We start from the raw sequence: 243,793 nt of genomic DNA on the forward strand, positions 1-243,793 counted from the left end.
GCATTTTTTTTTTCTACCAATTTTTCTAGAACCTGGTAGCGAAGAAGGTTGCTAATTAGCAGGTATCTTCTGAAACCCAGCATTCTAGGACTCAAAAATAATCTAACAGTTCAGATGCTCTTGACACAATCCAACAAGCTGAGAGCTCATCTTCTGGAGGCAGTCTGTGATAGTGGGGAGAGCCCAGGAGTCAAACCCTGGTCACCATCCCCGGTACCACCACTGACCTGCGGCCCGAACATGGCATTTGACCTCTAGAAGCTTCAATTTTACTACAGCTAAAATGGGAATGTTAATTCCTGCCAGCATTGCTGTGAGGACCGGGTAAGCAAATAGACTTACATTAATGAAAGCGCTGTGTCCAATGAAGAAGAGCATATATGTTCAAGGGAACCATTATTATTACTGAAATAGAACAATGCTACAGAGTTTCATAATCATTGTTGGCCTAAATGCAATGATTCAATTCTCTTTCCCTGAGCAGATGCTCATGAACTATTGTGCACATTTCTCTGGTGTATCTCAAGCTCCATAAACTGATTCATTAAGATCAGAGAGTTGTTTCCGGTTTTGTACAGAAAAGAAGTATTTTTCCTGAATTGTCAAGAGGAGCACTGTTTTCTCAGTCATGGAGTGGATCATTTTAATCCCATACTTATAACCGAAAGTGATTTGACTCTTCACATTTTCCCTCAATATGTGGACTTCTTCTGTAAATAGCTGTCCATTAATAAGTTAATCCGCATTTAATTTCAGGACGCACAAAGGTGACAAAGGAGACATCATGGGGATTCCAGTTCATTGCTGCACTGCTACCCACTTCACATTTCCAACTGGAAAAGAATTTCATTGGGGTCAGTATTCTATTATGTGGGATGGACCATGGGGTTTGAAGTCCTGGTTTCAATTCTTTTACTTGGTTTCCTCGCCTTAAAAGAGATATGAGGGAATCGGATGAGATAATGCATTTTAAGTGAAGAATAAGATGCATATTAGAAACTCAATAAGAATTCACTTAATCCCCCAGTCTTGGGCACTGGGTAAAAATCAACTTGTAGTAATACAATTTCTGAACTCTATGGCTTAAGCACACAGAGTAAGGAAAGGCAAAAGCAGCGTAAATCAATAGAATTCTGTTGGCAAGAATCTCTGGCTCATTTGCAAGAGTCATCTAGAGCTGCGTTAATTTGGCATCACTGAAAAGCCATTTTTTAAGAAGTTGTTCTAAAAAGTATCAAGTGATTATTAAGCTTAGGTGTATCATCAGTTTCAGGACATAATTAACTAGATAGACTTAGACTACTCTAGGAAGTCGTTTCAATAATTTTGGGAAGGAATTTTAACTCTTTTAGACAATAATGGGATAATTTAGAATTGTTTACTGCGATTCAATTATTTGCTCTTCTGTGCAATGCTGACCTCAATCGGTGTTTGCACGCTTCTCTCCACTCTCACATGTTCATGAGGACAGGAGTCACGTCATTTTTATGTTTGTATCCCCAGCATCTAACGGAGCTCAATAATGCTCGAGGAATTGAATCAAATGGAACGTGTTGTCTGAAAAATATGAGCCATGAGTTCATTAAGCAAGTACAGGGAAGGTTTCCATCGAGAAGCCTGTTTCATCAGAGAAATTTTTCTTGCTTCCACATGTGCCAGGACTATAAGCCACCGAATTATTTCCGTGGGAGCAGACAGAAGCACAGGACTTTAAATTCCACTCTGCGGATGTTGCCATGTCACTGAAATGAATCCGCATTGCGCAACATCTGTTAATAACTCCCCGTGTTCTCACCGCTGCAGACAAAGGGAAGGAGACAGGTGATGCTCTGCAGAATGTCACAAAGAAGCGAATGCATACCCTACCTCCTGGGTTGGCAAGAATGAGCATTGAGATACATTCTCCATGCAGATTAAATTCGCTGTCTTTTCAGGGAATGTTATGAACCCTTTGGGGCAGGAGAACTGAGCACTGGAGACCCAAGGCACTAATGAATTTTTCATGGAACAGTCTCCCTCACCGTGCAGGGAAGGGCTGTATATCCAATTCAGAGTTCTCATGAACTTCTACAAAAAAGGAGAAAAACCAGAGAGCCATTTTCCCTTTAGCTATGACTCTCTCGCTACTGGATATCAGCTGAATGTCAAGTTCTCTGCTCGGGGATGAACCCAGAAAGCTGTGGGGAAGTGCAGCTGGGTGGTGTGAGGCATTGTCAGTCTACGGGACGGCCTCACATGCATCAGCATTAAACTGGGCGCCACACACAGCAGACGGGGAGCCACCTGAAAAGCGATGGAGCCAAATTCATTTTACAGACGAGGACACTGAGGTCCAGAGGGAAGTGACATGGCACAATATTGTCCGATTCAAAATCTGCTTTTGTTTTCTGGCTTAGAATATTGCACGTGGCTTCTGTAGATGCTAATATTTTTCTCATCTTTTCGTTCTTTCCAAATGACAGAAATTCCAACTTCAACTTGAGCTTAAGCAACATGTAGCCAAAACCGGTTTGGCTCAGTGGATAGAGCGTCGGCCTGCGGACTGAAGGGTCCCAGGTTCGATTCCGGTCAAGGGCACGTAACTTGGTTGCGGGCACATCCCCAGTGGGAGGTGTGCAGGAGGCAGCTGATCGATGTTTCTCTCTCATCGATGTTTCTGACTCTCTATCCCTCTTCCTTCCTCTCTGTAAAATATCAATAAAATGTATTAAAAAAAAAAAAAAGCAACATGTGAAATGTATAAGCTGAGTGATGTCCTGACCAGTTCCCAGGTACGCCTTGAGCCAGGCACCGAACACTGGCACCTGTCTCTCGTGACCCTGTTCTTATCTGTGTGCTTTCATTTTCACACTCCCCATGGCGACAGGAAGGCTGCCTATAACCCCAGGCCGATAGCCTCCTACGTTAAGCCTCACAGAATTAGCACCCACCTTGCTCAGCAGACTTGGTAGAAGTCTTATTGCATCTCATGAACTTTGAATGGCTCCTGGATCTATCCCTGAAAAAATCACTGTGGTTGAGAAGGTGCAATGCTCTGTTCCCCAAAACAGGCAAACCTAAATCCTTATCCCATTGGGCTTTAACTTCAACTTCCTTCACTGGTGGGGCACTGGTTCATGGAAGAAGTGTGGAGTAGGAAGAAGGGGGTGAGCTCTGGAGTCCAAGAGATGTGGGCGTGAGTTCTAGGTGGCCCCCAGCAAGCTCTGTGACCTGAGACAGGTTCATTAACTTCTCTAAGCCCATTGCTGTGATAACAATAAAACAGCAATGGTAATAAGAGCTAATTCAATAAAGCGCTTAATGTGAGACACTTCATGTTAAGAGCTTTCCACTTCGTCTCCTGTAAACCATATATTCCCTTATGAAGTAGGAATTCCAAGTCTGCAAAGCTTTCTATGCAATTTGAGAATTCTACAAGCTCAGGAACTTTTTTTTTTTTTTTTTTTAACAAAATGAGCTTGGTGCTAATTCTTTCAGCATAAAAAGCTGGCCTGTGAGACCATGTATCATTTATCTTCAGCTCACCTACTGTGAACAGTCGTATGGCTTCGCTGCAGAAACATGAATGCTTTTGACTGCAGTGTGCTTATTACAGATGCATCTCCTGCTTGTTATGGTACACAAGCTATTCCATGTGCATCATATCAGCTTTGAAACTTACCCAAAACATTGAAATCTGAAACATTTCTGGTCTGAAGATGATCAGGTAAGGGATACGTAACCTATATCATCATCCCCATTTTATCAGCAAACTGAGCCAGACGATGGTGAAGACACCTGCCCAGGCACATTCGCACATCCTCTAGGAAGAAGCGGGAGGACTGACAGGCAGGCGCTCAGACCTCGGAGCTCTAGTCTCAGTCCCCGGGTACGAGGTATGCTTGGGCCACGTGGATGGCGTCCTTGGAGGACATCCTGAAGAAACGCTTAGCTCGGCCTGGAACTCTTCAGGGTCTGCGTTTGTGGAGTAAGAGGAGCATGTATGTGCAGAGGAAAAAGGCGGCCGCTGTCTCTCTGAGCAGGAGGCTGGCACCTTCCATGATGGGCCCTTTCACGTGTTTCCAGAGACCACTCATGGCAGCTGGGATGATGTCCCTTCGTCGTCTGCAGCCTGACAGTTCCCCCAAAGGGGTCGCCGAGTGACCTTGTCCCTACTCTTCAGTCTGAGTGTGTTTACTCGCTGCCACTTTTATGCCAACTCTGGCAGACTATCGCATTTCCAGTTCGCAGCTCCTATCCAATTAGTCATTCTTTATGGCAACTGGACATGCTGCGTCCCCCACCGCCCACAACCCTGACAGAAGCAATACAAAGCCTTATCACTTAATGTGGATTTAATTGCTTTCGAATGGGTCTGATTAGGAAAACACTTGGGCTCATTATGTCCCGTGGCCAGGATGAACGATATGTCACAGTGCCACCAACCACGCTGGAAGGGGCCAGCGCTCAGCTGACACCAAGGTCACATTGGCCACAGGGCTGCAGGTGTCGGGATTCAGTGCTGGCGACACAGGCAGGTGAAGGATGGAAGCCACTGGAGGCTGGGAGAAATGTTTGGAATATGTAAGGAATGATTCCTGCAGGATCGTTCATCTTTCTAATATTACAAATGTAAGCACTGAGCCTCAAAGGAGGACAGAGACACGCCCAAGGTCATCTATCCAGTTTCTAGAAGCATGGCTGAGGCAGCTACCTAAGCCATGAACTGTGAGGTCACCCAAGATTCACCTTTTCAAAGACATGTTGCAAACATTCACCAATTTTATTTTCGTAAAGATTCAATGGGGAGTTCACCATTCCATCAATGTTTATCTCAATGTCCTGTAACTGCAGGTACTTAAAATAAATCAGAGTCAATATGTACGTTCATCTGGAAGATACCTAACGAAGGTCTTTTTATTTAATATTGCTCCTTCTCTTTCATCTGGTCTGTGTCACCTTTTCTCTAGCTAGTTAGCTTTCAGGAGAAAAATCCATTACTGTGTCACTAAGAAGCCCGCTGTGATTATCTTTGTAATCATAACTGTATGTGTGACTGGTTTATATTCTAGTCAAGTTTTAAATGGCTTTAAATGAGCAGATGAAAATAATTTATTTGCTATGAGCCCAAGACATGTTTTGCCCTCAATACATGTATGTTGAATGTTTTTTTTAATTGAAATGTAGTTACTATACCCTGTTATATTAGGTTCAGGTGTACAGCGTAGTTATTCAACACTTGTATACTTAACCAAGTTACATAGTTATCTGACACCATACTAAGTCATTACAATATTATTGACTACATTCCCTATTCTTACCTTATGCCCTGTGACATTTACTTTATGACTAGAAATGTGTAACTCTTAGTCCCCTTCACCTTTTTCGCCTCCTCCCCCTTCCACTCTGGCAACCATTAATATGTTTTCCACGTGTGTGATGAGTCTGTTTGTTTCTGTTTTGTTTGTTCATCTGTTCTGCTGTTTACAGCTCTCTTTCCTTCCTTCCCGGTGGCTTGCCTGTGGAGATACTTAATTATTCATAGCGCTGCCTTTAGGAAGTGCCACTGGCTCTACTGCCTTAGATGCCACTTCCACTATTATTAGCCTCCGAGCTGCTTCTTATTTCCTGCAGCCTGATGAAGGTGGGGAAAGAAGTACGCCTGCTTCCCTTTCCAGAGCCCCAGAACTCAGCTCAGCACAGCCGGGCTCCCAAGCATTTAATGAAAGCGATGGAAGACCTCATTTCCCTGGTTGTTCTTTGTTCCCTTGACCTCGGATGATCAGATAAGGGGCAGTACAAGGGGATGGTGTGATGCTTCAATGATTTATCTACCTCATTTTTCTGTTCATGAACAATCCTAGCATGCCTATGTTTTTTGCTAGCCTTTTCTCAAGACGGACTATGCATTCCCATTGTCTTTCTTTGCTGCAAAAAATATCTGCCAATGCGAGACATTTACTTGCTAGATAGAGCTCAGAGCGTTCTTTTTGTGTGTGTGTGTGACTCTCTCTCTTTTCTTTTCCTTAGGAAAAGGATGGTCTTCTTTCAGGTTTTTTTCTTTTAATCAATATACTCACTTGAGTTATGGAATACTCTAAGGCGCCCAAATGGATTAATACGTGTTTATCATCTGGCCCACTGCCATGCACAGTGTTTGCGAATAAGCACATAGCCTCTACCACGGAGATGAATGCACTCCGCTTAAAAGGAAATGTTAACATGTCTGGTGTCCAGATGCAGCGATCATGACTTAGTAATAGATTTAATTTGCCCAATACATGCTGAGAGTCTGCTGTGGGCAAAATTCTACATCAGTACTGATAGCAAATGGCTGTCACTCGCTGGGTGTATGGGTTAATGGGAGAGGTTTACATATAAGTGCTATTATTTTTGCAAAACTCACAGACAACAGTGTAGATAGGCTTTTTTAAAAAGCCATAAATACTGGGGGTGAAAGGGTTTTATTACAGTTGTATCTTGAGTTGGAAGGTGAAGCAAGGGCAGAGCTTCAACAGGTAGATAGGAGTTTGTGAACATTCCAAGAATAGATGCGCTAGAGGGGGAAAATCCTAGCAGGATAGATAGGCATAAAGGGAAAGTTCCCCAAAAGGAAAAATACGTTAAGGATACATGAGCTTTATCTGAATCACTCATTTCAACTGAATGTGAATCAACAATTTTCTGAAAATAAAATGTTTAATTTAAAAAGTGAGAGGGGAATGACCAATACGTACATGAAAAGATCCTCAACATCATTACTCATTAGGAAAATGCAAATGAAAACTGCAAGGAGATACCACCTATACTCATAGGATGGTTATTATCAATTAAAAAAAATAGCAAATGTTGGCAAGGATGTAGAGAAAGTTGAGCCTTTGTGAATCGCTGGTAGGAATGTCAAATGGTGTAGGCTCAGAGTCAATACAATCACTTTCACCAAACGCTATTGGGCAAAGCAAGTCATAGAGACCTATGATGAAACAGACTTCACCTTTTTATAGGAGGAGATTCAAAGCTGCACTGCAGGACAACAGAGAAGAGTGAAAATCTCTGGTGGCTTTTTGAAAATCTATCAGTCTGTACATGCCCCATAATAAGGGATTAAATAAAGGGATGATCCAAATGTTGAAATAATAAATAGCAATTGCAATTTTAAAGAATATTTAATGAATGGGAGAAAATGCCATATGTAAAATGAAATAATATACAAAATATTAAGATCTACACACACATAAGTATATAGTGATATGTATATATATATGAATACATAAATTTATTCCACATGTTTTTAAATCCGTATTTTCTAAATTTTTATTTCCTATATTCTGTTGACAATTAGAAAAAAATGAACTTTTTCAAATAATAATTTTTTTAATGTGTTTGGATTTTTTAATTCAAACTTACTTGAACTTTGTGATCTAATTTACAAAGACCAAGAATTTTAATATGACCTTCATTTTATCTCTCATATGATTGACCATAAAAAATTATAATCCAGGATTAATTTAGATCCTACTATACCAGCACTGTTCGAAACACAATAACGGATATTTTTAGCATTCTACAATCCATCTTTATCTCAACCTTGATCTTTTAATCTACATATTCTCTGCTAGGAGCAAGAAGCTTAAATAACTAGGCCAACAAATCAGAACCAATGTACTTTCTTGAATTTAACTGACAGGGAGAGAAGAGAAACATTACATTCTACCTTGCCTATTTGTTAATGTTCCATCTTGGTTCAAGTTTGCTTCCCAGATCAAGCTTGACTTCATTTACTCTTAATGTTCACTGAACGGTTTGCACAGTCCCTGTCTTTGAAGAGTTGAGAATCCAGTGGGAAGACAAGCAAATGAACAACCACATGTCCACTGTAGTATCTGCTTATTTGCTGCGAGAGAACACAGTAGATAGTGCCATATGAAGACCTTGACTCAGATATAATTTTTATTTTTGTGGGTGAGGGAGGTGCTGGAGGAAGATTAAGAAAGTTGACCTTTAAGAATATGCATTTGCATTTCTTCTTTCACCAAATATTTATAGTCTGCCTATTCACTGCTAGTAGCATCTGCCCATGCTGTATTGGGTGCTCTGAGGAGATCAGTGAGGCAAAGCAAAGCTCCTTCCCTAAGTCTAGGCACATTCTGGGTGTGGAAACAGAGAGCAAACAAATAAACATATATGCATCAGGTAGCAATAGTGCGACAGAGAAAAATGAGAGAAGATCTGGAAAAGTGTTACAGGCACTACATGGGATGGCCCTGGGCCATCCTTCCGCCTCCTTCCTTCCCTGCTTTGGAGATGAGTCTTTCCTCCAGGTATCTTCCAACCCCATCAAGTATCTGGAGCTAGCCTGGTCATATTACTCTTCTCTTGGCATCAAAGTGGATTAAGCCAACACAGTCTTTCTCATGCATACTTGCCAACTCCCCATAAGCCCAGGATTTTCATTTAAATATCGACGTGGACCAGGTGGACAACACAATGAGTGAGGTGGGCGGCGTATAAGACATTAGAGGCGTGGAGGGGCGGGGGGGCTCAAGAGTACTGGATATTATGTTTTAAATAAATAAATTCAAGTGCAGTTATTCCTAAATGGCTCCTTTTTGGAGCAACATTTTTTTATCTCTTCTATAAGAAGTCTTTGACTCTAAGTGACTTAATTGAAGTGTGGGTTAAATTGCCAAGATTGAATGACATCTGTGTAGCCGCAGATACAAATCAATGCTGCCAGAGCCAGCGGAAGCGATCTTTTGTGAGGCAGATGAGAATGTGAGAGATGAACAGTTTGTGCATATGGAGAATTTCTCCCATTCTCCCATCAGATACCTCTGCAGTGAACATCAGTTGCTTCAGGTTCCTGAGTTTTGTTGTTGGGGGGGCGGGGAGGGGAAGCAATTATTCCTCATTGTGGCACTGGATGGGGTCAACATTCAAGTTGAACTTTGTTCCCCTAACCTTAATCTTTACCCTTGGAACCCTGCTCCCAGCCAAGAAGTGAGCATAGAATTCAAGGCGAGGCTAAAATATACATAACATAATATTTATCACTTTTATCATTTGTGGATATACCATTAAGTGATATTAAGTTCGTTCACAATGCTGTGTAACCATCAACAATACCTATACCCAAAACTTTTCATCATCTCAAACTGAAACTCTGAACTCATTAAACAATAACTCCACATTCCTCTCTCCTCCCAACCCTTGGTAACCTCTATCTATTTTCTATCTCTACGTATTTGTCTAGTCTGGGTACCTCATATAAGTAGAGTCATATAGTATGTGGCCTTCGTGTCTGGCTTGTTTCATTTAGCATAATGTTTTCAACGTTCACCCATGTTGTAGCCTATATCAAAATTCCATTTCTTTTTATGGATGAATAATATTCCATAGTATGCATATACCACAATTTGTTTATCTAGTCATTCGTTGATGGGCACTTGGGTTTTTCCACCTTTTGTGAATAATGGCACTACGAACATTGGCCAACAGGTGTCTATTTGAATCTCTGATCTTAATTCTTTTGGATGTATACGTATGTATCACTGAGGCTTATGGTAGTTTTCGTTTAACTTTTTAAAGAACCACCAAACTATTTTTCACAGTGACTGTACCATTTTACATTCCTGCCAGCAACACATCAAAATTCTAATTTTTCACATCCTTGTCAACACTTATTTTCTGGGTTTTGTTTAGTTTTATTTCTTTAGTATTAGCCACCCTAGTGAGTATCAAGTGAAGTGATAGCTCCTTGCTTTGATTTTCAGTTCCCTAATAGCTAATGATACTATCTTTCCATGTTCATACTGGCCATTTGCATATCTTTCCTGGAGCAATATCTACCCAAGTCCTTTGCCTATTTTTTAATTAGATTGTTTTGGGGTTTTGTTGTTGAGTTGTAGGAATTCTTTGTATATTCTGGATAGTAACTATTTTCAGATATGTGATTTACAAATTACAGGTATTTCCACCTGTTCTGTAGATTGCCTTTGCACTGTCTTGATAGTGTTCTTGGATGCATAAAGGCTAATTTTGATGAAGTTCAATTTATCTTTTTCTTTTGTTGCCTAAGCTTTTGGTGTCATAGCTATGAAGTCATCACCAAATCAGTGTCATGAAGATTTTCTTTGATGTTTTAGTCTAAGAGTTTTAGTTTTAACTCTTAAGTTTAGGTCTTTGATCCACCATACTGTTGCCATGTCTATGAGTTTGTTTGTTGTTTGCTTTTTGTTTTATATGCCACATATGAGTATAATCATATGGTTCTTGTCCTTTTCCATCTGACTTATTTCACTTAGCATAATACTTTCAAGATCCATCCAGGTTGTCACAAATGGCAATATTTCATTTTTTATGACTGAGTAGTATTCCATTGTACATATGTATCACATCTTTATCCAGCCATCAGTTAAAGGACACATGTTCTTAGATCACATCGTCTGTTAATAGGAATAGTTTTACCTCTCTCTTTGCTATTTGGATAGCTTTCACCTTAAAATTCTGGGAATCTGAAATTAATTAAAACGGAGTTATCCCAGAAGCAATGCTCTCAAGAGATCCTTCCTGATGCTTAGATTCACAAGAGTGACAGCAGGTCACGGCCTCCCAAAGGCTGCATTTTACACGGTTTTCTCGTTGGTTCTGTGATAATTTTTAATAGAATTCATCTCTTCAGCTTGTACCTCAGGAGGCCTACTTGATAAAAGACCTTACTCTTACTTCTTTCAAGCAAATAGAATTATTTTAAGAAAAAAAAAAACACAAAAAAGAGGGAAAATGTGGCCTAATATGGGACTTAATGATCATCATATCTAATTCTTGTCACTAAAAGCTGTCAGATGTTATACTAAATCAAAATTTCCCTGTTAAATTATTTAAAATGCGCATTCGTGATCTGCAGGTTTTAATTATTACTTTTTAACAGACGCCTCAGGCGATCCTCAAATAAATGAGGCATGAACCACACCTTGAGAACCACTGGATGCTTTGTGGGACTGACCTCTCAGATACATTTGCCAAATAATGATGTAGTTTACGGCTGAGCCCCTCTGGGGATGCTAAACTCTTCTACTTCACATGGTGAACCCAATTAATTTGAGAACAACTCTCGTGAACAATATTTCCCATTATTTTGACTACCAATATATCCCGTATGAAACGGGAACACTGTGGCATAGGATTTTATGGTTATAAAATGATAGAGGATTTTTTTATTCTACGTCACTTCAAATGAACAGTTTCAAAGAATCAAATGAGCCTAATGAGACATGTATCTTCACACAAATGTTTTCCTTTGAAAAACACAATTTCTTTTGTTCTAAACAATTTAATTTCACACGAGCATTTGCATGTGTGTTTCCAATGATCACACATCCATTTTAAAAAAGGTGACTTGGGGGTTGCTGGACAGAACCCCAAATTTCAAAGCAGCAATCCTCTTGTTCCCATCCGTGGCCTATTTCCTTTGGGTTGACAACTTTTCTGTCTTGAGGAGTGAAACCGTACATCCCCCACCTCGCCCCACGAAGTGCCAAGCTTCCAGCTAATGACCTGGATGCCAGCGACACCAGGAGAGGTGCTGAGAGCGAACCAAAAGTGCCATCACTGTGAGCGCTCGTCAAACTGATTTACATTTCTCAGTCTCCCATTATTCCTGATTCTCATTCCCCATCTGTTTCTCCATAGTGATTGGTATTTAAACTCTTAAAAGGAAAGAAACATATGCTGCTGGGGGGAGGGTGTCTCACTTAAATTAAAGGTTAAGTGTCTGATAATGTGCTTGTGAGATCCCCCAAGTTATTAGCATCAAGGCAGCCGGAGCCTTAAACTCACCTGATGATGTTATTACCCCGTGGTAGGATGTTGGTCATCAGTGTCTGAGATGGGATTCTTGGTGGGGGTGAGGGGGGTAAATCAGGAGTTTTCCGAGTGCAGTCTCAAGCCCCTCATATTCACTAGCTTGGCTGTGCTCAATAATAACCTTACAAGAGAGCAGGGTTTAGTGCAGGGGTGGGCAAACTTTTTGACTCGAGGGCCACAATGGGTTCTTAAACTGGACCGGAGGGCCGGAACAAAAGCATGGATGGAGTATTTGTGTGAACTAATATAAACTCAAAGTAAAGGAGCGGAGGGGAGAGCAAAAGAACCGGATAGAACAGCGGGATCCGGCCCGCGGGCCATAGTTTGCCCAAGGCTGGTTTAGTGAAATGAAAATAGACAGACATACCTCGATGTGAGGTTTGGGGGACAAGAAGAGATAAACCAAAGAACTTACATACTTATAGGCATAACCCATGGATACAGGCAAATAGAGTGGTGAAGAGGGGCTGGGAGGAGTAGGGAAGAGGGGAGAGGAAATGGGAGATATCTGTAATACTATCAACCATAAAAATATATTAAAAAAAAAGAAAGTAGACAGAATGAGGCACATTTAGCTTCAGATGCTAACGGCACCTTTCTCTGCTCTAGGTAAGGCGTCGGAGTCTATGGATTCTCACTTTGTTTGCAAATGGCAAACTCCTAGAATCACTGAAGAAGGTGATTTAATTCCGTTCCATTTGATTAGACAGAGAAGTATTGAGCACACGCACTGGCAGGCACTGGAGCAGTGGTGTTTGAGAGAGTCCCACCCTTTGTTCAGCTTACAGTTCAGAAGGAGAGACAAATAAAATAAAAAAAAGAGCAACAAAAACAACACTCCAGGACCAGTCACAGCAAAATGCATCACAACATCATACATTAGGGGAAGAATGTTGATAGCTGTGCCGCAGATGATGTAAGAAATCGTGTTGGTTTTCCTTCTTTCTTTTTACTCTGTTGAGCGTGGCCTGGCACAGCAGTTTAAGGAAATTCACCCCCGAGTTCCGACATATTTATTCGCAGAAGGCATTGGACCAAAGCTTTCAGGTATGTGTGCGAGTGTGCTTTCACACTGGTCCCCGTTCCCTTATCTGTTAGACGACGCAACTGAATGAACAGATCCTTCCTCCGGAATCGATTCTTATGGGAGAAAGAGGAAATTAACACCATGACTAGAAAGCCAAACCAAACCAAAAGACAGACTAGTATTTGTAGGCGGGGTGAACTGAAGGTCATCGATTTGACCCATCTGGACTTACTAAAATAATCTCTGCTCAAGAAGGGGGTGACTTGCTCAGGTCAATGAGTGGTGAGACGCTCGGCCCTGAGAACTCTGGCCTCTACGCCCTGGCTAATGCCAATAATGCCAGTCTAAGCCGTGTGGTCCGAAAGGCCATCTACCCCAAGAGCGAACCCCTTGAAAGAGAAGCATAACTTGATCTGCGAAGCTAGAGAGAAGGAGAGCTCCTCCGCAGCCTGATTTGCCGATGAGGTCGCCTGGCTTTTTCCGACAGGCGCTTGGTCTGGTGAGACCGTCCCTGCTCCAGGGAAAGCGCAGGTGGAGACGCGCCAGCAGAGGTGTGCGAGAGCTCTGGAAACGGGGCGTCACTAAACCGAAGAACCCCCAGCTCTCTCTATGGTGCTGACTTAGATAAAATGCTAACAGCTGATTGATCCTGGTGGACAGCGTTTTAGCACTTCCGGTCCACTTTTCTGAGACCTTTGCGAGCTCTATTTTCCAAACCAATGAACTTCCTAAATAGTTCCATGTCTATTTGTGGATCACACCAGGAAGGAGGAAGTCCCAGTGTCCCCAGCTGTCAGAGCAGCTAAGTCTTGCTAAAGGAGGGAACATGGAGGTAAGATCTCTAGGAATGAAGTAATCTTCTGCAATTGGCTCACACAAAGTCAACACCTTTCCTTCTGTTTTACAGTCACTGACCAAGGAAATCAATAAAGGCAGATCTGAGGAAGTCTAGATATTTTTGAGTCTTATTATATATAAGATGCATTTGGAGGCAAACAGGAACAATAACAAAAAGGCCAAAAAAATCAGAAAGCGTTTATTATATTAACAGGGGTGGGCAAACTTTTTGACTCGAGGGCCACAATGGGTTCTTAAACTGGACCGGAGGGGCCGGAACAAAAGCATGGATGGAGTGTTTGTGTGAACTAATATAAATTCAAAGTAAAGGAGTGGAGGGGAGAGCAAGAGAACCCTCCGCTCTTTTGGCTCCGCGGGCCGGATAGAACAGCCGAACGGGCCGGATCCGGCCCACGGGCTGTAGTTTGCCCATGGCTGGATAATAAACTGAAAATGCATCTGATTTGGAGCTCCAGGTCTGAAAATAAGAGTAAACAATGTTTCTACCGACTCTGTTGCCCACACACATGAAGCTCAATGTCGTTAGTAAGGACTACAGGGCTCCCTCCCGCCAACCCTGGCCCATCACTATTCATCCCAGTGTGCCTACTGTGTGCTTCATCTTGATGAACATTACTGGTCTTTGAGGTCTTTCTTGCCTTCTGGCCCAAGATAGCGCAGGCTTCCCTTGTACGTTCCCTGCTGGAGAGGGCCATTTCCCGAGGACCTCCGGCTCCTTATAGGAATGCGGCATTTAGAAATCAGACGTAGGCACGGCAGTGCTCCTTACTGTTGAACCCTCCCCCCCGGGTTTTTCACTTGTACCCACATGTGGATATGCACTCACATAAAATCATGAGTCCACAATAGGCACAAGGACTCTTCTGACTGCAAATGAAAGGCAACTAATGCTAAAGGCTTACGGCACCAAAGAAGTTAGAGGCACGTGTCCCTGAGCACTGCCAGGGGAAGCGTGGCTGCAGGCGTGCAGGACCTGGGACCTGAAAGGAGGCTTTAGGTCTCACTCAGTCTCTCAGCTTTACTTTTCTGTTAGATTCACTCCTAGGTACCACCACCCCCACCTTCAGCAAGTGATGGTAAGTTCGTAGAGCGGTAGTTTTAATCCACAAGAAACTGAAAATGACACCTCCCTACCCTGAAGTTCCATCAGCATCACTGGGATGGGGGTTCAGCGATGACCATGAGGGCTCCCCCCCAAGTCTCATCTGTTCTTCATAAGTGATAACCTTGTGGAAGAAGGGCTTCACTTCATTGTATTGAGATGCCCTGAGTCAGTTGTCATTTCACGGGAATTGCCCTATCGTACTTCTGGATCTCCTGGGCGCTGGCCTGTTTTCCTCACCTACGAACCTCTGAGCAGGTCTCCCGGAGGCTGCAGGCACGCCTGCTGCTTTCTGCTGCCGTCTCTTTTACAAGAACCTGAATCTGGTTTAATTACTGTGTCCCCGAGGATCTTCCATGCTCTTCCACTCATGGCCCACTCAGTGATGGCTCAGCTGATTTCTTAATTTCCGCACTTGTCCTGTCCTAAAGCTCTTTGCATCCAGAGCTGTAGAGTGTGACTCTTTCTCAGCAAATTCCAACTAAACTGAGAATCTAGTTTCATCTCTGAAAGGTATCGTGGGGCTCATTCAGTCCATCCCCAAGGCACACTGTTTTACCTTGAGGGAGGGAGGAGGAAGCAGGCCCAAGATCAAACAGTAGTTTTGAAGACAGAGTCTGGCTTATTAGCATGTGCTGTGATGTACAACCTCATGAACCTGCCCAGCTGGCTTCTCTCTGTTGCTGGAGTGTGGAACCACTTTGGATGAGAGACTCGTGCTAATTACCTCAGTGGGAATAAGCAGATAATGAACCAAACCTCACCTTTGGCCGCGTGTACTCCGATAGCAAGTTAACTCCATAACTCTCCTTCCAACCTCCCCACACCCTCTCTGAATTCTGTCTTCCTTTCCGTATCCTAAAATGCAACAGAGACATGCTTCATGTCTTGAATATGCACAGTAATAGGCATTTCTCTAGCAACACCCTCCCTCCTCCCTCCCACACAGGGTCTCGGTTGTGCATCCTCTCTGCTCCCACGATCTCCTCTGACATATACAGCAACGACTGCTGGTTTACCTCAAGGGACTCAAGCTAACTGACACGATTGATGTTTTCTTTCTTTCTCTGTACACAGTCCCTAGCACTGTGACTGCTCAGAGAAGTAACTTATTGGGGTTTCTTGATCTGAACTGGAGCTGATGAAAATATAGTAGTAATGCCAATAAAACAGGTATTTGTGGTCCTTGTACTTTTGAATGGTGTTTTCTTAAGAAGAAACACAAGTTTGGCAGCCAAAAGAATTGAAAAGCAATGGAAATATTTACAACAGTCTCTCTCAAAAAAATCAAGAAGAGCTTCCATTGCACAAACCATAGTAAAATGGCCTAAAATCCTCATTGTTCCACCCAACCTGGTGGGGCCAGGAACTACCCTGATGTGTGCCCAATATGGCAGAAAAGAATGAAGGGTATTGATCAGCTATATATGAAATAATGATGTTGGGCAAATGGTCACAACACTCAGCGGACTACAATAATTATTTCCTTGCTCTTTTTCTTTCTTGCTCTGGTACCTGTAAATCACCAGGGATTTGGTGAGTCTAAACTAGGCTTAGCTAGGTTCAGTGGCAAGTTCTAGGTGGGTTCTCGGTCTATTCCATATCTCTCTAATTCACCATGGATCTGAAAACCATAGAAAAGAGGCAAAATCCAAACACATACACACATTTAAATCCTTTGCTTATGTCTTACTCATTAATATCCCATTAACCAAAGAAAGTCACTTGGGCAGATCCAATATCAGTGGGGTAAGGGTGTCTACTCCTTCCAAGAAAGCAATGGGGAAGATGTGATTATGTCCTGAAAAATATATAATCAACAACTATTGCCTTCTTGTTTCTATAGAAAATGTCTGGTCATGGATTTGCATGTAAATCATTGATTGGGAGTGCTCCAGGAACAGTTCCTATGGGAGAGGTGGGATGCAAGATTGGACAGGAGAGAGAAACACTGAAGTTAGTTCTTCCTTCCTCTCTTGTCTAGCAATACTACCACCTTCTCCTGCTGCTGGGGGTCATTTACTTCTGCCAGGATGGTACCTCTTCACCGGATGCTCTCTTGGCACAGGAAGGTTTATCCATGAAGGGAAAATCATGGAAAAGGTCATGAAGAAGAAAATTTTTGTTCACCAATCGCACTCTTTGGTCCAAGAACTATCTTCCTGGACTATCCCCCTCAAACATCCTATGTATACACGCTATCCTATCACCAGACCACTGAATAATTCAATGTAATTCATGTGAACTTAACAAATCATTAGTGCTGTGTGTTTGCTTAGACCTCGCTGTTGTTATTTTCAGGTGAATAATTGCTCATTTAATTCTTGCTGGGAGAATAATATTCCGCTGAATAACTTGCCAATTATGTGTGCATTTATGTTGCCTCTAAATTTTCATTATTAGAAATGGATATTTTTGTGCATGAGTTTTTACACCTATTTTAGACTATTGCTTTAGGTCCCAAAAGTAACTCCTGAAACAAATTGCCAGATGGCTTTTCCAAACTACTGTACTGATTGAAAATGCCATCCACAATGTATGGATTGTTTCATTTCCCCCATCCCTGCCATTAGCATCCAGTCTAATTATTTGGGGCGATGGTAATTAGTAGGTGAATCAGCGCTGTGGGTTTTATTTCATGTATCTCATGACTGTTTACAACAGTATTTGTTTCTGTTCGTTTTGCAGCGGGGACACATCTATTTCCTTCCCTGTGTGTCTATCAGGAGCTTAGTATTTTGTTCTGTTTATTTAAATTGACAGTCAGAAGCCCTGGCCGGGTAGCTCAGTCGGTTAGAGTTTTGTCCCGATGCACCAAGGCTGCAAGTTCAATCCCCAGTCAGGGCGCATACAAGAATCAAGCAATGAATGCATGAGTAAATAGAACAACAAATGTTTCCCACTCTCTCTGCCTCTCTCAAATCAATAAATTTTTTAAAGTAAAAAGAGGAGCCCCAACTTTTTATGGAATATAGTTTCTTGAGCCTGTCATTTATCGTATTGTTTTAGTTAAGTGTTTTGCTGTGCGTGTGTGTGTGTGTGTGTGTGTGTGTTTGTGTGTGTGTGTGAGAGAGAGAGAGAGAGAGAGAGAAAGAGAGAGACAGAGACAGAGAGACAGAGAGATGTACGGAAGCTTTTAATTTTGATGTAATTAAATATGCTGATCTTATGAATGTTAGCTTTTCTTAATGTGCTTTTGCTCCTTCTCAGACTGTCTGTGATGAAATCCTAACCTCAGATTTTGAGACTGTCTCCCCCTTACATTCCTGGGCATATGTTGGAGGAAAGCAAGCTCATTTAGTAACATTGTTAATTTAGAAGCTGTATACTCATCAGCCAAGAACCAACTTGTGCTGCCAAATAATCATCTAATAAAACTCCGCCTAAAAGGCAAATACAGTCAAGTTCTCTTTAATCTACACTCAAAACAATGTCAGAGACCGCCCAGTTTCCTGGGGTCGGGGCATCCACAAAGGCAGGCTTGTGTAGCGAGGATAAACACACACCGGGGGCAGGAAAGGGGCACCCCGCTATCTCTCTGTGGCGGGTGGGGGGAGGAGGGGCCCTCAGTACAGTCTACCAGGCTGCTGCGGTAGATTCTGTGAGTAACACAAGCCACAGTTGACTGAGCACTTACCATATGTTAAACACTTTGCATACATTATCTAATTTAATGCTGTCAACAGCCCTGGGAGATAATTGCTGTTATCTTCATTTTTAAGTGGTAACACAGATAGGCCTCGAGGCCAGCTGTGCTTGACTTCCACACATTCCTTTAACCCTACGCTCTCTGCCTCAGTACTGCCCCTGCCTTGGGCTCCACGACTCCCCTCACTATTGCAGGTCATGATGGGGCTCAGTTCTGAGTTTGCTCCTCCAGATTTAAACACAACCACCTCGGACACCTCGGACTTCTGATTCTTTTTATTCTTGTCTCACTCTCTGGCTCTGCCATTCGATGGGGTACAAGAAACTATCAGAATGCTTAAGAGCTCAGGAATGTTTTGGTGAAGATGTTTAATACAATGAAAGATAGAGAAAACATTACTCTGAATGAAAAGTATTCTAATATGTTCAGTGTTGTTGTTAATGGCAAATATGTCTGTGGTAAGCACTCTTTGGAAATTACCCAACGACATAAGGAAACTGGTAGTCTTAAGATTTCATATTTTTAAAGTTTTTAATAACTCTAGGGATCAACTTCATCTCTATTTCCAGTTCTATATTAGAGGCGCGATACAATAAACATTCCCAAGGTCACTTACATGGTTGCAGACCTGGGATGAGAACCTGAATTTTCTTCCTGTATATAATTTTTTTATTGATTTCAGAGAGGAAGGACGAGGGAGAGATAGAAACATCAATGATGAGAGAGAGTCATTGATCGGCTGCCTTCTGCACGCCCCAATACTGGGGATCGAGCCCACAACCTGGGCATGTGCCCCTGACTGGGATCTAACCGTGACCTCCTGGTTCATAGGTTGACACTCAACCACTGAGCCACCGCAGCCGGTCTTCTTCCTGTTTCTTCCTGTTAATCTGCCTGCTGGTTTCTTCATTCAGAAAAAAAGGAAGAGAACCAAGATTTATGGGGCAATTGATGGATCTGACACCTCATTCAGTACTTTACATGAATCATCCCATGTAATTCTCTCAGTGCCATTAGTATTATCTGCACAGAGCAGATGAAGAAGAAGAGGCAGAGAATTGCATCACTGGCCCATGACCCATAAGCCACAGAACCAATATCTGAATCCATGTCTGTGTAATTCTATGCAGCATACATTGGGGTCCCATTGATAGCAACTGGGACACTCACCCAGGGACCTTTGGCCCCACAGCTCACTGAATGAGACTGTGACTCCTTCCCTACAACGTTCCTGAGTGGAACTGTCCTGGATGAGGCACGGAATGCCAATGGCCAGCGGCCAAAGTCGAGCCCCACATTCTGAAAAGGAGAAGCTGGAATAGTCACGGGGGTAGCAATCGCCATGATGGGGCTCAGAGGCAAGGCTGAACAATTGAGCTCCTTTAGTCTGAAGACAGGCAAAGGGACTGACAATGACAATTTTCCCACACGTCGGGCGTTATTACGCTGAAGATGGTGAGCCGCTACTCCTTACCACCTTTAAGAATAACAACAGAAGAATCTACATCAAATGGCAGAAGTGGAGGGAAGCTGGAGCCTCCTGTCTGTCTAGGGACAGACCATGGGGAGGGAGGGAAGACCTGTTTGGGGAAGCACATTCATCAACCTCTTGGAAAAACTCGCAATAGTTCTCTGTCTGATTGTATAGAATCAATGATATGAAAGAGTTCCTTCTAAGAAATTTCTAAATAGTAGAAAATGTGTCAGAAATGTAATGATGATCAATAAACATAATATGTATATAACAATTATAGTGGGAAAATGTTGTTTTCTACTCAGCAACCTGCCTTCTTATGAGGACATCTGTCCTCCTGCTGGTTCTCCTGAGGCTGTGTGTCCCTTCCCACTTTATTCACGTGTCTGCAGCTCCTGTACATGAGCTCATCCTACGAATACATTTGGTCGGTCCAAGAGTTGGGCCAATGAGTCCCTTCCTTAGAATTTTGCACTTGGAAAGGAGGGCGTCCTGCCAGAAACACCAACCTTGGGAAATACCTGAAAAGCTGGGAAGCTGCCATTTGCTATTTTCCAGCACGTGGAGGCCTGGCGAAATGGAGCGGGGAGGAGGGCGGGGTGGCTAGCTTTAGAAGAGAGATGGAAAAGCAGGCAAATAATCAGATTCAGAGAGAGAAACAAAGACTATTGACCAAGGCTCTTAGCAATACACAGGTCTCTGGCTCTGATTTCTCCGAAGATGGAGGCGCACTCTACCTCATGCAGTCCCGAGCCAGGTAATAAGTGGTTCCTTTGTTTATACCAGTTTGAGTGGCGTTTCTGTCATGTAAAACCTCAGGGCCTTTACTGACACTATAATAAAATGATGGGAGAATCACTACAAAGGTGGCTACCAGCAATTACACGGTCAATGTTTGCATTAGGGCAGTGGTCGGCAAACTCATGAGTCAACAGAGCCAAATATCAACAGTACGATTGAAATTTCTTTGGAGAGCTGAAAACCGACTTCTGCGCATGGGCCACGAAGATTCGATCGCACTGTACGTGCACGCCCGCATGTGGTATTTTGTGGAAGAGCCACACTCAAGGGGCCAGAGAGCCGCATGTGGCTCGCGAGCCGCAGTTTGCCGACCACTGCATTGGGATATCTGACTGCCTGCCTCTGCATGTTTATGATTATCCCTCCGTTCTTTGGATGCTGTAGTTGTCATGTTGAGGTAGAGGAGATTTAATTCAATTAAAGACCTGGCGGTGAGACATGGTGGCACAACTAAAATATAACCAAATGACTCTGATTCTACCTGAAGGGAGAGTCAATCCTCTTTGAGGAGCGGAACACAAAATAATCCTTGGCTTTAATTTTTCATGAAACCCAACAGTCCAGCTTCATGTCTTGCTCTTACCGCTCTGGCTCAGGATGCTAACTCCTCAAATGTTTTCAGGCCCACCTGACCCCAGGGCCTTTGCACTGACTGTCCTCTCTGTGTGGTACTCTCTTCCCCAAACACCGGCACAGCTCATTACCTCATTTTCATCTAGTCTTTGCTCAGACCTCAGTTTCTAACCCCCTGATGATACAACTGAAGGATCAGGCGAATATCTGCCACTCCTAAGCACTCAGTGGTCCCCAGGCTGCCGTGACCTTTTGGCATTGGTGGAGGAAGGGAGGTTCGCTCATCTCTGAACAACCCCCAACACTAACTTCACAAGCCACACCGAGGCCAGGATGACAAATTAGGCCCCGGGAGCAGCTGACATTCTCTTCTGATCTGCTGATTGCTTCACGCAGCTTCAGAGGCTGGCGGAGGGATCCAGCGTGGCTAATGTCTAAGGAAACGACAGAGCAAGTGACTTTGAAACAAATAAGCATTTATTTGCTCTTGAAATGACCTTAATTACACCTGTCAAGAGATCTCCACTTGAACAGATTTAACGAGGAAGCTAGAGGGTGAGTGGACATTTAGAGCGCCAAGTCCGAGAGGCTCAGCAATGCCATTCCTCAGGCTTCTTTTCTCTGGGATCCCACTGGGCTCGAGCGCACTGGGCAGCCCGGAGCAGCAGTGGGGGCTGAGACAGGCCTCGCGAGCAAGGTGGCTCCTTTGGCACAGATATCTCTTGTCCCTCCCACCTTCTGAAAGTGATGGAATCCCTGAGGCTCGACCCCCTAACTCAAAGTCCTGAAGACTAAAGGCAAACTAAAGATTATCTAATGCAATCCCAATCCAACACTGCCCCAGCTCTTCTACATCATCCTTAACAAGACAGCGACAGCGAACTCACTGTCAAGCCCTGTCTACATTAGGCAGCGATGGGCATGGAAAAGAGTGCCAAGACCCGAGTTTAAATGTGGGATTTCCAGCTGAGAAACTGAGTTACATGCACGACCTCCTATATGCACATGACCTCCTGCACGCACATGACCTCCTGCACACACATGACCTCCTATACGCACATGACCTCCTGCACGCACATGACCTCCTGCACGCACATGACCTCCTATACGCGCATGACCTCCTGCACGCGCATGACCTCCTGCACGCACATGACCTCCTGCACGCACATGACCTCCTGCACGCACATGACCTCCTGCACGCACATGTTAACAGTAGACATTTACCTAGTGCTGATTCTGTGCAAGGAGCTGTTGGAACACTTGACACGTATTGTCACAGGTCATCTTCAGAGCAACTCCTAGAGATAAATACTAACAACATCTTCCTCTTAGAGAAGAGAACTGAAGCACAGGCTACCCAGGTCACTAAGCCAGCCCCAAGGCCACAGGCCAGTCAGCATTTGAACTTGGCAGTCTGCGCTCTGAGCCCACACTCTGACATCATGACAGTGGGAGGTGGTAGAAAGGGCATCTGTGTTGGACGTTGGACGTTGGACGTTCATACCTGGCCCTGCCATTTTGAAGCCGGGCCAACTTGAACATGTTGATTAACCTCTCTGAGCTTCAGTGTCCTCTTCCACTGAGTAGACACAACCATAGTCACCTCCAGGAGCGGCGATGGAATTGTATGATGCTGCCCATGGCAGTGTTGGACAGAGTACGTTTTCCACAGATACTCCACACTCCCTTTACCTGCTGCCTCATTGGTGACGATGTGGGCACCGGCAGGGCCTTCCTTCTGCATGGGAAGAACTCCAGATCTTGCTCCAGCTGGAGGGGCAGGGGAAGGAGAGAGGAGAGCATCAAGCCTGCCTTACTATCCTCTGCCTGCTTGCTTGCTGCTGAATGAAGAGACTAGTTTACAGGGTTTTTATGAAGATCGAATGAGATCATTCTGGGGAGAGAGCTCTACGAATGGAACGTAAGGGCATGTCAGGTAGTGTAATTAATCCCGCTCTGTCTCATTCAACAGAGCAGAGGCGGGAAGAATCCCTATGCCTACGCATTGTTAGGTGACAGATTTGTGTTTTCAATTGTTCTTCTGGAAATTTTAAAAGCAGTTTCAGCCTAAGTGAGTATTGAAGCGATTTCAATTTTCCTTTAAATTCAGAGATGCCGAAAGCCTGTGATTTAGGCTCCCAGGAAATACCACTGCCGTCGTCTGCCTGCTCTTAATTTTAATCAAGTACTTAGTACCTAGCTGAGAGGAAGAAAATAATGTCCTCAATCATGCTTCAGCCTTTTAGCGAGACAGGCAAGCTCACCTATTAAGGACCCACTAGGGTTTGAAGGTCCAAATTAGTACATCATTCCATCCCATACCTCTGTGCTTCTATCTTCCATTTCCCTCTGTCTAGAATGCCTTTACCTCCAACAGCCTGCCACCAGCACACAGAGACTTCTGTGCTTGGCCTTGAATCTCATCACCCTTTAGCTACAACTCCAACACCCCTTATTCTATGAAGGCTTTCCTCTCTGTCTTACTCTCAATCAGAATTTATGTCTTCTTCACCTATGTTTCTCTTAGAGTCATTTATGCGTCCATCTATCCATCCCTCTTTCTATCTATCCATCATGCCTTTCCTCCCTCCCTCCTTCTTTCCCTCCTATTTTTATCCCTCCATTCATCCCACCCTCCTTCCATTTCTTCTTCTCTCCTGCCTGCTTTCCTCCCTCTCTTCATCTATCTATTTATCTATCATCCAACAGGAATGTCTCCTGTACAAAACCTTAAAGTCCTAGAAGAAGTGAGGGGAGGGGTCAAAACAAACAAAAAACCATGCTAAGTCTCAAACACCCCTTAATTTAATATTGAAAATTTTCTAAATATTGTGGTTGCCGTGAGTAAATGAGATAATGGTGACTGTTGAGGATGGAACAATATTTTTTTCGTGGGTAAATCAAAGAAGGCTTCAGAGCGGAGGTGATATTCACACTTATCCATTTTTGAAGGATGGGTAAGAAGCTGCCATATGAAGCCCATGAATTGCAGTCATTTTTATATCATCATATACTTCTCTACCCCTGTTTTCCTGGGAGTCATCTGAGGGCATAACTCATATGCTGTTATTCATGCTTAGTACCTTGAGGAGTGCCAGTGAAATGAATGAACAGATACATGGTGATGTTTCAGGAAGAGGAAGTATTTATATATATATATATATATATATATATATATATATATATATATATGCTCATGATGGCAAGACAAGAAGTATTCCGGTCATAGAGATGAGCGCCATGAAGGCTGACCTCATGCTACACGTGAAGCAGTACTACCCAATGCTTATTGAGCACTTAATATATGCCAGACACCTGCTGAATGTTTTTCCTGCATTATTATAATCAACCTACAAAACAATCTTGACTCATAGCGATTATCATCATCATCTTTAAGAAGGAAAAAAAAAACCGGCACGCAAAAAGGTAAAGCCGCTGGTCCTAGGTCGCACAATTGTGACTCAGCTGAGATTCCGCGGTTCAGCCTTAGGGGACACGTGGATGGCTCACACTTGAATCACTCTAGTTGGTCCATAAAATTTCTTCTCTGGGATTTTGATTCATAGCATTAATGAGTGACGCATTCTATATGGCACTTTGATTTAGCATCGTCTTGGACACCAGATAACCTCAGGTTCAAATACAAGCTCTGCCATGCCCAAAAGTTCTCAGACAAAAAAGACAAACAAAATCTATTCAATTTAGCTCAGTTCACATTTCATCAGCTATACTAACAGTACGATGACACCTAGTGAGGCAAAGTAAATGCGATAACATATGCCACATGCTTAGCATAGTGCCTATCATATGGTAAGTGCTTAATAAATATTGGTTAACACTCAATTTATGCAAATGTGCATATGCACATATATAATACCAAAACTATAAATTGAATATTATGCATCATATAGCACAATGTATACTATAATCTCTATCCCTTAGTATAAAAGCATTTTATCCTATGCATGGCATAGTCATTGAACAGTTTTTTTTTCACTTCCGCTCAATCTTTCAGAAGCTGCAGTGTGACGCACGTATTACGAGCCCAGGTTTTGAAGTGTGACTGCATTCCGTGGAGCCCTGTTCTTCCAGGTGTGAGCTGTGGGACCTTAGCCTAGCCAGGCGTCCTCAAACTACAGCCCGCGGGCCACATGCGGCCCGCCGAGGACATTTATCTGGCCCACTGGGTGCCGCTGCCTGTCCTGCTTAGCAGCCGACTAGTCCCGGGCCCGCAGTGCGCATAGGAATTTGTTCATAGTTTGTTTTTTTTTTAAACTATAGTCCGGCCCCCCAACAGTCTAAGGGACAGTGAACTGGCCCCCTGTTTAAAAAGTGTGAGGACCCCTGGGCTAGACAGTGGGCATTCAGGAGACTGGCAACATTAATCCCAGTCTCACTGGGCGTTCTGAGGACTAAATGAGACACAATTCCCAAGCAAACTGACAAATAAATAGTAAGCACTTAATAAATATTGTTGTTATAATTACCTGTAGCACTATAGCCCCTGTTTTCCTTGTCTTCCCAGAACGCCTGGGCATGGCTTGCGTGCACCTGCACACCCTGCCGGTGATGCAGACATGGCTGTGCGTGGGAAACAGCTGCCCCATGAAGGAGCATCCTGACTCCTTTTCGATCCCCTCCCGCTCTCACCTGCTCTGACCCTGCGTCTGCAGGGGAATCGGAGGCAATGTTTGAGAACTTGACGGCAGCAGTTCTCAAGGGCAGCAGTACCACTCTCCAAAGGGCACGCCGGAAAGACATAGGGTGCATTTTTTGTTTGTCCCAAGAATTGGCCATAGGGAGCAATATCAGGCACTGGGATGCTACATGTCCCACATTGTCAGGGACAGTCCATCACACAAAAAATTGTTCCAGATTTCACATGATCTAAAGGTCTCGCTGTATAGTCATTAATAAATCGCTTATAATTATTACACACACATGGAGATACACACAGAGTATGTTTTTCATGATTTCGAAATAAAGATAATTGCCCAGGATACAACTACCATGTAAAGTGACAAGAGATTTCAATGTGCTGTTTTCAGAAGATTACCAAGGGCTGTTACCCATTGAGAAAATCACCCACAGCAATAACTTTGAGATAGTTACTGACACTCAGATGAGTGTAATTTGTAGTTGTCATATTCTCGGGGAGCCGGGGATGCCGGCAACATCGGATCATTTGCCGGCTCACCTGGAGTATGTACGTGTCAGTAATTATATGTAATGCAATATGCATAAGCAACAATGAATAGTTATATCTCTAATGAAATATTTATGGTGGAGTAGTGTGTTTTATTTATTGAACTATAGATTTTATTTTATCATAAACTAATTTTATTTCTTATATCTATTGCATTCAGAATTCTGTTTTGTCAGGGTTCAATGGGAAAAGAAAGCTTCGGACAGAAAAACCAAATCAGAGGTGTCCGAGGTAAACTATATTTTAGGTCACCCATGCACTTAAATAGCAATGCAGACGGTCATCTCTAGATCAAACGGAAGGGGTGTGTGCTTCCATTTTCCTCTCTGCTCTCCAGAACATCTGCATTACACACTTCCCTGGAAGTCTAAGCACCCGTAAGTTACAAACGTGTGTGCGAGACTCTGAAGAGTCTCAAATCTTTAGTAATAGAGTCATTCTGACCCCACTGTCACTGGCCTGCACTGTCCGAGGCTGGGTACAGCGGAGGCAGGGCGGCCCAGCTTGCACCGGTGCTGATGAAGGGCCTAGAGCAGGGGTGGGCAAACTTTTTGACTCGAGGGCCACAATGGGTTCTTAAACTGGACCGGAGGGCCGGAACAAAAGCATGGATGGAGTGTTTGTGTGAACTAATATAAATTCAAAGTAAAGGAGCGGAGGGGAGAGCAAGAGAACCGGATAGAACAGCCGGATCCGGCCCGCGGGCCGTAGTTTGCCCACGGCTGGTAGAGTGCCAGGAGCTTCTGGGGTCATCTGCCCTGGCCTGCCTCTCCTCCGCCACTGGATCCCGCCTCCCGCTTAGCCTGCGAGGCAAGTCATAAAGAGCATAAATTCTTGGCTTAGACGTGGGTTTGAATCCTAATCAGTCACAAATTAGCTAGATAACATCATTCAAACTCTCTTCGCCTCAATTTCCTCCTCTCTGAGGTAGACAACTCATACACTTGCTATAATTGAGACAGTAAGTGAGACAAGAGATGATGAGTTCATGACACATAATCTTTTCTTCCCAAAACGGTGAGTTTCCTTCACTAAAGAGTTTTTCTTGACTTCTTCTTCCATCCCCCGGCTGAACCAACTGCCTCTTCCCCCGTTTCTCCAAAAGTGGTTTGCACTTGTCACGGGACACTCAACACAGTCCATTTAGAGTATTAGTCATTGCTGCCCACTCCCTTCAAATTTTCCATGGTGGAGAGGAAGCTGATGAACGGGATCGTGTCTTTTGTATAGTAGCCTTAGCTCCAGAAGTTTCTAGCATATAACTGAATACAAAGAAATGACAGGTTTTATGGATATGTATTTCAGATATGCAAGAATAGCAAACAACCTGTCAGCAAAATTAAATATTCCAGAGCAGCGGTCACCAACCCGTGGTCTGTGAGGTCCGAAAGGTTGGTGACCGCTGTTCCCCAGTATACACGCTGACGAGAAACTTTAGGCGTCACCTTTAATTTAATAGTGACTTGTCTATTCAAATACACTTCAACAACCTTCACCACTTTGGGAGAAGAATTAACATTCCCCTTTGGTAGAGATGAGCCTTGAATATCATGCTAATGAACTAGGTCTTGATCCTGTGGATTTAATATCAGCAATGGCCCTGGCTGGTGTTGCTCGGTGGTTAGAGTGTCAGACCACTCACAGAAGGGTCATGGGTTTGATTTACGGTCAAGGGCATGTACCTGGGTTGCGGGTTCACTCCCCACTAGCGCATGCGGGAGGCTCTCTCACATCGATGTTTCTCTCTCTCCCTCCCTCCCTTTCCACCTCCCTTCCCCTTTTTGAAAAGCAATGGAAAAAATATCCTCAGGTGAGGATCAACAACAACAAAAATCAGCAAATCAGCAATAAACGCTCCGCGAACAGAAGACTGACAATGGCATACAAATGAAACCAACGCATTGCTCAGCCTGATTCCAGTGCTAACTCTTTCGTAGCCATGCGCAGCTCGTCATCAGCTTTCTGAGTTGATAATAGACCCAGTTGCTTCTCTGTCCGACGGCTTCCCATTTCACATCCCGTACAGACCAGATTCCTGGAGGTAGCTTTCAAAGACCTACGTAATCTGGCCCCTGTTCTTCCTCTACTTGCCTTCTCGTCTCTTCCTCCGTCTCCTCTGCTCCTGGCACACCACCTGCCTGCTACTGAGCATGCCCAGCCGTCCCGCTCCTTTGCACTGGTCTTTCCTTTCGCCACGTGCTCACATGGCATGCCTCCCCTTCTCGTCAGGTCTCGGCCCAGACATTGTCGCTCAGGGAGGTCTGCCATGCCCACCCATTTAAAATCGCAGCTCTCCTCACTGTCCTCCATTCCCCACATCCCATTTCACGTTTGGCCAGGAAATGGATACCCTCTAGCTAGCATACTATAGAATTTACTGCCTCGCCCCTCTAGCTTATCAAGTCCGGGAAGGCAGGAGGCTCTGCCTCTTATAGCCTCTGCAGCATATGGCTCTTGGTAAGAGCTTAATATTTGCTGGATGGATGAAAGAATAAGTGGATCTCTCCAACTCTAAATCTTTCCCCAAGGTCACCATTCAAGACCAAAGGTCCACAGTTTCTTCAATGTTCCCGCATCAATTCCTATTTCCTAACCAATTCACTCGGAGGGCAACTGCTCACTGCACACAATTTCACTGTTACATTTCCACCTTTATGACCAAAGAGCTAACGAGAAATGAACATGATGAAAATAGACAAAAGTAATATACATACTTTTTAGATGCGCCATTTTCACTTGAATCATTTATCCCTTTTTAATCAGAAACCGGTGATGCAGGAAAGCAATCAACGGATTCGAAGGAACTCAGGGGGGTCGCAAAAAGCAATGTGCTGATAACCAACCATGCGTTTCCTTTATGTTAATGACTTTCCCTGCTTAGACCCTAAAATCATTCAGTAAATGCTCGATTTGCTAGGCTTTCTCCTTTTTTCTGGTTGCATAAGGGCCTTCTCCCAGGCACTCACTTTCCCTACAGTTGCAAAATTGTGTAATGTTTTTTCTCTTTCCAAATCATCCAATGTAGAAATACGTTAATGCTCTCTTTAGTAACGTCTCGTCTCTTAATTTTTGTTAGCAAAAACGGATGTATTTATTTTAATTGCCCCTCCCAATTTTTTAAAAAATTTACTGTTAAATGTTGTTTACTTCCGGAATGTCTGAATAAAGAACTTAGCAAATCCTTTCTCCAAAAATCAACAGTAAAACTGGACAAAATTGACCAAAACAACTATTGCAGGACTCTGGAAATTGACCAAAGGCATACACCAAATTGAGAAGTATTTCTTTAAGAAAAAGCTATTATTGCCTGGCCGGCATGGCTCAGTGGTTGAGTATCGACCCACAAGCCAGGAGGTCACCGGCTCAATTCCTGATCAGGGCACATGCCAGGTTGTGGGCTCCATCCCCAGTGTGGGGCGTGCAGGAGGCAGCTGATCAATGATTTTCTCTCGTCATTGGTGTATCTCTCTCTCTCTCTCTCTCTCTCTCTCTCTCTCTCTCTCTCTCTCTCTCTCTCTCTCTCTCTCCTCTCTCTGAAATCAATAAAAACATATTTAAAAAGAAAAGAAAAAGCTATCATTAAAAAATCCACCAAACTAGGTAAAAATGGGGATTTAGTTTTCTTGTTTTGCCTCGTGATTCCTTCATCTGACCTTCTGGCCACAGGGTCTCCTTCCCCTGACTCCACTTACAGAAAGGTCTGATTGTAACAGCCCCAGGACAGAGCAGGTGCAGTCAAGGGTAGAATCTGAGGTTGCTAGACGCTTGCTCCCCACACCCCAGAGGTGCACTGTACAAATGCCTTTCACAAAGACATTTCCTCCTCGCCTCCCTCCTGGGGTAATAAAAGGAAAATAAAGGAACCCTTTATGGATGTCACAATGCTGCTTTTTATCAAGGCCATCGCTTCACAATACACCGCCTTATTTATTGTTTCCTTTTATGTGGCCCAGGTACAGTCCCGCTGGCGCCTCCTCTAACGGGGTGAGCGTGTGTGAATGTTTCTTTACATATAATCAGACCGGCTGTTGCCATTGCTTTATTCCCACGGTGTCTCCTGTGGTCAGTTTTAAAAATGGGGAAATTTCTTTTTATGATTCTGTACACAGTTTGAAGCACGTCTTTCTGCTGAAGGCTTCGCTTTCCCAGATATTAGGGCCAGTGTTTGTGCAAAGTCTCAACTTTCATGAAAGGGAAGATAAATGGACTTAGCTTTGGAATTATGATGCAATAAAAGATGTGGGCACCTTGGTAGGGGTTGCTCAGTGTTTAGAGTCTTGGTCTATGGACCAAAGGGTTGCAGGTTTGATCCCCAGCCTGGTTGGGGAGCGTGTGGGAAGCACCTAATCGATGTGTCTCTCTCACATCGATGTCTCTCTCTCTCCCCGCCTCCCTCCTCCTCTTCCTCCCTCTCTACCCCTCCCTTTCACTCTTTCTAAAAAAGCAATGGAACAAAATATCTGCGGTTGAGGATTAACAAACAAACAAAGATGTGGGTGAAGGAGATCACGAGGTTGGCAATTTCTCAGATGGATCAAAGCAGAACGCTTCTTTTCCAAGGTAGCCATGGCGTCTGCAGGCTAAGTCGTGTGGGATGGAGAAACCTGAAAGCCCCCGACTCCTGCTGATGGTCATAGAGACGACACACGACCAAGTTCGGACTCTACTTTTCCCAGGTGCAGAAAACAAAGTTCAGCCCAAGGAAAGGACTTGGCCGAGTTCACCTACTTCTTACTCAGAACATCTCATCAAGGTCAATCGATGTCTTTCAGGAACATCTGACCATCACTTTTCCTAGCAAACTTGGGCAGGTAACTGAATCTCTCCAAACCCCAATTTCTCGTTGATAAAATGAGACAATAGCACCTGCCTTAAAGAACTGTTGCGTGTGGTCATGGGAGCTTCCATATGTTATGTATGTCATGCCATGCCTGCCATGGAGTGGATGTCCAGAAGCTTCTAAGTGAACCAATGCCTTACCTGTAGCATCTCTTGTTATTACAGAAGGCTTTGGTTGTTCTCCTTCACTTGTTCATGTTTTTATGAGGAAAGTATCTATTGGGCAGGTTCTGTGCTGCGTCGTTTAGGCAGGAAAGGGACTCAAAGTTCAGGAGGAGAAGTGACATCAACATCAGTACTCAAGTGACAAGATCAAAGGGGCAACTGATCCTGGGATGGAGCAGTATTATTGGAGGTGTCTGGTTTGCTTTTTGATTTTTAATGTAAGATAGATATAGCATTTTAAATAATAAAAATATGTAAATTTTCAACCCAAGCATTGGAGAGCTCACACATATGAAATCATCCCTTTGTTGCCTTCCTTCCTCTTGACTTGTGTGCTCTCAACCAGTCTCTCCTTCCTCCACGCGGGAGAGGTTTCAGCTGGGCCCGTGGCATCCCAGATTGCAACTCTTTCCTCGCCTGTCCTGCAGCCTTGTGAAGCTGTGACAAGCCGATGGAGTGAACATTTTCACAAGTAAATCAGAACTTGTTACTTCTCCCCTTAAAAACCGCCAGTGGCTCCCATCACACGCAGAATAAGATCCAAACTCCTCCTTGCATCGACGTGCAGAGCCTTGTGTGCTCCGGGTTGTGAGCCTCTCTATGACCTCAGCTTGTCCTGTCCTTTCCAGCCCCGACCCATTATCTAAGCCCCAGTGAGCCAAGAGCCTCACAGGCCTTGGAAATGGCTATTTCCTTTGCTTAGGATGCTCTCACTCTTGACCTCTATTATTCTCTATTATCTCTACTATTCTCTATTATTCTCTATTATCTCTACTATTCTCTATTATTTTCTATTATTCTCTTTTATCTCTACTATTCTCTATTATTCTCTATTATCTCTACTATTCTCTATTATTTTCTATTATTCTCTATTATCTCTACTATTCTCTATTATTTTCTATTATTCTCTATTATCTCTACTATTCTCTATTATTCTCTATTATCTCTACTATTCTCTATTATTCTCTATTATCTCTACTATTCTCTATTATTCTCTATTATCTCTACTATTCTATTATTTCCTATTATTCTCTATTATCTCTACTATTCTCTATTATCTCTATTATTCTCTATTATTTCCTATTATTCTCTATTATCTCTACTATTCTCTATTATTCTCTACTGTCTCTACTATTCTCTATTATTTCCCATGATTCTCTATTATTCTCCGTTTTCTCACCCTATTGTAATTATCTTACCTGATCTCTCCCTCTCTTTTCCTTCCTCCTTCCCTTTCTCTCTCCTTCCCTTCCTTCCTTCTTCTTTTCACCATCTTCTATCAGAATTCAAACCCCTTTAAACATGACCCTTACCTGTCTTGTTTGTGGTCATCGGCACAAAGCAAGCGCCCCGCAATTACCTGAAGAATAGTGAGTCCTGCTCTGATAGGTACAGAGTAGGAGAAGGAAAGCTCGAAGAGACTGTGGTAGCTTCAAGAGCCAAGACAAGTTACTTATCACCAGGGGTCATTGTGCCATGCCAGCACAGCCAAGGGTTCGGTGAGCCTGAGGGGGGCCAGCGAGGATGAAGAAAAGGCAGACAAAGAGAATAAGCTGGGTCTAGGTGGATCTTCTGTGCCTGGCTGAGACCACAGAACAGATCCAGACTGCAAGCTGAGCCTTTATTTTATAGTCAGAGGTAAACAAGGTAGTGGTCACCATAGTTACAATGTTCTTGTGAGTTTCACTTGTTTTGGCAGCACTTGCACTTCCCATAGCCCATTAGCTACCCAGGAAGGATCTAGGGAGCAGTCACAAGATCAAGCTTAATTATGCTAAGAGGGCTGTGCCCTCTAAGCTGGGACTTGTTTGTGACTTTGCCAACAGGTCAGTCCGAGGCTTAACCCTATAACTGCTCTCTACAGGTCATGCCCTTCCATGCCCAACAGTTTTCTCTTGCATCCGAATACGTCATATTCTCCCGCTATACACGCCCCGCGCGTCTGTGGGGGCCCAGTGTGTGCAGGTCTGGTACTTGTTCTTTCCGAGGGACTTCAGGAGGCTTGGGCCACTCCACCGAAGGCCAACGGCAGTGGAGGCTGCTGGACAATTTCAGGCTAGAAATGACAGGATGGTTTTGCCTTGAAATGTTAGGTTGAGAAGAGGTGGGAACAAAATCTGAAGGGATTTGGGGAGAGAGAGCGCCGTGTTATTCATCAAAACCCCAAAATCCTATTTCTGCCTCCTCTTAGAGCTCAAAAGAAGACACTTTTAGGGCAAATAAAATATTGCTACCCTTCACTGGCATGACACTTTATGTTGACAAAATGCTTTTTTATTTCTTTTCCCCCAAAAATATCCACACAACATCTGTATAATGATTTTTATTCTGCAAATTGAGGGTATTAAGGCTCTTGCCTGAATTCCTTAAGGAAAAGAGCCACGTCTGATTTATTCTTTTAGTGTCATTTGTAAAGTTATGAAAAAAATGATCAATAAACATCTATAAAATTGACTTGAATGAAACCCAGATAAACAGGAACAGGCTTCTTACGAATGCCTTGCCCATCTCTTTTATCATTCAAAGTGAAGAAAGATAATTCACTTTTATTGCCTCATCGTCCATAAGGCCCTCAAGCCTAAAAGATGAGCAGAATGAACACAGAAATGAAAAATTCAACCAAAACGATGTTAACAGCTCTCCCCTGGGCCTGGGGAGAAATTAGTCGCAGGAGAGGAGGGTGAGAGCACCCTGTTTCCATTTCTTGACAAAATGATGGAACAACATATGATCCTTTCCCTCAAATCAACCCTAGAAATCTAAGCAAGCAGAGGGGAGCAGCAAACCCCCAAACTGTCAGCTGGGGTTCCAGTCAAGATTGAGTGAGCTCGAGTTGCCCAGTCTTCCCCACTTGGTGCAACAAAAAGCCCTGGACGGAACGCAGAGAGCAGGTGTCTGAGGGCTGCTTTGCTAAGTGGCAGCAGGTAGACTGGAGAAGGAAACCAGAACTGGAAATAACACCGAACTGGTGTCTTTCCTCGTTTTCCTCCTCCAGTATTTCTCAGCCTGGATCAAAGGCAGCCTACCACTCCTAAGTGCACACCAAATAGAAAAAAAAGAGATGTGTTTTTGTTTGCTAGAGCTGCCATATCAATGAGCCACGTGCTGGGTGCCTCAGAAGACTGAAACGCATTCTCTCGCAGATCTGGAGGCTATTGGGTTAAAATCGAAGCGTCCGCAGGGTGGGTTTCCTCTGAGAATCGTGAGGGAAGGACCGCTCTCAGGCCTATCTCTGGCTTGGAGACGGCTGTCTTTTCCCTGTGTCTTTTCATGACATCTTCCCTGTATATGCACCTGCACCCAAACTCCCTTTTTAAAAATTCTATTGTTTATTTTTTTATGAAATGAAATTTATTAGGGTGACATTGGTGAACACATTATAGAAGTTTCAAGTGTATAATTCTATGACACAGCATCTGTGTACTGTAGACTTTGTGTGCTCGCCACCCAAAGTCTAACCTCCCTCCATCACCATGCAATTGGCCCTCTTTACCCTCACATCCTTCCCCCACCCCCTCCATCTGTAACCACCATACTGTTGTCGGTGTCTATGAGTCTGTTTGCTCATGCGTTGCCTTCTGTATTCCATCCCATATATGAGTGGACTTCCTTTTTAACAAGGACACCTGTCAGCGTTGTGTTAGGGACCAGCGTATTCCAGCAGGGACCCATCTTCACTGAACGAATTACATCTGCAATGATCCTATTTCCAAATAAGGGTTTCAACACGTGAATTTGGGGGGACACAGACATTCAGACCCCAGCAAAGTTAGCTTAAGGTCATTTTTAAACCTGATTTACTATCTAAAAATACTATAAATTTCTTAGTGGAAGAGGCTCTGGTGACACCATTAGATCCTATCCATGTATCTAGTGTGCTTCTGGCATATAGAGCTGCTTAATGTTCACAGTGTGTAGTTTGATGAAGGGGCATAAAACTTATAAGAAAAATAGTGGAATGGAAAGACAATCTGCCTCCAGCACTAACCAGTTTCCCAATCTTGGGGAGTCACTCAACCTCTGGAGTCTCGGCACCTTTTCTTAAACATTGAAGAGGCTCAGTGCCGGCTGGGGTACATCATGAAGGTGCATGAGCTAGTCCATGTGCAAATGCATTGGAGAGCATTACACATATGACATTTCATTGGACTGAATTCATTGCAAGGCAGACAGGAATAAGTCAAGCACGTGATAAAGCGCTTGGCAGCCCCGGAGAGGGAGAGACTGGCTCCCAGCTGGGAGCGCTGAGGAAGGTTTTCTGGATAGAAACAGCCACGACAAGCTGGGAAGGAGTTGCCTAATAGCAAAGAGGCCAAGGCCAGAGGTACAGAGAGCTGCGTCCTGGCGTGGGAAGCCCCACCCTGGAACTTACTTCCAACCTCCTCTTCTCCCTCGAGCTTGGCAGAGATAGGAGCTCAGGGAATATGCTCAAAATCACAGCAACCATTTGGAACATTTTGTAATTGGGAAAGAAAGAGAGAGAGAGAGAGAGAACACCACATAGATGAAAATCAAGAGACAAAAAAAGAGAGGCTTTAAGATGCAAGGTTTTTAATAAAGCACGTCTTTATCTTTTATTATTATTAATTTGGGGGTGGCCTTTTCTTTCCCAAACTGAGCCAAATCAGCTTCCAGTCCAGCTGTTGGGGCCAACAGTTGTGTCTTCTGTGTTTTTAGCACAGAGTGTGTGCCCGTGTTTTTCACGCTTTCAGTGTGGGGGAAAATCACCTTGATGAGATTATTTTCTTAAAAAACCTGAACCCACAATGCTTCCGATGCAGAGTCTACCTGGACTTGGACCACCGTTCTTTATTTTTTAAATACGTTTTTATTGATTTTAGAGAGAGACAGGAAGGGAGAGGGAAAGAAACACAGATTGGTTGCCTCTTGCACGCCCCCTACTGGGGATGGAGCCTGCAGTGCTGGCATGTGCCCTGACCAGGAATCAACCGGGCGTGTCTCGGTGCACAGGAAGATGCCCAACCAAGTGAGCCACACCGACCAGGGTCTCAGTTCTTTAATTTAACACATAACCAGGCACTGCAGCTGCAGGTGAGTCTCTTCTCACCATGGGCAAGACCGAAGAACAGCCCATGCCAAAGCTGAGAGCACAGTCACTAGCACTCTAAGCAGGTCCAAAGATGCGTCAAGTCCTTTCCTCCAATAAACAGCAGCTTGGGAACGTGGACAGAGAGGGAGACTTGAAATCCACATCGGCTTTTCCAGATTGCTCTATTTTATTCTCTGTACCGCACCCCATCCTCGGCGCCCCCCAAGTAAAAGAGGAAAAAGAAAAAAGTCTCATTCGTCCATTTTTGCCTTAAACTTACTTTGTTAATAAGACCTGGCCACCGCACTGCCCTGTCCGGGAAACCACGCAGCCACGGTCTGGATAAGACAACCAACCTGAGGACACAGCTGCGTTCTCAGCCCCAGCCGGCTGCGGTGGCACCACTCTCCTCCTCTTCCCATGAGAAGAGAGGAAGACACAGTCAAGAACCAGACAAATAACACGGAAATTACCTCCTGTTTATACTTCGGTGATGACAAATGTTGCAAAGCGCTCCAAGCACTCACAGAAATGGTAATTACCTTCTGCTCCCGGGGTGAGAACAGGGACGCCGGGGCAAGGGTCTCATCAGAGTTGGATAAACGGCAACGTAAGCAATGAAAGTTCCCTGAACGTCTGGGTTCTGTCCACCCTCTGAGAGGGTTGCGAGCATCAGGTGCAGCAGACAGTGGGCCATTTCGATTTCAGAGAGTGGTCACAGTGGTCCCATTGTGAAATTAGACAAGTCTGAATTTCCCGGAGTCACCAACGAAAGGCACCCTCAAAGCAGCCCGCGGCCGGAAGGCAAAGATGTGTCCAACTGAACCATGTCCTTCCAGGGAAAACTAATTCCTCAGCCCCACAACTTTCCTAATTTCCGCTCTCCCGATGGAGAGAACACCAATACTGAAGAGGCACCCCGGGCCAAGGAGCGTGTAGAAAACTCTACAAAGGTGACATCATGGAACCCACCCTACACACGGACAGGGCTGCAGTTATTAGCTCTATTTCACAGAAGACAAAACGGAGACTCCAAGGGGCTGCGGAACTTGGTTAATATCAAACAGGTAGCAAATGGTAAGATAAGAATCCAGGCTTGACTGATTCATACTCCAACTGCAAGTTTCAACTCAATCACCCCCTGCTGGAAGTCCTTCATAATCTCGCCCTGAATCTGAGTTCACCGTCCCTCTAAGTGTGTCGAAGGGACAGGAAGTGCATGCACCCAGGAGCAGAGGGAGGCTGGGTCATATGACTTTAGACCAGGGGTGGGCAAACTTTTTGACTCGAGGGCCACAATGGGTTCTTAAACTGGACCGGAGGGCCGGAACAAAAGCATAGATAGAGTGTTTGTGTGAACTAATATAAATTCAAAGTGAAGGAGCGGAGGGGAGAGCAAGAGAACCCTCTGCTCTTTCGGCTCTGTGGGCCGGATAGAACAGCCAAACGGGCCGGATCCGGCCCGTGGGCCGTAGTTTGCCCACTGCTGCTTTAGACTGTAAGTGTACATCCTTGTCATGGGTTACGCATGTTCATTACCAAGCATGCCGGGGGCACCTAGAAGTGAACTGAACTTGAACACTGTAAAAGGCTTCCCTCCATGAACTCTGGCCACATGTGATCGCTATGAAGAGAGGAGGGAAGGGAACAGTACACAGTGTCTTGGCTCAGAGAAGTTAAAGCAGAAAGAGGGCAAGTGACTTGGTCAGGTAAGATTGTGAAGCCTCAGACCTTGGGGTCCTCATGGGGCTGGGGCTGGGGCTGGTTTCAAGATTCCTATGGTCCTGGGAGCTGGCGGCGGGGGGGAGGCGGAGAGGAGAGGGGCATGGGGAGGGGAGGTCAAGATGTGAGCACTGTGGGTTTCACACCAAGCAGGGAAGCAGCGTAAGCAGAGGCGTCAGTTTTGCTCCTGAACCGGAACTAAGTGACCTGGCTCATTTCCAGGTCGGCCACTTTGTAGTTACGTGACCTTGGTAAGGTCACTTGCTCACCCTGGACCTTACCCTCCTTTTCTCTAATACGTGCAGTTATGTAAGACCATCTCCAAGTTCCCCTCAAGTTCTGAACTCCTCGAGCTCGTTACCTTTGCCAGAGGAGGAACAAGGCCGGGGGGAGACCAGAAACGAAGGAAGGCACCCCAAATGCTTTGCAGTGTCTCTGAAGTAGGTAAGTGGAATTCGAGCTTTGAAAACGAGTTAAAAGCTGTTTCCCATCCCCACCTCGCCCATAGCTTCAACCACTGCCTGAGGGATCTCAGAAAATTAAAAACAATGTATGTTCCCATTGGATTTATTTTTCATTTCTGAATGCAAATATTTGAAGGGAGAGGCTTAAGGCAAGTTCTGGTAAAGTCAAAAAAATACAGCAAAAAAAAAAAAAAAGTAAATCAAAACCACTCTCTCCCCACAGGATGTGGAAGAACAAGTAATGCTGATATTCTCTGATGGCTGGTGAGAGACGGGCAGATGGGTAGAGGGACATATGGGTACATTCCTATACATTGTGTGTGTGAAATTTGACTTATGTCTCTACCCCAAGTTTCATCGTATTTGCTGATTTCATTAAGATCCAGTTCAGCCTTTAAAGAGACGAGTTCTCCCTGTAGGTATTCTTATTCCTACACATTCTGGAGCCTATTCAATGGACACTTTCACTGCCATGCTGGTCCGACCCCACCTCTCTGTGCTCATCTCTTACAGCTGGGCTCACATGTCTCACAGGTAAGGTGAAGTGCAGCCCATGTGCCTGTCTGTTACAAGAATACACACATACATGCACCTCCACCTTTCTGCTGTTCTCATACTTTCCCATAAGAAAGTCAAGTTCATCTGGTGAGACATTCTGGCAGCACAGGCCTATGGGTAACTAAAGATAACACCCCCGCTTGCTAAAAGGGCTGCAGTGCAGAAGGCAGTGAGCTAGTACTTGGAGAACATACTGAGTGTTAGGTACTTGGTTCTATGTTGCTGCATGTAAACCTTAAGAAAGAATTATAGGAGCTTCTGTCCAGGAAACAGTGCAACCATGGTCTGTATAAGACAATTTGAGGACACAGTTTTGTGACCTTCCTGGACAGAGTGGTATTCCCATTAGTAAGCAGGTGTAAAATCCCCACATCGGCAGAGACTAAATGAAATAAAGTCATACAAGAAGAGTCTGGTACACAGTAGGAGCTCCATAAATACTACTTCTCTTGGAGAGCCATCTAACCTACATTTTGGTGAGGGATTACCATCATGGCTTTTCCCAAAATTCTCTCCAGGTGACTCTGATGTATTCCTAACAGTCCTCCAATAATGCAGACCACCGATGCTCTCGACCTGGAGGGCTGCTCTCCGGTTCCAGAGCCACTTGGCTATAGTCAGAAAGTCAGAAAGGGGAGGAGGGCAGAACCATGAACTGGTGCTAAAAGGAAAAGTGAAGTATGATACCAATTGACAAGAGGAGAGGAGCAGGGAATAATGGCTGAGAAGGAAGGCTAGGACCTCTGCAAGGGCGGAGGTAGGCTGGAGAATGAGGCAGGCGGGAATCAGTTCTGAGAGCCTCATGGAAGATGGTGGTGTGTGTGTGTGTGTGTGTGTGTGTGTGTGTGTGTGTGTGTGTGAAATTCTTCAGGTGACTCTTGAAGACATTGGTTCAGTCATTGATTGTCGTCAAGTCAACCTCCAAAAACTTTCAAAACTGTCCACTCTTCCCTGTGACGACTCTACTCCAGAGTGTATTAGCGTTGGTCTGGGTAACTAGCCCAGCCTTCTTGCTTGTCTCATTTCAACCTGGACTCCCAGAGTGAGTTTTCTAACCAGGACATCACCTAACTTCAGAGCCCTCAAAACCTCTCCATGGTCCTCCCAAGTACAACCTTAGCCTCCATCATTGCCTCCTTGCTGCCCCACTTCTGCCCTGCATACGGCCCTCCAACAACAGTCATTCCCTGCGTTCCATCTACTCCCCTTCTGTACGTGTTTCCCTTTGGGACCATCATTACTTGTCATTTGTTTTACTCGCTTTTATTCATCCTTCAGGTGTCAGCTTCGACACCATTTCTTCCAAAAAAGCATCACTTGCAGGCGACATGCTCTATGTTTCCCTTGTCAAAATAATTGTCAGTCTGTGTTCTAATTGCCTGTCTCGCCCTGGGTGCCTACTATGACACTGTGAGAACGTTAACATCCTTGACACCTTCTTCACCATCGAATGGCTGATCCCTAACACATGATCTGGTGCCATTAGAGGAACTCAGTAAACATTTGGCATATCTGTTCAAAGAAGGATGGAACAGGACTATCACTGTTGGGCCGAGAGGTGGCATTGAAAATAATACTAACATGGGAATTACACACATCTAGTTTTAGTTTCAGCTTCTTCATTCATAAATCTGAATGAATTTGATTAAATTTTGCACCTTAGTTTCTTTGTCTACCATAAGGACACGAAATTATGTACTCTATGGGGTCATTAGGAAGATTTAATGAGATAATATGTACCAGGCTTCTTGCAAATGATTGTTGTTCAATAAGTAATTAAACAAGGATTATTTAGGTTCCATGGCATATTTTTTCCCCATGTATTTTCCTCTTAAAGATTGTTCTTGCTTTTTATTATCCAAATTCCCTCTGAGTAACCATTTGGGAGGACCAGAACCCAGGATCCGGGAGTTGAAAGTGAGTTGTAGATGTAAGATTTGCTCCTGGCATAGTGTCCTGACTCCAAATAAGCTGGAGTTAATTTTCTCTTGCCTGCTGAAATAGCTGTCACCGAGACTTCTGTGGCCATCCCCAGTTTCAAGCTAATTTGTCCCTTCAAGTATTAGAAGCTGCTTCTGGATCGAGGGGAATGCCAGCGGCACCAGTGTCATAGTAGAAGGCTTACAACAGTGATATGTGACACATGACATTGGGAAGACTCTGCCAGATGGATGGGGGGCCTCTTCTTCATACTGAGGGCCTCGGTCAGGCAGGGCCTTGCAGCTGGTTTCAAGGGCACAGGAAAGGCTGCCTGGAGGCAACCAGACAAATGGCTTTGGGTGGAAAGAGCGGTCCTCTCTGGTGGAGAGGAAGCAGCCACCACATGTGGAATCAGAAGCCCTAGGTGGGTGGAGGGAGGGAAGGAAGTGAAAAGTTCCGAATTCCCTCCTGAGGATGAGGCATTTGTGAGCAGCCGGGGGCCATTTTTAATAGGAAAGATATAAACCCTAGGAACAGGAAACCTCAGGGGCCATGGGAAGTATGGATTGAGCAAGAGCGTCTAGAGGCAGATAGGCAACATGATCTTGGTAAGAGGTAGCAAATGGTTGAGTTTGGTAGAGGGCGTGGGAATGAGCAAGCAGGGTTGGTTGGATAGGAGAGAGATGACAATGAAAGAATCAATGGGGCCCAAAAGCTGATTAGAGGCTGGGTTCAAGAAATAAAGCCTCCCAGACTGGGAGAAAAGTGGAACCAACAAGAGAAGATCAAGGTCAGGAGATACTGCGAGGTGGACAGTGGAAGGACAGGAGGTGCTTACATACTTCCTGGATTGCTGCAGAGTCTCATGGGACTTGTGTCCACGCAATGTCACAACATCTAGTCAATCTGCTCTAAAATTCAGTCCAGCTGTTGGTTAACACCCCGAGAGAGGCAAGGGGGTGACAGGATGAATTCTGCGCTTCCTCATGGTGTCTCCTGGCCCAAACCCATCCTGTCTGGCTATTGGAAGACGACGAACTGACCTCCAACAATGATGGCGCAGGACACCAAACAGCACAGAGCGTGACTGTTTCCCAGGATCTTGACTTCGTTTGTGGACAGGGAAGGCTTGAAGAGTGGGAGAAAGGGAGTTAGAAGAAGAAAAGCGAAACACTGAGAAACAAAAAGGTGACATTCCTTGCACTCCCTGCAGCAATGGGTCTATTTTTACATTTGCACAGGGGCAGAGGGCTGGCGTTGTCATTTCAAACACGGCTGCATCTTGACCAAGAAACGATGACATGTGACAGCACTGAAATCACATCTCCCCGGGCAACCGAGCGGAGGACTTCTAATTGCTCTGGTATCCAGAGGTACCACAACCATCCCAGTGTGTCCCTGCTGCCTGGGAGAGGGAGGTCATTAATTCCCTAGAAAGAAAACACGGAGTTTTCAAAAATATGAAGAAAGCGCCCTGCAACACAATAACCTCACTGTGATATGGTTTGTTCATATCATAAAGGGGCTCCATTTTGCCATCTCTGAACTAAGAATAATCCATATTATTTTTTTAAAGTGTCAGTAGAAACCGGGTCCAAGACAGACAAAGAAAAATGGGTAAGACCACTTTCTTGGGGGCATAGAAAATGCATTCTAAAAAGAGCACTCGCTGCTTTGTGTACGTTTTATTTATTTCTGTATCCCTGGTGCCTGGAACCATGTCTAGGAGTTTAATAAGTTTTGGTAGGTTGAATGGGTTTAGCAAAGTAACTGTGCGATGTTATTCCCCTACCAGGAGTGCCCTTCTACTGTGTTCCTTTGACTGGAAAATTCCTACTGATATTTTATGTCATATCCCCACTCACATATGAAATATCACTTCCTGGGAGAAATCTTCTCTGTCAACAAGATTGAAAGGATGTCTCCATCATTACCTTAACACTGTGCTGGCTTACTGGGGGTGCCAGCAAGCAAGCTGTGTTTTATCTGGGAACCTGTTTGCCTCTGAGCAACCTGGAGATAGAAACCATTTCTTCTTCTTCTTCTTCTTCTCCCTCCTCCTCCTCCTCCTTCTCTTCCTTCTGCGCTCTCTCTCTCTCTCTCTCTCTCTCTCTCTCGCTTGGTATAACTTGGCACACAGTAGGTTCATAATAAATAAGGGCTGAGAAACTGCTCTGAGAAATATTAGAGAGAAAATACTGTCAGAGATAAATAACGGATGGAAAGCAGGGGCAAACGGGAGGGGAAGGGTGGTGATAAATAAGCCTGGGCAGTCATTTCTTCAGCCTCCTTGCACTTCTTTGCTTGTCATCAGTACTGGTGAGTGATCTATGCATGCGGCCCTTCCAGCCCCACACAGTCCCTCCGCCGCGATTTCCTGCAGTAAGGCTTTCTGCCACGAAGTTGCAAATAAAAGATAAAAAATGTGAGTGATGTTTTCTGGATGGCAGTTGCCTTTTTTTATTATTATTTTTCCCAATTGGGTTTAGAGCTCTAGTCTGCGTGTGGTCCCTCGGAGGGGAGCAGCTTTCCGGTCACAGTGAGCTGGAACCAGGGTCTGATACGTTCCCCAAAGGGAGCCATTGTGTGCAGCCAATTAGATCCTGTTCTATGCTTCTCTGTTTTCCTCCTAAATCACCGTGTATTTTTTCAAGTGTATGTGCTGTCTATGAGATGGATTGCTAGTCTCCTTTCATAAAGCAACTGAAAGAATCAAGGGGCAGATTTTCTTGGCACTTTCCCCTTTTGGAAAATCAGCCACACTCACAGGCTCGCCTTGTTTTTTTCTGAGGAATGACCCCTAACTCTAAATCGTCAGCTCAACCCTCTGGCTGGATCTTCAAGTCATTGTCTTCCATCCGGCGCATGAATTTCCACACATCTAAAGTCTAACTCAGAACCTCTAAAGTCTAACTCAGAACCTCCTTCCTTCACCTGCAAAAGCAGCTTCCCACATGGCATTGAGGCCACTTCTCTCTCACAGCCACCAGGATGGAGGCCACTGTCGCCGGGCATAAGAATGGGGGGCTTCTCCTGGATTTCCTTGTCACTAGTCCCCTGACAATCCTCCTGAGTTATAGGCATGAAGCTTCATTTCTTTTACTGTAACTCACACTCTGCAGTCTGGCTTTCAAAGCCCTAAACAGATGACTCCTAGGTACCATTCCAGGCTTTCTCCTGAGAAATCCTCCAAGAACATTCCCCTGAGTCCCTCTAGTGTCCATTCACTAAGCAGACCCTAACCCTTGGGCTCCATCCTCGGACCCACCATCCTGGACTAATTCCTTTTATCTCTCTGGTTCTTGTCCCAGTGCCAGGGCTACTTGGGGCCTTGGGTTTGATGCTTCTGTAAGCTTGTAGTGTGTTCTGTAAGTCTGTAAGTTCTGTAAGTATGATCCCACGTAGAGTCCGGATGCTGGTTATCAGTGGTACCTTGACTCTATGCTCAGAAGCTCACTGGACAACCCAACCCCATTCCCAGCCCTCACCCTGGTTCCTAGGACCCAGAGCAAGGTACATGGCCTAGGGTCACTGTTTGTCTGGAAAGGAAGTTCAGAAAGTAGCTAAGTAAAGGCATCCTGGCATCAAATCTAACGATGAAAGTGGGACCATAAAATGAAGAAAGAGGCGCCATGAGAAGCTGAGAAGATACGAAGAGACATTTCGGATGCTGTGCACCATCTGGGAGAATTTACTGGTACTCTTCTCGTTGCAATTGATGGAGACCTAACTCAAACCAACCTGAGCCCTACCAGGAAAGAATCAGCCCATGTCACTTAAAAAGCTGTAAATAATTTTGGCTTCCTGTGGGGTTGACTATAGGCCACAGATGATGTCCTTTGACACCTTTCTCTCTCCGTAGCTTGGTCTGCTTCCCACTGTGATTTCCTAGGCGGGCTCCTCCTTGCGTGAGCAAGCTCTCAGCTTCCATCCCACCAGCTTAGCATCCCCAGGGAAGAGAGCGAGCGCCTCTCTTTCACAATAGTGGTGCCAAGTTTCAGGAATGTTTCCTAATGAAGTGGTTTAGGCTCTACTTCCATTCCTGAATGAATCACTGTGGCCAGAGAGAAGAAATCTACCACCGGAAGACTCAGGGCACTGTCAGAAGGACAAGGGACTAGCTGTTAGGTCGGCAAAACACAACCAGTGTCCGCCAGGATGCGTAAGGGAAGCTAGTGGTTCAGGACAAAGGGCACGCTGGAGGCCTGAACCTTGTGGGTTGAGGGTGATTCTGGTCACTTTTATAGGTCCCACGCTTGATCTCTCTCTCATACCTTGGTACATGTGAGAGGGGTCATGGGCGATGATGAACCAGAGAAATACCTCTTCCCATCTCAACAATATGGAGCACACACCGATACAAAAATCACTTGTCAAAGGAAGTACCTTCTACTTAGATGAGCTATTCAGAGGGAAATCTTATTGAGCAGATATCTGGGGCCACCAATAAAAGACTCTCCTAGTCTAGGTGAAAGGATGGGTAAGCGAGACCTGGGAACAAAAGGAACAGCCTCAGATAACTTTAAAAGACAATAAATGACTCTTCAACCAGGTCATTGCCATTTGGCCACCAATTCACCCCATACAACCTAATGAGCTTTTAAGAGATAAGAGATCCTTTCGGGAATATTTCTCACCCCAGAACTGTATAAAACTCCTGGTGACCACATTCCATGGTCTTCCCTTGTTCCGTACCAGGGATTAGGATCCAAGGGTCCCTCTGACCCCCACCCTTGCCCCAGGTGAATCCTTGGTTAGACACATCCCAACACATTTCTTCACCTGGCCCAGGTCAAATTCCACTTTCTCCTACAAGACTGCCTCCCAATGCCCTTATTTTCAGTTTGGTTCCCCTCCCCCAAACTCCGTAGTATGTTGTTTATTCTCCTGCAATAGCTCTTATCACAGTCTGCTTTTGAATTAGGGTTATTTATGTACGCGTCTGTCCCCGTTGATAGACTGGGAGCTCTCAACAGGCCAGGAATCGCTCTTATTCATCTCTGTGTCCCCCCCAGTGTCAAGTGCAGCCTTTATACTGAGCAGAAACTCCACAAACGCCTGCCAGATCATTGGGTCCAATCATATTGTTTCCTGCACAGTGTTTTTCAAAGGTTCCACATTCACTAGAGCACTGCTTCTAACTTAAAAAAAAAATCATGCTCCTCATAACAAATAAAAATCTCATGCCTCCTGCTGGTATTGGAGGGATGTAATAAATAAACGCTTCTCTCCACTCATGTGCGGAACCAGCTAAAACATTACACAAGAAGGCAGATAGAGGATTCGAGCAGCTTTATTACTGATAAACGTTAAACTGAGGAAGCGGCTGAGGTGGATGGCAAGCCCTTCCTCGGGCTTCCTAATCTAAACACCAGCCACAGGTCTTTTCGGACCTGGGCGTGCCCTTTAGAGATGGGGGAGCAGAGCAGTGACTCCTGCGTGTTGTGAGCGGGTGGCTCCCAGGATGGTGGCTGAGCTGCGCATGCATGTCCTTCCTTAGCCCATGGTCAGCCAGCCTCTCTTCCTCCCGTGGAGGAGTGAGAGAAGGGGAAAGACGTGGCTTGAGTGTCACTGTAATTAAAAAACCACAGTCCTTCATATGGAAGGAAGCACAAGAAGTGCAGAATATGTCTTCAACCAACACCTTTCTCCATTCCTTTGTCCGCTAAAGTGTAAAATGAATAACTATGCACCATCTACTTTGTCCTGAGTACCATGTTGGCACTTGGATTACAGCCGTGAATGAGGAAGGTACCAACAGAATTAGGGGCAGAACCACTCATTTCCCAGCACAATCACAGCCTCCAGGGGGCTCACAGTTCAGAGTGGGGAACAGACAAGAGGCACGTGATGGCAGGTGCAGCATCCCAGGGACTGTGGAAGCAGACCAGACGGGGAGGTCCAGGAAAGGCTCTGAAGAAGGTATGTTGGCTGGGATCCGATGGGGCTTCATAGGCCACAATAACAGGAAGAAGGTTTGGTGGAGAGAGCAGTGGGGGAGAAAGGGAAAGTAGAGGAGATGGTTTCTAAGAAAGGGAAGAGAATATGCTAAGAGCCTGGCACATCTCCAGAGCAGGGAGGAAGCTGGGCCACTCTGGAGAGCTGGGAGTAAGAAGGACAGTGAGGTACAAAGAGCCCGTGGAGGTGGCTGGCCTGCTAAACCAGATTAAGAAATCTGAATTCATGCCTGGCCGGTGTGGCTCAGTGGTTGAGCATCGACCTATAAAGCAGGAGGTCACCATTCCATCCCTGGTCAGGGCACATGCCCGGATTGTGGGCTCAATCCCTAGCGGGGGCGTGTAGGAGGCAGCCGATCAATGATTCTCTCTCATCATTGATGTTTCATCTCTCTCTCCCTCTCCATTCCTCTCTGAAATCAATAAAAATATATTTTTTAAAAAAGAAATCTGAATTCGTTACTAAATGCACCTCCCAAGCTCACAAAATATTTCAAAGGTACATACAGAGGCCCAAGATGTATTCAGCACTGAATTTTCATCTGCTTTCCTCACCCTGCTTCATGCTAAAGCACAAAGCTGATTGCCAAGGTACCCAGGTGCTGTGGTGTTTGGAAATATGAATGGGATTAAAGTGAGAGGCAAATAATGACTCTAAGAGAGAGAGCGTCGCCGAAAGAGAAAACCAGAGAGAAAAACACAAAATCAAGAGGGTTGGAGGCAGGCGTGTCAGCTCTAAAATGATTCTTAAGGGAAAGAGACAATTTAAACTTGTCAACGTACTTTTTAAAGGCAGCCAAATGCAAACAAAACTCACTTGGAGGTTTTGGCAGTGCTTTCATTCTTGCTGGAAAAAAAACAAAGAGTCTGCATTATCAGAATCTTATTATCAGAAACATCTAGACCAAAAAAGGCTCTGTTCTATTTTTAATGTCACCCACTACAGCGAGGCTGACCCTCAGGGCAGTCATTAGTTAGCCCCATATATGGCACCTCTGTTTCAGAACCCAGTTCCCAAACCCAGCAATAACGCATGGATACCAACGATGACTGTGCCGTGCAAAGGCAACTGATCGAGATGCAAGTCAGCCTACAGATATGAACCGCCACCCCTCCGTGTTCCCCCCATAGCACCACGGTATATCAAAGCTGGAAGAAACCTTAGCGACCATCTTGTCCTACCCTGTCACTGTACATCTGAGACAACGCAGGCCCAGGGCATACAGTGATCTTCCCAGCATCACACAGCATGTCGGTGGCAGAGCTAGATTTAGGCCCCAGACGCTTACTTCACTAGCGCTTTTATACTCTCCGGGCTTCAGACAACACATTGAAAGCCAACTTAGAAGCAGGTGCGACCCAAAGACAGTCCATGCACTGTGATCCCAACTACATTTGAAGCTGAGTAGACCAATGGGCTTAGGAACATGCCTCTGAAAAAGAGCGTAGCTCCTAAAACAGCACACTTCCATTGCTGGGGTGGGATCTGCTCCATTAAGGTGACTACTTGGTAGAACAAGGTCAGAATGTGTCCCCTTAAAGGCAGGCAGATCCCCAAAGGAAAGCCAGAGTGAGATAAGCTATTCATGCCAACTGCCTTTTCCCAAACTCATCAATCAATTAGCCCATCTGTCTTCTGGTTCGGGTGGAGGGGAGTCACAAAAGGTCGGGGCCTTCCACAGAAAACAAGGAGAAAGGCGGTTCCTTTTCTAACAAAGCCAGGAGAAAGGAGGTCCCTTCTCTAACATTTCAAGATAATTTTTAAAATCTTAATTTATGGAGCTTTTAATCACCAACCCAGGGTATATTATACCCACTGTGAGAGAAGATCAGTAATCTACCGAGAAATTCTTGCTTCCTTTCTCATGAAGCCACTTTCACTAATAACCAATACACCTAAGGGTATCCTGTTGATTAGCTACATATATTTTGCTTCCAGTATGGGTCAGACAAATACTAACTGAATTAATTCCATGTCCATGCTGTACCTCACCTGGAAAGTGTATCTCCTATTCTATCAGATTATGTCCAGCCACATTATTATCTAAGCGAGCTCGTTAAAGGTTCTGGAACAAGATCAAATGGTGACCTAAATGATTCTCCAGCTCCACGGTGTTGCAAATATAGAGACTTCTCCCCTTGTCAAATCACAGGAAGAGACAAAGGTACAAAGATCGAGTGCTCTTGCATGTTAAAGCCCAAAGAAATGAATTTCTAAGACAAAATATTAGGCATTTTAAGGTAAAGTTTAAAGTAGATTTTCAAAAAGTAAAACCCAAATAAAAATAAATTAAACTACCCCTCCCCCCAGTTTTGTATTCTTCACAATGACACTGAGGATTCCTGGTGCCTCTGGAAGGTAGGGGTTCTCTTGGCATTGACACCCTGGGCTCTCTTACTATAATGAGTGTATTTCTGTTAGGGTCTCAAAATTTGTATAAGTCTAATCCAAAATCTCTCATAAAATCCCCTTTCTAAAGAATCCAAAAAATTAATAAGGATAAACATTATTTTGACACCAACAGCACACCCACAAAATTTAAAAGCATAAATGTCCAGTCCCTAAATCACTTAATTTAAGTAAAATTTTATTCCCATAATTGACACAGGAATAGCAAGAGTCTGAAAAGCATGAGCATCTGGTTTATGAGCATGCTGTTCAGTCTGAGTAAGCCCCCCAGGGCCTATGACCTTTAAGAGAAATCTTCCATTAAGTATTAATGGCATATTTTCTATATTTAGGGGAAGAAAAATCCCCACTAAGCAATATTATTATTTTTTGTTTAAAGGGCTGTATTTACAAAACTCCTGTCTTCTATTTAAAGCAAAGAAATACCCACTGTTACAAGCCCCTTTCATTAAAAACCTCTTAATTCCCTTCATCATATTGAACTCAGCCTACAAAATCCACATTATCTTTGTGAGCACACATTTGCATTTCTGAGACAGTGGTTGCTGTGTGTTGCTTAGGTCTTAAGAAATCTGCCTCCTAGATTTCTCCTCACCCAAATATTAGTTTTGGTGAAATAATCATCCCCAGCATATTCCAGCACCAAGACTGCTGTTGATGTTTCAGAAATGTTTGTTCTAGGGACCTAGGAAGGGCCGCTACCTCTGCTGTAAGCCCCTCAAGACACTCTTTGTTCACTTTAATTATCCTGGCCTTGAGTAGCACTTTTTTCTGTGACATCCTCCTTTGCAGGAGTGAGCTATGCCTTTGATGTGTCTTTTCTCTCTGTTGTTCTGCTAAATCGTACAGGAATGCTCAACTCAGTTTCTAACTATTTAATCTGCTTCGTAGCTTGGCCCCATTCCCTCTCTAACAAATGGAAAAGTTCTACTATTAGCTGGAATTGAATTCCTTCCTTTTCTCCTTTGATTTTTTTCCCTCTGCTTTCTGGCCAAAACATGTATTCATCTAATATCACCCTCTCAGTGTTATCTCTTATGGTTTCCCACAATGAGAGACATGAAATTAATAATTTTAGGGTCAGCCAAAAGCCTCTACATCCCAAAAAATCTTGTCCATTACCATTTCCCGAGTTAAATCACCACACCCAGGAGATAGTCTCTCATCAGACTATACCAAACCCAGGCTGGACTTAACATACCATTATTCTAGGTTCCCTTTAATATGTGTTGTGGTAAGTAGAACCCAAAAATAGTCTCCAGGTATGCCACCCTAATCCCTGGAACTCTGAATATGACATCACATAGATGATTATGTAGCATTACATGGCAAAAAGGATGCAGAAGATATAATTTATGTTTTCCATCAGTTGACGTTAATCAAAAGAAATATCAATATTATCATGTGATTTATCTAATCACTTAAGTTTAGATAGTTGTGCATGGATGGTGGCCTTAGAATCCTACATCTGTAAATAGTCCAAGCATGTTCTCTAATGGCTTAGGTCAGTGGTCGGCAAACCGCCGCTCGCGAGCCACATGCGGCTCTTTGGCCCCTTGAGTGTGGCTCTTCCACAAAATACCATGGCCTGGGCGAGTCTATTTTGAAGAAGTGGCGTTAGAAGAAGTTTAAGTTTAAAAAATTTGGCTCTCAAAAGAAATTTCGATCATTGTACTGTTGATATTTGGCTCTGTTAACTAATGAGTTTGCTGACCACTGGCTTAGATGGTAGCTGAAGTCCACCTCTAACATCTGTGTCACTATTGACCCAGAACTTCTTTTGTGTACATGCTATTGATCTCTCACTTGTCCAAATGAGAGTCACTACATGTCTCTCTCAGTTTCCAGGGCTATTTCTTGGTGTGGACCTTCATATGGTCACCTCTCAGTGGTTCCCAGAATCCGGCCACTTTCATTCCAGTCGGCTTTCTGAGACCTTGCTCTTTCCCTGTGTTACATTTCTTTGTATACCTGGCACATTTTTTGATCTAACAACAACTGAAATGCCTTCTTTGAGAACAATTGCACCCAGGTGCGGCTACTCTTACCTTTTATACTGCTTATCTCATTTTTCAATTTTATTAACCAATATTACTCCAATAAATTCAATAAAAAAAGAAAAAAAATTAAAATCTCATCTTTCAAATCTGCCTGACTGTTCCTATAAAATGTCAACATTTTTCCTAAGGAGATATTTTTCTGCTTCAACACAATCTTCCTGTGCTTGATTTCATTGTTCCATGACTCTCGTAGAGATAGTGATACCCATACAAGTCGGGATATCCTACTTCCTCCTTGATTTCCTGAATAAAATGATTCCTAGATGATAAATGTTCCAGGCACAGGCAGTTTTTGACTTGCCTTCATAGCCTCTGGATTTTTAATAATTCTCTCTGAGAAAAGAGCTGATTCTTCTTTACAATAAGAATATTTATTTATTTATTTATTTATTTAGGCCTGTTTACTAATAAAATCCACCACTATATCTGTGGGTGAAGCGACAGTTCTGGTCTTGGGAAACTAAAGCTGTGGCACAACCTCAGAATTAAGAAACCTCTGGCCAGTTTGAGATCTCACAGTACAGAGCTTTCAAGAACCCATAGACAAGCCTGAGTGTATGAGAGATCAGAGCTTGAGGTTCTGCCTTTGTTCCTTCGTGCTGTAGCAAAAAGAATTTCATGGAAATTCAGTCTGCCTACCTAGGCCTGACCACAACATTTTAAAATGAATGTTTTACACAGTAGGGCTCTGCAGTCCATGAAGAATGTCCCTGCCTTTGCTGTTCAAAGTGGTCATAAATGATGTGTCATCTATCAAGTCCAAAGGGTTCTAATATCTGCTTCAGCCTCTACTGAAATACGAGTACAAGTCCTACCTGTGTGGTTCAAGGTCAAGTTTCAGCAGACCAAAATGAAGATCGAAATGGCTGGCATATTTCCAAGTTTGTCCTTAATCCTATCTAATAAAAGAGTAATATGCAAATTGACCATACCTCCACTGCACCCACAAGCCACACCCAACAGCCAATCAGGAGCGAGTATGCAAATTAACCCACCCAAGATGGCTGTGGCCATGGAAAGAGCAGGAGGCTTGGGTTTCCCCGGCAATGGAGGAAGCCAAGCTTTCTGCCTGCCCTGGCCTGCCTTGGCCTCCAATTAAGGCTACAAAGTTTTAATTATAGAAGATAAATAAATCCCAACAAAAATGGCTGCAGCCATGGAGCGAGCAGGAGGCTTGGCTCCACTGAAGGCTACAAAGTTTCAATTATAGAAGATAAATAAATCCCAGATACCAGGGCCTCCACTTGGGTCGCCGGGGGGCATGGCCAGCCTGCAAACCACCACAGGCCCCTCACCCAGGCCGCCTCATGCCCCAAGGGAACCCCCACCCTGATCCGGGACACCCTTCAGGGCAAACCAGCTGGCCCCCACCCATGCACCAGGCCTCTATCCTATCTAATAAAAGAATAATATGCAAATTGACCGTCACTCCAACACACAAGATGGCTGCCCCCATGTGGTCAAAGATGACTGCCCCCATGTGGACACAAGATGGCCGCCACAAGATGGCCAGTAGGGGAGGGCAGTTGGGAGGGACAAGGTCTGCAAGGGAGGGCAATTGGGGGCGATCAAGCCTGCAGGGGAGGGCAGTTAGGGGTGACCTGGCCGGCAGAGGAGGGAAGTTGGGGGCGACCAGGCCTGCAGGGAAAGGCAGTTGGGGGGGACCCAGGTCTGCAGGGGAGAGCAGTTGGGGGAACCAGGCCTGCAGGGAAAGGCAGTTGGGGGGGACCCAGGTCTGCAGGGGAGAGCAGTTGAGGGAACCAGGCCTGCAGGGGAGGGCAGTTAGGGGTGACCAGGCCTGCACGGGAGGGCAGTTAGGGGAAAACAGGCTGGCAGGGGAACAGTTAGGCATCAATCAGGCTGGCAGGGGAGTGGTTAGGGGGTGATCAGGCTGGCAGGCAGAAGCGGTTGGGGGCAATCAAGAAGGCAGGCAGGTGAGCAGTTGGGAGCCAGCAGTCCTGGATTGTGAGAGGGATGTCCGACTGCCCGTTTAGGGATCGGGCCTAAACGGGCAGTCAGACATCCCTCAAGGGGTCCCAGATTGGAGAGGGTGCAGGCTGGGCTGAGAGACACACCCCCCTGTGCACAAATTTCATGCACCAGGCCTCTAGTTGTATAATAACAGCCACTCATTAGTAGAAAAAGCCAGCAGGTCAACTCTAAAACCAAAACCAACCCCATGGTGCATAAGTTCCATGCAAACGAGTCAAAATCCCACATGGGCACCACAATCCAGGGTCACGTCCCTGCCCAACAAATCGTCTCTCCCAACTCCTTTTATTTTGCCCCCAAACATCATTTCTTATCTGTGGTTTAAGATAGTCTATTTTCACTCAATGACAGGATTTTTGTAGTCAATAAGTAATACCTCACTCTTTTCTATTATGGAGCAAATGAGATACGGACTCAGGGTTGGCAAGACAGAGATCAAAATGTCAGCTTCATTACTAATAAAAGTTATAGTTATCGACATGGTTTCTGTGCACAGCCGATGGGCTTGCTAACATGCTCTGAAATAAACTTCTCCCAAATCACTGTTCCTCTCCTTTGACATACAAAGCCTGCCCTGCTCAAATCTGTGCATAACAGAGCGAGGGGGCCAGATGCTTTCTCTTCACAGGCAGAAATGTGCCCAAAAGAAGAGTGAGGCCGACTGAGCAATCCATCCATCAATTAAGTTGCCTTTTTGCCCTGAGGATGGAGATGGAGAGAGAGGCCATGATGCCCCTGTAATGGAGCGCTTTCTGCATAAAAACATGAAGCCAAGAAGGAAGATTTCACTCCCAAACAGAATTGGCTCAATTTAGACCATTTCTGAAGAAATTAAGTAATCATAAAGATAGGACTCTCCTAACAACTGACTGTCTGGTTTCCAAGTTCAGGGGTATAAGGAATAATTAACAAACCATCTATTCATTCATTCACTCATTCATTCAAGAGTTATTGAAAGCAAATCATGTAGAAGGCCTTGTGCAATCCCCTCTCTATCAAATGAAGAAGCCAATGAAATGAAGCAATGTGACCAGTGTCACCCACCACATCGGGGATGGAGCTAAGACTAAAACCCATCCTTCTGGTCACCACAAAATGGAAAGGCTAAGATATGTGCCTCTGGGCACGTCACATCTGAAATGCTGTGTTCAGTGCTAGCCACCTCTGAGAAGTTAGTGACACAACTGTGACCCAGAGAAAAGAAGTCAGAGTAGTAGGAGAAAGTGTGGAAAATGAGTTACGTGAGAAGTGGAAGGAAGAAAGCTGTGGTGGAAAGAGTTCTTCCGCTGGTGTCAGATCACCTGGGTTCAAGATGTGGATTCAATCATGTTGAGTTGCTATAACCTTGTACAGCTCCCCTGACTTCCTGAGCCTCCATTCCCTCCTTTATTGGGTGGAGATGACTATAAACACCACTGCCCTTCTCACAGAATTATATGTGGTAATGGACCAGAGTGATTTATGTAATAACGATAGGCATGTTATCATCATCATCATCATCATCATCATCATCATCATCATCATCATTAAAGGTAATGGAGTAAAGAATGTTTAGCAAAGAGGTAGAGTTGAGCCCTTGGTTATTTGAGATTTTGTCTCTTATGACAAAAAAAAAAAAAAAGACTAAAACTTGTTAGCCTTCTATCTGTTAGGCATTTTTCTAAGTTCTCATTGTAAATTCACCACTAAGTAATGCTGTGATTACTGTGGTCCCTACTATGCACATAAGGAAAATGAGACTTCAGAGAAGTTGAGAAATTTGCCCAAAGTGCATGGGAAGTGGGGGAGTCACGCCTGGAATGAAGTCAAAATCCATCCTGTTTCCGCAGCACACACCCTCAGCCTGTCTCCTATAGCAGGCATGCAGCACTGAGAACAGATAGAGGCGGTACAGAGGTCATACGCTGGTATCACACTTGAGTCTGCCTGCCTGGGTCAAAGCACAGCTACTGTCCACCATCAGGCAAAGAGCAAAGTGGTTTGGGGGGGTGGGCTCTGGAACCCAGCTCCTTGAGTTTGCATCTGGGCTCTGCCACTTAGTAGCTATTGGATATAGTCAAGGTATTGGATCTGTCTGTATCTCCTCTTTCTGCAACTGAGGATGCTAATCGGCCTACCTTCCAGGTCACTATGTGAGAACACGTGAGCTCGTGCATATAGGTGCTTGCAGCTGCGTGGCATAAATATAGTGATCATTGCTGAACTGCTTGTGAGGGGAGTAGAAGGCAGAGCCTTTGGAAGAGTGATGGACCAGGTGACATGCAGGTCCCCTGCACCCCTCAGAGCCTAAGAGCACTGTCCCTTCCCCCTTTTGCACAGATCATGGGGCAGGCACTCCTGGGAGCTTCCTGGAGCTCAGCCAGCCACTTTGCTCCACAAGAATTTTGACAATGGCAAAGGGAATTGGGAAGATAACATCAAAGTGCTGGGTACAGAAACTGATTTTTAAAAATAGGCACACTCGAGCCGGTTCTGAGAATTTGCTGGCATAGTTCATATATTTAGGGATTATTCTACCTCTTCTTTTAAACTGATCAAACATGTATTGCACAGTCCTAACAGGTCTGGATTCTCGAAAGCCCATTCTGAGGCAAAAAAAATAAAATAAAAGGTTTTAGCCAGATAGCATGCTGTCACATCTTGAGGGTAGAGATCAAACCTCACTTGGGGTGTGAGGAGGGGGTGAGTCGCAACAGGAAGTTTTGACAGTAGAATAAAAATAGTAGAGGTGGTATAATTTCCCAAGTTCCATTGAGATCAGGCGACGTGATGGGTGTGGAGAGCAGCTACAACATTTGGACAGGATCAAGCCTCAGACTGACTTGTGGCAAAGCCACATATAAGTCCCAGCTTGGAGGGCAAAGCCCTCCCAGCAAAATTATAGCCAAAAGGCTATGATTGTAAGCTTGACCTTATAGTCCGACCCTGCAGTCCTACGTAGCTAAGGGGTGTGGGCTGCGGTGGGGGGGGGGGGGGGGAGACGGTGCAGCAAGTGCTGCCAAAACAAGGCTTGACAGAGTTCAGAGAATGACAACAAAGGAAAGAAGCAGATTTGAAACTCGCAAGAACATTGTAAACATCTTGCCCTTATTTTGCTTTGTGTGATCTGACTTTAAATAAAGCTTCAGCTTACAAGCTGTGTCACTGTTTCCTCATCCAGGCACAGTGATCCACCAGGTCCCAACTGTATTCTCTTGCTGTCTTCTTTAATCCTTCACCGCCCTCCCTCAGGGTCACTCCTGGCCGTGTTGGACACGATTCAATGGGAAAAGTCAAAGTGTCTCCCCCAAGCCCCACACTACTCAATATCAACATGGCTTTAACTTAATTAGGAATACTTCCTCTTTGGGGCTTGTTTTATTGAATTTATTGGCATTACAATGGTTAAGAAAATTATATAGGTTTAAAATGTACAATTTTATAGGACATAATCTGTATATTGACTTGTATATTCACCACCCCAAGTCATGTCTCTTTCCATCACCATTTACCCCCCCTTTACCCTCACCTGCCTCCCCCAACTCCCATTTCCCTCTGGTGTCTATGAGGTTGTTTGGGTTTCTTTGTTTGTTTGTTTGTTTTTGGCCTTGTTTTTAAAGGCAACAATCACAGCAGTAGAGGAAGACAGGGTGGCCAATTGTACGGAATATTGATGAGAAAGTAAGGTACATCTTTTTGGAAGGTAGTATGACAGTAATGTATATGAATCCCCCCCCCAAAAAAATGTATTTTGACCCCAAAATCCCTTTTCTAAATAAACCATTGAGGATTGGTCAGATGGTCTGTTTTCTGCATTTAAAGTTCAAAAGCATAAGAAACCTGGTCCATCGACGCTTACAATCTACCAACAGGAGAAGAAATGTTCGAAAATGCAAGAGCAGTGAAATAACTCATAGCAGACTTGTGAGACAGAACATCAGGTTGCTATTAAACTGATGATTTGGGGAAAATAATGATACAGGAAATCATTATGAGCAACTGTTGGGTGAAAGGAGCAGGTTAATTAAGGAGTCTGAGCTGTGAACACCATAACTGTGTGCATTCATTTACACGGAAACAAGAGGACGCGTGGCAAGATGAATGTACACCAGATGAACACAGTGGTTACTAGGGCTAATGGGATGCAAATCATTTTTAGGTCCTTTTTCATGCTTTCATGTGCTATCTGAATTATTCCAAATAAGTTTCATAGTAAGTACCACTTCACCATAAGAAAAAAAAATCAATCAATAAATAACTTTAGTGAAGGAAGACCTCCTGCTACTTTTTATAGGCAAAGAGGAAACGGTAGATTTGTGGAAGATATATTTGGGTCATTTGGGTCGCCCAGTAGTCTGCAAGGAGTTAACGGAGTCACCCACATTCTTTAACTGCACCTCTGTCCCTCCTGTCGTAGAAGGAGATGGGGTTGTGAAGTTCGAGATAACAAGTCCCAAATCACTCTGCCGCTTATTGACCACATGGCCTTAATCTCGCAAGACGTTCATTTCCTTTTTTCTAAAATGAAGACCCATAGTTCAAAGTTTTGCTGTGAGGGCTCTATGAGAAACTAAATTTGAAAGCCATTGGACAGGGCCTGCTCATAGCTGGACTTTATTCGACATTAGGTGTTTTACTTCATTCACCCATTTAAAACGTGGGCTGGTGACATTCAGTGAGATAAGGTGTAAAACGCACGGGTGTGCTGGAGGACACACAGGACACGCTGAAGGCTGGTTCTCTTCCTCTCCTCTTTGGCTGTACCTGAACTTGACCTCCTGCTCAAGCCTTTGCTCCCTGCTGCCCTTTTATTTTTTTATTTTTTAACATATTTTTTATTAAAGTATTATATGTGTACATATCTTACCATTGCCCTCCCAACTCCCATACATGCCCTCACCCCCCAGTGTTTTGCATCCGTTGGTTACTCTTATATGCATGCACACAAGTCCTTCGGTTGATCTCTTATTTCCCCCACCTCTCCCTAACCTTCCTGTAATTTGACAGTCTGTTTGATGCTTTACTGCCTCTGTATCTATCTTTTTGTTCATCAGTTTATAATGTTTTTTATTATCCACAAATGAGTGAGATCATGTGGTATTTTTCTTTCATTGACTGGCTTATTTCACTTAGCATAATGTTCTCTAATTCCATCCAGGTTCCTACAAATGGCAATAATTCCTTCTTTTTTATTCTGCTGCCCTTTTAGGACATAAGGCAGAGTAACGGAACAGCCTGCAGGAGGCAAAAGGGACGGGTCGGGGGGCTGCCGCACCTTAGACTCCAGGAAGTCACACCTTGCCTGTGCTCCAGGGACGGAGAGGCTGACACCTCACCCGGCCACTCCATGCATGCCAGGTCTGCACTAGGAAAAACCAGAGGGCTTACATTTTGTGGAAACATGCTCTCGTTTTATTTATTTATTGATTGATTGATTTATTCATTCATTCTCACCCAAGGGTATTTTCCATTGATTTTTAGGGAGAGTGGAAGAGAGAGGGAAAGACAGAGAGAAACATCGTTGTGAAAGAAACATATCAATTGGTTCCTCCTGTATGCACCCCGACCAGGGCCCAGGCTGGGGAGGAGCCTGCAACCAAGGTACATGCCCTTGACCGGAATCGAACCCAGGATCCTTTGGTCCACAGGCCAACGCTCTATCCACTGAGCCACACCAGCTGGGGGGAAACATGCTCTAATATGATACACTTCTCATAGAGCTGCACTTAGAAGAGGACCGGCGTTCGCCTAGTGCCGTGGTCGGCAAACTGCGGCTCGCGAGCCACACGTGGCTCTTTGGCCCCTTGAGTGTGGCTCTTCCACAAAATACCACGGCCTGGGCGAGTCTATTTTGAAGAAGTGGCATTAGAAGAAGTTTAAGTTTAAAAAATTTGGCTCTCAAAAGAAATTTCAATCGTTGTACTGTTGATATTTGGCTCTGTGGACTAATGAGTTTGCCGACCACTGGCCTAGTGAGATACAGTGAGGCGTCTGGCATGAGGAGGAAGAGGAAACGTGGCCTTTGTCCCAAAGAGAGAGGAAACCACTCCCAGAACGACTGTCTCTCCAAGTGGAAAGTGACCCTTCGGGGCCGGGATCATCTCCCAGGCTGAACAGGGTCCTGTCACCGCACGGACAAGGGCAAAGACGGCCGGCGGTCATTTCCCTTTGTGTTCCTAACAAGCGTCCCGTAGCTTTTCCCTTTCCTCTCTGGGTTTATTGAGCAGCCACTGACTTGCATCGCTGCGTATGTATAAAGTGCACAGCATGGTGCTTTGACTTACACATATTGTGGAGTGATTATCACAGTGGGTTTAGTTAACATCCATCATCTCACAGAGACACAATATAAAGAGAGCTCCTAGGACCTCCTCTCTCCCACACAGCAGTGTCAGCCATAGTCATCATGCTTACATTACATCGCTGCAACTTACTTCTCTTATCACTGGATGTAGCTTTTCATTTGCAGGAGAGAGAACACGAATTACGACTGAGGACTTGCTTTAAGCGAATAATTGTCACTTGCCAATTATCCGCGGAGCTCCTGCTATGTTTCTGAGACTTGGGTTCAGGCATGGAACGTGCCAGGCAGACGAAGACGCCAGCACTCAGAGGAGCTTCCACCAGGCGTGGGAAATGGAGAGTTAACACCAAACACAAAAAATCAGTACGTTTTCTAGCTCGTTAGAAAGAGGCAGGGGTTCCCTAAAAAGAACTAATAACACAGGGTGGGGAGGAGGGAGAGCACCGGGGAGGGAACTGTAGACTTAAACTCGGGGGCCACACTAGGTTTCATTGAGAAGTGACGTTTGAGCAAAGACTGGACAAGGAAGACAATTAGCCAGGACATCACAAGGAAAAGAGGGTGCCAGACAGAGGAAGCAGGCCCCACGGGGGCAACCTGTCTGGGATACTCAGGGAGGAGTGAGGAGGCCAGCAGGGCCAGCTGAGAGGAAACAAGGACAAGGGGGGAGTAGAGAGATGAGATCAGAGAGGAAATGAGGGGCCGTTTCACGAAAGGCCTTGCAGGTCATTGTAAAGATTCTAGCTTTTTCTCTGAGTGAAATGGAGAGCCATCATAGGCTCCTGAGAAGTGACATGATCTAATTTGTGATTTTGAAGGAACACATTCTCTTCTCTGCTGAGAACAAACTGAATGGGGGCACACATCTATAATAATAAAAGCGTAATATGCTAATTAGACCGGAGGTCCTTCCAGATGTCCTTTCGGACAACCTTCCCGATGAAGCTGGGGCTGCGAGTGCTGAGGCAAGCCGCCGCCGTGGCTGCGAGAGCTGAGCCCTCTGCACTCATTTCGTGCATTTGGGCCTCTATTGTATACATAAGGAGACTTGTATGGAGGTTGCAGCAGTAACCAGGTCAGAGACTGCCGTGGGTTGGCCCATGATGGTAGCAGTGGAGTCAGTAAGAATGGGTGGAATCCAGCTGTAAGTCAGAGGTCAATACAACAGGTTTTCTCATGCGTCACATGTGACGTGTGAAAGCAAGGAGTCAAAGGTGACTCCAAGTTTTTGGCCTGAGCAACTTAAAGGATAGACTGGTCTTCAACTGCTTTAGGTAAGATGTGTGTGGAACATCTCAGGGAGGAGATCGAAGTTCAGTTTTAAACACGCTGTGAGATTAATCTTAGATGTTCAAGTAGAGATATCAAGTAGTCAGGTGTTACTGGGCCTGGAGTTGGAGGGAAAGTCCTGGGGTGGAAATGGAAATTTGCTTTGCTTTTTGGTTTGATTCATTCCTCCTCAGAACCCCTCAAAGTAGGCAGTGTTCCCTCTGGTTTGTTCCAAAGTGGTTGTAACTTACCCACGACACTTCACTAAGAAGGGACTAAATGGAATTTTGATTTGTGTCACCCCCTTCACCCCCCGCAAGCCCATACTTTTTGAAAGGTAATCACTCCTACAAGAGAAGTTAGTTCACTTACACTCTTTTAGTTTTATTCCTGCAACCCAGTTTGTGTTCAGCTCAATACAGAATCATAGAGGGATAAACCTACAAAGAACTCACAAATCTCGCCTCCCTTCCAACAACTTTATTGTTAATAGTTTATTGATTTCAGAGAGGAAGGGAAAGGGAGAGATAGAAACATCAATGATGAGAGAGAATCATTGATCGGCTGCCTCCTGCATGCCCTGTACTGGGGATCAAGCCCGCAACCCAGGCATGTGCCCTGACTGGAATCGAACTATGATCTCCTGGTTCATAGGTTGATGCTCAACCACTGAGCCATGCTGGCCGGGCCCAACAACTTGATTAGGATTGAAGACAATCAGGAGACACTTGGTGTTGAACCCAAAATGGGGACTTAGGAAAGATAGACTAGAGGCAATAAGAGAAGGGAATTCAAAGGAAATGTGGGAGATTTTGTTAGGGGTAGAAATAGAATACTGGGGACCAGCTATAATTGGAAGAAACATTAATCATGGTCTATTAGCCATGATTGTTTTGTTCTGATTAAAGAAGGCACGTTGTAACCTGGCTGGGAGTTGTATGTCAGAGATATACAACTGGAAATGTAGCCCATCCTCCGCATCCGGAAGCAGTCTGTTAGCATGGAGAGATTATCATCCTTGTTGCAGAAACCAGAGCCACCAGCCCTTTGAAAACTCACAGCCCTTTGCATATTCGCAGGCCTTTGCAAACCCCCAGCCTGCATTACCTATAAACTGCCCATTCTGCATACCCATTCTTACCCCTTTTGCCCACTTTCCCATGTAATCTTTGTCCTTCTACCCAATGTAAGCAGCTGGCTTATGGGGAGGGGGAGGGCAGAGATTTTTGTGGATGACCTGCTGCTCTCCCATGCTGCTGGCAGGATTGAAATAAACACTCATATATGATTCAACCCTGTCTCTGCTTAATTGGCTCAAGCAGTGACAGGCAGCGCGAACCCTGGACTGTCCACTTACAAGTTGACAAAGTAGGCCACTGACAATCTTAAAACATCAGGGGATACAAGATGTATCAATAGAGCATCTCCCAGCCCTTTCAGACCCACCCCTCCCATTGCATCACAAGTGAACTTAATGACATGCATCCCAATGGGGCGCCGTGAGGTCCATGTACATGCTTTGTCCCCTTTAGACTCAGCTCCTTGAGAACCATCCTTCTGTATCTTATTCACCTTTGCAACTCCAGCATCCTGTGTAATGCCTGGCTTGGAGTCCATGTAAAATGGACATATGGAGAATACATGACTTAAATGCCAGATATGCAAGAATTTGTACCTAGAGTTTCCTGAAGGAACATTCTGGAAAGAAGAAAAATAATTTGAGTGAAAATTAAGCATCTTGTTATTCTACTTCAACATGAAGGGTAGCAGATTTCTGTGGACATATTTGCATATCTCTTTCTTAAATAGACGGGCCAATTTACATACATTTTTATGTTCCATTCAAAGAAACTTGCTGTCAGTATGCAAATTACTCAACACATTGAGTTCTCCTTTTCCTCTTTGGATTTATACTTGAATATGTATATTTTATGCAAATTATCTCCATATTCCAATAGTGCCTTTCAATGACCTATATTATTTTTAATGAAATTATATAATTATATATGCATATGTATAACATATATGCTGAACTTTTATTAATCAAAGAAGCCACATCCTTACAATTAACAAGTTCTGACTTAGAAAAGTTTCTTAATCTAGTTGCATGTTATTTTTATTACTATTACTGCTACAACTGCTGCTTGTTTGTGCAAGAGGTCAGAGAGCACAGGGCCCAGCCAGCTGGGTTCAAATCCCAATTCTGCCACATGGTGACCTGGGTCGCTGATTCCATCTGCCTGAACACCATTTTAAAACGGGGACAATCACAGAACCTACCCCTCAGGGTTGCTGTGAGGATTAAACGAGTCCATCTACATTAAATCTTAAAATAATTCCTGGAACATTCATTATAAGCATCATTCAGAGTCCGAAAGATAAGTATTTATGACCTCAGGCAGGTCACATAACGTCCCCAAGCTCCACTATTATCTTTTATAAAATAGAGGTATTTGATATCTACTTTGCAAGTTGTAATAAGAATCAGTGTGAAAATATGCATCCATTAGGGTCGGGTACTCACTGAATTATATTTCCTCCTAGTTTTAAAATTGTATTGTTCATTTATGTATGGAAAATTTTGCCCACGTTGAGCCACAGAAACACTCTCTGACATTATTTCCATCCATTATTTTTAATGGAATATGCAAATAGTATTTCTAGCCTCTGGTTTTTGTTCTCTCGTTTTCTTTGCTTTCCTTTTGTAGCTTCCCGAGCTGAAAAATCAATCGGATTTTACTTAGTTCCAGCCATTCAAAGGGCACAGGACTCTGAGAGGATACTGGGATTGCCATCCTCATGCGATGTAAGGGACACTATCCGATGCAAATGAGGTTTGGGCTGTGTCCCGCCATTTTTCTTTCACAGAAGCATCCCCGGAATCTCCATCCACCAGGGCTGACATTTCAGGGCAGGAGATGGGAGCCCTGGCCCAGCTGTGCTTCTCACTCACTGGTGTGATGCGCTGCTTACACTCTGAGATGCAGTGTTCTAACCCCTAAAGTGGGGACGCTGGCGGCTGTGTCAGAGCATTTAATGAGGACTCAATGTGATAATGCACTCACTGTGCTTAGCATAGTACTTGGCACAATAATGTTCAGAATTCTTTTGATGATGATGATGATGATGATGGATTTTGCCTGGGGTCCATTATCATCAAAGGCTTCTTTTACCCTTAAGACATCTTCAGGAGCCCTTCCTACAATCCTGCCATTTTTAACCTAAACCTTCATGTTGGGGTGTAAAGTCTGGTTCTTACCAAAAGTGAGAAAATCCCTCATTATGAGCTTCACAAGCTGACATTAAAAATAGCCTTGCCAGTCAGTAATTGCATAGAAACCAGGCAGCATCCTGGACTCACTTGGGAAGCAGGGGTAATGGGGGGGCGGGGGGGTCTACAGCCACATGGGTGTTCTCCTCGTGGCTGAGCCTTGAGAAGGCAGGGACTCTGGCTTCTTTACCCATCACAGCCCCTGTGGCATTCATCTCTCACCTGGATTACTGAAATACCGAAGTCCTTTTTTCCTTTTTGATTACTTTTCTCAAATTTATCCTCCATAATCAACCAAATGGACTCATGTTCATGTCCTAAAGAAAGCCACCATGCTCCCCGGTAGCATGAGCAAGGAAAGACAAACTCTTTGGCATGTCATATAAGGTCCTCCATGATCTTGAACTTGTCTCCCAGCCTGATTTCCTGCCACTACCAAACCTCACATCCTACGGTCCATCCACCATAAGGTTCATCTTATATGATGTCCCTGAACATGGGATTATGGACTAATTCTCTAGACTGGCCTTGTCTTCTGCAGTTCAGTAAACCACCTTCAGCGTCTACCCCAGGGGACACAGGTACCATGCACTCTGACAAAGCCAAAGTGGCCTGCCAATTCCCAAGCACACAGAATGGCCTGGAGTGTTCTTCTGCCTCAACTTCTTCATTATAAAAAGTCTGACCTCATCTTCCAGACCCTGTTCAAATATCACTTTCTCGGGAGTGCATTTCCTGACTCTCCCTGGCAGAATCAATTGTGCACTGAGTGTTCCATCAATATTTGGAGCTCACTTTGACTATAACACTTGTCACATCATATTGCGGATGTCTGATGCATGTCTTCACCATCCCAATATCTATGCTTTGAGCCCCTAGAAGGCAGAAACTTCTGGTCCATCTTTACCAGTTCCTGTCACATAGAAAGCATTAAAATAAAGTTCAGAGGTAAAGAAGGTGAGTAGCTTTCATCAGAGAGCTCTCCCAACAACTGCACATATAAAACTAGAGGCCCAGCCGAAACCGGTTTGGCTCAGTGGATAGAGCATCAGCCTGCGGACTGAAAGGTCCCGGGTTTGATTCCAGTCAAGGGCATGTACCTTGGTTGTGGGCACATCCCCAGTGGGAGGTGTGCAGGAGGCAGCTGATTGATGTTTCTCTCTCATCGATGTTTCTAGCTCTCTATCCCTCTCCCTTCCTCTCTGTGAAATATCAATAAAATATATTTTTAAAAAACAAACAAAAAAAACTAGAGGCCCAGTGCGTGGGATTTGTGCAGGTGTGGGGTGGGGTTTGCGGGGATTGGCCCGCTGTGGGAACACCGCTCACCCTGGTCAGCAGAGCGGCTGTGGGCCTGCCCTCTGAATGGCTGCTTCTGCAGTGGGGGCGCTGCTCATCCCAGGCCACTGTGGGAGCGCACTGACCACCAGGGGACAGCTCCTGTGTTGAGCATCTGCCCCCTGGTGGTCAGTGCACATCATAATAACTGGTCAACCGGTTGTTCCAGTCATTCTGCCATTTGGTCGCTGGGCTTTTATTATATAGGAGTAGAGGCCCGATGCACGAAGATTCATGAAAGAATGGGCCTTCCTTCCCCTGGCTGCTGGCACCGTCTTCGTTCCAGCCAGAGCTGCCTTTCAGCCTTCCCACACTGCCCAGAGGCCCGGAGCGGCTGGGGCGGTGGCGATGACGCAAGCGTCCCACCCCACCCCCGGCTGCTCAGTGTCTGTGAATGCAAATTAACCTGCCATCTTTGTTGGGTTAATTTGCATACTCACTCCTGATTGGCTGGTGGGCGTTGCAAAGGTACAGTCATCTTTCTCTTTTTATTAGTGTAGATTGTTTGGCTTGAAAGTATTTGGTGCTACCATTAAAAATCACCAGAAGGGTACCCTGGCTGGTGTGGCTAAGTTGGTTGAGCACCATCCCAGGCCTGGGTTGTGGGCTCAATCCTCAGTATGGGGTGTTCAGGAGGCAGCTGATTGATGTTTCTCCCTCATATCAATGTCTCTCTCTATCTCCCTCTCCCTGGCTCTCTCTCTAAAAAGAATAAAAACATATTTTTTAACAAATTGCCAGGAGGGTAAATAACCATAGTGATAATAAATAAGGCTGGAATAAAATTTGGAATAATTTGGGAATGATAAAAAAAAAAAGTGTTGCCCTAACCGGTTTGGCTCAGTGGATAGATCGTCGGCCTGTGTACTGAAGGGTCCCAGGTTCGATTCCGGTCAAGGGCATGTACCTTGGTTGTGGGCACATCCCCAATAGGAGGTGTGCAGGAGGCAGCTGATCAATGTTTCTCTCTCATCAATGTTTCTAACTCTCTATCCCTCTCCCTTCCTCTCTGTAAAAAATCAATAAAATATATTTTTAAAAAAACAAACAGTGTTGACTATGCAATGGAACTTCTAATGAAGTGAGCAATCAATTTAAATTAGGAACTATTCATACAAAAAGCGGGAGCACTTTGGGAAACAGTTTAAGAGGAGCTCACTTGGGAAACAGATCCTGGCAGCTTCCATATTTAAGAAGGACAGCTCTTAGAACACAAATGAGGACCTAAAAGTCCATGACAAAGGAACACGGGGTCAGCATGGTGGACATTCAACCCAGGGTTGTTGACTGATACACAGTCATTCAAAAAGTGTGGCATATGGATTGCTTTTAGTTTGTGTTGTGCATGTTAACTGCTTTACCCCAGTCAAGAACAACTATTCCAAGAATCACTCTGAAAACATTCATTTCTTAAATACTCTATAAAACGGACGATCAGCCATTCTTTTTGTCTCCGTGATCATATTCATCAATATTGTTTAGACATAGGGAACTGAGCTAAAATCTGGCAACGAGGGTTGCAATCCTATCTCTGCTCCCAGCTCATTTTCCTCCAGGGTCTCACTTTACCCTCTTGAACCAGATGAGATAAAAGTTAAAGTATATTAAGTGCTTATTATGCTCCGGGCACTCATGCAAGCACTTTGTATATTAACTGATGCCGCCTTCATAACAATTCTGTGAGGTAGTTACTGCTGTGTCTGCATTTTCAGGTGAGGGAACTGGGACACTGAGGGGCTAATCAAGTTTCCAAAAATCTCACCGACTGGGACTGGAGGAAGCAGGGTTTCAGCAGTTCATTTAGCTGCAGAATCCACAGGCATCAGTTCGAGTGCCCCCACGCCGGGGCGGTGGGAGGTGGCCATAAGGAAGTGCATTGTCTTCAAGAATTTAAAGTAACAATAAACCTCGCTGGACAGCTGTCTGCTTTTATCATCAGCGTCCACTTGCGACTCTGAAGATCAGGGAGTAAATACACAGACCCCCAAGTATTTGTTGTTCCAAGTTCTCAACAATGGCTGTTTCTCCTGTTGAGTTCTACTAATGTTTACATAAGTGTCAAATGGGCACATTTATTGCCCATTAATGAAATGGAAGTTGATCCAAAGAACTCCCCTGACGCAGGCTGACCCAGCTGCACACATTGATTTTGAAAGCAGGTTTATAACGATCTGAAATCATTTGCGCTCACTGCAGGTGCTGGCGTCGCTCATCTCCACAACCCCGTGCGGGGGAAAGTCCTCTGTTTAACCAAAGGTGGAAAGTAAACAGTGAGAGCAGAGGTGAAGAACCGCGTTGGCTCGAGAGTGCCATTCTGTGGGGCTACGCAGCCTGCTTATTTCCGGGTAAAAGTTTAAACGGCGAGACAGGGTTTGAAATGCAAAGTGTGATATTTTTATTAGGAAACTGAAAAGTTTAGTTCATAAATAAAATATATCCATCCCATATCACGGTTCTCACTGAAAATAATTCTGGCTTAGGACGTAAGGAGGTGCCCAGAACAGCTCTGCTCCGGGTGTCAATCAACTCTGCGAGCTCTGCCACTTCAGCCTCTGAGTGGCTGAGGACAAATATACACTGCCAGCGTCCTACCTCATCCCCAATGCCACTGGTTACGACTCTACCAACGCTCACTCTTCCTATTTCTGGACGGTGGCAGCTCAAAGGGCCCGAGATCCTTCTAGAACAGGGGTGGGCAAACTTTTTGACTCGAGGGCCACCATGGGTTCTTAAACTGGACCGGAGGGCCGGAACAAAAGCATGGATGGAGTGTTTGTGTGAACTAATATAAATTCAAAGTAAAGGAGTGGAGGGGAGAGCAAGAGAACCCTCCGCTCTTTCGGCTCCGCGGGCCGGATAGAACAGCCGAATGGGCCGGATCCGGCCCGCGGGCCGTAGTTTGCCCACGGCTGTTCTAGAAAAAGGAGCAGGGAATAAATAATTCGTTTATACCAGGTCCCCCCACCATCACTTCATTGGATTGCGATGCTTCCTTCTCCACTGTGCTTCTCAGAAATGGGGTTGCCAGACCACAGTGCAAAGCTAATGTTCTTTTGTAGCTTTGACCCCAAAGTCCTTCCCAGCTTCATTTCATCCCAATAAACTCTTGCGGTTTTCCCGGATGTATCATCATTTTCCTCATCACATTTGTGTGCCTGATCCTCCCTCCATCTGCAGAGCCTTCTCCCTCTCTGACCCGCCTTGTTTGCTGGAAAAATTCCTCTCTTCCTGAAGTGAATGGGTATTTCCTCATTGAACGCTTACTACCATCTCCTAAGGCTTGTTTACACATCAGCTTCCCCTTCTCCCATCTTAAAAGTGACCCCTGAAGCTCAGGAAGAACTAACTGTCTTGGCATTTTTGGACCTACGAGGCCCACACGGAGCCTAGCCCCTGGTGTGACCGCAATAAATATCTAGCTCATAAATACAGGATGGAGGTCCCACATCTTCTGACTGCTTATCAGCCGTGGGCAAACTACGGCCCGCAGGCCGGATCCGGCCCGTTCGGCTGTTCTATCCGGCCCACGGAGCCGAAAGAGCGGAGGGTTCTCTTGCTCTCCCCTCCGCTCCTTTACTTTGAATTTATATTAGTTCACACAAACACTCCATCCATGCTTTTGTTCCGGCCCTCCGGTCCAGTTTAAGAACCATTGTGGCCCTCGAGTCAAAAAGTTTGCCCACCCCTGGCTTAGATTGGTGGCCCTAAAGAAGCATATGGTGCTTAAAATAATAGGGGGAATTATCTAAGCCTGGGCTTCCTCGAAAACAGTCGGAGGCCAATCTTAACTGCTAACTTTAAAAAAAAAAAATCTATTTTTATTGATTTCAGAGAGGAAGGGAGAGAGAGAGATAGAAACATCAATGATGAGAGAGAACCCTTGATCAGCTGCCTCCTGCACCCCCGCAACTGGGGATGGAGCCCGCAACCCGGGCATGTGGCCTGCCCAGAATGGAACCATGACCTCCTGCTCAACCACTGAGCCACACCGGAACTGCTGACTTTTAATGGAGGTGTAATGCCAGGCACAAGAGAGAGGAACAAAAGGGAAGAGAGCGAGAGGGGCGCAGGGAAAACCAATATAAAGTGGGCATTCCTCTTGGTCAAGATTCAGCCGCAAGTAAAGCGAGAGGGCTGATGGTCACAGGGAAGTCCCTGGAAAAGCCGAAGGGGCCGTCACGTCTCACTGCCTCAGAAAGAAGGGTGAGCACTTTATCTCCCAGCTCCTTTCTGTCTCCTGACTCTCCTGGTCCAAATTTGCCCCTGGCCATCAACTCCACCCAGCCTCTCCTGCCAGCCTCTTCGGGAAATCAGAACCTCTTGGTTCTAGGGGGGTCAGACCGAGGCTCTGTTGTGACCACAGACCTCACCACTGCAGACACCCTATAGGCCTGGCTCTGGCCCCGGGGAGGCAGCACTAGGACGCAGGGATGGAGACAGTCGCTGTTTACCACTGCAGAAGTGGTAGGAGCCACCATCAGAAAAGGGGCAAATGACTGAAAACACCAATTATACAGACGGGATCCACTAAAAAATTAATGTTAAACAGCAGCTAAAATGTTCTGAGCATTTATACTGGCTCAATTCTGGGCCCTGGAGCCACAAGGGTGAGCCAAAAAAAAAAAAAAGGGCATAGTCCTACTTCAAATGGTCTGGCAGGAAAAATGGACATTAAGCAAATAACTGCCAAATAAATGAAAAATGGCAAATGTGTAAAGCACAAGCAAGAAAAAGTTCTGCCATCTTCTCCGAGCCTGTGATAGGAGTCTTGACTAAATCAGGGGTTCAGGGAAAGATTCTCTGAGGATATAACAATGAAGTGGAGACGCTGAGAATGAACAGGGGTGATAGAGGTGAGGAGGGAGGAGAAGGGGAAACAGAGACAAAGGGGCTGTGGCTGGGCAGGGGCCCATGGGCAGCGAGGAGGTGCATAGGATGAAGGTGACAGTTGGGGCAGGCAAAGAAGGGGAGAAAGGACGAATCTGGGTAAAGGGAAGCCCTGGAGTACATGCTGGGGATGTCTGTCTTAACCCTAAGACCAATAGGAAGCTGCCAGAGGCGGGTAGCAGATTTGCTGTGTGTTAAATTGTTACCCGGATTAGTACTGCCAGAAGAACACGCTGACAGTGAAGAAGAGAATGAACAAAAGAAAGGACAGGGACACCAATTGAAAAGCAATTGTAACCTGGACTGAGGAAGTAACAGCGGGGTTGAAAGAAAAAGTAGAAAGACTTGATGGATGATTCGTGATGACGAGACACCTTACAATGACAGGCGGGACAGAGCCGGGTAGAAACACCTTGTCACACACGTCCCGGAGACTGCGGGTTGCCTGTAGCTTGGACTGTGTTTGTTCTGGGCACGTCGCTTCACACGTTCCCAGGTGGCAGACCTTTCCTTACCCTCTCTGACGCGTGGTGCGGCTCTTTCCCAGCAGTCAGGTGTTCCACTACTCAAGCAGAAGGATTCTTCTTTCATTTCTTCTCCTAACGTTTCGTAACCTATTAACACGAAGGCCTGACCAGACACGTTTCCCAAGAAGACATACAAATGGCCAACAGACATATGAAAAGATGCTCAACTTCACCAGCTACTAGAGAAATGCATTCAAAACTACGATGAGCTACCACCTCACTCCTGCTGGAATGGCTAATATCAACAAGACAAGAAATAACAAGGGTTGGAGAGGATGTGGAGAAATGGAACCCTCACTCCCTGCCGGTGGGGAGGAAAATTGGGACAGCTGCTATGGAAAACTATGGTTCCTCAAAAAATTAAGACTAGAGCTCCCTTATGATGCAATGCAACACACTGATGATGCATTACAGAATTGTACACTTGAAACATAAACAATGTTAATAACCGATGTCACTCCAATAAATTTAACTTAAAAATAAAACAAAATAAAAGGCTGGTTATCTTTTTTTAAAAAAGAAAAGATGAACTGCCGGGGTTTCTGGCATTACGCATTTAAAAAACATAAAAATAAAGATGGTACGCGTATTAACAATTACCAACACCATCATCAATAACAGCATCTTAATTCTGGATGGAGAGATGCATCTCTCTTCTTGAGGAACTCTGCCTGGGTGTGCAAAGCACGTGACAGGAGCAAATGAGAGGGACCATTCACAGTGTGCACCGAGGTAGGCAAACCTCCTCACCACACTACTCCCTTGTCCTCATCCTTACAAAGATGGAACACAATCAGCCTTACTCACCAGGTTGTTGCGAAAGCCAATGGGAGTTTTCTTTTCAAATAATCTGCAAATCACTTACAACAAGTGACCATTATTATTACAACAATAGGAAATTATAAAAGAACTACGGAGTGCATCCCAGTGCAGTGTGGGATTTTTTTTTCTTTTAATGTAACAGGAAATATGATACTTAAATGCTAGTTGTAGAGAAGAATTTAATAATGCTTATAGTAGAGTTCATTAAATTTTCTTATAAAATATAATTATGATCAAAGAAAATAGGGAGTATTGCGAAAGATATTAAATATTCAACCTGTGAGAAACATCCCAAAAAAATCCCATTAAAATTCTAATAGGCCACTTGAATTCGCTTCTTGATGATAACTTTTATAGTGGATTTTATGCTGGAATTGGCCCCACACAATTTCTGATGAATACTTTTTAATGAGGCTCTTTTCAAAGTTTTAATAGTCATCACAACTAAAAACCATCTTTGTACAAGGAGATAATAAAACGTAAAAGCACTTTTCAACCATTCAAAATTTGCGACAGCTGAAATTAAATTTACAGAAGCAAAAAGATCTTTCTCTTCTTTCATTGAGAAAAGTGTTAAAGAAATTCCTTGTGATGAATGAATGGATTTCATATGCAATCAAACATTTTCAAATAGAGTGTTTCAAAACAAAGCAGGAATTCTCGTTTGAGAACATACCTGAACTCTTAAGGTACTGTCCTCTCCAACTAGTTTGGACTAAAAGACTACAAGATAACTGTTCTTAAAAGAGCATGTCAAGCCCAGTCGGCATGGCTCAGGGGTTGAGCCTCGACCTACGAACCGTAGACCTACCTCGGGTCACATTTGAATTCCAGGTCAGGGCACATGCCCAGGTTGCGGGCTTGATCCCCAGTAGGAGGCATGCAGGAGGCAGCCGGTCAATGATTCTCTCTCATCATTGATGTTTCTCTCTCTCTCTCTCCCTCTCCCTTCTTCTCTGAAATCAATAAAAAACTATATTTTTTAAAAAGCTAAGAATATATAAATAAAAATAAATTAAAAAACACATCAACAGCAAATAGAACAGAAGTGGCCAACATCTGTGAAAACAGAGGCTCGTGCTGGCCCTGGAACTGTGGCTCCCAGACCTTGCAGAAGCTGTCTCCTATCCCCCTCCCCCCACCACCCCTTGGCCTGCAGGCTGTGCTCCTAGAGCGCCCAGAGCATGAACTTGTCCCTCAAATCCATAGTCATCTGGCCGCAGAGGGCTGAAAAGCGCCCCGAGTGCAGGGCTCCGGGCCGCATTTCACATTAAACAGAAGAACCAGGGTTGCTAATTCCGGTCACCACCTGCAGTGGCCCCACTTGACCTCAGTCATCAGCCCCCACTCTTTGTCCCAAAGCTCCCATGAGTCTGTGCAGCCAATGGTCACAGGATCCTGGCACCTACAGAGGTCAATATGACAAAGGGCCCCAGTAATCCATCCCATTCAAACCGTATTCTGGAAAATTCTAGTTAAAGAACCTTTCCACCCTCAGTAAGAGGAAGACAAGAGTGTGTGTATATGAGAAACTCACAAACCCAGTGTTAGCACACCAGGCGTGCTGGCATTCCCAAACGGGTGGCGATGGGTCCAATAAGCAAGCCGTGTTGTGTCCACAAGTCTCTGCTCTGTCACGCAGTGGAATACGGCTCTACCTTCTGAACTCGCCTACACAATATGGTCATTTTAACTGGGGAGGACAAAACTGAGCTTTTGAATGAAAGGTGAACATGAGTCAACGGAGCATGCTGTATGTCAGTTGAAAATAATGGCCAAAGATGCAATTGCGTCCAAGTAACACCACAGAGACAGATCAGTCCAAGTGAAGTTCATTCCTGCTCCACAGCTCTCAGCAGGTTGGAGGGTTCAGCATCACTGAGCTGTGACTTTCGTGTGGTGAGCAGTCATCAAGTGGACATCGGGGTCTGTTACAAACCCATTGGTAATGTCCCTTAAAAGCGGTTAAGTGTTTCTTCCAAGGAAAGAAACCTCCTCTATTTCTTTTGTTAAGTTTTTCTGCCCAGGAATAACTTAAAAATATGAATCAGGAGAACTAAATTTCTCAATTATCTTTCATGGGGCCTTAGGCACATCACTGAAAATCTGCGGGTTATTCTTCTATAAACCAAAACCGGGCACTAACAGTATGCATGTGGCCACACAACTCGAAAATTCTAGAATTTCATCTTCCTTTCTTTATGTTGCTCAACGGATTAGCACTATGCTGCTCGGGAACTGTGTGTCTTCCCAGATGTAACACCACTCAGATTATCACTGGAAGTCCAGAAAAGAGCCCAGCCCGTGTGGCTCAGTTGGTTGAGTGTCACTCCATTCATCAGGAGGTTGCTGGTTTGATTACCGGTCAGGGCACCTGCCAGGGTTGTGTGCTCGATCCCCAGTAGGGACGTGCAAGAGACAGCTGATTGATGTTTCTCTCTCATCGATATTTACATCTCTCTCTCCTCTCCCTTCCTCTCTCTAAAATCAATAAAACCCTTTTTTAAAAAAAAAAAGAAAGAAGAAAATAATGACATAAAAAGATGCAAGCTTTAGGTGATGTGGGCAGGGGGCATGCACACACACATATACACACTGGGGGGCATGCACACACACATATACACTCTGGGGGGCATGCACACAACACTAACCACTATTTAGAAATGTCAAGAGATGTAAAGTCCTGTAGTCGCTGGCGCTAACCATCTGAGTTTGGGGTGGAGGAGACAGCTGTCTGTGCATTTACATTGCCTTCAAGTTAGGGGTCAGGGCCATTTATACAGAGGAACTTTGTCACCTCCCCTGAAAATAAAACCCTACTAGTTCCACTAGGAGCTAGTTAGTAATCATGAGCAAGTCACGAAGTTTTCCTGAAACTCAGTTTTGCGACTAGTAATCAAGAGTGCTGGGGCCACGATAACATACCAGCCACAGCCCCTGGAACCCACAGGCCCTGCGTGCTCACCTTTGCAGCAATGTTCCTTCCCTTCATCAGGTCTTGGCCTTCAACCCCTTTTCCCCAGAGGAACTCTATTCCCCACCCAGGACAGGTTTAACTTGATGTTATCACACAGATCCACCAGGCGCTCTCCAACTCCCCTCGCCAGAACAGGTAAGAGTTTGCTCTTAATTCACAACAACAACAGAAAACCTTTTATTTTGAGAGAGAGAGAGAGAGAGAGAGAGAGAGAGAGAGAGAGAGAAGGGGGAGGGGCTTATTTTCCTCAAAAGATGAAGTCTAACACTACAAAATCCTATATAATAAAGAGGTAATATGCAAATTGTCATGGTAACGACCCGTGATGATAACGACCAATAGATCAGCAGGAGGGCGGGGCAGCGAGCTACAAGCTGCAGAGAGCTATAGGAGGGCGGGGCAGTGAGCTACAAGCTGCAGAGAGCTACAGGAGGGGGGCGGGCAGTGAGCCACAGTATGGCAGAGAGCTACTTGTGCACGGATTCGTGCGCAGGGCCACCAATAAATAATAAATGCTTACCTATGACAGAGACATCACATAGATATCTTTTGGAATAGGTATTACTGTATTGTTATTCTTCCCAGTTTTCAAATGAGGATACTAAAATGGAGGGAATTTGAGTTACATGGCCAAGGCACAGAATTGCCCAGGGAAGTCAGGATTTGAAACCAGATCCTGCATCAGGACTTTGTGAGTGAAGGACAGACCTGCGTGCTGGTCCTGGCAGGCAACCCCTTTAACCTCTCTGTGCCTCACACCGTAAAATATCAGGGTGTGAGTCTCTAAGACCCCTTCCTACTGTAAGTCACTGGTTAATTATCACCACAGCATACTGTATTTCTTAGAATATCAGACACCATCAATTATAAGACACTCCATTATTTAATGCATCACTAAGAAAGGCAAAAATGCTACTGATTACACTATAAAGAATGCTTTTTATCACTTAGAATCTTGATTTTATACCTACTGAAAGAGCATTTCTAAACATAGCAAAATACAGACTTTAACATATATCACACTTAGAAATACATAAAAAGAAAATATAGGTGACATAAATTGGGAAATAAATTCCTGAAACTTTCGAAGTGGTTCTCTCCTGAATAACTTTCCCACTCAGAGTCACCAGTGCCCAGATTTCCCAGAAAATACCGTCTTCTGTGCCATCAAGAGCATCATCTCATCTCTCTAAAGTGTTCTCCAAGCTGCTCACCCTCATTCCTCAGGCTTGAATTCTGGCACTTTCCAGATCTCACTGATGATGTTAACAGAAGGGTTTGTAGATAACCTCAGGGAGATACAATGTCAAAGGCTAGATCTGTGGTCCTTTGTTAATTTGAGGGCCAGAGACAAAGGGGCCTCCTATGTTGGGACCCCACTCAGGGCCCCTGCACCCACTCCAGGCCACCCAGAGGAAGTCGGTGGGGTCCTAGGCTCGGGGCACATGGGGAAGTCATAACCAGATCCTGCCGTGGAGCCGCCGGCCTCCCCAGGAATTGAGGCCAAAGAACAGAGCTTTATCTGTGACGACCTCCTTCCGGGTTCTACAGCCACAATGTCTAGACACTGTTTGTTGGCAATCCCCCTGGGGCTTGTAAGGAGTACACTCACGTCTAATTAATCCATCTGCCTATTAGTGTGCGCGGTCGTCAGGGGGTATCCACCGTGGTAATGAAGACAAAGGGCGCCAGATGGTTCCTCTGATCCTAACTCGGGCTACTCTGTGTCCCGTCCCTGATTGTCCCCCGTCTTGCCTGACTCCTCCCAGTCCCCACTCATTCTCTATGGCACCTCTGGGCATCTTTCCTCCTGTGATTCGGTGGCAAGCACATGGACTTTACTGCCTCTGCTGATGCCATGTCCCATTTCTGAATCATGCAGAGGAATTGCTGCGTGGGCTTGATAAGGCCTCGGTTTCCCCATCTGTCCTATGGAGGTATACTAGTAGACGCCTACCTGACAGGGTGCTTGTGTGGATTCAGTACAATAAAGTATGCGGATGTGCCAGGTTCACGCTGAGTAAGTGCAGGTTACCCTTCCTCCTTCTCTCCCTCCGGTCTTTCTCAACCCTCCTATTCTTCCTTCCTTTTCTCCTTCCATATCACGTTCTTTCTAAATCCTTTGCCACCCTTCCTCCCGCCCCTTCCATCTCTCCTTCCTCTCTCTTATCACTTATTTTTTCTTTCCGTGTTTCTCTATTTCCTCCCTTATTTCTACCCTACCTTCTTTCCTACCCTCCTTTTTATGCATGATTTAAAAAAAAAAAAGAGCGACACGATCCTATTTTTAAATTTAGAATGCTCCCAGCAGCTGGAGAAAGGAGGCAGACTACAAGGAGAGAGACATGTTCCATCCACTGAAACATCTGGGTGAGAGGATGCAGCCAGAAATAGGAAAGCTGCAGTGCGGGGGCGGGGGCGGGAGGGGAAGAAAGTTGTGATCTCCTTGGTCAGTAGTTCATAGGCCTTGTTTTGGGAGTGGCTGGGACATTTTTCTGTGATGCACCAAACCATCCCGGGTGCTTCAGATGTTACCTTTAGGCTTCACAAAACCTGGCCAAGTGGTTATTTCCCCCATATTATGACAGCTGAACATGTTTAAGTAACTTGGTCAAGGTCACAGAGCTAGCACCTTGCAAAGTCAGAGCTAAGAATAAGTCCTGCTGACTACAGAATCCCCTCTTTTCACTAAACCACAGCCTCAGGTGATGATTCCAGTTAGAATCTCAGACTAGACCAGGCAATTCCAAACATTTTTTTTTACTGCCATCTACATTAAGAAATCCACTGTAAATTGGGGCCAGTACCGTGTGTGTGTGTGTGTGTGAGAGAGAGAGAGAGAGAGAGAGAGAGAGGGAGTGTGTGTGTGTGTGTCTCATGTTATCCAGATCTAGTAGATTCTGATTGGGTAATGAGAGTTCAAATATCAAGTTGGATATAAGAAATTCCATGTTAAATTGCACTTTCTGATTTGTGAATTTCAGATAATGTCATATCAAGAGTTTGATAAGGTCTTTTCCTGAAATTTTATCAAACTTTTTTCTGTTCTTCAGAGAGAAGAATCTGGCTGTTGAAGAATGCCTTTGTATAGAGTGGCAAGACATAATCATCCTTATGAGTCTTCCTTCCTCTCCTTAATTAATTTACTCTTTAAATGCTAATGGAGACCCCAAGTTGATTTCACAACCTACGATTTGGTTGGAGCCAACAGAGCAAACCCCACTGACCAGAACGTGTGCATCTCGTGCATTTAGTGTCTGTGGGCATGTTCTGAGACGTTAACTTTGCGATTTGCTTTTGTGGGATCCCCCTTTTCCCTCCCTTCCTTCCAGCTCTCTCTAAATCACCTCCAGGAAGGAGGAACAGGAAGAAAGGTCATCTTTCCATCTTCTGTTTTCACAAAATCACAATCCCCAAGGAGATCATCACGGTCTTAGAATTACAGGGAGTAAGAAAACGCAGAGAGAACTGGAGTACACGGGACACAATCAGCCGGGCTTAGAAGAAACGTAAAGCAAGGGATGTCACCAGACTGAGCAGATGCCCCCAAACTGGGGCGGAGGCAGCACAGGGAGAGGCAGAGAGAAGGGAACACAGAGAGAGAAACACACGGAGCCCTGTGTCCTAAGCCACGGCTTCCCCGCAGCGCCCTGGACGGGGCCAGCAAGTCGGGCACCTGGGCCCGAAGGCAGACCTGCGGAGACTCTCCTGTCTGTGTTGAGAGGAAGCAAGGCAGAGGGCAACGGGGACCAAGTGAGCAGGACCGAAGGCTGACTGCCCCGTGCTGAGCTGGAGTGGGACCTGGAGTGGGACCATTTGCCAGTGGACAGCCCAAGACCAGAGGTCATGCTGGGGCATGGGTGGATGCCCCCCACCCGGGCACCGCATCACTATGGCATCTACCTGGGAGCGGGAGGGTACAGATGAAAGCCTCAGGAAGGGTTTGAGTTAAGTGTCTCTCCAACTGGGTGAAAACAGAAATACTCTGATTTTTGGAAGGTGAAGACTTACGTTTCTTTCACACTCAATTAATGAACTGAAACCCACATATGTGTCAATGTAAATTCATATAAGTACATTTCTATTATAATGTTACCTATATATTTTAGCCAAAATATCCTAAATAGATCCCCACAAAAAACAAAAAACAAAAAAACAAACAAATAAAAAACTCTGGGCTGGGGGAAGGGAGACAGTAATAGGGTGACATATTTTAAAAAAATAAGAACTTTTTCGGTATTGAAATAGCAATAGGTAGTTTTTGTTTTGTTTTGAAAGAGAATAGAGAAAAATGACCTGTTTTGCTTCCCACTGAGGGTGATCATTTCTCTCCAAGGCTTCATACGCATGTCAAATCTTTAAACACAGACCTTAAACCATGGTCAAAAGAAGATTGGGTGAGATGGTGAACTAGCTGGAAACCCTTTATTTTCCATCGCTAGCTTCTGAATGGCTCCTCTAATGCAGCGGTCGCCAACCGGTGGTCCGTGGACCACTGGAGGTCCGGGAAGTCCAAAAGGTTGGCGACCGCTGCCCTAATGGGCTGGGCACACACGCACACACGCATGTGTGTGTGTTCCCATGATTTCAGTAAGAGAAGGCTCCCTGGGTGACGTCACCCTCTACTAGTAGTTAAACCAGAGACAAGGGCATCATCTTCTCAGCAGAACAGAATGTGTCTCTGTCTCCCTTGGAGATTTCTCCCCGACTTGCCTGACGGATGAATTCTGTGTATAAATATACTGTCTCGGAATTGTTTTCTCACTGAGGAGACTCACTTCTCCTTCCAGGCACCAGAAGCTAATTTAAACTAGTTCCTGTGAAGATCCAGAAGGTATACAAAGGTTTTTTTCCTCTTGCATTTTACAAGGCAAAGGAAATACAAGATAGACGTAAGATACATTTTATTGCCTCTGTTGTACCCGGGACTGCATTCCAGAGGAAATGGGAGTCCAAAGTTTGGAATTCACACACTCGTGTCATGGGTGAGCCCTACTTACTTTAGCCACTCACTGACTTTTCCTGGAGTTGTGTCAAAGCAGTGAATGCTTTGGTATTTCCTAAAAGCAGGGCTCCAGGCCAGCCAGGCATTTCCTCCCCCACCCCCCGGCTTCACCGAGACATAATCAAAACTAAAATTGTATGTATTTAGAGTGTTTGTTCTAGATCTGTGAAATATGCGGTTGGTATTTTATTTTATTTATTTTTTAAAAATATATTTTATTGATATTTTACAGAGAGGAAGGGAGAGGGATAGAGAGCTAGAAACATCGATGAGAGAGAAACATCGATCAGCTGCCTCCTGCACACCTCCCACTGGGGATGTGCCCGCAACCAAGGTACATGCCCTTGACCGGAATCGAACCCGGGACCCTTGAGTCCGCAGGCCGACGCTCTATCCACTGAGCCAAACCAGTTTCGGCTGCGGTTGGTATTTTAATAGGGATTGCACTGAATCTATAGATTGCTTTGGGTAGTATGGACATTTTAATTATGTTAATTATACTAATCCATGAACACGGTATGTTCTTCTACTTGTTTATATCTTCCTCTATCTCTTTTCTTCAACATCCTGTAGTTTTCCCAGTACAGGTTTTTTACCTCCTCGGTTAAGTTTATTCCTAAGTATCTTGATTTTTTTGTTGTTGCATTGGTAAATGGGATTGATTTTTTAGTTTCTCTTTCTGAGAGCTCATTATTGGTATATAAAAACGCCATTGATTTCTGTGTGTGCATTTTGTACCCTGCTCTGTTGCTGACTTCGTCCATTTAAAGTGCACTGGTTAGGGGCAACTTGATGTTTTGGTAAACGTACACAGTGTGAGTCAATTGCCACAATCAAGCTGCTGAACAAACCCGCCACCTCATGTAGTTCCTGTCTCCTCTGTTTTTCTATGTGTGCCTACAGGGTGAGAATATTTCAGACCTCCCCTCTCTGCAAATGTCACCTGCTTTTCCTTTAAGGACTTCCAGCCCTGGAAGCTGCCTTGTCACCAACACCCTCCTTCCCTTTGGAAACAGGATCCCTCTGGTTTCAGGTCCCCTTCCTGAACTGAGTCCATCTTTTCTTTGACATGTGAATATTTCATGTCTTCAGTGAGCATCAGGGTTCCTACGGGTGCTTTGCTGAAGGCACAGCTCTTACAAAATTTCAATCCCCATTTTAATATTGTTGACCGGGGAAGTCAAAGATGCACCTGAGGGGAAAACAAATTTCCTTTTCTTGAGCATATCTGCCGTAAATGTGGCCGGTGGTATTCAGTAACATCACAAAACAAACACATTCGTTTCCAATGAGGCAGAAGGGTGTTTCCCCACTAACCACCCCCCACAGGAAGAAAAGCAGACCCAATCGATTATTTTGGTTAAACCCAATATGTGAAAACCTGCTTTCTCACAAACTGTAGAAATAGTGCCTACAGCTTGAACTGAGCAAACAGACACCCTCTCCTCTAAGAATGAGTTCTGCTCCCTTTCTCTGCCATTCTGTCATCCTACCAGGCTTCCCAGAGCCGAAATACCTCAGAAGTCTCTTATTTCATTGGCATGTGGACTCTCAAAATATATTGGACATTTTCATTTCCATCAGTTCTATTTAAATTAGGTCAACATTGGTTGACTGCTTGTGGCAGCATTTTTATTAAACTCATAGATGCTAGATTTATAGGATCCAAATGTAGTTGATGGAATTATGTTGTCTATTAATCAGAAGATCCTGGACAAGTTACTTAGCCACCCGGAGCCTCAGTATCGTAGTCAGTAAAATGGGAAGAAGAAGAAGTAGAGAAGGATCTAACTCAGAGAATTGCTGGGACGGATAAAGGGGATAGTTATAAAGATCTTAAAGGAGGGTGTCCACCCTTCAGGAGAGATTCATGGGGAGGGGTGAGACACAAATGGCTAAGCAGATCCTTGTATGGAGGGCCATTCTACAAGTACGCAGAACAGACTATTGGACAACAGAGAAGGAAGTCTGTGTCACGGGGGGGTATCAGGAAAAGCTTCCTGCAGACGACATGGCTACGGCTTTGAAGGATGAGGTGGGTGGTGTTTGGAGGGAGGACAATGGAGAAAGGGGGATGAAGGGAAATTCCAAGAGGAAGGGTCTGCATACAAGAGGCACCAAGATGGCAAAATCCTGTCCCTGGAACAGAGTAGAGCCCTGGCCATAATAATGCAGGAAAAAAGGAAAGAGTGATGAGATGTCCATGTGGCCTCAAAGCAGTGTGTTGACACCTCTCCCTTTAAGTGATAATCACTTGGAGGTTTGTATATGCCCCAAAGCCTCTGAATATTTGTGCTGCGCCCATGTTGTCATTTAAAAAACGGAATGAGTTGGGGGCTGAATGGCACTGTGTCATCCCAAGAAGGAGAATACCATTTGAATCTAATTGTGTCATCCATGCTCTTATTGTAAAACAACTTGTTCTAAGAACACCAACAGCAAAGGAGAGCTCCGAGGTCAGCTGACCAGATGCAGCGCTTCCTCCCTGACACATTCGTTTCAACCTCTGATTCATGAAACCCTTTGAGTTTCTTTCTGTGGCATGCTCTGCGTATCCACCAGCCTGACTCATTTTATCTGATTGGGTCCTCTCTCCCCCTCCTTGGCACGCCTCCTTCTGCTGCTGAATAAATAAATCATCCTGGGATACATCCAGGAGGAAGATTTTCATAGGAAAGTTCCATCTGCATTCAGCCCCTCGTTTATTCAGGCTGGGTTCTCAGGCGCCCAAGGAGAGAAAGAATGGGGAAAATAAAGAGGTGTTTTCCTCTGCCAAGTTTACTAATATGGTCATTAGCACAGGCCACTTGGGGCTATGCCCCCGGAGAGCGAGAACACAGCTCCACATACATCTCCTCTGGGGTCTGCAGGAACCTGCCTCTCTCCCCACCCGGCCCTAGGCCCATTCTGCTCTCACTCCCCAAGTCAAGAAACTTCCTGCCCATCTGAGTTTCAAGACAGCTGGCGAGGCTGATGGTTCCATGGAATTTAGGGAGAAAGAAGCAAGCAGTATTCCCTTCTCAGGGATATAATTCCTGGGATCGCTTCATTAAGATCTAGATAACTACAAAACGGAGCTGTTGTTTGGGGGGGGGAGGTGCTTTGGCCCTATCTTCCAGCCCCTTTGGATAGGCCAGCTACTCTGGGAGATCTTTACAGTTAAATTAATTAATTTACCAACTATGTTAAAAACAGAATCACCCTTCCTTCTATTTAAAATTGAGTGTTTAATGTGGTTGCCTTTCTTGGGTGGGAGAATACACTTCTAAGGCACTGGCGTCCAAGGGGTCATTTCCAGAAATCTGCTGTGCAGGGATGTGGAAAAACGTTACAGGCTTCTTCCTGCTTCTGGGATTCTCTGTGTTAAGGCCAGTGCTGCGTGTAAACCAAAATCCTGTGCGTGGGAAAGGAAGAATTAACAAGGAAAGCATTTCTGGGACACGGTGGCACAAATATACGTGGCTGGCCATCCAGAGCTGGTCTTGCCCTAGGCAGTCGGAGGGAGGGAGTCTCTCTGTGCCGGGGCAGGGGGAATCGCTCGCTCCGGAGGGCAGAGGGGCTTCGGCGAGGCGGTCATTTAGGCTTCACGGGAGCGCGAAAGCGCCCAGAGCCTGACGTCATCGGCCATCAGCTGACTGTGCTCAGGGCCCGGGCTCCGCCGCCTGCAGCCACAGACGCAGAAGTGGCGGCCACCGCGGCTGGGCCACATTCAGCCGGGGGCTCAGGACTGCGGCGGCCGCGCTAGCCCTGCGGACTCGGCACCTGGGGCGCCGCTCTGCAGGCGTGGACGCAGACGCCGGGCGCCCACCGGCAGCGCCTCGGTCCGCTCAGAGCATCTCAGAGGTTTTGTCCGCATCCCAGCGCCTGAGCCCAGCGGGCGGGAAAGCAGACGGTGGAAACGCCTTCCCAGCGAATTCCTCCTCGACCCCTCCGGGCACAGGGAGAACCTTGGCGGGCTGGGCGCTCGGGGGCGCGCCTTCCAGCGCCCGGGACCGGTGGAGTGAAAACTCCGCAGGAAGCTGCCCGCCGCTACAATTTCGGCTTCTTGGGGTATTTTGCTTTTGAGCCCGAAAGTTGGCTTCACCAAAAGCCCGGTGGGGAGGGCGTAAAGGAGACCCTCAATTCCGCGCGCCGGGCTCTCGGAGTCCGTAGGCAAAGCGGCCTGCGCATCCTGGCTGTGCACCTGCGGAGGACCGGAGCCTTAAAAAGAAGAGCGGAGGAGTCCGCCCGCACCGCCAGCTGGAGCGCGGGATCCGCGGAGGGGGCCCGGCTGGGGCGCCACCGCCCGCCCCGGCCCGCAGCTGTCCTCTCCCACGCCGCTCTGCGTGTGCTGCCGCCTTCCAGACCTGGGGTGTCCAGGAAGATCTGGGTCCCAGGTCCCTGCCGCCCCCCTACCCAACCCCCACGTTCCGGGGGCGTGGCTTGGCGCGAGGGCGGGTGGCAGTCTCCTCCGGTGTCTGACCAATCTGACAGGTCTCCAAATTCCTGCCTGCCGCCCGGCTCCCACAGCGCGCTCCTCGGCGCTTCCCTGGATCTGGAGGCATCTCTGACTTCCCCGCGGCCTCGGGCTTCCCTTCTCGCCCAAACCTTACACCGCAGCACCCACTCAGCCTCGGTTCTTGCCTTGGATCCGCACGGATGACTTCTCTCCGTTCTCTGAGCGGCTGGCTTTGGAGCCCTTCCCACTTTTTCCGGCCCCCGCCTCCAGCTTCTCCCAGCTCCGGGCCGAATGGACTCCAGAGAGCGCGGTGAAGGGCATGGGAACCGTGAGCTGCGCCTCCTCGCAAGCACAGCTGGAAGGGTTGACCTCCTCTTATTGCAGCGACTGGGACCCTGAGCCCGCCCCCTGCCTGGAGGGATGCGTGGGGCCAGCGCCAGTCCTGCTCCTTCAGTCCTCGCTCGGGAAGTAGAGACAGCCAGAAACGATGAGCCCCGAAGGGAGACTCAGCACACCCCCTCCTCCAAATTAACTGTTTGGTGACTCGTTAGCTCGGAGGCTCCCACCTCTCCAACCCGCCAGCCGGGCACCCCATTCCTCCCCCTTCGTTGCCCCCGCCCCCAGCTCCGCCCCGGCTCCCCATCCCCGCGAAATGGAGTTCTCCGAAGGTCTCTGTTCCAGCCACAGCTGCTAACTTCGCACCCGTCGCCGCTGCCGGTCACCCTGGGCCAGCCCCCCTCAACCACCGAGTCGTGGGCGTCCCGAGCCCAGTGCCGCAGCCAGGACCCGCCTGGCGCGCAGCAGAAGCGCGGCGCCCGGGAGCCTCTTGGAGAGCAAAGGCTGCGCCAAGACAGGGGGCCGAGAACCGGCCTAGAAGCCGGAGCCCGGGAAGGGGGCTGCGTGGCCCAGAGCGCTGCGGCTTCTGCGGACAAATAGCCGCTGCTGCCGCTCACCCAAGCTGCGCGGGTTGGCGGGAGGGCGGTGCGCAAGGACGCGGGGGTCTGTGGCGATCTTCCAGGCGCCCTTTGCCCCGGGCACACTATGACCTGACCTGCAGGGGGCCTCCTGCTCCCGACTCCTGCCACGGGGCGGCCGGGGACGAAGGGCTCCACGCCAAGCTCCTACGAAGCCGCCTTTGGGTCTTCAGGAGCCCCCTCCCCCAGGCTCTGCGCCTCCTCCCTGCGGCCCGGCGTCATGGAGCTCTCCGATGTGCGCTGCCTCAGCGGCAGCGAGGAACTCTACACCATCCACCCGACGCCCCCGGCCGGCGACGGCGGGAGCGGCTCCCGGCCGCAGCGGCTGCTGTGGCAGACGGCGGTGCGGCACATCACCGAGCAGCGCTTCATTCACGAGCACCGAGGCGGCGGCGGGAGCAGGGGCTCCGGCAAAGGCTCGGACCCTGCGGGCGGAGGCCCCAACCACCACGCCTCGCAGCTGTCCGGCGACTTGGCGCTACCCCTCTATTCGCTGGGCACCTCGGAGAGAGCGCACGGCACCAGCGGCACCAAAGTCTTCCCTGAACGCAGCGGGAGCGGCAGCGCCAGCGGCAGCGGGGGAGGGGGCGACCTGGGGTTCCTGCACCTGGACTGCGCCCCGAGCAACTCGGATTTCTTCCTCAATGGGGGCTACAGCTACCGAGGGGTGATTTTCCCCACCCTGCGCAACTCCTTCAAGTCACGGGATCTGGAGCGCCTCTACCAGCGCTATTTCCTGGGCCAGAGGCGCAAATCCGAGGTGGTGATGAATGTGCTGGACGTGCTGACCAAGCTCACCCTCCTGGTTCTCCACCTGAGCCTGGCCTCGGCCCCCATGGACCCGCTAAAGGGCATCCTGCTGGGCTTCTTCACCGGCATCGAGGTGGTCATCTGCGCCCTGGTGGTGGTCAGGAAGGACACCACCTCGCACACGTACCTGCAGTACAGCGGCCTGGTCACCTGGGTGGCCATGACCACCCAGATCTTGGCCGCGGGCCTTGGCTATGGGCTCCTGGGCGACGGCATAGGCTACGTGCTCTTCACGCTGTTCGCCACCTACAGCATGCTGCCGCTGCCGCTCACCTGGGCCATCCTGGCCGGCCTGGGCACTTCGCTGCTGCAGGTGGTCCTCCAAGTGGTGATCCCCCGACTGGCGGTCATTGCCATCAACCAGGTAATTCTTGCCTGCCTTGCTCTTCCCCTGGGTTGTGTGACAATAAATAGCGTTTTGAGAGGCAGGTGGCCTGCTCACTTGAGTCCCCTCCCTGGGTGGGCCCTGGCCAGGGCCTTGTACCTGGGTGTTGGAAGCCGCCCATTGTCCTCACTAGCAGAGAGGTGTGGACAAGGAACCCGGAAGGCTGGTCAACCTTGAAGATCTGAAAGGTCAGAGCCCAGCACCCACTGTCTAGTTGAGACAATGGTAGCTAAAGCAACTTCCACCTTTTAGTCTTATGTAAATCCTTGCTGATTGGCTATTATTGGAATTGCCTGCCTAAAGGCTATGGGTGTATCTCATAGTCTTAATAAAAGGGATAGCGAGGCCAGAGCGGGGTGGAGTCCTTCCCCTTGAGTTGGGCTCCCGCCTGGCCCCCAATGTTTCCAAATTAATATTTTCTAGTCTCTTTCATTTGCGTGCGGCCTCCTCCAGAGCCCAAACCCTGAACCTGAACCCTGATCCACGCGGGACGTGGGGGGGACACTCGCAACTGGCAGCCCAACGTGGGGCACTCGCACCTGGGAGGTCCTGGTCCTGGGTGGTGCTGGATGGCATTTCTCTCTTCCAAGAGGAATTGGAACTAAAACCTCTAAAGTTTCTGTCAACGCCCCCCTCCCCCCAATATTCTGATTCTGTATTTCATCCCTGACATCAGCTAAGAAGCCAGCATCTTCCTACCCAGCACACTTCCCGGGGCGTCAGTAGTCTCTGGAGTAGGAGGCAGGGGGAGGAGAAGCTCCCAGTTGAGAAGGTGACCCATTTCCTACCAGCTTTACTCTGAGAGCCCTGGCAGGGAGTGCTAAGGGACTCTGAGATACAGAGCTGGGTTGCTGTGTATCTTCGGGCCGCACATCCTCAATTCCCGGAGGAATCAACGTTTGCTAAGCACATACTAACTGCTGGTGCTGGAATCCTACTTATGGCATCTCACCCCATACTTCAGACAATCCTGTGACACACATTTATCTGGGAACTCTTGATTGCTTTGGGGACCTAATGATGATATCTTCTTTGCAGAAGCCACCCCCAGTTCTCTGAATCAGTCAACCTTGGGAATTGAGGCCGAGATGGGTGTCATTGACCAAGAAGCAAGTTTTGCTTAATTGAAAAGGGGCATTTTGATGCAGATGGTTTGAAATATTTAGATGGAACCTGACCCTTCAGGTCTCTTTCTCCCGCTTTATTCCTGTCTTTCCCTATTAAATATGGATGTGTTTAGGTGAACAAAGTTCCCATTGTCTGTGAATGAGAAGGTAGACAGTGCCTTTATTGTTTCAGCTCATTAGAATCAATAGATAATTTATGGTCTGGCACTTCCTTTGCCAAATGTCTGGTGGTAGCAGGAGACTGGATTCGGGGGCTTCTGGATAAAGGTGAGGGGAACACATCAGTGGAAGTGTTTTCCCATAGAAGGCTGGTGACAGGTGCTGGCTGCTCGGTGAGTCCCTGCTCTAGCCCCGGGCTCTGTGCCACTTCTGCTGTACCTGAAACCTAAAAACTCCTCCTCCTGGTGCCCAGCTTTGAACAGATGGTTCATAAGATAAGCTGGTACAACACCTCTGAAAGTTGCTCATGATTTGCAGAGCGCTGGCACCATGCGAGTGGTTGACCCATGGCTGACCTGGGCTTCTGGTGATTTAGGATCCTCTCCCTTCTCTGATGGCTCTGTCCTCATTGCTCAGGCTAGTCGTCTGGTTGGCAGTGTTTATAATAGTGCTTTCTGAAGGCTCCCTGTGTAGAGCAGCGAGTATGTAAAGTACGTGGCTATGGTCCTCAGGCAGGAGATGGAGCCTCGGTTAGTAGGGGATGAGCAGCTGAACTTTTTTAATTAAAGACAATAATGAATGTTGTATCAAAATGACCAGGAGCCTTAACACCCCTATGAGATAAAAATTCAATTTTGGATTGTATAACATTATATTTTAATTGTGCTTCTCAATCCTGTTTGGACATGGATCTGAACTGAATCTCTCATTTTCTTCCAAGTTTTCTCATTATTTTTTGCATTTTCGTTACCATACCTAAACATCAGCTCTCTCTTCTCCCTCCTCCCTTTTCCCCTTTCTCATCCTCTTCTTTTGTCCTCTCGTCTTTCTTTTCCCATCTTTTTTTCTCTATAGGTTGTTTTCACAATACAGCATAGTTATATGGTCACATGCAGAAAACTCCATTTATTATAAGCTACTGCTTTTTCATACACTAGCCCTCCTTAGGACGCGTTACCAAAAGTTTTCATCCAGTCGGCTTGGAATAGTATTTGGAAAAACACATCCTATGTGGCAAAAGATGAATATTTTCTAAGTTCTAAGTATAGAGACACTTTGCATGCCAAATGAATCCAGAAAGTAAATTTTGGCTCCATATTTGTTTTATATTCTACTCAAATACTACCAGATGGCAGGAGATTAAAAATAACCCCAACATGTCTTCCCACACCCACCTCATCATAAACAGTCCTACACTGTGAAAGCCAAGGTCCTGGTACATGCAAACCAAGTTCATCGAACTTTCTGTTTGGGAGGAGTTCTAGATGAACTACAATTTCTGAGTCACCTTTCACCTAACAATCCGAGCGCTATCCTTCCCTTTGGGTGCTGAAAGAACCTTTGTGGCTTTGGCCACAAAACATTTTCCTTTGGCGCCCTCTAGAGGTCCAAGCTTCTTTCTTAGATCCTGCAGAGGGATGAAGTGTAATTGCTTTAAAAATTAAAAATAAAAATCTGGGATTTTAAAAACTGTTTCGTTTTCCCTGCTTGGTAATATACAGGGTGGGGGCAAAAGTAGGTTTACCGTTGTGAGTATGCAAAACACAGAGTTTATTCTTGTATCGTTATTTATTAATTATTGTATTATTTTCCATAAGAACAACTATAAGCCTACTTTTGCCCCACCCTCTACAAGGTACACTTAAAACCTGCCAACAGCCTCGCGCAGCAAGTAGAATAAATCCTAACTCGCTACCATGACCTCCTTGAGCCTCTGTGAGCTGGTTGCTGCTTCTCTTTCTCTTCTCCTCTTCAGGTTCCAAGTACATTGTCCACTTCTGTTTCTCAAATATCCCAAGCTCTTTCCCTCTTCCTAGCCTGCTGCCTAAAACCATTTTCCCAGGTCCTCACATGACTGACACATTCTCATTATTTCACTCACTCCCTGGTGCGTGGCTTGTCTTCCTTTCTCCAGAGCACATCCGCTATCTGAAATCATCTTACTCGTTTATATTTATGGTGTTTCTTCCCCTGCCTCCACAACCTCAGAAGGTAAACACCACGTAAGGGCAAAGGCCCTTGTCTGCCCTGTTTACTGCTTTATCCTCAGCACCTAGAAAATCCCTGGCACACAGTAGGTAACAAACAGTCACTACGTAAACAAGACTAGTCATTGCATAGACAATATTATAAAACTAGAGGCCTGGTGCACGAATTTGTACATGGGTGGGGTCCCTCGAGGTGGCCTACAGGTACCGGGCCCCAGCTCGCACCCCCAGCCTTGCAGCCCCACAGCCCCACCTGGAACTCTGCTGTGGCCTGGCACTGCTGCCTCACCTGCCCGACCATCCCGCCTGCAGGGTGATCGATCGGGGCTGGGGCCCCCCGCCGCCGCTGCTGGTCACCGTCTGCAGGGCGATCGGGTCCGCGCTCACACCCTCCTTGGCCTGGCACCTCACAGCAGCTCCTGCATTGAGCGTCTGCCCCGTGGTCAGTGCACAGCATAACAACCGTTCAGATGGACACTTAGTATATTAACCTTTTATATATATAGAAGATATCCAAGTCTCCTGATGTGTTGGCGAAAGCTTTCTACACATGTAAGTTGTATCTATGTAAGGCAGCCTTTTACACATAAATACCTTTGGAGAAATCAAAGCACAAAACCAATTCTTTACTTTTATACAATATTTCATATGTATCCAAGTGCCTTTACATATATGATCACATCTAATGATGATAAACAGGAGAGATCATCCTTCATTTTCATTTCAGAGAAGAAATGCCTGATTCTTAGAAACTTTAAAGGGATGTCCCAAAGGTGAGGACCCGACAGGTGCTGAGTGCAGGACTGAAATCCTAGCGCTGGTGCCAGTCCTTCTTCAGAAACCTTTAGAGGTTGTTCTTCTAAACACCTAAGTACCCTAGATGGATCAAGAGTGAGGGGCACCTGTTACCCACTCAAGAGAGTCACACCCATACAACACCTGAATCAGCATTTAGTGGGAAGGGCAAAGCGAAATCATGAGAAAAATGAATTGCTAGGAGTGGGCCCTTCGTAGCAAGCTCATCATCGTAGTTCTCAACTGGACCAATTTTGACCACTGAAGGCCATAAATACTGCAGTGTGTCAATGTCTGCCAACTCAAATCAAATTTCGTTATTGAAAAACTGAGAGGCAGCAACCAGCTCTACACTAATCTCAGTTCCCATTAACAGAACGGTCACATTTTCGAGAAGCACCAAGTGAGAACAAGTACACAGTCAGAACACCTGAACAGCCATTTCACTTTCCTGATGATGCCATTTCTAAAAGTAACCAATGAGCCAGCCATCGGCCTCCTTAATCCAAGCTATGAGGGCCCCCTTCTCCCCTTTCCATCCTGACGGCAATCAGATCTGTGGCTTGGTAGGGTAATGACCAAGCTGTAAATCTCTGCAGATTCCCTGTGTGAAGGGGGCAGAGTCCTGTGTTCACTGAGATCAGCCTGTGCTTTCCACTGAGGATACAAGAGGGGACCTAAAAGGGGCCACCCAGGAGGTGCCTTGCCATCAGCGAAGAGATGGTTTGTGTTTTCTCCACTCAGTGAACACAGAAGTTCACTCGAGTCATGGACTTCCCATCCAAACAAGGGATTGTTGTCCAGGGCAGATGTGATGACCCATATATTTCCTAGGTCCCAAGTGGCACTGGAAATACTGAGGAAACCAGAAGGTTCAACACCAAGTTTAAAGGGCTTCTATTTTGCACACCCTGACAAAGCTCAGCTATAGGTTACACCAGGGCTGTAGTGATGTCTCACCCATTTCAAGTTAAGGTATGTGATGGAAACTAATGATACTAGTGCTGCTGTCCAGAGTCTCTAAGACAGATTTTCCCACATTTTAAATAAATTGTTTATCCTGTTTGCTCAGTATACCGATCTGAAAATTCATTACAAAATGACATTAAATGTAGAAATAAAATATTAATGATGAGGTTATATTTGCTAAGTTCTTTCACGGGGTAGATAAATTCTAAGCACTGTTGCTATAATTAGCGTTTTTCTCTATTTTAATTGCTGGTGACAACATTATGAGCCACCTAACATTTGAAACTCATTTCGTTCTCATTCTTCAGCTCATTAGTGATAAGTTAGTGAAAATCATTTCGTTATTGGAAAACTGAGAAGCAGCAACAGGAACCAGAAAGATTGCTGCTTTATGCTTCCCTCTGGGGGATTCTAAAATGCTAAAGCCTGTGGCTAATTAATCTTCTGTAACCTCTTGGTGAGGTAGATAAGCAGACGTGTCAGAGTGGAGGTGAGTTCTCCAAGATAACTCGGAGCAAAGGCAGCCAGGTATGCAAGTCCAGGTTAGTCAGGACTCAAGGTCACTGTCAGATCTGAATTTCCCATGCAGCATTGTCTTTCCTGCCTGACATCCATCGAACAGTAGAGACTAGAATCAGAAAAGGGCTAAGTAAATCATGGTCATTAAACTTGACCAGTAGTAAAAGATACTTAGCCTTTTAAAAATCCTTTGGCAGGGAAAATGTATTTTTTTGTGCTAGGTAAGGTGGTGGTTGATGGTATGAGTAGGTGGGGGTTAGGAGACAATCAGGCTTTACATATGCTTTCAAGTGCATTTCTGGTCATTTGAATGAAGGATTGACTTCCCAGTTAAGATTAAGTAAGTATAACAGAATTACCAACATCTCTCCCCCATTGGTAAAATTTAAACAACAGCATGTATTGAATGTTCTTTGTGAATGTCTGCCAACTCAAATCAAATAAGGGATTTGGCCCTGCTGGCGTGGCTCAGTGGTTGAACGTTGACCTATGACCCAGGAGGTCACGGTTTGATTCCAGGTCCGGGCATATGCCCGGATTGCAGGCTCGATCCCCAGTAGGGGGTGTGCAGGAGGCAGCTGATCAATGATTCTCTCTCATCATTGATGCTTCTATCTCTCTCCCTCTCCCTTCCTCTCTGAAATCAATATATATGGAATTGTATACTCCTTAGCATACTGCAAATGACATGTAATTGAAATCATCCCAATTTGGTAGCTGCTATCAAGGTAAAAACTCACTTCACAACACACAAATATCCATGAAATGTGTGCACCTCGCTAGCTATGGTGTGTGCATCTTTTAAAGCCCAAATATCTCCATCCCTATACATTTTCCTGTAGCCAATTCGTATAGGCTTAAAAAAAAAGAATTGCCTCATCCCAGCCTGTCTGAGGAAATGACTTTCAAAAACGAATTTGAGTGTCAGCATCCCCAAGAGATTCCTCTGAATGCCCAGAAATGGAAATATTCTCTCTTATGTGTGAAAAATACCAGAGACAATCCTTTCTGGTTCTGTCTTTCCTTCCCCTCGCCCCACACCTTTGAGGTGGGGGGGCGGGCAGAGAGTAGGCTTTGCAAAGGATATTTTTAATGACTTCTCAAACAACCAATTAGATCCACTCGTCCTGGTCTTTAGATACCTGTGCCCTGAATTTGCAAACAGATTTGACGTCTGATTTAGAGAGAGCTGTGAAATGATTGTGAGGTGCGTGCTTTGCTGGACTGGGTTATGAGTGTGTTGGTGGGCCAGACATCATCAGATTGAAACTGGGAGGACTGGGAGGACTCCACGCCGGGACTGCAGTGTCACGCTAAGTGGGACAAATGCAAGAGTCATATCTACACCTAGATGATTGATGGCACTTTCAGAGCTCAACAACAAAAGAAAGTGAAAGCAAGCCTTAAAAAAGGGAAGATGTTTTTAAAGTTTATCCCAGAGTCAGTGCTGCTGGCACTGTGTCATCAAAGGACACTACTACCATCATGCTGCTGTGACATTTCACTGTTGTCTAAATATTTCTTTGGATGCTAGATCATTCATTTCACAAGGGTGTCTATTTCAATGGGTCCCACATGTGTTTATTTTCAGGGCATAAAAGACACGTACAACATGCATCTCAAACCCTTCCTCTCACCCACAAATGGGCACAGTATAGATTCCCTGGGAGGCCAGCGAGTCCAGACCAGTCAGTCGGACGCTAGCGGTCCACTTGGCATATTGATTGGGAAGCGTGTTCTTTGCTTTCTCTGGGCGGGAATTCAAGGCAGAAGAAACCGAAGGCTGGTGGATTTTTGTGACCTATCCGTTTGAAGCTCGGTTTGCAAGAGAACGGGTTCTGTAGATAATTCCTTCCCCCACCCCCATTTTCTTAGGGCTTGAGTCTAGGACCATTGCTTTACCCCGCGGTCCCCACAGAGCAGTGGAAGCCAGAATCACCTTTCCTGTGTCTCCCCGGGAAACACACTGGATTTACACCCTCAGATGCTACCCTGTGGGTTTTGTTTATGAAGGACTATTTTAAGAAGCCAGCTTTTCTCACTGCGAGATTTTTCACAGTCTGCCCTGCAGGGGAGAGGAGGAATGCAGAGGAGATTAATTAACCACTGAGGTGCCAGCCATTCCCAGGGAGGCCTGGCCACTTCCTGGTAGGAATACTAGTAAAGGCCATTCCACCGGCAAATGCAACTATGGGACCGCCATCTCAGCCCATGAGCTGGGACTGGAACTCAGTGTGATGTCCCAGAGCCTGCAGTGCATTGTTCCGTTGATATCTCTGCATCGGACCGGGACTGGGCATGTCTGGTTTGGTATTTGAATTTCGTTGACCTAGATCACGTATTGAGTAAGTGCCATACCTTGCACATTCATAGTCACTGGGGTTTTCTAGCCCTTCCACCCCACTTCCTGACTTTTTTGCCTCAACTCTTTGTTCAAAGCCTCAGATGCTCCTAAATCGGGAAAATGATAAAATTATTCATGATGAGACATGGAGCTCAAGGTGAAATTAAATCGTATTAACATTTTGGGTTTTTAAAAAATGAGTTATTAAAACGCCATCTCTGTGTAAATTGCTACTGACATACAATTTTCACATGAATCAAGAGCTATTTTTTTGAACCATTTTTTAAACAACACATCCTTGTCCTGTGTCAGCCGATTTTCCAGTTGGCCGGAGTTAACCATTTCGGAACATTTTCTTCTACTTTCGTGTGTGATTGCATGCTGAGCCCACAGGATTGCTTGGAAAAGAGGCATGGCCAAGGATTAGGGAATGCATTAGCAAAGTGCATGTGTTTAACTCAGACCTGGGGAGAATAAATGCAGCATGAGAAATGTAACAGAATAGGACCCCCCAAAAAGAGAGGACATGAGAGGCCTGGGGATAGAAGGGATGTAAAGAGATATGATGGGTGTCCTCAAATACCTGGGGGTGCTACCCTGATGAAGATAGACCAGTTATGTCACTTGTGTCCTGTAGAACAGAATAAAAACCAAGGGTGGTCACAACAGCCCCGGTGACTTTGGTCCATCTAAAGCTGAGGTTTTGTAACAAACAGACCTGCCCACAGGGGCTGCTTTTTGAAGGGATGAGCTCCCTGATCAGGGATTACTCACGGGGGAGCCGCACAGCAGTCCACAAGGGATGGCTTAAAGGAGATTCCCATGCAAGGAGGTCTTTTCCTCAAGGTCAGTTGAAAGCCACTGGCTGCCTCTCCAAGCCATCATGGCGGCTTTGCAGGCAGGAAAATGGAGAGAGTGAAGAAGGAGAGGCCAAGGTGGCCACAAGGTCTTTGCCAACCAAGTCATCTGCCCCTTTATTTTATTTTTTAAATATATTTTTATTGATAACAGAGAGGAAGGGAGAGGGAGAGAGAAACAGAAACATCAATGATGAGAGAGAATCATTGATTGGCTGCTTCCTGCATGCCCCCCACTGGGGATCGAGCCTGCAACTGGAATTGAACCGAGACCTCCTGGCTCATAGATCAATGCTCAACCACTGAGCCATGTTGGCTGGGCTAAGCTGCCCTTTTAGGTGCCCCTCTGGAATCCCTGTTCAAAAATGTCTGCTTATATTTTGGGAACCAGAATTCTGACCCTAGGACACTCCATCCGCAAGAGAGAATGGCAAAGAACGGATCACATTTCACTGCCCCCAAAAAACTTGGACTTGCGTTAGGAAGAAGGGGAGAAGGAGACTGAGAAGGTAGATTATTCCACAGATATCTGTTGACTGCCTGTTGGGCTCTAGGTTCTGCGTACCCCACAGTCAGAGGCGGTTGCTGCACGAGGCTGGTACTTGAATGGATCGGGGAGGGAGCCTGTGACTGGCGCAGAGGTGGCAGGTCTGTGCCTGTCTCTTGGAATCCATCTGGGACACAGCATTCCGTCAATATTTTCTGTCAGGGCAGGTCTTGGGCTGCTTTTAGCATAGATCTCTAAAGCATGAAAAATCAAAGCTGCGGCAGGTTTTTTCAAGGAAATATCAGACTCTAAAAGATACTGTAGATGGGTGTGGAATGTGAGGGGTAGAAAGGGACCCTAGGGAAGGGGTATGATGCCAGTTATTTACCCATCACCTTAAGACTGCATGCACGCCAGCCCTGAGGACCAGAAGACACGGCGTGAGAGCGTGCCTGCCTCGCGGTCGGAGAAGAGCGGACTGGCCTGCGGCTCCGGCGTGCCCATCGCTCTGTGTTCACAGTGACCCCAGCGAAAAGCTGACTAGCTTGCCTTGGAGCTCCAGGCAACCCATCCCCATGCAAGGTGGGCAGACCGGCACTTAGGCAAGGCTCAAATCCCTCTCCTTGGCACTACATTCTGCCTTTCCCCCTGCCAGAGAAGTGCCATAATAGTGCCCTGTGCCCACCCGGCTATGAGTCCCTGGAGGTCAAGCATTTTGCCTTGTTCATCTCTAGGTCTCTAGCACCTGGCATAGCACCTGGCACATGGGGAGCTCTGAATGCCACACTTTTAAAAAATTATATATTCATTATTGATTTCAGAGAGGAAGTGAGAGAGAGAAAAATATCAGTAGTGACAGAGAATCACTGATAGGCTGCCTCCTGCATATCCTACACGGGATCCAGCCCACAACCAGGGCATGTGACTTGCCTGGGTATTGAACCGTGTGTGACCTCCTGGTTCATAGATTGATGCTCAAACACTGAGCCACACTGGCCGGGCTGAATACTGTACTTTTAAATGAATGGAATGAATGAGTATTACATGATCGTCTCCTTCCCCCATGACCACCCCCAATGCACACAGTCACACAGTCATCAACAGGGAATGAAAAACCAGTGAAAGAACAGAAATCAGTTTCTCTGGTCAATACAGGCAGAAGTGCACCAAAAGTTATTCCATGAAGTGTCTTGGGCTGAAAGCCACAAGCTGAGATTTTGCTGCATGAGTTAAAGAAAGTCAAGCAGATAACATGAAGACAGATGCAAATGATTATCCAGATTATTTAAGCCAAAAAAAAGTAGAAGAAAAAAAGAAAGGAAAAAATGTGGACCTTCGTTATTCATAGATGTTTGTCCATTGCTGCAAATTTTAAATAGTCCCAGCCCATCCATCCAAAATACGGTCCAAGTACTAACACAGGTCTTACCCTCTCATTGGCTTCTCCCGTGGTTCTTTAGCTCTCTGGCTCTGAATCCCAACACCGACTCCTCACTCAGGCCCCTGCTTTGTGGGATACCAAAAAAATGCTTCTTTGACCTGACCTCCCAGTGGTGCCCCCTTCTGGTCGCCAGTGGAGGTTCACCCTCTGACTTCACACAGGTCCAGCTGTGGGTCAGGGATGCCCCCACCTTCCAACTTGACACTACACACCAGCATGGCTGGTCTGCCTCCCTTCTGAGAGGAAGACATTGAATGAAACGCATTGACTTTGCTGGGCATAATAACTGGATGATAAATTAGTCCACTGTTTCCCACGGCTTAAAACATATCCCATAAAGACCAGGTCGTGCCCTAACCAGTTTGTCCGAAGACTGCCATAAGCAGAATGAAGCCTCATTTTGGATATGGGAATGCAATGCAATTAACTAACGCAGACTTCATGAAGTCCAAAACAAGGTTATGGTGTAAGTCTTCCGTTTTCAGTTTTATGAATCATTATTCTGCTTAGTCCATTTTTCTATGGTCAGTTCAAGAAATAGAATCAAAATCAGTAAGAACAAATTCTTTTTCTTTTAAATTCAAAGTCAAACTTCTCCCCAAACTTGGGCGAGTCTCCCTAGCCTACTGGTGGTGGGCAGTTCATTTAAGAACAGGTCCTGGCCAGACAGTCAATGTCAAATGAATAGAGTCCTCCCTTCTTTACTCAGGAGAAAGATACAAATGGAATTAAGTGCTTTTAAGCCAATTGACCTGGAACCCTGACCTGCTACGATCTTGAGACAAAGTGCTTCCCGAAACTGTGCGCCCTAGGCACCCAGCTGGCCTCACCCTGGTCCCGGCCCTGGTTTATGTTTAAGAGGAAGAACCTGATTGGGACTGAGAGGAGGGGATGTTTCTTGGTTAAGACCTGAAGGAGGAAGAGGGGCCGCGGTAAGAAGGGAATTATGGGTTCCTCATTTGTTTCTATCACTAACCCACGTGCTCTCTGAGGACAGGCACCGTCCTTTTGTGTATTCCTGGAATACACACGGGCACATCACAAGGGACGCTCATAGGAGAGGCTGTTGAGTACATGCCTGAACAGCCATCCCAGCATCAATATTGCTGCTTCCCTTTTTAGAGCAAGGACACTGACCTCCGAGTAGTTACATCACTTCCCCTGGACCGTTCGGCTAATAAAGGATTCCAAACCACATCTGTCTCATTTCAAAGCCGCCCCTCGATATGATGGTCTTTTAAGGCCACTTTATCTCAATTAACTCTGCTAGTTTCAGAGGCAATGAGTTAGAAGTCATGAAGAATGAGAAAAGTGAAATTAATATTCCCAATAGTAGCAAGGCTTACAATAATGCTATTGTACTATGGAGACAGGGCAGCAACCTCTACTGAATATAGCACCCCGTCATCACTGGAGGACTAACCTTGGACTTTACCTCCAATGCGATGCAACTCTGTACAGACCCATCCACCTGTTGTGGCCACGAACTGAATTCCCCGCAGCTCTACAGTGCTATTCCTGGGAAATCACTTCTGAGGTGCCTCAAGCTGTCAGCTTTTTATTCCCATGAGTTATAATGAATGTGAACATGGGGATTTGTGTACTTGGCTGGTTTATTTGTCTCCTAACATCAGCTAATGACAAATCTCACAGCAAACATAGCCTACTGAGGTCTGTGACCTCTAAAAAAGATGGGAAATGGGAGTAATGATGTAGCAAATGCTGGGAGAATGACTTATTAGATGGTATTTAATATTTAATTTTTCCTAGTGGTTTAATTGCATTGGACACCACGAGTTGTAAAACTGTGTGCCGTTTTTAGTCCGTTGATTTGTTTGGAAGGGAAGGATGACTGAGAGGTTTAATTGACAGACAACTGTTTCTTTTGAATATTTAATTACGACTTCGTGGTGCTCGTCAGAATTGCCGGTCTGGCTTTTTCCTAATGTGCCTGTCAGCTGTAATCAACAAGCCATTTTCTGTCAGTGACACCCGGGGTGATGGAGCTGGGCACTCACACAGCCTGATACCCCGACCCGGAAGGCTGGCTTTGTGGTTTCCTCGTTGCTGTCTGCAGACCCCAGGAAACAGACACGGTGGCCTCACTGTACTTCAGTCTATGACGAGATGTTGTCAGAACTTCACCATTTATTTTTTTAATATGTTTTTGATGTTTTAGAGAGAGAGAAAGGGGAGAAGGATAGAGAGATAGGAACATCGATGAGAGAGAAACATCAACATCATCGCCTGGCTGCCTCCTGCACGCCCCCCGACAGGAGATGGATCCCGCAACCCGGGCATGTGCCCTGACTGGGAATCGAACCGGCAGCCTCTTGATCCTTAGGTTGATGCTCAACCGCTGAGCCACACCGGCTACGCAGAACTTCTCCGTTTATAAACACGAAGGGGGTTGAGGAAGATGAAAGAGTTGTGAACGGATAGCAGGAACCAAGCCCTGGGCAGGAGCAGTCGTATTTCTGGAACACGGAGGGGTCTGATGTGGCCACACGGGAGCAGGCCGCCTTGTCCTGCCTGGGATGGAAGTCTGCCAAGCACAGGCCAGCGGTCCACAGGCTGACTGCCCAATGGTAGGTGCGATGGGAGGGCCCCACCAGTTCCAGAAATAAGTCATTGCACACGCTAGATGCCCAAACTGCTCCTCGGGACGAAAGGATGCCCACCCCCTTTCAAGCTACACAGTCCTCTAATGTCCATCCTTAGGAAGCACACCTTCCATCATGGATCTAGAACATTTCTCCAAGGAAGAGAAACCATTCTGCACTTACTGCTGAGCCCCCCCGCCCCCCCCCCAACCCTGCTACCGATGGCTACCGTTGTGGGGGTTTTCCAGGCTGATTCATGTGGGAGTTCTGCTCTTTTTCACCCACCCACCCACTCACCCCCTTTGGCTGTCTTTCTGCCTGGTGAGCAGGTGTAATGACACCCTGCCAGCCATCGTAGGCCATGAGCAGACCTTGAGGGTGGAAGCCACACAGTAGGAGGGTGGGCCCCAAGGAATAAGAACCCTAGGACACTGATAACACTATGAAGCCACCACACTAGCCCTAGACTGGCCATCCCTAGATAATTTCTATGTGACATTATAAAATAGACTCCAAGTTCGTTCAGTCCACTGTTATTTTACTTCTCCATTACCAACATCCAAATGTAATTTCTGATCAATACCGGCTGCAAAATGTACTCCTGGTGTATCACCCAATAAATTAACATCGGCTGCTCCTTTAGACACCATTGCAGCTCTTATACTTAATGATCTAGTCATCGAAGATAGGCAGGGCCATTTTCATTTTGTGGTTTTGTTGGGGCCGGGGTGGGGGGGTTGCTCCATACTTGATATTTGGGACCAGAAAGACCCGGATCATAATTTACAGCACTGGAATAAATGCCAGGTAGTCGTTATGGCTGGAGAAGATCCGTGGAACTATTTCCCAAAGGAAGTAATAGATACCTTCCTATTTATAACCCTTTGGACTTGCACCAGGCCTTATAGGATTAAAAAGCCATTCCTGGAGGTGCTCAGTGGAAGCCAGATGTCATTGCCAGGGATTGGGGGAAGAAGGGAAGGGGTTGAACTTAATGATGTTTAAAATACCTTCTAAAAACAAATAAATAAAATCCCTTCTAGTTTGAAGCTTGCGACTCTGTGACTCTTGACATTATAAGTAATTGGTTAGATGTAGAATAATTGAACTCTAAAAAGGAGAGAAGTTCAATCAATCTCCTAAATCTCAGGAAGGCATGCTGGACATTGACATCAAGCAGTTCCCATAAACTTGGCCTCATCCTGGATCTTGATCTCAATGAATCCAGGGATCTCTATTCCATCCTGTAGTTTCCCAAGCCAGAAAGCCCACATGCATCCCTGTCACTTCTTCCTCTCTCAGTCCCCATGGCCAAGCAATTGCAAGTTCCTGACAAATTTGTCTATACATATCCTCACGTCTCTCCTCCTTTGTCTCTGCTCCTTCCACTTTGGTGCAGGGGACACCACTCCTCATCTGAGTCACAGTAGCCTCCCTGCATCCACTTGCAACACTTTCCAGTCTCCTTCCTGTCCACCGGGTCATCAGGATAGTGCCTTTCTTACAATGTGGGCTTACAACCCACCAGTGAACATCGTATCTAACACTGCTCTTGAGAAAAAGGTGCAACTCCCTCCTGGACCTGCCTTTTAGATCTCCTCTCTGTCTCCCTCCGATGATGCCATTCTTTAGATTCTCTCTCTCTCTCTCTCTCTCTCTCTCTCCTCTCTCTCTCTCTCTCTCTCTCTCTCTCTCTCTCTCTCTCTCTCTCTCTTTCTCCCCCCTGTCCCTCTCCCTCTCCCTCTCTCTCTCTCTCCCTCCCTCTCTCTCCTAAAGCCACAGTGACCTTCATTCAGTTCCTTGAAGAGCCCATGCCTTTTTCTGCCTCTGAGCTGTCTGACTTTCCCTTCCTTCTTTGCTTGAGATGCTCTTCCCTCATTCTTACCTCAAGGAAACTTTCTTGGGAAGGTTTCCTTTGCCTCTTAGGTATCACATTTTAAAAATCCCCCTACTTTTCTAAGAAAACATATACCATCATGTGTGTGTCTCTGTGTGTGTGTGTCTGTGTGTGTGTGTGTGTTAGTTCATTTCCTACCTGACAATAAATGCTTTGAAAATAGGGAATTGGTCTGATTTGCTTGCTCACTGGGATATTCTCAGCAGCCCATGTTCGATAAATACTTATGATGGAGAGAGGGAAAGAAAGCAGGAGGGGATATAGGGGAGAGGGATAAGCAGAATGAGGGAATTACCCAAGGCTGGTATTCAGAGCCAGATGGTGGTCCTGGCTTCTTTAAATGATGAATGACAATAGAATTTTAATGTCCAAGAAGGTAAGATAGACTTGGGTTGGACTAGGGTTTGGATTGCTGCTTCTACCAGACTTCTGGCCTATTTCTCTCTGGCTCAGATCCTGGGTGAGGCTAAAAATTGCAGTACCAGCAGCTGAACAGGAATCGTACCAAGAGAAGATGACTTAATAGATCTGCCAATTTGTAACTCCAGTGATCCCACATAGAATTGTCATGCCAATGCGATGCTTTCTTTTATTCTGGTAAAAATACTCATGGCTTCCATGGTCTTTAAATAGATGCTGTCATTAAAGAGGCAAATACCAACTTTATTAAATACACTCATTGCTTATCTATAATAATAAAAGCGTGATATGCTAATTAGACTAGACACCCTTCCAGACAACCTTCGGACGAAGCCAGGGCTACAAGGGAAGCCCGGGTCCCGGGTGCCAGAGGGAAGCCGGTGCTGGCATTCGGAGGAAGGAAGGCCTACTCTTGCATGAATTTCATGCATTGGGCCTCTAGTTTCTTATGAGGAATATGGATAAGGCTGAGTTATCAAAAAAACATAAGGCTCTGTTGATCTCATAGAGGAAGTTGACACAAATATTGACTTGGATAGATAGATGATAGATCAATAGGTAGAAAACAGAAGATAAATAGAATATAAATAGAAAGAAGATAGGTAATAGATAGGTAGATAGATAGACATATATATACTAGAAGTGAGTAGGATTTTTGAGTCCTACTGTCATTCCTTTGTGCATTTAATTTTGGGAATGGTCTGGGAGGAGTAATGAACAACATAAGAAAGAAGGATACAAATAAAAATATATGCTTAATCTATATATTTTCTATCAATTTTTTATCCTAATTTTGTTTGAATACCCCAATGGTGAGGCACTCACTCCATTCCAAATAGCTCTTTGCCTTTGATGTGACAAGTCTGCCTGTAGGAAATGTTTGTTTGGGGCATGATAGAGGCAGCTGTCAGGGTTGTATGCCTAGGATACCCAGGTCATCATTTCCAGGGATAGCACCATTACCATCACTTTCATCCCCATCATCACCTTTCTCCGCAAGAGTTCCTGGTGTTTCTGTAGCTCTGTGAGCTGGAAGGAAGATGTTGTTAGTTCTGACCAGAGACACTGAGGAAGTCACAGTGGAGGTGCAAGTGAACTGGGAATCCAAGGGCGTGATTGTAAGGTTGACCTCCACTGCTAGGAGTTGAGATGTCCACATGGTGCCCTTCACTGTACTTTAACCTTTAGGAATGTCCACGCATACATTTCCTCTCTAAGAGAAGACGGTACTTCGGGAAAATGAGTGAGAACAGGTGCTCTGGAGCCAGAAGGCTTGGGTTTAGACCCTGAGGCCACCACTCATTAGCTTATGACCTGAGCCTCAGTTCCATCATCTATAAAGGGGGACTGTTCTAAGGGTGGTGTGAACATGGACAGAGATGATTCAGGAGAAGTCTCGGAACAGTGCCTAGCTAATAAGTGTTATGTTATCATGCAGCTTGTAGTGAAAGCTTTGCGAAGATGGAGACCTCCATTCTCTCATATCCTGCCAGATCTCCAGCCTGAGAAGGTGCCTGGCGCATAAATGCTGCTCCCTAAGTGATTAGTGAATGCAAGCGCAGAGCCGCTGGGGGGAGAGTGGCCAGAATGAAGAGGCAGGCAGTAGGCTCCAGCCAAAGCAGTAGCACAGTCTGATGAATGAAAGTGTCTGCCTTTGATATTTGAACTGTTCTTTCCAAATCATTTGAAAGAATACGCTTACTGCAAACATCATTTCTCCATGACGGTGTATTTTAACAAAAGAAAAGAACAACTTCTTCTTTTGTTGAATGTTCTCTTGTCCTTTAAAAAATAGCTAACGGAGACAATATTGCAACTCCATTGAGTGACTATTTTGATTAAATGTTGAAAGAGAACATGTATTTCAAAGCCCACTTCTTTCTCTTGGGCCAACACGTACTCCAAACGATCCACTCGGAGCACTCATGCCAGAAGAACACTTGGCATTTATTTGTAATGCAATTAGGGTTTTAGTTTGCTGGTTTTCAGTGTACACAGTGGTGTAATAACTGGGTTACAGAGTGCAAATCACTAGCCCTGCTGCTTATCCGACCAGGAGACACGGACCTCAAAGGGTCCTCACCGTCCAAACACTGGGCAGCCACAATCCTGGGCTGTTCGTTCCCTAGTGGGGTTCTTCCCCCTCTTAAATGGCCAACTCCTCTGTCATCATTTCTAAAACTCTGATGAGCAAAGGAGATGGATTATTATCAGGCTGACTGCTAACTGGCTCCTGCCCATGCCCCTGATGGAAAATGGGGTCAGACTCCCAGCTGGCGGTCACCAGTGAGAATAGCACCCCCTGGCAGCTGCCCCCACAGTTCCCAGGAGAGGAGGCAGCTCTTCTAGCACCCTGGCACCTGCTCCCTGGCTTCCCAGCATTCCTCTTCCCAGACCGTAAAGGGCAGTTATGCAAACAGTATTTTCTATATGTAAATTCAAAAGCCAAGGCAACTGTACACAGAAGGACCCAGGGTAGGGGCAAGGAATCCCCACCTGACCACCTCTGATCCTCTAGCTCCACTTTCTAGAGTCAAGGGCATTCCAAGTTTGAAGGGATGCTCAAAGCCAACAAAGGTTGCTTCGAATCAAAGCAAGGGTCCTGCCTCCAGGGTCCAGGGTGGGGCAGGAGAGTGACTTAGGGCTGAAGAACTTTCGGAGGAGTCACGAAACAGTCTGAGTGCCCTGCCAGTTCTGGCAGACGGGCCAATGGCTTCAGGGGGGATCACTTCTGAGCTGAATGTCTATCAGCCAGCCAGCCCCTTCTCTGCTCCAAGCTGAGCATGCTGCCCCTTTGCAGCAAGTTAGTGTCCCTCCCCTGGTAACTAAGCCCCACCTCTGGTCCCCGCCTCCCTCTGCCCTAACTCCCATGGCTCTCCCCGCTGCTCACTCTGCTCCAGCTCTCTCTCTCCTAGAAATCCTCTGAGCATCTCCTCCTGTCCTGACCACTGGCCCTTCCCTCCACCTGGAATGTCCTTTACCCAGAGACCCACATGATCCACTCCTCCTCCAAGTTCTGGCTGGAAAGCCAGCTTCTCAGAGAGCGCATTACCTTGAAATCCTAATTTAAATGTGTAACCTCTCTCCCACGTGGCATCACTGCCTGCCCCGCATTCCTCTGCCCTTTACATTGCACTATTTTTTTAAAAATCACTTTCACCTCCTACCAATCCAGATAATGTGCTTAGCTATACTGCCGGCAAGGCAGGCGCACAGATAGGAAATTGAAAATTGTGTCCATTTTTCACGACTGTATCCCCGGAGTGGCCGACAGTGCCTGGCGTGGCGTGGGCACTCGGGAAATATTTGTTGGATGATGGATGAAGGAACTGGGTTCCATCAGCAACTGGGTCGTGATGTTTGTTGTCCTTCTCAGACAAACACAGGCTTCTTATCTAGGCGATAGAGAAGAGGCAGACTTGGATCTGTATTTCAGGCCCAGCCCCCACAACCTGGCCATGTGCGTAGACAAGTTTCTCACCTGAGAAGTGGGTGTCATTACCCCCATAGTGAACTGTTATTATATGGAATACAGTATTTTTATAAAGCACCAGGCACCTAGGAGGAAATTAATTAACTATTATTTTTGTAATGGTAACCGCTGGATAAAGCTAGCTGTATGTTATGAATTGTTTAAAGACAAATAGCCAAAGTTATGGAGAAGACAATAGATATATCTAAAGTGAGTTTTGAAAGTCCCTGTGATGTTGATTAGCTCATATCTTACCCATTGTCCATTCATTTTTACCTTTTCCTTCATCAGGGCAATGCTGTGAATGTTGATAATGGGATAGATATTTTCTATTATTTCTTTGGATACCTGCTGCATGGTTTGCTCACCTTTTTTGGGCTTCTGCCCAAATACAACCTGATTAGAGATACCTTCCCTGACCCATAGGAAGGAAGAAGAGCTCCTCACTTCTCCCATTCCCGTCTTCTCTTAATCAGCTTTATTTTTCTCCATGACGCTTTTCACCCGTGCACAGGAAATGCTATAATTTTTTACCGTTTTGTTTATCTGTGTCCCCATAGGGTGATGGAGTCTATTTGGTCCACTGACATATCCCCAGAGATTACAGCTGTGCACTTACTGATTTGAAGTGACTGCTCTTGATTAGGCAATTGCCCAGGAATAGAGTTTGAAGACTTACACAAATGGCCTGTGCCTCGCCCAGTAGAATGTGCCATGGGTAGGATGCCCATACATCATGGTGTGTCCAGGACACTCCAGATGTATGCGTGTCTCCTTTCATTCTCACAAATGCCCCAGTTTTCAAAATAAGGGCATTGCCACAATAGCCATGGAGTCCAAAAGAATTAAGTATGACACATAACCCTCACTAAAGGAACATATCGTCTAGATGAGAGGGAGAAATAAATAGCTATTGACAGTAACAGCTGACATGTAGTGAATGCTCGTCATGTGCCAAGGGCTCCATGTTATTACCTCTCCCAGGCACAACAATCTACGAAGCACACGATGATCACCCCCATTTAACACAGGAGGAGTGTGAGGCTTAGAGAGGTTAAGTGGCCTTATCTACCCACAACTAGTTAAAGGCAGAGCTTTCCAGTTTTTAAAAATTATTTTAACCCTGATCATCTTCCTGAGAATAACAGTCCCTTGAGCATGCTGTGGAATAGAATTAATTGAGATGAGTTGGGGAGAAGATCCCAGAAGCAGACCTTTGCACTGCTAGGTTAGAGTACGAGGCGCCATGGAGGGGCTTTTCCGTGTGACCATCTTTTACCCTATGGCCATCCTGAAGGTTAACTGTCCCACTTTTAAAAATTGATGAAGTAGAATTCAAATCTGGAATAAGCATATTTGGGGGGTGGAGGGGAATATAAACAGGATAGTATTAGGCATGAGTCAACGTGGGCTGGAGACTTTCTATGTTCCTGGCTTCCGGTATATTCTTACTACAGAATGTGGCACAAAGTGTATGTAAGTCAGCGTTGTAGACCAAAACACACTGCACTCACTCATAATCACCATCAACTTACATTTTGGAAGAACACCTTATTTCATTTAAACATTAAATGAATACGCCTGGAAAAGCAAGGGTAGACAAAACCCTGGTTAACAGATTATCTTATGTTTATTCCCTACTACAGATGTTGACCAAGGTTTGTCTGTAGATAGAATGTCCTTTTAAACCACTCTGTTCTCTGTCCTCATCACAGAAAGGGTTGCTAGGAGACAACTTTGTCCCCCCACCTTGAAAATAGTACAGCTGAGAAACTTTATAAAGTTATTCCATGTAAAGCCACCTTCTGTCTGAATTGGGCTACTCAATTTGGACCTAAGCAACTCTTTTTTTCCCCCCTCTGTAACAATAAACATCTCTCTCTCTCTCTTTTTTTTTGTAAAGTAAAACAGAAGATAACATGGGCTTCCTTGGAAGAGATAGGATTAAGACGTCAGTGACTTGGGGAAATGCTCCAATTTTTGGTGCCTATTGGACTTAGTCAACCCGGAACAGATGCATTTGAAGAGAAAACAAGCTCTTGAGAAGATGCTATTTTCAGCTCAGTTACTAATGATGAATCCAAATGTTTCTTCAAACCCGATGACCCAATAAAAATTGCCATAGTAACTATGGCATTGTGGGACACCTCCTTCATGCTCACACCACAAACTTCCTTAGGAACTGCTGCCACCACCTCAGTGACACCACCATCTGCTGGGTAGTGAGGAGGAGGAGATGGTGGGGAGCTGGCGAGGACAAGGTGATTCTGATTTGTGCGAATCCCTGGGAGAACGGAGTCTCGGGGCAGAGATATAGGGTAGAAATCATTCTCTGTGGTTTTCACCATGATGGAGAAGTGGTTCAAGCAAAGAGCACCAGGGTGAAACAAGATTAGAGCTTAGACAAGGGGGCCTCTCCTGTGGCACATACTGTAGGGTCACCATCCTTGGAAGAACTGTTTCCTGCCTATTTTCTTGGCCAACTCCCCATATTCTTTAGGTTTCATTTAAGTATTTCATCCTCAGAGAGATTTTTCTTGAACCACTTGATCTACATTAAGGTCCCCACTGGATGCCCCATAGGAAGGAGAACTTAGTTGTCCTATTTGTCACTGGAATCTAAATCAGTGCCTACGTCCTATTTGGGGGTCAGTAATTATTTCCAAAATGAATGAAGAAAGGAGGAAATTAACTATGAGACAGTCACCATCATCATCCTTCTAAGGGACTGGATGGTACAAGCTAGTTAAATCCATTAATTAAATTGATCATTCAATAAATTTATTCATTCAACAAATACTGGAGTCTGGCTGCATTAGTAAGGGTAATAAATGCTTTCTGGTTGTTACAGGTTCGATCCTCTGAGGAATAGGCTCTGAGAGGGAGACTGCAGTGTAGGAGGCTTATTAGGGGATGCTGCTGGGATCAGCACCCACGGACGGAAAAAAAGAAGTGGAAATAGACAAAAGGACATGTTAAGCCGTGATGAAATTTCAACAGTCCATGGGGAGTTGTGCATCTGGGAAGAACCTTATGAGATATCCGAGTTGGAGTTACGAGCATTTATATAGTACATCCATATACATAATGACCTTCCATGACCTTCGGTGAGAAGGCTCTCTCCAGCTCCTCAAAGGGGGCTGAGAGCTGAGGGCTGTCAGCCAGCAGCAATCCTAGGAGAATGTTCTCTGTACTTCTTTCCTGAAGGCAGATGCAGTGGCTCAGCTCAGGATCCACCACAGTCCACCCCTTGTGCCACTAGGGTCTACCTCACACAGGTTCTACGATCCCCAGGGCCTCTCTTCCTTGGGGACACTTGGGAGGGATAAATTAAGGTCCCCACTGCTGCAGCTGGTCCTGGGTCCCCAAGTGGTATACACTCTCTTCCTCCTCTTTCTCCCAGATTCCCCTCGCCCTCAGCCAGCCCCTCTGCGGGACTTGGTGGTTCACCTGATGGCATGGTACCGAGTCTAACCTGTCAGGGGTCTCAGCCTCTGGTAACCATGCCTTCTCAGGCCAGGGTATAACCCTCCCTGGAGGGGAACTCTTGTCTACTGCTCCCTTGGCATGAGGAGCCCAACATGCCAGATTTTGTAGTTAACGGGACGCCTGCTGGGTCACCCGGCGGAAGCACTCAGCCTGTGAAAGCTGGAACTCTAAAGCTCCAGGGCCCAGAGTTCAGGCCCAAGTGTGCCATCAGGAATAGCCAGTCCTGCTTCCTTGTCTCCCAGAGGCCTTTGATTTAAAGTGGGCACTGAATTCTAGAGGGGGCACCCCATTCTTGGAGAGCATTGCCTGCAGGACAGCACCAGGGTGCTCCCTCATTCTGGGAGTGGGGTCCCGTGATGCCACCGCTGGACCCTGCAGTCTCAGGCCCGTTCCCACACCCCCACTGCCACAAAGGATGCCCCTGGGGCTGATACAACCCAGCTGGGGGTGCCTACAGGATTGTCCCTAAGCCACACTCTCCTGTACACACCTTTCCCCAACAGTAGGACCAATCTACCCCAGGTTCCATGTTTAGATTTTTCAAGTTAGGCCTAGAAGCAGAAGCACTGGAAGGCAGCTGGCCCAGGACCCCAGCTCTTCCCTGCCCTCCATGCCAGGCACGAGGATGTGGTAAAGGTGGCAGTTTCATCAGTGACCTGGCCAGGAGGGTTCCTCCCGCAGGGCAGCAATTCACCGGAGCCTCAGAGGCCCCAGCAGACCCTTGGCCTCCTCCTCGCCACATCCATAACGCACTTAACTCGCAGTGCCTTACAGGCCCGAGATAAAGAGGGAGGAGAATTGAATCAGTGTCCACTTTGGTCTTCAAAACATATCTGATTTGCCTGCCTGTGGATACGATGAGTTCATTTCCTATGCAGTGTTGCAAAAAGCCTTCTCAGAAAGACACCCTCCTCCTCCCCCTCCCCTCCTCCTCACCTTCCTCCTCCCCCTCATCTTCCTCCTCCTCCTCCTCACCTTCCTCCTCCTCCTCACCTTCCTCCTGCCTCTCATCTTTCTTCTCCTCCAAATCTTCCTCCTCCTCCACATTTCCTTCTCCTCCACCTCTTCCTTCTCCTCCTCCTCCTCCTCCTCCTCCTCCTCCTCCTCTTCCTCCTCCTCCTTCTCTCCCATTCCCTCTTCCCCACCCCAACTTGTCATGAACTAAAATGCATATTAACTAAATATAAGTGTGAGAAAACTCTACTTGATTTTCCTGGCACCGTCCACATTTAAAAATAAAGTTCTGTGTCCCAGGCCAACCAGGGCAGTGGGCCGCCTTAATACCACATACTAGCTTGGTGGCCTTAGGTAATTATTTAATCTCCGGGAGGCTCACTTTTCTATTCTGTGAAATGGAGCTAATAAGACCAAACACAGTCGCTACTGGATTGTGCAAAGGCCAAAACGCGTGTCTGGTAGCAGTTGGGTGTGTAAATGGAAGTTGCCAAGTCCCGTTCAAGGAGGATGGCAGAGTCTAAGGCAGCCGTGGGCAAACTACGGCCCGCGGGCCGGATCCGGCCCGTTCGGCTGTTCTATCTGGCCCGCGGAGCCAAAAGAGGGGAGGGTTCTCTTGCTCTCCCCTCCGCTCCTTTACTTTGAATTCATATTAGTTCACACAAACACTCCATCCATGCTTTTGTTCCGGCCCTCCGGTCCAGTTTAAGAACCCATTGTGGCCCTCGAGTCAAAAAGTTTGCCCACCCCTGGAAGCAGTAGTTGCCTCAGGCGGCAAAGCGCTCTTGGAACGACTTTGGCAACTGTGTTGTCTCTCTGAAGGCAGTGGAATGAAAATAAATGTTTACTCTCTGGAGCTGCTTTGCATGAACATAGTTTACCTTTATAGTTTGTGCTACCACCTGTTACAGTTCTCATATTTAAAAAAATTAACTTCGTCATTTTCTTCTTGCCTATTTTTAAAGGGCTTAATCGCTTTTTTTCTCACCTCCAATCCTGCCTATTTTTAGACTTTAACATTTGTGCTTCCTCCTTAATGTCAGAGTTTTTCTGGTCCATTTTTAAAAAAACCTTATAACCCTGTTTTCTTGTTCTTTTAATTCTAGTTTTCAAAATGCTCTCTTCTTGTTCCCTTCTGAAAAGCCTGCCTTTTCCTCTCATTATTTTGTCATTTCTCAGGATACCATTGATTGCACTCGGGTTGTGATGTTGGTTTTCCATCATTTACTTTTTCTTGTCATGGGATACCAGCTGAGCTCAACATGCCCTCATCCTTCTTTACCTTTTTCTTAGATTTTCGCTTACGTGTCCTATCTTTATTGCTCTGCTATTTTGTAAACTTCCTTGTGTGCTATTTCTAATTCCCTTTTCTTATTCAGCATGGACTATTTATAAAGGGCAGGCAGGAAGCATGGCCACAGGGCTGACAGCTGTGGGGAGAGCCCACGCCCTAGCAGGGATGCTGGTGGTACACTCTATTCCTCCATCTGGCTTGCCTACTCCTACGGACCCTCCCACCACTCTCATCCCATTCTTCACCTAGTCCTTAAAGAGCCAGCTTCACCTGGGCCTTACCTCTGCCTCCTGCCACATCACAGCAGGTCTCCTTAAAGCTTAAGCCTCACTGTGTCGTTTACCTGCTCAGGTGCATAGTGAGCAGTGCTTTCATCGATTATCCAACAACATTTTGGGAAAATAGTTCGGGTTTGAGGGCCAGAAAAATGAACTGGGCCAAATTCACATGACAAGTAAATGGCATGAATGGGAAGGTCTTTAATCACTGGGCTAGACTGCGAAGCCCTTCATAGATCAGCAAACCAAACTATGTGGTATCTGCCCTCTTAGTGAGGGTATGACTTGCTTGGTCACCCGGGGGCGGGGGGGTGGGAGGGAGGAGGGGAACGTTAGAGATGGGATTTGAGGCCCCTCTGTCTGAGCTGGCTCCCTAATCCCCCTCCACTGTTCCCTGCGTAGCAAATAATGCACATAAGCATTCTTTGTAAAACAGCATAAATACTAAAGATCTTAATACTTTATGGTCCTCTAGAATAGTTTGTAACATGAAGGTTGGGAATCTGTAATGCATAATTTATGAAAGAAATAAAAGATACATATTACACCATAGACTAGCATTTGGGGGAAAAATGGCCTTATATTAAAGTATAGGGTGTCCCAAAAAATGTATACACACTTAACAGCTGATAGTTCAATTGATGTTTTTTTCTTTTCAGATTTAACCCATAGGAATTAATAATTATTCAAAGTGTATATACATTTTGGGGGGACACCCTATATGTATCCAGCAATCATTGGATATCTGTTATGTGCTAGATACATTCGTATATATTCACATGTATACTAACTATATAAATATATACACTGAGTGGCCAGATTATTATGATCTCTGAATGCATAATAATCTGGCCACTCAGTGTATATCCTATATGATAAAAGGCTAATATGCAAATTGTACCCTCGACCAGGAGTTCGACCAGGAGGCAGGCCAGCCAACCGCCCATGTCCCCTCATCCTGGCCAGGCTGGCCGGACCCCACCCATGCACGAATTCATGCACCGGGCCTCTAAAATATATATATATATATATATATATATATATATATATATATATATGTATTATACACACACTGAGTGGCCAGATTATTATGCATTCAGAGATCATAATAATCTGGCCACTCAGTGTAGATATACATACATGTACATTACTTCTATGAGGCAAAGGTTGATTCCCATTGTTCAGATGAGAAAGTTGAGGCTCAAGAACGCATCAAGTGACTTGCCTAAGGTCAGAGGCCTCGTAAATGTTGGAGCTGAGGGATGCAAACTGGGTCTCTGGTTACAGAAGCTCCAGGCGGGTGCAAAGTCCTTCAGTGGGTGGCTGACCCATTCACTTTGCCAGGACCCCACAGTACTTGAGCACCCCCTCAGGGTTGCAGAGAGGATCACAATCTCCCTATATTTCCCGCATTCTCCAATGCCTAGGCTCCCCTCCTCTGCAGCCCCTTCCTCTGCCCAGTGTGCAGCCACTAATGCTAAAGTGTGAAACCAATGAAGACACACCCAAGTCCAAAAGCAGAGAGGCCTAAACACGGGCACATTTCTCCGGCTGGGAGAATGACTTGTGAAAACACGCCAAGAGTGCAAGCTTTGGGTTAAGACTCCAGCCGGGAGAGTTTGGTGCTGGGAGTTGGGTGATGGCACGAGATGAAAAGCAGGAGACGCCGTGATATCTTTTTCTCGAGTTAGGTCCTCAGGACTTGGATGCTACCCCAGAGGGCCTGAAAGCACAAGGTCAAAGCACAACATTGCTATTCAACTAATACTTCCCCTGTGTCTTACTAGTCTCTTCCCCTTCTTCTCACCTGACTCCCAGCCCCTTAAAAGGCCAAAACCTTCAGCACGTGGAGGGGAGAGGGGAGCATGAGTGTGGAAGAGGGAAGGAGCCCCTTGTCTTGCTTCATGCCTCCCTCCGATCCAGGTTCATCTCTGAACTTGGGGTTGGGGAAGCTCTAAGTTAGATGGAACGGCCACGGGAGGCCCCTCTGAGGGAGTGACATCTGCCTCAAGACCTGAATGAAGAACTTGGCTCTGCTCACCTGCTACTAAGCTTTTGGCTTATTTCCTTAAGATCTGCCGTGGAAATGTTTATTGATTTTCTCTCTTTGCCTCTACACAGCTCTTCTTCGGGCCGCCTGACCAGGCTCTGTCTGCGATTCTGTTGCAGGTGGTGGCCCAGGTGGTGTTATTCATGTGCATGAACACGGCTGGGATCTTCATCAGTTACCTGTCAGACCGCGCCCAGCGCCAGGCCTTCCTGGAGACTCGGAGGTGTGTGGAGGCCAGGCTGCGCCTGGAGACGGAAAACCAAAGACAGGTACCGATGGGAAAGGCTGCGCGTCCTGTTGAGCTTAATTTCTGCCCCCAAACATCTGGACTTGCCAGTGTCCTCTCCAAGTGCGTGTCACGGGGTTACCAAATCTAACGTAGCTGTGGAAGATCCTCCACACTCAAATAATTGTTCCCTCAAGAAATCCAATGATTCTAGTCCCAACGTGATCTCCTGATGCTTTTGACCGACATCTATACTTCAAGGCTATGGTTCCTAAAGACCATTAAAATTCTCATCTTTGACCCTCCTGTTTTTGAAACTGTAAATTGTTATTTCAGATACAATTTTTTTTTTTTTTGCTAGCAATTCAAATTGTAGTAAGCACACAGAAGAATCTTGTACACGTGTGGTTCCTAATACCTGAACCTCACTTTCACAAAAGATGACCGAACATAATAGAATTTATGGGACATGACAGGGCTCTCAGGACGAGGGGACGCAGAGGGGACAGCAGGTCAGGTCACGGTAGGAGCCATGAGTTCAAGTTTGAAGACATTAAAATAAAGGAGTTTCTTGGGCGGATGTTACAAGAATTTTAAAAATAGCTTCAAATTATATGTTTCACCAAAATAAAATTAGCTTCCATAGAATAAATTTTTCCCCTATCAAAATTATTCATCCATTAAAAATGTGTGCCTATTTTAGCCTCTGAGAGCAATTTTCAGAGGAATAACAGGAAGGTGTTGAAAATTGGTTATAGAATCAACATATTTTACGTTCAACATGTTTATGTACCCTTTGGAATTCTATGTTCAACGGATATGGTCTACAATACTAGGCTCTTTTTGTTTAGTCTATGGACACACCCTTGTTATTTTAAGCCTTATGCAACACTGGTATGAGGAATTATAAGGGAAGTAGCTGCAAAAGACACAGCATTTTCCTCATCTTCATTTGATCAAATCATCAGTAAGACGTGGATCTTTGAATTGGGGAAGGCAGGTCCGTGTGGTAATGGATGAGGCAGACAGGCCGGGTGCCTGCCAAGACTCAGCTCCCACCGCCATGTGTTACTGCCAGGGGCCCAGAGGAAATGGCTGAATGGCCAGCTCCTCCGTGGACTTCTCAGGATCCAGAATCAGGAAATCTCTAAGTTCATGTCTAAAACCATTATGGAACCTCATCACGATTCACTGTAGTTGCCCCGAATAACCCTATAGAATAATTTAGAGAAATAACTTTGAGAAAGAATTCGCCTTGCGCACCCCACATGAGGCTCTCCGGGGACTATACATTGTGTTCCTCTGCAAAGCAGAGCAGCTGCCAGGCAGACACGTCACTCCTCCCCTGGGTCCTCTGCCAGTTCAGAGAACACGGCCGTATTGATAATGTACCCCGCTCTTCTCCATGCTCGGTGGCAACCAGAACTGCAATTGTGGGTGAGTTGTCTGGGCAACTCAGTCTTTTATTCAATGTTCGTGAAATATTGGAGACACTGACATGATTGCCTTGCTATGCCCATAAGACTTCTTTCCCACTCTTCAAGGGGAGTGTCTTGGAGTCACTGTGATGTAAAAATCTAACACTGCTAAAAGGACTTTCCTCTGTCCTCTAATCTTTGTATCTTTTTAAGTTGGTGAAAGGAGGAAGAAAATAATATACAGGAGCGAGGACAGATGCCAACTAGAGTGCAGTGGCAAGCTCACTGCAGTTCATGCCACAGCTATCCTACCCCCGAGTTGGGCCACCTAAGCCACTGAACTTTCGGCCCTAGATCCCTCCCCCACAAATGGGGCGATGTCTCTCTTTCCAACACTGTGTTTGCCTCAAATGCAGAATCATGTCAGCCTCGTTGTAAGAAAAGATGATCTTTTGGGAAGACCCCTTGTTCTGAGGATTCAGTAAAATGTGCAGTAGGCGTGCGACGGTCCTGTGTCCACAGTGATGGGAAAGTATTTCTGGGACCCTCTTCCCTCAGCAGTCGCATCTGAGATAGCTGGCTCTGCATCATTCAATGCTGAAGTCACTTTCCATTGACACTTGATCTCTGCTTCAGGTTCCCATTATCCCTGAGAACCACCTCAGTGGCGATGGGCAGAGAAGTTTTTTAAAGGAGACCGCCCAGCCAAAACCGGTTTGGCTCAGTGGATAGAGCGTCGGCCTGCGGACTGAAGGGTCCCGGGTTCGATTCCGGTCAAGGGCACGTGCCTTGGTTGCGGGCATATCCCCAGTGGGGGGTGTGCAGGAGGCAGCTGGTCGATGTTTCTCTCTCATCGATGTTTCTAGCTCTCTATCCCTCTCCCTTCCTCTCTGTAAAATATCAATAAAAATATATTTAAAGGAGATCGCCCAGGATTTGAAATCTTTGCCTAGTGACTGACCATCTCAGTGAGTTTGGGCAAGATCTGAGCCTTAGTTGTTCCATCCGTAGCATGGAGATGATAATACTCCCCCCGCTCAATCCTTATGGTCAGAAATAGCGTGTAGGGTCCTTGCAGCTCAGTGAAGAGCGTCTAGTAGCCTGATTGTGCATAATGTTTTTTATGAGGCAGCCAACATGGCACAGTCCTGGGAGGACTCATTTGAGAACACGTGAATGGGCTGGTCTCAGTTGAAACCCCAAATGACAGTTATTCATAGAGGGGAGGGGAATCAGGTCGGTGGTTCTCCTCGGGACACAGTGATCAGAACTCAGCATTAGGCTCCATGTCTTTTAAAGTATCATATGTCATTAACAAATTCATCCCCACTTAACTCTTAGCAAAGCTAATTATAGTACCATCCCTGTTAGAAATTCTATACTTTGTGAAGGAGACACTGTCCCGCAGGCTTAAATGACATCAGATCCTTTTTCCTTGGAAAATGATTCCAAAAGAGACCAAATGTCATTTTTAAACACTTCTAAATGCAGAATCAAAAGGCCTTATTCCTCAGAAATGTCCAAGTTTTTTGTGATTTTTCGAGCACTGGCTTTACCTCATGATAAGATACAAAGGAAATATTTAAATGGCTTACTATGTTCAACCATGAATTAATTTATATATTGAGGGTCGCAGCCATGGGCAAACTACGGCCCGCGGGCCGGATCCGGCTGTTCTATCCGGTTCTCTTGCTCTCCCCTCCGCTCCTTTACTTTGAATTTATATTAGTTCACACAAACACTCCATCCATGCTTTTGTTCCGGCCCTCCGGTCCAGTTTAAGAACCCATTGTGGCCCTCGAGTCAAAAAGTTTGCCCACCCCTGGAGTGTGTGCTATGAGCTTTGTTGGATATTGGAAATATAATGGTCACTAGCAATTGGTTCCTGGTTTTGCAGAATTTACCAGATACAGAAAGAGATGGGTGACTATGCAGACACCTATGGGAATGGCGTATGGGTCAAACCCAAACTGGAGGTGGACAGAAGCCTACCCAAAAGAAATGATGCCCGAATTGATATGTGAATAGGATTTAGCTCACTGAGAAGTGATGAAGAGTTCTGCATAAATGTCAAAAGACACATACAAACATCTGAGAGAAAGGAGAACATAGTTTGTTGGGGCAATTATGAGTGCTTCCATGATAACTCACTCCTGTGATTCACTTATCCATCCATCCATCCATCCATCCATCCATCCATCCATCCATCCACCCATCCACCCATCCACCCATCCACCCTTCCATCCATCCATCCATCCACCCATCCACCCATCCATCTATCCATCCACCCATCCATCTATCCATCCCCACCCATCCACCCATCCACCTACCCATCCACCCACCCATCCATCCACCCATCCACCCATCCACCCATCCACCCATCCACCCATCCATCCATCCATCCACCCATCCACCCACCCATCCATCCATCCACCCATCCATTTATGTTGGAGTAGCCACAGAGACAACTAAGGCTCAGGCTCTATGCTGGATTGGGATGGGAAGATGAGTAGAACTTTTCTGGGAGAGAAGGAAGAAAGAATTAGCAAAGATACTGATGTTAAGATGTTCACTGTACCGTATATACTAAAAGGGAGAAAGTCTGCTATAGATCTCTATTACGGCATGCCCCATTGGATCTCAATCTCTGCATGCCTTCTCGTTCGGGTAAACTGTGAGCCCCCTAAGAGTGACCCATAACTCGTTCTTCTATATAGCCACCTAGCAGTGCCTGAAAACCAGCATGGAATATATGGTTATGAAAAGACTGAGGTTTTCAATACTCAATAGTGGTTACTAATCATTCTTCCCAAGAAAAATCACCAAGCCGTAGCTAAAGGACACGTGGCCAGTTAGCCATGCTGCCTCTTGTTTTGTGGGTCCCACAGAATGATGAGATGCTTGGGGTCCTGAGTAACAGGCTTTTTCCTTGGATAACCTGAGGTTGCATGCGTGGTTTATAAGGCCAAGAGCAAGCAGGCAGGAGAGACCAGCAACTGTTAACACCCTTTGCTCCATGTCTCTTCTAGAGTAGGTTTTCAGCAAAGTTCCTTAAAGATGGCTCTCTACTTACAACATTTGCTTCCCCTCCCATAGTAACTGGCTGGCACAATGCCAGGCAGAAACTACAAAATGGTCCGAAAGGTTGACATTTTTAATTCAGGTGATTGGCTTCAAGAACTTGAACACATATTGACCCTTCAGAGAGGCAAGGACTTTGTGCTTAAAAAAAAAACAAAAAAAAACAACAATAATTTTATCACCAATTATAACTAGCACAGAGCATATTAAATACCTCTTGTCTGGTCTCTTGGGCCCCAGCTTCTCTTCCTCCAATGTGTTCTCCATCCCAAAGGCCTGGTCTGGTTCAGAAGCAGTACCTTGTAGGGGTTCAAAGCATAATCTTCAGTGTCTAGAAGATCTGGATTCCAATCCTACTTCCTGTGCTTCTTGACCGTGGGAACTTAGGCAAACTATTGCCTCTAGAGACCTTGCTTTTGTAGGTGTGATGAGCACATAATGATGATTCCTTTCTCCATGTGGTGAGAATGGAGGGTTAAGGATGAACAGTGCTTAGCCCAAGGCAGAAGAAGCTGTGAGGACCCAACGTCAATGTCACTCGTCTCTCAGGAAAACCCTTCAGTGGCCGCATTCCCTCCAAGATAAAGTCCAAACCCCATGCATGACCCCACAGGCCCTCTAGGACCTAGGCTCTGCATCCTTTCTCCCAGATTCTTCTTCGCCGCCTTGCCTTGCACTCACCAAATGACCCCCAGGTCCTGGACTGCCGTTTCACTACCCTGCGCTACGTGGTTCTTCGCCTGAGAAGCCACCTCCTTCCTTATGTCTCTATTCTGAAAATTCTGCTCCCGCATCTCTTCCTCCATGAGGCTTGCTTCTCCCCGGGTTGAATGAAATGCTTTCCTTGTGTTTCCAGAATGATTTAACGTTAACTCTATTATAGAACCATTTAGAACATTTACTAGTCTATTTCTCTCCTTGGCCAATAAGGACTACTTAAAGGCAGCTCCTCCTGTGTGATTTATCTGCTTCCTTGGTATATATTCAGCACAATGGCTGGAATATGAGATCTTCTGGTTGATGTTTATTAAACTGAGTTTTACTGAATTGAAATGTGGGTGCCCGGCTTCACTTCTACCTACAGGAGGGTCATGTTGAAATAATTCAGAGATGAGAAAACTCTTGTCCAAAGTGGTACAACACTTAATTGTAAAAGTCAAGAGATTTGTGCCCACTGTGACCCCGGCAGAGACTTGGTGGAGGAGGACGCTTATCCAATGCTGCAGAGACTGGGGCAGGGTGAGCACATGTCTTGCACAGACCTGCTCGGGGGATTTTCCATCTGGAAGCCACATCTTGGAACATCTCTCTTTGGGGAGTTAGATTCTAATTATTGTAGTTTTTGTAATTCCACTGCTCCTCCCAAACGATCCAAATGGCCCATATTTATTTTAAATATTTAAATGAATTAATTGTTTTCCTTTTAGCTTTGAGAATTGCCCAAGCCTACTTATGGTAATCATGGCATTTTGGAGTCTCAGAAGCTCTGGGGGCACTGGAATAACGTTTCTGATGATGCCATATGTTGCAGCAGCAGGACAATTTATTATTAAATGCGGCAGATGTTTCAGCTGTGTTAAAGCAATTCTGTTTAACTTTAACATCTTTGTTAGACAATACTGATGTACGTTAGTGGTTCGGACAATATGATTGGATGGGAAAGTTGGGTTTCCTACTGTGTTCCGAGTTGATTGGTTTGATTCATATTAGTGCCCTGTAACATCTAGGAAATGGTTTTTAAAGCTACAGATAACTGTTAACTGCTACTGAGACAGAGTCTTGTCATCCATTCATTCATTCATTTATTCAGGAAGAGTCAATTCAAGGTTGACCTGAAAGTGTCCAGAATCTTAGAAAATTTGTGCATTTTTTTTGTTCCAGGTCAATGGGTATCTTCATAATCCGAACACTTCTTGAACCTCATACCATTTATCTGCTTTTCTCCATCTCTTACATTCAAGACCACCCTTGTACCATCCGTCAGTCATGTTCATCTTTTTCTGTTATAAATACATTTTATGTAACTACTAGAGGCCCAGTGCACAAAATTCGTGCACAGGGTGGGGGGGTGTCCCTCAGCCCAGCCTGCACCCTCTCTATGTGGGACCCCTCAAGGGATGTCCGACTGCCCTTGGTATCGGGCCTAAACGGGCAGTCGGACATCCCTCTCACAATCCAGGACTCCTGGCTCCCAACTGCTCGCCTGCCTGCCTTCCTGATTGCCCCTAACTGCTTCTGCCTGCCAGCCTGATCACCCCCTAACCACTCCCCTGCCAGCCTGATTGATGCCTAACTGCTCCCCTGCCAGCCTGTTTGCCCCTAACTGCCTTCCCCTGCAGGCCTGGTCACCCCTAACTGCCCTCCCCTGCAGGCCTGGGTCCCCCCAACTGCCCTTCCCTGCATACCTGGTCACCCCCAACTTCCCTCCTCTGCCAGCCAGGTCACCCCTAACTTCCCTCCCCAGCAGGCTTGATTGCCCCCAACTGCCCTCCCTTGCAGGCCTGGTCCCTCCAAACTGCCCTCCCCTGCTGGCCTGATTGCCCACAACTGCCCTCCCTTGCAGGCCTGGTTCCTCCCAACTGCCCTCCCCTGCTGGCCAGCTTATGGTGGCCATCTTGTGTCCAAACAGGGGCAGGATCTTTGACCACATAAGGGCAGCCATCTTGTGTGTTGGAGTGATGGTCAATCTGCATATTACTCCTTTATTAGATAGGATAGAGGCCTGGTGCATGGGTGGGGGCCAGCTGGTTTGCCCTGAAGGGTGTCCCGGATCAAGGTGGGGGTTCCCTTGGGGCATGGGGCAGCCTGGGCGAGGGGCCTGTTGTGGTTTGCAGGCCAGCCACGCCCCCCCGGCGACCCAAGCAGAGGCCCTGGTATCTGGGATTTATTTATCTTCTACAATTGAAACTTTGTAGCCTGGAGTGGAGCCAAGCCTTCTGCTCGCTCCGTGGCAGCAGCCATTTCTGTTGGGATTTATTTATCTTCTATAATTGAAACTTTGTAGCCTTAAGCGGAGGCCAAAGCAGGCCAGGGCTGCAGAAGCTTGGCTTCCTCCATCGCCGCGGGCAACCCTAGCCTCCTGCTCTCTCCAGCTCCGTGGCTACCACCAATTCTGTTGGGCTTTATTTATCTTCTATAATTGAAACTTTGTAGCACTGAGTGGAGGCCTGGGCCGGCAAGAGCAGGCAGAAAGCTTGGCTTCCTCCATTGCCAGGGAAACACAAGCCTCCCTCCTGCTCTCTGTGGCTGAAGCCATCGTGGTTGGGTTTATTTGCATATTCCCTCCTGATTGGCTGGTGGGCATGGCTTGTGGGTGTAGCAGAGGTACAATCAATTTTGCATATTACTCTTTTATTAGGTAGGATTCTCCAGTTTGTCCTGGAATTTCTGTTTCCTAAACATCCTTATCACATATTACATTCATGCCATTTTCATGCCATTGCTTATGTTTTTCCTCCCTATCTGCTATAAAGCTCCTTTAATCCCCTGAACCTTATTCACTCTTCAAGGCTCAGCTCAAATGTCACCTCTTCTGCAAAGACCCTCTCTGTTCCCCCTGCTGTGACCTTCATGAGGGTTTCATTCGTACATTTCTTTATGAAGTTATGTCTTTCTGCATTCTGCTGCATTCTTTCTTTATTTTTCCTCCTACATGATAAACTCTTTGAAGACTGGCTATGTTTCATTCATGTTCTTCACTATAGCTGTGGATCCAGAAGTGGAGAAACCCATGCTGGGAAGAAAAGCAGAGACAATGACTATACAATGAGGGCTATAATTTCAAATATTCTTTCTGTCAATACATATTTGTGAATGAGTAGACTTGGGAAACACTCTCCTCTTTGGATCTGATTTCTGGAGTCCTTGTCCTCCAAAACCAGGAGTCCAATGTCTTCTTGTCAGTTAACAACTTTGTTGAACTTTCTCCACCTACCAGTCAGGCTTCACCTTTTATTATTCCTTTACACACACGACTTCAGTCTAGGTAGAATCCTGCCTAAGCAAATTTTAAAAAATAAATTTCACCCAGAGGCATCATCTTCATCATCATATTCCTACAAGCTTCTCTATCTTCGTGCTTTATTTCTTTCATAGCTTCCTGTCATTACTTTCCATAGTTTTGTTTTCATTTTTTTCAGGTATTTTGGGGAATACGAGTAAAATGTGATGGAAATATTCTTCCTCTGTGTCATCCAAAAGCCACTAACCACATGTGACTATTGAGCAGCCCATGAAATGTGATTAGTGTGATTGAGGAATTGATTTTTCTTTTCAATTGATTTAAAAAAGCCATTAAATAACCATTTTTGTCTCTTGTCTCTCTCTGGGTGATTTATCATGACTCAACCTTTGCTTCTGAATTGTTCCCATGTCAGCATCTCTAACACCATGTTCTCTTCTGAGCTCTAGATACCCATCATCATGGACAGTTTCATCCGGGTATCCCACTGGTATCACTGGTTGGCCTGGTCACGAGCCTCTCACCCCCCTAAAACCTACTTCCTTTCAATATGACACATCCTTGTACCTGATTCACCCAGGGGCACTCCGCTGTGGTGCCACTACCTGTTGATGCTGTCTCCACAATTTATGTACTAACTGTCCCTATCTTTCTTTTTCTAATACTTAATCCCACCCACAAAATAGCTTTCTGACTGCTGCTAACCAGTCGTTAACTAGGATAAACTGCTCTAACCACCTGAAGTCAACCCTAAAATCCTTCTTGAAAAAGAAGCTGTAGTTTGCCTTTTCCCATTTTCTTTATGAAATAGACTTTATGGACATACCGAGCCTCATGGGAATGTAGGGAGCATGAGCCACTGCTTTCTCTCCATCCCTCTTGTCTCTCTATCTCACAGAGAGCAGGATTCCTGTGTACTGTGTTCATTGCCCCTGAGCCTTCTTATGGGGTAGGAATGTGGACTCTCTCCTCCAGCAGAGAGCCTACTGGCGCAGTGAGCCCCACAGTGGCCCAGCTGCTCTCTCTCTCTGGCTGGAGACCTGTAACCAGGACAAAAAGGAGGCCTAGGAAGCCCATGTTCACTCACTTTGCAGCCACAGTCCCCTTCCCTTTGCCAGCAATGAAGTAGCTGGCCTTGATTCTTGTATGTCTCTAGTGTCTATTTCTCAATGGGTTCACTTGAGAGGTGAGGCATGTAGCTAATTCAAATCTCAAAACTCAACGAGTATAATGCCTGTCAGGACCGTGTCTTTAGTGCCCAGTTTTTACTATATAAGACCTCACCCTAAAGCCTTCCTTTCATGATAGCTACTCATTCAGAATACAAGCCATGACCTGGCTCCAGCCCGACCTTTCAGTCACGTCACTGGCTACCTCCATCCTTGTGCTCTGACACTGCACCAGACAGCAAACAGGCCCCCACACTTCTGTGCCTTTGATTTTTTTTTTTTTTTTTTTTTTTTGCTGATTTTTCCCTGTTTGCCCTCTAGTCTCTATTCTTCTCTGCGTTCTCTGTGCCGCAGGAGGCTAATGTTTATGGATGCATCAATAGGTCGTTACCCTCTAGTTTTTTATTGGGTTTGCCAAGGAGGCACTGAATGGAAGGGCAAAGAGGTCAATGGATTTATCTCCCCATCTCCTACTCTGCCAGGCTGTGCAATGCCAGTGGCTGTATGTTCGGACCAAAGGCCATAGAACCTATCAGGCAGCCCTCACCCATAGCTACAGGATTGCCAGGTTCCAGAGGTGTTTGTAGATCCACTCTTCCTAGCCTTTGGGTGCTTTCCCATCCATTGTTCGGTTTCTTAACTCTTCACTAAGCTCTCTTCCATGACTTCTTTGGAGGTACCAATTGTGCCTGCTAGGACCCTCAGTGACATGCTCCTTTTGTTTTATTTGTGTGAGAGGCGCTACTCCCATCTCCCATTGTATTTCTGAAGGAGTTTAGTAGACCAGGAAGACTAGGAGTCAGAAAAACTCTCTTCTGTCCTCCATCCCAAGTGTGGGCACTGAGCACCTAGTCTAAATGTGCCTAGTCTAAATTCAGATGTGCTGTGAGAATGAAATACACACCAAGTTTTGAAGACAATACCAAAGGGAAAAAAAAAAGGAATGCAAAATACCTCTTTTTTACATATTGGTTTACATGTTGATTACACATGGAAATGGCAATATTTGGGGTGCAGACCTAGGTGCTTGTCCCATTTCAATTTGCTGGGGTGACTCTCAGCAAGTCGTTGAACCACTCTGGACAAGAGTTTTCTCATTTCTCAATTAGAAATGATTATTCTTGTCCTCACCCGTGGGGGAGTTCTGAGAGACAAATACCAGAATGCCTGAAAAAAGTGTTATCTCAGCTGTAAAGAACCCTACAAATGTGAGGGCTATTTCTGCGAAAATCTCACCAACCTGATGCTCAGATGCCCCTCCTCCAGGAAGCCTCCTCTGCTGTTTCCAGTCAGAGCTATTTCTTTTTCCTTGGCACTCAGGAATTTGTAGTTAACGCGGGGTTTTCACACTCTGCCTGGTATTGTGGTTGGCACTGTGATTCCCTCTAATTGCTGGTAAGATTTAGAGCAGTGAGGAGAGGCCAAGTGCTAATCGTATGTGACCCTCCTGTAGCAGCTGACTTCACCCGAAGGTTTGTGTTTACCACCCCATGTGGGTGGACCGCCAACTCCTGCTTTCCATCTGGCGGCCTGGTTCTCTGCAATTTCTCCTGCCCACTACTTGCATTTTTGGGCATAGTGGAAGGAGTGAGAGCTCTGAAGTAGAACAAACCTGGGTTGGATTGCTACCACGATAGCTGGGTGACCTTGGGTGTGTCACAAAACTCTCTGAACTTTGGCTCTTTCCTAAAAATGATAACCTCCTGTAATCTCAAAGTTGCTCTGGGGAAATCAAGCAATAAAGATGAGCATTGGGGCCCAGGTTGGGTGGCTCAGTGTGTTGGGTCATTGTCCCCTCTCCCAATAAGTTGTGGGTTTGATTTCTGGTCAGGGCACAGACCTAGGGGGTTTGATCCCCGTTTGGGGTGCATACAGGAGGCAACAGATTGGTGTTTCTTTCTCTCTCTCTCTAAAAATCAATAAAACCTATCCTTGGATGAGTTGGGGATCATACTTGGCCCTTGAACTTTTGAACCACCGGGGCTATATCTTGAGTTTTATAGCAGAACACATTCTATTTCTAGTAACTACAGGTTTTCTTCTTGCTATTTGTGTTCTTACTCAAATTTGGCATCCTGGGAAGTACTAATTGCACCCTGATTCAGGGAGAGGCCGGCATCCTGTGCTCACTTGCATGCAATTAACATTTCCAGGGGCAGTTTAGACAGAGGAAATCCATCACCATCACTGCCCTACCACCTTCGCTCGGAGAAGCTGGGGAGCAACCAAGGATCCACGGGGGGCGGGGGGGGGGGCCTTCTACTTCAGAAATCGGTCCAAAGAAAACTGGACCTGGAAACCTAACAAGGCCCAACTATACAGTGCTGAGGCAAGGCATGCCCTCTTGCCTGATGTGGTTGAGGGCACATTTCAAAAGTGGCAGTAGTAGGGCAGGCGGAAAATAAATGACATATTTTTTTAAGTGACCCATGCCTAAAATAGCTTATTTCAGCTGGATTTGAGTCTGGGTCCATTGACAGGAATTCTGTATCATCTATTTTGCATAAACCACACTCAAAATAAAAAAAGTTACATAATAAAAAATACTCCTAGAACAACCTGAATACAGAACCATTCTAGAATCATCTGCTGTTTCTAATATTTTGCAAATGTCTTGCTCACGTGTAATTGGAAAGCAATTACTTCAGAAGGAAATGGAGTATATAAAAAGAGCTTAACTTATTTTTCATAGAAACAAATGCTTGCTGGCTTTTTACACTCATATTGTGTTGTTTACGCCATACTCAGTTAAATGTGGTCAGAGCAATAGCGACCACAACTGGTATCAGCAGATTTGGAAACAAACACTGCTGCCTCCTGACGGAACTGTGGGGCACACATCGGGGGGACACCAGACAGGGGCCGGCTAGCGATGAGTTTTTCGCATGTTGGAGTCTCCATCGGGAGGACAGTCTGTTGAATCAGTTAAATGGAAGTCTACTGTGACACAGTGCCATTAAAAAATTATTTATGAAAAGTCAAAGGACTCCACATTGATCTTTTAAAAACACTGCAAGTAGTCTTCATTAGCAGTCAGAGTCTACAGAGTTGAGACATGCTGAGAACTCTGCTCTCAAGGCAAGAAGAAACACAGAGACTCACAAGGAAAATGCCGTGTGGGGAAAGAGGCCAAGACTGGAGTAGAGGGATCTGCACTTGCAGCTGGAGCCGAGATTGGAGAGATCTACAAGCCAAGGCGCACCAAGCACTGCTGGTGGCCACCAGAAGCTAGGAGAGCTGGGCCACGGTAGTGCACGGTTGCCAGGAAGGTCCTGTTGTTTGCTAACAGGGGGTTTATGTTCTCCTGGCTCCTCCCAACTCCACCACTAGTAAAGACTCCAGCTTTGTGCCTACCTGCCCACCAAGTGCAAGCAACCGGTAACAACTCCAAAAGATACTTTTCCAAGGTGTCGACCCCTCCTCCCAAACCAGGTTTAGACTTGCTGAGTTCCATTCTTACCAGGCTTCAGGCACAGTTTGGTCCAGGGGCTTATCCAGAACACTTGGTTGATGTCTCTTCATTATTTAGGCCTGAGCTGAGTCATCAAAATCCAGTAAAAACTCCACATTAACTGACTTTTTCTTGGAGCTTTAATAGTAACAAATGTATTATCACAATCAGTCAGGTGACTACATTATGGAATGTAGACCAAGCTCTAAGTTAGGTGCCAGAAATAAAAATGAGATTTTTCTCATAGTAAACTGGAGTTTGACCAGGTTGGCCCTTTGCAACTTGGAGTTATATGTGTCATGTCTGATACCTCTCCATTCCAGGACTGTAAGCTTCTTGATCAATAGAGGACTCAATATCTTCCCCCATAATATCTAACCTGGTATGAGACATTCAATAACATTCTATCAAATGAATAAAATAACGATTGAATTAAGGAGCCTTTCCCTCAAGTCCCTTCCCCTAATATGGGAGAACTAGAGGCCTGTTGCATGGATGTCTGATACCTCTCCACTCCAGGATTGTAAGCTTCTTGATCAATAGAGGACTCAATATCTTCCCCCATAATATCTAACATGGTATGAGACATTCAATAACATTCTATCAAATGAATAAAATAACGATTGAATTAAGGAGCCTTTCCCACAAGTCCCTTCCCCTCATATGGGAGAACTAGAGGCCTGTTGCATGGATTCATGCACAGTGGGGTCCCTCGGCCTGGCCTGAGGGGATCGGGCCAAAACCAGCTCTCCGACATCCCCCGAGGGGTCCCGGATTGCGAGAGGGCAGTTCTCAGATGATGCACCCCAGAATCGGGCTCCCGAGGACTGCAGCTGCCAAGTCACCGCAGCTCAGCAGCTCCTCCATTGAGCATCTGCCCCCTGGTGGTCAGTGCACGTCATAGCTACTGGTCGGACGGTTGAATAGTCGGATGGTCACATAGGCTTTTATATATATATATAGATTACTGACAAACATTGGAGAATAATTTCCCTCCCCTCCTTTGTCAATGGAATGCTGGATTTTTCATTTACAACAGAGAGTGTTCCTGTTGAACTCTCTACTCCACCAACTCCTCTTCCTTCGTTCCCATTGTTCAAAACACTGTGCAGGTAGCTCTATGGGAGCCTCTTCATTTACATACAAGTCGCCAAGATGTAAATATTTCATCCTGACACCTCCTCACTCACCAATAGTTCAAAGTATTTTATGTCTCACACCCATTGTCTTGGTATCTCTTTGGAATATGCAAGACACAAGTGGTGCCCTGAGCTGACTTCTGTATGAAGGCCGTTAATATTTCATTACAGCCATTTTTCCATGTCTTGGCCAACTAGACCGCTTGCATGATGAAGGCAGAAGTGAAATGTGTCCCCGATTCTGCCCCGTGCGAGCACAGTGTCTACCGCTGGCTTATTCCTTAGGACGCGTGTGTTTGTGAAATAAGTTTACCAGATGTATGAATGGGTAGTAGATGGTAATCCATCACAGGTTACATGAAGATGTGGGAAAGACTGTGACATGGGAGTCAGCCCCACATGACCCATTGCGCCCAAGAAAAGAATGTGCCCTAAATCGGCCTCCATAGCACAGAGGCTGGACCATAGCACTCACTCACTGATGGATCCAGAGGCCTGGGCTCACATCCAGGCCCTCCCACTTGCTCTGTGTCTTTGAGACAACTCCCTAACCTCTGAGCCTTAGTTTCCACTTCTGTGAATTATCAATAATAAGCATAGCACCGCACCCCAGCTGGTGTGGCTCAATGGTAGAGCGTCCGTCTGCGGACCAAAAGGTCCCGAGTTTGATTCCAGTCAACGGCATGTACCTTGGTTGCAGGCTCCATCCTCCCCACCCCTGAAGCCTGTGACCTGGTCAGGGCTCATGCAGGAGGCAACCAATCAATGTGTTTCTCTCACATCGATGTTTCTCACTGCCTTTCCCTCTCTCTTCCACTCTCCCTAAAAATGAATGGAAAAATATCCTCGGGTGAGGATTAACAAAAAAACAAAACAACAACAAATAATAACAAACATATCTACCTTGTGAATTGTTGTGAGAATTAAATGAGATGTTCATGTGGAGAGCTGGACACACAGTAAGTGCCCAGTAAGACCTGTTGTTGGTAGCAGGGCTGTCAAATCACTGCTACTCCTTCTTAGACACTGGCTGTCATCATGATCTACTACATTCCACATACACACACACACACAAAAATTCTCAGCCTACCAGACACTGAGCTGACTTTAAATCCATACAGGGAGAAACCAATTGAGGTGTTTGGAGTATGGAAAGATGGGACAATCAAAAGCAACTGAATTACACCTTATGTGGTAAGAGGTAGCTTGTGTTTGCGTGTTGAAATAATAGAGAGAACTAATAAATGAGTATGACATGTATTTTCCGGGTAAGCCATACTGATTATGTGATTTTCTGCTTTTCAAATGTAAATGAGAAGTGTTTGATAATTGCTCTTCTCACAGGCAGAAAGCTGCCATAATTAAACACTGGCTTGAACAGTGATGATTCAACTCATCAGCCACTGTTTTGATGGGCTGGGAGGTGGGGGCTGCAGAGACCACATGCCCACACCGGACCTGCGTGACTTCTGCAGGCAGTTTGTGCGAGTGTGACAGCAGCCATCCCGCCTCCACCGCGTCCTCCAGCCTCTGACCTAGTTTCCTTTGGCGAGCTCGGCCTGATAAGCCAAGCCTTTTTAAAAATACGTTTTGTTATTGATCTCAGAGAGGAAGGGAGAGGGAGAGGGAGAGAGAAACATCAGTGATGAAAAAATCACTGATGGGCTGCCTCCTGCATGCCCCACACTGGGTATTGAGCCCACAACCCAGGCATGGGCCCTGACTGGGAATCAAACCGCAACCTCCTGGTTCATGGGTCCACGCTCGACCACTGAGCCACATCTGGGCAAGTCATGCCTTTTGAGACGCAGCAGAAGCAGGGTATGTGGCGTGGTGTCCTGCATTAAGGCATAAGTTGGCCTTGAGCAAATTGCTTCTCCAAGTCTCAGATTCTCCGCCTGTAAGAGCATCGTATTGATTCCCTCCTCCCAGGATTCTCTGGACCATTAGATGGGCTAGAATACACGAAGGTAACTTTTAAAGGTATTTTTTTATATCCTAATTGAGGAGGATGTACAATCTCCCGATAATGCTGCAAGCAAGGGAATTATTTGAATTTTAATCCGTCTTTCCATCTCCAAATCACAGCTGCTCTGCCCGCTATTCACTATGATGATCTTGAGTAATTGTGAAAAGCTCGACTCAGTGTCAAGACAAAATATAATTTCAATGTTTTAACATTGTCAATGGATGAGTGTAGAAAGCATTTATAATAGCATTCTAAAACATGTATTGTGGTGTAATTATAACCAGGTATCTACGGAAACAGCCATATTAATAGTGAATACAGGCAATAATTTGTCTCATCTGTCCCCGGGCAGCCACAGATTAGGCAGTGCTAGGTGTGGGCACCATCGGCATTCACAATAATGAAGACAGTCTGTCTGCTCAGGAGCAGATGACAGGGAAGCTGGTGGAGTGTAAGCAGCGGGGCTCTCCTTAAAGGCCTTCGAGGGCCCCAGCAAGTGTGCAGTTAGGATTTCCATGTTTTTCCTAAAGAGGATCCCTCCAGCTTGTTTACGTCTCAGAACCACAAACCCTGTACCCGGCCCCAGCCTCTGCCCCTGCCCCTGCCTCCTCGGAACAGATAGAACGTTCTCTTCCCCCGCCCCCCCACCTTCAGGACCAAAACCTCCACCTTGTAAATACCCAAGTGGTTACCTGTGTTCAGACATGGAAGACAGTCTGAAAATGTATGTGTTATTTTTATACCTGTCCAAATATAATCGGGGGGAAATGTACAATCTAGAGGTATTTTCTACACTGGGATTTGTAATTGTCCAGAATATGTGCTGCTGTTGTTTTTAGCATATGGAAGCAATCCTTGGTAGCTCTTTCAGCCTTGCTCCTGTCCCTCAGCCCCGATGACAGTTATTACGATAGCAGGTTTGGAAGTTGCCACGGTGTGAAAAAATTCATCAGAGCTGAAGGGAATGCAGCTCAGAATTTTCCAATGACAAGCCTGTCTGTGAGTTCTGATTTTTTTCATCTTAGAATTTCACTGACTAGAAAGTTTATTTCTGAGAAAATCCCTACTGGGTTTACAGGCAAGTTATTTGTGATGGTGGCAGTGGAGTCGGGCAGACCTGGTTTTGAATCTCAGCTGTGTGCATCGTGAGCCGTAGAAACATGGGCTAAGGGTGTAGCTGGATGTGCCTCGGTTTTCTCATCTGTGAAACTGGAACAATCCTCCCTTCCTCAGTGAATCCTTGTGAAGCCGGCTTGAACTCAATGCTGTGCTGTGACTGAGGGACAGCCCGCCCCCGCCCCCCCAGGCCTACTTCCCCACCTGCCCCTGTCTCACTCCCAGTGTCCTCAAAATGCCAGGGTCTTGCTTCTATGACAGTGCTTACTGAATGAAGCCTCGAGGACGCTGTCGGGTCTGCATACCCGGCAGGCTGGCTGTTCTTCGGGGCTGGAGTCTTAATCAGCACCAGGATCACCCTCAGAGCTTGGCGCGCAGCAGACACACTTAATGTTTATTGAAGGAAATTGAATTGAATAGTCAAATAGAACCAAAGACGCGTGCTCTTTCAGTGTGGGGTGGAATAGGAGAGGGATGTGTGCCTTGACATTTGCAAATATGTACTTAGAAGGACGTCTAGGGCACACAGATTTCTGTGGGCCAGGCAAATGTGAGGATTTCTGAGTGTTGATGAAATTATAAAATGCCTTCGTGACCCCCTTACCCCTGCCATCAGGAGACAATAGGACTTGTCAGTCCACTGGCCTTGGAGGTGGGTCAGATCCTCTCTTGGGACATCAGTGTGCCTCTTGTGGACTCTACAGACCAGCTTCTCATTGGCTGTGAGAGGCAGAGACCAGGAAACGCCCGCAGCCATGGCTGTTTGTGCCAGAGCTGTGCCGCCTTCTAGGTCCACCGGCAAAATATAGACCCTGGGCATCTTCTGAACGGCCACAAATCGTGTGCCTGGACACTGGAAGGCTGCTCAGTCTCTAGACTTCAAATTGGATATATCTGGGCACTTATTAAATGATGACACCTGAGAAAAATCTTAACTCCTCGAAAAAGATAAAGAGAAGGAAAAAGTCCCTGAAACCTGAATTTTGTGTGTCATCCTTTAAATTACACCCCATGTCATGTCAATTTAGAGGATACAGACTCTAGAATCATGCAGGCCGTGGCCTGTGAGTTAGCCCCTGGGTGAACTAAGACACGTCTGATAACCTCTGCTATTTAATAAGCACCTACTGTGTACCAGGATCTATAAAAGGGGTTTTGTCCTTCAGTGTGAAAAACAGTCCTAGGAGGAAGGTTATTATTGTTCCCATTTTGTAGATGAAGAAACTGAGACTCAAAGGTCGTGGGCACAGAACAAATCAGCTGTTGAGCTCTCAGGTAGGATCCCACTCCAGCTTGCCTGACTCCAAAGCCCTTCAGTCTTGGCGTTTCTGAGCAGAACCGAAGTTCCTGGGACCCTAAGCCACCACCAGGGGGACATGGACGTTCACCCAGATTTCCAACCTTCCTGCTGAATCAGCCTGGAGAGAACATGCCTTCAGGAGCCGATTAAACCACAACTTCCGCTCGGCTGAGCTCACACTTTGCTTTCAGAAACAGTAACAGTTCTGGGTGAAAATTCCATAAAAGCCTTTAAGATATAAACTCAAAAGCCAGGGTCAGGATTTTGATTACACATCTTTAAATGTTTTATTATTAAACGTGTGACTGGAGGTTTTTCACTGTGTAGCCCAATTGCCTTTTACATATTCTGCCTGTTCATTCTCCCTATAGATCCTGAGTAATGTCCCTACTCTAAGTGATTTTCGCCTCAGCACCAATATACAATTAGAGCTCTAAAACCAGGCTTAAAATAGAGCACACTTGCCAGTGAATTCATCAAACATTCGTGCTGTGGTTTCAGTTAACACAAATATTAACTCCTGTTACTCTACACCAGTGGTTCTCAACCTTCCTAATGCGCGACCCTTTAATACAGTTCCTCATGTTGTGGTGACCCCCAACCATAAAATTATTTTTGTTGCTGCTTCATAATTGTAATTTTGCTACTGTTAATGAAGTGTAATGTAAATATCTGTGTTTTCCAATGGTCTTAGGCTCTACAGCAGCGGTTCTCAACCTGTGGGTTGCCTTACCAGGGGTGGGCAAACTTTTTGACTCGAGGGCCACAATGGGTTCTTAAACTGGACCGGAGGGCCGGAACAAAAGCATGGATGGAGTGTTTGTGTGAACTAATATAAATTCAAAGTAAAGGAGCGGAGGGGAGAGCAAGAGAACCCTCTGCTCTTTCGGCTCCGCGGGCTGGATAGAACAGCTGAACGGGCCGGATCTGGCCCGCGGGCCGTAGTTTGCCCATGGCTGCCTTAGACCATCGGAAAACACAGATATTTACATTATGATTCATTAACAGTAGCAAAATTCCAGTTATGAAGTAGCAACGAAAATAATTTTATGGCTGGGGGTCACCACAACATGAGGAACTGTATTAAAGGGTCGTGGCATTAGGAAGGTTGAGAACCACTGTTCTATACCATCCTTATGAAGTAGATGCTACTAGTTTTTGTTGTTTTGGGGGGGTTTTTTATTGATTTCAGAGAGGAAGGAAGAGGGAGAGAGAGATAGAAACATCAATGATGAGAGAGAATTATGGATCGGCTGCCTCCTGCACGCCCCACACTGGGGATGGAGCCCGCAACCTAGGCATGTGACCTGACTGGGAATCGAACCGTGACCTGCTGGTTCATAGGTCGACGCTCAACCACTGAGCCATGCCAGCCAGGCAATGCTATTATCATGTCCCATTTACTGATGGGGAAATTGTGGTACAGAGGGGTTCAGTCACAGTCAGGAAGTATACTTAGGATAAACCTGATTTTTCTTCAGCTCTGTTGAGTTGGATATCCATCTCATTGTCATCAAAGGAATCCGCATAATACAGCTACCCGTTCCTTACTAAACCTGTGTTGGGTTCTTTTTTTTAAAAAAAAACATATTTTTATTGTTTCCAGAGAGGAAGGGAGAGGGAGAGGGAGAGAAAAAAATGAATGATGAGAGAGAATCATTGACTGGCTGCCTCCTGTACACCCCACACTGGGGATCAAGTCTGTAACCCAAGCATGTGCCCTGACAGGGAACTGAACCATGGCCTCCTTGTTCATGAGTCCACAATCAACCACTGAGCCACACCAGCTGGGCACGCAAGGTTTTGATTAGATACTGGATGCAGAGCACCTGGCGTCTACAGAGTGAGAGGTCAGTTAAAACAAACTATTGTCTGTGACCGACCGGAGTGAGTCTCTCACCCCGTGCCTGGGCCTTCACAGCAGAGAGAGGGTCATCAGAGGCCTCTCAGTCTGCAAGAGCCTGGAGTGGCCAGTTCTTCCTGACACCATTTCGAGGTCCTGCTTCGTGCAAGCCCGGACTCCGTCTGCACGGGGACTTCCCCTGTGCCCATGCTGGGCCTCTCAGTGTTCCCACCTTGCCTCCCCCAGCAGGACTCTAGCAACGGATACCATGAAGCCATTCTGGTGGCATGAATGGAGCACGTCACATGAGATGAGGTGTAAATCCAGACAGGAGCCGCCATGCACTTTGAATCAACCCAGGCCCCTTTTCATGCAAATGAGGGGGGAGGGGGGAAACCACACAAAACAGGAAGTAAAAGATGTGCAGAATGGAGCTCAAAGGCCACCCTGGGCCCCAGTCTGCCTCCAGGAGAGCTTCTGATTCTTCTGGTCGCTGAAGCTGGCGAAGCATTTATTATGGCTCAGCAGGAGTGGGGATTGTACGGAGGGCCACTTTCCCATTTCCTTTAAATGCTGTTCAGGGGATGTGAGTGATGTGTCTCCAGCAGTCAACAAATCGGAGGGAAACAAAAGGGTCACAAACGGGCTTTTCTAAGCAGACTCCAGGCCAAGTCTGTCTTCCAGAACATGCTCTGCACGGGGAGGGAGTGGGGCTGTTGCCGGGTAGTAGCAGGGCTGCCTGGAGGCGGGCAAGCCTGGAGCTGGAGAGTTTTGCTGTAAAAGGCTCCCTTCAAAGCATCTGTGTCCTGCTTGAGGACTGAATGGGCATCGCCACTTAAAGAATGTATTTCACAAATAGTCACCCTGTCCCAGGGACACTGCTGGCCCCCGGAGGGGATGCACCCCTGAGCTGGACACGCCTTCCATGTGTCCAGGTGTTGGTTTGGGAAGCATTTAGTTGGCACCTTCTGTTTCCGGGCACTGAGTGCCCCTCAGAGCTGTGACAGTACCTGCAGTGACCGGGCGAACAGGGCCACCGGCAACTGGCCAGTTGACCAATAGCACGAAATGGACAAGAAGCGTGGCTCTCGGTCCCGCGATGAGACAGCTTTCGGGAGAGGTAAAAGCCTCGTCCCGGGAAGCACAGTGGGCACTTCACGAATGAAGCCCTTTGCGTGGGAGCCGGGTCTGAGAGCGCAGAGAGGAGGAAGGGAATTAGCACCAGGCCCTTACGTACAGGGTGGGCAAAGGTAGGTTTACAGTTGTGAGTATGCGGAATTATTACTTATTCATCACTGTACCATTTATTTGTATGACAACTATAGACCTACGTTTGCCCACCCCTGTATTTTATTTCAGTGAATTCGCACAGCAGCCCTGTGAAGTGGATGATGCCATGGCCAGTTGCCGAATTAGGGACCTACGGCACAGAGGGGGCGTGGCCACATTACTGTTCAGTGTCTGAGGCAGAATCCAAACTCCCATCAGACTCAAAACCCAGGCTTTTCCCATCCCATCCAGAACCCCGGGCAAGGAATCGCGGGGAAAGAATTGCGCCCTGGCACTGCCGCTGGGTAACTGGTCAACCTCTCCCAGACTCAGTCTGTCCATCACATGAAGATTGCTCGTGCCTGCTTATTTCCAGGGTTTTGGGAGGAACGGATGAAAGAATGGATGCGGAAAATGCTTAAAACCCATAAGTCACTGTGAAGATGGGAGAAACTATGGCAATTAGAACACACCTGTCCTAAACCCAGTTCCACACGAGAGCGAACGATGCAGCAAATAAGCTAGAGTCTTGCCTGGTTTCATAACACAACGCCTTTTTAGGATTTAGCCCGTGTTCTTAGTTAAGCAGCTGTTTTGCTTTGATGTTTATCTACCATGTTGACCACAGTGAAGCATATTATTACTACAGAAGAGCATGAGGCCCCCACTTTCAGGCTGTGTGAGTCTCATTTCCTCTCCTCTTGATAAAGACTTGGGGCCTCCTAAGCCCGCCTTCTCTCATAGGTCCCCTGTTTCAATAAATGTAGCACACTCCTCCAACCAAACTCAACACCCAGCAACCCTCCAATCAAATTCAACACCCAGCAACCCTCCAACCAAACTCAACACCCAGCAACCACCATGGTATGCTCTCTCCCTCTCCTGCCGTCTCAGCTGGGTACCAAACCTATAGACATTATCCCACATCAGCTCTCACCTGGGCCACTGCAGGCGCTTCCCCAAAGGGCCTCTCTGCCTCTACCCTTGGATCCCTCCCCACCTTTCATTCTCCAAACCACAGCCAGGAGGGTCTTTTAAAATGCAAACCTGTTTGTCTCTCCTCTGCTCAGTACCACTTAGTGGCTTCCAGTGGTAGTTGGAATTAAATGCTATAGACCCTACACATGCCTGCAAGATCTGTCTCCACATCCAACCCCTTGCTTGTCACCACACCCTCCATCACAACCCTTTAGCCACACCGTTGCTCTCTCTTGCCTCAGGACATTTGCACTTGCTGTTTCCTTTTTCTGAGCTCTCTTCTCCTTGCACTGCACCCGGCGGGCTCATTCCCAACTCAGGTATCAGCTGTCATCAACACTCATACTCTGTGATGCATGGCACATGCCATAAATGTGTAATATGTAATGTCGATATCCCTTTTGGGATGTAAGCTCCACAGGGGTAGGACATCTGTCCATGTGGCTCATCACTGCCCACCCAACACCCAGCACAGTGCCTGGCAAGCAGCAAGTAGTCCATAGATATTTGTCATGTTCGTAAACGGGATGAAATGAGCAATTCCTCAGGAAATTCAGCCCATGGCTTCCCTACTGTCCACCCGCCCCTCTGAGCCTCGGTGGCCAGCCTAACAAGACTGTCCCTCTTCATTGCTTTGTCCCAGGAGCGGCTCGTGTTGTCCGTGCTGCCCCGCTTTGTCGTCCTGGAGATGATCAACGACATGACCAACGTGGAAGATGAGCACCTGCAGCACCAGTTCCATCGGATCTACATCCATCGCTACGAGAACGTCAGGTGAGAAGGGCAACGCCCCACCCGCGCTCCATGCGCTCCCTGCGCTGCGGTGCTCTCATCTTGCTGCCGAGACTTCCGTCTGCCTGGATGTCAGTGCTGTTTTCCATTGGTTGATTAATTCATTAACTGGTCATTACTGACCAGAGAGTTCTACATTTCCAAACAGAGGCTCGAGAAGAATGTCAGGGACATGCAGTCATATTTGCGTGCTGACGTACTGCGTGGCTCCCCTGCAGGGGGCCTGCCTACCTTCACAGTCTGAATGGGAAAGTCAAAGCCCTTTCACTGGGGTTGGCAGACTAACCCCAGAGAGATCTGGGAACCTCAGGGGTGATCAGTAGGTCTCCTCCTTATATTCCTCATACCAGTAAGTGTCTTTAAAACAATACGAAAACAGACTACAGCTTTTTTTTTTCTTCTTGAAAATGTATTTTTGGCCAACCACGCATCCACCCATCCATCCATCCACTCACTTATCCACCCATCCATCCATCTGTCCACCCATCCATCAATCCACACATCCATCCATGCACTTATTCATCCACCCACCCATCAATCCACCCACCCATCCATGTACTCACCCACCCATCCATGCACTCATCCATCCACCCACCCATCAATCCACCCACCCATCCATGTACTCACCCACCCATCCATGCACTCATCCATCCACCCACCCATCAATCCACCCACCCATCCATGTACTCACCCACCCATCCATGCACTCATCCATCCACCCACCCATCAATCCACCCACCAATCCATGTACTCACCCACCCACCCATCCATGTACTCACCCACCCATCCATGCACTCATCCATCCACCCACCCATCAATCCACCCACCAATCCATGTACTTACCCACCCACCCATCCATGTACTCACCCACCCATCCATGCACTCACCCACCCATCCATGTACTCACCCACCCACCCATCCATGTACTCACCCACCCATCCATGCACTCACCCACCCATCCATGTACTCACCCACCCACCCATCCATGCACTCACCCACCCATCAATCCACCCACCCATCCATGTAATCACCCACCCATCCATGTACTCACCCACCCATCCATGCACTCACCCACCCATCCATGTACTCACCCACCCACACATCCATGCACTCACCCACCCATCAATCCACCCACCCATCCATGTACTCACCCACCCATCCATGCACTCATCCATCCACCCACCCATCAATCCACCCACCCATCCATGTACTCACCCACCCATCCATGCACTCATCCATCCACCCACCCATCAATCCACCCACCAATCCATGTACTCACCCACCCACCCATCCATGTACTCACCCACCCATCCATGCACTCATCCATCCACCCACCCATCAATCCACCCACCAATCCATGTACTTACCCACCCACCCATCCATGTACTCACCCACCCATCCATGCACTCACCCACCCATCCATGTACTTACCCACCCACCCATCCATGTACTCACCCACCCATCCATGCACTCACCCACCCATCCATGTACTCACCCACCCACCCATCCATGCACTCACCCACCCATCAATCCACCCACCCATCCATGTAATCACCCACCCATCCATGTACTCACCCACCCATCCATGCACTCACCCACCCATCCATGTACTCACCCACCCACACATCCATGCACTCACCCACCCATCAATCCACCCACCCATCCATGTACTCACACACCCATCCATGTACTCACCCACCCACCCATCCATGTGCTCTCCCACCCATCCATGCACTCACCCACCCATCCATGTACTCATCCACCCACCCATCAGTGCCCTCTCTGAGCCCAGTACTGCCCTGAACAACGCGCTGTGCACTGAAAACCAGAGGGTGGACTCCTTACTGAGGCAGAGCAGCTTTAGAATCCCAATTCCACCTCCCTTGTGCGTGAGCTTGGGGAGTTACAGAAGTGAATCTCAGGACCTTTTTCCATAAAATGGGCAGTTTCTATATATCTTACAGGGAGTCAAGGTCGGTAGAAAGCATAGGACAGGGATGAGTATAGAACAGTAGAGCACTGTGCATATTGTACATTGTTTCAGACGTGGTTTCTAGTGGCAAACAAAAAAGAACCCAACCTTGACTGATTTAAAAGAAGTTCCTCAATGGCTACATGGCGGCTCCAGAGAAATTGGGGAGGGACAGAGGGGTGGTCTCAGGAACAATCTGGAATAAAGCCAGAAGCACAGCAGAGCTCAAGGCCAGTGAGGCCCCGCTTCCACTGTTTCCGAAGAGTTCATTCCCTGTCCTCGCACAGCTGTCACCTCTGCAGTACCTCAGCGCCCCCGGATCTGGATATAGCTGCCTTTGCCCTGCCCCCACTCCTTACCTCCCCCTCCCTGCACCCTCTCCCAACCCGCCTCTTTGCAGCTCAAGTTAAAGCCTGGGGCTGGTGTGGCCCACAGGCAGAGCCCAGTCACTGGCAAGAAGAGACCCGGAAGCAAACGGCTGGCATGTTCAGCTTGGACAGCAGACCTGCATTGCCTTCCCACCAAACACCACAGGGCGGAAATTCCCCAGACCAAGGAGAAAGTTCACAGATGGCTCTGAAAACACCAGTCTTCCTTCTTAGTTCCTTGCGTCCCACCTTTGTAGGGGAGGAGGGAAGAACCCGGTCCACGCACCAGCACGTCTGGCGGCCCTACACTCATTTCGGAGCAAGGCCAGCAGAGAGCGCGGGTCTGACACCTCTCTGTAGCGCGAGAGCCTGTAGAGGTGGTCCTCTGGGTCGCGTTCAGGAGTGGAGTGACCCTGCCTCAGACGCTTGAGCCTGCAAAGGGCCCCTCGTCATACAGCAGCTTTGGTGAGAGGTACACACACCCCGGATCTGGGAATCGGTCCCAGGGATCACGGGACTCATCGTTACCAATTCTAGAGCAACAGGTTCCGGCAGTACCTATAATTATGACACAGTGCGGGCTCTGTTATTACAGTGAGCAAAGGTGCCAAGGGAGCCTCAGACGAGGAAGCCCTGGGGGGGGGGGGCGGTGAGAGGTGGAGGGTGCAGGTGGGTAGAGAACCCTTTGAAAAGAGATGGTTCTTATTTGCCTCAGTTAAAACTGAGTCAGCCAAGAGGACAGGAAACCAGGCAGTGAAGGCAGCACAAAACAGGGGCCTACAGAGATGCCTAAACCTGGATATAAAAGATGCGCATTATCTCTTAATGAAAAAGAGAAAAGATATCAATACAGGACACACCATGAGAGTGCCTGTCACCATGGAGGAAAAGATGGGGGAACCTAACCTTAACCAAGAAAAACAATGGAGAAAATACACAAGCCAGCTCACCCACACCCACAGACTGGGGACCCTCAAGTTCAAGAAACAGCACCTTTGGCTTTCTCTCTGCACTCATCGATTCCAGTGTTTCCTTCTGTCCAGAATAACGGAAGTTATTTCCGCCCTCTCCATCCACCCATTTATTTCAAACCACTGGACTGAGGTCTGATGCTCCGAGACCCTTTCCTGGGAGCTCACAACACACGCAATCAAAACTGAGTTGACTGCCCACATTTCTCAGTGGCCTGGGCTCGCGGCAAAGGAGCCCTTTGTAAAGGGAGGAGAGTCTAGAGACCCCACTGCCGCCCAGGGCTTCTCCCAGCCCTTTCCTGAGGCAGCTCCCACAGGTCCTGGGCAGATGAACTCACCCGGGGGCGGTGGGCCTCTGCAGCCCACGGCAAGGCTGCGGGTGCTAAATTAAGACCAGAGATGGAAAAGGCAGAGGAGGGCTGTCCTTGGCCTGTGTCTAAGAACAAAGTCAGACCGGCTGCTACACCTCCCCCCGCCCCAGCCCCCGGAACACACTTGTTGCGGTGTAGGGAGCATCTCTGAAATCATTTCCAAATCTGTCCCTCTCTTCATGGCCACCACCCGGTTCATCGCCTCCCGTCAGTAGGGTGTACAGGAGGCACCAGGCCACACCTGGGGACATCCGTGGGCCCAGGGGACGGGGAGCCTGCGGACCAGGCTCTCATCCAGAACATTGTATGTGAGCCACTACATCCGGAACATTGTCTGTGAGCCACTACATCCGGAACATTGTCTGTGAGCCACTACAAGACACTGGCTTCATCCTTTCGTCTCTCTGAGTTTACTTCCTAATCCAAAGCATGAGCTATCTGAAAGGGTCCAAGCATTTAGAGCAGTAGTTCTCAACCTTTCTAATGCCGCGACCCTTTAATACAGTTCCTCATGTGGTGGTGACCCCCAAGCATAAAATTATTTTCCTTGCTACTTCATAACTGTAATTTTGCTACTGTTATGAATCGTAATGTAAATATCTGTGTTTTTCGATGGTCTTAGGCGACCTGCAGGTTGAGAACCGCTGCTGTAGCGCCTAAGACCATCGGAAAACACAGATATTTACATTACGATTCATTAACAGTAGCAAAATTACAGTTATGAAGTAGCAAGGAAAATAATTTTATGGTTGGGGGTCACCACCACATGAGGAACTGTATTAAAGGGTTGTGGCATTAGGAAGGTTGAGGACCACTGATTTAGACTCAGGCTGATTTCATCTATACACAGCTGAGATGTCTGCAATGAGACCCCGGGCACGGGGCTTTGTACTGGAAGCCTTTTCGGCTTCCAGGCTCATCTGCCCAATTCTATTCCTCTTTCCTGTCTCTCCCCACCCCACCCCACCCCACCCCACCCCCGCCCGTACACATAAGATACTTCTCGTATTAGGCCCTGCTGTCTGCTCTAACACAGAACCTCCCAGTTTTGATCATTGAAACGCCATACACTCTAGTCACTCAACTGTCCACTGCTAATATTCCTGGTGGGTGGGTGATTCAGGCACAGAGGCCCCCGCATTTTATAGCTGTGCCATCCCCTGGCATTCAGCTCTTGGAGGAGAAAGAGCAGAAAAGGACCACCTTGGCCGAGAAATGACAAGGATCACTTCTGCTCGATGCCACTGATGAGCCCTGATGGCATGGCTCCACCCAGCTACAAGAGTGGCACCGAGTCCCTGGCTTGGCGGTCTTTGCTAGGGCAGGGAGGCGTGGATTTGGGGGACAGTAGCTTTTCTGCCAGGCCTCTCTCCCCGCTTTCCTCCAGCCCAGCCCATGCCACGTGGTTTGCACATTCTCAGTCCACCCACTTTGGGCTGTTTATTTCCCGCCAGGCCTGCCAGCGTGCGCACGCACCACGTTCACCCTGCAGACTAGAGTTTCATGGACAGTGAAATGGAATTGAATGAGCCCAGAAAACTGGTTGCCTCTCGAGGCCTGTCTGTGTGGCAATCTATTAAACCCTCACTGGTCCCCAAAACTTCCCACAGCTGCAATGTATCCTCTACTTATTGAGGACTGTGGCGTGATTTATAGGTTGTCTTCTGACAGTAGCCCTGCCGAGTAGCTTTAATCTTTGCATTATTGTCTAGAAAGTGGAAGCTCCGAGGGATTAGATGCATTTCCCTGGAACACACAGCTAGGAAGACGAATCTACACAGTGTTCCTAATGATTCTAGTGGCTTCTGCTAAAGCCTCCTTGAAGACTCTATTTGCAGAGCGACTGTTAGGTAACATCGCTTATTTTTAGCCAAATAAACAACTTATATAACCAAATTAGAGCTGGAAATTAATACGGTCCCGTCAGTATATTCCAAGATGAATATCTTGGAAGGTTACAAATTTATACTTAGAAACAAAAGGCCCCGCCTTGAGCTCAGCACGTGGGGGCAGCAGAATGAGCAAGGCAGTGAGAGCCGGGGCCCGGCTTCAGCCTCTGGTCTCCCCTTCAACTCACTCTTAGTGCACGCACGTGACGCAAGCCAGCGCTTCTCGGACTTGACCATGCACAAGAATCACCTGAAGCTCGGACTTGACCATGCGCAAGAATCACCTGAGGCTCTTGTTATGTCAGAGTGTGGCCCAGCGGGTCTGGGTGGGGCCTGAGAGTCTGCATGTCTAACCCCGTGGTCGGCAAACTGTGGCTCGCGAGCCACATGCGACTCTTTGGCCCCTTGAGTGTGGCTCTTCCACAAAATACCACGGCCTGGGCGAGTCTATATTGAAGAAGTGGCGTTAGAAGAAGTTTAAGTTTAAAAAATTTGGCTCTCCAAAGAAATTTCAATCGTTGTGCTGTTGCTATTTGGCTCGGTTGACTAATGAGTTTGCTGACCACTGGTCAACCAGAGCCCAGGAGAGGCCGGTGGGGGCCGTGACCACACTCTGAGGAAGGAGTTCCTGACTCTGCTCATGTCTGTTGATTCAACTCAGAAAACAGGTCATGAGTCTTAACATATGATGGACTCCTGAAGGACAAGGCGGATTTTAATAAGTAGCAACAGGAAAGAAAGCTATGCCACTGCACAGACGCAGGTGGATAGAGCATGGTATCGTCAGAAGACCAAGAGGGATTTGATGCTATTGGAACACTGAGCATCTGTGAACCCTTTTATGACTTTGTTCTCAGGGGATTCCATTTCTTCTTTCAATAGGCTGCACGGCCCGGCCGGCCTGGCTCAGTGGTTGAACGTCGACCTATGAACCAGGAGCTCATGGTTCAATTCCCAGTCAGGGCACATGCCCGGGTTGCAGGCTCGATCCCCAGTGTGGGGCATGCAGGAGGCAGCTAGATCCATGATTCTCTCTCATCACTCATGCTTCTCTCTCTCTCTCCCCCTCTCCCTTCCTCTCTGACATCAATAAAAATACTAAAAAAATAAAAAAATAAAAAATAGGTTGCATGCTCCACAAGGGCTGTGACGGTACTTCCTGCTCACCACTGTATCTCCAGTGCCTGGCACACAGTAGTCATTCAGTTAACCAGCTGCTAAATGAATGAATAAGTGAATGAACCACTTTTGCCATAGATCAGAGGTGGGGAACCTTTTTTCTGCCAACGGCCATTTGGATATTGATAACATCATTCACAGGCCATACAAAATTATCAACTTAAAAATTAGCCTGCTGTATTTGGTCAAACATTTAATTAACTAACTCCCAATGCCTCGGCAGGGCCAGACCACATGGTTTCTCAGGCCTTATCTGGCCCTCGGACTGGACGTTCCCCACCCCTGCCATAGACAGATGGATAGTAACAGTTTTGGATGGGTGGCTCTATAAAGTGAGTGGGTTGGACTACATGATCTACAGGCCCTTGCACTTTCCACCTTCAAAGCTACTGTAGTGATAAAAAGTACAGATTCCAGAGCCAGGCCTCCTGGTTCACTCCCAGCTCTCCATGTCTGTGGGCAAGTACTCAGGCCTCAGTTTTCTTATCGATAAAATGGAGATGATCATAATAGGCCCTGCTGCGTAGACTGTTATGAGGAATGAATGAGTTAATACAGTAGCAATCTTAGATCAGATTCAAGTTCACAGTTACTGCCAGTGTTTCTGCTACTACTGTTTCAGGCTTGTGTCCACAGTTAGGAATGCTTTTAGCAGCAAATAACAAATAATCCAGGTAATGGTCATAGTCTTTACTGCCTCTGATACCTGTCTCTTCTCTCCTCTCCTCTACTCCTCCTTTTTTCTCCTCCTCCTCCTTCTCCTCCTCCTCCTCCTCCTCCTCCTCCTCCTCCTCCTCCTTCTTCCCCCTCCACCTTCTTCTTCTTCTTTCTTCTCTCCTCTCTCTCTCTCTCTCTCTCTCTCTCTCTCTCCCTCTCTCCCTCCCTCCTCAATTCCATTAAGCGGACAATCCCAGCTCTGCAACATGCTCCAGTAGAATGTTGGACAAGCCTCCTTGCCCCTCTGAGCCTGTTCATCTTCACAAAGGAGACAATAATGCTTGCGCCCCCCGGTAACTGGGTCAATGAACAAAGACTGTGTGTTGCATTTAGAAGGCTTTCGAGGACTGCCCCTTCCCTTATTTCCCTTTTCCCTTGTGCCAAACCATATGCATAGGCTAAAATCTCACCTCAATGAAATCCTTAGTCCTGGGAAGTTTTAGGTATTAATTATTCAGCCTGAGGCTTCCCAGGTTTGCACCTAGTCCCATAATTTTTTCAAAAATGCCTACCTCTATTTGTCCGCAATTTGGGGTTTATTTAGTACATGTCATTGGGCTGGAGATAATGAGGTTCTGTGTTCTTTTTCTCCCTGTGTCGACTTTGCTCTGTGTCCATTTGCTCTGCATTGCTGTTCATTGTGAAAATATAGAAATAATTCATAAAGCTTCATTTGGCTTCGCCTAACACATTGACCTGTTCCTGGTGACAAATTTCCTTCTGGAAAGTGTTTGCCTTGTCCACACTGCACAGCTTTGCAGGAGAAAAAGGGCTTTCTGTTGCCCCCTCATCCTTCCTGAACTCCCGGGTGCACTGTCTCAGCTGGGATGTCTGCTGAATACGGAGACCTTCTCCCGACTCCCATGGCAGGGAGAGTGAACATCCCAGACCACGGCGGATTTCTCTGCTGATGTTGACGTGTGTCCTGGATGATTTAAAATATTAATGCGCTTTCTCCCCACCCCACCCCTTCCCTGTTGTCTAGTATTCTTTTTGCAGATGTCAAAGGGTTTACCAACCTCTCCACGACCTTGTCCGCTCAGGAGCTGGTCAGGATGCTCAACGAGCTCTTTGCCCGATTCGATCGCCTGGCCCACGTGAGTTGAATTTAATTCCCTACTCGTGTTTGGCGGGAGTGAGGACTGCATGTGAATTAGGGGAGGACTCAGCCTTCACCACCAATGTCATTACTGTTCTGCATCCTGCCCCCAGGCGTGGCCCCCTGATCCTCACACATTCTGGGGATCAGTGTTAGTTATTGACGGGTCTTGGATGGGGGGTTGGACAGATGAATCTTCCCAGTGGAGAGACAGCTGGTTGAGTGACAATTAAACCAAGTCCTTTTGATCCGCTTCCACTCCAGCATCATGTCCCCGGAGTGGCCAGGTGCCATCCCGCTGCAGCCCTGGTTTGTGCAGAGGTGGCTGCCTGCAGTTTCCCAGCCGACCCGGCCATCGGGACTGAATTCACCTGTTCTCAAGAAACAGTAGTCCACTGGGCCCCACTGTGCTTGACCTTGCTTAAGAGCTTTGCTGTGTTAGCCAACGAGACACCACCTTTATTTTCAGTTAGCTGATCAGAACTCAAATAGAAAACAGGTTAAAAGAGATGACCATTTGCCATCAAAACACAGATTCCCGGTCCTAAAGCCACTTGAGGTACGGAGGGTGAGTTACTTCATCCTTCTTTGTAAAGGGTGTGCATCACAACCAACTTCATAGGCTAGTGGGAGTTCCATGAAACCACATCAAGGGGGAGTGCATTCTCAGGGCGCTGAAAATGTCCTGTTTTGGCTGCCTCACCCCAACAGAGAGCCATTCATACTGGAATCTGAGCACCTCTAGGGGTTGTGCGTGGGGCTCTGTGCTGGGAGTGTGGGAATGACTACAGCACACGCCTTCCCTTCCCAGAGTTAAGTCCAGCTGGGGCTACATAAAGAGGCAAGCAATGCACAATGTGGTGTGTGCAAAGGTACCTCTGGGTGACCTGGGACTGCAGAGGCAACACAGAACCCATGGGTCAGGGATTTCCAGGAGAAAGTGGCACTTAGGCTAAGTCTTAAAAGTAAGAGCAACAGCCGAAACCGGTTTGGCTCAGTGGATAGAGCGTCGGCCTGCGGACTGAAGGGTCCCGGGTTCGATTCCGGTCAAGGGCATGTACCTTGGTTGCGGACACATCCCCAGTGGGAGGTGTGCAGGAGGCAGCTGATCGATGTTTCTCTCTCATCGATGTTTCTAGCTCTCTCTCCCTCTCCCTTCCTCTCTGTAACAAATCAATAAAATATATTTAAAAAAAAAAGAGAGAGAGAGCAACGTAGGAGAATACCATCCAGCAATGAAAAGGGACATGCCTCTGCTACATGCCAGAACATCACTGAGTCTCGAATGCAATACGACAGGCGAACGAAGCCAACCCAATCACAGATGACGCACCCCTGAAATCTACATAATTTTATTGCTATCTCCCCAATAAATTCAATAAAAACTAAAATAAAGCAAAAAAAGAAGCAGCAGCCAGACACAAAAGGCTAAACATTTCATGATTCCTCCCATAAGCCACTCTAGAAAAGTCAAAATTACGGGGACAGAGAAGAGCCGAGTGGTTGAGAAGTGGAGGGTATGGACTGACTGCAGGGAAGCATGGGGGTGATTTGAGGGTGATGTGGGTGCTCTATATGTGAGTAGGGCTCTTCACATATAGCGAAAGGGTGAATGTCACTGTATTTAAATTATGTATCTATTAGCGAGGTGAAGAAGATGGGGAATGTCAGCCGGGAGAATAAAAATAAAGATGCTGGCTACTCAGAAACCAGGAGAGACTCAGCAGTGCCGGAGGGAAAGGGGTGAGGTGCTACACAGACAGGCAGGGACCGGGACCGGCCAAAAACTCGCAGAGGAGCCTGCAGCTCCCGGCAGTGTTGAGGAGGGCACCAACTGGGCGGGGAGGAGGTGGGGACCGAGGTCTCCCCTAATACAAGAGCTGGGTTTACCTGAAGGGCTGGGAACTGCGAGGTGGGGGAGAATATATACCATCTTTTGATTGTTGCATCAATGGGGGCTGGTGTGTTACACATAAATCATTCTACTTCATATTATGGTCATGAATATCTCTGCTCAGAGATGCTAAGATGGATAGAAATGACCCTCCCGCAAGGACCCACAAGTGTGACCAAGCTTAATTTTTAGTGTCAGAACAGACCCTGCTGACTCAGGGAAAGGGCTGCACAGTAACAGTTAATGCAAGTTGTTCAACCAACATTTATTGACAACATACCACGTGCCAGGGAACGTGCAGGACTCCGGGAAGGCAACACCAGTCTCTGCCCTCAGGGAGCTCTGAGTCTGGTAAGGGAGGCGGACCAGCCTGTAATGACTGCAGGCCAGTGCGGTGCGAGCAATGACAGGCACAGGGTGGTGGATGAAGGGCAGCCCAGCCAGATGCTGGGCGGGCTGGGCGTGATGGTGGTGGCGACCCAGCAGCACTCAGAGAAGAGGGCCTGTGCACACGGGGCTTGAGAAAGAGGAAGAGCTTTGCTGGCATCAGATGAGAGGAGGCGCCTTCTAGGCTGAGCCATGGGGCAAAGGCAGGGGAGTGTGAAAACGCAACACTGCTATCTGCCTGGGAGCTATAAGGAGCTCAAGATTGTTAGAGCGTGAAGGGCAAGGGCGATGCAGTGAGAGATAAGCCTGAGGGCATGGTGTGACATCTGAGGGAGCGTGGAGTTTGTCTTGGTGGGGGGGGGGGAAGGGGAGCAAATGAAGGTACATGGCCCAGTGACCCCCACTGGGCACAAGATTCCGTAGTCTACCTTTTTGGGTATTACTCTTACTGAAAGGTTTTAAAGAAAAAAAATACATATCAAATTAAGTGCAGATAGATGATGGAGTAAAGTTATTATTAATTTTAATAAGATTATTAAATATTCATAAAATGCCTTTTTTAATGCATTGTGATGAGTGTTTTTCCTGGCTTACCTAACTCAGTTCTCACAACAAACCTACAAGGCAGTGTCTTTATTATTCCCATTTAACAGAACCAGTGACTGAGCCTCAAAGAAGTAAAATAATGTGCCCAGAAGCACCGGTAGGTGGTGCATCTGGGATCCAGACCAAGGCCAGGTGCTTCCATAGTAATACACATATTCTTCATTACTAATTTGGATGGGGAGGGGCAGATAGGAACTACTTGATTTTGCAAAAGGATCAGGCATTTTAGGGGGTGGAACAGGAGACCTCAGAGATGGGTTGCTGCCTCTGCAGGATGGCTTGAAGGGTTCGAGTGAGGCCGGACTTGAACATTCCTTGTGCAAATCCCCTCTCTGCATCTCATTTCCTATCAAAGGTGTGCTGAAGGACAAATGAAACAACTCTGTGAGATGCTCCTTCACACACGGGCTGCTCCAAATGAGGACTCGGTGCCCGTTAGCGCTCGTCAATGCCTAGTCTACCCGCCCCGGGTGCATCAGGACCTGCTGCCCTAGGAGACCTCGGTAGAAAAGTTCAATAGTCTCGGCCAGGGAAAACGAGTCTACTCAGGAAGGAGAAGCCCCACTGCAAATGCATTTGCCCCACGACTTGCCTCTTGAGCATCTTTTAGCACCAAAATCCTGTGCCTTTGTAATGACCTTTCTCTCCTGGCCACGAGTCTTTGCTCTAGATTTCCCTTACGTTGCACATCAGAGAAAACCCACCTCCCATGCAAATGGCACACACTGTACCTGTTTACTCACTGCATTACTAAGATGCAGGGGAGACCTCACAGCCTCCTGTTAGATCCTCTTAGTGTGATCGAGTTCCTCGGTTTCCCTGTGGTTAGGGCTGCTCAGAGCAGAGCACAGTGACCCCTGACCCTTTGGCAAACTCCCATTTGAGGGGGTTTGGTCTCTGCCACTTTTGGTCTTTGATCTTTTTGTAAAATAAAGTAGTTCCTACCTGCCCCTCCCCATCCAAATTAGGACCGAAGAGTATGTATATCATGAGGAAGTCTTTAAATTGTAAAGCAAAAAACATATGTATTTGTTAACATGATTGACCTCAACACAGCTTAAACCTTTCTTAAAATGACTGACAAAACTGGAAGAACCTAAACTGCTATTATAAAGAACAAATCGAACCCAATGGAAAGCTAATCAACAGATTAAAATCAAGGAGAGAGCTGTTTCTATACTGACATCGAAAGAATTTCAAGATATTTGTTGCATGAAAAAAAGCATGTCTCAGACCTATAGACATGGATTGATAAATCTATGGCTAAGAGCACGAAAATTAGTCATACATGATCATGGGAATGTATCTGTGAAAACAGAAGCCTCAGAGGAGGGGAAGGAAACCAGGTTCCCGGGGTGGTGGGCCTGAGAGCTAGGGCTGCGCAAGGGACTTACCACAGTCTCATTGTTACTAGGACAATATAGTCATCTGTTATTTCTGTAATCACAACGAGATAACGTCATGTTCTCTAACAACTATTTTAAGTGCATTAACTGCACCAGTGTTTTTGTTCCGAGAATCTTCTCTCTTTTTATTTTTTATTGATTTTTTTCTCTGATTACAAAAGCAATGTTGTTCCTTATATAAAATTTAAATACCAAAGATATAGACAACACAGGAAGTACACATCCCCGTCGTCCTACCCCTGCCCAACCACAGAACCATCTTTGATAATTGGGTGTATAGATCTCCTAAGTTTTATCTTCACAAATGGTTTCATACATCCTCTGGGTTTTCCAAGATTTTTATCATATCAAAGCCATCAAGATGGGAGGAAAGGATTATATTAAGACTAACTCAATAAAATCTGCAAGAAGACCCTCACCCTACTTTATTTTTCCTCTTCAATATCAAAGCAACCTGGAACTTAACCGGAACTTTACAAAGCAATTTCGGATAAAAGGAAGTTGCTTGGCTATTACTGTCAAGTCACCTGACAGCTCATAGGAATTGATCAGGAAAATGTGTCTGCAAATTGACAGATAAGAAGACAGGCCTTCCACGCATTACACGCATGAAAGAGTGAGTGCAGATGTGGAAGGCTGACAAGCATTTTGGTCTCTCCGGGGGGTCCCGGAACCAATGCCCTGCAGTTACCAAGGAATGGCTGTAGGTAGTTAGGTTTGGGGGAGTCGAAAGTTTATGTGGATTTTTGACTGTGTGGGTGGTCAGTGCCCCTAAGTCCCACATTGTTCAGGAATCAGACACACACACACACACACACACACACACACACACACACACACACACAGCAATATAGTGAGTTTTTATAATGTTAATTTAATTTAGGCAAAGAATTTTCATTTATTCTAGGAATATCTTTTTTTTTTTTAATAAAGCGATGGCGTAGTCGGTGGTGGTGGGTTATTTTGGTTTGTTGATGGGTTTTTCAGACTTCCTTGGCAAATACAAAATTGAGCCCTCTAGCCGTCCGCCTGGCCCTCTGGTTTTTTAGTAACTGTCCCATGGACCCCATTAATCTGGAGACTGCCAGGCCTAATGGGCGAAGGGCTCCATCCTGGCCCGGAAGCTGTGGGGGTCTCAGAGGAAGCAGAGGGAAGGGCCTCGGCGCCCCTGACTGGCCAGACCTCTTCAGTGGCTCTTTTGCAAAATTAGCAGCATTGAAGCAGCCAACAGCCAGGAACCACAGGCTCCTAAGAATAACCCTGGGAAGGCTGTGCATGCCCTCAGAGTTCTGAAGGTGGCATCTGTGCCTATTTGGGAGGGTTGGCAAGACCCTGGAGATCGGATCCAGACTGGAAGCACCAGAGCCGGTTCCGGGTCTCTTTTCCTTATCTGATGCTTGCTTTTCACTGGGAGAGGGGCTAAGTACACCCTACACATCCTTTTATCCATGCTTTTAAGTGCATTCATTTGTTACCAAAACATAATGGCCTAACTCCTGATGAGATTAGGAGGCCAGCACAGTGCTTTACACCCCAGCTATACAAGGGCCTCCACGGTGCTGCTGGCACCTCAGCTCCCCTTTCTCTGCAACTCCCCTCCCCCTGCCCTTGGGCCCCACCCCATAAGGAGGGCCTCTTACCCACAATGCATAGACCCATGCTCCTGGGGCTTCAGGTCTAGAAGGCATCTCAGGGTCATTCAGTCTCACCCATCTATCCAAGGAAGCGAAAAAGGGAGAGTCATCTGCCCTGGGTCACAGGTAAGAGAGGTGAAGGACTGGCACAGGGGTCCAAGTCCTCATCAGAGACAGGCCGCACTAATTCAGTGCCCCCTCCGCTGGGCCCTGCACTCAGTCTTTCCATGTTAATCCTCACAGGCACGATGCGACAGGTCCTATTCTTGTCCCCACTTTACAGACGAGGCAACTGGGGCTCAGAGGTTAAGCAATTTAACTAAAGACACGGGAAAGACGTAAGCTGTCTGCGCTCTGACCCCGAGCAGTGTGACTCCTCGGCCAATGCTCTCAGCCCCTATGCTACAACGTTCAGACAGTTCCCGCTCAGTACTGAAGTTTGCACCTTTTCTTTGGGGCTTGTTATGCTTTGAAGCTTTCTAAGAATCATGTGTTCAAGATTGTGAAGCCACCAAACAACTGTGTCCTACTTCTAAGACACAGCCCCAGTTCTTAAGGTGCCAGAACCTACATGGAAAGGGACTTAACATAGAGTTGAAAGAGTAGAAATCTCTAAATGATTGATGATTTAAGTGCTGGTGGTTGAGCTAAAGACTGCTAAAGCCCGTTAATTCAGAGGCTCGGCCAGAGAAGAAAGACAGCACTTGGGGTAGGATTCCTAGGGGAACACAGAACATGCAGGTTGAATGCTCGCTCTTCGCCAGGCCTGTCCACATGATGAGTGTTCAGATCAGAAAGCTAGTGCCCGGCAGCACTGAGATACGGTGCTGAATCTGTCAAGGTCAATACCCTTTGACCAGGGTCTTTCCATGTCTCCACTCTACCTCTGAGCCCTTCCAACCTCTGCTTAGGGTAACACCTCATCCCCTAGGAAGATAGCAGAGGTACAATGCAAAGGTGGGTCCCTGAGCCAGGGTGCAGACCACCTGACCTTGCCTCCCTCCTTCCAAGCTGCTCTGGAGCACTGACCCACCTGCTGACTCCGTCCTTTCCTCTCCATCTGTTCCTTCCAGGAGCACCACTGTCTTCGCATCAAGATCCTGGGGGACTGCTACTACTGCGTCTCCGGGCTTCCTGAGCCCCGCCAGGACCACGCCCACTGCTGCGTGGAAATGGGCCTCAGCATGATCAAAACCATCAGGTAATTCGGGATCTCCCTCATAACGCCAGGCCTTCAAGGCGCATGACGGGAGAGCATACTGCATCTATCCTTTGCGGTAGATCGCATGCATGTTGAAAGGTGACGCCCTGATTTGTTTCGTGAACACTGCGTACCCATTGCTTCTCCCAGATGAACCTAGTAGTTTCAGGATGTTCGATTTATACCTCACTTTCAATTGTTTGTGCAACAAATTTGCATTACCAATGTCCTCGTGGGGATACAACAAGGAACAAGAGGAGCGGAACGCTCGTCTTCAGGGAGGTTACAGAGCGGTGGGAGGGACGAGCACATAGGCAATTTCAAGATGGAACAATAAGCTCTGTGATGGAGCAAATCCAGGGTGCTTATGGGGAATAAAGAAGGAACAGCTCATCCAATCCTGGGCGCTGGAGAAGGCTCTGCAGAGCAGAATGTCTGAGCTGTTTCCTGAAAAGTGAGTAGACATTAGCCAGATCCTGAAGGTGCATGAGAGCCTGGAAGACAGAACTGACAGGTGCAGAGATCGGGACCTGGAACCTGGGGAGAAACGGGTGGCGGCAGGCGCACTGCAGGCGGGAGCAGCAAGGGGCTGCAAGGCCTTCTGGGCCATTGAGGGGCTGGACCTTATCCTATGGCCAATAGGAAATCATTAAAGGGCCATCCCAGGGTGGGCCTCATGGGTGTGCAACAGCAGAACTCGCCAGAGTTTGTTTTTGAGTTTTTCCATTTTAGTTTTTCTTTTGTATTCATGTATAACTGACAAATAAAATTGCACATATTCGAAGGGCACAATGTGATGGATTTGATATACGCATAACACTGTGAAATGACTATCACAATCAAGCTAATTAATAGCCATTACTTCCCATGGTTATCTTTTCCTCTTCCTTTTTTTAAGAGATCTACTCATCTACTCTCTTAGCAAATTACCAGTATACACTGAAGTATGATTAAGTATAATCACCCTGCCATACATCCAATCCCCATAACTTATTTTTATCTTATAACTAAAAGTTTGTACCTTTGATCAATGTCTCCTCCCTTCCCCACCATCGTGCCCAGAAACAACCTTCCCACTCTATTTCTATGAGTGCAACCTTTTTTTAAAAAAAAAAATTCACATATCCAGTATTTGTTTTTCTCTATCTGGCTTATTTCACTTAGTACAATGCCTTCCAGGTTCATCCGTGTTGACACAGTAACAGGATTCCCTTCTTTTTTAAGGCTGAGTAATATTTCATCATGTATTTATTTTATGACCTTCATTATCTAATCATCCACATCTTCTTTATCTCTTCATGCACAGACTTTCCATAGAACTTCATATGTTGAGCTTAAGCAATAGGTATGCTGCAGAGATGGCATTGCGGGAGAAAGGAACAATGATGATCAGAATTCTTTAAGAAAGGAACAATGATGATCAGAATTCTTTAAGATAATTAGAGCATTGTCATTTATCTTTCTGAAGAGGATCTTGTCCCTCCTGGCCATTTTCTCTGATCCGCGGTCTCCTTTCTGAAGTTCTGGAGTGGGACAGTGAGAAATGAGATTTCGATAGGTTGAAATGACTCAGGGCTTTCTCTCACTGATACATAATAAAAATTATTATTTTTTACTCCTTTAGAATAAGACAATTCAGTGGGATACTTTTCAAGCTGCATGAGTCAGAGTCTATTAATACTCGAACATCTCCTTGATTATACTGTAGGGGACTTGAGGTCCAGCATTAATTCTCCCAGTTAATAACACGGCGCAGTGCAGGGGAAAAAGCAAGAGCTCTGGGTTTGGGTGAGCCTTAGTTGCAACTGGCTCAGCCTTCTAGAGTTTCCACTCTCCAGTCAGGCCTTGTACTCTCGGGAATGCCTGGCAGACAATATTTGCACACGAGTGTGCAAGAGAATCCCAGTGATGTCGCCCTATCAAATAATTAACCATCTTAACCAACTATTACTTACAAGGGATGCAATTTTTTATTCAGCCCAAAAGGCACTTATTTCTGCCAGAAAACTCCACAGAAGCCGTAGAGTCTGGAACCATGTGTAGCATTATACTGCACGGGTTGTAATGTAATGTCATTGTCAATAACCCATTTGTTGACTGGTTTCCCAGACCAGATGGCTACCTGTGTAATTGTCATCACAGATGGATCCCTGTGGAGGTACTGTCCCCACCCTGTCAGGGTCTGTCCTTGTCCCTCTTTCTGGCCTTTCCTCAGCGTTAGCATCCCAACAGCAGTCCCAGATGCAGAACAGCTGTAAGAGGCTGGTGCTTTGAACATGAGACGCATCAACATCTTGGCTCTCTGGATCCCAGCAGCTCCGGTAGTTTTTTTCGCTGAAGATGACATGACAATTCTTGCCCAAAAGCAAACCAACTCAAAGGGACCCAGGTCCCTTATTCACATATCGGTCCAAATACGGGAGAGAGATTCTCCGTCAATCACAGACAAGTGGGGACAGGGTGCTAACATCAGAATGGCTGGATTTAGCTGCTGTTGATGGTAATTCAAGCACCACAAGTTTCAGAAGTGAGTGAGAGTCAAGACAAGCAGAAGCACAAAGGCGAGGGAGGCCACTTCCCTGTCTGTGTCTTTTACTGAGGCGCTGCCACTGTAGTCCTTTGGATGGAGAACCAGTAATTGCTTCTGGTGCCTGAAATCTGACATTTAGACCCAAAGGATCAGTTAGACCCAAAGGATCAGCTTAGGATACCGCACACACATCCCTAATAAATTAGCAGAACCAATACTGAAAGTGGAGAAAAGTCCGCAAATGTCAGAATAGCAAGAAAATGAACCTTAGTCAAGCCTCAGATTGAATTTATTCCATTAAAAAACATTTGATTTTAGAGACATATTAGCTAGAGCAGTGGTCAGCAAACTCATTAGTCAACAGAGCCAAATATCAACAGTACAACGATTGAAATTTCTTTGGAGAGCCAAATTTTTTAAACTTAAACTTCTAACGCCACTTCTTCAAAATAGACTCGCCCAGGCCGTGGTATTTTGTGGAAGAGCCATACTCAAGGGGCCAAAGAGCCGCATGTGGCTCGCGAGCTGCGGTTTGCCGACCACTGAGCTAGATGAATGACAAAAAAAGCAATGGCATGTAACTTTATTTCTAATGAAGCACTTAATGCCGTCTTATGCATGCCTATTCATAAAATTAATTAAAATAGGCTTACATAATAGCTCCATTAAGCAGGTTGGCTCCTCTTCCCATGCCTGGTCTATTCTGGGGAGGCTCGATGGCTGAGAAGACACCACATTTATGGTGGGCTCCGTTATAAGCAGTATCTTTGTGAATGATCTACAGAAGTCTTCCTTGGTGAACTTAATGAAAATTGCAGAGCCTGGTCTTTTCAATGCAGCCAGTAAAGAGTCATAGGATGACATCAGAATGCCAAGCAGGAACTGGCTTGTCCCAGCTGGTAAACTGGAGCAAAGGTCTTAATCCCTGTGGCATGGTGGCCTCCAAGCAACATCACAGGACAGGGGCTGAAAAACAGGAGTTATTTTGCTTTCCTCACTTACAAGAATGCCCGGGCTCTCTGCATGCCTCCTGGCATCCTTCCTTTTTCTTGCCCTCTTTCTTATTGCTCACCCTTCCTTTTCACTTTTTCTTCTCTCCATCGGCTCTCTTCCATCCCTTTCTTCCTCCTCCTCCACTTCCTCTTCTTCCTCTTTCTCCTCCTTCTCCTCCTCCTCTTCCTCTTCTTCTTCCTCTCTCCCTCTCCTCCTAAAGCCCCCTTTCTCACCATTTCTGAAATGCTATTAACTGCAGCATCCATAAGACCACATTCCTCTTAAAAATTCAGCGATTACAGCAGTCTTTAGTCTATGGATAATTTAATGTTTTTGCAAAAGTATTTACAATGGTGAAGATTGAATATATCTAGTAATATTAATTGAATGTTCACCTTGTCCCAGGCAGACACTGTACTAAATGATCTTCCTAACTCCTCACCTAATTCACAACAACCCTGTGAGGAAACTACTCGTACTTCCCCCAGTTTTCAGAGGAGGAACGAGGCTCTGACAGGATAAATAACTTCCGATGCACAGCTTGTAAGTAACGCCATAAATGCCCAAAGGCAGGGAAATGGTGAGATGAATTTTGCATACTTCAAGATAGGAAAAGGGGTCACCATTAAGCATCATGGTTTACATTAATATTTAACAGCATAAGAAAATGCTTGTGCGTTTAAAGAAGAATGCATTGTAGAGCGCGCGCGCGCGCGCGCGCACACACACACACACACACACACACACACACGTCATTTAGGGCAACCTCCGTTTTTTTTAAATATCTATTTTTACAGAAAGAGAGAAAGTCCTAAAACCCTGTGATGGGAACTAGGTGGCTGGATCTTTCCTCTTGCTTTCCCTCACTAGGCCCGCACTGTTTTTGGACAGGAGTCTACAGCAGTCTTCCCATGTTGTGTCAGAAGCACTTGGCCTGGGGCCCTTCCTCACTGACCTTGAGCGGGTGATTTAACCTCTCTCTGTCCAGCTTCCTTAGTTCACCTCCATCACTAACTCCCTCCAGAAGGGTCAAGGGCACTGTTCCTCCCAGGTGGCTGAGGACCAATCACTCAGTTCTTCCTACATCATAAACTAGTTCAACCTTTTGAAGCAACTTATGCCTAGGAGCTGCCCCGTTGATATGTCAAATGGGTTGGTAGAAGCTATTTCGATGTAACTAGAGCAAATGCAAGCACAGTTTTAGCAAGAAGTGTAGAGTGACCAAATTCATCGTTTTTGGTCTGCTTCAACCTGTGTAATTGTTGTGTAATTATAAGTTGGTATTGCTAACAAAAGTTAGTAGTAGCCAAATTGTACCAGGTGAAGTGCTTTATACACGTGATTTTATAAACCATGCTAACAACTCTGCAAAGGACTGCTCGCTCCCATCACCCCTGAGAAAACTGGGACTTGAACACTAATAATGCAGCTAGCCCAGTGCCTACAGCTAGTAAGTGGAGAATCCCACCCGCACACCAGGCTGCTTTGATGCAGATCCCACGCCCCTTGGTGATGGTGAGTGCTTTGCTGAGAAAGCCTATGTCAGACCTCCATGTGAGAGAGACACTTCAATTGGTTGTCTCCCACATGAGCCCTGACCAAGGCCAGGGATTGAGCCTGCAACCAAGGTCCGTGCCCTTGTCCGGGAATCAAACCCGTGAGCCTTCGGTTGGGCGGGCTGACACTCTTACCACTGAGCGAAACCGGCCAGGGCATAAGATCCTTCATCTCTGACCATATACCAAGCATTCCTCTTTAACAGTTCAATGAAAAGGAATATGATCTTCAATCTTTTGCTGGTTAAGTTTTGCATGATTGGTTCCCAGCTTGATATAGAGCTTCAAAAAAAAATTATTATTACTAAGTGGGTTCCTTATTTAAAATAAATCTTTGAAATGCAACACGAAAACCGGGAGGGCAAAGGCAGTGGGGTCAGCTGTGGAGGGTCACCCCCTCACCCCAAATGGCAGGTCCAGAGACATCTCTGTGGTTCCCTTAGAACCGTGGTCGGCAAACTGCGGCTCGCGAGCCACATTCAGCTCTTTGGCCCCTTGAGTTTGGCTCTTCCACAAAATACCACAGCCTGGGAGAGTCTATTTTGAAGAAGTGGCGTTAGAAGAAGTTTAAGTTTAAAAAATGTGGCTCTCCAAAGAAATTTCAATCGTTGTCCTGTTGATATTTGGCTCTGTTGACTCATGAGTTTGCCGACCACTGCCTTAGAAGCATCTTGGGTCAACAGAGGACTGTGAAGCAAGAAAGCCTTTGAGCTGTGCCATCAATTCAGTGGCTACCTAGAGCACTGGCGAGGCCCCTGTGCTAAGCGCTGTGCTACGTGCTGGGCGTGTGGGAGAAAGGTAGTTCCCTGCCCTCCAAGAAGCTCCGGGGCCCCAGAGAAGAGAGAGAAGGTGCCGGTGTTTATAGTGCCAGCAATCTCTAGTCGTTTCCTCTTTATTTGTGGCCGAGGAGGCACAGCTAACAGCCCTGGAAGAACTGAACACAATTTGTAACTCAGCAGAATTCGCTCCCCTCTCACTTGGAAGATGCTCCCAGGTCCTCCCCTGGAGAACCTGAAACACGTGGTGCGTGTCGGTGGCTCTGTGTGACCACCAGGTAGGCCTCCCAGAGAGGATCAGTGTCTGTGAATTATTCATTACTTTTACATAGTTTCATTCCTATCTTTTATGAAATAAGCCAAATCCCAGACATAACAAAAAGAAAACAGACAAAGCCATAAAGGGGCTTTGTCTCTTATGATTTTTTTCTTTTGCACAAGAAAAATAAATCTAAGTGTCTTTTCATTGAGATGTTCCAGTGCATTCCCTGTGTAATGTTAATTACCTAATGGCACTGGCATGGTGTGCTGTGTACTCGTCCCTCACAATTAGTCAGCAAAGCACTCTAACATCCATTATCTCCTGTGGGACTCACAAGGGCTCTGTATGTGAAGCAATCAACTAGAGCTTTATTTACAACCACTGACACTCAAGGTCACATTAAACTATATGCTAAGGATCACACACCACGTTGCAAAGAGCGTGAGGTTTACAAACACAGCAGCCCCAGGTTAGTCCTAGAATCCTATGTGACCACAATAAAATCCTGTACCTTCCTGGGCTGCATTTCCTTCATATATGAAAAGCAGCTAAGTAGTACTTGGAATGTGCCAGACATTATTTGCAACTCTCCATATATGTTTATTCGCCTAATATGACAATGCTATTATTATTCCCATTTTATAGATACAAGTTAAGTAAGTTACTTGAGGTCCTACAGCTAATAAATGGAAGAGCAAGATATAAACTCATGTCAACTGGCCCTAGAATCCGTGTTAACCTCTACACTCCAGTGACTCACATGTAATTAGAAGAACATGGAGTGAGACTGGTGATTGTAACAGTCAGGATAATCCTGGTTATGCTGAAGTAACAAATATATCCCAAATCTCCATGCTTTAAAATAGCAAAGATTTATTTTTCGCTCTCATTTCCTGTCCACTATGGAGGGTTGGGGGAGTAGCAAGGCACCACAATACACTGCCTCATTCAAAAGGAGTGTGGTTAACCAGACTTCTAAAGTTTCTACTCAGAAGTGACTCATATCACTACTGCTCACATTTTATTGGCCAAAGTAACATGGAATATACAGGAAAGTGCAATCCCACCATGTGCTTGGATATTGCAGCACCAGATACAGTTGATGGACAGCACAGGTGACCTCTCCCAATGACCTGCCTCACAGACACTGAAATGCTCCCCTCCGATGCTGGATGCTATTTCTCCTCTTGCTTTGTTAAATTTTTCCCAATGGCCCTTACTCTTTTCATCATCAGTGGATAAAGGGAGCTGTATAGTTTTTAACTTGTAAGTCAAAACCATGGCCCAGAAACCAGAATCTTCACCAGGGACAAGAATCATCTCATCCTTTAGCTATAAGCGTTCTTTCTAATCTCTTTGGCTGCCTTCCTAATATCTAATTTACTTCAATATTTTTAATGTTCTCAACCGACATCAACTCTTTTGTTTTAATAACTTTGTATGATCTCACAGCCTGATGGGAACAGAGAATACAGAGGCCCGGATTTGCACATAGAATCATTCACTCATTTACTCTTTCCCTGAAAGGGGAGTCATGCTTCTAAGCCCAGCTCTAAGAGAGGCCCGATCCTTCAGGCTGTGAGAGATACAAGGATTACTCAGAATACTGCCTTCAAGGAGCTTATACTCTTCATCAGAGAACTTAGATATGTGGGAACATGACACCCATTCATTCATCCATCCACCCTTCCATTCAATAAATGTTTATTGAGTGTTAGCCCAGTTCCAGACAGTACGTTGGGAAGAGGGGTATATGACGCTGAGTCATGCCAAGTCCATATCGTCAATTCAATTAATTTAGAATCCATTAGGGGAGACAGATGGTTACAATGCAGCACCTCGGGTATTGCTCACGCGGGGTGCAATAAGAACACTGGGAAAGGCGCGTAATCGAGGCTTCAGTTAAAGGAGGAAATGGACATTCCAGACTGAAGGAGCCTCCCTGGGGCAGAAGAAACACAGGACTCAGGCAACAACAAATTGCTGTGAAAGGCTGGAGTCCAGTGGGTGCATGAGAGGTGAGACTAATCATTGAGGCCCAGGGACAGATCGGGAAAGACTTTGTGTTCCTACTGGGAATTTTCCATTGTATCCTAGGGGCCAGTTTGATCTCCCCTCTTTATCCAAAATGATTATAATAATAACTAGAGGCCCAGTGCACGAAATTCATGCACTCGGGGTCCCTCAGCCCAGCCTGTGCCCTCTCGCAGTCTGGGAGCCCTCAGGGGATGTCTAACTGCCATGGAGGAGGGAGAGGCTCCCGCCACCGCTGCTGAGCCCGGCTCAGGGTTCCTGGCTGAGCGGTGCTCCCCCTGCGGGAGCACACTGACCACCAGGGGGCAGCTCCTGCATTAAGCATCTGCCCCCTGGTGGTCAATGTGCATCATAGCGACCATTCGTTCAGCTGTTCAGTCAATTTGCATATTAGCCTTTTGTTACATAGGATTATTGTTATTATGTATAAACTACTTATTATCTATTCTATTATATTCACACATTTAAAAACATGCTATAAAACACACGTTTTAAAGGATAATGATGAAATAAATAATAATTTTAAATACCTTAATTCAATTGCTGTACTAAAATCCTTCTGTTCTCTTGTTTAGTGAGAGCAATGGGTTTGCACATAATTCATTCTATTTTAAGAATCTTAATAGTTTGGGATACATTCATATAAAGGTCAAGTTCCAAATTCAGTTTATTTCTATAGTACCTGTCTCTATTGACTATCAGATCTAAATGTGTATTTCATGAAGACAGGGAGATCTAGGGGGCGCCCTTGGACCACTGACTGTGTTTTTGTCAGTTATGCCCGAGTTCCATATAAGGCTTGTCATAAATTTGCTTCTCTGGAAGCTCTGAATTTTCCTTGCAAACTCATTAGAAGGCAGTAGCTTTTTGATATTTTTAACAAATGATTACAACCCCCACCAACACATTTCATTTGGAAGATCTGAAAACGTATTAGTGAATGTGCAGCTCGGAGTATTCTGATAGATGACATAACTCATGTTTGACAGCCTAGTTCCCGGGGAAATGGCAACATTTCCAAACTTCCTTTTTCAAAATCCTCTCTTCAGAGCACAGATTTCTTGTGAAAAGCAATTATTTTCACCTTCTAAAACTGCCATCTTTAAACAAAATAAGCAAGTTGGGTTTTTCCCCAAATGTTTGCTAGAGAGAATATTAATAGCAACCTATTATCACAGAAAAGCAACAAATATGGGACACTTGTGGTTTTTCTTTTTCAACGAAAAATGGATAAATCATCTTTAATTTTAACAACTCTGTTAAGCATTTTGAAGTAAAATAACAACTGAATTTCTATGTGGCGCTGAAAATTTTTCTAGTTATTATATTTCAAAGTATTGTGTCCTAACAGTTGATTTTTTCCTACATAAATGGGGTCATTTAACTCATAAACTGAAATTTTTTGAAATACTCTGAAAGTGAAGGAGGACTGTGTATGCCCAGAGGAAACCCTCTGATGACAGAACTCTTTCTCTTCTCTCAAGATGCCTCTGCCATGCTCAGGGTCAGAGGACAGGCCAGCATGGGCCCTGTCAGGTTGCTAAGGTCAACCCACGTATCAAATTTCAGTGCAGCTTTTCCAGATAAAAAACAAAAGCTCACATGGGAGTTTCGAAGTTGTCTTCCTGCGCCCCAGCAGGTGGCCCAGCTCAGCCCAGGAACATAAGTCCTCTGCTCTGGCGACCACTGCTCTGAGGAGGCGGCCAGGAGGGAGTTTTTAACAAGGGAGGGATGGTGCGAAAAGGTCCCACTACGCTTGGGATAACCGTGTAGAACGTGGGCCCACTCTGGCCTTACATGTGTATCTCTCCATTCACCTATGTCAACAGGTATGTGCGGTCAAGGACGAAGCATGACGTTGACATGCGAATCGGAATCCACTCGGGCTCAGTGCTGTGTGGTGTGTTGGGCCTGCGGAAGTGGCAGTTTGACGTCTGGTCTTGGGACGTGGATATTGCGAACAAACTTGAATCTGGAGGGATCCCTGGGTAAGCCAGAGCAAAGCCCTCGCCCCCCTACTCTGGTCATTTGCCCACTTTGTGGAAGTGGGTTCCCCCTGTGCAGAATTCAGGGGTATAGATCTAAGAAGCAATTATTTGGAAAAAGATAGAACCCTTCATGGTCTGAGATTTGGGGGATTATATTTTTCTTTTAAACCCAAATGGCTCTTTAAATGTCTGGTTATTTCCCCTCCCTATCAATCAATATATATAGGAATAAACTCAGCTTCCTTTTCCTTTCAGTAAGAGAGTTTGCCCCTGATTCTGAACATGTATTAAGTACCTACTATGAACTAGCCAGTCTGCTAAATATCATTACTACATCACATCCTTTGATTTTACAACGCCCCGCATAGTAAATATTATGAAGGGCCTCACCACACTTTACTGCCTCCCATTGTTAATTCATCAGTCCAGTTTGCTCAAGGCTGACCTCTTATTATTAATCTCCAGGCCTTCAATGTGTCCCCAAGAGCCTGGCACGATGCTTGGCACGTAGGAAGGAAATAAAGGGAGGCACACAACCCCACTGTGTAATGGTTGAGAGCCTGGACCCTGGAGTCATGGAGAATTGAATTAAAATCCTTTCCCTGCCACAGACACCAGCCATGTAGCTCCATACAAATTCTTCAATCTCTCTGAGCCTTGGGTTCCCAGACTAGTGATTCCCAGCTTCCACTGGAATCTGAATCACCTGGAGGGTGTGGTAAATCTTGGGTGGCTGGGCCCCACCCTCAGACTTTCTGATCAATATGTCTGGGGCGGGACAAAGACTATGTCTTCCCAACAAGTGCCCAAGTGATGCTGATGGTGCTGGTGTTGGTACCACACTTTGAGGACCACTGTCTTGGAGCTTTAGTTAAATGAGAAAATGCATATCAAGTCCTTGGTCCTGTGCCCAGCAAACATTCATTGTGGTTGTGTTTATGGCAGTTACCATGTGACACAGATGTAGGGTCTTACAAGGACCCTGAAGTCCTTGTCTCCCTCCAGCACTGCTTGTGACCTCCCAGTGATGTGACTCTGGGCCAGGTACTTACTCCTGGTTTCTGGGCCAGTTTTATCATCAGCAAAATGAGGGGGGCGGGGGGTCGCCTATCAGGAAGAGGGAAATTCTATGAGATGATCCATGGAGCCAGTCATGTCATAATAGCTTTGACTACAAGATACCATTTATGCAAAATGAAATGTTACCAAATGGTCAGATCTTATTTACTGTCATAACTATAATTATTATATCCTGGCATTTAAAATTATCAGAAAATATCAGGTTTACCTGACAGTCAATATATGAGAATATTGCCTGACTCATTTCCATAGATAAACGTAATCACCAGAATCTCGTTCGCCCGGTCCTTACTCCAAAACCCCAGCTAGCAGCCATGATCAAAGGAACCTCTAAAGCCCAGTTTCTATCAAAACGTGTAAATGTAAATTGATTAGAACTTGAGCAGAAGACTCAGTAATGAGTGAAGGTGAGGACGTCTTTCTCTATGGAAAACGTAATACTGATTCAGTATGTGCAAATATTATCTCCCCTGCGCACTGATGCAGGGTAATAAAACGCGGAATCCAGAGAAAATACCAAATGGGGGTTGGCATTTAACTTAATTATTTTAAGAGAACATCAGCCATCAGACTTTATAAAGATGATGCGTGGAGCCAGTCATATCATAATAGCTTTGACTACCCTTCTGGGGGTATCATTGTGCTTGAGAAAAAAGGACAGCCTTCTAGCCCTAGTAGCTCTTAGGTTGACCAGAGAGACAGGTCTGGGACACCCATTTCATAGGAGGTCAAGTGACCTTTCTCTTCCCCGCGGTCAACATTACTGAGTATGTACTGACAGAATCCGCTGTGGGAACATTCCGTGCTTACTCAGCATGTTTCTGGAGAGAGCTCCAATATCTTTACATGTTTCAGTTGTTGTGTTCTGACCTATGCAAGGATGCGACTTTGGAAAAGGTAGAGAATGTGCCTTGAAGGATCAGAAATGCATCCTTGGTAGTTTCTGGGTGTTTTGCGTGTCCTTTGCCGTGACTTATTCTCTCTATAAGCGGGAATCGAGCAGAATGGGTAAGAAGGCAGTAGAAATAGTACTAAAAGTACAATGTGCCTGGCCGGTGTGGCTCAGTGGTTGACTGTGGACTCATTCACCAAGAGTGGGTACTATTGTTTTTCCCATTTTCATGGATGAGAAATGGACACAGAAAGATTAAGTAACTTGCCCAAGATCTATCAGCTAGCAAGTAAGTGGCAGAGCCAGGGTTTTGATCCCGCAATCCTGCCAGAGTTCCTGTACGTAACCACCGTGCTAGGCTACCCACAGCACACTACGGCTCTGTAAGGCGTCTGGGTGAGTTAGACAGGAGCACACAGAAACACCCTCCCAGAATGAGTCACCATGTGCAATTTCCACGTTCCAGTGTGAGCCTTAAGGCCCTTGATGTCATCTGTTCTTTTGCTAAAAAAAGAAACTTGAATCATGAGCTGCAGTGGCTGATGACTGTGCAGGAATGAGTCACTCACCTTGTGAGTGAGGCCGGCCAGTGGCCAGCCGGCACGTGGCCACGGCTCTGTTCTCTGCTCCTTGCCGTGCACACGGTTCAGAGAAAGTTGCTCTGTGGTCTTGTGAGGCCGGCCTTTGGTATTATGAAGATTTTAGACGAATTGAAGAAACGAGGCAAGATGACAAGAGAACTGTCATTGCTGCTTGGTGATTTTGGACAAAAATTGCCGTTGGGTTCAGAAACATTTATGGAACTTGTTTTCCCAATATAATCAACAGCACTGAAAAATGAAATCACTGACTGCTGCTTTTTTCTGTGTCCATGAGTTTTTTGTTTTGCTCTTTTGCTCAATCCCTTTACCCAGCACCTACCCACCCCCCGCAGCTGTCAGCCTGCTCTATATCTATGAGTCTGTCTCTATTTTGCTTGTTAGTTCATTTTGTTCATTAGATTCCACATATGAGTGAAATCATATGGTACTTGTCTTTCGCTGCCTGGCTTATTTCACTTAGCATAATGCTCTCCAGGCCCATCCATTCTGTCACAAAGGGCAAGATTTCCTTCTTTTTTATGGCCCAGCAGTATTCCACGGTGTAAATGTACCACAGCGTTCTTATCCACTCATCTACTGATGGGCACTTGAGCTTCCAAATCTTGGTTATTGTAAATAAGCCTGCATCTATTCTTTCAAATCAGTGTTTTGGATTTCTTTGGATAAATTCCCAGAAGTGGAACCGCTGGGTCATAAGGCAGTTCCATTTTTAATTTTTTAAGTAACTCCATGTTGCTTTCCACAGGGGCTACACCAGCCTGCATTCCCAGCAACAGTGCACACGGGTTCCCTTTCTCCACATCCTTGCCAACACCTGTTATTTGTTGCTCTATTGATGGTAGCCATTCTGACAGGTGTGAGGTGATATCTCACTGGTTTTAATTTGCAATTCTCTGATGATTAGCGACATTGAGCATCTTTTCGTATGTCTATTGGCCATCCGTATGTCCTTTTTGGCAAAGTGTCTATTCAGGTCCTCTGCCCATTTTTTTAAATGGATTGTTTGGTTTTTTGGTAAAAATCACTGATTCTTAAGGGTTGCTGAGACCAGGCTGACAGTCACAAGAAAAGCCGAAATAAGTGCGTATGTGGGGCAGCTCAGCAGGGCTGTGCTCATCAGAGGCTGCGGTGTCCCTTGGGGTGAAGTCAGCGAAGCCCTGCTCATTGATTTTTGCTTGGATTTCTGTTTTCTTTTATTCGTTCTGATTTTTTCAGGGGACCACATATTGTCCCTGAGGACATGACCTCACAGGGCCCTGATGTTGGCTTTGCACAGGCCACGTCAGGGATGGATAATGACCTACGCTTTGTGTCCCCAGGAGGATTCACATTTCCAAAGCCACCCTCGACTGCCTCAACGGTGACTATGATGTGGAAGAGGGCCACGGGAAAGAGAGGAATGAGTTCTTGAGGAAGCATAACATAGAGACCTATTTAATTCAGCAGCCGGAGGAGAGTCTGCTGTCGCTGCCCGAAGACATTGTCAAGGAGGCAGTGAGCTCCTCGGACCGGAGGAACAGCGGGGCGACGTTCACGGAGGGGTCCTGGAGCCCCGAGCTGCCCTTCGACAACATCGTGGGCAAACAGAACGTAAGTCCTGGCTTCCTTCTTCTGGTTAGCCAAAGGCATGCTCAGGTGCCTCTGCACCAGAGAGGCCCCAGAGATAACCCATTCATCTTTAACCTTTTCTCTGCTGAGCAACAGAATTGCAAATAATCAAACCTATCTCCTCTGGACAGCATTAACTTTTGTATGCAATGTCAGGAAATGCATGAAATACCAGAGTGTACCCAACACCCTCTCCTTTTTTATTGTTTGACCTCACTCAAAATAAATGTCATGTGAAGCTGAATTGTAATTAAAAAAAAAAAAGACCCACATTGGAAAAGAGAAACCTAATATTATTATACTAGCAGCAGAAGTAGATGCTCAGGTCCATGGGAATGCCATCCCTTAGACAGCTGGCAGGCTGAGTTCTGAACTGCCCTCTGGAATTGAAAGTCAGGGGGTCACCACTGATTTGGGACAGGCAGCACCAGGTGACGCCCAAGGGGAGGGTGAGCGCGTTCAGGAGTAGCATGAAATTGCAAAGCCGCCCTTGTAATTCTATTCCTATTTATTGTGAATTTGCTTCTTATCTGAGGGATGGAGCCAACAGAGTCAGTACATGAGGAGTAAATCACCAATCATCAAAATATTTCTTAAATCATTTCTTCAACTACCAGGACTCTACTAAACCGAATGAGATGCTCAGACTCCGAGAGGCGCTAGAGGACTGAGGCTGGTCAAGGCAGAGGACCTAAGATGTCTGAGACGCCCCCGTCCCCAGAATGCTTGCTCAGGGCCTGGGCTCTAATACGGGTTTTCCCTTTCATCACCCAGGCCGGCCACCTCTAGTTGAATTCATGGGAGTTCCATGGTAGAACCCCACCATCCTTTTCTAAAGAAACAAACCAAAAAAAGCCAGTATGTATGAGACTGGGAGGCGGTTTCTGACATGCCCCTGTGCCAAGCAAAAAGCTCAGAGCGCTGAGAACAAAATCAACCCAACCGAGAGTGTCAGGAGCTCTCTGAGAACCTGACTGGGTTCACTGTCTCAATCCATGAACCTGGACTTTTCTCCTTAGCTGGTAGATAAGAAAAAATCTGTCTGCTTAAAGCCATTTAAAAAGGAAAAGGTTAAAGAGCTGAAAGTCTTCTGCATCAGACAGGTGGGTGGGGCACTCTGAGGCCAGGTTAACCTCTGTCTCCATTCAGTTCTGTGTGACGGGGCAAAGGAGTAATTCATGGGCCAGATTCCACCGGAAGACCCAGGTCAAACCCTGTCCACATGCCTTGCAAAGGTCAACCCTTAGGTCCTTAGTCTTCTTCTGTGTTTCATTTTTCCCCAGAATTATTATGCCCAACCGAGTCACCACTGATTCAGTGCCCACTTCCTCCCATCCCTGAACTGGTGTGCATGGTGCCACTTGTTATTACGTAAAACAATGGACTTATATGTCCTTCCTGGAGTGGGTGCATGCCCAGCTGACAGCACCCTCTGCTTCCTCTGCCTATTGTTAGCTTGAGCCTGGAAGCTGGTTATTTAGAGAGGAATGCATGCTTCACCGTAAATACCTCAGTAACTCTGCATCACATTCTCTAAATGCCTTTTTTGTTTTTGTTTTTTTTTGTCTTGCCATTTGAAAAAGTTTTTCTATTTAAGCTGTTTATGGAACCAGGGATAATTCCTAATTGTTCTAATCTTAGTTGTTCCTAACCTTGCTGCTAATAATTGAGAACCAAGAGAGAGAGGTGGAGATACTTGGTCTTATTCTGTGATTGATGGATCTGGTAAAATTATACAGGAATATCTGAAATATTTCATTATTATACGGTATATCATTGTTAGTCAATAATCACCCCGTATATTTCATATGATGCCCGGGTTTTGCCTGGATGCACTCCATCTGTGCCATCTTCAGCGTGAATCATCTCAGTTCGTTTTGATGTCTTGACACTTCAGAGGCAGGGGATGTGTACTGATATTCACAAATAACTAAATGGCAATCATAAGACTGAGGAAATGAGTCGATTAAAATGGTCACAAGCTCTCAAGAGTTTACACTTACACTTAACTCTAGAAATTGAGGGCCATCTGTGCCACTCAGAGGCATGTGTGTGCCTGGAAGAGACGGAGACTGGTCTGGCTGGGCCTGTCTCTGCCAAAACACCCCATCAGCTCCACGGAAAGCCCAGACCATCTGAGTGTTTGCACATCACATGGAAAACAGACTAATGCTCCACTGGGGCATTGCCAGCTGAATTGGGCAAATGTTTTGGCTTCTATTGATTCATAATGTGAGCTTTGAAATATTTTTAATGACATCGGTATGTTGTGGCATAATCTGTGCGATATACATAGCAGATGTTCAGATAGTTTCCTTCTCATTTATTCATTCACCCAATAAGGATCAATTGAGCATACTTTACGTGCCAACTGCTAGTAGCAATAACAGGAAGGACAGAGAGAAGAAACACTGAAGAGGTAAAGTCAGCCAGTCGTTTATGTTTCATGAAGAGAGAAATTATGTTTCACTTACCACTATTTAGCCCAACATCTGGGAGGTAACGGGGCTTGATGAAAGTTTGTTGAATGAATGAATGAATGAATGAATGAAATGACAGATGTGGGTGGTAACAGAGAGGAGCCAGTTAAGTTCAACTTCTAGGTATTTTGCTTAGGTGTCGGGGTGGACGGTGGAAATGCCCACTGAAATAAGCACTATTGGGATGGAAGGAGATTGGATGGAACACCCTAGGAGTTCCGTTTGGGGCATGTTGAGCTTGAGATGGCCGGAGAGGGCTCCGTGGAGGTATATCCAGAGGCTACTGAACACTCACTCTGGAGCTCAGGCATAAAAGAACTGTGCAAGGGATGTGAACATGGCAGTCATCAGAACCTGAGGGCTAGTCAAAGCCGTGGAGTGAAGGGGATCACAGCAGGGAACATGTGACATAAAACCATAGGAAGTCACAGGATAGCCCTCAAGGGGCACCTGGTGGGAGGTGACAGAGAGTAGTGAGCCCACGACAGAGACAAATAGGAAGGAAAGTGATAAGAAGAGAATTAGGGGATGTGGTGTCCTGGAAGCCCAGAGAGCAGAAGAGCGCGGTTTGAGATGGAGGGCGTAATCAACAATGGCCAGTGGAGCCAAGAGGCCAAGACGGAAACTGCCCATTGGAAGTGTATGGAAGAACATCATTGGCAAGAGGCAGCTTTGATGAGCTGGTGAAGTCAGATTGTCACAGGTGAGAGATAAGAGAGGGCTCTGCATTTCCCAGGAGAACCCTGACTCCACCGCCCCTCTACGGAGTCTGTCAATGGTTTGGAGCAGCAGTGATTGCACTAAGAATTATTTTTGGTCCCGTAGGTGAGTCTCCCAGTCCTGCTCTATGCTTGAAGATCCTTCCTTGGTTTTGATGTCATGCATCTTCCCTGCCCCTTATCTGTGTCCATTTGGGTTAAATTGCTGGTTCAACACAGCCTGAGGTCTGGGGTCCAGGTTGCTCTTGGAAGCCTGCAGCACTAGTGGTTTGCATCCCCGAATCCTGATGTGGCAAGTGTTTGCCCACTGATTTGACATCTTGGCTCCCTGAACCCTGGCTCAGTTACCAGTGGGGCTGCCTACGCTCGGAGCCTCAGAGTGGAATGAAAGAAAGGAAACTAGAAGTCAAGAAGTGTATGATCACAGGTGGACTATTGACGTTCAAGGTATGAATGTAGAAGTGGGTAGTTGAAGTAAACAGGAAGTGGAAAATTGGACATGTGGGGGAAGATGTCCAGAAATTTCCAGGCTGGATTGTTGGATGAGTCATCAACATGGTCATTGAACCTCTCAGAATAAAGGTAAATTTGGGGATGAAAACGAAGACTTAAGTAACGGGTCCTTGTAATAAAGATCATGCTTCCCTCTGAGTGCATGCTATAACTAAAATCCATTGTGGGCTTGAGCTCTCCATTCAATCATTTAACAGGAACTCAGCAGTCTAACTGCTGGGGATCAGTAATGAGAAGACAGACCTGGTCCCTGTCCCCTAGGAGCTTACATTTTAAGGGAGTGGGAAATGTATACAACAAACCAAAACACGAAAGTGCTTTGAAGGAAGTAATTATAGGAATAGGGGGCAGATCAAATTATTGCCAATAAGATCATTGGAGGCTTCTGAAGATTTGATTCGAGCGCTGAAAGGAAACCAGGAGAAGGACATCTAGAGGAAACAGTTAGTGCAAAGGCCCTGCAGGGGAAAAAAGTTTCATATGTTAGAAGAGCAAAATCACCCAAGGGGCTAGAGCAGCGACTTTCAACCTGTGTGCTGCAAGGATTTTTAAGACATGGAATACCTGACTATTTAGTCAGGAGCACTGGCCTCTTTTCCCTTAGATGATCAAATTAAAAAAAATGACAGCCAACACAATAGCTGTCTGATGTGAATGAATAAAAATTACACTTTTTTTTTTTAAAGAACACTTCTATTTTTTTAATATATTTTTATTGAGTTCAGGAAAGAAGGGAGAGGGAGAGAGAGAAATATCAATGATGAGAGGGATTCACTGATTGGCTGCCTCCTGCACACCCCCTACTGGGGATCGAGCCCGCAACCCAGGCATATGCCCTTGACAGGGAATCAAACCTGGGACCCTTCCATCCGCAGGCTGACACTCTATCCACTGAGCCAAACCGGCTAGGGCAAAATGATACCTGTTTTTGTCAGATCAGCAAAAACTATATTTTTTGGTGTGCCTTAGAATTTTAGTAATGAGTTTATGTGCCATGAGGTGAGAAAGGTTGAAAATTGCTGGGCTAGAGCATAGTGAGCAAGAAAGAAAGGGGTCAGAGGTGAAGCTAAAGGGTGTGGAGCTTGCTCCTGCCAGCTCGCCATGGGAGTTCCTTTGAAGGGAAGTGATATAAAGGTTTCCAGCGGGCACAGACATGACCTGATTTAGATTTTTTAAGGAATTGCTTTGGCTGTCTTGTGGAGAATGGACAAATGGCATCTTAGACTGATGATTCCCAAGAGGATACAAAGGGTAAAGCTTTCTGCTACTATGAGATGCATTGTGTGAGGATGTTAATCCTTCTTACATGATATGTAACAAGTGCTATGCCAAGAACACGGAGCCACCCTTCAGAAGTGAAGCCCCTGTCGGACCTAGGGTCTGTCCCTCATATCCGATGAGGTCCCCGCCATCGTCCCATGCACTCCTTGCACACTTACCACAATCAGACATTTCTCTATTACCCCTCTCCAGGCCTTTTAAAAGAATCACTTGGGGCAAGCACACATTTGATACTTCTGTTGTATAGATTAGACGTTAGAATGCCTTGGTTGTTACCATTATCATGAAGTTAATATGCACACCATCAATATTTTTTTATTTTTAAATTTTTAAATATTTTTATTGATTTCAGAGAAAAAGGGAGAGGGAGAGAGAGATAGAAACATCAATGATGAGAGAGAATCATCGATCAGCTGCCTCCTGCACTGCATGCCCCACACTAGGGATCGAGCCGGCAATCCAGGCACGTGCCCTGACTGGGAATTGAACCGTGACCTCCTCGTTGAAAGGTCGACGCTAAACCACTGAGCCACGCTGGCTGGGCTGCACCATCAACATTGAAAACATAGTTGGAATTTCTATATTCCACACAACAAACCAGAAAGCACATGTGCTTCTTTGCCAGGAGGATAGACAGGTGTCCAAAGTGTCACTAACATTAATAGAAGAAGTAGAGAGTTTGGGGCCAGCTACCATGGCGGGTGCATTGCTCACATCCTTTCCATTTCATTTTCATACCAACCTGACAATGTGATGTGCCTGCTTTCCAAGTGAGGGAACCATGATCGTAATCTTTCATTGAGTCATATTGATCCCTGGGGTTCAGTTTCTCTCCTTCTGTATCTGCCCCTAAAGGGTGGGATGCAAATTGAGTGGCTGTCCCCTTTCCTGTGCATAGAGATGCCCATGAGAAAAAGAACTCCTAAATTGCAACTTGTTTGACTTCCATCGTTCAACTTGGGCAAGTCTCTCCCCCATGATGTTCATTCGTTCCCTCATTCACTCGGTCATTCACTCATCAACCACTATTGAGTAACTGCAATTTGTGGACACAGTGCCCGGTGTCAGGGATGGAGAGATGAAGGAAGGGCAAGCTGTTGAGGAGCTCACGGTGCGGAGGTATCGCTAATAGGTCCACAGGGCAGTGGGAACTTGCTGTCACAATAGCATAAGAGTGTAAGGAGGTGGAAAACTGAACCAAGGTGATCGGGGAAGACCTTCCCAAGGAAGCGATTGTTAAGCTGAGATCTACAGACAAGCAGGGAGTTTGGGCCAAAGACAAGGGCACAAGACCCCCGGTGGAGTGGGGAAAGCAAGGCACCATCTTCACCTGGTTTCTACTGCTCAAGACCAAAACACAGGCTTCTCTTTCCCCACAGAGAGCTCCTCCTCCTCCTAAAACGCCCTAAATAGTGGACATTGGTCTTAAAGGAAAAGTTGTGTTTTCAGAGGTTAGTGCTTCTGTGATGAGCCGCCCAATATCTAATTGTCCGTGTTCAGTCTTGGTACACAGGCAGTCACAGGCAGATTTTTCTCTGTAGGCAGTCTATTTCGAGCCATTTGAACATCAGATTCAGCTTTGATGTTCACTGGATGGGACATTTTGCGGGCTGTGGGGTAGAGAGCATGAAGAGCTTGGACATTTCCCGCCGTGAATCCGCACTCTTCCAGGAACGTGGCTTTTTCTGACAACAAAGCCCCCAGGCTGTCCTGCACCGGCTCAGAAGATAATGGCTGAGTTCCGCCAGGAAGAGTGATTAGAGGGGCCTGGTTTTCCACTCTCTTCAGAAAGGCAAGTGGATCTGAAGCCTTCCTGGGAGCGTTGAGTGGATTACACAGGCAATTTGATCTGTTAACTTTGAGTGATCATCCTTTCTTTCTCTGACATTACAGGGGTAGACAAAGGTGAAGGAAACGAAGATAGAGATGAGTTTGTGGCTCGTGTAGAATTGCTCTGTGGGGGTGGGCGATGAGCTGGCAAGCATATGACATGCAGCCTGTGGTCACCTGATGGCCAATAACTGCCACAAGCTTCTACACCAACCAGGATTGACTGGTTGTTTGGGGAGTCAGAAAACAGTGGCCTGAGGAAGCAGAACCCATGATGAGTGCAAATTATTTTGAACATGTGACGGTGAACGTATGACATTTTGAACATGTGAAGGTGAACTTATGGTATTTTAAACATGTGAAGACAGGTAGGAAGAGAAAGAACAAAAAAAAAAAAACCTGCATTTTTTTTCTGACTTCTTTATTTCCCAGATTTAAAGAAAAAAAGAACTGGATTTGTTTTATTGATCTTGGTGCCAGTTTTGCCAAGGATGGGGTTAAAGATTCTTTGTTATAAAATTTATTTAGCTGCATCAGGATTTTCTCACCTTTTCTCCACCAAGAATGCCTTTTGTTGTTTTGACCTGGTGCAGTACACACGTGTAAAGGTCTTTCTTTACAAACACTAGTGCATGTTGTATGGCTGAATCTGTATCCCCATTTATTAAAGTGGTTTGGCACATGAGTCATGGCTGACCATGGCTCCAGCTCTGCACTGGCAATGAGTGGTATCACCCCATGGGGACTGAATTCCAGCCCAGAGCAAAGGCACTTGGCATTTCTGCTGGCTGACCAGCCTCCGCGTTGGCTGTGTTGGTGTGTACTTCTTTCTGCCTCACCTAGGGTCAAATGGGGAGCACAGTGGTAATTCCTTGGGCTTGAATGGAACTTTCTGAAAGGTCCTCCCCTAGCTCTGGTGTCTCCAAATGACTTCTGTGAATTGTAGGTTATGAACCTCTAGATTCGATCGCGTCTGTCCCACTCTATGGCTCTTAGGTCACTGTTAGTGGCCTGAAGAACCTCTTCGCACCGTGAGATGATAAGGGCTTTGTGTACATCACAGCACCAGGGGGGTAGCACCCACCAGGAGTGCATATCCTGGGAGTAGGCAAACACAGGGCTGCTCTGAGGTGGTAAACTCAGATGCAAACACTGGGGGTCATCAAAACCTGGAAAAGCTAAATTAATGAGGCGATTCCAACAGACAGACAAGTGTGGGCAGAAAATCAGGATAAGAAAGTAGAAGCCCCAAAGACGTAACAGTTTGGCCCTAATCTGAGTAATTCTTCTCTTCCCCCTGTTTTGTCCTGTCATAACTAGAGGCGAGTGAGAGAGGCTGGATTCTTGAAGGTCGGTAATGTGTAGCTCATTGGAACAAAATTAAGGGAAGCGTCAATAACTAAATTTAAGTAGCAAATTTGTATAATAGGAGTCTGAAAAAAACTCAGACCTACAGCCTTAAAATAAGAAACCCGAGCAATTTATCAGCAACTTACAATATACTATGGCAGGTCTTCAGATCATGTCATTTTGCTATCACATTGATGAGATGCCGTAGGAACTTAACTCTTATTCCTATCAATTAGCCTTTGGTAAAAGTGGTTTTTGTTATATGTCGTTTTGCTGCAGTTCCAAGAACCTATTGGCGGCATTAAGTGAGGATATACTATACTTATCTCATAACCCTAAATGTAAAGAGCTACGTCAGAATCTTTAAAGAGATGAAAGTTTAGGTAATTATTATAGTTCCATTTTATCCAAATTTCTGCTATGAAAACACACACATGCACAGACACACGCAAACTCACAATTTCATTTTCCCCACGGCATTGACATTTCTGAAAAATCTACGTCTTTGATGGTCACAAGAACACCGAGTAGCTTAAGGTCCTGATATATGAGCTGACTTACTCACACTGTCACACCAGGTCATTAGGTCCGTGGGATAGTAGTCTCCTCTCCAGCCGATGAGATTGCGGCCCAGCCCTTGCAGTGCTATGAGGATCTTGATTCCCACCTCTCGGGTGGCCCCGTAAACAAACCATTCACGTGTCAGCCCCTCTGTGCCCAGCTCCTGAGCCATGTCTGGGCAGGAATCCTGCCTCCATCCTTAGGATCGCCCCATGCCTCTCTCATGACACCCTAACTCTGAGATGAGGTCGGTGCTGGAGTTAGCATATCTGTTGCACACATGACTAGGGATGTGATACTGTGAAAGCTAAAAATTCAACTGGCAGCTTGCCTCAAGTCACGTGGCTTGAAAGTGGCCACATCTCAATGGAAGTGCGAGTTCTGTTTGGGCCAATTCTGCAGAAGTTTAATAGCTCCTTTTGATTAAAAATGGCCCAGGTGTATAATGAGTCAGGCGCAATTACATTCTAAACTGAGATTAGCATCTTTCTGAGGAACTCGAAGGACATTATCAGAGTAAGGAATCCTGAAATTGCTAACAGGAAATGTCAAACGAGCTTTCCCAGGAATATGTGACCTACGATTGCTAAAGTGTTTTTGACTCACAAGACTGTGTTTCTAGAAAGGGCACCTTCAGCCTGAAATCTTACTGGGAAGAAATGATTTGCTTACACAAACTGATTAAGGAATGTCAAAGGTTTGGCCATCTATAAAGTGATAGGACCTGTAGGAAAAGTAGGTTTTCATTGTATACTTAGGTAGAAGACAATTCCCAAAGAAAAGTCTTCTGGTCATAAACCAAATGATGAGCTTTAAGACGGTTCATGACTCCCCCCATCCCATTCCAATGAAGTGTATAAAAGGATATGCTACCTAGAACCTCTGATGATAATTTTTATGAGAACCCCAGACTCTCAGGCAAGACCCTATCTATGTTCAGAACTTGGGTTTGGAAGGGACTCTGGTCCTGTCTTGAGCACCTGTGAGTGAAGAAAAATTTCCTGAAATGCCTGAGGAGGGCATGGATCTCCGTGAGGACCAGTCTCAGGCTGCAATGTCTTTCTCTGAAGAGACTCATAGGAGAGGCCTGCTCAGTTACAAACTGTGATATATCCCAGTGTTGACCAATCGGACCTCCCAACTATCTGAAAGCACCAGCTAAAGTAAAGAAGTAAATGTACATGTTTGTTATTGTATATAAATGTAATATATACTTCAATTACACACTGAAACATGTATTTCCCATTTCCTTCCATTTCATCCATTTGTTTTTCTGATTATCTGGCCAATTGCTTTAAGTTGCTTATGTGAATGAACACTCTCAACCTTTTTGAGGTCCATTTATGATTGGAATCATATTTGAAAGCTTATGCCAATTTTTAACTTGATCCCAACTTGCTCACACTGGCATTGTAAATCTTAAAAAGAGAAAGCCATAATCTATCAAGAATAGCTCATTGCAGTATATAACTCAAGATAGACAAATAAGACATGCTACACGTTTTCTCAGTACTGCTTACAAATGAGTCACCGTGAAGATATCAGCCTGTGAATTTCAATGGCAGCAGCATTATTCCACCTAAGGGAAACACATGGTCAAATATTAGCGGCCATTACTAATGGAGGGGAGGGAGATCACAGGCAATCTCAAACCAAGGTCACCTCCAAAGCCATTCATGCTTTGCAGCAGTGCATTGGAGGGTAAATGAAAGCTTAAGGTTACCCTTCCTGATTCTAATTTGCTTGACTTCTCGCATTGAGATTGGTCTTCCCTTGAGCATATACATATGTCCTGAAGGTACGAGATACCAGAGAGACTGCTGGTCAAATAGCAGGCATGATTGTCCCCTGTAACTGAGAAAGCAAATGACCAGAAAAGGGACCACTGAGCACTTGGTGCATATAATACTAGTGACATAACTGCAAGGAATAAAAATAACTGCTTGCATGAGAATTATCCACCTCAGCGTCACTGACATGTTGATGCAAGGGCTCCGTCCTGGCTCTAAACTATCACCTGGTGGCATTGATGAAAGAAAAAGGTTTTTCTCTCCTTTGAAAGAGCCACACAGACAGACAACAGAATTCAGTGAGGGTAGGAGGACTCTGAAAGGAGGAGAATTTATTGGTCTCTGCTTTCAGAAAAGAGGTCAATGGCATAGGCACCCAGGAAGCAACTTTTATTCCTAGTTTCCCAAAGGCCCCCCTAGAAACCAATGTCCATCCCTGATGACATTTTGCCAGTGCCCATCAAGAGGAGAAAAATGAGGACAAAGCTCATTCAATGAATTATTCGTTCAATTAAATGCATTCAATGCCAAGGACACATCTTTTGTTCTGAGATTACAATATTCTTGTGGGGAAAAATGTACCTTTCTTTTCTGAAATGGGAGTCATGCAAGAGCACTGTAGCTGTGACCATTTATATAAATAAATCCCAAAAATGATGTCTGAAACTCCCCTTCCCTGTGAAACTCCAAGGTCCAAGAGCCACTGAAGGCATGAGGGACTGCTAGAGTGGATAATTAGCTCAGTTTAGTTCAAAGAAGTGCAACTGTAGGAGGATAAAAATTACACAGAGAGATGGAAATGCCTAACTATGAACCTTCCCAGATCTTGAGCTGACTGATGTCTGGCTGTTAGACCCACGGTCCAACCACTTGTTAGGAGGGCATCTTGGCATCTCGTAGCCAGAATGTATGCCCAAAGGCAGCATCTCTCCCACCTCCTCTCAACACAGAGAACTAAAAGTTGTCATTTTCTGCACCTTTTATAAAGGCTTTCCCCCAAGAAGCCAATGGGAGATGCACCGCGTGGTGGAGAGTTCATCTCCTTTGCCTTCTGAGAGGCTGTTCTAATGCAGCTAATCCCAGGGGCCGAGCCCGCTGGCCCTGTGTGGATCCTGCTGTTCAATTTTCTGGAACACTGGTCCCTGTTTCCTTCTCTCCATTTAACTATTTTTTCCCCTGTGGTAGCCTCCCTGGTACTCAGAGCTGAAACTCACTGCTCCAGTGCCTGAGGGGCATATACTTCCCTTTCTCATGTTGGTACATGAAGAGTCTGACAGTCCACAGGAAGGGTCCTATGGGCGGGGCTAGAAGTGAGCCCCGACTCTGGCTCACTTCAGAGGATGCGACCCTTGTCTCTCGGATATAGGAAGGGTCTGGGCCTCCAAGGTGCTGTCAGCTCTCACAGGCTGCCAGTCAGTGAGCCCATCACTGTATCTCAGGCTAGCCTGCGGTCTTGCGCACGGCCACGCCGAGAGGCTGGCCGAGAAAAGCAGGAGTGGTGAGTATAGCCCGAGGCGGGGAGTTTTCACTGCCCCACTCGGCAGTGGCACCACATCTGCCAGAGACGAGCACCCCTGTTCCTCTAGCCCTTCAGCTCCAGTTCCCCCTTTTTGTCAAAGAAGCTGTCTTATGTTGGAGCTGTAAGCGAGCATTGCATTTGGCTACATCCAGCCAGTTGGTCTTGTCACCTGCACTGAATTACCTACCGACAGGGGCCTCCCTGCCAGACCTGGTGTGTCTTCATGAGCTAACGCTATTTCTGCATCCACGTAGCCATACCCAGGGGCCAACGGGGTGGTCGTGCCTTTCACGCCTCCTGCTGTTCAACCCTGTGAACTGGAGAGGCTGCGAATGCTTGCATTTTATTTTTTTTTATTTTTTATTTTTTGCCTAAAGGAAATTAAACGAATATATCTATATAGAAATATAGATATATAACGGTCTATGGGGAAAAACATTTGTGCAGCATAAAAATCTAACAATCAAGTTCAAGGTGCAGATCTTGACACATCTGGCTGGCTGTCCATGAGGAATGCTTAAAAAAAAAAAATGCAAGCCATGGGTCCCCACGTCTCTCCACCCCCATTAAGGGAAAGACCACACGGAAATGTGGAATCTACTTGGTTGGAGATGATCATTTCTGTGGGCTTTTCAGACTTATTTTACTTTCTGTTACTGGTACTGGTTCTCTTTCTCTCATACCAGAGATGTGCCTGGTTAGAGAAATGGTCTTGATTAACACTTCCAAGCCGACAGCTCTCCCAAGTACCTGAACCGAAGGAATTCAGTGCGCCTACTCGGAGGAGAGGGGCGCGTCCCTCTTGATGTACTAACTGGCCAGGTTGTGTTTCTCTAAACCGAATGCTAACTTACCAACTTCTGTAGGTTTCACTGAATACAGCTGCATGGAATGCTATTACTGTTTGCAATGCAACCTGATTTAAAAACATTGCATTTCTCTTTAATCCGAAGGGGACTAGCAGGTTTATTGTGTTTGCATGTGCTTTCCCCCTAGACTCTGGCTGCCCTAACAAGAAATTCAATAAATCTACTTCCAAACCATCTTGCACAAGCTTTGCATGTCCAGTCGGGGCCTGAGGAAATTAACAAGCGAATAGAACATACCATCGACTTGCGGAGTGGCGATAAATTGAGAAGAGAGCATATCAAGCCATTCTCACTGATGTTTAAAGACTCCAGCCTGGAGCACAAGGTAGAGCTGGGTCTGCACAGCGGCTCTTTTTCTGAAGTCGATTGTCGTAAATGTTCGTGGGGCCAGAGAGAGGGCCAGGGGCTGCGGTCTTGGCCGGTGTGTCTGCGGTTTGTCTGTCTGGTGTGGTTTGGTGCTGTCTTTTCTTTTTCTGTTTGCAAATCATGAGTAGACTGAAGACCATAAAAGGAGATGCCATTTAGATAAGGAAGGGAAAGATAAGGGGAGGAACAAGGAGCCCTTACCACCAAGAGCCTCACAGGCCTGCCTTTCACTTTGACGTCCTTAGCCCAAGTGACATGGCACTCACTTGCCTCTGCTTTTAGGTTAATTCTCATGGGTAGCAACCACTGTAACATAATACATGAAGGCACCGAATAACTTCATGCAAGCATTACTGTCTTCCTTAGATTACAGGGGACACGCATTCTCCCAGCGTCTGCTGGTCCCCTGATGTAGACATAATAGAAAGAAGATGAGCTGGGGATTCAGAGTTGGGTTTGAATTCCACCTCTGCTACTTCTTTGCTGTGTGGCCTTTGAAAAGTGGGGTAGCCTCTCTGAGCATGAGCTGTACAGTGGGATAATGAACGTGCCTCCCTCACAGGCTGGTATGGAAGGTTCAAAGCAATGCCTTGAGTAGGTTAAGTGTCCAAAAATGGCAGCCATCACCACATTGGTGGTGACTGTCTCTGATGCCCTGTTCTCTCCCAGCTCTAAACTGTAAGGAGCTGTGCGGAGGTGGGCGCGGTCCCTGCTTAACTGGGCTGCCCCTTGCACTGGCGGAAGCTGGCAGGCCTTCCTTGACTGAGCACAGGAGGTCTGGTGTCTGCAGGAGCCTCTGGCAACAACAGCAGGGAAATCTGCAAGCAAATTTCAGGATTTTGATCTGACCCCCTGCAAAGCTCCAGGGAGCGATCTTTTACGAGTTTGCCCAGCTTCCTGGGTGACTCTGCATTCCTCAGTGTGAGGAATGCACACTTCCGTGCCCATGCACCATTCCCAGTGAGTGTCTGATAACCACCTAACGCTGCAAACGCCAAAATTAATATCTTCACCTGCAGTTCGCAATTTGAAATGTATTGTGTCTGTGTACCGACAAAACAAAAGGAGAGGGAACATTTTGCTTTACCCTACCTTCCCTCTGCCAAATGCCAGGCAGACTTCTCTCATTTGTAATATAATTGGGGGGCTTAAGGTCCAAATTAAATGCATTTTCTTCCCTGGTTGCTGCATTGAAGGAGCTAGGAAGAGCAGGGTGGTCTTGCAGAGAATCTTCTCAATTAGCCCATGTAAATGCCGGTGTCCAGAGCTGCACAAACCCTTGTATTCATTCTTGTTAAAGATGTACTTGATTCACTAATGACCTCACCTCTGCAAACAGAATTTCTAATATTTTTTTTATTGAATAGCATCCACATCTCATCTGCAGGGACCTAGTGCTGCAGCAGGAATGGACGTGGGAGGCACGGGGTGTCTGCGGGTGACTTCTGTGACAGGGGAGGTTCTTCCAGGAGCAACCAAGGGCAGGAATGCCCCACCACAGTCCAGCCTTGTGCCATGTAGCGTGTGGTCTGCATTGCATGGGGTCCCTGGGGGGAGGGCAATGGGGCACATCACAAAATGTTCATCCCCCCAATCTCACAGAGACACCCCTCACTGACGCTTGCTCGGGGACCCTCCCTTAGGGGCTGCATTACGGCTGAGAGGGGATATATATTAAGTAACAATCATTGGGTGTTTCCCAAATGCCATATACTCGTCTAAGCTGTTTGCACAAATAGACCAACAATGAAGAGCATGGAGTAGATTTACTATGAGCCTCATTTTCTACTTGATGAAATAGAGAGACAGGGAAATGACCAAGAAATGCCCAAACTCGAACTGTCAGAACCTAAGGCCACAGTGACCCCCAAAACCAGTGTCTTGTCTCTCCCTGGAGCCCCAGGGACTTGCCCTCCCAGGCCCTTGTATAAGAAGACAGTCCTGTGTTATCTTCATCCTCTCCTCTTTGAACCTCGGATGGGGTGCGAGGCCTGGAGCAGGGGTTGGAAGGCGAGATTAAATAGGAAAGGGTCCTAGGGCCTTAAGAAAACAGAGCAGGCCTTTCAAATCCACAGGATTTTGCGCTTTCTGTTTATATATGTCAGTTTACTGCATCCTCAGAAAAACATTACTATCCCACTTACAAAAGAGAAAACGAGCCTCTTAGAGGTCAAGTAGAGGTCACAGACCTCAGAACCCCACTGCCATACTTAATGGACTCTGAGCTACCACCACCTCGGAGCTGTTCCACCTACTACACGGCACCAAGAAAGATAAATCGCCCAGCATGGGGAGTTGGGTGATTTATCACCCCCACCCCCACCCGTACCCACAGTAAACTGGGCTTACACCTCCAGGGTAAGGATGGACAGTAAAAAACCTACCCAGCAGACAAAGAAAGAGGGGAAACCCATATTCCTATAGCCTAGAATTGGTTAGATGGCGGGGGGGGGGGGGGGGGGGGGGGAAGGAGCTCTCCAAGAAGTTCAAGTCCAAAAGGCAATCCGCATAGGTTTGCTGCCTGAGTTCACACTCTGAATGTGGTCTTAAAAATCACCTCAGGCAGAGAATGTATATTTAAAGCAGTCCCTGGTTGACACTGCCCCCTGCTGACCAGCGGGAGCAATCACAGACCTCCCTGGAAGAACGCAGAGATTTTAAGACTCCACTGATGACAGTAAGACGCAATCTGATTTCAAACACGCTAAAATGTGAGGGCGGGTTAAGTATCTTAGAGTTGGTGAGATGTATACAGTATTTGTGACACCAAAACCTTTAACCACTGCCCTATCCTGCTTTGGGGGAGCAAGTTTGCGCCATAAAAGCATGTTTTCTGAAAGGAAAAGTGGAAATGGCAATGACCTCACCCTGGGGAGGTTTGTGGGGAACAAAAGGCTTTACTGTTTCAACAATAAAAGGGAATGTAACTAAAGGTTATATAACTTTATTGTCTCAACAGTAAAAGGATATATAACTAATAAAACTCTCCAGCTTTATTAGTGAGAGGTCATTCAGACCTTTCCTGACCACATGTGCTTACAGCAACTGGCACACCTACCAGCAGCGTGTGCAACAGGCCTTTCGTGTACCACCGCCCCCCCACCGCCACCACCACCACCACCGTGCTGCTTAAACACTTGTTGGATGAATGGAGACTCCCATCAGGGAGACTATTCGAGGAGACTGCCTCTCCCTGTAGCTGGTCTCAGGATATTATTTTAGAGAACTCTAAGCCAAAGGCACAGGTCAGTTTTAATCTGATTCTAAGAAGCAATGCCTCAGGAGAGAAGAGTATAAAGTTCCACATATTCCCTGCCGTGTCATTTCAAAGTCACACTCTCACACATACATACATGCACGCTACACATATACATACAGACACATACGCACATGTACACACATACATAAACCTATATGAATATACATTCCTACACCTATACACACATACACATATACACATATTCATATATATATACACACATATATGCACACATACACTTATGCACACACATACATGTATACACACTCATACACGTGCATGCACACACACATATGTATATCTATACATGCACATGTACACACATACATACACACACACATACACACAGAGGCATCTTTTGAGTTAAGCTTCAGAAAAGTGTATTAGACCAACTCAGGCAGTTTAGTCACGTCTGGGTAGCACATCTCCCCACCTCTGTCCCCGGGTCCCGCATCTGTGAGCTGGGAGGGTTGAACTCCCCATCCTTCAGCAGTCAGTGCTGTGAGCCTGTGAATTCCCTATGACCACAGTGACCATGTGTTGTGGTTTGCCTGAGACGGACCTGGTTTACACCTATTTTCTCAATATAACTTATAGCAGCACTGCTTTTCAGGCTCACAAATCACCCAGTGTGGGTGACAACTCATGTGACCCAGGTCTCGGGCCTCAGCCAGATCAGAATTAGTGGTTCTCACCATCTTCACATCCCAGCAACCACATGAGGACTTTCTGGGTGGATGAGGGAGGGGACCTAATCCAGTCCTCCCAGATTTTCCAGAAGGATCCACTGCCCTCCTTCAGCATCGGGCTGAATACTTCCTAAGGGACCTTACAGATCTCAGGGGCAAACAAAAATTAGAACTATGGTAAAGAGATGTAGGAAACAAGACATGTTTTTCAAATACTGTCTATCATATTGGACTTTTTCTTTTATTATATACTAAAAACACAGTGCACGAAATTCGTGCACGGCGGGGGGGGGGGGGGAGCTGTCCCTCAGCCCAGCCTGCACCCTCTCCAATCTGGGACACCCCAGTAGGATCAGGCCTAAACAGGCAGTCTGACATCCCTCTCACAATCCAGGACTGCTGGCTCCCAACTGCTCGCCTGCCTGCCTTCCTGATTTCCCCTAACCGCTTCTGCCTGCCAGCCTGATCACCCCCTAACCACTCCCCTGCCAGCCTGATTGATGCCTAACTGCTCCCCTGCCAGCCTGTTTGCCCCTAACTGCCCTCCCCTGCAGGCCTGGTCCCCCCTAACTGCCCTCCCCTGCAGGCCTGGTCACCCCTAACTGCCCTCCCCTGCAGGCCTTGGTCCCCCCCAACTGCCCTTCCCTGCAGGCCCGGTCGCCCCCAACTTCTCTGCTCTGTCGGCCTGGTCACCCCTAATTGCCCTCCCCTGCAGGCTTGATCGCCCCCAACTGCCCTCCCTTGCAGGCCTGGTCCCTCCCAACTGCCCTCCCCTGCTTCCATCTTGTGGCAGCCGTCTTGTGTCCACATGGGGGCAGCCATCTTTGACCACATGGGGGCAGCCATCTTGTGTGTTGGACTGATGGTCAATTTGCATATTACTCTTTTATTAGATAGGATGACTTATTTCTTAGTAAAAAAAAATGCATTTTTATTACTGAAAGCTTATACCAAACATATAAGGCAAAATGATGAAAATAACATCTTGTGATCCTACAACCCAGGATAACTACCCACTGTTAGCATTCTGGCACTTGACATGCTGGTCTTTCACAAGTGTGGTTCTGTGTACATATCTTTGCTATTGGTTTTACTAAGTGGGACCATTTTATACATATGCTTTGTACTATAGTGTTAAACATTCTTTGCTTGAGCTTTTCCCCACATTATTAGGTTACAAAGAAATTACTTTGTAACTGCACACTATTCCATTCAATGTTTTAAACATTTTAGGCTTTTTTTCCCCCTCAATTTTTCACTATTATAATTTATAAACTACATGGTGATGGCCATTGTCATATTGAAATCATACATCCATGCATAATTATTTTTCTTAGGATAAATTCCTAAAAATGAGAGCAAGAGAATGCACATTTTTAAATACTCTATGTGCATTCTGAAATTGTCCCCCAAAATGTGACTGTTCTTTTTAAAAATCACCAACTTGGTCAGAGACAAGCAGCATCTTCCTGTCATGTTTTAAAATTATTATTGAGGTTGATGCCTTTCTATATATGTTTTTTTTAATATGTTTTTTAAATATGTTTTTATTGATTTCAGAGAGGGAAAGGGAGATAGAAGCATCAATGGTGAGAAAGAATCACCAATTGACTGCCTCTGCACACCCCCTACTGGGGATCGAGCCCACATCCTAGACATGTGCCTAATCAGGAATCAAACCATGACCTCCTGGTTCATGGGTCGACCGACACTCAACCACTAAGACACACCGGCTGGACTGTATTTTTTTATGTCTTGATCTTTATATTTCTTCTTTTGCGATTTGCACATCTGTCTTAACTGCCGTCTTTCACTGTGCTCACCTCTGTCTTACTGATTTGCAAGTATTCTTTATACAGTGAAGAACTTAACCTCAGAACACTTAGAAGAAGGTGATGTTTCTCAGTCTCTGGTCCTTATTTCTCTTCTAGGACAAGGCTCTGAATGAAGCTTAGGATGAGGAAGACGATTCATTATTATTACTTAAAACCAACCCCAAACCTTTAGTGCCTTAAGAGAGCTTAATATCATAGAAACATGTATTTGGAGTGACTTCATTCAACTTAGTGTTGAATTCTGTTGTCCTAAATCCCTGGCCACGTTTCTCTGTCCTGGGCTGCACGTTAGGACTTGGACTGGTCACTTCCTCCTGCCTTCTGAAGAACACGGGACTAGTTGTCACTCCCATGGCCTCACCAGGCTTGGGGATTGGACCAGTCAAAGAAGGAAGAGTTCCTCCTGCCAAGGATGGGAGGTTTGGGGGAGGAGGAGCTGGAAGAGTGGTGGGTTGGGAGCTTTATAAAGTCCTGCTTGGGATTCTCCTAGTCAGTCAACCACCCTTCCACTCCCCCCGCCAACCTCCCACACACACACACACTACCACCCTACCCCCAAGGCAGAGCACAGCATGAGAAAATATATTGCCATTAAGGGTCTTTTTTTATTCCTGGGGTGAGATCCTTCCAGCCTCACACTTCTGGGGCTCTCCATCTTACACATATTAGCGCGTTTCTTTGTGAGTCTACCAAACATGAGGAAATCCACGTTTGTGCAAAAGCGATGTTACTCAGAAAGAAGTATGCCGTGAGAGATTTCCTCAGGCACACCTGTCACTCATAGAACTGCTCTGCTAATGACTCTGGCTAGACACTAGACACTAAGCTAGGGAAGACAGTCTATTTCAAAATGCGAAATTAGTCCCTCGCACTTTTATTGCAATTATGCCTTTTACCCAAATGGTCTAATTTAAGGAGGCTCTAGTCATTGCCGTGCTACGGTAATGCGTGAATTCACAATAGAACGAGGTTAACTTTCCTCATTCACTCATGAAAAATGAGCGGATTGTCCCTGTTGAGATTCTTCTTTAATTTAACAAACATATTAATTTATGCTAATGAAAGATATGCTAGGAAATTATCTCTCGCAAACTAGATTTATCCAAAGATGAAATGGGTTCTCAAGTGAGTGGTTGATTTCCCCTATCATTGGAAATATGCAGGCAGGAGCTAACGGCTCATTTCTGAGAGATTTTACTGAGAGAAATAGGCATTAAGAAGGGTTAGACCAAGGCAACAAATACAATTCACTCCCATAAAATTCTGTAAGCGCACATGCACACTTGGACGAAAGTATGGCTGCAGCTGGCACCGTTAACGAGAGAACTGCTTTGGCTGGAAGCATCCTACATCTTGTAGAGTTGTAAGGCCTCTTTATCTCCTAGTCGAAGGGGAGAACCTAGGCGTGGAGGGTGATTTTCCTCCCACACACCTAGGAAGACTTCCTGGGTTGTCTTAGACACAGAAGGACGGAAGACTAGAAACTCTGTCCATCACCTCTGTAGGTTGGCTTCTCTGGCCATCCCTCTGTGGGTAAAGAATCCAGATGGGCTTTTCCTTGTGTGATCAAAACTGTGTTCCTGGCTTCCTTGTGACAGATCCATGCACCCATAGATGCTCAAGGCTCTGATGTCATCTCTGAAGATGCCTCCCAAGAGCATCCATGGCCAACATCCCCAATATCCCCTGTCTTACTTCCTTGGAAGGGAACCCTGTTGTCAATCTGATCAAATCAAGTCAGAAACTTTCATAAACCACATCACTGAAATGTATCAAGATACACTACTGTGTGCCCAGTGAAGAAAATGGCCTGTCCTTGAAATTAGCAAGATAGCAGCAGGTGGAGCAGCCAATGAGACCTCAAGGTGGGGATCAAACTCTCAGGATTCCCTACTTATAATCTGTAAAGTCCTGGTTGAGTTACTGAATTATCCTAACCCTCAATTTCATTATCTGAAAAATGGGGATATGATAAATAGGATTTCCCTCAAAGTGCTGTCATAATTAAATGAGATCATCCATGTAAAGCATGTAGCATAGTGCCACCTTGCAGTGGGTGCATAATGCATGAATAAACAATAGAACAGAGGTTAAATTCCCTAATTATCTATCATTATCACTCAAACTTTTTATATTACACTAGAGGCCCGGTGCATGAAATTCATGCACAGGTAGGGTCCCTAGGCCTGGCCAGCGATCAGGGCCGATCGGGGCCTTCCAGCTGCTGGCTGGGGCCTCCCTTCGTTCTGCATCACCCCCTGGTGGTCAGCGCGTGTCATAGCGAGTGATAGAACTCCTGGTCAAACTCCTGCAGGGACACTTTGCATGTTAGCCTTTTATATATATATATAGATTTTGGCCAGTTCCTGAAAACCCTACAGATTCAAAAATAATAATCAAATTCTAATCTATGCTCTCAAAGGAAGCCCTTGGAATTGATGCCAAGTGCCATGCCCTTTTAATTGGTCTAAGCCCCATTTACAGCTGGCTCAGGTACCGCCTCCAGGGGGTGGCTCACAGGGAGACACTGACGGGGGAAGATCTGGAGGCAAAGTAAGTCTTCCCACTTTGTCTTCCCCAGCTTGCCATGGGAATAAAATAAAAAAAGTAAGCTCTTATGCAACTGTAGATTGGACGCATGATGATCATGTAACATTTTGAAAGTCATCAGTAAGAAAAATTTAAAGGAGTCAGAGACTCAGGCATGATATCTATAGGAAAGGACCTCTCACGGGGAGAATGGGCCAATAATGGAAAGAACGCTTTGCAAAGGAGTGAGTTCTCAGGCACTGGGAGTGTTCACGTTCAGGGTGTTCCAAGCCCTAGGACATCCTGCCCCAGCTCAGAGAAGAGAAACCCACTTCCTCCACCAAAGCAGAGCAGGTCACCGGAGGTAATCAGTAGGCATTTGAGTCCATATCAGGGGTGTTATGGAAAGGATTCCTGAAGGCGGAAGCCCATTACAACTCCAAGATGCTGTAACAATGATAGTAATGATGAGTTAATGACAATGCCAATGGTGATGATGATAATGGTGAAGAAAAGGAGGAAGAGAGGGATTAAGTACACTAAAAAGTATTGTTTTAAAATTTTCAGGATCAAATCTATATAGCCAAACCAGTTTGAAATTCATCAGTCAGCCAACAAAGAATAATTCCATCTTGTGCTATTCGTTCTTAAGAGGAATTCAGACATGTGTCTTCCTTTGAATTAACTGCTCTGTGGCTAACTCTTTTATTTTCAAGCTGGTGTGTGTGGGTCTCTATGGTTGTGCCCCTTTCATTGAAAGCACCTTTGTCATTATTAGTAGCATGGATTTTCTATGGCATTGCCTGGAGTCACGATGGCTTACAGTGATTCTTCGGAGCATGTTCTGGTTCCCTCCGGATACCAAGCAGGCTGTCCGAATGTGAACAGAGGCCTGAGGTCTGGGGAGTGAAAAAGCATTGCCCGGACCCCTCTGAGCAGCACTGTGCTTCTCCGCGGAGCTCACCAGCTGCAGGCCACTGCCCTCCCTGAATCTTAGCCGTGACAATGAGCAGCAAGTTCCATCTGAAACCCAGACCACACCAAGAAGCAGGCAAGAGAACAAAAGTCATGTAACTGTTGGCTATGACTACCGTACCAACAAGAGGTGTGGTTTCATTGGCCTGACCACCAAGAGAAGGTGATGGTTACCTCTCTACTGGGGACAGAGACTGAGCTCACAACAGTGAGAGCTCCATGTCCTGGCTTCCTTCATAAAGCAATTCCGTGAAATTCAAATCAGGTTACAAGGTGATAAAGCCAGGCTTAGCTTCCTGCCCCTCCCCTCTGCTGCCCCTCGATAAACATGATCTGTATGCTGTGTGATCCATGGCGAGTTACTAGACCTCTCTGGCATGAAGGTAAAGGGGGAAGCTCAGTTTGGGCTAATTCCAAGGTCTTTTTCTGATTTAAAAACTCCCTTCCTCTCTCTGAGTGGACTGGATTATTCTTCCATTTAATGACTCCAAGGTGAATTTGGAAACCAGGCAGGACGTGGACAAGTACACATTGAGCGCCGACCTCCCGGAAGCTTTTAAGGCTGGGTAATGAGATTACCGAGTTCTCTGGATAATCAAAATCAAGTCAGCGCCGTTCCCTGGGGCTGCCTGGAGCAGACACAGGGCATCCAGCTCCGGGTCCATCAGTCTGAGTTTCTCTCTTGTGAAATGAAAGGGCTGCCCTTTTTCCATTTAAATGTAAGGTAATTTTTAAAAAACAGATCCTCAATGCGATTTTTTTTAACAAGAGGAAAAAAAAGACAAGAATGTTTTAAGCCAAAATGTTAATAAGTGCTATTTCTGGGGTACTGAAAGTATAAGTATTTTTGTGCATATGTTTTTCTATATTTTCCAATACTGGTTAATTACATAATTATTCTGCAATCAAGAAAAAAGTGTTATTTTTAGAAACAAACCAATAAACTATCAAAGCTAGTATTGAAAAAAAAATTTTTTTAAATAAGTTGCAGAGGATTGAAAAAAATAAAGGGCTGTCTTTGCTGGGGGTCTCTGAGGCTACTTTCTGTTCTAAGAGCCTACGGATTTATTTCCCAATAGTTTTCTGAAAAAAGGAGGCAGAAAGACTCTCTCTGGTAAAACATTCCCCCTGTGTCCCCAAACGAAACAAGAAATCGAGCAAGATCCTTAAGGGACTTAAGTTTACTCATGAAGAAAGTCAGTTTGAATTTGATTTGCTAAATATATGGGTGTGTGTGCTTCTGTTTTGTTAAAATGATGCTAGTTCAATGGGAGAAGAAAAGATAAGCTCATGCCAATCCCTCTCCCAGGCCCTGTGCCTGGGAAGGTAATTTATTTCCTCCTGGGCTCTCAGTGAGGGATGGAGACAATCCTCGGTGAAGGGTTTCTTAAGATATGGATTCCCCTTAATTTAAAAAAAAAAAAATCTTTATTTGCTTTGTCTCTTCTTGCTGTTTCCCCCGCCCCAACTCCAAACACTGGTAAAACTCAACTCTTGCAAACACCCAACTGTGCTAGAAAGTAATTTCTTCTTCTTTTTTAATCACAGTATTCTCAAATGAGGGACGAAGTGTTCAAGTCAAACTTGGTGTGTGCGTTCATCGTTCTTCTGTTTATCACGGCAATACAGAGCTTGCTTCCTTCCTCAAGGTAAATGCGAAAGGACACCGCGGGCAGGGGAAAGCACTTCGCCAGCCGATGGTGCCTCGCCTGGGCCAGCCAGCCGATCCTTTGGAGGGCTCAGAATTTAAAATAACGGGATCCAGGAAGCGTGTGTGGCGATATCAGTGTCTATTCTGTGGTCTTACTTGGCTTATAAGCTCATCCTTCTGCCAAGGCCAGAGGCTTTCCCACAATCTTAACAAACACAAGGGCCAAAATCAAAGTAGGCCTTCTTATGTGACATCACCCACCAAGGCGGCAAGTGAGTGTAACAGCTCGATCAGTTTTCTCGTCTATAGAACGGGAGTAACAGTGCCAACGTCCCAGGGCTGATGTCCGAACTTAATGAGTCATTTGGTCAGTTCTGGCTCCGTTCCCCTTTCTGGGCCCCAGCTTTCACCTGTGGAAGTGGCTAAGAACGCCTTCCTCCAGGGTTGCTAATAGGATCAAGGGCACCTTGGCCTCCTAGGCTCTTTGCAGGTTCTAAGGCAGCCGTGGGCAAACTACGGCCCGCGGGCCGGATCCGGCTGTTCTATCCGGTTCTCTTGCTCTCCCCTCCGCTCCTTTACTTTGAATTTATATTAGTTCACACAAACACTCCATCCATGCTTTTGTTCCGGCCCTCCGGTCCAGTTTAAGAACCCATTGTGGCCCTCGAGTCAAAAAGTTTGCCCACCCCTGTAAATGTAAAGGGTGTACGAATGTCACGGATCAGTACCATCTGGGTCTCTGTTTCCCACTGCACCACAACAGCTATAGGACGTTCACTGATCCCCACCGATGCCTGCCTCCCCAGCAAACATCCTATCGTGATACTGACCCAGGCCTGTTTACAGACAGACTGCAGAGAGCAATTAGAACACGGTGTGGAGGAATGATTTGGACAGAGCTGTTTGTCATTCCTTTTCACACTCAATTTCAGAAATGAAAGGTTTCCTTGCCTCTTCCGTACACCAACCGTTCAAAAGCCAACTCGGGACCCCTGGGCGCCTGAGGAGCTCTGTAATTAGGTAAAAATGACACCCTGCGTTACCATGTTTTTGTGCAGAAATGAATGGATGCTGAGGAGCTGTGGCAGGGACCTCCAGAGGCATTTAACATGCAATGCCAACGCCTCGCTTAGGAAGCCTGTCTTGTCACTAATCCTCTTCCCATAGATCCTGAAACCGCCTTTGGTTTCCTGAATTTCACCACGAACAGAGAAAGAAAATAACCTTTCTTTGAGTTCTTACGTGCAAAACATTTCACTGCGTGATTACTTTAGCGCCTGAACCTCCTTTAAGAGGTGAGCTTAAAAAACCCCAGTTTGGCACGTTGAAAACTTGTACTCAGAAGAGTGAGTTACCTTGCCCAAGGCTTAGCTCTTGACAGAGGACCATATGCCTATCTCTCACCTCCTGTCTTAGTCAGTTCAGGCTGTTATTTTTTTAAAAATGCCACAGACTGGGCAGCTTATAAACACTAGAAATTTATCTCTCACAATTCTGGAGGCTAGAAGTCCAAGGTCAAGTGCTGTGCTGGCTGATCCAGTGTCTGATGAGGTCTCTCTTCCTGGTTCACACAGAGCTATCTGTAGCTTCCACACGCACGTGGCAGAAGGGACAAAGGAGCTCTCCTTTTAAGGGCACTAACCCCATTGCTGAGGGCTCCACCCTCATGACCTAATCACCTCTCAAAGGCCTCAACTTAAACACCATCACACTGGGTTATAGGATTCAACATACCAACTTTGGGGGGACACACATTCAGTCCATAGCACCTCTCTTTCCTTTCTTCAGCAAGCCCAGCAGGAAGTGCTGATCACTTAAAACTCTGTTAGGGACTCACTCAGGTGGTTCTGTAGGCAAATACCCCCCACAGCCCTCCAGTACACCCTGACACCCCACCAAAAGTGTACACAAAAGCACAATAGCTACGTGGGCAACAAAGCATCCGTTTCATAAAGCTCCAAGACAATGCTGGCTCTGCTTAAGCAGAGCGATGGTAAAAGCTGGAGCACAGACTGTGGGTACAATCAGGAGAGGAGAGCATGTGGTGTCCGCTCCAAACCTCTCAGCCCAATCTCTGCCTCTCCATTCTCCCCTCCACTCCAGTGTGGGGTCTCCCTGCTGTGCTGATGGGAAAGGTCCATGCAAGGCACCACCGCCCACCCACCCCAATGCCAGTGAATGAAGGGCACAGGACTTCCTGGGGCCACCTGAGCTCCCTGCCTGGGGAGAGATGGCAAAGAGAGGGATGACCAGACTTCTTCCCACAGGGGAGGTCAAGGCTGTGGCCTCCTCCCAGTGGGTCTAGGAGGAGGAGGGGACATGCGTCTGAATTCACATGCACACTGACATTTCACAGCGACCTTGTCTTTCAGGAGGAATGAGGAGGCAGCAGGGGAGGTAGACAGAGGGGCTGGGAGGGTGGGTGGGAACGCTTCCCCTGAAGGCTGGCGAGGGGAGGGACAGCCTCGCTCCCCATTGGAAGCTACATCAGTGGGTGTTTATTGAGCACCGTCCATATTCTCAGCCCTATGCCAGGGCTCAGGGAAGAATCCAGAGAAAAGCTGAAGCTTGGAGGCCGCGCAGGAGAGGGAGCCCCAGCGCGCTGGGGGAAAGCAGGCAGGCTGCGCTCAGCACGGAGGACTGGGCTTGACTGTTGCCCATGGATGGGAAGGGGAGGGGCAGAGAGATGAGAGAGACAGAGAGGAAGGGCAGCCCACAGAGCCGAGGGCAGCCACTCTAGGTCCTGCACGCCGTGCAGACTTCATACGGTGGCAGCTGGGGGCCACAGAACGGGGCAGCTCCCTAACCACCTTTGCCTGGTTGGCTTAACACAAGATGTTCATATTCTCCGTGGCTGCCTCGCACGATGAGGCACAAGAGCCTTGGAACTGGCCCCTCTCCCCTGGGACAGCCTGACACAGCCATCCACCGGCTTCCTCCTTCATCTGCCTCCCCCTGGGGCCCAGGACTAATGGCATGTTACCAGCGGGTTTGGGGGGAAATTTCGCATCTGCCTGGAGCCCTCTGGGAACCCACTGCTGCACGGACCTTCCATTCTTATCTAAAACTCCTGCAGATTCCCTGCCAAGGTAGTCCAAATAGCAAAACTGTGCCGTATTAAAAAAGGATGAAACGAAAAAAACCTCCCACAGGGAGAGCTGGGCTGGAGCAATCACTTCCCAGCCTCTCTGATGCTCACTGGACAAAGGAAGCTGAGGTCTGGCTACTCGCTCCTTGTAAAGGCCTTACCCCTGGTTGTCATGACGCCCTGTACTCCCACTACCCTGCCGTTTTGACCACATTCCCTAAGCTGCCTTTGCTACGGAGAGGAAGCAGTCAGAGACACCTGCAGAGATGGGGTTCTAGATAAACTGAGTCGCTAGGCGCCGCCCAACACCCAGCAGAGGTACCCACTAGACAGGAGCTACCATGGCAAGAGCTTTGGTGAAAGCTTGAAGCTCAGGATGTAGAGTTGGGAGTGATGTTGAAGCCTTAGGCAAGGATGTATTCTCCTTACGACTCAACTGTATCCTCACCCATGTCCTACATGGCACATAGCACATGCCATGCAAACCTTGGTGATCACTCACCAAGCTGAGCAACTTGGACCAGGTGCCAGATTCGGTTCTTGGCATCGGAGCAGATGGAGAGGGAACGCGTTTTATAAAACCCGCCTTGAAGGGGAAAGGGCGTGTGGGTCCCTCCCACAGCAAGTTTTGAGGTATGATCCCAGTGTCATGTTGCCTTGGCAGCAGTTGGCCTAGTGAGAAAGATGAATAACAAAGGAAGTGCAAAAATTGAGCAGCAGTGCGACATCAAGCCAAATAGTTGTTCATCGCAAAGTTCCTCAATCAAAAGAATATGCTAAGAACAGATACAATAAGCCCAATTGGCATGACTTAGTGGCTCAGCGCTGACCTATGAACCAGGAGGTCACGGTTGGATTTCTGGTCAGGGCACATGCCCAGGTTTTGGGCTCAATCCCCAGTGTGGTGTGTGCAGGAGGCAGCTGATCAATGATTCTCTCATCATTGATGTTTCTATCTCTCCCTATCCCTCTGAAATCAATAAAAATATATTTTTTAAAAAAGAATGGATACAAAATGCTTCCTGCCATAGCCTGTTTCTAAAAACAAGTAGAGATTTAGAGGAATTATTGGAACCAAGGGGTGGGGAAGGGCGGTCATGGATGTGATTGACAGCAACACCCAGCCAATGGGAAATAAGAGGATGGAAGCCACGTGACCCAGCTGTGTTTCCCTGCAGGGCTATGCCGATGGCCATCCAGTTCTCCATCCTGATCATGCTGCACGCGGCCCTGGTCCTCATCACCACGGCGGAGGATTACAAGTGTTTACCACTCGTCCTGCGGAAGACTTGCTGCTGGATCAACGAGACCTATTTGGCCCGGAATGTCATCATCTTCGCATCCATCCTGATCAATTTCCTGGGCGCCATCCTCAATATCGTAAGCATCCCAGGCCCGCCCACCCGCCAGTGTCCGGGATGCTCGGGGGCGAAGGGAGGGGGGGGTGCGGGGGGGGGGGCAGGGTTTGTGGAGCTGCAGCGTCTTGCATTGCCTCGCGTGCCTGGTCCAGCCCCAAGCTTAGGGACAGAGCACAAAGGTGTGGCTACTGCCAGAACCCGGCATTTCACTGGGCAGTTCCAGTGGGAGACGTTTTGCTCTGCAAAGGCGTTCAACCTCCCTGCAGTTCCTGCCCTGTCACTGCCTACTGGATGGCAGTGGTCAGTCAGTCACCGTGTATTAAGTGCCACCTGCTATGTGCCATGCACTGAAGGAGGAGCCGTGCACAGTGCGGTTTTCGTATTTAATCCTCACTAAACCCCGTGAGGTAAGTCTCATTATCCCCACTTTATGGCTGAGGAAACTGAGGCTCAGAGACATGAAATAACTTGTTATTACGGTCTGTCTGACTCCATGACTCATGCTCATTCTCATCTGCTGAACTGTATCTCTGGGAATGGGAGCGGGGCCATAGGAATAAGTAGCTGTCGCTTATTGAGCATCCGCTGTGGGCTACAGGTAGGTATTACCGTTCCCACCTAATGAATGAGGAAACTGCACCTCAGGAAGGTTAAGCACCTTGCCTGTGGTTTTCTAAACGCTCCTATTGGATGTGACACATCGGACTCCGATGAATCTCCAACTGCCATGTTTATCATTGTTTTCAGTTTGGTGATCCATGTGTTAATGATGTCATTTTCTCTCTAGAATGGTAACGTGATAGCTGTAAGCACTGTCTGTGTAAATTCAAGCAGTCTGCGTTGTCTATGACTTAGGGACCGAGCGGAGGATAGGAGTGGTTTGTCTGATCCCAGGGCTTGAACTTGGCATGTTGAGAGAGGCTAGTGGAGGCGTCATCTGGTGGCTGAAACCATCCCCGTGCCCCTTGGGTCTGAGGAGGGCATATGCTTTGGGACACACCTGCTTTAGGATTTGAAGATGAGCCGGTGGAAGTGAATAGTGGAGGAGGAGACAGAGGAAAGAGGAAAATGAGTAGAGAATTATATGACCTGGAATGTATTGTGCAAGTTGGCCTAGTATTTACTTAGCGTCTACGCTGCTCAAGCTCTACAGCTGGCCTTGAAGTAAAGGACTCGATGGGATAAAAAGGGGAATCGTAGTCTAATTAAATTCAACGTCACATGAGTATTTGATGTGAGATTGTGGCACTTGAACGTGGACGTGCATAGGACCATTGATCACAGTATTCGGAGTTGTAGCTGGAACCTTAATCTTGACAAATCAGATACCTCTGGGGTGCAGAATTAGGCAATAAACCCAGGGACTCAAAGTCAGGCTTACCCTTGGGGCCAGCCATGCCACAGTGGTGTGGGTGGAGGTTCTGAGGCGTTGGAGTCAGATAGACCTGCGTTCAAATCTAAGCTCCACCGCTTACCAGCTCGGTGACCCTGGACAAGTTACTTTACTTCTCAGAGTTTCCTATTCTTCAGTTGTAAATGGGGATAAAAGAGCAGCAACATCACACGGGGATTGTGAGGGAGTTTTTGTACAACGTGTCTGGCACAGAGGAGGTATTCAGCCAGTGGTAGCTGTTCTTTTCTGAGTGCCATGAACATCACCTGAAAAATGTCTGGGCTCAGAATTTCCCACCACCCCAGTTCTAAGAGTCTGTCTGGAACATGTGCCCCTCGGGTCCCTTAACATCTCCCAGCTGCTGAGGTGGAGACAGGCTGTGAGCACGCCCAGGCCTCTCCTGCCATCCACCTGCTCTCTTCTGAGCCTGCGGGCACACTCCGGTGACCCTCCGTGATGGGGCCACAGAGCAGTCTTCACCGCTGTCCTCACTGAGTTATCAATGGCCTTCTGAGCCAGTGCTTCCTTTAAAGTGAAAGAGGAGACCCCTGTTGGCCCTGCCAGGCACCGGGAAGCCCTCGGCGCCTGGTCCGCCCCACGCTTTGGCTGAAGCCCAGCGCTGATAGCACAGGACGCCTTTTCCAGCACTCACACTGACTTTGTTGTTCCTGTGTTTTTTTGTTTTTTTGTTGTTCTTTTTTTTTTTTAATCCGCAGCTGTGGTGTGATTTTGACAAGTCGATACCCTTGAAGAACCTGACTTTCAATTCCTCAGCTGTGTTTACAGATATCTGCTCCTACCCAGAGGTATTTATTCACAAGCCCCCTTGGCAAGACTTGGGCCTAGACATCTCCACCAGCTCCAGCCAAGCAGGAGTGGGGAAGGGCCTCCGAGGGCACCCAGAGGCCTGTCTCCTTCTTCTGCCTCTTCATCCTTCTTTGTCCTTCTTCCCCTTCTCTGCCTTTCCTTCTCTCCTTGTCTCCTCTGCTTTCCCCTTTCTCTTCCTGCTCCCTCCTCCGCCTCTCTTTCCCATTGCTGCCCTTTCTCCATGTCTCTCTTCCTTCTTCCTTCTCCTCCATGTCTTCCCTCTTCACCTTTCCCTCTACTCATTTCCCTCTTTCCCTCTGTCTCCTCCTCCCCTATTCATTTCCACCGACTCATCTTAAGATCCTAAGGCAGAAGTGCCCCGTCATCAATAGAAGACAGAGAACGGAGTTATTACTCAAAGGGTGTTTGCTGTATTGGGAAAGGAAAACTGGAAAGATGGATGGATGGATGGATGGATGGATGGATGGATGGATGGATGGGAGATGGAAGGAAAGGAGCAGAGAAGGTAGGGGGAGAAGGAAGGAAGGAAGGAAGGAAGGAAGGAAGGAAGGAAGGAAGGAAGGGAAGATGGATGGAAGGGAAGGAGGGAGGAAGAAAAAAGAAAGGAAGAAAGGGAAGGGGAAGGAAGGAAGGAAAAGAGGGAGGAAGAAGGAGCTAGCGACTCACAAAATCAGAACACAACTAACCTTAAATAAAAGTGGTGTAGGCAGTGCGTGGAGCACTACAGGGTCAGGAGGTGTCCTGACATCACACCCACCATCGTAATTTAAGTCTGACCCTCTCTTGGTGACAGAGCCACTGGTCTGGTCCTGGGCATCAGGGTCAACCTACAGGGCCGGGCAAAGGACAAGCTTAGGCTCCACTAGTCATAGCCCGGACCTTTACACATTAGGACAGAAGTCCTGGGCCAAGAGGGAGGATAGCTAGGATGTCCCAGCAGACCCCAGCCAACGCCATACTCTGAGGACGCTGAGTGGACTCTTGTTCTCTAAGACTCTCTCCACCAGGAGGAAAGGCTCTCTGTGTCTCACTTAGGCCCCAGAATGGGTTTGAGAAATGTCTGAAAAGGAGAGAAAGCCTTGCCCCCCTCCCCAGGTGCAGAGCATCTATCCACTTGATATGCAGAACATCATTGAGTCCTCAAGATGTCTGGGGTAGAGGCTGTGACCATCTCCACTTTATAGATAACTAGTGGCCCAGTGCACGAAATTTGTGCATTGGGGAGGGAGGCTAGCATGGCCTGTGCCCTGTCACAGTGCGGGAGCCCCGCAATCCATTGCCTCAAAGAGGTAGGCCCCACCCACCCATCTGGGGCTCCTCAATGGATTGCCCCAGAAAGGTAGGCTGGAGCCAGGGGAGGCTTGCAGACTCCTGGGCTGGCGCAGGGGGGCAGGGAAGTGAGTCTCACATCCCCAGGCCCGTTGCCAGGGTCAGGGACACAAGCCTCAAGTCCCCAGGCCGGCGCAGGGGGTGGGGACACAAGCCTCACATTCCGGGCCCATTGCCGGGGGCAGGGACGTGAGCCTCATGTCTCTGGTCTGGCACGGGGGGCAGGGATGCAGCCTGCTGATTGGTTGCTATGTGACAGCATCCCGACTAATTTGCATATTATCCTATTATTAGATAGATGAAACGATAGCTTAGAAAGCACCTTGCTCAGTGCCAATCCTGCCTGACTCCCATTCTTCCTCACTCCTTTCCGTCCCTCCTTCTTTCCATCCTTCTCTTCCTATCTCAGTTATCAAGACTCGCTACTGCAATGCAAACCATGTCTGGCTTATCCTGAGCCCATACATCTGAACCAGGCTCAGTCCCTAGGGAAGAACTAGGCTCATGTTAAGGAAGTTCAGGGCTGCACAGGACAGAGCACGTGCTCTGGGACTCCCTCTGCCAAGCAATGAGTGAGCTCTGAGGTCATGGACTCCTTGGGACACCAACTCCCCAAGAACCTGGTTTGGAGGACTTGAGGAGGGACCCACGAGGCAGTGAGTTGGCCAAGAGTCGGATATTTAGAGCTAGGCAGAAGCTGGATTTCACTCCCAACGGAGCCTCTTCACTTGCTAGCAGCAGAGTCTTGAATTGATTCTTACTCTCTCTGAACCTCAGCTTCCTTGTCTGTACAGTGGGAGAAATAATAGCTTCTTCACGTGGCTATTGTGGAGTTAAGGAACAGCACGTTCTCATGGTGACTACCTAGAGGAGCTAGCAAATGTTGCGTTTCTAACATGATGTCTGACATGAGTAGATGTTCATGAACTATTTAATCAGGGCTTCTGTGTCATTCTAGACTGGGGGTGGGGGAGGTGGGGAGGAGACCTTTTTTCTGTCAAGGGCCATTTGGATATTGTAACATCATTTGCAAGCCATACAAAATTATGAACTTAAAAATCAGCTTGCTATATTTGGTCAAACATTTAATGAACTCAATCCTAATGCCTTGGCAGGGCCAGACCAAATGATTTTGTGCGCCTTAGACGGTCCTTGGGCCGCACGTTCCTCACCCCTGTTCTAAACCAACACTATATACTCTGGGCCCCAAACCTGAACTCCCAAACTCAGGACCACAGCAGTCATGGTGGGCAGGCTTTGGGATCACATGGCTTCATCTCTATGCCTCAGTTTCTTTATCTGTAAAGGGAGGGTAAAAGCAGTACCTTCCTCATGGGTGGCTGTGAGGATTAAGTACATTCATGCATTTACCATGTTTAGAGCAACACCTGACCCAAAGGGTCTGCTCATTAAAGGTCAGCTGTGATCGATTTATCATCTCTAGTACAAGCTTCTGAGCCTGCACTGCCCACACGTTTACTACAAGTGACACACCTGTATCAGTGCCGACATATCATGTGCACTATGAAACATACTCAAAAACAAGAATGTTAAAAAGTGAGATAAAATAAACAAGTCAGAGTTTCTTACTGTCCTCCCTCAACCAAAGAATCACCTTGTTCAGGGTCAGCAAACTATGCCCACAGGCCAGACTCTGCCAGCCACCTGTTTTGCAAATAAAATTTTACTGGGCACAGCCGCACCCATTTCTTACCAATTGCCTATGGCTGCTTCTATAGGATGATGGCAGAGTTGAGTAGGCACAACAGAGATGGTGTGGTCCACTAGGCCAACAATATTTATGGCCTGGCTCTTTAGAGACCATATACTGATGCCAGCTACTGTTATCTCCCGGGGGCAGGAATCCCACTGGTCAAAAAGGTGGGCAGCTGGGCTGTGTCCATCCCCCGCTACTATGATGACCCAATTTGCCCCACCATTTGCCATCCTGATGTTTGTGGCTGTGGTTCCCTACCTGAGGATTTGTCTTGCAAACTGGAAGGAATCAGACATTCAAACCTTCTAAAAGGCTTCATCTACACACCCCTTCGCACCCCTCACAAGTGTGTCCCCAAGCAAATCGCTTCATCTCTCTGAGCTCTGTTTCCTCATCTTTGTCTCTGACCCCTGGTCCCATGAGAAATGATACTCAGTCCAAAGGCGTGTTATTAAACTGGATGATGTGATATAAACAAGAGAGGTTGTTGCAATTATAGTGCAAAGTAGAATTTCATTCTGAACTGGAGCTTCCCAATTACTAAAGAAGGAGTGAAGATGCAGGAAATGACAGCGAAGAAAGCCATGTGCCAACTCTGAGTGGAGAAGTAGCCGAGGGGGGAACAGAGAGACACAGGTCTGCAAAGTGAATGCAAATCACATGCACAAACCCACCATGTCATTATCTCAGGCACCTGAAGGCAGTTCTCAGGCGGTTTGACGGGAAGACCATCTCAGAATGCAGGCCCTTGATTATAGGCTCCAGCAGATCTGGATAAACAGCTAACTATATTGCAGGAGCATTCGGAGCTGTCTGTCGTTTTAAAGGGCCCCCGGGCCCGTTTCTGTGGAGTGTAATTACCTGTGTCTTCGCATCCTGGTGCTTTTCTCCCATTTCCTTCCCATGCTTTCGGGTCCCACCCAGCCTTCGAGCCCGGCTTTGCCAAAAGGCATTCTCTGGAGGACCCAGTCCCTTCAGACCTTTTCCTGCCATTTCACAGACCCTCTGGCATCATCTTCAAACTCACACTCAGTCCTTTCTGCAATGTATTTATCTGCCTAGATCAGTGGTCGGCAAACTCATTAGTCAACAGAGCCAAATATCAACAGTACGACGATTGAAATTTCTTTTGAGAGCCGAAAACCGACTTCTGCGCATGAGCCACGAAGTTTCAGTCGCACTGTACTTGCGCACCTGCACGTGGTATTTTGTGGAAGAGCCACACTCAAGGGGCCAAAGAGCCGCATGTGGCTCATGAGCCGCAGTTTGCCGACCACGGGCCTAGAACATTCTTCCCAGCCCGTTACATTTATAAACTGTTTTGAGGACAAATAACAATATTTATAGTTATTCAAGATTACTCAAGGGACAGAGCCCACAGTGTGTGCTTAGTAATTTTTCTTAAAAAAACACACACACAAAAGCCAGTCAGAGAAAGACAAGTATCACATGGTTTCACTCATGTGGAATCGAATGAACAAAATAAACTGATGAACAAAATAGATCCGGAGACATAGAAGCATGGAAAAACTGTCGAATCTCAGGGGGAAGAAGAGGGTGGGTGGGTGGGAAGAGATCAACCAAAGAACTTGTATGCATATATGCAGACCTATGGACACAGACAATAGTGTAGTGAAGGCCTGGGGCATGGGTTCAGGGGGGGGGGGGGCGGGGACTAGAAGGGGACAATGTGGGGGGAAAGGGTACATCTGTATTACTTTCAACAATAAAGATAAATTAAAAAAAAATAAAATGCATAAAGCAGAAGGGGGGAAGGTATATTTCCAATGAAGTAGCGGAGAGATTTTTTACCTTCCCACCTGAAACTACTAAAAGCAAACAAACTGGGCATCAGACAGTGACCCCAGAAAAGCCGAAGCCCCTGGAGTGGGCCCTGTGGTTCCTGATCTGTGGGTGCTGTAGGCCAGCTTTCAGGCTGTGGCTCAGGCTGGGAAACCCAGGTGGACCCTGATTTGGGAAGACAGAGCTGAGAGTCTGGGGAAGCCAAGGGGCTAGAGTTTGCAGGACAGAGGAAAGAGGAACTCAGATCCACAAAGGGTTCCATCAGCGCAGGTGAGGGAACCACCTGGCGCTTGGGGAAGAGCCGTCTGGAAGGATCCGTGCCTGGGGCTCACAGTGCTGGAAGGGCTTTTTGTCTGTTTTCTTTTTCCCTGCCAGCCAGACTGAAAAACCTTGTAATTCGGGGGCATTAGGTAGAGTCATCAGAAGGGCCGTGCTGGGCAGTGTGCAAGAATTACCCTGAGCATCTGTCATTGGGCCAATTTAGAAATTAAATAAGATGAAGTGTATAAGGTCATTCATGGAGAACCTGGCACAGAATGCATACCCAATAAATATTTAGTTTTAATTTATTTCCATTATAATTTAATTTCTTACTTCTCCTGTCTCTATGTCCCCATCACATGAGCTCACATCGCTGCCAGAACATCTTCCACAGTGAAGTACCGTTGGCATTTCCATGCCTGCTTCACATATTAGGCCTGGCTACCTCTTAGCTTTGAATTCCCACAACCTACCACCATGCCTTGACTAGAGCAGGCACTCCATAAATACTCACTGCATTTAAAAATTTTAATAACTTTTTGCTTAAGGGCACAATCAATTCGATGGCTTTTGACCTAATAAGTGATGCAGAACTGGCATTGGCAACGCCATGGGCAACCCTTCACATGATGCAGGTAACAATGAACCAGGGACCTTCGGATCTCCTCCTCTTTCCTCCATTTGGGAAAATGGAAGATCTTGGAAGTTTCTTTGGATGGAGAAAACACACGTGAGAATGAACTTCTCACCTGCTCACTTCACTCGCAGCTTCCTGCACAAACCTATCAAAATGAGTTCCCTGTAAGCCTGGCCAGGGAAGGCCTTAGAGAAGTGAGGAAAGCTTATTCACCCCATTTGAGATGAGAATGTAACTGGGTTGACTGGGAAAGGAGGAGATGAGAATAAAGGGCGCCCCAGACGCTGGGCTTCTTGAGCGCAGGGACAGTCATTCATTTCTAAGCTCATCCCGTGCACCCTAAAGGCACAGGCCTTTGCCCTCATTGGGTACTCAGTCAGGGCGCTGTCCACGTTTTTTTATATCAATATTCATTGGGTACTCAGTCAGGGTGCTGTCCACATTTTTTTATATCAACATTCCTGACAAGTATACATGCATGAGTCAGTCTGCTTTAAGAAGTCAATAAACGTGTGTTTAGTAGTTTCTCAGGGAATTTCTGGAATTCTTACCTATCTCCTTAGCTCATACAGAAATGGCCTCTCCATGTGGTAGGAGGGAAAAGACAAGTTGTTATAAAGAGCCGACTATAGCAAGACAGGAATGGACTTCAGAAATGGCCAAGCCCCGTGTACTTGCCAGAGTCACCTTTACAAGGACAGGTCGTAGCCAGGTGTTCATGGTGTCACTTTCTAGCTGAGAGAAGTTAAACCATTTACTTAAGCTCTGTGAGCCTCAGTTTCTTCACCTGCAAAGTGGAAATTATGATTCTCATCTTGACTGATGTTATTTTGAAAACTGTAAGAGAAGGTGGGTACAAAGAGCAAAGTGCTGCCACCAAGCGGGTCTTTGATAACACAGGTCTGATTCTTTTTCCCCACTAAATAGTCAGAATCTAACCAACCATCCAGAATGCGATATTGGGATACTTCCGTCAGAGAGATAGACTGAGGAGCTTCCTGGAGAAGGCTGAAATCCGGCTGGGCAGACTAATAGATGGGAGTCCCTGGAATAATCCAGCCATTGAGTGGCTCTAAACTGGCCACTTGAACAGCCATTTCTAATACAGGTGACAGATGTTACACTGGACTAGAAAGGGCGCTGTGCAGGAGGAAGGAGGCCGTATCCAGAAGCACCTGGAGATGTGCAGGAACGCTTCTCAGAGAGGACGCTGAGTTTGTTGGAGGAGTTAGGCTCAGTCGCCCGGATGAGGCTTTAGCGCCAGCACACAAGGGTTGGGGGGTGGGGGGGGATGCAAAGCACTGAGGCCTGGGAGAGCAGGTGAACGGCTGGTCGGCAGTGAGGCTGGGACATACATCGGGGTTTGGAAAGTGCAAGGGCATCCGCTATATGATGGCCTGGAGAGCTTTGCTGTTCAGAAAGGAGAAGAAACTTTGAAGGAATGGGGAGCAATAAAAGGGCTTCAAGTTAAGGAGTGACATGATCCGGTTTGTGCTTTAGAAACACTGGGTAGAATGACAGTTTGCATTCGGGGGGACTGGGACAGGAAGCAGGCAAAGCTGCCAGAACACTGTTCAAAAACTGTGGTGAGAACTAAACAGAAGCAGGTGGAAGGAGAAAGCTGGCCGGATATGAGATCCAGGGAGGAAGTGTACTCTAACTTAGGATGACCTGGCCGTGGAATGTGGGGAAAAGGAAGGCACAAAGATGAGATCAAGGTTTCTGGCTTAAGGAATGGTGTGAAAGCACCCCTTCCCCCCCCCCCCAAAAAAAAAAAACAACAAAACAGGGAACAGAGTCTTGGGGAGGTGGTAATGAAACGATGAGTTCAATGTAGAGCTGCTGAATTGAGGATGGCTGAGACCTCCAAATGGAGATGCTCAGCAACATCTGTACAAGGAGACCTACTGGCATCCGGGAGTGGGAGAGTGAACCCCCACCTTGCCACTGACCCTGACCACCTACATTATCTGTTTCCAGTACTTCGTCTTCACGGGCGTGTTGGCCATGGTGACCTGTGCGGTTTTCCTCCGACTCAACTCTGTCCTGAAGCTGGCCGTGCTGCTCATTATGATCGCCATCTACGCCCTGCTGACTGAGACCATCTACTCAGGCCTCTTCCTGCGCTATGACGACCTGAACCATAGTGGAGAGTAAGTGCCCGCCATCGCGTGTTCAGAAAGTGCCCAGCTTCCTGTGGGAAGTAGGACCACTGGGAAAATGATGGAGGTGGAGTTAGGGAAACCTGGGGACCGTTTGAAGAGTAATGTATTTCTCAGTTGAGGCACTCTCTAGCTTGCAAGTCTAGGCAAAATCTCTAGTTTTCAGTTTTATCATTTATATTAATTACAGATTAATTACCGAGTTAAAGTTTGGATTGAATCACAGCTCAGGTCTCCTCTTAACCTAATAATTTATGACTCCTTCACTTTTAACTGATCCCAGACTTATAGGATCTGACTGTAATTTGACTGTAACAATGTTAATAATAGTGGACAATGTTCACGTAATGGACCCCAAAATATTAACTATTGTTTTCTTTGGATGGTAGGCTTAAGGACAGTTTTATTGTTTTATTTGTGAATTTTTATCAGCTTCCAAATTCACTACAATTGGCATAAATATTTCTATAATGAGTAACACTTAAGTACTAATTTTTATGAGACATCTGATGTCTCTAAAGATTGTTACTGCCCTGAAAATGACATTATCCCACGTGTGTTTTCACTTAATTATGTTCTTTTCTATTAACACAGGGAGATGGTAGTATTAATTCAATTATTTTATTAATACAAATAAATTAGTTCAAAATGTCCTTAGTTTTAGTCTCTGCCATCTAATATCAAGCGAAGTATTATAATTTTATATGATTTCAGCCTATAATCATAGAGGCTACAAAATTTTTTTTCTTCTGAATTCAAATCACAATTCTTTCTGGATGTTCCTTGACCTGGCTGACTTACTATGCATCTTCTGTAGTCTCTACTCATGCCATATTTTTTCCATCTGAAGTACATTAGAAAGACTCAAAGACCATTCCTAATTTCCTTTTACTTTCCTTCTGAATTTGACCTAGTCATCACTGCTTTCAGAATGATTCAAGGGGTATTTATGTTTCCTCTTGAAAGTATGTTTTAAGTGATAAATTCTCAGGCTTAAAAAAAGCATCTGCATCACAAAGAAAAGGATATTAGAAGTGCCAGCGGAGCAGGCATTTGGGCTGCATTCAGGGGGAGCTGAACAAATGACATTTCCCATTCAAACTAAGCCGGGTGAACCAGTGGTTTTTTAAAGCACCACTACCAGGAGCAAGATCATGAGCTGGGAGCTGTATGGGGTGGAGAGAGGGAGGGAGACATGGGCCATGCACCATGCTCAGCACATCACCAAGATTTGCTCATCTACTTCTCCAATGATGGAGGTAAATGCTAACAGAGTCTTTCACAATGGGCAGTGAACTGAAGCTCAGAGGTATAGAGTGGCTTGTCCAAGGTCAAACAACTGGTCATTAACAGAGCTGAGACTGGAACCTGGGTCTGCATGAGTACAAAGCACATGTCGTTAATTATTTTTTCAGGAGTCCTCAAACTTCAGGGGCCAAAGAATTAAGTGACATGGAGAAAAGAGAGGCACTAAAATATCCCTATCGCTCCCCCCAAAATAAGCACTGTAGTGACTGTGAGTAAAGAAATGAATGAATGAATCCTAGTCCTAAAATGCTGGATGACAATATGGGGCTCACAGTCCAACCCTCTTCACTTCAGCACTGGTGGTAGTGAACAGCTCCAGTAGATCTGAGCACTTTCTCCTGCTCACTGCCTATGGCCTCAAACTTGACATGTGACATTTACTTACCATCCTTACTCTAGAGGCTTATCACCTGCTAGCTAAGCAAGATATATGTCCCATACCTATAAAGCCCATCTCACCCTGACCTCCCAAGACTTGCCATCCTTTAAGACTGAGCTTTTGAGTCCTCCTAAGCTACGTTCTATTCATTCCCATGGCAACTAGGATGTATTCCTACTATGGAGTCTATCATGTTACAAAATTATTTGTCTGTTTGATTCTCTCTCTCTCTTTTTTTTTTAGTGGACTCTTTTGAGCACAAAGACAATGTGCCTTCTTCATTTCTGTATCCCAGCATGTCCCTGGCATGCAAATGCTCAATAATTATGTGATTTGCTGGGGCTATAGAAAAGAAACACAATAATGAGTATCATCTATTATTAGCATCTGATCTCTTAAAAAGGCAGATGGAACTAGAAATTCATAAATCTGAATATCCCCATGAGAAAGCATATTTCCAGCCCTATATACCCGTTCCACCTAGAGTGCTGAGCTGGGCCTGACTCTGTATAAGCCAGAGGGTCTTTTAGCATAAAGCTTGGCTAGAAGCTGCCCCCATTTCCCTGAGCCCTGTGCTACTCCAGCTGGTCTCCAGCAAGAATAGAAAAGGGAAAGGTGGCATTGCCTGGGTGCAGCCACATTAACACTCACTACTCCTTCCTCTAAACACTGCATCTCGTCTACCATCGCCCCATTGTGTCCCTAAGCCACACCAGAGTTATTTTGAGTGAGTTCTGAGTTTTTGTGTGCTCATGATTGGGAGGCGATAAAACAAGGGAGTGACGTGATCTGGCTTTAGTGATAATAAATATTCTGGCAGCCATGTAAGAAAATAGATGGTAGACAGTAACATCAGGGGGCTACTGGGAATCATGGCAGCTGGATTTAAGTGCTGGAGGAAGAGGGGGAGAGAAGTGGGAGGACTGAGGATATATTTTGGTGGAAGAGTGGACAGGACTGGGATAATGGAGTGGTGATGCCTGACTCCCAGTTTTGTTTTTGGTTTTGGCTCAAGCACCTGGGTGAATGGATGAGGGGGCAATTGCCTGAGATGGAGAAACCTGGGGGGTAAAACAGGAGGTTATGGGAAGCAAGTGACAATGTCCACTGATGTAAAGTACAGCATAGGCATTCTATCTATAAATATAAAAGCCTAAGCAACCGTTATGGCGGAACAACCAGTCACTAAGATGCACACTGACCACCAGGGGGCAGATGCTCAACGCAGGAGCTGCCCCCTGGGAGTCAGTGCGCTCCCACAGGAGGAGGGCCGCTCAGCCAGAAGCCGGGCTCATGGCTGGCAAGTGCAGCTGCCACAGCATCAGGATCCTCTCCCGACTCCGCGGCAGCACTACTGAGTGGCGGCAGCAGGCGCAGCGGGCCGGGATGAGCGCGAGTAGTGCAGTGCCCGGCCCCGATTTGGGCTCCTCCCTGGCCACTTGCCGCCTGGCACACTGCTACATCCCCCAAGGGGTCCCGGACTGCAAGAGGGATGTCCGACTGCTGGCTTAGGCCCAATCCCAGTGCCATTCTCTGTAGAAGGCAGTCAGTCTGAACAACTCAGTGACTCAGGGAAGCACAGGGAACTCAGGGTGAGCCTGCCTCCGCACTTGACTCACCCACTCAATGGTGTTCACAAGACAGACCGTGGTGGCCCAGCCCGTGCATGTGCAGCAGCTGCTAAAGCTCATGCAGCAGGCTGTGATGCAGCAGAAGGTCATCCAGCCACAAGCCGGCAGGTGGACATCCCTCAGAGGGTCCCAAACTGCGAGAGGGCATAGGCCAGGCTGAGAGATCTCCCTCCATCCAGTGCACGAATTTCATGCACCGGGCCTCTAATACTGTCAATAATACTTTAATAACTATGACGGTACATAGTGGGTACTGGAAATATCGGGTGGGGGGTCACTTTGTAGAGTATATGATTGTCTAACCACTATGCTGTACACCTAAAACTAATACAAAATAATATTGAAAAAAATCTTCTATTAAGATGACTTGCCTTGAGCATTTTTATTTGGGGTTTTCTTCTTCAGCCAGTAGAAGCCTGTTGGGGGGACTGTTCATTTCCACGAGACACCTGTGTCCACATGCAAAGCTCCACCAAACTCTTTGCCTCCTGGCTGAGGTTGTCCTGAAAAAGGCTTCATATGGCACCAAAATGAAAGAGAGGAACATTTGGAATCAAACAAGAGGTTCCCTGGCCTTCTTCTGAGTTTCTTGGATGGCTGAAGGTCAGGTCAGCGTTTAAGTGTACACTGGCTGCTGGCCGTCTTCAGCTGCCCCCCAGCTTGCTCTTCTTGAGAACCCCGAGAGGCCGGTCAGCGACCAGCAGCTTGTGCCTCGGGAAGGACTGGATGGCGTGTGAGAGCTGACACAATGACACATGGAACAAAGCCTTTACTGAAGGACACAGGACCTGAAACGGGGAAACAACAGTGCCCGACTCAGGGAACAGATGTCAGCATTTCAAAACTGATAGAATCCAACAGTGCGCCCTTGACACAACTGATGGAGAATCTAAGTGTGACTCCTACAGCACTTAGAACAGAGAGCAGCAAGGAGCAACAACCCCACCCTGCTTCCTAAACAGGGTGACTTCTAGGAAAAGTCTTCACGTGCATTTTTGTGACAAGGAAGCCTAAGGGTTCTCTGAAATGTAGAAAAAGTGTCCTACAAATAGGAGATATTTTTTTCAATATTTTTGGGACTAGTTTCAGGTGTACAGCACAGTGGCTAGACAATCAGATACTTGGCAAAGTGTTCCCCACCCCCCGATATTTCCAGTACCACCTGGCACCACACATGGTTACTAAAGTATTATTGACTCTCTCCCCTAGGCTGTACTTTACATCCCCATGACTGTCCTCTAACTACCCGTGTGTACTTCTCAATCTCTTCAGCTTTTACACTCAGTCCCCAGCCCCTCTCCCCTCTGGCAACCACCAGTCTGTCTCTGCACTTGTGAGAGATGACGTCATTATACATGTGAGCGCACTGTCTAAATCAGTGGTTCTCAACCTTCCTAATGCCGCGACCCTTTAATACAGTTCCTCATGTGGTGGTGACCCCCAACCATAACATTATTTTCGTTGCTACTTCGTAACTGTAGTTTTGCTACTGTTAATGAATCGTAATGTAAATATCTGCGTTTTCCAATGGTCTTAGGCTCTACAGCAGCGGTTCTCAACCTGTGGGTCGCCTAAGACCATCGGAAAACACAGATATTTACATAACGATTCATAACAGTAGCAAAATTACAGTTACGAAGTAGCAACGAAAATAATTTTATGGTTGGAGGTCACCACCACATGAGGAACTGTATTAAAGGGTCGCGGCATTAGGAAGGTTGAGAACCACTGGTCTAAATGCTAGACTCCACAGGCTTCCCCCAGGTGTGACCTAAGTGACCTCATGCCCTTGGGGGCCAACGGATTTCTGAATTAGCCTAAGTGGAAACCGCCCCTCCCACCCCGAGCTGCCTCTCGGAACTAGCAGGTGCTCTTTCTTTTTATCCCGCTCCTTTCTGAGCCTCAGTTTCCTATCGCATGTCCCTGAAGTCCCTTCCTGGTTTCCATTTGCATTTCTTCTTCCAACAGAGATTTCCTGGGGACCAAGGAGGCGTCGCTGCTGCTGATGGCCATGTTCCTCCTCGCTGTGTTCTACCACGGGCAGCAGGTAATCAGACCTTCTGCTCGGCCTGCCTTTGGTTGCCTGGCATCTCCTACTGCCGTAAAGCTGGCTCTTCTTTGCAGCACATGACTAGTAGCTGCTTGCAGCAAGCTGTGATTCCCAACTAATCAATTTCTAATATAGGCCACTTCATAAAACACGAAGCTGGAGAAGATGGTAAACAATACAGCTTAAGGATAGCTCTTTCACAGAGCCCATTGTCCTTAAAACACACACACACACACAGAGCTTTTGATTTCTGCTTGAGGGAAACGGATCTCTCCAGTTCCGTGGCCTGGATGGAATTGTGACTATCAGAGTTATGCATGCAAACCCTTGGGTGCCAGACCAGCTGAGCCGGGGTTCTAATCCTGCCTCTGCCTCTCGGCAGCTGGTGGCCTTGGGCATGTTGTTTATCTCCCTGAGTCTCAGTTTCCTCATCTCTAAAGGTGGGAACACCTAAGCAGGGCATTTGGAAGAATCACTTCTTTATTATTGCGGGCAGTGTTTTGCTCATGGCCTTCCGTAACCATAGGAAGTGCTTTGTCACTGATGTGTCCCGCGCAGATAAAGCGCCTACCATAATGATGCCACTTCCCTCGGAGCCTCTCCTCTGCCAGGGTCTGGGGGGCACTGTGCATAGCCCTGTCCAGAACCTCATCCCTGGCCCCAAGGGTTCCAGTCTCTCAGAGGAGAGCAGGCCCCAAATAATGCCACAGGGCATGTGCCGAGTGGGGAACAGACTGTCCAAGGACCTCAAGAGTCGGAGGGGCGAGAAGATGTTCTGCATGGGAGCATCTCACCAGGCTTCACCTGGGTGTCACCTGCTGTCCCCAGTAGAACTTCTCCATGCAAACTGAGACCATGAACGCGGTAATGTCATCCCTGGGGGATTCCTACCCGCTGCAGAGCCACACCCTGCCGGCCCACTGCTCCCCTCTGGACTCCTGTCCGTCTTCCTTTGGTCTGTGCAAACTTCCAAAAAAGTAACCAGAAAGAAAAAAAAAAAACAACAGGAAGACATCAGCTAAAGCAGAAATAGAAACAGATCACTGAGAAATCACCATGGAAACAGGGAGACAACGAACCCTGAGAAGCCAGGGATGAAACAGCCCAAACCTCAAGAACCTAGAGCTGTTTGTAATAAAGGGGATGGTGAAGTGCAGTCAAGGGGGAGGAGAGAGTTAGATATAAAGCTTGGCGAGTGAGACAAGGGGGAAGGGTTCACAGGTACCAAGCTCCTACTAAGTGTCTAGCACTTCACCTCCACTTCTCATTCCCTCAAGCACCCGCACCCTGCAATGGCACTGATTGTCAATCCCGCATCACAGATGAAGGAAGCAAGGCTACTCAGCTCGGAAGCAAGAGAAGTAGACTTCCAGCCCAGCCCCGCCTCCCGAGCCCACCCTTCCCACTTCTCAGCTGGAGGAGAACAGAGAGGACGTGTGTGCATAGCAACACAATGGCTGACCAGGCGGGGGGGGGGGGAGGGGGGACAGCCCTGCGTAAAACTCCAACTTGTTTTTCAATTTTAGCTGGTTTGATGGTGAAACCATAAGCCAAATGTCAAAGTCTAGCCATTCCCAGAATCCCTATATTTAACTCTCCGGGACTGGGCTGTGTGTGAGAGCTGGGTCGTGTCTGCCACATCCCAATGGATTCTGGTTGCAGGGCTGACATGCAAATGGTAACCCACTGGAGGGCTATGGATTTAAGCTGACAAGTGAGAAATCCTCAGAGAGAGCAAGTTCCAAGCGAGGGGCCTCGCTCTGCAATAATGAAGACTTTCCTGTCTCCTCCGCCACCATAAGGCGTGACTGGGTGCCCTGTTGAACCCCTTCTTCAGTCCCTTTCTAACATTCCAACATTCCGATTTAATTTATTCCACTCTCCACGTGTCCCGGGCACACAGGTAACCTAATCGCATTCAGAGTGTGTATAAAGTAAGAGTATAGCAGGGCAGCGAGGGTCTGAGTAAGTGACTTCCAATAGTTTACCTTTTTATTTTCAATATTCCGAAGACTGTGAAATGACATAATCACAGCCCACAGCTGCAGCAGTTACAGGCACAGGCTTGGCCAGGGCCAGATGAGATTCAAACCCCAGCTGTGCGGCTTTCAGTCATTTACTCAACTCTGAGTCTGTTTCTCGCCTATAAAAATGGGTGTGATAATAATATATAGGGTTGTTATAGTACTTAATGAGATTGTAACTATAACGTACTTATCCCCGTACTTTGCACACAGAGTACATGCTCAGAAATCATGAGCTATTCATGGTTTACTTTGGAAATAAGCCTCTGAGACAAATAGGGAAAGGATTGTTATCCATCTGGTCCCCAGGCAGGGGCAGAGACTCAAGTCACTCGAGGTCACAATGCCAGTAAGGAAAGCCAGACAGAAACAGGCGTGTTCCCGCTCCACCCGCATGGCACCTGCCTGGCTGCTGGAAGAGGCTTCCCGCAGAACGACATCGGTTCAGGTGTCACCTATTCATAGCACCTGTCGGGCCCCGTTCTTCCGGATCAAGCCTGCCCATTCCTGGGTCTGCTACCTGCCTCCACCAGTTCCCCTTGGTGACTCGGGACCCCTGTGTTTGCTGACAATGCCCACTGGTGCCTGGTACTCAGCAGCCTCCCGGTGGGAGCACTGTAATTACACATCTCCAGAGAGACTGGGTGGTCATATAGTAACGGAAGTGTTGGAGAATGCCATCTTACACATATGTGACAGCAATATGCCCAGCACTTCCTCCTTCTCCAGGCAGGAGAATGCTCTGAAGGTTGGGCAGGGAGAGCAGGCATCCCACACCTCCCACCTCGTGCCTCATTCCCCTGCAGCCCGGAGGTTTGGGCTTTGCCTCATGTCTCCACTTATGGCCGAGGAAGCCACACTTGGGGGCAAGGATTATTGAGGTCATGTCTCCAGTCGCTCGCTCACTTCTGGGCCTGATGCACACAGGCACTGGGATTGTGCAGCTTGGAGAGGAAGACCCAGTCTCGGGACCATACATTCTTAAGTCTGAGTCCCAGCAATGCCACTAGAAGAAAGGGGACCTTGAGAGATTCAAGCTCCCAGAGCTGTCATCCTATCTAATAAAAGAGTAATACGCAAATTGACCGTCACTCCAACACACAAGATGGCTGCCCCCATGTGGACACAAGATGGCTGCCACAAGATGGCCAGCAGGGGAGGGCAGTTAGGCATCAATCAGGCTGGCAGGGGAGTGGTTAGGGGGTGATCAGGCTGACAGACAGAAGCGATTAGGGGCAATCAGGAAGGCAGGCAGGCAAGCAATTGGGATCCAGCAGTCCTGGATTGTGAGAGGGATGTCTGACTGCCCGTTTAGGCCCGAACCTACTGGGATCGGACCTAAACGGGCAGTCGGACATCCCTCGAGGGGTCCCAGATTGGAGAGGGTGCAGGCTGGGCTGAGGGACACACCCCTGTGCAATTTCATGCACTGGGCCTCTAGCTTAATAGATAATAGTCATCTATCAGGAGTTAGACAGCAGCTGACTGAGGTCATGTATATAGAGTGTAGGGGTAAGACCACAGCTTGGAGTCAAACACCCTGCAAGCTTCGGAGTCTTGCGACATAATCTCAGTAGGTTCTGGGAATCTCCTTGCTTTCTGGTGTGAAAAGATGTTCCAGGCTTGTACATTTTCTCCCCTAAACTTCAGCCGTGTGAGTTTGGTAGGAATTTGTATTTTGAAACCCAATCTGAACACCAGGATGCTTGTTGCCATGGGGTTCTCACTGTCTCTCAGCCTTCACTTTGGTGGGCAAAGCTGGGAAATACACATTCATATCATGTGCTCACAGGGCCACTCACTTCACAGGCTCTGACTTAACCTCATCTATCTTATGTGCTCTGACTTAACCTCATCTATCTTATATCTGTACCTCCTTTTTCCCTCTCCCAAATTCCAGTTCTCAGCGACACCAACACAAATGCTCATTTGCGTTCTCCTCCATTCACATACAATAGTCTAAGTGCTAATACCACAAACACTACCAGCTGCAGTAGGATGGTTGTAAACAGTTTTAAGATTATTTTTAAAGGCTTTTTATTGATTTTTAGGGAGAGAGGAAGGTAGAGGGAAGGACAGAGAGAAAAACATCCAAGTGAAAGCAAGACATCCATTGGCTGCCTCTTGCACATCCCCTACTAGGTATGGAGCCCACAACTCAGACATGTGCCCTGACCGGGAACCGAACCCGGGAACTTTTCGGTGCATGGATGAACGACGCCCAACCAACTGAGCCACACTGGCCAGGGCTTAATGTTTTTTTAAGCCCTCTTCATCCTTGGAGTGTTTCCCTCTCTGAACGTGTCATCAAATCCTTGTGTTAGGAGAAACTCGGACTCACTCCTCTCCGTGTGGTTTTACATGTGGATTCATTTGCTTAGTTGTGTTTGTTTTTACAGAGTTTTAAAAATCCATTTAGTTTTATACTTAAGTAAAGTATTTCCGTGATGCAAAAGTCAAGTTTGTAAATCAACATATAATTTTAAAAGTTTAAATTCTATCCCTTTTCCTCCACTTTTTTTCCTCCCTTCTTCATCTCATTGGTAATGATTTTTTTTACTTCAATTTTTCAACAAATAAAATTCTGCCCCCCCCCCCCCGCCCAACAAAAAATATATATATATGGAGGGAGAGGGAGAGAAAGAGGGAGGGAGAGAGAGAGAGAGAAAGGGGTAGATATCTAGATACCTCCCTTCCTGAGACCAATGCTGGCATACTAAACACACATTTCTCCACCTTGGAGACAGTCCATCAAAGTACAGAGAAATAGTCTTCATTTCTTTTTATAGCTGCATACAATAGTTCATTCAACCAACAAAGGAACACTTGGGTTGTCTCCAGCTTTTGCTATTACAAATTCTGCTGAATAGATAACCTGCTGCCTCTGTCATTTCACATTGTTGCCATCCACTGAGACTTTCACGTAAGACAAAGAAATGAGCTGGATTTTTTTAAGCCTTTGAATTCAAGGCACCCAACCATGTATTTAATAGTGTGGTATACTGTTCAACAGCCAACGACTTTGAAATAATGACATCCGCCAGGCTGTGGTAAATATGTGAGGTATTTTAGAAAGGAAGTTGTCCACTAGCCAGCACCAAGGGAAGCTCGGATGGACAAGAGGGAACGGATGGGTCTGAGGACCTACCAGGAGCCACGTGCTTGATCTGTAACTTCCTGTGTCATTCCTCTTCTAATCTTGCGAGGTCACTGGTGGTCCTTGCACTTTCAGAGACGAGGCACCTGGGATGACATCGCCAGCCCAGGTCACGGTATTGGAAGTGGGACCAAGACGCTAAGCCATACTTGTCTCACAACTAAACCCATGACCCTTTCATTGTTGGCTCATTAATTTCTTCCTTATTGCCTAGTGAATGGACTTAGCACCACTTAAATGTACACTTAAAAATGGCTAAGCTGGTAAATTAGGTTTATGTACTTTATCACAACTTTTAAATAATTTAAATAATAAAAACGTGTATACATAGATACATGTGTATGTATACATGCAGGTGTGTGTGTGTGTGTGTGTGTGTGTGTGTATGGCTTCTTAGCATACTGCCTACCATGTACAATGTAGTCGGCACTCACAAATGCTCTTTGTACATCAAATGATTTTTCTTATCACAGTATGCCTGAAGGATCACTGAGTGAAGTCCATCCGCTACCAGCATTATACAGACTCTAGGGTTGGGCTCTAGAGTGAAGCCCAAATCCTGGCTTCCCACTAACTAATGTGTGACTTTGGCCAAGTTACTTCACCATGTTTGCTTTCATTTTCTCATAGGATTGATCATAATGATTCCTATGAGGGCTTTTGTATGAATGAAAGGAGTGAAGACATGTATATTGCTTAGAACAATGCCTGGAATAATAATAAGCACCATCTAAGTGTCAGCTGGCTTGATTACTATAACTTCTCCATTGAGTCAGTAAGTACTGATTGAACACCTGCCCTGGGCCAAGCATGTGGCTACATGGTAAGGACGTAATGTTGAGCAGGGGAAAAGACCCTGACTTCATAGCACCTGCAGGCCAGTAAAAGATATGACCATTATCAGATAATCACACAAACGATTATAGTTATAGGTACCATAATGCCAGGAAGGGAAGGTACACAGCCTTGTGAAATTTGATCATCCTCTGATCTCTTGTGTCGGGCAAAATGCCTCCCCAAATGCCCAGATGTGGCTCTGTTTTGCTCATGAAGGTTCCTGAGAAGCTTCCCCACCTGCCACACGTGGGCCTGAAGCCTGCCTGCCAGCCTACCTGTTTCCCTCTTCCTCTCCCTGAACTGCAGCTGGAGTACACAGCCCGCCTGGACTTCCTGTGGCGGGTTCAGGCCAAAGAGGAGATCAACGAGATGAAGGAGCTGAGGGAGCACAATGAGAACATGCTCCGGAACATCCTGCCCAGCCACGTGGCCCGCCATTTCCTGGAGAAGGACCGAGACAACGAGGTGAGCCAGACTCGTCTGGCCGGTGAGAAGGGGTGGTGGTGGGTGGCGTGAGTTGGACACATGGACCCCAAGCTCTGGGAAAATCCCCCTGTCCTGTGAGCACGTGGCGGTGGAGATCATACCTGCCACTTGGTGCCAGGCCCCCGAGACTGCCCAGCACTGTGACACATACACACCGCCTCCCTCCCAGCCTCGGGTCCCACATCGGTAAGATGGACAGAATAAGATGTCCGTTGCAAGACTGAATTGGAATTGTAAAGTTTTACATATGTGTGAGCACAGATCACCTGCTTGTCAGTAACTGGCAACGGCAGGTATGATCAGGGGAAACGCTCAGAGGCTGGCTGGCTAGCTGGTTGGTGGGTTGGCTTCTTTGTTTTAACCTGATTGGATGCCTGTAGGCATGGAGTAGGCTCTCCAATGTATCCATCTATATCCTGCACCTTCTGTTGCATAAAGACATTTGGGTCTGTGACCCTTGCCTTAGGATGAAGCTGGGTGAGACCTAAGGGTCCCTATCTCATCCAAGCAGCCACAGAATGACCATGGGAAGGAGCTGAGTGAATGAATAACCTGCTGCTCGAACAGCCAGCTCTTGGTGAGCCAGCTCTTGGCCCTGGACAGTCTCCTGGGTGTAGGCTGAGGCGCCACCCACCCTCCTCAATGGATGACGCTCTCTGGAATTAGGTTCAGGCCTGGTTTCCTCAAGGCTCCCTAAGGTCAGGAGCTCTGTGACAAGAGCTTCATGACGAAGCCAAGAAAGCAGAGGGAATATTGACGTGGGTCACCCATGACCTCCAGAAGAAGCAGATGAAACACTGAGCCCTTCGAGACGAACCCAAGGAGAACGGAAAGGAGAACCGCTTTTCCATCAACACAGCAGAGCCACCGGGATCTGGGGCCAGTGGGGAGGAGCACGAGCATGCTGCCCTCGTCTGGGAAGGATGGCAACCAGCCAGGGGTGCTGAGACCCCAGGTCATCAGCTGTTTCCAGGCCAGCCCCCACTGAGCAAAACCAATGGGAGGTTCAGCCTTCGTCACGTATATGAGACATTTTCCAGAAAATGTCTCCTCATGCTTGAGGCTTTGTAAATACTTAAAGAGTTGATGCTCGACCTCTCTGAGTCCATTTCTGTCCTCATCCAATCACTGAGGAAATATCACCCTTGTTGAGTTGGTGTGAGAACTAAAACAGGTGGGAACATAGTGGGTGCACACGTGTGTGGCAGGTTCGGTATAGAAAGGCCATATGATGGACCTGGAAGACTGGCGCCCTGGGTTCAAAACTGACTCCCCCCTCTCGCTCTCTCTGAGACTATGGACAAGTGATGAACTCTCTGGACCTCATTTTTCTCACCTACAAAGTAACACTACTTCCCTACTTTATCCGATTGTTATGACATTTACATCTGTGCATAAAGTGCTTCTACGGTGCTTGGCACATTCTAAGAGCACACAGATGGTTAGCTGTAATTATTTTTTGATCAATGTGAGCCACCACTACTTCTGCTCCCTCCCAATCACAGCCCCAGCCCCTACCATTCATTCACTCATTTGCTCAGCAGATGCTTCCTGAGGGCTGACCATGTCTCAGGCGTTGTTCTAGATCCTGGCATTCAGACAGTGAGCAAAGAAGAGAGTCCTTGCTGATATGAAGAATGTGTTTTTATGGGAAAGCAGACCTTAAAATGAATAGCTATACAACCTCGTGCCCGGAGTGATCGTTCTATGAGAACAGAAGCCAAACGAGGGCTATAGGAGTGAGAAGGGGTGGCATTGACATTGGGGGGCTTTGGGAGCTGTCTTCAAGGAGGTGACATTTGAGCAGAGACCTGAATGTCATGAAAGGATCCAATAAGAGCAACAGGCCTCAGACCTAGTTTCTCCCTGCAGAGAGAGGGCTTGACTTCATAGAAGAAACACAGGACTTCGAATCAGATGGCCTGGGCCAGGAAGGACCAGAGATAGCTCCCTGAGCAAAGAGGAACCAGTCTTTCTCTTGGCATGGGGGAGGGGAGGATGTGGATGCTCAAAACCCTCTCCAGAGCCCAAACATGTACTTCCAGCCAGAGGAGGGTGGCAGTAAGGCAATAATAGCTTTTCTATATTCATTGCTCCCTCCCCGGCTCGCAATATTTTTATCTTCTTTGAGCCCCAAATAGCAAGAAACAGATGGTGCACTCAAAGCGGCTGATCAGAGCCAGTTGAATGATGGGCTGTCTCTAACGGTGGAGGCAGGTGGCTAGAGCACTTCCGGGTCCCCTGAAAATGCCCCACCCTTCTCTCTGCTTACTTTGGTGGTGGGGGCTTACTTGCCTGGGCTGCATCAATGACCCTGCACACCCTCTGGCACCCAGGTGAGAGTCATTAATAGGGGTGCTGTGTAGGAGACCAGAGTGAGGTCAGGATATCTATTCTTTTGGTCCCCTTTCTTGGGATGAGCTGAAGCTGTCACTGTCCCTGCCCAGCAATTGACAGCACCTCTCCAACCTCAACTCAGCCCATTCCTCCCGGGCTCCTCTCATGCCTCTGAGGTGGGATGGCAGGGAGGAGAAGACCGCCTAAGCCAAGAAGAGAGGCCTCAGAAGGAGCCACGTGCCAACACCTTGACCTTAGACTTCTAGTCTCCAGAATTATGAGTTGATGGCAATAAATATGAATGTAGACAAATGTACGAGTATTGGCATGCCAAGAGCCTCAGATTTCTCAGTGAAGTAAGAGATCATCTCCTGAGAGGGATCAAGTGAGGGTGACGTTAAGGAATGTGGTGAGCGTTTGGCCATTGAGGACAACAGAACAGGAGGCTGGGGACAAAGGGATGGGCAGTCAGAACTCTGAGCCCAGCTAAGTTGGAGGCCATGCATTTCAATGGTCCCGGTCCACATGGTGGTGACACCGTGATTACGGTGTGGACATGGCAGTGTCCTCTCTGGGGGTACTGTGCTCGGGTGCAGGTGCACGCTTGCACAGGGAGCGTCCTCGCAGAGCCTCACCTCTGATGACTGTTTCTGCCTCCCCCTGTGTGTCCCTCTGTCCAGGAGCTGTATTCTCAATCCTATGATGCCGTCGGGGTGATGTTCGCCTCCATCCCGGGGTTTGCGGACTTTTACTCTCAGACCGAAATGAATAACCAAGGAGTGGAGTGCCTGCGCCTGCTGAATGAGATCATTGCGGACTTCGATGAGGTAAACCGAGGCCTGGGAAACTGACAGTCACAGTGGCCAATGTTGTGGTCACAGCATTACGTTAGTCATTGAGCCGTGACCATTACAGAATTCCAGGCTGCACCATAAACACCAACATGTCATCTGATCTAATCATCACAATTATCACGAGATAAATGCTCCTGTTTCTCACTGCGGGAGGGGGAGGGGGATCAAGAACACAAGCCTCAGAGGCTAGGTAATTTGACCCAGTGTCACACAGCTGGCAAACGGCAAAACCAAGGCTGCTCAGGCACTAGCGTCACAGAGACTGGGCACCGATGGGGACATGTCTCCATCTGCTCAAAGTGCCAAAGGCAAAGCCATCAACTGGCGTCTGGTCAGAGACCTGAACACAGACGAGCACACTCCAGACAGGACTGTCTTTGTCCAGCCTCCGTGAGTGTGAAGAACACCTAACATGGGGGAGCGGGGGGGGGCTCGTGCTGCACTTGATTCACAGTCACAGACGTGGGCAAGATTGGGCCTTCTTCCCATCCCCGGGGAGCACAGGAGGATAAGTGGTACCACGGAGTCGTTTCCCACTGAGGCCAGGGGGCCAGGTTTTGTACCTCGGCACTGGTCAGCCACTGGCTGTGGGCTGCCCCATGGTGCATAATAACCTACCAGCCAGGGGGCTTTGCCAGCCTGGGCAAGTCTCCAAAAAAGCATACAGCAGCCAGCCCTTAGGGCATTCTGCAGGGTGGCCCCCTGAAGCGGGTCTGGGTGGGGCACCAACAGCACCTCCTTCATGACCTGGACAAGGTCCTCCTGTCCCCACATTCCATCTGGCTCCTGAGTCCCGTGGATCCCTTCTTCCTATTCTTGCTCTGAGCCATCTCCTAACTGCTGTCCCTCCTGCATCTCACCATCAGCAATGACCAAAGGCAGGAGAATTCTGTCATATCCCTTTGAAACCCGGAACCTTTCAGTGGCTCCCCTCTGCCAGCTCCTCGGGTCACCTGAGGCTTTGCACTGACTGTCCCTGCGCCCTCTCCAGCCTAACCTGCCACTACATGCCACCGTCCAGCACCGTCTAGCTACCTACAAGCCATCGAGCCCACCTGGCTGTTCCACACACAGCTCTTTCTGCCCAGAGATTATTCCCTCCTCACCACACCCTCTGCCCTCCCTAGACTCCATGGCCAGAGGAAAACCTAATAGTCATTTAACAGTCAATTCAACCCCCACCCTACTTGTGACGCCTCTTCTAATCCCCCTAGCCAGGTAAATATTGTCGCTCCTTTTCCAATGAAAAACTTATACTCAAAAAACCTTCCACCATGGAGCCTGAAGCCCTCAGTGTACAGGTCTTCCTCCCCCACTAGCCACTTAGTTCTGGGAAGATACCCATCCCATTAAATCCCTATAGACATATCACACGTTGCCATTTTCAATATTCCACACCAAACCCACAGGATAGGAATTGCTAGCCTTCGTTTTAACTTATTTTTATTGATTTTACAGAGGAACGGAGAGGGAGAGAGATAGAAACATCAATGATGAGAGAGAATCATCAATAGGCTGCCTCCTGCATCCCCCCTACTGGGAATCGAGCCCACAACCCGGGCATGTGCCCTGACTGGGAATAGAACAGTGACCTCCTGGTTCATGGGCTGATGCTCAACCACTGAGCCACACCAGCAAGGCTAGCCTTCATTTTAAACATATAAGAAAAACTGAGCCTCGGAAGCACCACGAGTATCCAGATCACACACCATTAAAATGGTACTGCCACGATTGGCACCACACCATTAAAATGGTACTGCCAGAATGGGCACCCAGGTCCTCCATACTGTTTTGGTTTTTAATCGTTGTGTTGCACTGTTTCCCACTTAAGGGGCATTTCATGGTTCTGGTTTTGTGACCATAAACTCAATGATGGCCATTTCGGATGTCCTAGGGATGGGGGTGGGGGTCAAGATAAGTGACACAATCACTTCCTGCCTTCCGGGGCTTCACAGTCCACGGAGAGACAGGGTGGCCAAGAGCTGTCTTTGCACGAGGAGTCAGTGGTAAATGTACGGTGAGATGCGGGGAGGTGGAGGGCGACTCCACGGTAACAGCACCTTCATTCCCATCCTTCATGCCAGGCAGATAGAAAGTATACTCTCATGGATCCCAGGGCATCCCCAGGGCTAGCACGGTGCCTAGAACATAAGACATGCTCATAACGGATGCTCTGTTAACTAATTACATAATGGGAAACAGAAACCAACTGGCTAATAGGAAGGTGATGAAGGACTAGTACCGCCCAAAACATACTCTCAAGCAAAAAAATGAAAATAGCTCCATTAACAATCAATCATCTGACTGAAGGTTGAGACTTGAGGCACTGTTTTATTTTCAACTCCACAGCAACCCATCTCCTGAAAGGGCTCACTAGCATGTTTTTAAATTGCAAAACATAAATTTGCTAAATGCGCATCTCTGTTCCCTGAATTGTAAACACCCTGCTGTCTTCCCAAAAACTGAGACAGAGGACAGCGCCCCTGGTGGTAGAGACAGGTGTTTGTCTGCAGAGAGAAGCTGGTGAGACTAAGGGAAGGGATTGGTCCAGGAGGCTGTCATCTTTAGAACGGGGACTTGGGAGCGGGGAGGTGGGAGGGGCGGAAGTAGAAGAGAAAGGGCAGAGAAAGAAGAAGAGGGAAGAGAATGTTGTGGATGAGGAAGAAGACATTTCCTGGCTTGCCAGCCCCAAGCGCTGTGCACTCTCCTTGGGTGACCCAGACGTGCCTTGTTTCTCTGGGTCAAGAGCGGCCCTCCAGGTTCTGCCCTGGCTGAGCCCGATGCCCGCCCTGCCCCGCCCGGGGGCTCACTGCTCCTCTCGCTGAGCCGTGGCCGCAGGAACCTGAGAGCAGGCCAGTTCCTTCAGGGCTCAGGGGAAAGCCGGCCTTGCATGGAGCACAGAGCACGAGCTCCAAGGCTGGGTCTGCAGCAGTGCCCCCCCCCCCGCCACCCCCCCCCCAGCCCCTGGCAGCCAGGGCTGAGGAGTCCCCTTGCATCTCCCTGTGCCACGCAGATGAGTGAATTAATAAAGAGGCGATTAGGAACCCATTATGCCCGCAGATGCTCTTAGCTGTACAGTAGATAAGTGTGCTGCGTGGATATTGGATGAAATAATGAAGACTCTTGCTGCCTCCTGACTTCAGAGGGGGAGGCAGCTTTGCCTGGGCATGAATTTGGCCCTCAGCCAAGCAGTTCTGAAAGAAGAGAAGAGAAGAGAAGAGAAGAGAAGAGAAGAGAAGAGAAGAGAAGAGAAGAGGGGAGTTCCTCCCCCACAACCCCTACAGGAGGCAGGGGAGGGAGGTGGGCAGCCCAGGGCATGCTGAGACCTCTGGGCTACAGTATCAACAGCCGAAGGAAGGGCTGCTCAGAGACCAAAGCTGCTTGGCGGTGTCTGAGGGCACCTGTCAGTCATGGCCTCAGGTTGAGGAGAGGCAGGCTGCCCGGGCGCACTTGGCAGATGCTCAGCCAGGGCAAAGCTCAGAGCAGAGGCTTCTCTTTAGCTCAAGACACAAAAGTAATGAACAAAGGCTGCCTCAGCTGTGAACCAAGTTGCACGCGCGCGTGCACACCCACACACACTAAAGCAAATCACAAAAGCACCTGCCTGTGTTTTTCGTGTTCCCCAGAACAGTTTCTCTGGGGCTGGAATTTTCCAAGGTTCTCAGCTCCGGCTTAATTTTGAGAGGATGCCTGTAGCAACATGGTCTGTAGACATCCCACCGCATCCTCTCCACCTGCCTGCCCGCCCCCAGCCCCGGGCTGGCAGGAGCCGCTGAGGATATTACAATCTTACAGGGAGGCAAAGAGTTGGAGAACCAGGAGTTACATCAAAGAGCTGCTGACAAGAAGAAGCAAGAGGCCAGAGTTTACACTTGGGGACGGGAGGTGTGTTTTGAACCTGGCTCCTGAGCTAGTGGCCTGGGCAGTGGGACAGACGGAGTTGGGGGTCTCTGAAGGCGGAGCCACGGCACTTCTGACAGATTAGGTGTGGGTTGTGAGGTCTTATCCAGAACATCTGGGAAAATGGCAGGTAGGTACAGAAGACCGAGGGCGTGGCTTTGGGAATGGCCAATGAGAGATGCCTGTCAGACCTGTAACTGGGGTGTCGCTTAGCAAATGGGTATAAGAGTCTGAAGGTCAAGGGGGACGCAAGAGACTGTTGAAGCCATGAGACAGGAGATGGCACGGGGGTGAGCCCATCGGCAAGACTTGACCTGGGAGACTGCGCCTCGCTCTTGGGACACCTTTTTCCTCTCTTGTCTTCTGCCAACTCATGTGTTTATTTTCACTGCACTGTCAACTCTCCACCAGTCTCCTCTGCCAGTTCCTTCTCGTCTTCCTCGTCTTATAATGTCGGTGGCCCCCGGGATAGGATGTTGTGTTCAGTTCGATGGGGTGGTCAGCAAGACCCCAGTGCGATGACATTTGAGGAAAGACTTGAAGAGGGTGAGGGAGCAGCAGTCTTCCTTGGGGGGAAGACTATCCCATCAGGGGGACAGCAAAGCAAAGGTCCTGAGGCAGAAGCAGGCCTGGCTCATTGAGATCAGGAAGGACGCTGGTGTGGCTGAAGCAAAGTGAGCGAGGAGACCGAAGGTCTCAGGGAAGACTCACTTTGACCCTGAGTGGAAGGGGAAGCCACAGGAGGGTTCTGCACATTTGAATGGGATGTCTCTGGCCTCCATGCTGGGCATGTGGGGTAAGGGCAGGAGCTGGTAAGTGATGGTGATACATAAACAAGGTATACGCTACCAGGGGCTTAGATCAGCGAGCTGGCAGAGAAGGGTTCCAAACGCATGTTGAAAATAGAACCAAAAGGATGTGCTGATGGATTGCGAGTTTAAGGTAGCTTTGTCTATTTTGAAGATTCATAGCAACAGATCTATCCTTGATGAGTATCTGGTCATGCCCATCCTGGTGTCTGGCACTTAGCAAGTGCTCAATAAATATATGTTGGAGCTCTGAATGAGCCTGTAGGAGGGCATCTTCAGCGTGAGCCAGGGGGCTGTTCTCAGAACCCCCGGGCTGCTGGGAGAACACACACCAGGACTAACACCGTTGCCTGGTCTGTTTCAGCTGCTCGGCGAAGACCGGTTTCAAGACATTGAAAAGATCAAGACCATTGGCAGCACCTACATGGCTGTCTCAGGCCTGTCACCTGAAAAGCAGGTAAGGGAAATCTGTGAACTCAGCCACAACCTCTGGCAGGGGCCTCACTGTTGGCACACTGTCACAGGCAGTGAGGCTGCCATCACCAGGAGGCTGGAGAGGGTTAGGGAAAACATCCGATGAACCGGATACTCCAGTTGTGTGACGCATCTTGCTCTTGAGCTAAGCAGAGTCCACTGGATGGAGCAATGCTTCTTCAAGACTGAGAACCCTCTTGGCTTCCTTATGAACCTCTCTGTTCAGGTGACGAACAAAATCAGGGCCAGAAGTTCCCTGATTATGATTTAGTTGTGGGTGCTGCTAACCCCCTGATCCTAGCCTGTTGTGTTTTTAGTTGTTGTTGTTCTTGCTTTGGTTTTCTCCTCCAAATTCAGGACCAAAAGTAGCATGTAATAATAACAACAACAAGAGTAACAATAGCTCCTGCTCTTTTGAGTGAGGCCTGTGTGCCAGGCATTCATGTTAAACGGGAACACCGACATCCACCTGCCGGGGTTAGTGGATGAATCACCCCAGATAATGTCATGCTCCCATGCAAGGCCTTGCCCCTGGCAGGTCCTCAATCAGTGTCACCTGGACATGAGTCTAAGTGACTCCAGAGAAGGAATCCTCATCCCTTCTCTCATCCTGCCTTTGCTTTCTTTCCAACTAAACACCTAGAATTATTCCAAGGGTAACTGTCTGGCAAGAAAACCATGCTAGGAACTGGTCCCTGTGCCTGGCGCTCCAGAGCAGGGTCCCTGGGACAGCCTACGGCCAGGTCTGGCCAGCCACCTATGCTTGCAGATCAGATGTCACTGAACACAGCCACACTCACTGCTTGTACTTTGTCCACGGCTACTTTCAAACTACAACGGCAGAGCCGAGTAGTTGCACCAGAATTGTGCTCCATGAAGCCTGAAATCTGTGCTGCCTGGCCCTCTTCCCAACCCATTTGCCAGCCTCGGCTGCATCAGAGCACAGAGCTCAGTCCCATCCACTCCCTGTGAGGCAGGCAGGGCCAGGGCGCTCAGCACATTTTATAGATGACAGAACTGAGGCTCAGAGGCTATGGAGTTTGGTGAGTGAAGCACCTCAAAGGAAACAGACACGGTTCCTAGAGTGGAAACACTACACATATGTATATAGGAGCATGTGTATACACATGCATGTACATACACACACACCCCAACACTACACATAATGTACCTACACACACACATATACACACATGCATACACGCACACCCCCAACACTACACATAATGTACACACACACCAGTGAGCATGGACAGGAACTCGGCCCACCAGCCTGAATAGACAGGGGTAGGTCTGGGAAAGAATTACGAGGATCCACACCTATTTTACTCTCTCGTGCAAACCCCCTGTGGTCCTGTGTTTGTGGACATGGAGGGCCTGAATGTGCAGGGAGCCGCACACCTGGTACTTCCTCTAAGGGACGTGGGGTGGGGTTAGGACGTGGGGTGGGGTTAGGACGCAGGGCAGGCCCCTCGCCCGATGCTCACGCTTGCTGGACAATGAGTGCCTCTCTCGCTCCCCAGCAATGTGAAGACAAGTGGGGACACCTGTGCGCCCTGGCCGACTTCTCGCTCGCCCTGACAGAGAGCATACAGGAGATCAACAAGCACTCGTTCAACAACTTCGAGCTCCGGATTGGTGAGTAGCTGTGGCAACTGGGGACCTCTGGGCTGCCTGGCCTTGTAGCCTCAGGCCCTCCCAGGCCTGGGCATGGAGCCAGGGCGCTCTTTCCTGCAAATGCCGCAGCCTTGGCATGACCTTGCCGAAGACGGGGACAGGGTTGGCTCAGGCTTCTCTGGCTGCCTCTCACCGAAGATGCTAGAGGCCAGGCATGGACACTGGCCCGGGTGCAGAAACACCAAGAGACACTTGACCGAAACACCAAGACACACTTGACCACGGCAACCTCTCTCCCACCTCCTGCCCGGCATCCCTCCCACGTGGGCCTTGCTCAGAGAAGCAGCTGACTCACCAGTCAGTTCATTCTGACTTCTGTCCCCCGAGCGAGCGGGCAGGCACTGTACTGGTCCTTCCAGATAATGCCTTCAGGCAAAAGCAGGAGCCTGCTCCTGAGGATGTCAGGCAGGGCAGGCAGAGAGCAGAGCCTCAGGGCACTTCACGTGGTTCACTCTTCCTGTGATTTAGCGACAACGCAGCGACGGTCACGCAATGTGAATAGTCACCTTTTATCGTATCACATGCCAATTTCTTCAGTGTCTCTGCTGAGCCTTGAGGGCCTCCTGAAGCACCAGGAAGCCCCTGCTCTGGTCCGCATTCCCATTTCTCAGACGCATAAACTCAGCCCGAAAGGGGGGACTAAAGATCACACAGCCCAGATGTCGCCCCGGCAGCACCTCCTGGGTGTTGCGAGACCAGCAACATTCTGGCTGCCAGGATGCGATCGAAAGCCATCGTCGCTGCAGCCCTGGTGTTAGATCCCTTGGCTGCGGCGCCATTTTACCAAATACCAAGCTCCCTTAGCAGCTTTCAAGTAAAAAAAGGTCAAGAAATACCAATGTCTGACTTTTCTGATCTAAGGAACGCCTCGCGCCTTTGTTCATGCACTGAAAGGAATTACGCTTTATGTTTTTGATCTATGGACGGGGTACTCGGGGCTTGTTCCAACATCTCCCATGGGCTTTGCGTGTCCTTTCTGAAGTCACAGTATCGGAGCGGGAAAGCAAAGCGGAACTCTAGGCCTGAGCGAAAGGGCCTTCTACATAAATTCGGGACACATCTCTGAGGTCAGGGCCAACCCGATGTGATAGAGGGTACCGCTGGCAGAGTTCGGTGTCAGAAAGTTATTTCCCCAATGGGATTGAATTGTGGTCCACTGTGACCAGCTCTGTGAGTTTGGGTGAGTCATTGCAATGCCGAGTGTCAGTAAACCTGGCGTCCCACAGACTGAGCTAAGTCAGCGTCCGTGGGAGAATATGAATCCTCTTCTCTCGAGCACCCACTGGCTGCCAGGTACTGTGCCAATGGCTTTGCTTATATCATCTCATTTCATCTTCCTTTTATTATTTCCACTTGACAGATAATAAAAAAGTGAGGCCCAGCCTGGCCAGTGCAGCTCAGTGGTTGAGCGTTGACCTATGAACCAGGAGGTCACTGTTCCATTCCCGATCAGGGCACATGCCTGGGTTGTGGGTTCAATCCCCAGTGTGGGGCGTGCAGGAGGCAGCCGATCAATGATTCTCTCTCATCATTGATGTTTCTATCTCTCTCTCCCTCTCCCTTCCTCTCTGAAGTCAATAAAAATACATATTTTTAAACAGATCCAAATCGGTTAAGTAAGTGATGAAGGTCACATGTCTGATGAGGGACAGAATTGGGACCCTGGAATCTACCCGCAGAAATCACACCCTTCATGATCGCTACCCCAGGTGGGTGTGGCCAGCTCGTGGCCGTACGTCCCTCTTCTCTCATCTCCTGCTCCCTCTGGTTCCCCCACAGGCATCAGCCACGGCTCGGTGGTCGCTGGCGTCATCGGCGCTAAGAAGCCGCAATATGACATCTGGGGTAAAACCGTGAACCTGGCCAGCCGCATGGACAGCACGGGGGTCAGCGGCAGGATCCAGGTCCCGGAGGAGACGTTCCTCATCCTGAAGGACCAGGGCTTCGCCTTCGACTACCGAGGGGAGATCTACGTGAAGGGCATCAGCGAGCAGGAGGGGAAAATCAAGACGTACTTTCTCCTGGGCAGGGTCCAGCCCAACCCGTTCATCCTGCCCCCGAGGAGGCTGCCGGGGCAGTACTCGCTGGCCGCCGTGGTCCTGGGCCTCGTCCAGTCCCTCAACAGGCAGCGGCAGAAGCAGCTCCTCAACGAGAACAACAGCTCGGGCATCAAGGGCCACTACGCCCGGCGGACTCTGCTGACGCCCGGCGGGCCGGAGCCCGGCGCCCAGGCCGAGGGCCCCGACAAGTCCGACTTGCCATAAAAGCGTTTCCTCTGTGTTCCTTTTTTTTGTATTTCTTTTATATATAAAATAAATATACTAATAAAAATGTTTAATTTTTTTTAGAACAAGGATGGTCTCGTTGGTCTTTGAAGGCACTGGGTCGAAGACGCGATTTGAGTTGCTCTTTGGCCACCAACGTGGACGGGTCATCTCTCCTGTAGGTTCACCGGAGAAGCAAAAATAAGGCCTAGTTCCTGACCGTGAGAGGCTGGCTCACAGCTGGGTGTGAGGGCAGGACAGACTTGATCGAATGGAATAATAACAGCCAGCAGGGGGCGCCCGCTAGACTGGGTGCTGTTCCCAGGGCCACAGTAGCTACTGCAGACCCAGGTCTTAGGCTGCCTCCTGGGTGCAGGGAGAGGGGGCGCTGGGCACTCCCTTCCTTCCCTGGCGTTTTAATCCCAGGCCCCAGGCGTTCCTCACACTGGCTCCCGGGCCCACCAGCATTTCCAGGAGAGATGCAGTGCTCGGATTAGGTGTGAGCTCCAAACAAAGGAACTGATATTTTATTGAGGAGGCACCAGGGGCAGGGGCCTGCAGAACAGCCTGTGCCTGTCTGAATCATTAACTGCAGACCAGCCGCTCCTCCGGCCACCATCCTGCCCCCTCCACCCCATCTTTTGAGTGAGCTTTCAAAGCGGGTTGAGGGACTCAGTGTGCTTGTCTTTTAACCTTTTAGAAACAGACAGCGTGACTCCAGTGCCATCAGTTTCTGTTTGGAAATTCAAACACGGTCTTTTCCTAACACACAACCCCCATTTGGATAGAATCCTAACAAGAATGTAATAAGAACCAACACTTTCAGCCCCAGCTGGTTTGGCTTAGTGGGTAGAGCGTTGGCCTGCAGACTGAAGGGTCCCAGGTTCGATTCCAGTCAAGGGCACATACCTGGGTTGCAGGCTCAATCCCTAGTAGGGGACACGTGCAGGAGGCAGCCAAGCAATGATTCTCTCTCATCATTGATGTTTCTATCTCTCCCTCTCCCTTCCTAAAATCAATAAAAATATTTTTAAAAAAGAACCAATACTTTCAGATTTATGGTTTCGAAGTCCATTTCCCACCATGATCTCAGCTGAGCCTCACGACAACTCTCAGGGACAGAGAGGATTATCCCAATTTCCAGCAAACGGAGGCTCACAAAACTAATAAAAATAATTGTTTGAAAAACTCCATCTAAAAACAGAGCACTAAAGCTAGGAAGAGGTTAAAGATCACATGCGATCCTAGGTCTTGATTTTGTATATCGAACGAAGGCCCAGACAGGCCAAGACTCACCAACCCAAGTAGAACCAGAGCCGGGCACAGAGGACCGGGTGCCTCTCCTGTGCCCTTCACAGACTCTGTACGGGGCTCTGACCTCCTTCCTCTGCTCACTGTACAAGCGTCACCCTGTACCCAGGGCTCACTGAGTCCTCCCTGTCCCATAATGAGCTTGGCTGGAAGCCCCATGACATCTGCCAACCCCCGGTCCCTCGTCAGACCCCTGCTCTGGACCAACACAAACTCAGCCTCATCTCAATTCACAAACACAAACACACACCCCTCCCACACCCACACACACACACAATTTGTACAGAGCATCCATGCATGCAATAGGCTTTACCAACATTCTAGAAAGAGGAGATGGAGGAACGGTTAACCTGGAAATAACAAAATACCTTCAGATTGAATGTTAGGTATCTCCCCCTTAAAGGGCCATCCCACCATCCTCCAAGTGCACACCCATCATCCCCAACCTCACACCATCACCCACGTGTTCCACCCGGTCCCTCCTCTGCCCCGCCCTCTCCCTTTCAAGAGCAAAATCTAACTCCTCACGTGTTCTCATGCCAAGGAGCATAAACTCTTCTTTATTCGAACAGCAAGCAATCACAGGGCACCTCGTCTCCTCCACCGCACCTCCCCGTATGCCAGAGCAGTGCTGTGTGCTTGAGGCCAGTTAGAAAGACTCTCAGATACGTGGAGATTTAAGCCAAACCTGCAGGGAGGTGGGGAGGGACGGAGGGAGTCAGCAGACACAGTACCGAAGGGCCTGCAGACAGGAGAGCGGCAGGAGCCCTGTGGTCAGCCCTGTGTGGCCGGGCCCTGGAGTGGAATGAGGAGAGTGAGGTGATGTGAGATGAGCTTAGAGGCGGCCAAGAGCCAGCCTGAGGAAGCATTTTGTGTTTTCGTTTGTTTGCTTGAGCTCCAGCCACTATCTCACCTTCAACACCAAGGTCTCAACAAGGCATTTTCCCCAACAAAGAGAGGCTCCTGTCAGGGGGAGAAGGCTGATCCCAGCCAGAGGCACGATAAACAGTCAACTCACTGCCCTCTACCCAGACCCCCTCGGACCCAGAGGATCTACCGCGCACAAGCTGTCACCTTAGGAACACGGCTCTCCTTTCTGCACGGGGACTTTTTAGAAGAACCTGGGAAAGCAAACTGGCCCAAAGACACTGTTGAAGCCGCCCCTGTTAGGGACCCCGCGTGCCCCCCTCTGGGGACACTGGTGGGTGGCAGGACGGCCTCTGATGAGTGTGGACACACGCCACGCGCGCCCCCCCCCCCCCCGACTGCCCACAGAAGACACCGCAAGCTGGGACTTGTCTCCCCAACACCTATCAATTTGTTGCTGAAATAAGCACCTTCTTGGCTGAAAATGATAAATCTCTCTTTGCCCGTGACCTGTGTTTGGGCTTGTTCAGCTGCCCGCGAGCCAAGCAGGTCACTGCCCAGTGACTGTCCTGAACTCTGACAAGGGGCCTGGAGAGGGACGGGGGGGGGGGCAGTGCTCCCACACCCCCTCCAGTCTCCTGATGCAGCAGATGACACGTGGATTCAAAAAGTCTTCTGAGTGGCTGTCCTGGGCAAGAGGGAGGGAGGGCAGGGAAGGGTACAGGAAACCACAGCCCCACCCAGTCCTTGGAGTCCTCGCTCAGGTCCTCCTTCAGGACCCAGAGCCACACCCCCAGAGAGAAGCAGATCTCCCAGGGGCTCCTGGCCTCCAGCGGCCCAGGCCCTGGACTCGCTCCTCCCTGCTCTGCTGGGGTGTTCGTTTCTGTGTTGCTTACGGAGCTCACAGCACGTTTAGCACAAGCCTCTGTCTCGGGTTCCAGTCCTTCTGCTCATTAGGCTCACTCTCTGCTCGCCTCATTGTAATTTATTTCCTCACCTGCTGCCGGGAGGCTGCTGAGAGCAGCAGGGGCTGGCCCCTCTGCAGGAGCCAGTGGCAGAGGAAATGCCATTAGCTTCCTATCCACAGAGCCGGGAAGGGGGTGGGCTTCTCACCTGTGGCCAAGCTTCTGTGGGGGATGGGGAGGGGACAAGAGAGGGCCAGCAGGGAACAGGAAAGCCTGGGCAGAGCCAGCCCTGAGCCCTGAGGAGGCTGGGAGCTGGCGCTTGCGATGCCCTTGTGTGGGACACAGGATGCGGGGAGAGCGCAGGCAGCCAAGGCGGCCATTTCAAGCACCACATCGCTGCCCACTACAGGGAGTGCCGTGATCCTGGAGAAAAGGCATGTGAGACGAGGTGATTGGAATCAGCGTTGGAGGCCAAAGTTGCAGTTAATAGGATTGAGCGAGGTTAAGAGACACCGTAAAATGGACCAAGAAGGGAGACTGAACTGAAGTCAGACTCCCCTGTGTATCTGCTTCATCCCCGGCACATCTGCCCCCAGGGCTGCAATGCTGGGGTGTGTACTGCATCTCCCTGAGCCTCAGCTCCCCACAGATGGAGAAAGGGGCTCAGGAGGCTGGCACGTCACTTCCACTTCGGTGGGATCCTGTGTAGAAAGCCACCACAGAGCACGCCCTGCCCCCTCCTCCGGAGCGGGACCAGAGCAGGCTGTGAGGGACCAGCACCCCTAGCGGTGGTGGGCAGTGCACTTCCGGTTCCCTGCACTGCCAGGGGAGGGAAACAGCCTGGACAGAGAGAAAGGGGTAGGCTGGTCACACCCGAAGTTCGCGGGGTGTGCTCTAGCATCTCCCAGTCCCATTCCATCCCCAGGCCTTTGTGGGTCACCTCGAGCGCCAGGCTCTCTCTGAAAGAGACAGGGTACCAGGAGACAGGCCTGCTGCTTCCCTCACTGGGCTTGCAGTTCTGCGGGGAGCAGAACAACAGACAGTCCACTAATCTCCATGTGGCCCATGCATCATCTGAAAGGCTCACAGGCATGAGCAGGTGAGTGTTAGCTGCAGGTGGGGACAGTGGTTCCACCCGCATCCGCTCTGGTCTGAGCACTAACCGCATGCCCCCCTGGGTCCACCTCTGAAAATGCCACAGGGGTCACGACCGGCCCTGAACACCCTGGTGAGTGGAGACACAGGCACAAAAGCAACTGAGGACATAAAGACTCAGCATTCCCCTGGAAAGGACAAGTGCTTTGTAAAGAGTGATAGGAAGTGGCTGCCCTGGCTGGTTTTTCTCAGGGGTTAGAGCATAGGCCCGTGGACTGAAGGGTCTCGGATTCGATTCCGGTCAAGGGCATGTACCTTGGTTGCAGGCTCAATCCCTGGCCCCAGGTTGGAAGCAACCAATCCATGTGTCTCTCTCACATCAATGTTTCTCTCTCTGTCTCTCCCATTCCCTTCCACTGTCTCTAAAAATCAATGGGGAAAAGGATCCTCAGGTGAAGATTAACCAAAAAAAAAAAAAAAAGTGGGGGCTGGTTAAATGAGGGGATCACTGGTAAGGAGGACATATTTGGGCTGAAATCTGAAGGAGCCAGCACTCAAAATAACACCTGGCTCAAAACGCGGTGGTAAGTGTCAAGATTGCTAACGGACAGCTGTATAAATAGGTGGTAATACCTTTAGACGTTTCTAATCCTGGCATCCAGCCCACAGCCCAGCCTGATGGCTCTCCCCATCCTGTGCCCCAGTGGGGACCCAGTAAGTCACAAGGTCCCGGCCCTTCCTTGTGCAGCTTACACAGCCTCCAGACCTAGGTCAAAGCGCTAGCATCTGAGCAGCCATGGCCACTTCAGAGAGGGGCTCACAGGCCAGGAAGGAGAGCAGAGGGAGCTCTGTTTCTTGGCGCAGGGAGATCAGATCCAGGGATGTGTGCAGCTGCCCTTAGAACCCATCTTGGCATTGGGACTCGCTTTCCTTTGCTGCCATCTGGTGGTCAAACGTGGGAACAACAGCCTGAAGTGTGGGAGGCTGCTTCCTACAATCAACTAAAGTGGTTGACTCCCTGGTAACCAGACGCTGTTCTGGACATGGAGCTGTGGACAAAGCTGACAAAACCCCCTGCCCTCACGGGGCTTGCACTCCAACTGGCTGCGTCAGACACAGCTGCATAAAGGCGGACTCCTTCCCGTCTGGCAGGGGAGATGACAAGGGTTCGGGGGAAAGGAACTGCCTGGACCGCACACCTTCCAAGTGGAAAAGCTGACCTGAGAACTCCCTGCACAGCCCCCCTTGCCTTCCCAGGAGTCAGGCAGAAGGATGGGAGGTTGGCTCTCAGATTTTGTGAAAACTGCTTCATTGGAGCACAGCCGAGTCCACCTGGAGACTGGTGCCTCTGGGCATCATGAAGTCAGGAAAGTCTGCCCCGATTCTGAAAGGCGGGCTGGTTTCTCTCCTAAATTATCCCAGGAAGCCCTCAGGTAGAACAGGGTGGGAAGGTTGTGGAGAGGAACTCTGCGGTCCAAGTCTCACCAGCTAATGGTGATGTACGCTGTGTCATGAGTTTTAAACCGTGGCCCCCTGGGTGTGTACATCAAGTAAGCGGTTTTCAAAGAAACTGAATGAAAATATAAAAGGCAAAAAAAATAAAAAAATAAAAAATAAAAGGCAATGTGCATACGAGGGTCAGGTGCCATTCTGTGAAACTTTCACTTGAGTCACATATACACGATGTGAGTGTCACCTGGTCACAGTGTAGTGTCTACTCCTACCTGTGAAGAGCAGTTTAAAATTTTGAAAACCAGTAATTGAAGTGGCAGGATTCTATGTTTATAGTCTTCATTTTTCTCCACAACGTTTCTGAGTACTCGACAATAGGATTTTGTTACTTTTGTAATAAACGTAAAAAGTGGAGGTCTTTTTCATTATGAAAAAAAATTCACTTTTAAAGAAAAACTGAAAGAATAATGCAGAAAATGCCTATGTACCCTTCAGCGAGGCTCAGCAGCTAATGACACTCACCATGTTTGATGCCATGGCCCTTGAACCACAAGTTCTCCTAACCCCTAAGATCTCAGGATAACATGCAATTAACAGCTCGGAAAATTTAACATGGATATAGTATTTACATTTCCCCAGTGGTCTTAGTAATGTCTTAAAACCATGGTTTTCTTTCTTGGTTTTGCTTTTTTAAATCTAACAATGAATCAATTACTGCCCCTGCATTTCGTTGTTTTTAAAGTGCATGTTTTTTCATCATCAGAAATAGGAAAGAAAACAAGAGAGGGCAGAGCAGCTAACACGTCCCTTCACTCCACACTGGCATATGCTTACTCTACATCCGTGTTTGGCGTGACCAATTTACAGGAGGAAGTGGGGGCCAGGGGCGCTCACTCTCCCTCCGGGACCCCTTCATCTCCTGATTGGGCACAAGCAGTGATGTTAATGCATTGGTCAAACCCCAGTGACACATCCCAGCTCCAACATTTACCCTCTGGGTGACCTTGGGCCTGGTTTCTTGCCTGTCCAAGGGCCATGACAGTGCTCACCTCATACGACTGTCACAAAGTAGTAAAGGGAACCATGGATAGACCACAGGGCCATACACAGTATTCCAAAGTGTTAGCCGTGGCCATTATAAGTTCTGCTGACTGTCATCGAGGATCTTAAGTAGGACTTGCCAACACACCAACACGCCCCAAGGCTTGCACCCAGGAAATGAAGCTTCGATGCATCGACGTGAAGCAGTGCCCAGGTGTGAAGAGAGCAGGGATGTGACATGCAGGCTGGGAGTTCTGCTGCCACCCCTCCCTTTTGGCCGTCTCTGCCAGCCTTGCTTCTCTTCTAGGAGACCAGGAAAAGTGGCCGGTAGGTCCGTTTCATTGATGCCATAGGAAATACATGACGAGATGAAACCAGAGTCCTATACTGAGGCCCAGTTTCTTAGCTAACTCACTCCTACGACGTGGGGCACCAACTAACCTCTTTGGGCCTCAACGGCCTTCTCTGTAAAATGAGGAGTGCTGGCTACGATGCTCTCCTCCAACCCTAACATCCCCTGATCCTGCAGGATGGGTTAAAGAACCACAGTCCAACGTGAGTGCCGACGCTGGCAACCACCACCACCAAGCATGGAGAGGGGGCGCTGCAGGTGCAGAAATAAGCTAAAGGGAGACCTCGTGGCTGGAGCTGTGTCTGAACATACGAGCAGACCATGCTCTGAAGTCCTAAGGAGAGAACGGGATGTCACCCAAAGTAACAGAAATCTGCTCTAATAGAGAGGGTTCACATCTGGTTTTAAAGGACCACTCGGGCTACCGCAGGGAGAAGGGATTGGAGGCGAGTAAAGTGGGAGAGCAGGCCATCAGAAGGCTACTGTGCTCGTCAGTGTAACCGTGAAGTGCACCCCGGCCACTTACCTCATCCCTCTCGTGTTTGAGCACACCGAAGTTCTGTAAACCCTGGGGGAGCCCCACTGCTTCTAAATACAGGGGAGGGTCTGCAAAGGGAAGCTCGCAGCCCTTCAAAGTTAGCTATGTCCTTTAACATCCAAACTTCTGCTCAAACTCCTTGAGTACTAATAAAATGAACCCTCCCCATCCAAACTCTCTAAATTAGGAATTTAACATTTCGTTTGCAGCATCCTTTACCTGGAATAATTAACACCAGATGCAGAAGAATGGCAGGGATTAGGAATTTACTGCCACGAGAGCCATTTTTAGGAAGGATCCAGATTGTCTTTCACTCCGCCACCTCCGGCCTGCCCCATCTCTGCCCCCCCCCCCCCGCCCCCCAGCTGCTCCTTGAGCTGGGACTCGCTCACCTGCCTGACAGCAGTTCTCTTGGGCGGGGGCATCATGGTGAGGAGAGGGATGGAAACCCAAAACATCCAACAGGCAGAACTGTGGCTAAACTAAAAACAGTAAGAATAACATGGTGGCTGTGTTTGTTAAGAGCTTACGATGTGTAGGTTTGTTCCAAGGATTAGAACTGAATGCACCTGCTAAAGCAACTGAAATGTCTCCCCATTTCATTGCCAAGTTTCCATTCAAGATCACCTTGGAACCTTAGCCGGTGTCCCCAGCGCAGCAAGATGCTACAAGCCACATAGAGAGAAAGCAATATGGTGGTGGCTTGGTGCTTACAAAAATCCAGCCTTCAACCTCTTCAAGTGTCACTTCCTAACCATCCAGGTCCCAATCCTGAGTCTGGATGTCTCGATTGTCTCCTTCTCTGCTGCTCCAATGTGCTGGCCACTTAGAATATGTGCTCATCTCCCCACCGGCCGGGACTAGTTCTGAGATGCTGCTGAGCACCCATGTCCTGGAGCTCAATCCCTCCTCCCAGGCTTCCTGCACGGCCGTCCTGACAGCTTGGGCGGGTGAGACCTGCCCCTCCTCCCACTGCCCTTCCCAGGTGGGTCCCAGGGATTTAGAGGAAACCGCAGAAGTATGACAACACTGCTGGTAAGTAGCAGAGCCTAGACTCAAAGTCGAATCTTATGTTGGACAACCCAGGCCTTCGAGAAGCTTGTCCCACTGCCCCTCGCAGACACCTGGTCCACGGCCTTCCATCGGTGGTACATTTTCACCTTCAGTACCATATCCATGCACACAGGACCTCTTCACAGTCCCTTAAATCAAAGTACAAAGGCTGCCCCTTCCGAAGGCCGGTCCAGGTCAGCCCAGCTCCATCCCAGGCCCTTCTACACTTTGAATGTAGACTCTGCCTGTATGTCAGAATCCTTGACATTCACTAAAGTAGAAGAAAGACAACATCCCAAGAGGGATGGGGCAGAGAAAAGCTAGAAACTCAGAAAGTGGGCCAAGGTTTACAAGCTGGGGCAGGGTCCAGAGCCCAGGACTCAGCCACGCCACAGCCAGCCCCACTGTCTTGGAGAATGCTAGTGCTAGGCCAGTCTAGGGAATGTCTCATCGCTGTTTTTAAAGTGACACCAACAGAGGTTACATGATGTGCCCACACGGACCCAGCAGCTGAGGGGCAAAACTGAAATTGGAGTCTGAGGGATCCCAGTGTATGTGAACCCAAGTCTGGTAACCCCACCGCCTGGGGTGCTCCCCCCCACACTATGCAGTGATTAAGAGCACGCATTGTAAAGCCAGGCAGGCCTGAGTTAGAAACCCTCACTCGTGGTCTCTATGGCCTTGGGCATGTTATTAACCTCTCCAAGCCTCTGTGTTCTTCTCTAAAAATGAGGACAATAATGGAACCTCCCACATAGGTTTGTTCCAAGGATTAGAAGAGAGAATATATCGAAAACATTTACTGGAATATGAAAAAGCTCAGATACTATTAGCTTGTATTATATAACAGTGGCCCCCATTCTAATCTTTAGGAAGGTTTTTAGCTATTCAGAGAGTCAGCTAAGTTAAAACTTACAGGGAGTAGACCATACAGCGAGTCTAGAGCAGTGGTCGGCAAACTGCGGCTCTGTTGACTAATGAGTTTGCCGACCACTGGGATAGGGGCTTAATCACAAGGAACAACAACAGCCTGTAATTATTGGAATCGAGAGTCTAGGTCAGTGGTCGGCAAACTCATTAGTCAACAGAGCCGCAGTTTGCCGACCACTGGTCTAGAGCAATAAACCTCCCAATTACAAAGTTTGGATTTGTTCCTTTAAATTATTTTGAAATTGTCCTTCAATAAGATCTTATAGGCAAGAGCATTCCTTCTTTCCTGATACTTTCTTGTATCACAAAACATATTGATTTTAGATTCCCCAGACCAATCAGAATGGGAAATTAATTACCATGCTGCTGTTTATCTTCAAATACTGTCTGTGACCGCCTGCCTGGCAGCCCAGGACTGGAAATAGCAGCCCTTAGTTAACAGTAGGAGCCAAAAATATCACATTCAGTGGAATAATTTAGTCACTTTAACCCAGACACTTCTTTTACTGTCCTTATTTTCAAAAGTAATGTTGAATATAGGTTTCTCTATTCCTTATATCCCGATGGAACATCCACACACAGATATAGAAAGCATAACCCCTAGTACTCTTTTTTTCCATTCATATATTCAAATAATATGTATTGATTACCTACATAACAGTGCCAGTCATATACTAGGTGCTAGGGACAATGGTGAACAAGCCAGGGACATGGTTCCTGCCCCCAGAGACCTCTGGGCTAGCAGAGAGATAGTAAATCAACATTGAGAAAAATAACTATATAACTGCAATTGTAATAAGAGCTGGGTGAACAAATCAGGGGGCTCTCAGAGCTTTGAACAGGTTGCTGATGTGGCCCTGAAAGAGGATGATCCCTTCCTATTTCACTGAGCTGAACATGGAGGGGAAGAGCCCGGTGGTGGACACATACGGTTTTAGGCAAAAACACTAAAATCACAAAGGCCGACCAAAATCACAAAGCAGGGAGTTGGAAGGGAGGCATCATCAGGTCAGATTTGTGTGGCTGATACAGGAAATTCAGCTGGCTCAACATCGGTCCCAACCTTTTCCTAAGGTCTCTTTCGGTGCTGCAGAGACTGGAATTCTGAAAACCACATTTCCCTGACTCCCTTGCAGCTAGGGTTCTGGATGTGATTCAGTGTTCCCTACTGGTCTTGCTGACTCAAGACCTGTGCAGAACTGGGTAAACTGGGAAGAGAGGAGTCAGTGGGCAAGGCATCATTTTGCTGCGGCAGATCTGGAAGGGATGGCCCAGGTCTGAGCCAAGAGCTGAACTGTGGCATGAGTAAGAAACACTTGATTTTTACATTAGACAACCATCATCTCTTATTTTATTTCTAAGCCCAAGAAGGCCAAACTAGCCTTTATTAACTAGCACATTCTCAGAATCCAAAACTTACTCTCCAACATGTGTTTTTAAGGTTGTAAAATGTTGGCGTTTTTTTACTTTCAGAATTTCAAGGCTTCTGGAATGTTTCCTATAAATAATTTGAAGTAGGAATCATTTTTTTCCTTCTGACAAGCTAATTACATCAACTCCACATTTTAAACATTTATTAAACAGTCCTCTCCCCACTGTCATTGCCATCATATATCAAGCTCCTGGTTTTCTGTGTAAAACTGTTTCTAGAATATTCATCCTGTTATGTTATTTACAACATGTCTGAAAACTTGAGAAATATAAAATTAATTTATTTTAAAATAACATATTCATTGAATTCTTCAAATCATATGCTCTATTTATATTCTCTTGGTCAAGAAAGTAAAAAACTAGCTCAAATTCAAGGGGTAAGAAAAGAAACTCCTTTTAAGGGGAGGACCTGCAAAATAGCTTGCAAAGGATGGGCCAAGAATTGAGCATAATGTTTAAATTAATCTGTCACAGGCAATGTCTCTCCTTACCTCTACTGATGCTTAAATATTTAACATGCTTGTTAATACTGACCTACTTACTTAATATTACTTCATATTTTCCCTACAAAATCCAAATTGTTTGACTATTGCTTACGTACTTAAAATCAGACAAGAATCTTGGCGTGGTTTAAATCCTTACAAGCCCCATTCCCATCTTTCATGCATTTATTGTCCAAAATGTTACTTCCATCGTTTGATTTAAATACAAAAGCTACGTGTGTGTCATGTGCAGATTTAACTCACTGTAGATAATTACATACATATTTCATCTTTCATATACATTGTTCACTGTTTCTTCTTACATCTTCTCTCTTCCATGTTCATTTTTCTTCTTGATGAATTTTTATCATTCTGTAGTTCTTCCAGCAAATACGTCTGAGTTGTAACTTCCTTTCCCCTTTGTAGGCTAAAAATAGCAATACTTTGCATTTACTCTTGAACGATTATTTGGTTCTCTGCATAATTTTGGGTGAGAGTTATGTTATCTCTGCACTTCGGTGGAGAGAAATTTTATATATATCCTGAGGACTTCAAAACCAGATTTCAAATATATTATTTTTATGGGAGAGGTAGGTTTAATAGTGAATCAATTTAAAAGAACTGACTAAAGGAAAATAATTAGGTCATTGTTATGTACATGTTACTGGTAAAACCGAAGTATGAGAAACACCTCTTTAACCATCCTAAGTTCCCTGCCCCACCCCCATGCCCGCAGCAGCCAGCTGCCCCACAAGGCCCAGCGGATCAGCCAGCTGAACTCCAAATGACAAATGTGTAAAAAGCAGGAGTGTAGAACTTTTCTCTCCACAGACTTTTCCAGAATTCCCTGGCACTTTGCAAAAGTGCTACTTTTATCACTTTCAGTTTAGGGGAGCAGTAAGTGTAGGATTCGCTTTGGAAGGAAGAAACTAGAAATAGATGGTTACTGAGACATGAAGAGACAACTGAGACGTCTCCAAAGTCCCCAAGGGGAGAATCCCATTTACAGGGACAAGGTGACAACTGCCCCATCGATTTGGATTTCTAGATCTCCTTCCCCACCCTCCCATCTGTTCTTCCCCTGAGCAGAGAGCTCAGATGCAACTTGCAAGCCCCCTCATAACGCCATTAGTGAAGCAGTCAATATAAACTTAATATCACATCTCCCCCAATGGCATGACGCTAAACACGACACCCAGGCTCACGCATCTCCTGTCAAATGTCCATATGCTCCCACTCCCAGGCCACACTGGTTTGGAGGGAAAGTAACTGATGCTCAGAAAGTTGTCCTGGGCCGATGCTCAGTGGGCGAACTGCCCTGCAGAGTGAGCTGTGAAGTCAGAAGGGAGAGGGAATTTGTCCCTTGTTCTCAGGTCTCAGGCCTCCAGAAGGAGGATGACTTCCCTGTAAGCCTCATCCACAAGTCGCAGGAGAATGGAAAACATTTTTAGAAACTGGAACATCTATTCTTAGTTGAGACAGAAGAAAATGGACACGGTCATAAGTTCCCCGAAAGGGGTGTCAATTCTCTTTCTAGAAGACAGTCTGCGAGCATCTATTTAAAAATACATATGTTCTCCCCCACCGTTTGCATCGTCTTGAGAGAATCCAGTGTAGAAGTACAAAATACATACAGATATGGTTATTATTACATAATACATTACTGTATGGTTATTTGCGATGGCAAAACCCTGGAAACAACTTCCATGTTCATCAACAGGAAATTAGTTGAAGAACTATGGTATCTATGCTATGGAATAGTATGTATCTCTTACAAATAAAGAGGTGTGCGTGTGTGCGTGTGCGTGTGCGTGTGTGCGTGTGTGTGTG

General features: G+C 46.9%; 1 protein-coding gene across 4 annotated transcripts; it reads left to right on the plus strand.

Annotated features, from left to right (window-relative positions):
• The first annotated feature begins 85,555 nt into the window (after nt 1-85,555).
• ADCY8 (adenylate cyclase 8) lies at nt 85,556-230,595 on the plus strand. 4 transcript variants are annotated; one of them, XM_080646997.1, is made up of 18 exons: nt 85,556-86,636; nt 113,920-114,069; nt 137,364-137,494; nt 145,965-146,076; nt 153,079-153,206; nt 163,187-163,345; nt 167,239-167,509; nt 180,567-180,764; nt 191,641-191,741; nt 196,010-196,211; nt 198,299-198,388; nt 206,138-206,310; nt 211,606-211,684; nt 218,012-218,170; nt 221,209-221,355; nt 226,456-226,548; nt 228,089-228,203; nt 230,022-230,595. In XM_080646997.1, the coding sequence occupies exons 1-18, from the start codon at nt 85,683-85,685 to the stop codon at nt 230,504-230,506; spliced, it is 3,747 nt and encodes a 1,248-aa protein (XP_080503123.1). In that variant the 5' UTR covers nt 85,556-85,682; the 3' UTR covers nt 230,507-230,595. The 4 variants fall into 4 exon arrangements, with proteins under 4 accessions (XP_080503123.1, XP_080503124.1, XP_080503125.1 ...); XM_080646998.1 differs by lacking the exon at nt 198,299-198,388; XM_080646999.1 differs by lacking the exon at nt 180,567-180,764.
• Nucleotides 230,596-243,793: the final 13,198 nt, after the last annotated feature.

Source organism: Plecotus auritus, assembly GCF_963455305.1.
Source record: "Plecotus auritus genome assembly, chromosome: 11".
In the NCBI taxonomy this organism is placed as follows: Eukaryota; Metazoa; Chordata; class Mammalia; order Chiroptera; family Vespertilionidae; genus Plecotus; species Plecotus auritus.

What these genes read in the sequence shown, in the direction of transcription:
- ADCY8 (XM_080646997.1), top strand. Translation starts at nt 85,683, where the DNA reads ATGGAGCTCTCCGATGTGCGCTGCCTCAGCGGCAGCGAGGAACTCTAC. An exon ending in GAATCTGGAGGGATCCCTGG is followed by an intron (nt 163,346 to 167,238) that starts GTAAGCCAGAGC and finishes TTGTGTCCCCAG; the next exon opens with GAGGATTCACATTTCCAAAG. An exon ending in TGGGCGCCATCCTCAATATC is followed by an intron (nt 196,212 to 198,298) that starts GTAAGCATCCCA and finishes TTTAATCCGCAG; the next exon opens with CTGTGGTGTGATTTTGACAA.